The 262,850-nt window shown below is 36.5% G+C and overlaps 28 protein-coding genes across 39 annotated transcripts; 16 read left to right on the top strand and 12 right to left on the bottom strand.

The window, feature by feature from the left end:
• Positions 1-4,021: 4,021 nt before the first annotated feature.
• LOC113701753 (3-hydroxy-3-methylglutaryl-coenzyme A reductase 1) lies at positions 4,022-8,475 on the bottom strand. Its single transcript, XM_027222532.2, has 4 exons — positions 7,275-8,475; positions 6,303-6,484; positions 5,823-6,169; positions 4,022-4,969 (listed from the first exon to the last, which is right to left on the bottom strand). The coding sequence occupies exons 1-4, from the start codon at positions 8,315-8,317 to the stop codon at positions 4,727-4,729; spliced, it is 1,815 nt and encodes a 604-aa protein (XP_027078333.1). The 5' UTR covers positions 8,318-8,475; the 3' UTR covers positions 4,022-4,726.
• A 21,216-nt stretch (positions 8,476-29,691) lies between these two features.
• Positions 29,692-36,813, top strand: LOC113702003 (uncharacterized). 2 transcript variants are annotated; one of them, XM_027222931.2, is made up of 8 exons: positions 29,692-30,171; positions 30,793-30,916; positions 31,597-31,732; positions 32,820-32,856; positions 33,011-33,209; positions 33,754-33,877; positions 34,964-35,057; positions 35,987-36,813. In XM_027222931.2, the coding sequence occupies exons 1-6, from the start codon at positions 29,941-29,943 to the stop codon at positions 33,849-33,851; spliced, it is 825 nt and encodes a 274-aa protein (XP_027078732.1). In that variant the 5' UTR covers positions 29,692-29,940; the 3' UTR covers positions 33,852-33,877; positions 34,964-35,057; positions 35,987-36,813. The 2 variants fall into 2 exon arrangements, with proteins under 2 accessions (XP_027078732.1, XP_027078731.1); XM_027222930.2 differs by having other exon boundaries at positions 29,694-30,171; positions 34,974-35,057.
• Positions 36,814-37,152: 339 nt separating this feature from the next.
• LOC113701811 (uncharacterized) lies at positions 37,153-46,026 on the top strand. Of its 2 annotated transcripts, none has more exons than XM_027222630.2 (9): positions 37,153-37,787; positions 37,934-37,998; positions 38,133-38,247; positions 38,337-38,460; positions 39,438-39,518; positions 40,440-40,778; positions 41,460-41,629; positions 41,756-42,591; positions 44,174-46,026. In XM_027222630.2, exons 1-9 carry the CDS (start codon positions 37,447-37,449, stop codon positions 45,643-45,645), a joined length of 3,543 nt encoding a protein of 1,180 aa, XP_027078431.1. In that variant the 5' UTR covers positions 37,153-37,446; the 3' UTR covers positions 45,646-46,026. The 2 variants fall into 2 exon arrangements, with proteins under 2 accessions (XP_027078431.1, XP_027078432.1); XM_027222631.2 differs by having other exon boundaries at positions 37,154-37,787; positions 41,759-42,591.
• A 741-nt stretch (positions 46,027-46,767) lies between these two features.
• On the bottom strand, positions 46,768-51,573 carry LOC113702400 (WD repeat-containing protein 55). Of its 2 annotated transcripts, none has more exons than XM_027223591.2 (15): positions 51,283-51,571; positions 51,152-51,184; positions 50,975-51,039; positions 50,763-50,850; positions 50,478-50,550; positions 49,787-49,893; positions 49,405-49,447; positions 49,260-49,316; positions 48,734-48,810; positions 48,524-48,572; positions 48,366-48,412; positions 48,202-48,275; positions 47,893-47,948; positions 47,610-47,727; positions 46,768-47,343 (listed from the first exon to the last, which is right to left on the bottom strand). In XM_027223591.2, the coding sequence occupies exons 1-15, from the start codon at positions 51,375-51,377 to the stop codon at positions 47,273-47,275; spliced, it is 1,053 nt and encodes a 350-aa protein (XP_027079392.2). In that variant the 5' UTR covers positions 51,378-51,571; the 3' UTR covers positions 46,768-47,272. The 2 variants fall into 2 exon arrangements, with proteins under 2 accessions (XP_027079392.2, XP_071914916.1); XM_072058815.1 differs by lacking the exon at positions 46,768-47,343 and adding an exon at positions 48,075-48,123 and having other exon boundaries at positions 47,620-47,727; positions 51,283-51,573.
• A 2,621-nt stretch (positions 51,574-54,194) lies between these two features.
• LOC113702212 (uncharacterized) lies at positions 54,195-68,388 on the top strand. Its single transcript, XM_027223285.2, has 17 exons — positions 54,195-54,392; positions 55,700-55,748; positions 57,586-57,667; positions 58,110-58,263; positions 58,942-59,080; positions 59,352-59,724; positions 59,955-60,138; positions 61,521-61,622; positions 61,716-62,045; positions 62,124-62,207; positions 62,305-62,463; positions 63,796-63,879; positions 65,633-65,770; positions 66,610-66,722; positions 67,020-67,171; positions 67,866-67,997; positions 68,155-68,388. Exons 2-16 carry the CDS (start codon positions 55,709-55,711, stop codon positions 67,970-67,972), a joined length of 2,241 nt encoding a protein of 746 aa, XP_027079086.1. The 5' UTR covers positions 54,195-54,392; positions 55,700-55,708; the 3' UTR covers positions 67,973-67,997; positions 68,155-68,388.
• A 696-nt stretch (positions 68,389-69,084) lies between these two features.
• On the bottom strand, positions 69,085-76,552 carry LOC113701882 (uncharacterized). Of its 4 annotated transcripts, none has more exons than XM_072058824.1 (16): positions 76,302-76,552; positions 75,993-76,175; positions 75,623-75,706; positions 75,450-75,521; positions 75,282-75,369; positions 74,912-75,148; positions 73,923-74,033; positions 73,731-73,835; positions 72,006-72,131; positions 71,856-71,924; positions 71,575-71,678; positions 71,249-71,332; positions 70,993-71,080; positions 70,302-70,421; positions 69,965-70,149; positions 69,085-69,787 (listed from the first exon to the last, which is right to left on the bottom strand). In XM_072058824.1, exons 4-16 carry the CDS (start codon positions 75,479-75,481, stop codon positions 69,463-69,465), a joined length of 1,674 nt encoding a protein of 557 aa, XP_071914925.1. In that variant the 5' UTR covers positions 75,482-75,521; positions 75,623-75,706; positions 75,993-76,175; positions 76,302-76,552; the 3' UTR covers positions 69,085-69,462. The 4 variants fall into 4 exon arrangements, with proteins under 4 accessions (XP_071914925.1, XP_027078564.1, XP_071914924.1 ...); XM_027222763.2 differs by having other exon boundaries at positions 75,282-75,353; XM_072058823.1 differs by having other exon boundaries at positions 75,104-75,148; positions 75,282-75,353; positions 76,302-76,551.
• A 13,251-nt stretch (positions 76,553-89,803) lies between these two features.
• Positions 89,804-93,130, top strand: LOC113702391 (plant intracellular Ras-group-related LRR protein 4-like). Its single transcript, XM_027223582.2, has 5 exons — positions 89,804-90,032; positions 90,392-91,114; positions 91,336-92,249; positions 92,325-92,495; positions 92,839-93,130. Exons 2-4 carry the CDS (start codon positions 90,415-90,417, stop codon positions 92,469-92,471), a joined length of 1,761 nt encoding a protein of 586 aa, XP_027079383.1. The 5' UTR covers positions 89,804-90,032; positions 90,392-90,414; the 3' UTR covers positions 92,472-92,495; positions 92,839-93,130.
• An 18,198-nt stretch (positions 93,131-111,328) lies between these two features.
• On the top strand, positions 111,329-113,313 carry LOC113702042 (uncharacterized). The gene is made up of 6 exons (XM_072059985.1): positions 111,329-111,678; positions 111,784-111,850; positions 111,935-112,166; positions 112,313-112,410; positions 112,559-112,790; positions 112,937-113,313. The coding sequence occupies exons 1-6, from the start codon at positions 111,329-111,331 to the stop codon at positions 113,311-113,313; spliced, it is 1,356 nt and encodes a 451-aa protein (XP_071916086.1).
• An 806-nt stretch (positions 113,314-114,119) lies between these two features.
• On the top strand, positions 114,120-116,778 carry LOC113701534 (eukaryotic translation initiation factor 6-2-like). The gene is made up of 8 exons (XM_027222245.2): positions 114,120-114,218; positions 114,363-114,419; positions 114,538-114,634; positions 114,730-114,815; positions 114,930-114,974; positions 115,311-115,441; positions 116,028-116,138; positions 116,275-116,778. The coding sequence occupies exons 2-8, from the start codon at positions 114,410-114,412 to the stop codon at positions 116,530-116,532; spliced, it is 738 nt and encodes a 245-aa protein (XP_027078046.1). The 5' UTR covers positions 114,120-114,218; positions 114,363-114,409; the 3' UTR covers positions 116,533-116,778.
• Positions 116,779-120,492: 3,714 nt separating this feature from the next.
• LOC113701533 (eukaryotic translation initiation factor 6-2) lies at positions 120,493-123,021 on the top strand. Its single transcript, XM_027222243.2, has 8 exons — positions 120,493-120,638; positions 120,783-120,839; positions 120,958-121,054; positions 121,155-121,240; positions 121,344-121,388; positions 121,726-121,856; positions 122,413-122,523; positions 122,659-123,021. The coding sequence occupies exons 2-8, from the start codon at positions 120,830-120,832 to the stop codon at positions 122,914-122,916; spliced, it is 738 nt and encodes a 245-aa protein (XP_027078044.1). The 5' UTR covers positions 120,493-120,638; positions 120,783-120,829; the 3' UTR covers positions 122,917-123,021.
• A 960-nt stretch (positions 123,022-123,981) lies between these two features.
• On the bottom strand, positions 123,982-127,716 carry LOC113701404 (mitochondrial phosphate carrier protein 1, mitochondrial). Of its 2 annotated transcripts, XR_003450905.2 has the most exons (7): positions 127,375-127,712; positions 125,916-126,265; positions 125,763-125,806; positions 125,127-125,341; positions 124,918-125,042; positions 124,365-124,500; positions 123,982-124,210 (listed from the first exon to the last, which is right to left on the bottom strand). XR_003450905.2 is itself a non-coding variant. In XM_027222037.2 (6 exons), exons 1-6 carry the CDS (start codon positions 127,516-127,518, stop codon positions 124,428-124,430), a joined length of 951 nt encoding a protein of 316 aa, XP_027077838.1. In that variant the 5' UTR covers positions 127,519-127,716; the 3' UTR covers positions 123,982-124,427. The 2 variants fall into 2 exon arrangements, 1 of the variants encoding a protein (XP_027077838.1); XM_027222037.2 differs by having other exon boundaries at positions 123,982-124,500; positions 127,375-127,716.
• A 1,733-nt stretch (positions 127,717-129,449) lies between these two features.
• LOC113702041 (serine/threonine-protein kinase 54-like) lies at positions 129,450-131,281 on the top strand. Its single transcript, XM_027222989.1, has 2 exons — positions 129,450-130,318; positions 131,143-131,281. The coding sequence occupies exons 1-2, from the start codon at positions 129,450-129,452 to the stop codon at positions 131,279-131,281; spliced, it is 1,008 nt and encodes a 335-aa protein (XP_027078790.1).
• A 111-nt stretch (positions 131,282-131,392) lies between these two features.
• LOC113702038 (transcription factor DIVARICATA-like) lies at positions 131,393-133,146 on the bottom strand. Its single transcript, XM_027222973.2, has 2 exons — positions 132,809-133,146; positions 131,393-131,867 (listed from the first exon to the last, which is right to left on the bottom strand). The coding sequence occupies exons 1-2, from the start codon at positions 133,144-133,146 to the stop codon at positions 131,393-131,395; spliced, it is 813 nt and encodes a 270-aa protein (XP_027078774.1).
• Positions 133,147-138,275: 5,129 nt separating this feature from the next.
• LOC113702035 (transcription factor SRM1-like) lies at positions 138,276-139,640 on the bottom strand. Its single transcript, XM_027222971.2, has 2 exons — positions 139,255-139,640; positions 138,276-138,561 (listed from the first exon to the last, which is right to left on the bottom strand). The coding sequence occupies exons 1-2, from the start codon at positions 139,638-139,640 to the stop codon at positions 138,276-138,278; spliced, it is 672 nt and encodes a 223-aa protein (XP_027078772.2).
• Positions 139,641-143,264: 3,624 nt separating this feature from the next.
• Positions 143,265-149,448, top strand: LOC113701061 (monosaccharide-sensing protein 2). Of its 3 annotated transcripts, none has more exons than XM_027221527.2 (6): positions 143,265-143,647; positions 144,241-144,411; positions 144,630-145,196; positions 145,841-146,739; positions 148,116-148,303; positions 148,636-149,448. In XM_027221527.2, exons 2-6 carry the CDS (start codon positions 144,333-144,335, stop codon positions 149,075-149,077), a joined length of 2,175 nt encoding a protein of 724 aa, XP_027077328.2. In that variant the 5' UTR covers positions 143,265-143,647; positions 144,241-144,332; the 3' UTR covers positions 149,078-149,448. The 3 variants fall into 3 exon arrangements, with proteins under 3 accessions (XP_027077328.2, XP_027077327.2, XP_027077326.2); XM_027221526.2 differs by having other exon boundaries at positions 143,267-143,692; XM_027221525.2 differs by having other exon boundaries at positions 143,267-143,858.
• Positions 149,449-151,458: 2,010 nt separating this feature from the next.
• LOC113700496 (uncharacterized) lies at positions 151,459-154,605 on the top strand. The gene is made up of 6 exons (XM_027220982.2): positions 151,459-151,722; positions 151,953-152,019; positions 152,142-152,277; positions 152,394-152,718; positions 153,369-153,497; positions 153,637-154,605. The coding sequence occupies exons 1-6, from the start codon at positions 151,602-151,604 to the stop codon at positions 154,101-154,103; spliced, it is 1,245 nt and encodes a 414-aa protein (XP_027076783.1). The 5' UTR covers positions 151,459-151,601; the 3' UTR covers positions 154,104-154,605.
• A 4,752-nt stretch (positions 154,606-159,357) lies between these two features.
• LOC113702476 (RING-H2 finger protein ATL80-like) lies at positions 159,358-160,884 on the bottom strand. Its single transcript, XM_027223709.2, has one exon. It carries the CDS (start codon positions 160,546-160,548, stop codon positions 159,883-159,885), a length of 666 nt encoding a protein of 221 aa, XP_027079510.1. The 5' UTR covers positions 160,549-160,884; the 3' UTR covers positions 159,358-159,882.
• A 4,303-nt stretch (positions 160,885-165,187) lies between these two features.
• Positions 165,188-168,691, bottom strand: LOC113702034 (MLO protein homolog 1-like). Its single transcript, XM_027222970.2, has 14 exons — positions 168,516-168,691; positions 168,351-168,408; positions 167,970-168,223; positions 167,771-167,887; positions 167,616-167,676; positions 167,458-167,543; positions 167,128-167,202; positions 166,849-166,937; positions 166,653-166,702; positions 166,518-166,558; positions 166,220-166,393; positions 166,089-166,124; positions 165,862-165,990; positions 165,188-165,695 (listed from the first exon to the last, which is right to left on the bottom strand). Exons 1-14 carry the CDS (start codon positions 168,636-168,638, stop codon positions 165,306-165,308), a joined length of 1,683 nt encoding a protein of 560 aa, XP_027078771.1. The 5' UTR covers positions 168,639-168,691; the 3' UTR covers positions 165,188-165,305.
• Positions 168,692-170,628: 1,937 nt separating this feature from the next.
• Positions 170,629-174,715, top strand: LOC113702432 (uncharacterized). Its single transcript, XM_027223645.2, has 5 exons — positions 170,629-170,820; positions 172,060-172,174; positions 172,898-172,997; positions 173,513-173,599; positions 174,383-174,715. The coding sequence occupies exons 1-5, from the start codon at positions 170,760-170,762 to the stop codon at positions 174,515-174,517; spliced, it is 498 nt and encodes a 165-aa protein (XP_027079446.1). The 5' UTR covers positions 170,629-170,759; the 3' UTR covers positions 174,518-174,715.
• An 8,809-nt stretch (positions 174,716-183,524) lies between these two features.
• Positions 183,525-187,745, top strand: LOC113699206 (protein PIN-LIKES 7-like). The gene is made up of 11 exons (XM_027219400.2): positions 183,525-183,664; positions 184,687-184,991; positions 185,102-185,181; positions 185,361-185,485; positions 185,581-185,702; positions 185,934-186,155; positions 186,269-186,388; positions 186,485-186,585; positions 186,753-186,805; positions 186,895-187,080; positions 187,340-187,745. The coding sequence occupies exons 2-11, from the start codon at positions 184,857-184,859 to the stop codon at positions 187,462-187,464; spliced, it is 1,269 nt and encodes a 422-aa protein (XP_027075201.1). The 5' UTR covers positions 183,525-183,664; positions 184,687-184,856; the 3' UTR covers positions 187,465-187,745.
• Positions 187,746-188,282: 537 nt separating this feature from the next.
• Positions 188,283-193,512, bottom strand: LOC113701964 (vacuolar protein-sorting-associated protein 11 homolog). The gene is made up of 4 exons (XM_027222887.2): positions 193,085-193,512; positions 192,771-192,956; positions 190,397-192,445; positions 188,283-188,905 (listed from the first exon to the last, which is right to left on the bottom strand). Exons 1-4 carry the CDS (start codon positions 193,304-193,306, stop codon positions 188,552-188,554), a joined length of 2,811 nt encoding a protein of 936 aa, XP_027078688.1. The 5' UTR covers positions 193,307-193,512; the 3' UTR covers positions 188,283-188,551.
• A 12,238-nt stretch (positions 193,513-205,750) lies between these two features.
• LOC113701866 (exosome complex exonuclease RRP44 homolog A) lies at positions 205,751-218,405 on the bottom strand. Of its 2 annotated transcripts, none has more exons than XM_027222726.2 (24): positions 218,116-218,405; positions 217,799-217,921; positions 217,507-217,664; positions 217,013-217,068; positions 215,823-215,945; positions 215,486-215,616; positions 215,157-215,397; positions 213,865-214,018; positions 212,977-213,217; positions 212,565-212,721; positions 212,322-212,390; positions 211,970-212,095; positions 211,810-211,862; positions 211,039-211,145; positions 210,693-210,747; positions 210,503-210,602; positions 209,866-209,977; positions 209,042-209,162; positions 208,072-208,131; positions 207,870-207,975; positions 207,695-207,790; positions 206,680-206,761; positions 206,498-206,563; positions 205,751-206,118 (listed from the first exon to the last, which is right to left on the bottom strand). In XM_027222726.2, exons 1-24 carry the CDS (start codon positions 218,167-218,169, stop codon positions 205,911-205,913), a joined length of 2,799 nt encoding a protein of 932 aa, XP_027078527.1. In that variant the 5' UTR covers positions 218,170-218,405; the 3' UTR covers positions 205,751-205,910. The 2 variants fall into 2 exon arrangements, with proteins under 2 accessions (XP_027078527.1, XP_027078526.1); XM_027222725.2 differs by having other exon boundaries at positions 217,784-217,921; positions 218,116-218,404.
• Positions 218,406-220,198: 1,793 nt separating this feature from the next.
• LOC113701858 (serine/threonine-protein kinase/endoribonuclease IRE1a-like) lies at positions 220,199-227,065 on the top strand. Of its 2 annotated transcripts, none has more exons than XM_027222717.2 (7): positions 220,199-220,678; positions 221,368-221,593; positions 222,430-223,910; positions 224,434-224,606; positions 224,877-225,123; positions 225,785-226,088; positions 226,770-227,065. In XM_027222717.2, the coding sequence occupies exons 1-7, from the start codon at positions 220,527-220,529 to the stop codon at positions 226,914-226,916; spliced, it is 2,730 nt and encodes a 909-aa protein (XP_027078518.1). In that variant the 5' UTR covers positions 220,199-220,526; the 3' UTR covers positions 226,917-227,065. The 2 variants fall into 2 exon arrangements, with proteins under 2 accessions (XP_027078518.1, XP_027078517.1); XM_027222716.2 differs by having other exon boundaries at positions 220,199-220,699.
• Positions 227,066-227,484: 419 nt separating this feature from the next.
• Positions 227,485-232,643, bottom strand: LOC113702358 (glutamate receptor 3.6-like). The gene is made up of 7 exons (XM_027223527.2): positions 232,221-232,643; positions 231,387-231,685; positions 229,887-231,238; positions 229,523-229,800; positions 229,195-229,226; positions 228,701-229,107; positions 227,485-228,175 (listed from the first exon to the last, which is right to left on the bottom strand). Coding segments are annotated over exons 1-7 (2,859 nt in total). The 5' UTR covers positions 232,223-232,643; the 3' UTR covers positions 227,485-227,686.
• A 2,595-nt stretch (positions 232,644-235,238) lies between these two features.
• On the top strand, positions 235,239-238,943 carry LOC113701889 (probable protein phosphatase 2C 47). The gene is made up of 5 exons (XM_027222774.2): positions 235,239-235,366; positions 235,822-236,023; positions 236,634-236,828; positions 237,235-237,440; positions 237,884-238,943. The coding sequence occupies exons 2-5, from the start codon at positions 235,829-235,831 to the stop codon at positions 238,440-238,442; spliced, it is 1,155 nt and encodes a 384-aa protein (XP_027078575.1). The 5' UTR covers positions 235,239-235,366; positions 235,822-235,828; the 3' UTR covers positions 238,443-238,943.
• Positions 238,944-239,026: 83 nt separating this feature from the next.
• Positions 239,027-242,255, top strand: LOC113701888 (pentatricopeptide repeat-containing protein At2g17525, mitochondrial-like). Its single transcript, XM_027222772.2, has one exon. The coding sequence runs from the start codon at positions 239,031-239,033 to the stop codon at positions 240,894-240,896; it is 1,866 nt and encodes a 621-aa protein (XP_027078573.2). The 5' UTR covers positions 239,027-239,030; the 3' UTR covers positions 240,897-242,255.
• A 317-nt stretch (positions 242,256-242,572) lies between these two features.
• Positions 242,573-252,724, bottom strand: LOC113701887 (uncharacterized). The gene is made up of 13 exons (XM_027222771.2): positions 252,156-252,724; positions 248,618-249,770; positions 247,594-247,812; positions 247,294-247,499; positions 246,840-246,914; positions 246,522-246,593; positions 246,342-246,440; positions 246,116-246,184; positions 245,925-246,039; positions 245,013-245,081; positions 244,506-244,842; positions 244,093-244,213; positions 242,573-243,820 (listed from the first exon to the last, which is right to left on the bottom strand). The coding sequence occupies exons 1-13, from the start codon at positions 252,303-252,305 to the stop codon at positions 242,903-242,905; spliced, it is 3,603 nt and encodes a 1,200-aa protein (XP_027078572.2). The 5' UTR covers positions 252,306-252,724; the 3' UTR covers positions 242,573-242,902.
• Positions 252,725-258,961: 6,237 nt separating this feature from the next.
• On the top strand, positions 258,962-262,269 carry LOC113702033 (uncharacterized). Its single transcript, XM_027222968.2, has 4 exons — positions 258,962-259,295; positions 260,334-261,122; positions 261,617-261,664; positions 261,764-262,269. Exons 1-4 carry the CDS (start codon positions 259,113-259,115, stop codon positions 262,082-262,084), a joined length of 1,341 nt encoding a protein of 446 aa, XP_027078769.1. The 5' UTR covers positions 258,962-259,112; the 3' UTR covers positions 262,085-262,269.
• Positions 262,270-262,850: the final 581 nt, after the last annotated feature.

The following is a 262,850-nucleotide window of genomic DNA, read 5'->3' as shown; positions in this document are numbered from 1 at the left end:
ATGAGTAAGAGCATTACCCTAACCATAATTCAAATCCTATAATTTGACCAATTTTAGATTATCCATGACTAATGTAGCCTGCATTAGATTTACAAAAATTTGTTTTGCACAAAAACCAATTTATGTGAGCATTGAAAATGTTGGTTTCGACTATGTTTCATTTTCATTCCGTTAGATTTAATCGTTAAACATGATAGATTTGCATGCTCGCACAATTTACAAGATAAAAAAAAGAATATAGTTAATGATTAAATTTGACAGAATGATCAGAAATCTAACTTTAAATAGTTTAGATTCCAAAATTAGATTTTTTAATAATTCAGTCGATTCCAACATGACAGCACTTTCCACGTCGTTCTAACTTCTAAGGTTGTTGTAGTTATGTCAGCAACTAATTTAGCCTGCATTTATCTCCATTCATGCCTGATGCGACAGAAAGACCGCGGGTATGGCTCAATCACTAGTACTGGGTTTGAATATTAAAATTGATGAGCACAAAAAAATAATAATAATAAATTTTCGTCTCAATTTTATTGCCTCGTCACTTTTAGAGCCTGTTTAGATTGTTATTTTCAAAATTTTTGTAAAAAATATATATATATATATATATATATATTGTAGCAATTTAATGTATTTAAGCTACATATTTACTAATATTGAAGTGCATTGGCTTACTTTGACTAAACTTCCACCTATTTAACGCAATATAATTTTTGATTGACCTTCTAAATGCTTTTGAAAAGCAACTCATGAGAATGGGTTTGGATTTACGTATTTTTTTTTAAAAAAAATTCACTACAAGAACCCATTTAATTTGTTGAGCGGTTCTTTTAGTACACACTTGACTAATCAACCTCCCAAAAAAAAAAGCCCTCCATTTGGGATATATATTTTAGGACCATTGACCATGTACAGATTGTACATCATCATAATATATAGTCCCCTCGTAATATTTATTTGCCGGCCCCTTATCAAATAAGGCGATGAAATAAAATTGGCTAAAAACTTGCCAATAACATGACAAATTCCGGGACAATAGTCTGATTTTGAAAAAACTTTTATATGTTCATCTTACTACTATTTTAACCTATTTCTGTCAATTATTCTGCCGAATATGATAGGGTTTAGGGTTTATGCCGTTCTCGATAAGTGTACATTTAACAATTGTTTTTTTTTTTTTTTTTTCAAAAAAAGAAGAAAAAGAATATAGCAATTGTTACGTTGAGAGTTAGACCCCTTACCCTACGTGGGTTAAAAGAACGAACCACAACCTAATAAAATGACCATTCATTGCTCGTAATTACGAACCAACAAAGAAGAAAAATCTCATTTTCATGTCTATCATCATCTTCATTCCCCACATCACTCCTTTACCGAATAGGATAAGAAATTAGGTCGCATTTGGTACTATAGATTCACTAGTGTCCCATCATTTTTTTTAAAAGTGCATTTGTCAAATCAGTTACTTTGTGATCCATTTGGATTGCATAGTTTCCTTGGAGTGTTTCTTCTTTTTTCTTTTTTGAAAAAAATGTTATGTGTACGAGATAAAAATAATAAAATTTTTAAAAATCTTTTAATTCAAAGAAAATCGTAAAAGTGTGCATCTGACTTGGCACAGTCAAATTACTAGAATAATAATACGAAAAGGGTCCATGCGAGGATGCATCTGACTCTTGGAAGATAAGCATAGAATTATTGAATTTGTAGTGATTCTTTTAATTGACGAATGATGATATCTATTCTGTCATTCATGCAGATTGCAATGAAATTATTTTAAAAATTTGTTGCTTTGTAATCACTGGCTAAGATCAAAAGTCTTTTGTACCTCATCAGCAAAACTCAAAAGTCAAAATGCATTATTATGATTTTTTTGTTTTATCTAAAAAATGAATTATTATGATTTCTGGCGCAGAGTATATAGCCGCCCGTATTAAAGTGGGGAAGTCATTGGAAACAGCACGTGCCAAAATCAAGAACGACTTGAGTCGCTGTTGATTTAATATACTATTTCTTATCCATCTGTAAAAATCTATAGTATATGTAAAATAGGAGGCAATAGAAGGAAAAATAAAATGACAAGTCTGCCATTTTTGAATTACGAGTCACCAAAAAAAGAAAGAAATTAAAAAGAGCAAGACAGTTGCACATCATTAATCCTTGTTATAAATTTTATTTTTTTATTTTTACGTTAACAATGTGAAAGTTACCATAACTGCATCGAACTAAGTTAGAGCACATTCTTGTAGGCAGTTTGTTTTGAGGAAATAGGAGGGAAAGAAAAGGAAAAGAAATGGAGGGATAAAATTTTTATATTTGGATTGATTTTTCAGGAGCGAATAAAAAGGATTGGGAGCGAAAGAAAGGGATAAGGTTTACGTTATTTTTTGTCAACCTGTTTTTCTATCCAAAAGTGGACAAAAACGGAGGGAAAGAATATCGAGATTAATGTAAATTTTAAAATTTTCTAAAATCCCTATCATGTGTTCATAAATTAGACTTTTAAATCATGGATAAAAAAGTAAGTAACGTGTGATGATTTCCTTTCCTGTCATAATCTAAACAAAATGGATGAACTCATGTTTACTCTACTCTCATTTCTTTTTTTTTCCCCCTCCCACTAAAGTCATTTCCTTCAATAAAAATAAAAGAATCTAATTTTCTATTAATTATCTATTAACAAACAGGGATTTGATTGGTATGGAAAATTATGGTCATACATTTCAAAGTTCAGACAAGTAAACTACACATGTTAGTTTCATTTTCTCCCGTTCAATTGAAGTGAATTTTCTTGCATTCTAGATTTCAACCCTTTCTTACATGTCAGTAGGCCTCCCCAGAATCAGCAAGGACACCAATAATATTAACAGTAGTAGTGTGTTTGGAATGCACATTTTTTCAGCTAACGCCGTCATGCGAATGCCACCAAAACCTGTCCTCGGGAAACACATTTAAATAAGGGATAATTTCATAAACCTCCCCTAAGGGTTCTAATTATTTTACTGGCCTCCCTATAAATTTTAAAAATTTTATTAATCTCCCTTAAGGTTTATTACCTCGTAACATTTAGGTTCGACCAACAATTAAAAAGTGATATTTAGAAAAGTGAAAATAATATAATTTCATTATCGTCTGTCATCTACTATATTATTTATAATCTAATACCAGCATAAATATTAAATAAAATACTAGAATTTACTATTTATCATTAGGGATCGAATTGCATGTGACATCAAAAAAATACTATATTATTTTATATATTTCACTTAATATAAGATCCAAAATACTCTTTTCAATTGCAAATCTATTTTCAGACATGATCAACAGCAAATAATAAAAAAAATCAGTAATCAAAACATTACAAAATATTTTCAAAAACGAAAATAGCCTAATTGTAGATGGGCAAACTATACAAATTCCAAGTCTCAAAAGCGTTGGTTGCAAGTGCTTAGTCAAATCCAAAAATAAATGTACAGTGGCTTGAGAGAGAGCAAGGCAGGGCGAGACAAGTGGGATATTGTCCTTCGCACGTTCAAAGACTTTGGTTCCGCCAATTTTTCTACATTGAAGTTAGTCCTCCTCTTATGAAGCTTTATGAAAACAGATTTGATTTAGTATGGAAAATTATGGTCATACCTTTCAAAGTTCAGACAAGTAAACTTACACATGTTGGTCATTCAATTGAAGTGAATTTTTCTTGCATTCTAGATTTCAACCCTTTCTTCCATGTTAGTAGGCCTCCCCAAACTCTAGCAAGGCCAGCAATAATATTAATTATTGAACAGGCCCACACTCCCCAGTCCCCAGGAACTTGGAACACTTTGTCTTTAGCGGATGGGATCATCATTATTATTCATCAAGCTGTGCGGCTGCGAGCCTTCTTGATGCAAGAAAGAATCGAAATGATGAACATGTCAAAATGCACGAGAATGAATATCTGATTCAGAGCATGGCTTTGATACACATACAGCAGCAAAAGCAAAAGCAAAAGCAAAAGCAAAAACATCTCCCTTGAGAGATCTCAGTCCCAATTTAACTTTTTTGAGATTCCATCCATCGGTCTTAACTTAATTACAAACTAAATTAATGACTGTTAACAAAGATACAGAATAAACAAAAAGGAAATCCTCCTCCCTTAAATTGCACATGAACGACAACCAAGCACTGCACTACACTGCTGCCTGAGCCTCTTCTCCGACGTCCCCATCACCAGTGGGATTTCTGATGCACAAAAATCAAGAGGAGACTGATTGATTCCCCAAAGTGACAGCCGGGCATGCACCGACTCATTTCATTTCATCCAGAAAAAAGTTGGCAGCATCACAATGAATGCAGCAGACACACTGCTATGTTCTGTTTGGGCATTTTTATATCTTCACACATTTTTCCTCTCCATCCCCCTCATCTCATCATATGATTTTTTTCCTTGTCCCCTTCCAACTCCTTTCCCTCTCTTTTTTTTCCCTTTTCTATTGCCTTTTTTTTAAAAATTATTATTAACCCACCATTTTCTATTCAACTACTACTTCAGATTTCAGAACCCCAAAATTTATTCCAATTTTCCCTCATTATTTTTGTACTTCTTTTTTTTTTTTTGTCAATTTTTCTATCAAGATCCAAAAAGCTACTTTTTGGTGGCGGGCTTTTGCTATTACATCTATTATACTACATTATTATTGTACTTTTGGGGAGGGAGCTGCTTTTGCGAGGTTTGCTCCCTTCGTCTCTAGGATGCTACCTTGGTGACATCCTTGCTCGATCTATTGTATTTCATGTGGCTACTCACAAGCTGCCCTGCTGATATAGCAGACATCAAAGACAACTCTCCAGCAAGAACTGAACCAGCCACAACGGTGGCCAAAAGCCTTGCATTAGCACCTGCTTCTTCTTTATTTGCACCTTTGACTCCGAGCAAGTTCAAGCAAGCTGACTGAGATGCGAGTTGGGTACCGCCTCCAACCGTGCCCACCTGAACAATCCACAGCCATTCATTCAATCAAATATATATCTACCATCGATTAATCATTCTCCCAAGTGTTCATGGCTTAATTAATTTCCAAAGATCACATGCATGAGAGAGAGAGAGACAGAGAGAGATGATCTCGAGGAAGAATGACATCGATACGTATGCTTGGTGGACCTCTTTTTTTTTTTTTTTTCGTTCATATGATAGCTTCTTATACCATGAGAAGAGGACTGAAGAGGTTCTGAAATAATTCGGAGATGACTGAATTATAATCGGATCAGACGGATACATTGCGCATCCGCCTGAATTTTTTTTAAGCAAGATCACATTTAATTGTGACAGATCGGTGAAGACAAGATTTGAACTCTTAACTCCCACCCCACCACGCCTTAATGCATTGGTGATGGCCACGACCCAAAGTCGTGTGGTTTATGCATGGTGGACCTCGCGACAGACAAAACTCCAACTTACAATTTGTGCCAAAATACGTCTGAAAAAGTATGGTTGTCATTTCCACAAAATGAAAAAGTATGGCTGTCAGGCAAGATTCCACCAGCTCACTTTTAGTTTTCAACCCCAGTAAGTTGATCTAGATCCGCAAGATCAAAGCTTCAAGCTCATTTATTAGGTGATAAAGTGGGAAGAATGGCAAGTAAGAGGTGCTGTTCAAAATCTTTCATTGAAAGCAAAGTAAAAAAAAAAACTCTTTGGTGGTCCTCATTTTTCTACCAATTGTTAAAAACAAAAAAATTGAAAAGGATGTCTGCCTTTAATCAAATTATAAATCTTTTAATATGTTAATTTAATATGAAGTGATTTTGTGAAGAGAGAAAATCGAGCTAGCAGGGATTTGTACCTCAATAGAAGGCATGCTGACAGAAACATGAAGATCCTTGCCATCATTTACGGCCTCCATCATGGTGATGCAGTGTGAGCTCTCGACATTCTGTGCAGGGTCTTGGCCGGTGGCTATGTAGACGGCAGAGACAATATTGCTAGCATGAGCGTTGAACCCTCCAAGGGAACCGGCCATAGCAGAGCCCGTAAGGTTCTTAAGCATGTTAAGCTCAACCAAGGCTGCAACTTCAGTCTTCAATACCTTCTTCACTATCTCTTCCTTGATGATTGCCTCACAAACCACTGATTTCCCTCTCCCTTCAATCCAATTCACTGCTGCTGGTTTCTTGTCGGCACAAAAATTTCCTGTCACGATTTTCAAGAACAATAATATTATTTAGTCTTCAAAATGATTTGCCAATAGTAGTAATTTGCTACAATTAAAAAGTTTGACGAGCTAGGCAAATTTCTCCGGGGGTAGTGGTAGTAGTAGTAGTACCAGATAATCCAATGACATCCATGTCAGGAAAGTCGGTCTGAAGATAATCAAGGACGTTTTGTACCCCTTTTGACACCATGTTCATGCCCATTGCATCACCTGTGCTACAGCTAAATCTCATGTATAGATTCTTCCCTGCTATGGCACATTGGATGCTCTGTAATCTGGCGAATCTGCTTGATCTGTACATGTGAACCACCCCATTAGAAAAATTAATTCAAGAAACCATTTTAATTAATCGTTCAAAATCCAGATAAAGCCAAATAATCATTAGGAAAGATTAAAAGAACAAAAGAGGACACACCTCAAGAATTTAATACCATAGTAAATCATTTGTTTTAATGTTTGTCCTCTAGAAAATTAGTACAGCTAATGTCGTGGCCCCAGACTACGGACGCTGACAAGCAAGAAAGACAAATGAATTTTGCAGCCATGCATGAAATGATAGAAACAGTGAGACAAATTTGCGAATGAACTAATTGTGCCTGGCAAAAGACTGAAAATTTCTAAGAAGCGAAAGAAAAAGATGAGATGCGTGATTCCATTTGCATAAAATTGATAAAAATGTGCATGAATAGGAGAAAACATCAACGTCAAAGTTCACAGGTGTCAAAAAGAGTTAAATAAAACAAATTATGAAGTCCTGCATGGGAGATAATGGGTCATTAGTCATAGTTCTCCAATTGAAACGGACCTTAAGCCTCACCTAACACACACAGCAACAAAGAAACTACAAACATAGTCAATAATCTCAAAAGTTTTGATAATCTCAAAAGGCAATAATTCTCCTTTCATTGCCCTTCTTTCCCCATCAATTCATCGAAGACAAACATAAGAAAGACAAAAAAAAAAATACATAAAAAAACCAGTCAAAAATAAGAAGCAGATCCCATTTCATCATCAAAAAATAAAAATAAGCATTTCTTTTTTGTTTTTTTTTTTTAAAAGAATGTGAAAATTTCCAGTACTCACTTATTGAAAACAACGGAGAGAGTCTCAAAATTCATAGGTTCCTCCACGAAAAACTTCAACTCTGCTGCCCTTTTGGCGGTGGCGAACCTCACCACAGGAGCTCTGGTCATCCCATCTCTCAACAACATGCTAGTTGCGCCACCGGAGGCCATAATAGCTTTGCAACCCCTGTTGGTGCTAGCCACAAGACACCCCTCAGTGGTCGCCATTGGCACCATATACTCTCTACCGTCAAGCAACAGAGGCCCGGCAATCCCCACCGGTAGTTGTACGTATCCCACAGGCATCTCGCAGCACTGTCCCAAAATCGACTCGTAATCAAAACCCTCCAACGGCAACCCCTCCAATGACTTGCCAGTAATCCTCTGCAGCGCTTCTCTCCTAATACCAGCCGCCTTCTTACAATCCCCGAGCTTCGACTCGAGAGAATAGGACGGAATTTTTCCGGAGACGACAGATTTAATAATCTCCTCGTCCTCCTCCGAGTCCTGGGGCGTAATGAGGGGAGCAGGCTTCTCCACTGCCATGGCCGCTTTGGCAGCCGGCTGCGATATCTTCGGAAGCCCTTTAGCCGAGGGAACGGGAGGAGGCGGGACGGCGCAACCGAGGGTGGTGCAAGTTCCGCTACGGCTATCTTCCTGAAGGAGAAATTGTTCGGTATTTTCATCTTCAACGTCCCAACCATCAGGATTGGGCCTGGAAATGAGAGTTTGAACAAAGCCAATCCCAAAAAATCCCAATAGATAAATGACGGAGGCGATTAAGGAGAGAACAGCCACGAGCTCAGAAAGCGTGACGACGTGGAGAGGAATTGAGTTACGGATTTTCTCACGCCACCTGCTGAGGAGGAAATACATGACAGAGAAAAATATGGTGAAAAACAATCCGTTAGTTAGGTGCAGAGGTAAGGGCAGCGCATCAGAAGCCTTCATGGGTGGGTGCTGCTGCTGGTGTTGATGGGATTTGTGGGGTTTGATGAGTTGTTCGCCGGCGTCGGCTTTCTCCCTGAGAATCGGGTTGGCTGGTCGCCGGCGAACGTCCATTTCTAGTTTCTTCTTCTAACTAGAGAAAAGCCGGCGGGCAGAAAGAGGGAAAGTCGTAAAATTGATTACTATTATTAGCAGCGTTAGTGGGTTGGGTGGACTCAGGAGTCGGGACTGGGGCTGGGATGGGAAAGGGGGGCGTTGAAGAAGGTATGGCTAAGCGGTGGTTTAGGGAAAGGGGATTATTTATAGGGAAGAAGACTGAGAGGTTGGCGCGCTGGGCTTGTGGGCCACACCACACGTACAGCGTGCTATTCGCATTTCTTGCTTCTTTCTCCCCAATTAATAATTAATTTTGTATTAGTACTTCTTTGCAGTACCTTTTTTGTTGTCTCTTTTATTTTTAATTCATCTTTGGCTAAGTCAGCCTTTTTTTCTTTTTTTTTTTGAAGGGGTGTTTTATTTTCAAATTTGAAAGACATTAAATCCACACTCCCCTACCCTATCTGTACAACTCATCAATAATTCGATATATGGAGGGTGTAGATTTAAAATAAGTGTAAAGATTCAAGAATTCTATAAAAGGTTAAAAAAATTATATTGTTGTCTTTTTAATAATCACGTTCTCAAGTTAAATTTAACGTTGGACGGTGAAAGAAACGTTTTTGGATTCTTAAATTACAACCATCTCATTTATATAAAAATAAAATTTTTTTCTTAAATCAGAAGGGTATAGATTCAGCATTTGCTTTCGAAATTTAACAAGTAGAGACAGAAGAAGAGAAGAAACCGGGAGAAAGAAAAGTAGTAAAAATTAAGAGGTTGGTTGATAAAATAAGGAGCATGTCGTTTTACTACTTGGTTATATTAAATTAGTGGATGAGTGCAGTCTTTGATTTTTTTGGTTGATAAAAAATATAATAGTACTTTCATTTTCATAAAATAAAAGCTGCCTGGAAAGTCTAATTATTGAAAAACTCAACGGAATAGAGAATTATATAGATGGATGACAATAAAATAATCAGAGAGTCGTATAAGAGGTGAAAGTTTGTTAAGGGAGCACGTAGTAAAAGAATTTTGACTGTTGACGTGGTGGTGTTTTAGTCCAAGTAGGGTTGCTCTACTTTATTTTTCTAGTATTATCGTACTCCCTTCATTCCCATTTGTTTGTCAGGTTTCGGGGTTCCATATTTTTTAAAAAATTTATGGTTTGATTGTGACGTTTGTATTTTTTTTAATTTTATTTTATTGGAAGAAGAGATTTAAAAATAATTTAATTGTTTAAAATAATGAATATTTTAAAATATTTTAAAATAAAAAAATATAATAATTTCAATGATACAAAGGGAAGGGGAGGACAATGTTTTGAGCCAGTTGATATCACTCCAGCGGTTTGGATTTCGGAATAGAACTTTTGTGATTTCTGCTGGCCTGGGAGAGTTGAAGACAATTTGTACCCGGCATTCCCCTTTTTTTTTTTTTTGTGCGGAGCAAAAATTAAACCAGCTCAGCTACTTTGTTTACACAAACATTTATTTTTGGGAAAGAAATTCAATTAATGAATCCATAATCAGCTACTTTCATTTCCCCTTTTGTTTCTGCATCATATACATACATACATACATATATATATATATATATATATCATTTATTAGGGGCTGGTCACTGGTGCTGTCTGCTTCCGCAACCTGGACTAATAATACGTGGGCAAATTTAATTATTCAGCAATAACAGTTTGGTCTGGTACATTTATGATTTGTCAGTACTTCCTAGCTTTGGTTTGGCACCCTTGTCTGACCCAGGACAAGTTCACGGCAGAATCTACTGCTAGTATATATTCTTTTTATTTTACGTAACTACTAGGCTTGATGAACCACTTAAGTCCGTCGTTGTGCTGTAGGTGAGGGTTCAAACCTCACCTGCTTCAATTTTCACTTGCAGCAAAAAAAATTTAAGGATTGTTATAGTACTTTCTTGGTCTAGTTAGATATGTATATTCACTAGTCCCTTACCACAGCCTCCTTAAGCTCCCCCTCCTCCTAGATTAGGATTGAATAGGTTATACAAATGTATCGTTGTTGACAAAAAAAAAAAAAAAAAACTACTAGGCTTGATGTGACCGAGGACCCTGGAGTGTAGGTGGGGTTCGAACCTCACTTACAGTAAAAAAAAAAAAATTTTTAAAGTGGTGTCATGACACGATTTTTTGATCTAGTCAATTTTGCATATCTATTAGCTCCTTACATGCAAGTCTCTTTAGGCTCCTCTCCCTTGTAGATTAAAATAGAATAGGTTATATAGTTGTTATCATTGTCGAAAAAAATATATATATTCTTTTTATGTGTCTTTTTTTTTAAAAAAATATCGGTTTTGGCAATGTTTGAAGACTGAAATTACTAAACACATATACGTAATATGATCCACTTTTACTACACTATCTTTCGAGAAAAGTGGGATTAATTCTCCAAATTTTGAGTGGCACATAAAAGTTGATTGGAGACATTAGGCTCTAAACTGTAACGACCATGTTTGGATTGCTATTTTTGAAAAAATATATATATTTACGTTTGTCATAATCATATTTTTAATTTAATTTATTATATATATATATATATATCAAATTATTATAATATTATATTTTTATAAAAATTCTAAAAAATAACAATTCCGGCGGATACCAATAGATTGATTTTTTTTTTTCCTTTTTGTGTGTAAAACAGGAAAGGGGAAACTGATAAAATAACTCAGCTAACACTTTAAACTTGTCTCTTTTTTTTTTTGGTTAAATAAAAATGCATTAAAATAAAATCAAAAGTCTACAGAGTAATAGCACTTACTTTAAACTTGTCTTTAAAGACAGAGAAGAGAATTTATTGTGTGCCAGTGGCCTATTCAAAGAAATGCTAACCCCAGTCAACGTCATATTCCATTTGCTAGCACGACTTGACTAAACATGTTTGTTGTCTTAATTAAAGCTATCTAACTCCGTGTTGAGGTAACTTTTACCGGGTTTATGGGGTTTGTTCATTTACCCAAAAAATTGGGAACTCTTTTAACTTCTGTACCTCTGGCAAATGTGACAAAATAGCTACACCAACTCATCCATTATTATCTCCCTCTTTCTCTTCTCTTCTTTTCCTTCTCCCTTTGTTTTTTCCGTGTAGAATTCTAGCTATCGAAAATGTTTGTCGTCTCCGAGTATTTCTGTTGGATTCCAATCGATTGCTTCTTCTTCTAGACTCTTAATGCATAAAAAAAGAAAGAACAAAAACACAGACAATTTGGGCCGACTTTCAGTGTCCTTTTTTGGCGTCTACGACAAAGTGACACCGTTCTTAGGGATTGTATTTGTATGGATCTTCTTTGCCTAGAGGGAGAGAGATATTATTGAATTTACTCTTTATATATATTTTAGGAAAATTGTTCAAAACGTTTATCATGTTTTGACAACTGAATTTTTTCGTTCTTCACTTTTAAAATAATAACTTGACGTTCGTTATAAAATTAAATCGGTAAAATTTAATTCAAATCTAGATTTTTTTAAATCATTTTTATCATGAATCCATCATGTAATCCACACATGATCTTTTTTTTTTTTGAAGCAAAAAGGTTAAATTTCATTTGTAGTTAAACAAATAACCTGACCCATAATCATTTTTACCCCTAAAAGTATGATTTGATTTGATTTGAATCATATTCATTTTTCTCATAAAAAAGTGGGATCTGATCTAATTCATATTCATTTTTACTTCTAAAATTGTGGGATTTGATCTTTTTTATACATGAAAAATGACTGCATACAGGTTACATTATGATTTCAAATTGAAAAGTTATCAGAAACTTAGATTAGGAAAAAAAAATATTGTTAGCTTAAATTTATAAGGGACGTAAAATTAATATTTTAAAAATGAAGGATAAAAAAATTTATTTTTGAAATATGAGGTATGTTTTGAACGATTTCCCTTTTATTTTAAGTATATTTGTTGTTTACTCTTTATTTGTGCAATTATCAAGAGAACAAGTCAAGAAAATGTTAAATTTGAACTTAGGAAACAATAAGAACGACCGTAGTTAGGACGAGATAGCCTTCTAGTTCTATATTACCCCATCTCGAAGGAAAGAGGGGCCTTAATTGATCTTCAAAACTTCCTGCTAAAGTGAGAAACCATTAAAACTCAGAAAAGAAGCATTGAATCTAGCAAGTCGCCTGCGGCCATTAATCGTTACCCTTTTAGGTTTCCCGGCGGCACCGGTGCTCCGCAAGGACCACTTTTTCCTTGCCTTTCTTCCAATGTTAGATTAATTCCTACACCCAACCTATGCGGACAATAAATATTACAAAATCTTTTTTATTTTTTGTATTATTATAGTAACTTTTCTTTAAAAAGGACAAAAAAAAAAAATTAAAATCTATCAAGTAAAGACGTAGGCATACAAGTGAGTGATTGGGCAAATATGTTGCTCGGCATGAGAGTGAAGATCATGTTGTCTAATACAAGGTCAAGGTAAAGATGATGCAAGTAAATTTAATCATAAAATTATGACTTAAAAGCTATTTTAATTTCAGCTGCTAACCAGTATTAGTTTCTTCTTACGTCAAATCAAGGCTCGTCTCCATCTTCAGCTGATCTCTCACTCCTAAAGGGATATAAAAACAAAGACGTTGGATTTGCAAATTAGGAGGAAGGTTCATACTCTGAAAACTAAACAAAGGGTTTGAATCTATTGCATGGAGTTGGAAGAGTTCCTTACCATCATTTTCAGATGGATAAATAATTAATGTATCAAGATTGGTAGTAGTACTTTCTGGGTATTAAAAAAGAGAAAAAAAAGTGTTGTTAAGTCAATGGAAAGAACCAGAGCCAAAGCCAGGTCACTTGAAACTCGAAATGGGAGAGCAATATTTAACCATTTAATCTCATGCATGTATCTCAAGAATTCTACCAGCTACACATGATTCGGATCCAAAGCGGTTTTATCATGATCCAAGTTAATGTCCAACCAAATACTACAACCTTTTCCTGTACTGTAATTTCTATCCGAACGAACCCTATGTACAAGGACTGAAGAACATTTCCTCTCTTCCTGCAATATATATCCAGTTTATCCACCTTAATCATACTCACTGCCACTAAAACTTCACTTAATCAATTTTTGGTCACTTTCTTTGGATCCTATGGCTACGAATTTACGTTTGATTAGTTACATCATGTCCACAAATCATCATAAGCATCCAAAAAACAAAAAAAAACATATAAACAGAAATCTATTCAGTAGTCAGTACGAATCTATCTACAAAAATCAAAGGTAAAGCTGACATGTTACATCCGTTGGTTTCGTGGTGGTTGTCAACTAAGTACACATTGATCAAAATTGTTTAGAGATATTACAGACACACGAGTTTCATGTTTTTCGATTTAAGAAAAGGAAGGAGACAGCGAAAAGCTGGGTCACGAGGTCGTTTTCTGAAGTGACCAAATAGGGGGAATCATCTTCACCATCTGATGAAGCTACCTACCATCTGTTATATAAACCCATGCAAACGTACCGTCAGAAGAAATAAATTAATTGCTTGTTCATTCCTATGAAACTCTTTTCTACTTCAACCAAGCGAATGAGACAGATGGTTAAAAAAGTTCCTATACCTGCAATCCTGATGAACCTAGAACATTGTTGCTTTTGGCGATATTACCTTGTTCAAAAAAAAAATAAAAAAATTTTTTTGTTGCTTTTGGGGGCAAAGTTTAATTAAAAAGGTCCACACGTCGTTTCGATTTCTTGATTTATGGTGATAAGTTATGGTTTGATGTGATATTGTGCTCTTTTTTAACCCCCATGGTCACTCCAGCATTGTCTAGTTTCCTTCTCGAAATACAAAGGATTGGTTAAGGCTAAAAGGGTTCCTCTTTCCATCTCCAGTGAATCTTGCTAAGTCTTTGATTATCTTTAGTACAAAGATTGTCGGGAAACCACCAAAAAAATGTACTAGCATGCTGTGAAAAAGTTGGCTTAGAGAGATCTTTTCTTTCTTTTTTCTGGGTTAAGCAAAGAAGAAAGTTGATAGTAATAGAACAGAGGAGAGTGATGAGGAAAGAGGCAATGCACTGAGGGTGCTAAAGGGAGTGCTTACAGCTGTTTCAAATGCTTTCCATAATTAATTCAATCATAATGCGTGTTTGGCACCAAATCAGTCAAGGCAAATGTAAAAATTTATGAAGCGATTATAGTTAGTTATCTTTTTTCAACAGCCTGAATCAGACTTTTGTTGTTTTATAAACCTAATCCCAGAATTAACCTCAAAAGCCGGCTTATAGTTAGTTATCTTGTGAAGTATAATTCTTCACAGATGAAAGCGTGTTGGCATGATCAACATTAATTTCACGGGCTTGATGATATTAGATTGTCATGAAATGTATTTTTTATTTCCCTGGATCTCAATGGCCGATTACATTTGCGACATTGTACATTTATGTTTTAGATTCATATATACTTTCTGGGCGCAACGGATCTTCTGTCCCACACCCTGTGCCACTTTCTGTTCCACTTTTTATTAAATTGCTATTTCTCCTTCATAAACATCATGTTTTAATTCTTTTTTATTTGTTTAAGATCCAATAACTATTAATTGAGTAATACACAAAATTTAACAAACTCAAAAAAATCAAAATGCATAAAAAATGAGATTTTTTATGAATTTTCTGCTGTATTTTTTAATTTTCTATTATATATTACTTTTTTGAAGTTGTTGTATTTATTTTTTACTTAATTAATAGTTATTGGATCTTAAGGAAACAAAAAAGAATTAAAACATGATGTTTATAAAGGAGAAATAATAATATAATAAAAAATGGGGCAGAGAGTGACACAAGGTGTGAAACAGAAGATCCGTTGCGCTTTCCGGGGTCATATCATAGTTTCTTTACCTAGTCTCGAGGAAAAGGTCAATAGTATATAGTGTATATATATGTGCTCGACTCTCTTGACTTCCTTACATTTCAAACTTTATTGTGTATTAGTTCCTTCAAAAGAAAAAATAAACTTTGTGTGCATTAGTCAATTGTGACCTAACTATTAAAGATTTGTTTCAGTACTAACCACACAGAGTGTCACAAGACCAAAACAAGTAGACTTTCAAAGCCCTTTAGGTTTTATGGAGTAAAGCCAGCCAGAAAAGAATAGACAAATTATTGACTGAGTAATACAAATTAATTTGAATCTTTGCCTATACGAATTTTTTTTCTTCTTCTTGAACAGTAAAGTTTTTCAGATATCAAACAATTATGTGATTAAGATTTGAGATTGATTTGACTTAACTTGTTAATTAATTCCATGAATTTCTACACAACAGCGGAACGTTTCTGAAATTTGCAGCTATATTTTACCAAAAGTGCAAGGTAGCTGTTTTGCCTATTTTCAAATGCATACAAATAAAAGTTGCACCTCTATCTTGAATAGGTAAAGCCCAGGGGATTTGTTTGGATTGAGGATTATTTGTCAAAATTTATTTGCTTACATCATCATTACAATTTCCAACACACCTTTTTATCTTTCCAATTACCTTTCTATCTCACATGCATCACGTCACAAAAAGTACTACGTTATTGTTGATAATACTATAATAGTGCTCAAGCAACACGCAAGTGAGCAACGCAGTTTATTAAAGAATGGCATGGTTCAGGTCAGGTGTTGTTTCCCCGACAAAAATAAATTTGATTTGAAAAGGTGTTAGTGAGAACGTGCAAAAAACATTTTTTATTCATAGTACAAAAAGTTTTGTAAGCTCTTGATTGATTAGATTTATGCTTAAACTACAACACATCTATTTATTTAACTAGAGTTTTACTACTTAATTACCACTCATTCATTGTAACTAATTCCTGTAAATCTCTGTTAATTAGAACTTTGACGGGATTCTGCTAACATGTACCGAAGGAGAAGGGCGTCTCTCAATTGCAAGATACATAAATAACCTTGACAAGATGCATTATAAAGCTAAGCATGTGCTATTATTACTGAAAGAGAAGATATATAATCAAGGCTCATAAATCAAGGATTGGTTGGTGGACAATTTTTTTGCTACCCATACAGCCTTGGGAAAAAGTCAAAACCAAGGACCATGTCTCTTGCTTGATTTCCTGCACGAAGGGGGGTGATGTTACATCATATGAATGAAGAAAAATGAACGAAGTCGAAGAGAGCTGATTTTCTTTTCTTTTTGCCAAGCATTTGCTACAAATCACGAGTCACGGGTTTGATAAACAAAAATTCGTATACATATCTTGAATAACTGAACGGAAAATATCATTTGTATGTTTGTTTTAACCATCTCAAAGATATTATCATGAAAGTGAGAACTGCTAAGAGCATCGTGCATTTTATTTGTTAAATTAAGTTTAGTTTTTGGGTCTTTGATCTTTGTTTTTCATTTTAAAACTGAGAATTGGATTTTTAATCTGTCCTCCCTCCTCTTCTTTTCTCCTCCGCGCGTATAACCTTCAATACAAACCAAAAAATTTAAAAAAAAAAAAAAAAAAAAGAGAAAAGAAAACGCACCAAACTTTTTTTTTGGCAAATGGATGGATCAAATCTCCGGCCCTCCATCAATAAAAGTGGATACATGTTTCTTCCAAAAATACAGCGCACAGCTAATTATTAGACTTCTACAAGTAATAACAGTCTAATACACATGTGTTGTCTTCGCATTCTATCGTTTTTTTGAAGAAGTATTCACATGCCATGTTTCAAATGTTTATCAATCCTGTGCATTCGTTTAACTGGGAAGCTTGTGCTTGGCAAGAAAAGTAAGCGTGTGGCAAGACGGATATGGCTAGTGTAGCTCAACCAACTTTTTTGGCTTCATCAATTAATTAAATCTGTCATCTGTCTTTTTCATTCCTAAACTAATAAACGTTCCAGCATCTATCGAAAATTTATGGCTACTCATAAGAGAAATTATTATGTGCTCATCAGAAGCTCTTCGGTATCTCCTGACACGATTGGAATAGACATTTGTTTAGGCAAGCAACCGAAACCTAGCATTAATGTATTTGGCCCAGTCGACTCCAGCTTATCGGTTTCATCTCACCCGGGTCCGGGTGGCTTTTTTTTTAATAAACCTCATTACGTGCTTGAATTAAAGAACACCAATTGATTGCTTGACATACAAATTAATCGTGATCGCAACTTTTCTTACCGGGTTCATGTTGGGAAGGTGAAAAGGCAAAGCTAATGAAGGCTGTATCTGTATCCCCACCAAGCCGAAAAAAAAGGGTGTGATTCACGGTCCCCTATGCCCCACCTTCAGTGTGTGAATATTTTGGTAAATTTGGAGCTGACCGTCAGTGTTGGTCAACCACAGCTTTGTTGACAATTGGATTGAAGATGGCTTGTTTGTTCTTTTGTTTGACTATAATGCCCTGCTTTCGAAACGTTATTTGATAATCAGGCCCTTTTGTCTCTTTTTTGCCTTTGGTGTCAATGGAATAGAGTAGAGAAACTGGAGTGGCTTGCATCTCTTTTTCGCATCCCATTATGACAAGCAATTGGTCAAATTTTGGTTTGGTTGGAAAGGTGGTGCGTCAGTGCGTGCCTTCTTGTTTCTAATTTAGTCGTCCGATTAGGAAGATTTATCAATCCCACCACTAGAAAAGTGAGCACATAGGCCTGGTTGTCTGTAAACGTAGTAACCAAGAAATGGGATGGATAAAATTGCTCCAATTTTGATTGCTCTTTGATTTCCAAAAAGAAATGGAATTTGTAGTTCAAAATTTCAGTCAGCACAAGCGGTAATGCCGTGCTTTATTAACATGCATGTTTATGTTATCGGACTACAAAAATGTAATCATCTGAGCGTCGAAAAGATGTATATATATATATATATATAAGCTGTGGTCTCTACGGTCGGTCACACTTTGCTGGTACATGCGCAGTTGGAGTGGGTTTGTAAGCACATATTCTGGGCATATGATTTGGCAGAAGACCTGAAGATTTGCTGGTCGAAGTTTTTTCTATTGTTTGCGCTTTTATTGTAGTTGATGATTTGTAAAATTAATACTGCTGTTTGGATGGCTATTTGATTGTTCTCTGCCATTGATTTGCAGTGTTTTGTTCTCTGCCGTTCTGGGTCTTGCTCTTCTTTACCAATTAAACCCATTCCCATTCCTGTCTGCAATTACTATGGCTAATTCGATAGTTTGTTTTCTTTGTCACCATAGTTTCAGGAATCCCATACTTCTTCCTCTTCCCTTGATACTCAAATGATGTATTATCATGCCAAAGTTTAGAACCACCTCATCTGATGCCATCAATACCTCTCGATCAATTATTGCTAATATTTACTCCAATATCAACCAAATAACATTCGGTTTAATTTTAGGGCAAACTAGTGGCCCATATATGTTGGAGTAATTGGTCAACAAAAAATGCATTGCAATTCGTTGAAGAAAATGGTCTAATCGCTTGGCCAGACTAGAGGAGAATGGAGATCCTTGCCAAATATGCTCTATTAGATTCCAAAATTAGCTTTTTCGGTGTCTACCTACTTTGAACACCAATATTGCGTCAAAGCTCATTGAGACACAGTTTGATAACTCAATTCAACAGTTAAATTTAACGGATTCAGATCTTAACATATTCAAACGCATTTGATAATCAAAAATTGAACATCTGAATTAATTAAGCGGCACTGAATTTTTCAGGCAAAACTTGGTCACAAAATTAAGTGATAAACTATTCACTTATCACTGAATGTAATATATATTCAAATGTATTAAATTTAATACTTAACAATTCAATAACTTAATGGATTCGAATTTTAAATTTCAAACTTCAATTTTATTGAACGCACCCAAACTTTTACGTTTAACTTTTTGTACTGTAGTACAAGGTAGGACATTATAGTATGAAACCTTACAGAAAATAAAACGTTCTGTTAATACATATTATAACAAGTATAATTAAGTCGGTGGTCTTGAAAGAATTACTAGCAGAGGTCTTCTCAGAAATTTTCCTAATATTTTTTTGTTTTAGTATGCTAGATATACGGATTAAGTCGGAAAAACTACAAGGATAGCCAACCATATTGTACTCATACTCAACCACCATCATGTCATAGACTTTAAAAGAAAAATTAAAGATCCTTCATACTGTAAGGCTCTAACTGTTGCCAAGTTTTTGTTTTGTTCTTGACCGAGTCCTGTCATAGTTGTAATGGAAGAGAGTTCATACTTAAATTTCTTCATGTGTTCCAATCAAGCATTACAGTGGCGGATCATTAATTTGGACAACAATAGAATGCAACATTGATGTTCTACGCGTTGATTTCGATGATCACAAGAATGGAAATTAGAGTCAATCAATTGATGTACGCATAATTGCCTTGCACCTCCAATGTTGCTTTTGTTTGCTAATGTCTTCCGACTTAATTGACAAATTTCAGGATAATTCTTAACCTGTTTCCATGCTGGCCAAATTGAATTGGTACGCATACCTCTTTTTTGTTTTTTTTTTTGATAAAAAGTAAATTTCATTAACGAATCGTTTGAAATTATCCAATACGATTTGATTTACATCTCTCTCCTAATGACAGGTACGTTAAATATGCATTTGAAATACCAGATCTGCAATCCGCATAGTTCTTGGCGGTACCTCTTAGTAGTTAGCATCACACGACCAAAAGCTTGTATGTACATGCGACAATTAATCCCACATTAATTAGGGCCTCAAGAATTCTTTATCTATCTATCTCAAACTATTTATCTTGTACTTTCAAAAGAGTTTGCGATTGGATACTAATCATTCATTATATGAACCGGAGATGCGTATGTGCTGACATAATTTGGAACGAGACCACAATCATTCAGATAATTTTAGCCAACAAAACTTAGTAGAGATTACTGGACTCTCAATGATTTGGGAGCCAATCTCCTTAGATGCAACAATAACCCCTAATGTAATTGTTTGTTTATAAGCCTCGCATTCACGTTCTAAGCCAAAATGAAATGGAAAAAGAACCACCTCCCCTCCCCAAAAAAAAAAAAAGAAGAAGTCCAACTTGATGCTCATCTATCAATTTCTATAAGGAAAAAGTATTAAAGAACTCCTCTTTTTCTTTTTTTTTTTGGTGATGGTAATAAACTCCTTTGCAGCTTCATGAAGCAACAACTCCAGTTGATGGTTTAAATAATGGTTTAACGTCACTCACAAAATCTGTCATTTCATTATGTTGATTCTTATTGCAAACACAAAAAGTAGTCGAGGACAACTCATTAAAGAAAGGTTGGCAAAGCTGCCATACTCAATTGACTTAACATATTTCTACAATTCAAATGTGAAATCAAGATTTTGGTGCACATTCAGCAGAAGAAATCAATGTTGCAGTGCCCGTGGTTGGCAGTGGCACCATCCCTTCCCCTACCATCAAAGGAAATACTAGTGTTGCTGCCCTTTACGTCGTTCAGCTGCTTTTGCAAAGTTGACGTGAAAAATGCTCAAAATAAACGACAAGCATTAATCAATAATGGGCTTGTTGCATGCATGCAAAGTCAGACCTGTAACTGCATAATGTGAACAAGGGGCATTGTTAGTACTACTCCTTTCTTTGTGTCCGAAAAAAAATCTGCCAAGTCATTGCAAAAGATAATTCTTGAAGAGACTTTCGAATTCACAAGTACCATGCAAGAGCTATCATGTTGAAAAGATATATGCCTTTGTATCATTCAGGAGAAAAATACAAAATGAGATTGAGGTTTGTGTCTGGATGCAGAGGAGTTGATAAAACACGTGAAAATTCGGCATCATGCAGGGAATTGAGGCTCTTTCTGAAGACGGTAAAACTTTTCTTGTAATCATGCATTGGTTTGCGGTTGTTGGCCATCTTGATGTGTTATAGCCTGTACTAGGGTTCCGGAAGTTTTCATTCATAGTACATAAAGAAGACACCTACTACTTTTTTAGCTTAAATTGGACTAGTAATTGCTTCAGATGACTGTCGATCAAAGTTAATAGGACAACGGACATCTTTTCTTATTCATTCTCAAAAAAAAAAAAAGATGAAAAGTTTAAGGGGACATGTTTTACTGTGTTGAGATGGCGCCCTCAATCTTTGGAAATTACGGCAATGGATATAATGAATTTGGCGTGCAACTTTCCTTGTCATATTGGGACAAAATATTGAAATAAACACACTAAATTCACACCATTTGCTTCATGATTGAGGGTTCTTGCACTAATCAATTCAGATTTCTACAGCATGGAAAAAGGTGGTTCACTGCGTCTCCCTCAATTTGCTTCCACCGATAAGACAAGAAGTAATGTACAAAATGAAATTGTACACGTACAAAAGTTCTATATGTACCATAATCAAACAAAATAAAAGGCCACATCAGTCGATAGTGGTGGACACATTTGACGTGTTTTTGTAGCTTTGTAGAATATTTTTGCGAAAAATGAGGAAAGAATGTATCACATGCAAAAGTGTGTTTTATGAAAAAAAAAATGTGCAGAACTTGAGCTTCATTTGATCACGGAATTTGATGAATGATTTGAAATTCATCCAAATCGCTTTAATAGTTTGGATTGCTTAAGGGGTATTTAAATTTGTAATTCACCTATTATCAAAACGAGTGGGTGAGGCACAATCTATGTGTGTGCATATTTTAGGAAAAAATAAATCATGAAAAAACTAAACAATAATAAATTAGTTGTAGCAAAGGAGTTAATTATGGGATTTTCTGATTTTTATTATTAAAGTTGGTAGGAAGACTTGGGATAAATATAATAGCAGCAATTGTGTAAACATGAGAGTGATATTGCAGTAGCAGTTATATAAACATGGGGAGTGTGGAGCATGAGGTGGTTGTTTATTATTCTATCATATAATTAACAAAATTGAAATAACAAATGATGACAAATTTTTTTAACACCAAACCTATTACTCATGCATTATATATAGAAAGATATATTTTAAATACTAGAACAATTAGTGATTTATAAATTCAAATACCTTTTAAGTAATCTAAACAATTAGAGGGATTTAAGAGAAATTCAAATCTTTCGTCAAATCACTCAATCCAAAGAAAGCCTAACAGAATCATTTTCACAAGGTCAAATCAAACAGGGCTCTCAACGATTCTATGGTGTTTTTAACAACTCAAATCTAATTAATCCGAATCTGACAAAAGAGGGAATATGGGATTAGAGACAACGGAGACGGGTTAACGCTGCTGGCCTGGTATATCATGGTGGAGGAGGTTGTGCAAGAAAGTGAAAGGTAATGTTTAGATTTTTTTTTTCCCTTCAATCCAATTGGACAACCTGATAATAAGTTGCCTTAATTATTTTATACCTAAATCAGTGAATTTGAGCTATGTAACGGCAGTCACACTAAACTTTTGTTTAGTACATAAAGCAATATTATGACTCTAATCCTATCAGTATTTGTTAGTATATATAAATACTTATACATGGAATTTAGCTGAGTCATAATCACAAGGAGCAAGACCAAGGTTTTGGAACGACTCTAACTTGGTAAGGGGACACGAACAATCCCAGTTCAACAACCCAATGTCAAAGTCAATCCTTTTTTTTTTTTTTTTTTTAATTTACTTTGGTATCTTGTGTGGTTTGAACTAGTTGACTCGTTAGACACAGAAAATTGTCAACAATACAAATTTAACCACTACACAAATTCTCCAACTTTGTACCTTTTTTCTTTTTCTTTTCTGGAACCATAATGATATTTCACTGAGGATGTGAGGTTTACAAAAAGTGAGCAAAGGCTCAACCAACCATACACGACTCCACTACTGGACGGTGGTTTCCTCATCTTGGCTTAAGCCAATTTTTGTCCCTGAAATGTCAATATTGTGTATTGGCACAATCTTACCGACTACCATATGTATCCATCCCAAGCATACTATAATTGAGATGGAGTGGTGGACTCAAAGCAAACTTACCTACTACCATATGTCAAATTTAGCCTACTACCATTCTCGTATTGCCATTTCGGTTCAAGAAATTTTTTTATATTTTTCGTGAATATATTTCGCAATCACATTTTTATTTTACATATATCAAATTGATATACTAGTAAATTTTTTTTTATAAAAACTTCATAAAATAATAATCCAAATGGGGTTTTTTATCTAATGTGAGGCAAACCTTTTTTTTCACCTTTTCAGCCGCCCTTCAGTGAACTAGTTGTTTAAGTGTATGTTGTCTATGCAGAAATTTACTGAGCAGTCAGTAAAAATTTATGCAATAAGCAACCTGAAGTTTGTTTGCTGAATTTTTTGACAATTTAGGAATTCCTATATTTGGATTCTCCAATCCCACATCTTGCATGTGTAATCAAAATTGAAAATACCCAAGATGTACGTTAATTTGTGTGTGCGTGTTTTTTTTTTTTTTTTCTTTTTGCTGGTAAAGAATGCATGTTTCTTTATTGTATTTCAAACATTTTCATATGGTTTCTCACGAATTTTGTAAGGTCATATACCATGAAGTGACGAAGATTTGACTGAGTCCTGCCACAATAAGTGCAAGTTGCTATAGATAATTTATATTCTGCACAAATTTTCTACTGAAATTGCCCAAATACGCGGAAATAGTCAAGGAGAGTCGCCCAATCAAAGCCCTGCTGACTTGCTTAACTGATTTATTCAGCTATTGACTTTAAATCATAGTCAAAGTGGATGTCTAACGGATACAGCAGCTGTGTGTGGAAGTCACTAATGGTTTCAATTATTGACGGCTGGCGCCAGTCCAGAATTGCGTCTGTGAAACTTGCGATCGACTCCTCTAAAATCAGAGTAGGAAATAATTTACTATTACAAATTGGCTCAATTGATAAGGACAGATCACTTTTTTCACAAAAAATTATGTATTCAAATCTGGCAGTCGAAGTGAGTATGGTGTTATTCGAATCTCGCAATTGATATGAGTACTATGTTGGTGAGTGATTTATAAAAACTTCTATAAGCAATTCATGGTGGTTACGATTCAATATTTAGGACATGAGTAGTTCTAGTTCCTAATGTCCAAAATGTCTGGATGGAAACAAATACAATTTTAAATGTTTCAATTCCTAAACATATTTAGTCCCATTAACTAATTTTACCAATTACTACCGAAACCCGCACGTAGTGTCATGTGCAGACAACTAATTTTTTGAAAATTTTGAAAAAAAAAAAAACTTTGTTAGACCAAAAATTTATAATAAAAGAGGACTAATTACCCACATGCCCTTTAACCCATAATTTTCTTTTATTGTCAACCAAATGTGTTTATTCTCCGCTAAACGCTAATTACCCAAGATATCATTATGCAAGTATTTAGTCATCTTTTATTACCGATTATGACTAACAATACAATTTCTTCTCCTTGTTAATTTTTTTTTAAAAAAAAGGTTTAATTGCCAACACGTGATGCGATAGCATATGGCCGAATTCTGATAGCAATTAACAAAATTCGGTGAATAGGACTAAATGTGCTTAGAAATTGAAATATTTGAAATTACAATTGCTTTTGTCTAAACTTTAGGGACTAGGACCGCTCATGCCCTAAATAATTTGGACCAAAATTGCAATTCTCTGAAATTTAAAAAATTAACTTGATTGTACATTGAGCTAGTTAACCTTCCCACTTATAAACCACGAAGGAATACTAGATAAACAAAGACAAAAGTTTGTTAAACTCCTAGCTAGGAATCACTTCTTTTAACTACTTGGGGAGAAAATCATCGCTTCGCATAATTCAACAAACAATTTATTGTTGTTGGCCTTACATCTTAGTCTATTCATGAACGGTGGGCTGAAATCCTTGTCCATGAAACCATACAAATTCAAGGTAGCCAGGCAATTGCATCATGACAAAATGGAAAAAGAAACAAGAAAGGGATGGATATGGAAATCTCAGTGAACAATAATGACCTGCACCTTTCCTTGAAGCTAAGTACATCGTGCATTATTTTAGTCTGCCTGTAATTGCTTTGATTAGTTCAGCATTCAGGAGAATTTAATGACATGAAGATATTTTTTTACCTCCAAAAAGAATTCAACCAAACCTCATTATCATTTTGCATCGCCCTATGCATGCATTAGAACATGATTTCACTGCACATAATCTCGTCTAACCTATAACAGGTACAGTGTAACTATGATTTGATGACCAAAAAACATGATGATGTTTTTCAATTCTGTGGCGTAGTTATATTTGATAGTGATTAGCACATACAGATGATGGAGTTGGAACTGATTGTCAATAGTTCGGTGCATAGGTGTTGGTGGGAAGACAGCGTCCAGCACGCCATGAGAGACCAAAGAGGGACGAAGACAACCGAAACGAAATTAATGAACACCACCACAAGTATGAAAGTACTTTGCCATAATGTCACATGCTCTGCTGAGGCCGTGTTTGATAATCTAATACTTTAAGATTAATGGATTCAAATCTTAGTATGCTTAAACACGTTTGATAATAAAAAAATAGAACATTTGAATTAATTAAGTGACACTCAATTTCTTATATAAAACTTACTCCAAAAATAAGTGATAAACTATTTACTTATCACTTAATGCGATATGCGCTCAAATGTATCAGATTTAATATCTAACAATTCAGTAATTTAGCACATTCAGATTTCAAATTTTAATTTTCAAACTTCAATTTTATTAAATGCCCTAAATATTCTTCCTAATAGTGGAAAGGACAAGTTTTTTTTCTTTTTTTTTTTAACTTCTTAGTCGTTGTGGTACTAGCTAGTAGTATTCTTCTTCCCTTTCCTTTTTGTATACTTCTCTTTTTTCTTTTTTGACAGATTCTTTTCGTTTCTTTCCTTTTTGTCCTTGGGGTCGTGTTGTGTTTACTAGTATTAAATTGGCCATTCATGGGCGCATTGATTTTATTAGAAAATTATAATATATATATATAACAGCCAGTTTTTCTAACCACTGATAGATGAGGTAACCAATTCCAAATCTAGCAATTTTTTATGCCACAAAGGGTCTAGTGATAATGAAACCGCTCACCAATAATAATGAAACCATTTCACTTCTTGATAGATCAAATTTTATTTTTTTTAATGGCAAAATTAAGTTTCAGTATATTCGGATTTAACTCCCAACTGCCATCTATTTTTTTTTTTAAGTTTCAGCATATTCGGCTTTAACTCCCAACTACAAAGATGGCTTCAAAATTCAGTTGAGACAACCTAGAGTTTGGGGCTGTAATAAAGGTCATTCTCCAATGTCCTACTTAGTTAATGGGCCGATTGCTAGTTCAAATGTTTCCCTGCGGGTTGTAGTTGCCCATTCAACATCAAATTTGGTCCAAAGATTGGGATCACCCACTAACCACTTTGGAACCCTTTCCTTGTACCAACTCGAAGTACAAAGGTTTGGCAATTTATACAGTTAATGCACTACCTCTTTTTATTAAAAAAATTTTTAACCCTCCCACCCATCCCCACAACCTTCCTACATTCAACTGTCACATCCAGAATTCGAACCCTGAATTTGACAGTGAAGGACACTTTAAAAGCCCTCTCCTAATGTACTACTTGTGACTTTTGACTTGTGAAATCGGAGTCTTTAAAAACCTTGACAGACTGCTTGACCATCTTAATTCAGCCATTCAATTTCGCCCTTGGTGAAAAAGGCTAGAGTTGGATACGATAATCTTTTACTCTATTAAGGGGCCAATTTGATGTAAGCGTAGCAGCATTCACACATTGTTCTATATTTCAGGGCCAAATGGATCATTAAAGATATATTAAAATGCGCTCAATAATTGACATAGTTTAACATTCCTAATAGTCTTAGAGGAGTTAAACGGAATCAATCCTTGGATCTAATAGTATAAGATAGCAGGCTTCGGTTTCTTCCCTGTCGCTGCATACATGGCTCGTGTTAAAAAATGAAAAGAAAGACAGAGAGGCGGACGGAGGCCCATATTTCCACAGACCTCTTCAAAGTCACCAAATTGTAGCTTTGTGCAAGCCAAAAGCCCAAAATGGAGCCCATCAGATATACGAGATACATCGATCCCATTCTTGGACGACATACTTTTTTTTCTGCTTATGAAATTTATTATTTTCATTTACAATTTTCATTATTAGATTACTTCAAATCACACCAAAGTTTATCCAGGATAGAAGCGGTAGTAAATTCAAAACTCATTTTCAGTTTCATTTTACTTCGTTATAGCCAGAGTATTGTTGATATTTATGTTTTGACAAACCAAAACTTCATACCTCAACATCCTTATTTTTAATTCTTTTAGTGTATGACTTTTTTTTTTTTTTTACCTCCTGCCCTTCCCACGATCATTTCTATCTCTAACCATTAGATTTAAGATTCGAGTCCTGAACCTAATAGTGAAGGGAATTAAGTATGCCTAATTTCAGAATTAACACTTTTAATATTATACATCAATTGGTATTGGAATGCCTTTGTTGTTGTTTTTTTTTTTTAGGGTTTTCTTTTGGGGGAGGAGGGAGGGGGGGGGGGAGTGGGTTAGAGGGGGTAGTGGTCAATTCATCCATGTCTTTGCTTTTTCCTTTGATAGTGTAATTATATCCAACTCATTTCCTCACAGGTGTTGCTAGATCAAATGTGACACTTTCTTTATCATTTTGGAGTTATTTATCATTAGGAGTGACGAAAAGGTCCACCCCTAATTTTATGAGATTATATTCACCAAACGCCTCAAAAAATTATTTTTGGCACTCAAAAGTGCTTTGTAACCAAAAGTATCGCAACTCCAAACAAACTCTTAATTTTTTTTAGTACGAGGCTTTTTTTTACCTCCCATTCCTCTCCATTTCTAACTATCAAACCCAAAATTCGAACACTAATAGTGAGAAGAATTAAGTATATGCTTAATTTCAGAATTAGCACTTTTAATTTTATACATCATTTGGTATTGGAATACCATTGTTTTTTTTTTTTGGTGGGGGCCGGTGTGTGTGGTGGGTGGGATTAGGGGGCGGAGTTGGTCGGTCAATTCATACATGTTTTTGCTTCTTCCTTTGATAGTTTATAACTATATCCAACTCATTTCCTCACAGGTGTGACACTTTCTTTATCATCTTGGAGCTCTTGTTCTTGTTATTAATGCATAATTTAAATGATGAAGCAGACACACCCACATCCAGTCTCCTACGGCGCGTTCAAAGGTCAGTCTTAGTCGCTTTCGTGAATCAACAGACAGAGACAATTTCCTCATCTTTATCTTCTGGAGGCTGTTTTCGCAGGCATTACTGGACTACGTCTCCTATGGCAGAATTGGTCTTAATACATACATACATTTGATTAATATGAGCAAGTTAATTACTGGACATTCCAGTCAAGCTCCATACACTCGCTAGCATTTGTTTAAGTTAACCAATTTAATTAAAGCTGTTTTTATTGACTTGTTAACCTCATTTTCTGCTCAACTTGTTAAAGTTCTTAGAACACCAACTATATAAATACGAGCTTTGGCCAATTAAAAAAATATTTGTTTCTTCTTTTGCTTGACTAAAAATCAAGTTCAAGATATATACACAATTTTCAAGTTTATTGACAAATTTTGGACAAAAGTTATATGCAAGTCGACATAGTAAAGAAGAACATATTGATGAATTAAAATATCGCTATCATGATGGTTTGTGCTCTTTGTTGGTGTGGACTTTGCATAGTCTGGGTCCCCTGGTGTCATCCATTTGTCAATGAATCAAGAATTGCATTCCCTTAGCCATTAAGAAAATGGGGAAAAAAACATATACTAATAATTCTTCATAAATTCTTTGAATGCATGTTATCAAGCAAAATAATTAATCCGTTTATTAAACAGTACCAATAAAATGTATCTTGAACAATTAGGAATGATCTATGGCCATTAAGGTTATTATTCTCTCAATCTGTATTTTTCAATGAAGAAAGTAGTGTGATTTTTATTTTGCAATGATGGAAATCGTTATAATCCAAGAGTCTAAAATACCATTTAACACAGAAAAAAAAAATCTTCGTTTATAGATTATTTGCAATGATAATTTAACTAACACTAAAAAAATTATATAAATTTAGTCAACATTTAACTAACCATAAAACTTTGCTACGCAAAACTTCCAATAATATGTTTCCAATAGATTTATTATGGATTGTAGATGCTAACCAGTAATTCTAGCAAACAAGAAAGCTTGTACGCCAAGTAACAGTGTATATTTTTCATGCAAGTCAAACAATAAATTTCGAAATCCTGACACACCTTTCTCTGGTCAAAGAAAAATAAAAGAAAAGTATGAAGAAGAAAAGAAACAAACAAAACAACAATAAAATAAAAAAAGAAAGAAAAACTCTCTATTTCTCCTTGATAAACATGAATAATGCTTTTGAATATTATAATGCAATAATACTCATTAATCATTGTAGTTTATTTTATTTTTATTCCACTGGAAGGTTCTCCCGCATAACATACGCGTACCCCTAACTGTTCTGGCACGCCCCCTTACTTCCTCCCCTCTCCTGTTTTCCCACCTTTTCAGTTTTGAGTTTGACCCACCAAAACCCTCCTACAATCCTTCAATCTTTAGGGTTTTACAAGGGTTTTGCAGGTTTTGCTCTATATATCCTATTTCTTTCGCTGATCAACCCTCTGGGCATCATAAAAATCCGATCTTTTTTAGCTCAAAAACTGGGTTTTTAATGGCTAATCCTCAAGTGGTACCAGGCATGCAATTCATGGGTCCACAACAACCACCACCGCAACCACAACAACCCTTTGGGGATACAACTTATACCAAGATATTTGTTGGAGGGTTGGCCTGGGAAACTAAGAGTGATGCTCTTCGCCGGTATTTTGAGCCGTATGGGGAGATTCTTGAAGCTGTTGTCATCTCTGATAAGAATACTGGTCGTTCCAAAGGCTATGGTTTTGTAAGTGATTCTTCTTGGGCTACCATATGAATTGTTGGTTTTTAGTTATTTTTTATTGATTTTAATTTTGGCGGCACTAAAGATTGCTTTGTTTTTTACTGAGCTGTTTAACCCTACAAGAGTTTAATGAATGAAAGGTAGACTATGTGAGGCTTGTCCAAATAATTTAGTGTTTGGTCTTTAAGGAGGTGGTGGGGAACATGAGAGATAAATACGTATATGCTTTTTCTATATAAAACATGCAAAGTGTTATGTATATGAAATTTGTGATGTGTTGCCAGACTTTGTTGCAACTTGCATGAAGTCATGTGACACCTTAAGCCACAATCAAAAGTTGCCTATGTTACACATATAAAACTTATCAAATATTGTCTCAGCATTGAAAAGAGAAAGTTTGGATTTTTAATTCAAAAAAAAGTGAACATATTGTTAAATTATTTGGCGGTGATGGAATATATGTTTCGATTATTACAGTACATGATGTTAGAGCCCAAGCATAGTTAATTACTCTTCATTACTTTCATTCCTTTACTTCTGCTTTGGCAAATCTTATTTATCAATTGATTTTCTGATTGAATGATATATTATATAATAATTGGTTGTCAATTCATTGGAAGTTAGGTAACGTTTCGTGACCCTGAAGCTGCAAAGAGAGCTTGTTCAAATCCAAATCCAGTCATTGATGGTAGGAGGGCTAATTGTAATTTGGCTTCACTAGGACGACCAATGCGGATTTTGCCATCCGGTACTTTCTTTTACCTGTGATATAAGTTGATTGTTTGTGAAGATAAACAAGAACTGACACCTGTATGTAAAACTTTCCTCTGCTAATTTTGGATGGACTTCACTAATCTAACTAAATGCTTCGTCTAATTGTTCCTATAAAATGGGTTCACTAGCAACTAAGCTAAGATTGTTTGTGAGGTCTCTTGAAGCAACTGGTGAAATTTTGCTTGGGAATGCATTGATAGCATGGTGGTCACTTGCCAATAATCCACAGCCGGTGATTGTCAAAAAGAGACGGTTACTTTCAAGTTAGGGAAGGATGATGCCAACCAAAAAGTAGTAAATAAATCCACGAACAAGTATATAGATAGTGCAAAAGGTTTTCTGTTGTGATATTCTGTCATCAAATTTCTATTTCCACTTGATATCTCTTATATTTATGTTGGGAGGACTTTAGCAATGTGCTGGTTATTTTCATTCTTTAGGGTGATATCCTCTTTTTGTGACTCTCTTGTGGAGAAAATACAAAAGATTAGCTACCATCTTGTAAGAGTTTTTTCTTTTGGGAGAACTATTCAATAAATATCTAATCTAGAAAAGTGATGGATGCTTCCTTTCTCCTGCTGCCTTCTTGGATTAATCTTTCTTTCAAATTGCTGTAGTCAAGAGTTATATGCAGACATTTTTCTTTTGCTTTAGGGCACATAAGGTCTGCAGCACCCTATTTCAGAGGTCCACAAAATCAAAGTCCCAGGAGCTTGTACGTTGGAAACCCCATGTATCAGCTACCACCTACTTATGGCTACCAACCAGGACTGCAGTTCCCTCCGTATAGGTGAGCTCTGGTAATTTACCTGGACAGTTACATAATATTAGTTTCCTGCTCTGATGGCTGGCTTTCTGGATGCAGTCTTGCACATTTTAGGTGCTATGTGAGTCGAGTAAGCACTCAAATTCCCATTTGTGAAGAATCATCTGATTCAATGTTTTTTTCATTACGTTTTCCAGGTGCTAAGTGTGGCCCAGACAACTGATTATCTTTGAATTTGGTATATTCGTCTCCAGCACTTCAAACGCACTTGGAAACTAGAAGTTTATTATAGATCTAGCTTAGTATATCAAGTTAATTTAGTTAACAATTGTTGTAGTGGGTAGTGCCTTGAAAATCTTGTCCAAAATGACTCATCCTTAGTGGATCATAGACCACTCTTTATATCTTAGCTGCTACCTTTATTCAACAGATTTGTGGTGGATTCAGTAACATGCTCTAGGTCTCAAATCATTGCTAGCAGTATATGAATTATGATTCAATGCATATGCATCACAGACACCTAAATCAGTTTTGTCCTATTGTTGATCACCTTCTGGGCATATGTAAATGGCATCTTGTTCTGATATTGTACTTTTGGGGAACGTCTCTGCAAAAGAGATAATTGTTCTCCCCTCTATATTGTGCCTCATTGTTGAGCCTTACTAGGTAATTAACTGGATGTGATTAGATTGACTAATTATGCAGTTGTACTGCATGATGGCTTGAAATAAGATGCTAGTCTCAAGCAAGTGCTTCTTATCCTGTAGCAGATTTATGTGAATCTCTGTCAATTTTTTTTTGAGGTTTTTAATAGATAATTTTGTGAAGGCTTATAGCAGTTACATGTCTCAAGCATCCTTAGTTCTCAGAGATCCATATTAAATGTTGTGAAACTCATCTCTGTCATTCAATATTTGGTTGGTTGATATGTCAAGTCAGTAAAAAAAAAAAAAAAAAAACCTTCCAGATGACTAACTATATTCTTATATGACCTATTTTTGAGTGCAGTTACCTTACTTGTTTTGTTGGCGTGCTGATATTAACTTGCTGTACAGTTGAGAACTGAAATGGTCTTAGGATAATCAATCATCTTTTTTCTTCCCATTTGCAGATACCCCGCTTATGGACCTGAATTTTACTATACTCAGGTGTGTCCTTCAGTTCTCACTTGTTACTTGCCAGAATACTAGTAGGGGCCTGCTTCTTAGTTTCGCATCACGTACTTGACCCTTTATTGACTGTTTTATTCTCTCTTCATGTTTATAGATATATAGTTCTTATGTGTGTGAGCTTTTCTTTCAGATGTACGGAGTACCAGGCACTGCTAACCCAACTCCATTGGTATATGGTCAAATGGGCCATTCTCCACCTGCCAACCTAGCATATACAGCAGTCCGAGGCTACGTGATGCCAAACCCTCATGCTTTGCAATATGGAAGACCAGTTGTCAGCGGTGTGACCACAGATATAGTTTCTGCAATGCAAACCCCAAACCACCCTGGTACTGCAGAGAGACACCAATTATTCCCTATGTATTGTGTAAATATCTTACTGAAATTCTCAAGTAACTTCATTTGGATCAAGCCGCCACCAGTAATAAAAGCAAGAAGTCTCAAATTTGCTTTAGAAGAGGGAGAATAAGATGTTTAAAGTTTGGGCAACTTCTATGGAAGGGTAACTTGACATACTCTTCAAATCGAACAGTGCGAATAAATGTGTTAAAGTACCTAAAAAGTCTGCGGTAATAATTCAATAAGCAACTTGTGAAGGACAACAAACAAATAAAGTAGGCCACTCTGTCTTTCTCATATCTGGGCATGTTATTTCTGCTCATTTTTTGGGCCTCTCTAATTTGTACTGATCGAGGTTTGTGCATTTGTTGCAATATGTGATCGAAGTTTTGGCATGCAATAGTTCTGGATACTCTTATTTTGTGCTTGACCTATTTGAGGACTGCTATTGTTGGCAACATTACTGTGATTAACAAAGCTGCTTTGGGGTTTTTATTAGTAGAACTTTTAAATAACACTGACAATGTTTCTCAGGTATCCATGTACCATCTCCAGGGCCACCACAGATTATTGTTCCAACCAGTCCCCCCCAGTTTACTCAGAGCAGTGGATCTGATCAAATGGCCGGCTGAATGTACTTGAAAATGGTTTCCTCGAGGTAAACTTGCTCAAGAGTTTCTATATTTTAGGGCGATTGATTAAAGTCTTGTGTTTTTGGTCTACGTTTCTCAACAAGCATATGTAATTTTAGGTCTTTTTCAAGTGGAGGGTCACAGAAAATGTACTTTGGACATGTTTTCTGCTAACTATTATAAGAGGATGCCATCCCCTTCAGGACTACCAGTAGCTTTAGTTTTTGAAGCTTGTGCAAATTAGAAAGGAAAATTGATTTCTTAGTATGGAAAAGCTATAAATAAAGTCCACCCCCACCCCCCTCCCCCCAAAAACTGGATAAAAGTCTCTATTTTTCTTTATGGTCTGCCACTTCAAGCTTTCTCTTTGCTAAAGAACATCAACTTATAAATGATGAGCATCAATACCAATCAGCCAACTAAAAATCTTTTACCTGAATTTTAATAATATGCTAAGGTCAGCAATTCAAAATCAGATCAGTAAAGAACATTTTGTGCTTATCATGGCATGATATGTGAGGGATACAATGAATTATCATAGTATCCAAGTATTTGTATATGCTCCTGTACAAACATTCTGTACAGGCAAACAAATGAATTTTCTGCAAAGAATTAACTGTGTTTGTCTGCGTGAGTAGGGCTGGAGAGCTTGGATAGGCTAGAGAGAGGTTTGAGATTTTTTTTTTGTTTGTTTTGGTGGAGAGTAGTGGGCTTGGGCCAAGCGAGGTGGTACTATGGTGGTGGTAAAGAAGAGGGAAATTGGCCAACCAGTTTCTTACTCTGCCTAAAAATGATAAAAGTTGCTTAAAGTTTGGAATTTGTTGCCTGTATATTTGCCAGCTGGTGTTGACAGTTGAGACCCCAAGAAAATTAACTTTACCACTTGTGTGAGCTTTGGAGGTAGTACAAATTTTGTTTGGTTCAAGAAACTGGCAACTCTTTAGTTTTCGTTTCTGTAGAGCAAGAAAACAGATACTATCACCATTGACCTTTTTCTTATAGTCCTGTTATCAGAATTTTTCATACATAAACAAGATAACCTTGTCATAAGACATCCATCTAATTTTTCATTTCATTTCTTATCTTTTTCTTCTGTCTCCTAAATACCACAGTGGTATGCAGGTAATTCTTGACATGGAGGACTAAGGTACCCAGGTAGCAGGCTTCAAATCTGACCTTGCAAGTTAACTTCCCTGCATTCAAGAGGTACTGGTTCTATTGCAGCTTGAATTCTGAGAAATTGAGTTCTGAAGAGTTTGAAACCAACATGCGAATAGACAGTTAGCAATTGTTGTTGTAAACAATTACTTTCTTTAAATAACTGTGCTACTTCGGATCTACTTGGTTTTCTGGTCTTTTCCAAATCTGTTCCATATGGTCTTCATTCTGTAGGTTTATTTTGCTTAGGTACTTTTTGCAGTATTAAATCCTACAAACGACAGGCTATCACCAAGGCAATGTGCTGAGAGGTCTATACTGTGCTTATATTTTGGTTGAGTTCAATGATCAATATTAACAGATTGTGTAAAGTGGCTTTCGACAAAATTATAAATGCTTAGTCCTTTACTTCCTGATAGTTTCATTTTTCAAGAATCACATGGTCAGTCAAATTCATGTTAGTTTGACCATAAGGATTCATGACACCTGATAGAGATCTTTAACTGCTATACCAACTTCAACATTATTTTCTTTTTGTTTTCCAGTAAATAATATCTGGACTCGTGCGCTTAAACTGACTCATAAACTTCTCATTTCTTTAATCTGAATGGCTATTAGGATGGTACTGCTTGTAGTTCTCAGCAGGCGACCTCCAGTTGGTTCAAATTAGAGGCCGCCTAATTTAGGCAGAGCTTTTGTCACGGGTTCAATGATTGGGCAGGTCCTAATGTGCTAAAGAGGGGCTGCAATGTTATGTCTCGGAATTGGGACCAAATAGTTATATATCTGCCATCCTTGTGATATTGTTCATTATGTCTTGGCCCTAGACTAAAATTTGAGGGCTGTGTGTTAGTCTTCCAAGTTTATTAACCCCGATATTAAACCATTTATGTGGGACTTATGACCTGGATTACTTTTTCAGTCGTGAAACAGAATCATGTGAATTTCAACAACTGAACTTGGTATGTTTCTTGCAGGTCTTCTGAAGTCATGATCACCAAGGGTACATCGGATCATCCTGTATAATATGAGACTGCTCTGATACCTTATAACCAAAAAAAAAAAGGAAAGAAAAAAGAAGCTGCTCCGATACCCGGATCAGACGAAGGGCGTGGATTGCTCTTCTGTCAGCATGTGCAAAGGGCAGTTCTTAAGGGGCAAACTTTTTGAACTTTCCATTCTGTTTCCTTCTGTTTTTGCTACATTTAACTGACTTAGGAGGGGTAGCTCCTATTGCATCTCTCACTATCGAGTCTGATGAGTCCAAAGTGCATATTCAAGCTTGCTGTGGCAAGGTGGTCACTGCAACAATTTTTAGCCATCTCTCGGCGGGGTTGTACTGTTACAGCTCCATCCTCTTATTGTCATAACTGGATGAGACGATGACTGATTTAACGAGGATCCAGAGCTCGTGTTGGTCGCAGTCAGTGTAAAACTCTGCACAAACAAGTCCTTTGACACTGTTCAGATTTTAAATTTAGAGTAACAGGTTGCAGGATGCGGGTTTCTTGCAATCACATTCTATTGGATCAAGATATGATTCTGTAGGTAGGTCAGGTCAGGTCAGGTCTCTAGGTTCTTACTTCTTAGCTGAGTTTTAGCTCCTTTTCTTTTCTCGAGTGCTCTTTCTGGGAACATAGGCCAATATAAACAAAGGGGATTTACCTTTCGAGTACTGTATTGCGTTTCAGGACGTCTTTGAATTTCTTCTTGTCTAATTTTGCTGGTACTCTCTTAGTATAAATATGTAACTGGATATTGCATTCATATACAAAAAATGATCATGTACTATTTTCTACCTTTATTGAACACATTCCTGGACCCTAATGCGACCGAATCGCTCCATCTTGCAAGCTTGGCTATGTCTTTATCTTGTTCAGCTAGAATATACATTCAACAAATAATCGGGCCAAATTCCATCTGTTGTTCTCTTTTTTTTTCTTTCTTTCTCTTCAATTTTGGGAATTCCAACTCACCACAATTGTGGGTATTGATTGAACTACCCCCAATAAAATAAAAAAAAGTTAACGGCATCGTTTGCGTCCAAAAGGATCAGCCAAGCAATGATTAATCGAAGAACTATATAATTTTACTTTTCCAGGGAGTTGACCCCATCAGTGCAAAAATTTTTTGTTTTCTTTCTTTTCTCGGGCGGGCTCTTGTATTTTATGTATGTATACATATATATTACAATAGAGGAAATGAACTATGAAGGTGGGCTAATCTAAAGGTCTCCATCCAAAAGTCCAAAGCATAACTACTCGCTACTCGCTACTTAGTTAACTCCCGCCCGAGTCAACTCGCCTCGCCTGAGTCCCACCCAAAACCTCCGATCTCCGCCGCAAAACTCTCCGTCTTCCCATTCCAACATAATCCCCTCACTTCACCCCTACCGAGAAAAAATATTAATTTTCTTGTAAATAAACCAATTAAAGCAATGGAGGAGTACCCAGGAGAACTCCGCACTCCGCCGGTAGCTCTAGCAGCTTTGGTCGGATGCCCGGAGCTTCACTCGCGGATCACTTCTCACCTCCACGCCGAACAGCCACCAATCAACGCCCTGGCATTGCCCGATTTCTCCAAAATCACATTGTTCGCGAGAACTCCCAAAGAAAACGCCGGTCCGGGACGGCCGGTCGATGGTATTTTGAAAAGAGACTGGCTTTCCAAGCACCGGACTAAAATTCCCGCTGTTGTTGCCGCTCTCTTCAGCTCCGACCACATTTCCGGTGACCCTGCTCAGTGGCTTCAGGTCTGCACCGACCTCGAAAACCTCAAGTATGGTCCTTTTTTACATCATAACTATGTTTACTACCCGACAGTGTCTTTCAATGGACTTGATTTATATATTTCTGTAGATTATGGGTAACTAAATTTATGGTCCAGATGAATTGCTTATGTTTTGATAATTCGGAAATGGGCAGGGGAGTGACTAAAGGAAGGAACATCAAACTTATCGTGGTGGTGGTAACCCAGTCAAGCTCTAGAGGTGAGTTTTTCATGACGTGCATAAATGTAATTTTCACGTTTTGAGATTGGGTATACATCGTGACTTTATTGGCGTAAAATTGGATGCTGGGGAGTTGTTGAATTCTTTGATTTGTTTGTAATGATTTAATGCAGATGAGATTAGCGAAGATCGAATGATTGCTCTTAGGAAGAGGGCTGAAGTAGATTCAAAGTACATAATTACCTTTGTTCCTGATGATCCAGGGGAGCTTAAACAATCCCTAACCAGGCACGCCATTTCATCGATAATAGTAGGATGATGGTCTTTCAATATAGCTTGTGTTGTATATTGGTTCCTTAACAAGAATTCAATTGCAGACTCCGGAGCACATTGGGGGAACTGGCAAATACATATTACAGAGAGGAAGGGCGGCGAGTTAAAACACGTATTGATAGGAAGAGCTCGATCTCCATAGAGTTGCACATCCGCTACTGTTTTAAAGTTAGTAATTTTTAGTCTATCATGGCTCATTTTTTCTCTGTGCTTTTCATATTTGTTTTATATTTCTTGTTTAAAGCCATGTTTTTGGACAAAATAACTATATTCACGGATACCTAACATTTTGAAAGTCAAATTACCTACAACTAGCACAATGCAATGCTTAGGATCCAATCTGATATAGTTTTTATTTTCCTGGTGCTACATATGGCAGAGGATTCTTTTTGCTGTTCAATTTTCCATTCGATGAGTTTGTGAACTAACATCTGCCTAAAATGAGTATGAGGAAAATGTAATAATAAATCCTGTTCTTCAAGGTAGAATCATGTCTTCTGAAACTTCCTGCAATCAAATTTATCCTACTGTGGTAAATAAGCTGCTGTCTAAGCATTACTGGTGAAATAATATTCCCTTTACATTCCATGTTTTAAAATTCGTTCTAGTAGTTTACTTGTTTACTTTGCCAATGCAAGGATATTGGAGTTTTTACGTTCTATTGAAATCAACATGGAGCATACTATTATGCCTGAAGCAACAGAACCATTATTACGATAGTGTAAAATTTTTGCATTGCAACTAGATGCAAGTCAAGCTACAAAAGCAATTGTGAGCCTTTAAAGTAGGCTGACAAAATTAGAAATTTAATTTGTCATCCGCAAGATTCAGGATTTGTCTGGAAGTATTGATCATGATTCATCAGTAGAGTATTTCTTCACTTTCAGATCGGGGTTTAGTTGTTTTTGTGTAGAGGTCCTTTCCTCGGTTGATATAGGATGAAACTTTATCCCTGCATACTCAAATGGTATTCAATGCAGGCTAACTTTTTATGTTGATTAAATATGTTCCTAAATTAATGCATCAAAAGAGCTAACACTTGATCAGAACATGAAGGGCTGAACTCAGTATCTTGCCATCTTTCCTCTCTTGTGCTTCATATTTCTTCCTTGTCTGATTATTTGCCTGAACTTCTGTATTGCTAGGTTGGGGTATATGCAGAATTTCGTAGAGATTGGGCTGAAGCTTTGAGGCTATATGATGAAGCCTACCATTCAGTGCGAGAGGTATAATTTTCTTTCATAAGATAACAATCTAATTAGTCTCATAAAGTTATTATTAGCTCATGATAACCTTGGTTAGGCAACTGTCTTCTGCTTTATATGCCATGGTGAATAGTAGGATACAGTTTTTTTTTTATGCACTAAATGATATTGTTGCCATTAGAAAGCAATTGCAACTTAGACTATAATACCCAGTTATCCATGGCAAAGGCAAGCTTACAGGAAAAAGAAATTTTCACCCGGGAGTTCTTACGGTAGTTAAATGGTGAGCTAATATGGTTGCCATTAGAAAGCAATTGCAACTTAGACTATAATACCCAGTTATCCATGGCAAAGGCAAGCTTACAGGAAAAAGAAATTTTCACCTGGGAGCTCTTACGGTAGTTAAATGGTGAGCTAATATGGGTCCTCCTTTTTATGTTAAAAGTACTCATTTTAATGTCTGTGGAAATTACTCATAAATCTCCTCCAAGCCCTCCCAACTATGCAGAAATTTACTACTTTAACACATGCCATCTAGCTTTATGGAATCTAAGTGTATTTGCAGCCTCAAAATCAATTACTTAAAAGATGTATTTAGCAGATCTCAAAATACTTGAGAATGAGTTTAAATTTCTGCACTTTGATTGCAGCTATGTAGGCTAGTTTAGGTTCATTACAATGCAAGTAGAAGAGAATATTGATTTATTCACCTTTCCAAGCTGGATGGTATTGTGCACATTAATAGGTCATATTGACGCTTATGGAGAGGAAGCCTGCTTCCTTTTGGTAAACAGCTGTTGTTTTTTACCACAAGACGAGTTCAATTGGTTCATATTATGTCTTTATCAGCTTCTCTTGACATAGATGTTGGCGTGTGTGTAGAAAACATATAGAATATGCTGTTAGGAATCATAATTCTGTTATTTCTGTGCTTGTTTGCAGATGGTTGGGGCTTCTACAAGATTGTCTCCAATTTTACGCTTAGTTGAAATCAAGACTGTGGCAGAGCAGTTGAATTTTAAAATTTCAACTTTGCTCATGCATAGTGGAAAATTAGCAGAAGCAATTATATGGTTCCGCCGCCACACTGATACTTATAGGAGGCTTGTGGGAGCACCAGATGCTAATTTTCTTCATTGGGAGTGGTTAAGCAGGCAATATTTGGTGTTTGCTGAACTTTTAGAGAGCAGCTCTGCTGCTGTCCAAAACATTTCATCTCCAACTTCAGGAACTGCAGATAAATTGACTGAATGGGAATTCTATCCAGCTTATTATTACCAGGTTTGTGGATATCCTTTCTATGCAACTTCAATTAAAATGGGCCCTAAACTCATAGTAGGATAATTTGATTCAAAAAGTGTTGTATCTTGCATTTGTCTTAGTGTTCATTATATTCTCTAGCTGGAAAAAAAGAATTTATTACAAGGGAGGAAAGTATTTGCATACAAGAAAAAACCAAAGTTGGCTTCTCAATCCCTTTATATCTCTGTCAAAGATATTTAATTAAATGCACTGAATGTAAGAATGCTAAATAGAGATGTGAACATCACTATCATATGTCATCTGGGAGAACTCTTCACTCTTCTTTATCCTAATAACAGGAAATAGCAAATTGACATCTCTATTACCTCTACATGCCTCAATCCTTTCAAGACTATTGAAAGGTGTTTTTGGGAAATTTTTCCTTGGGAAAAAAGAGAGGGGGGGGGTGATACTTGGCTCTTGCTGATTCAAAGTCCTAGCTACTCAACCTCAGAATTAGCTATAGCCAGATCATTCTCAGATTATTGGAAATGGCTAGCTAAATTAGTGTCTGCACAGAAGAATAGGGTTAGACCAAATATGTGGCCTGCTTCTTTTCCTTTTTAATTGCCTGATTCTTTTTAAGCATTAAATCAGTTTTGTAGTTGGACTTCCACATTTCTTTATCTTAATTATATCTTACTATCTACCCTGAAACAGTCAGCAGCTCAATATTTGAAACAGAAGAGTTCGTGCAAGGAACTTGCATTATCAATGTCAGAAATTGCTGATGAGAAGAATGGAAGTAACGAATCTGTGATTGATTCTGTTTATGTTGGTCAGTTTGCAAGACTACTTGAGCATGGTGGGGAGGCATTCACAATGCAACTGTGAGTTCATCTTTTGCTTGTTCTTCTCTCTCTCTCTCTCTCTCTCTCTCTCTCCCTCGCTCGACTACCTTTGAATTCCCCCACCAAAGCTTCCTGTATATATAATATGGTATCTTGTGCGTTTAGCAGTCTTACTGATGAAGAGTTTGTCCGCTACTCTCTTGCTGAGGGGAAAAGGTTCCAAGATTCCTTTGAAATAATAGCTCTTCTGAAAAGATGTTTTGAAGCATATAACAAGAATAAGACCTTGCGGATGGCCTCCTATTGTGGGGTCCAGATGGCGCGGGAATATTTCTCAATAAATGAATTTGCTGATGCAAAACAGATTTTGGACAATGTTGCAAATCTTTATCGACAGGAGGGTTGGGTAGCTTTGTTGTGGGAGGGTTTAGGCTACCTTCGAGAATGCTCAAGGAAAACTGGTTCCGTGAAAGATTTCGTGGAGCAATCACTTGAAATGGCTGCACTGCCAGTTTCAAATACTGAGGATGCCCAGTTCTTTAAGGACTGTGGCCCAGCTGGGCCTCCAAGCCTTCTCCAGAGAGAAATGATACACAAGGAAGTATTTGGAGTTATCAGAGGAGAATCAGAAATTGCATTGAATGAAGAGAATAACCATCTTAAAGTAACTGATTGTCATCCTCTTTATCTTGAGATTGATCTTGTGAGCCCCCTAAGAGTGGCACTTCTTGCATCAGTTGCTTTTCATGAGCAAATAATTAAGCCTGGTAGATCGACCATGCTCACAGTTTCACTTCTGACACGGTTGCCTCTGAAGTTTGAAATTGATCAGTTAGAGATCCAATTTAACCAAACCGAATGTAATTTCATTATTATAAATGGCCAGAGGCCCCAGTTAGCTGCAATCTCCAATGTACAGCCTGGTCGCAGAGTGGAGATGGCTCCTGCCCTGGAAATTGCTACCAACAAATGGTTGCGGCTGACATATGACATAAAATCTGGTAAGCTAGTTTTTTCAGCTCTGTTTTTATCGGATGAACAAGTAAAAGTGAATCAGTTGCCCCATTAGCTCCCATGGAAAAAGGAAATGTGAAAGATGAATATAATCCAACACCTTTTTGGGTTTTTCTATTAGAGTACTTAGTTTTTAGGCAAAACGTTATAGATTAGACTTTGTGGCTTTTGTAAACTATCTGATCTAGGTTGTCATTTAAATGTTGTGAACTTGGTTGTCATCTCATCTTGCAATTGTTTGTTGGCCTAATTTCTATTGTGCCTTTGACGGCTTAAATCAATTGGGTTGATGGATAAGGTAGATATAGTTATATTTGATTTGTATTGGTTTGATGCAGGTATGCGATTTAGAGAATATATCTTAATTAGATAAAGTTGATTAATGTACCTTCATTGCTTACAGTCAGTGTCACTGCAGTTCATGAATTTTGGGTTCATGGTACCATATAAACACATCGAGAATATTATTTCTCTTTTACCTTGAAAAATGGATATGTTATTTAAAAACCATTGTTACTGCTACATGATAATATTATTGCATTTGAGTCCATTACATATCTAAGTTGATTGTAATTATATTATTCATACCAAAAGTTCAATTTAGTTAGATCATATTTCATCCTTACTTAAAACTGAGTGATGAAATATGATATTTCTTTGTTGTTTGTAGTAGTACTTCATATCCCGTCTGATCCAGTTAAATTGTTTCTTTCCATAAAAAAATTTCTGTTGTTATACACTTATGGTAGGTGCAATAACTTCAAAACAGCCCCTCCCCACGACCCTTTCTCGCCACAAAGGCCGCCATCCTTTCTCCAAGATTTCTCTTTTGTTTCCATAAGTCCTGCTACAATTCCCTACTAGCTGTTCATTGGCTTCAATTGGTCATTCTGTCCTTTTAACTTGGTGTGCCAGCTAGTTACGGCTGCATCTTTGGATTAATGAATTATTCTGGATAATAGACAAGTGTGAAACTGCAGTTTCAAGGTCAAAATTGTTTCTTTCCATCACAAAATTTTAGCTGTTACTTGTTATACACTTACGGTATGTGCAATAACTTCGAAACAGCCCCTCCCCGCCACCCTTTCTCCCCACAAAGGCCACCATCCTTTCTCCAAGATTTCTCTTTTGTTTCCACAAGTCCTGCTACAATTCCCTGGTAGCTGTTTATTGGCTTCCTTGGTCATTCTGTTCTCTTAACTTGGTGTGCAAGTTAGTTATGGCTGCTGCTTTTGACAGAGAAGTCTTCGTTGTTTATCCACTCATCTGTAGAAAGAGCTCTTCTGGCTTGTCGAAACTGCAGTTTTACACTTGTCTATTGTCCAGAATAAGCTTCATTAACCCAAAGATGCGAAGGGAAAAAACAAAAGTTAAAATATGAAAAGGAGATCTATTGGTTCAGACCCCTACTTGTGTATTTGTCTACTCTCTTTCTCTACGTTGTTACTTCCAATATTAGGTTTCTTTGTTTGCTTTGGTTGACTTCAATTTGGGACCCTTCATTATATCAACTGTTTTTTTATTTATTTACTGCCACTGGAAAGTAAGATATCTTGCGAATGGATGCAGAGCAAAGTGGTAAGCTTGAGTGCATGTATGTTATTGCAAGAATAGGACCACACTTCACCATCTGTTGCAGAGCAGAGAGTCCTGCTTCAATGAATGACTTGCCTCTTTGGAAATTTGAAAACCGTCTAGAAACTGTACCAATCAAGGATCCTGCTCTGGCATCCTCTGGTCAGAAAGCCATCCAGGTTGAAGAACCAGATCCACAAGTCGATCTGAAATTAAGTTCTTCTGGCCCTGCATTAGTTGGGGAGAACTTTGTTGTACCTGTGACTGTTACCTCAAAGGGCCATTCAGTCCATTCTGGTGAGTTGAAGATTAACCTGGTGGATACAAAAGGGGGAGGCTTGCTTAGTCCCAGGGATGTGGAACCATTTTCAACAGATAATCTTCATGTGGAGCTTGTAGGAGTTTCAGGCCAAGAGTGTGAGGACCAATCCGATGCTGGTTCTGACAATATTCGTAAAATTCAACCTTCTTTTGGATTGATTTCTGTACCAGTTCTCAGTGAAGGAAAGTCATGGTCCTGCAAGCTGGAAATTAGATGGAATCGCCCCAAACCTGTTATGCTGTACGTGTCATTGGGTTACAATCCTTGTAGTAGTGAAACTAGCTCACAAAAAGTTCATGTGCACAAAAACTTGGAGATTGAAGGGAAGACTGCTCTGATAATCAACCATAGGTATATGTTGCCTTTTAGGCAGGACCCTCTTTTGCCATCTATGATTAAAGCAACTGGGGATTTTGATCTGACACCAATACTGCCTTTGAAGGAAAAAAGCATACTTCTTGTTAGTGCAAAGAACTGTTCAGAAGTCCCATTGCGGTTGCTATCAATGTCTATAGAGTCAGAGACTGATGGCAGTTGCACTGTAAGACAAAAGACTGAGGACTCCATGGAACCTGCCCCTATAGTGCCAGGTGAGGAGTTCAAAAAAATCTTTTCTGTCATTCCTGAGGTAAATCCTGCAAAATTGAAGATTGGAACAGTGTGTTTGAGATGGAGGAGAGATTCTGGCGACAAAGAACTATCTGATTCTTGCACTACAGAAGTTTTGACAAAACAGAGGCTTCCGGATGTATATGTGGAGCAACCCCCAATAATTGTGAGTTTAGAGTGTCCTGCACATGCCATTCTTGGAGACCCTTTTACATTTTCCGTTAGAATTCATAATCGAACCCAACTGCTCCAGGAGATTAAATACTCACTTACAGATTCACAAAGTTTTGTGTTGTCTGGGTCTCATAATGACACAATTTTTGTTCTTCCCAAATCCGAGCATATACTGAGTTTCAAGCTTGTTCCTCTGGCCTCGGGTTCACAACAGCTACCTCGAGTTTCTGTAACCTCCGTCAGATATAGTGCTGGCTTTCAGCCCTCAATTGCTTCATCTTTTGTTTTTGTTTTCCCATCTAAGCCTCAGTTTAGGCTGAGTGATACAACAGATACAAGATTAGGGTCTGTTGCAGTTTGATAGATTCATGTACTCCTAGTTTGGAAGTCCTCAATGGATTAGGTTGAAATGGGTCTGGAGGTGGTTATTCAATCTGTTCAATATAATCAGCCTTGCTCAGAGCATTCGAGAGATACGAGAAAATTTTGCCCGCTTCTGGGTGCACAAGGGAAAAGTTGTGGAATCATTATTGCTTGGGTGTTTTTCCCCCCCTTACGGATCCCTGAGTTTTTTCAGGAAGTCAAATTTCTGATTTCTGGCTGGCCAATGATCATTCTATCTCTGTGTATGCTTTGCTGATGTTTCGATTTTATACGAGTAGAAAATATACGCATACTACAGCTATTTGTTTCCATCTTATATTCTTCAAAAAAACAGACAGAACGGTCTTTTATTCTTCAATTTTGTTTGGTATTCTTGCTCTAGGGCGTGATTAAATTGATTCCCTTAATATGGAATTATGTGAGCCCTATATTAGTGTGCTTCCAGTTGCATAACTATTTCCCAGAATATGGGCAACAGTCATGCAGGACCTGCATTTTGGGACGTTTGGGATCAGCGAGAGGCATTAACTTAATTTGTTTAGCTTTCTTTTGGAAAAAAAAAAAAAAAAAAACATCTTTTGCGATTTAATAATTTGTACACTTGCTGAATACTGAACAGCATTATATACGTACAATGTCTGACTTGCAATTAAAAAAAAAAAAAAAAAGAGTGAAGATTGAACTGCCAACATCATGTTAGCAAGTCCCTCGTCTGATTTGATTCCCTTCCGCAAATTTATAACTAGGTATACTGATTATAATGCACTTTCTAATCAGATCTTACTACTTACTAGAGGCGATCTAATCTAATAATAGGCGATTTACATGTAGTACAATTAACCTACCATAAGCAGAACGAAATGGAAGAAGTACTTTTTTTTTGGGTGTTTTTGGGGGAGAGGAGGAGGACGAGAGGGGAGGGGGGAGGGGGGAAGAGGGGTGGTCAGAGAGAACATGAAAATTCTGATCAAAGCTATCTCAGTTCTCAATAACAGTCGAAGCCCAAATGTGGAGCGAACAGTGAACATACACGACCAATATAAATCCGCAAATCCACCACCCAGTCCATCCGTTTATAAAATTTCAGAATGCATCGCTATAGACTGAAAGGTGCTCTCTTTTTTAACTGGATTTATAATGGGAAGAACAAAAGCAAGCAGCATTTTGCTTACTGCTTACTTTTGAATCACAACCACCACACAGGAACCAACCCACAAAATAAAGAGAATATGCAACTACATGTTTGAAAGATGGTAGATATCAAAATGTTCATCTGCTATGATCTAACCCACAAATCTTCTAGCATAAAACTCTTCAACATACAAATGGAAGTTGAGAGCATAGAGTAACATTTCTCCCTCCAAGGACCAAGCACAGGGAAACTGAGGGTCTGAAATCTGCATAGTGGCTTTTCCTTTTTTGCCCTCAAGCAGCGGGTCACCAAAATGGGGTATATTCTAGAAGGAACATGCTTAGGTAAAAACGTACTTTTGATTCTGCAACCAGCAGCTATGCTTTGCAGCTATATAATTTCCTCACATCAACATCAACATTTTCATATCCGAGATGTACAAATTGATGAAGCTACTGAACAATTCAGTCCATCACAAATCAGCAAAAAAGTTGCTCGTGTTGCTAAAATCTTGTCCTTTACTTGTGTTTTTCATCTTGGTGCCTGCACAGCATACATGATGTGGTCAGATGCAAAATAAAATTCTCAGTCATCCAGCCAAATATTGTGAAACATATATAATCATGATATGTAAAAAGTAATAGCAGACACAGGAAACATGCATGAATCAATCTCACTGTGATAAAACTAGTTGAATGCTATGTGCAAAAACTTGAGATGTATCCCCAAAATCTAAATTATAGAACTGAAATTTCAGAATAAAATGCAAGAATCAGAGACGTCTGCTATAGGAAGCAGATTTTACACACCCTTGGAAGATTTTGCCATTGCATCATCCACATCCATCTCGTCACTATCACTGTCTGCAACAGCTGACTGAGTCTTGGAATTTCCAGAACCTTGCAGTAAATCATCCAGATCCCACAGCTACAAGGGCACAGACATGGGAACAGAGATGGCATGTCAGAACTTACTTTTGTTCCAAAAGTCAAATTAAGTTTACTACATAGTTTGGGAAGTACAGAAAGTAAAAAAAATCGATCCACACGAGAGAGAGAGAGAGAGAGAGGGGGGGGGGGGAAATGCAAGCACCTTTAATATCTGATCATGTGATATACTGCCAAGAAACTTTCTATCATAAGAAAAAGCTGCCCCCAAAAGAAAAAAGAAAGGTTCGACAATCAGTACATATAGGGCTAATGATTTAGCTTCAAGCAAAATATACAAAGCAATTATGCAAAAAAGGCAATATACAAGAGCAAAAGAACTTTTACACAGAACAGCTGCTCAATAAGAGACGTAATTCTCTATCAGTTTGCATGACTGTATACGTGAGCAATTCAATCAGTTCTCCAGAATTCCAATACTAATTCAAGGAAAAGGAAATCACTGTAGTCATACCAAGACGCTCAATAGGATATTCTGAATGCTCTGCAATTGGCTGAATTATTCTGTTTGGCAATATTCCAACCAGGCTGAACACACATAAAAGAATTTTATTCAATAAATGATAGATTTGACAAGCAGTATAGAATCATCAGAACACTACAAAAGTATAATCTCGCCTGATAAGTCCATTCTCGGATCCAGTTATTACCCTATCTTCATCAAGCTATGAGACATAATAATTGGATGGGAAAGAAGAAATCTTGTAAGCTTCAAGCAGGATAATCAACAGCTAAGGTCTGCTAAAAGTGAACACTTAAAACACACAGGCACGCACCTTTAACAAGGCATCAACAGAATTTGGAGACAGATCAACAAACCGGTCACTGGGAATGTTAGAATCACAGAACAATTAGCATTATACACTCCAGCAGTTATAACCATTAAAGGGAAAGAGAGAAATGAGGATTTTAGTTATATGTGTTAGTTTTGGACAAAATCAAGTATGCTGGCCAGTCCAACATAAGAATTATTAAGCATGTAATACCTGCAATCCTTGAAGAATCCCCACGAATACAGCAATAGAGTTCCAGTCTGTGTCCCACATATAACTTTTCGACCATTCTGATAGAAAACAAGTTTCTTTAAGACATTTATGTCATAGGCAGAATTGCATCAAGCATATCTGTTTTCTGCAGGCTTGTCACCAGACCACGTTCAGTTCAGTCTTAGTTTTGAAAGATTCAATAACTATCAAGGAGACTAATGTAAACTTGCAAAGCAACGCACAAGCAACAGAGCCTAGAGGCAACCATAGCCCTCAAATTTCATTGAAATAGCAGCAATCTGGAGGCACATTTCTTAAATAAGAGTACAGTCTGCCATAGCATGGTTACAAGGTCATACACATTTACAAATAAAAATGCACTCAGGTTCTGTTGCGAAAGAAAAACTAGTGAGATAGATAATTCTGATTCCCTAATGGTGACAAGCATGTCAGTACTGAAACACAGAGATGGGGCTTTCAACCCAATAAAAAAAGTCAGAAATCTTGTCAACAAGACAAGCTCTACCTTCATAATCACCACAGACAGCAATTCGTCTTCAGAAAACTCTGATTGAGTTTGAATCTACAATGCAGAAGACAACTGATGTCAGTTTTTAGCATACCATAAGCATTAAAAACAATTGAGCAAAACCAACAGCCAAAAAAACTACCTTGTTGCTTCGGAGATTGCAAACTGATAAAGTTCCATCGCCACTGCATTACAAATGAAGAAAAAGGTAACAACGCCATAAAAACAGGGGAGAAAATAGAAATTTAGGTATCATTCTAGGATAAAGTTGAAACAAAACAATTTCTGACAAATAACTTTCCTTTAAATCCTCGTGAAGAATTGAGAAATAGACACATATGTGATACTATAATAACATGTAAGGATGCAAGTGTTCCCGTTTGACAGTACCAACATTACAGATGGTACTCAAAGTTAATTTTAGAACAGCCCATACTACTACAACTTTGATTTAAAATCACTCAGCTAGTCCATGAATCTAAATCAATTTCCTAAAAGATCAATAAGCCAATTTCACTTTGTACCTTGTCGCTAAGAGTTTCATAGAATCAGAGGCAAATGTCATATCTGAAATATATTCTTCATGAGCCTCAAAAGAATTGCAGCAAGACCGTTGTCTGGTGTCCCATACCTGTGTAAATTAGTGATCGCCAAAATTCAGGAAATAAATATATGAAACTTCTATAAATTGCAAAAGTAAATTAAGCAAGATTAAAAACTTGATAAAGGTCATTAAATGATGTGGGTCGTAGTGCACCGTAAACAACATCTAATTGTTAGTCACCAGTTGCCAGTCTGGGAGTGTGGTTATTTTTTGTAAAGTACTTCTCAAATCCATAAGCAACAAAATTAGGCTTCAAAGGAAATTTTTATAGAAAACAACAACTAATCGAATTGCAAAGGAATTGTAAGCAAAAACTTTAAAAAGACATTTTAAACTCAAAGCAAATGCTCCTAGAAAAGCAATTGCACTCCCAAACAAGCTTTACTGGATGCAGAAGTTATGCATAAACAAAGAGCATCTCAAATTAAGCATTAATTACTAAAATTCAGTTGAGAAGCTCCCGTCAGAAAAAAAAAAATAGTAAAGAGAAAAGAAATACAAAAATAAAGAGAATGCTAGCTGTTCGCGCTGATGTGTTTAGCAAACTGAACTTTTTTAATTATATTGTTTGAATATGGAAGTTTATACAACTTTTAGTAGTTGAAATTCACCTTAACACAACCATCATCATCTCCGGATGCAACGGTTGATTCTGTTAGATTGACTATCCTATTCACAGCAGCCCTGCAGTTAAACACAAATTTCTAGCCTCAAAAATCAATGTGACTGAAACTTGAAAGCAAACATTGAAAACTGCATAATGCTTTTAATAATCAACTAGCTAATCAAGCTGAGATTCACTGGCGATAGCAGCAACGCCCTATTACCATATCCATACCAAACAAAAGGTGAACATAGCTTTAATCTTACAAAAAATGGTCGGCTATAATACCTACCCATGAGAATTCTCTAGACGAGCAATTGCTGATCCAGTTTCAACATCTGTTGCAAGAATAGAACAATCTGGGGAACCCGTCACAATGGCTAAAACAAAAAAAAAAATCAACTTTCGATTAGGAGAAACCTAATTGCCAACCATCATAATCAAACAGGAATAAAAGATAGCTTTAGACAAATAGCTTATGCAGAAGCACATTAACATAATTACCACGACCCTCATTGATAAAGCGGACAGCTCGACATGATTCAGTGTGAGCATCAACTTTCAACAGCCTATATTTAAATTAAGCAAAAAATAGCAGGAAATTATGGATGTACAGGTGAGCCTATTTATATGCACAATAACTGAAACTTCAATTCTTTTCCTTTTTTTTCATCCTTTTACCTTTGTGGTGTAGAATCAGCAGCATAACGATATCTGCAACAATAAGCCATCAATTTCATTAGAAATTTTAGAGTTTAAACGATTTTAATAAACAAAAAAATAAAGAGGCGTGTTAATAGAATAGAACATACAGGAGCAGGTCTCCCGAAATGAGTCCAGCGGCGACGAGCTGGTCAGAAGGATGAAAATCCAGGTCAAATGGAAGCTTTCCCAAATCTATCTCCATCCCAATTGAAGAAGAAGATGTAGAAGAAGAACAGGAAATGGCCGGCTTCAGAAACTTAAACCCTATTACTAGTTTGAGGGGTTGCAAAGGTATAAATGCCACCGCAGGGTTTATCGAGGAGGCTGGTTCCCTTGGTTCAACCGGGTTTCGAAATTAATCTCTCTCTCTCTTTTTTTTTCGAGTTGAGAACTTAAAATTGTTTATATCTACAACGAAATGCTAGTATAGGCACTTATATTATATTACTATTACTAGCACATCTCCTTGACTTTGAACTTTAAGAATAATGGAGTAATTGTGGATACAAAAATATTATGATGATAGAAGTTTGGTGTTATTAACAAACATGAGAGAGTAAATATTACTTTTTGTTTTCATATTGAACATTTTTGCCTTTTTATTGGTGGTCTCATAAGGCAAAAATATTTTAAATCATGTAATACTTAATGTAAAATTTTAACTTCTTCCATGCTAGAATCATTGAAAATACTCCTCGCTATTTTAATAAAGAATGGATAACATTGCGTTAGCACATTGCATGTCTCATTCATTCATTTGAGATAAGGTTTAAATCTTATTTTCGTTCACCAATTAACTATAAACATTTTAAATCATGTAATGCCATGGAGCTTTTCAACTTTTTTATACATTATTTTCTTTCTTGAAACTCATAAAAGGCCAAAAATAAAAAAGACGAAACATGGAAACTTTTATATATTTTCTCATGCTATATTTGATAATCCAATTCAACACTTAAATTTAATGGATTCAAATCTTAATATATTCAGATCGTTTGATAACCAAAAATTGAACATCTGAATTAATTAAGTGGCACTGAATTTTGTAGACAAAATTTACTCCCAAAATTAAGTGATAAACTATTCACTTAACATTAAATGTGATATACACTCAAATGTACTAGATTTAATACTTAACAATTCATTAATTTAATATATTCAAATTTTAGATTTTAGTTTATAGACTCCAATTTTATTAAACGCACCCCGAATAACTATTCACAATTACATGCAAATTTGCCAATGATCAAATCCTGCGCAAATATTGTGGAGAAGCCGAACAATTAGCGCAACCCTTTTTTCGCAAGCTCACACTTGAATAGACTCGATCTTCAAACACCAATGACCCAGTATTCACTGAACCATTGGGTTTTTGAAAATTGGGCTACCCAAAATTTGGACTTTGTCACATTGTTGTTAACCGTGAAACAGCTTCGGTTCCACTTGGGCAGCCCAGCAATACGAGTTTATCTAACAAGTAATAGTACATTTACGAGTAAAAATTTACACAAAGGTTACATGATGAGATTTTTTTTTTTTAAATGAAGACAAAATATGCATATATCATGAATACTAGCGAGAAAGGCATACGCCTTATATGTGACAAAAACTGATAACATGTGTGTATGATTGATTGAAATATATTAACTATCATAATTTTATGATATAATTATGAAATAAATTAGAAAAAGAAAACAAAAAAGTTGGAGGAGATGGTGCATATGATATAAGTCTGGCTCTACTCAAATGGATGAACAATTGATTTTTGAATCATAATTGATCATGGATGGGAAAGAAAGGGGATGCTCAATTTGCAAGTTAGAAATGCCCATCACTCAAAATTAACTACTATATATATATCAATTCTGGTATGGAAAATGGTGCAATAATAAGTTAAAAACCACTTAAATCGTCAATAACCAAAAACAACTCACATGAAAAAAGAATGGAAAGTGTAGAGAACTCACGCAACCAAGATTGGGGTTCCATTTTTTTGATAAATTACTGTTTCAGTTTTTTTTTTCCTAGAGAATCAATAGTAATTTTTTTACTTACCTCCTCACTGTTTCTGTTTCAATTTGTGTGTGTTGTTGAACAGTGCATACAATTTCATAATCAGCCACTAAAAATCAACAAAATCTACGTGCGACTATAGCAAGTCGTCTTATGAATAATGCATTGCAGCTCAATTTTCAAAAAAATAAAATAAAAAATAACGAGGGTGAAAAAAAATAAAACCCCCTCATAGTCTATCAGCACACTAATAAATTATGTGGAAAAGGGCTTTTGACACTCTATTATATTTTTCGCGTTATAATTCCTAAGTTTATTACTTTGCAACATTTATTTCCAAGATCAACTAATTAGAGCATAAGTCACATAACAATTGTTTCCCTTTCATTTTGTAAGACATGAAGTCTTCTTCAATAAAAACAGAAAGTACTTAATTGTATTTTGTGTTGTTTATTTTAGACACTCATTAATATATTTAAATTACAACTAACTTACCATACCATGTGAATACATACAGTAACAATTATTGCATCCCTTTTGTTTGGATCATTTTGTAAAGCTAACTTTTCAAAAAACCCCAAGTGCCAATAGCACCACCCTTTAGGCAAACCATTTATTTTTTTTATTATACAATTTATATAACAGTAGTGATACGGATTCAAATAAATTATGAGCGCTTACTATATTTTTTCATGAGATAAATCCCACTATTACTAAGTAAAGTATTATTATTTAAAGGGTACATCTAAATTACCACGCACACATCCATATTCATTATTGTCATTGCATCTAAACACTTTTCAATATTAATTTTAATTTTATAACCATAATTATACATAATTTATTAATCCTGTCAATGCACGCAAGACACTTTTTTCAATTAATAATAACTTCAAATTTGCAATCGCAAATTACCATCTTGGTCTCTCCTAATGGTCATGGGTGCCAACCCATACCCATAAAAGTCGTATTAATGCCACTCGTAGTTCTCTTCCTTTGTTTTGTTTTACGCGAGTTGTTGTTGTGGAGCCGACTTGCTGCATGTCAGTGGAAAGTCCAAAAGCTTTCCAATCCCCGTTTTCTTCTTCTCTCTCTCTCTCTCACTCTAGTCTCCACACTCTTTACTCTTTCCGACTCCTCGCCATCCCGGCTTCTCCGCCTATCGCCGTTGGTGGTCGCCGTGATCAAAGGCAAAGTCGCTGCTGTAATAACCTTCTCCCATCTTCTTCTTTACCCATTTTGGTTGCGACATTCCGTTTATGAACGTGTGTGGTTGACGAACGCATTTAAAGCATTTTTAGTCATTGCTAGCCTGCTACTGCTTAATATTGATTATTTTTCCTATCTCGGGTTTAATCCCTTTAAGGTTCAAAGATGGGTCTAGGGTTTCTATTTACTCAAGTATCAACTCTTTCCTTTTTTGTTCTTTTTGGGGCGAAACGATTTTTTCTATTCTCGTCTTCGTCTTAGTTTTTGCTGGTTTTGTACTTTTTCCTCGCTTTTACCTTATTTTTTTCCCGATCTTATTGCTTTTTTAACCCTTCTTATCTATTTATAGCAGTAACATTGTCTGTTCTCCATCCCAATAGGCTTAGTAGTGGTACCAGCAACGTACTGGACTCTGACAATACTACTATTCTTTTATTGTCCGTGTATTACTAGCATAAGTAAGTTTTTGCTTGCTTTTCTTTGCTGAAATGCAGGTCTCATGACTTATTCTGTTTTATTTTTTAAAATTATTTTTTTGGTATTGATAGTATTGAACGAAAACTTCAATTTCTAAATTTCTTGAGAAAACTCATCTTTGGAAGTGTAAATATGCTTTTTTGGGTTAACCTTGTTGATGCAGTTTTAGAGAATGATAGGTAAGTGCTTAAAAAAAAAGGCGCTAAAGCAAAGGTTTCTGGTGAGTGTTAAAATCAGCTTCAGGGCAGTTGTGGGTTAGAGGATCATAATTGATGCTCCATTGTAAAAATGTTTGGCTTTTGCTTTTCTTTGTTGGTTTATGCTGTTTCTCCTCTAGTTCAAAGTTTCATTCGTACAAGGAAATGCAGAACATAGCCCTGCTCGTTGGCATTGGTTGCCTTTCTTGATGGTTTTCATCTCTTTCTGCTTCAACTTCGAGTAGTAATGTGTTTTCAGAGTTTTACGAGACCTTTGGATCAAACTCAAAGATGACCGTAAATACCTCTCAAAATTGCAATGGGTTGATCTTTGAAACGCCCCCCCCCCCAAAACACTGTTTCTGTTTGTAGTGTAGGACTCTCTGCTAGTTGCTTTTGTAAATCTGTTTGATTTAACTTCTCTTTGTATCTGTTCATATTTTGCACTTTAATAATGCATGCGACTGTAATTAGTCAATTTAGAGTTATTGGTTTATCACTGGGCTGTTGCAAATTGGTCTGTTATATGAAGATAGGGAAGAGTGATAACATCTTAGAAGGTGTGTTTGCAAATTGTTTCTCTCAACTTGAATGTCTCTAACCATGACATGTTCATTGCCTGAAGCAGGTTTTAACAATGGGAGATTTTTGCTTAAAGAATGAGCTGGCAAATGAAGGTATGCTTTGCATTCTTGCACTTTTATGGAAAAGCTGCCAATGCAAGTTGATTCTGCTTCATTAGCAAAATGAGGAGTTGTCATTTATCAAAATATGAATTAGACTGCTAAAAATGCATTGGCTATGAGATAGGCACTTTGGTATGTAGTTTCTTTGAAATATTTAGGTATCCAGTGGCATAACAAAAGTGAAGGAAGTTTGGGATATATATCATAGAAAGCGACACGTGGTCTAGTCATTAAGAATCAAGTGTTTTATCTTAATTTATTTTTAATTTTGTTTTTGATATTTCAAGTTTCCCTCACTCAAATGAAGAAGATGATTGGGGTCAGTTTTCACCACCCCTTTCTTCAAGTGATGCTCATCAAATGATCTTTCTATTTTTATTGGTAATGGTTGCTTTTATTTTGTGTTGTAGTTACTTTTGGGAGTTTTGTTTTTTCTTCAACAGGAGTGCAAGCAATGACATTTATTTCGTAACCTTTGGTTATGAAATATGATCATAACTGCCAAAAAACATGCTATAATAAAAGCTGATAAACATGGATTAAAACTAAAAAATTACTCGGCTTCAATAGATTGCAAGAGTAATCAACTTGTTTATGTTGAATAATCCTTAGATATGATTCGATAAGGCAACATAAGGTAAGTATTTCGTTCACATAATTGCTAAAGTAATCATTTATGGGGGAGAGCTTTCTATCTTCAGGAGAGAGGTATTTATATGGAATCAAATTGGGGATGAGGGAATGCACTTGTCTTTCCAGAAAATTAAAGTAAGGCATGCGGTACAAACAAAGAGACATATGAAAAACCATTAACGGAATCTTGAAAGACCACTAAATAATACTGCTATAGTTGCTGAACATGAGAACAAAACAGATTTCATATGTATGATGTTGTGAATAATTTATCCTTGACCATGCTTAACAGAATCTAGAATATCAACTTCAGGAATGTTATTGAACTTTATGGGAGAGCCTTTTGTTTGGATCCATTCTAGTTAGTAGCACTGTTAGTCATTACATTTACAGAAACAGAATTTACATTTTTTTGTGGTAAAAGTAAATCCTCTATGAAACCAGTTGTTTTTCTGGTGAAGTCAACAGTTTATAATTGACCTCATTGATGAGAAAAACAAAAATAAGTAGGGAAAACAATTATTAAGTCTTAATTTTTATGCTTTTAGGATCATTAATTCCCAAGAATCATTTTAGCATATATATCTCATACTTTTACTAAAGAATTTCGAAGGATACTCAGTACCTGATACTAGAATTTGTTTTCTTTTACTTTTTTTTTTTTTGTGGTGGAGAGTTTACTTTTTGTGGCAATGGTGCTTTAAGTACTAGAAACATTAGTATATCCTAGCATCTACATAAATCGAAAGAAAAAAAAAAGTTACGCCATAAATCTACATAAATAGTTACGCCATAAATTTGCACCTATTTGTTTGGGATTTATCCTTAACAATGTCTTTCTCATAGAATATCTAAAGTTTGAAAGCTTATCTATTCTGAAATGGAAACTAGTATAGGTAATTTCTCTTTAATTATTGAAAGTGAGACTTCTTCCTGTATGATTGCTGGACTTTTGAGACATCCATTCTGAAAGTGTAGGTAGAACTTCTTTTAAAGTAATACTTTTTAAATATGAAAGGTATGGTAGGCCATGAGTTTCATTGAGTTTTTCCGGGAAAGTAACTTTTATTTTGTTAGTCAATTTTGGATCTAATATCTTTTTGTGATTGATCCCAGTAGATATTGAATATCTGTTGCTGTAAAAGATTCTCTCTTCACCCCTCTTTGAATCCAATATGCTGACAAACTCTTGCAGGTGATATTAATTGCTATGTTCTGCTGACAAAGGATCATAAACCCATCTGTCGGACACAATGCTTCAGTCCTCCTTCCAAGATGTATGCATGCCTTTCTTGACAATATATCTACTGGTCTTGTACAGTATGCTACTTGCATGATCTTGTTTGTACTAACTTTTGTCCATAGAATAGTTATTAAAAACAGGGAAGTGTTTCTGTCAATTTGTGGCAACTAATTAATATGTAGAGATCATCAACCAATCAGTCGAGACAGGAACTTTATTTCTTTCCGAGTAAAAAACTGGAAAGGGAGGATGCATTTGTATTCTTTTGTCATGAATGTCTTTTGGTTTCTTGTGGTTTCTTGAATGCATTATCCACTGAGATAATCTACTGCCAGAGCTGTTATTTCTCCAACTGATTTTGTTTCTTTAGCTCTTTGAAGTATACAAGGGTCTCAGTTTTCTATGTGCTGTTTCTCTGTGGAAGTTATTAACCACCAGTTACAGATTTTGACTCCTGTTATCTACGATTTTAACAGGCCTACTTATTGGAGCATATCACACATAATTAGGCCAGAAAAAGCTCATATTCCTCATGGGTTACCTTGTTGCAGCTTGTATCGCGCCTCTGAAAACTCTCAACAGGAAATAGAGTGGGTTAGGTTCTTGAATTTTCTTCAGACATATAAAAAGGTATAATATGCTACTGGAAAGTCTTGGCATTTTCTTCTATTGTTTGTTTAACTGATCCTTTAAGTTAGCCTGGCCTTAACTTTTCCAAAAGAGAGGAGAGCTGCAGTGTTCTCAAATGTTTAAGTATCTTTAGACGATCTTTTCATTCCCTCCATAGGTCTAGGTAATTGAGAAAAGCTCCTAGTTGCAGAACATGAGAGTTGACTATGTGAATATCCATTCATAATCACCATGCAATTGTTTTTCTGTGTCTTCATGTTCCATTTTTTTTCTAATGTTCCATCTGCCCTTTAAGTCTAACTATCAAGACATGGTTAGCTTTATTAATTGTAAAATTTGCTTCCTGCCTTTAGACAAGATGCTTTTTGCTTTGCTTCTTGAGTTAATTGAAATGTATGTGGGAAGGAAGACACAGGGATATTTATTTGTATAGCATGGTGGTGTTTTGTAAGGATAACTGACATGGTGAGACAAGAAGAAAATAGATAAACAATATTATGCAGGAGAGTTTATGAGAAACCTGGAATGTTCCCCATAAATAACCTAAGAACCAAATTTGTTTCAATAAAATAATGTGACTGAGTTATTTTTGTATTGCACTATATATTTGTATTTGCTTAATTAGTAAGATAGTGCACTCTTTTGTGTCCCTAATTTGCTTCCGGAATGATTTTGAAGGTTGCTGTAGGAAAGCTCGATAGTTTTGAATTCTACATAATTCCTCCCTGTGAAGGCTCAGACTTAAGCCATGTCCGCGTTTTATACAAGGAGGAGAGAAGGAATTGTTTACAGGACTGTCTAAAACAAGAGAGACTGGGTGAGTTACTCCTACCCCTCTTTGGGCAAGGATGTTGCTTAACTTTGATGTGCTTTGTTCCCTTCTCTGTAGTTTGTATGGCATTTGTTTCATATAGCTTCTGTGTTATTATGTTTGTGCTGCAATTATCTGATTGCTGTTTGTTCTTGGGGCAAGCAGCATGCTGAAATTATCTTTGATGTGCTTTGTTCTTCTCTTGCCTGCTTAAGTGATCTTTTGAAATGTAATTAAGCTAGTTTTGTTTATTGTGCTTGGATTCACATAATTGCAGCTGGGATCTTGTCCGAGCAAAAAAATATTCTTTTGAATGCTAAACCACATAGAGTTGTGCAATCAACAAGAGGTTGCATGCAAGGTAGATTTGAATCTTCATTGGGTGAGGATGCTGTATCAATCTCTAACTGTATTGAGGATAGTATATCTCCTGAGTGTATGCTTTCAGATGCTGATGGATGCCAAGCTCAATATAAGGTTAAAGTTAGCAGTAAACCTGAAAATGTAGTGGATCCCCATGGTTCCTTGGGTAGAAATTATGTGCAAGTAGATCCCAGTTATTTGAAAACCCTTGGTCAAGTTCATTCCAGCTGGATTTTTGGTGCAATTGCTGAGTTTGTTGACAATTCCAGAGATGCCAAAGCAACCAAGTCGGTAACTTTTTCTATTGTAATTTATTTTCTTATTGTACATGAAATCTTTCTCTTATATTTTGTCGTAACTTTAGATTTATCCTGTTTTGTGGTTGGGTAGGTCATGTTGTGGGGAGGGTGAGGCTTAGGTGATGTGGAAATAGAGAGGAAGGCTGTTGTGATGTATAGATATTTCAGTCTGTTGTTATGCTGATAAGACTTCTTGTTCTTGTCTCATGTGGCTATAGATTGCAAATTTCTATGGAAATGGTGTATTACAAACCAGCTGGCAAAGACATTCCGATGCTGTCAATAATAGATGATGGCCATGGGATGACTCATCAGGAGATTGTGAGAATGATTTCTTTTGGGCATAAGCAACCTGAGGCTGATGATCCTGATCATATTGGCAGATTTGGGATTGGTTTTAAGGTATGCTTTTGAAACCATTTCTTAATTAAGAGCTACTTTCATATGCAGTCTTGGTGAACAAAAGTATCTAGAGGACGTGTAAATCTTTTCTTCCAGAGACAAGCTGATAATAAGCTATACATATTGCACAAGTATGAAATTGCTACTGATTGTTTTGCTCTTTTTTTGTCTCCTGTTTTGTTATATTGTGGCTAAATTGTTCATTTAAGCCCATAGTTATATTTTCCATCAGTGATCATAGGAGGATGTAAAATCTTTTGTAATTTACTGTGTTCATCTGACAAGCTGGGGTTCAGGGAATTGCTGTTTTGTCCCTTTTTCTTCCCTAACTTGATTGTAAACAACATACCAGACAACCATGGTTTGTGGCCTTGCAATGCACTTAAGGAAATTCTATTTGTGAAGAAACTGCCATGTTTCTACGGGATTAGTGCTGGAACATCCCTATTCATTGTCATAGTTAAGTTAGTATGGAAGTTTTGGTGGTTCAATGAGGTCATTTTTACTCATTAGTAGTATATTCATTATGTGTTTTTAGCTTACCTTCTCCCATTTTTGAAGACTTGAACGCTATGCTGTTCAAAGACTTTTTCATCAGATATACAAGCGAAATATTGATTTTCTTTGGGTTGAATTAATTACAAATTGTCATATACTTTTTTTTTTTTAACTAATGTAATGCTTTTTAGGGTGTGTATGTGTCTCTCTATATATATATAGAAAATGTGAGGTGTTCTTTTGCCAACCTCTGTTTATTACATTGTATCTACTACCTGCTTCTTTGTTCTTTACTTAGTTGGAGACTTTGCATCTGAAGGATTACTTCTCAAGCTGTGTCAAGTTTCTTAGGCTTATCGCCTGCAGTCTCTCTCTCTCTCTCTGAGGTTCTCATTCTAAATTTATTTGTGTAAACAATGGAAGCATCCAACATTTTCTTTCCCTTTCCAAACAAACACGATCTTTTGACTTCTTATCTGATGAATGAGCTTGTTCTAACATGGAAATATCAACTCATTTATTTGCAAGACTAATGCTGGTAATGAACTTATGTAGCTCAAGCTTGTAAAGTAATTTTCAGAAAAAGAAAGAAAAACAGATCTGCTTGTAGAAGAAATACAGTTCTTGTTTCCACAACATGGGTTGCCAAAGTTTTAACATTTGAATATATTCTCCTTTCCTTTGATGAAACTGATATGCTGGTAGTATTCATCTTTTTTTCTATCCTGATGTCTCGTAGCTTTACATGTTGTATATATCCTCTGAAGCTAATGAACAGCTGTCATATTTCAAATTTCTTCTTTCTAGAATCAGTGTTGCATGCTTGTTCTGGTTCTTAACTTTTCCTTGTTGGACATGGAATACATTTTCTCACTTTGGTCCAGACTGGGGCAATGAGAATTGGGAAGGATGCTTTGGTTCTTACTCAGGCTGCGAGCTCTCGTTCGGTTGCTTTTCTATCCCAGTCACTAAATGATGGAAAGGATGTATGCAGTTGATTATATCATGGTTTACTTGGTTGGTTTTTTGTTGTGATCTTGGATTTTAACGCTGATATATCACTCTCTCTTGTGTCATAGAATTTGGAGATCCCCATTGTCAGCTACCGCAGAGTCGGTCAATTTATGGAAATTGATTCCAATGTCCAAAATGAGGCTTCAGCAAAAAACAATCTGAAAGCAATTAGAGAGTTTTCTCCATTTAATAAGTATCTAATAGGAGAAAAGGCTGGTCTCTTTAGTGAAAGAGGTACTGGAACACAAATATACATTTGGAATTTAGATCAGTGGGGATCAGATTATAGCTTGTGTTTGGAAACTGGAATGATTGGCGGGAGTTCATTCCATCAAGGTGACATCCTTATTCATTCTAAACGTGTCAGATCTCGCCCAGGCCAAATGTCTGAAACAGTAAGGCATATTCTTTATGTTTCTTGTGTGGCATTAACCAATTTTGTTAACAAAGTTTGTGGTTTCCTTGTGCTTCAGGTGCCTTTGGATTATTCTCTAAAATCTTATCTGGAAGTCATCTTCTTTGATCCACGAATGAAGATCTATGTTCAAGGAGCACTTGTAGTAACTTTATTTATAGAGTTACTTGATTTGTCATTAAGTCCTTTTTTCATGCTGCTTTAGGATATTAATTTCTGTAATTTGATTCTTTTAATAGATTAGAACTCGTCCTTTAGCCAAGTCGCTGCATAAAACTGTAGTAAATGAGGGTGTTATTATGGGAAAACCAGTTCGGCTGATTCTTGGCCGCTGTCAACTGGAATGGGAGCAGGCAAATTGTGGAATTTTCTTGTATTGGCATGGGCGTCTGATTGAGGTTGGTTTCTTATTTTTATATTTATAGAGTAAGCTTAGTCTTGCAAGGCATTGAGTTGACAAACATTCACTAGCCATCCTTTTACTTGATCTTAGACAATATTGGTCATGTCGGAGTTTGAAGTTTCTATCATTAAACATCCTTGTAGGGTGATGGGTTGCAGAATGCTGTTAGCTTCTTAGATGTAATTGACCACATAAGGATCATTTCTAGTTGTATAATTCATGCTATAAATAGCACTGGAGTGCAGTTTGTATCTGTATGAAGATGATAATTTCTTCCCTTTGTCAAGACTTATTCAAGACTATTGACTCTTTCTAAGTAGAACAGCTCGCATGTCATCATGGAGGCTTGTTTTTTGTGATTGTTTGACTCCATAATTTGGCAAAGTTTAGTGGATGGAAGAATTGCCCAAAATGTCTGGAGAACAATGATACAGAGCTATATCAGGATTTGCTACACTTAATATCTATAGAACTCCAACTGATTGATATGGCATTGTTAGAGAACTGCTGGCTGGATGAAAGTCTATGCAGAATCCTACAGAAACTTAACATTGATAATTCTTCGGTTATCATTTCCAAAAAATTTGTCTTTTCAATTTGATAGGAGCAGCAAGGGGCCTTCTGGGACGGGGGTGTCTATGGACTGGATGGAAGAAATTAATAGTGCTTTTAAGTAATTTCTCCTTTACTATTTTTAATCCTTCATCTCATTTTTGGTTCTCTGTGTGGTTACAAAAATGCTCCTAAAAACCTAGTTAGTGGCTAACGTGCTGTATTCAGTCTTACTTAACATCTTAAACTTGAAGGTTTTAGTTTTTGAGTCAATAGCTTTAAAATAGGGGGTAGAGGGAGATTATCTTTGTCCTGGATCTGGACCATTTTTTTTTTTTTTTGGGGAGTGTTTACTGGATGTCAACCTTTTGATGTATGTGACTTGATTTTAACACTTTCTTTGAGTGAAGCGCTTGAAATTTTTTGTCTGAACACTAATGTATAAACTTTGCTGGTGGATTAGCATCAGTGTGTTGACTTATTAATTACATCTGGTTTTTATGCACTTTTTTAAATGGTACTGAGTTCTTAGAATTGGTTAACTGAGATTGTTCAATTTCCAGTTTGGTGGCTACCAAACAAATTTTGGGCCTTCCTGGTTTTGAAACTTTAATGCATGAGATAATTATCGTAGATCAGACCCTTTTCCCATCTGGAAGCTGGCTTTTCAAAATTATCCTTTTCAAACATATGCTTTTTTCCCTTAGAATTCTTTTTAAGCATTTGATCAGCCTTGTCTTGATCTTTCCATCTGTTTTGGTTCTTTATCTTACAGGCTTACAAAAGAGTTGGTAGCATGATTCACAATGGCGATGCTGGTCGGGGCATTATTGGGGTTATCGATCTGACTGATTTAATGGTACAGATTCCATTCTTATGTTTTCAATTTGTCAGCGTGTGTGTGTTTTTGGAATTGATTTTTGGATTGCTCTCCTGCAGAGATGAATACTAAGGTCATTGGCCTTTTTCAGTCACTGCAAATCATCCTTAAGTATTGTTAGTTGGTAGAATTAGAATATGTCGGTGGCTCTTTTGTAAGGCTTGGACCTGAGATTGGGTTTTTCCGTACTCCTTTTTTTTGGGGGGCGGGAATATTCTTGATAGCAGCTTCTTTTTTTGGGTTTGTTTTTCCTGGAGATAAAGCGGTAGATATCCCTTGGTTTTTGTCCCACTAGTGAGTGAAGCCAATCACTCTTGCGCATCCTAGAAGGAGCTGCAAGCTCTAACTAGGCTTTGGTGCTTTCATGCATCCTTCTTGGTATAGATACTTATACTGGTCAGTTTTATGAGTTCAAGTAGGATCATCCTCCAATTGCAAAACGAAAAGGGAGAAATATAGTGAGATAAATACTTGAAGAGTTCTAAAAGCCTGGATACTTGCTGATATTTATGTGCGCACACCTAGAATCCCAAGGCAATGCTTGTTATGAAATGGTTTCAAAGCAGCAGTAATTGACATGTCCATAATGAGTTAATTTACCGTACTCTTTTGTACACCAACAAATTTTCCTTTACAAACACTTTATACTTAAAACTCCGATGTTTTAGCATTTGTGGCTGTGTTTATTTCTCATCCAAATTGATGTAGTAGATCCTGTGCCTGATATCTGAAAAATTATCTTCCTTGAGCTTGTCCTTCCCAATAGAAATTAGTATATATACCATGTTAGTAATTTTTCTGTTATGTAGGCTCCAACAATGTTCATGTCAAAAACATGAATAGATAGACAAGCAGTTGTCTTTGCAATTATTTTGATGCCTGTGGTGGTGATTACTGGCTGGAAAGGAACAGATGAAGGTATAAAGAAATGCAAATTGGTTACTCTAATTCCATAAGTTCTTTATGATGTGGCTAGTTACAACTGAGACATGGATTGGTAGAGTGCAGAAATTGTTTGAGAAGAAGCCTTTTGCTTGTGTCAAGGACAGCTCTTTTCTATATTGCTGAGCTAGTTGTGCTTTAAGCCTCCAACAGACTATTTTATTGGCTTATTTAATTTGTATTGTAAAGAATACTTTTGTTAAGTTAAATGCTTTTGGCTTTCTTTATATGCCTGTTTGTGATCAAACCTGTTTGTTTAAGGTCTTAGTGTTCAATGGTCGTATCAAGTTAACAAGTGGGATATGGCAGAGTCTTCCATATCTAAGGTGAAATTAGGCACTGTATGCTGAAGTTTGAAATGGCCAACAGTTGAAAAGTTTTCTTTTTCTGGAAACACAATTTTTTGATATCAATAAACTCTATCTTCCCAATAGTTTCCTGTGATATATGATCGAGAATGCTAGGTGGTCTGCTGGCAAAATTAAAAACAAAACTTCTGGGTACTGCAACTGACTTAAATGTCTTTGACTGCATTGGTGAACTGCTATTGTTTTTCAGTTTTCCCAAAAATGGCCCTCTAAGGAAAATATTCTACATGGCAATGTTTTGGTGCTTGATTCAACAGTAATTGAATTGTGTCTTCGTGGGAGTATTTTTTGTCCAACAAATGGGAGCCTGGTCAAAAGCATTTGTCCCTCAGCTAGCTCTGCATATTCTCTGAGCGAAATCTCATAACATATACAACGAAATGGTTTATTTATTCTATGACCCATCTACTTCCTTGATGCAGAAGGATGATAATGGTCATATTTGGGTGCACAATAACAAGCAAGGATTCCAGGACTGTGAAGCTTATGCAGAACTGGAGAAATGGTTGGCTATAAAAACAGATGACTACTTGGACAAATATGTGAATAAACTGCAAGTGGTAATGTCGTGACTCATGACTTTTAGTTGATCCTTTGGATGCAATGCATGTTGTTTACAACTAAGATGGTGCTTTTGTTGAGTGATAAATAGGGACAGACATAAAGTAAGTTGCATGTATGTATGTTCACTGGAAGGTTCTAGTGCATGACCTAGTTATTGCAAAATAAATGACAGATGGACTAATTTATGCTCTCTCAAGGCATTAATACTTTTGTAAAAGATACTAAGTTGTCGGAGGAGAATGAAACTTTAAACACTTATAGTTGCTTTGAGGAGCCAATTAACTTTTAAATTTCTGAATTTCATAGTAAAAGTTTTGATATGAGGGTAGATTTTTTCACAGATAATGTGTGTGTGTGTGTGAGAGAGAGAGAGAGAGAGTTAGTTTGTGACACAGTGAGAAATGATTGCAACTTTTATCTTTTTGCTATATTTGCCTTTTATAATTTTTTTATTAATTTCCTTTTTGATCTTTCCTGTTTCAGTAAAATACCTGCTTTAGTTTGACTGTCAAGACACCGATTGGTAATCTTAACTGGACATTGTAGCTGTATTTTTTCTTGGCTTCATTATGTAGACATCTCTAAAAATTTATATTTTCCATTGATAACTGAGATGAGAATATATTTCATACACATGAAGCTTTTTTCCTTTTCGAAAAGGAAAAAGTGATTGCTCATGTTCTTTAATAAGCAATCTAGCTGCCCATTTAGAACGTTCAAGTTCTCATGAACATAGTTCAATCAATCAAAGCTTCTCTCCATGTGATCCAGGTGCATGAATGTATTTTCTTACCCATATTGCCTGTTTTGAAAAGGGTTATGTTCCTTTTTACAGGAAAAGGGTGGTCCCCTGCACAAACCTGATCACGAATGGGTGCAATGTGACAAATGCAGAAAGTGGAGAAGGTTAAGTGCTGGATTCAATAGCAAGACATTGCCCCCTGACTGGTACTTATGCTTCTGGCACATTTGGAATTAACATCAGTTTTTGCACTCTAGTCTAGAGGCATCTGTTGGATTATTTTCAGATGATTATTGGGCTTGTGACATATCAATATACCTGAATGTAATAGAACAAAAGCCTTAAATGGTACTTTGTTTCTAGCATTCGTAATCCAAAGCTTCTTCATGCTCAGTTCACATAACTGTTAATATAGATTTAAATGGAGATAGAGGAGGTAATGTATGAAAGAATGCAATGCATTCAAGTGACTTGTTTCTTGTATCATGGAACCACTTTTATAGGTTTTGTTATATGAAGCCTTTCAATGGAAGCTGTAGCGTGCCTGAAGAGAAGGTGGAAGGTGGAGTAGTGACAATATCTACTAAGCGTTCTGGATACAATTGCACCAAGGATTTGGAGAACAAAGACAGATCATCCAAGGAAAGCCCCGAAAGTAAGTCTTGACAAATTCCCTAGTAAATCTGCAACAGGTGTCTTGTAGTTCCTGATCATATTAATAGTTGTACTGTTGTGCTTATGGAGTAATTGTGAATTTTACAGGATAGACTGTGAAGAGCGCACTACCATGATTTATTAAATTTGGCGAGGCCATGATTTTTTTGTGGAGGTTACAAAAACTGATAATAATAAATATGTGATTCAAAGAGTAAAAAAACTTTCTATAGCACATCTGCAAACACGGAAAATAGCTCTTCTTGTGCAAAGTAAATTTACAGTAGATTTTTGTAAAAAATTTATGGAGATTTAACTTAATGAAGGTGTCTGGGAGCCACACAAATTGTGGAGGGCATGTTTTGCCTAACATTGGTAGTCTGAGCGCTGGAAGAGGCATGCAGGAAGTCCAGCGTGAGAGAATGAGCCCATAAGTTGATGTCTTTACCCAAATTTCATTAGGTTTTAGTAGAATAGAGAAGGAATTATTGGCTTAAGGAGAACTGAATTTTGGATTATGACTCTTTTGACTTTTTGTCCAAAGGAAAAAACCTGCCTAAGTAAAGTTTTTGTTTTAAACGAATTATAACAATCAGGATTGACCATAAATTGAGGTTGAAGGCATTTAGGCTTCGGTTGTCCTCTTGATGTCTATTCTTTGGTTTATTGTGCTTACTTGCATGTGTTGCGTTCAGGCGGCAGTGATAATTCAAGTCAGAGCTGGGAAGGAGATTATAAATCGTCTGTCAAAAGAAGAAAGGGACTTCCGAGGAGTTGCAAAAAGAACCCGAATCACATATAGAATTTATGCTTCTGTAATTGTACAGGTACCTTGCATACATAATCCGGGGGAGGGATGGGGTCGGGTGGTATGGGAAGGGAGTTCCAAGTGCGAGACCTCCCACTTTACACCCAAAAAAATAAAAAATTTGCATGGTCAAAGCTCCCAACAGACCAAGTTGATATTCTGTTGCTTTTTTACAGGTTAGTTGTAGATCCTATAGCTGAATCCTTTGCAAATACTATCGTATATTACTGGAGAACGAAGCAAATTGAATGGTCACTCTCGGTTATGAATGGTGTTGCTGCCCTTACCAGGCGGTAGATTTGGTCTAAAATACTCAAATCTTCATTGTATGGTGTGTTACAGCCATTACCAGGCGGTTGACGTGGATATGGTTCCTCGATACTCTTCCTTTCATAGCAAAGTAGCCAAAATCACTTTTTTTTTTTTCATTTTTGCTTTTTTTCAGCACCAGAATCACATGCTGTCATAAAAAATGACTTTATATCGCATGATATGCGAGGTTAGAAGTACGTCAAACAAGCAGCTTCCTTGTAATTTTTGAGGCAGATGTGTTATAAAAACACTACTTTTACTTGTCTTTGTTGTGCATTACCGACCAAATCATAAATTGTCAGGAGTCCACCGATTATGGACTCGGGGCACGGACGGTTGCAGGTGCAATCTGCAACCGTCCCAGGCGGTTTTCATCATTATCAACTACGCGTAACTTTCTTTGTACATCGTGTAACTTTTTTTGCAGATCGCGTAACTTTAGAGCAAATTTTTTTGGGGTCTACACATGGCGTGGAAATCGAGTTACAACTTGTAATCTCAGCCGCACAAAATTTTGAGGCCAAATCCTGGCCATTAACCGCTCAGGGACGGTTGCACCTTTCCACCGATTATCTCTATCACCAGCTTTTCAGATCTCTGTTGCCGTGAAGGATGATTGCTACCTCTCACTCATGAACGGTGAAAAGAAAAACAAAGCAAAATCTCCCCGCACGGTGCATCCGTTTACCATGTTTCTGAGTTTCTTCTTAGTTCTGAAGGAAAATTTCATTTTCGCCACAAGATTGCATTCTTCAAGCCAAAAAGGAATTTCATTGCCAGACCAACATAAACTGTGAGAATGAAATACCCCACCCAACCTATTGCCTTAAAAGTCGTAAATTTTTGGCCGACGGCCGATATTACAATTAATTAATTAATGGTGATTTTTTTCCAAGTACATTTCACGACATTACAATCAATTTCTTATACTAGTAAATAGACCACTAAATTACAATCAATTTCTGTAATGGCTACAGAAACCTCAGTAAGCCAGCCACATGTTGCCACACTGGCTGATCCCTTGGGCGGTGGTGGGTACAAGGATGTATACAGCAACAAAAGGCGGATCCCGGCTGGCCAAGTGAAGCGCAGTCACGGCTCTAGCAAAATTGATATTATTGTATTCTTCCGCTATTATGACGTCAAGATTCTTGAGCAAGCAAAACAGGGTATCACAAGGACTCTGGACTTGTAGACGGTCTGATTCTGGAGGGCATCTGCACACCGTCCCTTAATTTACCTCCTAACCAAAAGGCGGTTGGATTTTTAGGCGTTATAGACATTCTGTTTAGAGAATACTCAAAATCTTCATCAATATCAGAATCTTCCTCATCAATACTCCTGCCAACCATTCTCACCCGATTACTAGCATTGCTAACTTCAGCAACATCTTCATCACTGTTCCCTTCTTCATCGTCGTCATCATCATCATCATCATCTTCTTCTTCGTAAGTACTTCTGACCATCGACCAGTACACAAAGTTTGGCCGGATAAATCTTCAATAAAATGAGGCGGCAGCAAGAACAGTTAACGTTTGAGGAATCGAAAATTTTAATGTAATATAGGATATCTTTCTAAGAAAAGCATACAATACATGAACAAATAATTTGTAGTCATAAAACTAACAAATGATATAGGTGGAACTTCGAAGTATCAATAAAAGAAAGACAAACCTATCAGATTTCTTCAGCAAACATGGATCAAATGGGAAAAACATGTCGAGCCTTTCTAAACCACCAAAGGTCATCGAAAGTTCTGATTCCAGGAGGCCATCAGAAACAAAGTTCTGAGCCACATTAAACAAATGAGACGATTTGGCCACCCGAAGAAACTCTTCAACTATTGATGGCAGACAAACCTGTTAACAAAGTGTAGCTGAGGACTGATAATTTACTACAATGAATCAATGATGTTGGAGCTGACAAACAAAACATGGGAGGGGGTAGAGAGAGCCAATGAAATTCATAAATAGTACGAGTCCTTGTTGAAAGTTAAATTCAAGCGTTTCACCTTCAATGGGTTAAGTGGATGCCTCAAAATATCATCTATCCGCAGAAGAAATAGTTGTGATCTGAGTCGAGGGATAGCCACTATTGATCTCATACGGAAGCAAAGGACATACATAATGGCCTGCAGTACCATCAGTGATGTGAACAGATAGAACTCTACCCAATTAAAATGAAAGCCAGAAAAGCACACTATCAACTTTGTTTCTTTAAAGATGATAAATGCATTAATTAAGTAAAAGCAAAATGGGGCCATAACCAGACCATGTCATAGGTGATGCTTGGAACTTTTTTTTTTGTTTTACTCCATGCTTCAAAGTTGGAATAAACAATAACATTGAAGTCATATGATCCTACATTGCCAATCAGAACATGATGTATAAGCATAATGGAAGTCCTTTCCCCTTGTACTCAATCACAAGCAGAAAATTATACCCAAAAAAATTGCATGGATGTGGAAAGAAAATTTTGGACTCTAGACTGTCAAGATATTTATTTATATCGTTAGGTCACATATGAATGCCAACTAGTGACTCAACATATCAAATTATCAAAGCTCCATTGTCATTTTGTTCTCCAAGAATTCTGAAAGCTTCTTCACTTAATAACATCCCAAGTCCCTTTCTGAAACCATGAGACACCAAGAAACATTGGCAGCAATTACTCTTTAATTCTGGAAGCTCAACACTACAAACCTGACAACCGGCATAAAAAACTTTATGAGCTTTGGGATTGCTGTCACCATGCTGATTCTTGCAGTAATCAGAACACCAATTTACAAGTCTGAAACAACACAAAAAGAATATATATAATAAAAACTAAGAGAACAAAATAGCTTGTAAAATCTTTCCTATTATGATCATCCTTCTTGAAAAAGTAATTGAAAAGAAAGGCAAACAAGTGCATCCAATGCTAGAAATTATTTGACGAGCATATAGATGTTTTAACAACCTTTCCAAGACACTGACAACAAAAGAGGCAGAGACAAACTTTGCACGAGACAAGTAACTGGCAAGATACGCAACAGCGCTCATTCTGCAATAAAATCAAGGAAAAGTTTTCAGAACCTTCACAAGTAACGTGTAGACAAATAACTAAACCAAACTGAAATTGCTAGGGAATGTCCCAAAAAGAAAATTATTGACAGGTCATATCAATATAAAATTAAACAAATGCACTGACTTCCTCCACATGAAAGTGTATTTCACAGATTCCAACTCGAACCATGAACATATTCATATTACAAAAGAATACAAAGAACAAACTATTAATTCTACCTCCATTCCGGGTAAGAACTGCCCTCAAATATATTTACAAGGGTAACTGCAAAGTTTGTTCCGCAATTATCAGGATCTAACGAACACGCATAGAACATCACAAACTGCAAAATATGATAGGGTTTAGTAGGCATATGGTAACAAATGGCTGAAAATCTTATTCAACAAAAGCTGAGAACGTTCATAACCAAGCTGGGAAAGTAGAATAAATATGAACAAAAAAAAGATACTCAAGCTATGGTTGAAATTCTTCACCAATATGACTAACAGAAGAAAAATACCTGGGCAAATTTTGATTTGTATGCTGTCAAGACTGTTTTGTGAAATGACTGAAGGAGTGTGTCAAAAACCTAAACCATTTGGCAAACATTGAAAAATCAAGAAAACCATAAAGACAACACCTAATAAAGCGAGCCTAACGGATAACTTACTTGCTCCAAACGGCCATTTTCATACGAGGATTTAAGGTGTCCAAATACGAGGACCATCAAGCTATCCAGCTTTTCAGCAACCAGGTTTCCGCCAAAAAACCTTTCTATCCAATTGTTCCTTTGAAGCTGGAAGTAGCAATTTTGTTAAAGTAGCAAAAAAGTAACTGAAAGAAGGCCAATCTAGAAAAATTAATCCTATAACTCCAGAATAGCATGCCTAGTAACTTAAAACGTGAGGAAAAAGAAATCAAAATGGATTAATTTCAAACTTTTGTTCTTTGTCAGATGGAGGAGAACTTGAAGATATCTAATCACTCAAAACTGCGATTCTGAAATATTTTGGATTTTCTGGTGCCACTGGATACTCCAATAAGTATTTCCCCAAAGATTTTCCCAATTTTTTGACACCTCTAAACAACTGATTGTCCATATCACAATCGTTTCTCTTGATTTGAAACTTTGCCAAATATTTATATATTTCTATTACAAGAAGACACTACAGTTGAATCCACTGAACATTTTTGTGCTACCTATAAATATTTTTATCTTACTCATTACTTCAAAAAATGTCCTTGTTAAAGGAACAAAGACGGACAACACACATCACCAACTACTGGCACAAGGTAAAATATAGAAAGGCTTGTAACAACCTGTAACTATTTCCCTGAAAGGCATTAATTTGGCACTGAAATCTTAAAGAATATTTTGCTAAAGAGGAAATACAATTAGACAGATGAAAATGAAAAAGAATGCTTTAGCTTGCTTCAAATAAGCTTGATCTCGAAAGAAACTGAATAGCAAGAGTCAATGCATCAATTGCACAACTGCCAGGTGATCTTTCAAGATATGTCTAAGTAGGGATGGCAACAGCGGTGAGGGGACCCGCCCGTCCCCCGCATGATATAATTAATATAAATAAATATCATTATAAATTAGTTTTAGTCAGATTAAAACTCTTGACATAATGTTCTAGTCTATTCTTCCTCTTTTTGTTTTCTTGGCTGCAACTCCCTCTCACAATTTCACTCTCCGTGCCGCTTCTTCCTCTTACTCTCTGCCGCCTCTCCTCCCTCTCACACATCTCAATGATTCAGACTCCCTCTCGTTTAGATCTTTAGCCTCAAGACTTGAGGACTCATCCATCATCACCATCCCCTCGTCCCAATCTTCATTAGCAACTAACTTTCAGAGTGAAAATCAAGGCCCAGCAAAATGAAGAGGCAAAGAATCTTCATCAGCAACCATTTTTTCAGAGTGAAAATCAAGCCCCAGAGAGATGAAAAGGAGGCAAAGGCACTAATAGTAGGTATAAATGTAACTTTTGGGTTTTGAGCACTGCAGTGATCTTCGCTTGTTGCTGCGTGCTATTGGTGTAGTTTAATGCTGTGTGCTTGAAAGGGCGGAAAGGGCATCTGTGGAGTGGGGTCAGGGTCCACCGCCCTGCTGCCATCCCTATGTCTAACCAATCCAATACTAAATTTGATGAACTACCAAACTGATCAATCCATAATTGCAGCTTCAAAGAAGACAAGCATGGGAAAAATCCATAGAAGTCATTACCCAAAAGTCAACACTTCTCCTTTTTTTTTCTTTTGGTGGTGGTGGTTTTGGCTTTTGGTGTTTGGAGGGGGGGGGGGGGACACTATCCTACAACAGAGAACATTTATAAAGCACAGCATTGGGAAAAAAAAAAAAGCAACAGAAACAATAAGCAGTCTAAAGCACCTCATCACCATCATCATCTGCAGGCCCCTCAAGACCTTCTAGCTCCATCTGGAAAATGCCCTTGCTGAAATCATCTTGCAAAATGTCATCCCAAGCTATCTCCACCTATAAGGAACCCAAATAAAATAAAAACTTAAGAGACACTCTCTCATCACTTGTTTACCTTTGATGCAGATAAAAAAAAAAACTCACATCCAAATCAATTAGCCTATCTACGACTGCCATAAGCATTGTGCTCCCAACAAGTTCACCTATTACACCACTCTCCAATCTTAACATGTTCTCAACATACATCACGATCAACTGCAAGAAACAAAAGAATGTGAACACAGCATAGAAATAACAAGAATAAGTGCAACCTAGAAGACCACAATTGAACACAAAAATAAAAAACAATCTATGGAAATAGAACAGCAGTCTATTAACAGAAAAAAATAGTGTCTCAATTTATAATCGTCAAAATGTGTCATATATTAAAGAAGAATCCTTCTTTAAGCATGCATCTTCCAAAAAACAGTTCATTAAGGAAGAAACGAAAAAGAAAAAAAAAAAAGGGAAAACAATGCATAGATATAGAAACCTCACAAATATTTAGACAATAATACAAGATGGAATTTCAAATTTATTGGTTCTTTTGAATGAGGAGAGGAAATCAGGGTTTCAACCCCTAACATATGGGACTACAAAGATCCAACCACGAAAAAGATAATTAAGATATAAACTTGACTATCGTAATCAAATGCTCATATATCATGTTCTTCACAGAGCAAATTAGAATATATTCTGGGAAAATCAAACTTCAAGCCCTTTTTCCAATGAAAGATCGTCCTGAACAGATGCCTTCAATGTCAACATCAAAATGTAACTTGATTGGGCATATTTTGCCAGCACCTAAAGGAACATTACCATCATGTTAGTGGGAAAATGCATCTTGGCCTGAAGCCATTCCACATGACTGTAGAAGCACATTAAGCAAATGGCGGCATCTATAGCCATAATACTACAAGTGTCAACGACATCAAAGAACAAATAGTGCAGAGAAAGGCTTGTAAATTACTGTTCACATTCCCAGGAACCATTAGAAGAATAAACTTTCAATACAAGAGATAAACAGACCACAACACACAAAGACACACTGAAACACACACACAAACAGGAAATGTGAGTGAACTTAAACTCACAGGTTCTTTTGTATATATATTGGGCATTCTTTCCCTCACAACTTTTTCTAGTCTCAAAGGGGAAAGAGGAACTAAATGGGCTATATCTTTCAAAGTTGAGTGCACACGATCAAGTACTTGATCCTTTCTTATAATGCCACGCGGCTGCTTCAGTAACTCCAAGAAAGAATAAGGAGGCAGAAAATTGCTCACTAGCATATCCAAGCACAAATCAACATATTGTGGACTTGATGCAGCCTACAATAACATTATACAGTGGTCAGCTCAAAGTGTCCAAATAAGACCAAGTACTGGAGACATGTTCTCATTGCTAGGCTCTTTGAGTACATGTTCCGCCATACCAAAACAATGATAAGACAATTTCTTATACCAAGGATGTAACTAGTCCAACCAAAGCATCCATGACATGAGTGTCGTAGTTCCACAAGCTCATTCCAAAGATCTGAAGACAATTTCCTCTTGAGAAATGCAAAAATATATTTCTTAAACATTCTTAAAAGAAGCAAACGAACATAGGCATGCATATTAATTAACTTACAGCTGCAAGAAGAGATCGGTGGTGAACAACATCTATACAAGAAACTGCCCCCCTTAAAGATTTCAAGCACGTCTGGCATTCAAAAATCACAACGAAAATGCAAATTAGGAGGACGCAAGCTCTGAAATTACCCCAAGCCATAGTATAACAATGGGTTTCAAACAAACACATACCTCAAGTAGAGCCACCTCGTCAGGGTGTAAGCGTTCACTATGATGCATCGTCCCAACAAGATGGTTATAGCTGTCATAATCACCCTATGGCACAAAATGAATGTTAAAACACTTTCTCACACTGAATTACCACAATCTCACTGAAGTTTGAAAAATCAGGGAAAAGAGAAAACTTTTCCCATTTACTTGTATTCCACTAAACTGGTTTATATTGTAATTCAAAAGAAAAGCTATTTAATCATAAATCAACACTTCCCAACACAATAACTAAATATCAATTAATCTATAAATGCACTAAGCGGTAGGAAAAAAAAAGATAGAAAGAGGCAAAAAAGTAAAAAATTAAGTGAAATTTTGGGAATCATTGTACCTCAAGAGCATGTTTGAGAGCATTTCTGACACTCTTATCCAACTCCGAGTCCGTGATATTAACATCATCCTTTAAGTCTCCATAGCTCCTAGCTTGCTCAGCTGCTAATTCGACACCCATTCTCTTTTCCTATCAAAGTTCGATTTTTACACTTAAAGAACAAAATACTATCAAATTTCACTCCTGCAACATGAAGATAAAATTGAGTCAAGAAAAACACTGCCCTAATTTTTCACAAAATTTGTATCGCTCAGCAAAATATCAAAATTCTCTCGTACAAATTTAAGTAATGAGGTTGCTAATCCTTACGGTTGGATTTCTCGGAGAGAGATGACGGCGGCAGCGGAATTGACGGATGGCGGCCGGGATTTTGAAAGTAATATGGCTGCGAAGGAGGGAACCGGAGAGGCGCGGTGCAGGTTATATAGCTTAGGGCTTTGTTGAAGTGAGTTGACAATTATGCCCTTCACCCAAGTTGTCATCTGCTGTTAGTCAAAGCGGTAGAATAGAAGGTTAAACTCTGTCTTTTTAGAAGTTGTACTGGTACTTGCTGAACTTCATCTGTAGTGGTTCGTGGAGCTGTCACTATGTCCATTTAGATAAAAGAAGAAGACTAGGTGGTAATACCGCGCTTTGCGCGGTGGTATACATGTCCAGTTAACGTTTAGCTAGTAATATAGGGGAGAATGAAAATTAGCAGCACAAAATGGAGCTATATTATATAGGAATATGAGCGAAAAATCAGTTGTACTGGAAAGGTGTAATTATACGGGCATTGTAAATATGTAAAGCAAACAAAATAATATATCACCGTATAATGCTGCCTTACATTTTTTATGTACACAAAAACCTGTGACTTTGTAGCTCAAAATGAAAAAAAAAAAAAAAACAGCCCAATGTTGTATTGCATCAAGGCTTGGCCTTGTTATTAGAATGTGATACAACCAATCACCTGTTTTCGTAATTACATATCAACCTTAGTGAGATAAACTGCATTTGACCAAAAACGAAGGAGGATTACTAATGCAGGATGTATCCTGTCAATACATCAATAGCATAGGGGATGGTCAACTACTTAACACACACAAAAAAAGAAAAAAGGAAGTTACACAAGCCTGGATGCAATTCTACCCTTGATCATTGGATGGACGTCAACAGCTAGAATCCCATAAAAGGAAAGATGAGTGCATGAGATAATGTACATTTATGAAACTTGAGACCAGTAGACCGCAGTTCAGAGGTTCTCATCACATATCAAACCTGTTCCTGAAGAAAAAAAAATGCAGAGTGTAGTGTTGCATCAAGGCTTTTCCTTGTTATTAGAATCTTACACTTCAAACTAATCCAAGGACCAAAAAACACATTACTGTGTAGTACAATAACCAAAAAGGTTTTCATTAGCCTGTAACTTCAAGAAATCCGATGAAAAGAAACTCTGCTTACATATCACCTTTAGTGGGATAAATTGCATTTGACCAAAAAAGGAGGAGGATTATTAATATAGGCCACAATTCTATCCTCTGAATACATCAGTAGCAAAAGGAATGGAAACTCTTGGTACAAAATAACTGACCAAGTTGTACAAGATTTGAAACCAAACAAAAATATCATGATAACACCATCCACGTGAGATATAAAGCATCAAGAGCTGATATACATTTATAGTAGGTAATACAGAGATCACATAGCTACTGTTAGTGCAAAATCTAGTATCCAGGGTCATACGCTTCCAGGCTTTGATCTTGATAATGCTTCAAGGATGGCCGATTCTGCTTCCTACATAACTAAACATGTAGTTTTGTTAATCAGATGGCAGAAGCATTCTTGAGTGGTACTGCAAAAATCCACTTTATACGGTTAAATATTAGCAGCAATTACCATATTTTTCAAAAGTATATCATAGTTTTTTTTTCTTTTATCATTAGCCCTCCCATTTTAAGCTAACTTTTTTTCACTTACAGGAACATCAACATCTGTGTCTATCTATGCACCTATATGCCAGACAAGCTTTTTCCATATAATTATCCCTGAAGGCAAAAGTATGGGGCAAAGGTTTTTGTACAATTCATAGGTTGGGGCATACTGCACCAGTGTAGCCAAATAATAAATGAACAATCTTCAATTACAATATAAAACATGCAATAACTACAAATACACAATTTTCCATTACATTATTATATACACAATACAGACACCGTTGTAAAAAAAATTTCCATTCATAGAGATAGTTATATATATTAAAACGAAAGGTGAAATAAAAAAGGTTACAATCAGCACTTTAAAAGTAGTAGAAGGCCATTATTTGCTTTATTATATGTCGATAAATTTAATACCTAATTCCATCATGAAGAGCCCGGTGTCCATCTAATTTAATGCTAAATAAGGACACAAAGAAACCGTTTGCAAGTTAAATAGCAGAAAAGATAATCAACAGAAACTTAATCATTTTCTCTTAATCAACAGAGGTATCTACTAATTATTAGTATACAAGCACATCCATTTGACTAAGATATTTTGCTAAATAAAGTGTAAATGCAGTGTTTGAAGAAGTACCTAAATCCACAAACAAAAACACATAAAAGTTTTGCATTTTGGAAATATAAGCTACTAACAGATGCAAGACTCAACAATTCAGAAATATCCAAAAAGTTGTGTACGAATCAGAATTGTTCACTTTAGTAAAGAAGCATTTTTCATGTGAGATTTTAAAGTAAATAAAACAGAATAACAAAACCACTAAACAAAAATAGGTTACGGCACATAAGTTGCCATCTTCACAGACAATTAAATACAAATTTATACACAATACACATCAAGTAGTCAGGACAACCCATCATTTACAAGCAATAATAGGCCCCTAAAGAATTATAGAATGACAGGTTTGACAAACAAAGCAAGGAAAGGGGAAAATGTATAAACAACAAATTATCCCAAAACTATATGCAAGCAAAGGAAAAAGAAGAATTAAAAAAATCCACAATATCATATAAAAATAAACGGCATTTGATTATGTAGGGAGCAAACAAAGAATGGAAGGTTGTTAGAAAACAAATTTAAGAAAATAAAATCAAGCTTCTAAATGCAGAAAGAATTCAGTTAAGATTTAAGAATATTATCGAATCAATTTGCCAAGCGGCCAAAAAGAAAGAGACAACACAAAATATTGCGTTAACGATGCCAAGGAAAAATATGCATTTACATGTGAAAAAAAGAGCATAGATTTCAAGTAAAATGAGAAGGAAAAACATGGAACAAGAATAGTAAGTTGGTAATAGGAATAAACCGACAAATTAAAATGATACAAATAACTAATTATGAAAAACAAAATTACAGAACATGGAGAGGTAAGCCAAACAGGGAGGTTCAGAAACCTTCAAGATTTCTCAAGCCTAGGGTCAGAGACCTTGTTTCAGGATTTCCTGACTCATTAGCAATTTTTATACCTCAGAAATCATATACCCACCTTCCCTATCATTTAAGAGTCCTCAACATTGTACACTTAAAAAAAATATGTTTGTAGTAAGAAACCATTGATAATAATCCCAGCAGGGCCTCGTATGGTTCTACTTTGACCATCAAGTAAGATCACTTACTTCAAAATTTTTCAATACAAAAAAATTATACTCCAAGCAATTTAAACTACCAGTAATTTTAAACTACCAGTAATTTTAAACTACCAGTAATTTAAAGCAAATTATACTAACATAAGGATATTTGCAGTAAAAAAAAGTCATAGTTGAAACTTAATTAATCAAAAGTGGATTTAACAGATAAAAACGGACACTGAGAGAGAGAGAGAGAGAGAGAGAACCCTTGGGTATGATATTCTGGGAAGCTTTCATTTTTCTCTATTGTATCCTTTCCCTCCAAACCTGCAAATTTACCGTCAAATTCGCCTATTAATTCTTCATTTATACCCTAACAATAACAAATAAACAAATGAAAACACAATAAATCAATTCATACAAATACATAAAACGACACTTCAAATTGTTCTGAAAGATCCTAGATCTCTTGGAGCATATTAGTTAACAAAAAAATACAAGAAAATAGAAAGTGACAATTTTTTCCCATCTCTTTCTCACAAGCAGAAATTCAGTGAAACGAACTCTTAGTAGAAGAAATGCATAACTTGACTGCACCAAAAAATCTCTTGTTTGCATCATTATTTCCTTGTCTGCAAGTAGCATTCTGAAATTGAGCAATTTGTATTTCTGAACTTTTTAGTAAAGACAAGTCTGCTAATGAGCTGATCACCCTGTCACCCAGAACATACAGTCATTAAATTAAAACTATATTACCACCCATTGCTTGTAACCTAGAACCCATTAGCTACCAAGAAATAAGCAGCTTTCTCATACATTGCTATAGTTGAGACAACTGATCACAACAAAACAAAGATGAAAAGCACGATGATGGCTCCTTGAACGGTAACTTAAAAACTGGCGCCGTAGCTACAAAGGGTGCTATAGAAAATGGAACATTAGCAATGGCATCAGTAGAACCTCTATTCTCAAACCTGCAAATAGAATAAAAAGATCTCACTTTATCAACGGATACGCAATCACGCCAGTCAATAATATATACGCAGACAGAGGTACAGCAAGCTCGGCCAATGATGTAAGAATAGTCATGGCAGTTGTAACACAGGGTGAATACATCAGAGCAAGAAATTTAAACGTTGATTATAGCCTATAACATTTTTGAACAACTAATGGAGCTTATTTGGGTACCCAACTAAAGGTACTTGCTCAAATTTGGGCTAATTACTTGTCTCCTTTCAAACAAGGACTCGTAACCTAAAATTATATAATCCCAAATTTCCTAAAGATTCCTAATTCACGTACTCAGTATTTATACCATTTTGGCACAACGTCTGGCCATCTTTTAAGATGACAGTCCACTAGAATTAAAGGATCAAGATACATTTTGCAACAGAAACATTATTTTCTTGTATGAAAAAAGAAAGCTCACCGTCAGACTACCAATTGAATGAAGGCAACACATATGATGGATAAGCATCATGTCTTAAGGCAAGAGCAACCACAGAAGAATCATCAGCAATTTCTCCGAAGGTATCAAGTCCAAGTTCAGTCGCATGGATCCCACCAGTGATAAATGCTGATGAGATACCAGTGGCATTTGCACCTTTTATGTCATGGTGCAGAGAATCTCCAATGGCAACACACTGTGAAGGATCTATAGCAACCATTTCCACAGCTGCTTTATAGATGATCTGACATGAATTGACCATACATGGATTAGCACTTTGAAATCAGATTCAGACACAAAGAAAAATTGACAATTAAAAAGAATAACATGAAACTTTTTTAGCAAAAAAGAGACCAAATTGGCACTGCATGATATTTCTCTGATAATTGTCTCAAATCAAAACCCCAAAGACCATGTGAAAATCTTAGATTATGGAAAAACTACAATTTCCAAGTCATATAACATGTTCAATTTTCTTAATGTCAGGAAGGATGTTTCACATGGTGATACCACTAAACATGACGCATTAACTAATTAATAGGCAAGGTTAGATGAGAATCAGAGAGGAAGGGAAAGCAGTAAATGCATTTAGAATATATCACGGTAACAATTCAAGGAAATAGCCTTAATTCACTCGCTCTCACCCCTCTACTTCATCACTTTTGTTGTTCTCTACTTCTTCGATAGGGTCAATAAAAAAATGAAAACTCCAAAATATTCTCTGACATTCACCCAGATTACTTACTATCCTGCTATGGTTCAAATTAATCAGCTTGCTTAATTTAAAATTTCTGAAAAAGTATATGCAACAAAATTTCATGAATGAACTTTTGAGTAATAATAGCTATCAGTACAAATAATGGTAAAGAAACTAATAAAGGCCTAATAATTTGCACTCTGAGTAGAATATAATAAGTTCAAACGTTTCCAGACAAAAGCAGATCTACTCAGTTGTTCTGCTTCTGAGCATTGTTCAGCATTCAAGTTAACCCAATGTATGCTGCAGCCATCTCAAAAATGCTTGCATTGATTAAAAAAAAAACATCCACATAAACAAGTGGAAAGATGATTGAATGGAGGAACTCCTGAACATTTAGATCCGGCTGAATTAGATTACCTTATCAGGCTTGCCCATCCATTTCACTTTACCGTCAAGTTTCTCATATTTGGTTGCCAATGTTCCTATTAGAAAAGTTACAGAAAACTCCTTTACTTGCAATCTCACAATTCCAATCAAAAAGGCATGCACAGATGAAGAAAGGGATGGGAAGAGAGAGCTGGGATGGAGCTATACAGCCAAACAATAGCATCAGAAGCTTTCCCTTCAGTCTCAGCTTGAGCTATCTTGAGAAGACGTTCTTTTTTGGCTGCCTTGTCCTCAGGCCTGTACTTGAGAAGCATCTTGAACAGATTTGTTGCTGCATATCAATGGGAGCATCAGAAAATACATACATTGGCAAGAGAAAAAATGAAGCAGTGAAATGGCAACCCCGAAAGGAAACAGGATATCTTCTTGACTGGTATTATTAAGATAGGGACAAATTTAGAGACTCCCTTGAATCGACCACAGCAAATTATTAGCTTTTACCAATTTCATGACAACAGATAGAGCGACACATTACGACTCAGTTTCTAGTCATCCAAGAGATTATAGGGGAAGACAATGTACAGTTACCATGTACAAATATTATGATCCGAGCAACCTCAATTTCTTTCTATTTACCACATCTGGCATATCCAGTTGGCTAAGAACCATAAAAGAATGATTTTTAAATTTACGTAAAGATTTCATTTCCTATTTAGTTACAGCAACACCGTTTGCCCTGCTCAACCATGGGATCCTATTCTACGCAATCATCAGAGAGAAAGGGGGGGAATAAGAATGAGTAAGCATTTGAAGTATGATTACAAGTGCAATAGGTGATCAATGTGCGAGAAAGCACAGATTTATGTCAAGAAAATAACTGGATTTTTCTTTACAGCAGTCAAATACCAGATCAGGGTTGTCAAGATGGTGCAATCAAGGTGAAGAACTCAGAGTCCCGATAAAAATCATCGTATAACATTAAGAAAAAAGGGAAACAGCATAATAAATAAAAAGCGAGTGAGGGAGAGGCGACCAAGATTTTTGTCGAGTCTTGGAGAACTGGTTAAGCGCCGGAGGAACCTTCAAGCACTGCCTGAGGATCCTCTTCTTCCTCTGGATCCGGACATTGAGAGGCCATTTGACGAACCTGGTGAGATCCTTCTTCGGTGGGAGGGCTCCTCGAATTCCAAACTGCTTCGGACGCTTCTCGAACAGAGGATTCGCCACCTTCTCGATTTTCCTCCTCGCCACTGCAGCTGGAGCCCTCGCACCTCTCTTTGGAGCCTTCAAAACAGAAAAAATCATCCATCAATGACAACACAAAGAACTCAAAATGTCAGAGATATGTCGATTTTTTCAAAACCAAACGAAAGATTGGAAATTAGAATGCAGCATCTGCATATATGTGTATCAGTAACAATCATCATCGAGAAGACAGAAATAACTTGGTGGTGAAGAGCCGCCTTACCTTGCCTGAGGGGTTTGGAGAAACGACGGCACGACGTCAAAAACCCTAGGGCTTAGTTTAGGAGTCTAGGTCTTGTTAGAATAGAATTAAAATTAGACGTTATCAGTTAGTCAGTTAGAAGGAAAAACAGAGAAACAATGAAAGAGGAAAAATGAAAACAAGTTGGACGAACACTTTCCAACCAAGATGTGAGACAAAGGAATCATCTGCATTTTTCTGTTTTGGTCCCGTGGGTAAAGGAAGAAAGAAGAAAGGGAAAAAAAAGAAATAAAAAGGTAGGCTTTCAAAGAAGAAAAAAATGGAGAAGTGGAGGTGGTTGATGTAGCCAGAAGGAAGATGGAGCCGGCAGAGACGAACTGGCTCAGCGAGCAGAGAGGCACTTGACGGGGCCAAGCTAACGGATGCAGGCAAACAGGACCAACGAAAGACGGGTCTCACAAGGTGGAAGACGTATAAGGGCATAAAATGAACAGCAAGGTGAGGGTGAAAATGCGGAGGAAGCACAACAGCAGAGAGGAGGGTGAAATTGAGGGTAAAAGTTGGACTGCAAAGAAGAGTGCAGAAGGAGGAAAAGCTTCGAGTGGGTGGAGTTGGTACAGAGGAAACTAACGAAGTGGCAGAGAGGTGACCGACGACCTCAGCCAGCCGCCCACTGAGCAGAAAGAAAAGAAGAAAACAGTGCTGAGGAATGAAACAAAACAGAATCTGTGGTCGACGAAGAAAGCAAAAGAAGGCGAGGAGCAAGATGGAGCCGGTAGAGACGAGCTGGCTCGGCGAGCAGAGAGGCAGCTGACGGGGCCAACCTAACGGATGCAGGCAAACAGGACCAACGAAAGACGGGTCTTACAAGGAGAAACTTGAGTTGAGGGTAAAACTTGAGGGTAAAACTTGAGCTGCAAAGAAGAGTGCACAAGGAGGAAAAGCTTGGAGTTGGTGTAGCTGGTACAGAGGACACTGACGAAGCGGCAGAGAGGTGACCGACGACCCCAGCCAGCCTCCCACTCAGCAGAAAGAAAGAAAGAAAAGAAGAAAACAGTGCGGGGGAAAAAATGAAGAACGCATCCGCTCCACGCCAGCATCAACCAAACGAACGAATCCCCAGCCGCCACGCGGAGGACGACCACGTCCGACGTGGATCCCGTGGCTCCGCCCTTAGTCTATATGGTTAATAAAGGAAATAGAGAGAGTTTGTTTGAGGTAATTACTGTAGCATGTTTGTGACGTGATGTATGAGAAATAAAAATGTGATTGAGAAGATAAAAAGGTGATTGAAATTTGTCCAAACACACCCGCTGCGTTTTGGATTGGGATGATTTGAAAAAAAATAATTTGTTTAACAAATTTTAATATAATCTTTTATCTTTTCAATTATCTTTTCATGTCACATATATCACATTATAAAAAGTGTTACAATAATTATTTCAAATAAATTCTGATCCAAACACACTCACTATGTGTAGTAACGATTTGATGCACATAAAATTAAAGAATGATTAAAATTTATGTTAAAGAATATATTTTTCACTATTTTATAAAAATTATAATCTAAATAAGGATTAAATTTTTGGACGGAGATGAATAATATATTTTAGGACATGAAAATTTTTGTTTTGAAACCTTTCCAGTGTGAAGATAACCAAATAAATTACAAGTTTTTTTTTTGTTTCGCATTTTGAGATAGGAAGCTAAAGCATAATGATTAATAGATTTTCATTTTTTTTCTGCGGGTTCTTTGGAGCGAAAAAGTGTAAGAGTTTGTATTGAAAAAGTTTAGAATATGTTATAGGTAATTTGAAACTATTATTTTCAAAGGCAACCAATTCGGGATAAAACCGTCCAACACAAAAATGCCAGAGCTTGACGAGTCTTCATGTTTTCGGCTTCAGTTTACCCGTGTCCTTGTTAAGGAATCGGCGTAGAGCAAGTTGAATGTATCTAAATTATCCATCAAATTATGCGTGCAATAAAGTTTAAATAAAATTAAAGTACGTAAAACAAATAATGGAGTCAGCATATTCTTTTTTTGTACCACTAACTACCATATATGGATTGATTGTAGCCTCACTAAGCATATTAAGGATGATGGTTAAAAAAAATAATAAAAAAAACTGGGTGATAAATACATAATTTTAACCCTTTTGTCGCTCTACACTTGTTTGTTTTCCATACGCTAAATAAAGAAAGATGCCAACCACTGACTAGCATCCCTCAATCAAACACAATAATAGAACTTTCCTAGACTTTAATCAACGTCCAGAGGCAAATGAAAAGATTGGAGAAGCGTCAAAAGATCTTCTGAAGTATTCTTGAGTTACTTAAGGGTGCCTTGGATAAAACTGGAATCTGAAAATTAAAGTTTGAAATTTAAAATTTAAAATTTAAATTCATTAAATTAATTGAATTATTAAGTATTTAAGCTAATATATTTGAGTGTATGTTACATTCAGTGATAAGTGAATAATTTATCACTTAATTTTTAGAGTAAGTTTTGTTCAAAATATTCAGTGTCTTTTAATTAATTCAGATATTCGATTTGTGATTATCAAAAGATTTGAATATATTAAGATCTGATTCCTTTAAAATTAAGTGCTGAATTGATAATCTTAGTTGTGATTGGAAATATGCACTAAATCACTTTTTGATAGAAGGAGATTCTTGTGCCGATGTTCTTGCGTAGATGAGTTTGAGCATGCCATCCGGACTCAAATCATCATCGGATCCTCCTGACGAAATTTGGGCTTTACAACCCTCGGATTATATGGGATTGACTCATCGTCGTGTTATTTCTTCATAGATTTTGGTTTTTATAGCCTCCATCTAACCAATAAATAAATACTTGGTAAGATGAAAAAATATTCGATAGTATTTCGTATTGGTCCATTCAAACAAAAAAACAGTAATCATGTAACAGGCCATGTTAGCAAGCTGGGTAGCTCAGCGACCCAGGTTTAATCCTTGGCCCAATTTCGGGCCTACAATCACATTCCACCGTAGAAACTCAGCGGAGGGGGCCCATTCACGGTGGGGCATGGGTCTCTCTCAAATCTCAATCAGGCAGGGACAGCTCACAGGATGGAGTGTGAGGTCGTCTACAGGTAATAACAGCTCCCCTCCATTCCATCTCGTGGATGTGGTGGGGCCCCACAGAACCTAAAAGGGTTCGCAGAGAAACGGTTATCGCGTGAGTTGCAGTGCCAGCTGGAAATGGTTGGACGTGGCGTTCTGTACAACCTGATTCCAACACGTGTCCATCAAACCAACATGGACATCTGGGCTTCATTTATTACTGGATGGAGTAGAGCCTGGCGATTCATATGATGGGCTGGTGAATCCCGAACCGGGAAAGAAAAAAAAAATGATGACCTCACCTCACAGCTAAATTTACCTGCTCTTATCGTGGCTGTAATGACGTTTCTGCCCTCTTATTATCCACTAAGAGATTATTAATGGAACCAAAATTACAATGAAATGCTAAACAAGGTCACATAAATAGTTACAAGATCATGTCAACGCTCGTGCTGTTTCATTTTTCAATGATGTGTTGATGAAATTATCCTTTCTTTTATGTAAGATTAGAATGGCATAGAAGCAAATGAAAGTCAACGACTAGCGTTGTGAGTTGAATTGCAGTTGAATTGTTATAAATATGTGTAAGAAACGCCTTGAAAAGGGGAGCTTTTTTTTTTTTTTTAAACGAAGCAAGTAAATTATTTCCAAATGTTGAAAATTACATGACCAATACTCTAACCACTTCAAATTTAGTATAATCTATGGAGATATGGGATCATTTAATAAGAACGGAAGAGAAGTGAAGTTAATGAAGCTAAGTATCTTACGGTATGTTAAGCAAGTAATTAGCAAACAGCCCATCAGAGTGTTTGACTGGCATATACTTCAAGTGCTATATTTTTCTAAATACAAGATTAATTAGAAAAATTAAATAAATACAAAAAAGTGTAGACAAAATTAAATAGAAAAAATATATAAATGTAAGAGAGAATAATAATTGTAGTACGTGTATATACATAATAAGTTCAGTAAAATTTAGATGTGTTGATAATAATGCTTCTTGAACAGCGTTAAAAAAATTAATTAGTAAATGATTTGTTTTCTTGTATATTATTATCTTTGTGCCCAACATTTAAGTGATTTTAGAGGATTTTGGAATACAGGATTATACCAGCAAGCTCTCTTTTTTTCTAAAAAAATGAAATGTATTGTAGATATAATATTTTCATGTATATATATATATATATATATATATAAAACAAAAAGAAAAGCTATTTTTTAGGATGGCAGGTACTCCTTTGCAAGCCCATTTGGATCCAGTATTGGATAACCGTCCCGGACCCACACGAAAAGCTGCATGATTTTCTACCTGTATTTGGCATATGACATTAGCCACTAATTATTAGAAAAGCAAAAAAAGAGATTCATCCACAACAATAATACAATGACTTTATTGCAAGAAGGGTTAAAAAACATATAATAATAATAATAATAATAATAATAATAATACAGTGACCGAATTGAATGCAGATTTTTAACGTTTGATTTGATGCATGGATAGCTAATTAGTGCTAACAGATGTGCTGATTGAAAGAAGTAATATAGTAGTAAATAATGTTGTGGAGTGAGTGGTGATTCGTGGGATGACATTTGTCCAGCAACTTTGCGGACTTTTGCCTGCAATGGCCAAAGAGAAAAGGCCAAAAGGAAAAAGGACCCTAAAAGGATAGATAAAATCATGTACGCTCCCCATTCACAACTGTCAAAAGGACTTCCAAAATTGATTAATGAATCAGCTAATGAATCAATGCTCAATTATAATGATAAAAAAAAAGGGAGGAATCTTCATTAGCATATACTAAGTAAGCTGTTATTATCACACAGTTTCCACACAAATGTGGAGAAATTACTAGCAGAATCTCATAATCAATCAAGTGCTGAAAACTCTGAAAACAAAAGCCAACAGCGTGCGCCACAGTCCATAGTCTTGAACTTTATCTTTCTTTCTAGTTTCTCTAACTAATACCAAGATTTTTTTTTCCCTTTTACCATGAACTTGTCCTAATAGTTCTTCTTGTGTGAAGATTTTTTTTCCCTCTACTAGCATTTTATTTTTATTTTGTTGGGTTTTCATAGAGCTATGAATCTTTTATTATTACCTCATAAAATGTTCCAGCAATACCTGAAATTATATTTTAAATTCCGAAATAATGCATGCATGCTCTTTATGCATCAACATTTTGAAGGTAGACTCTATCTTGTTTGGATTACTTTTTTACAGAAAAGTTTTTCAGAAACACATATTCTAATCACCTTTTTTATCTCACACACATCAAATCAAAATGATACATCTTCTCCAAAAAAATAAGCTCCGAAAAATAGCAATTCAAACGGGTTTAAATATAGAAAGAAAGTTAAAATGTTTATATTACATTTTAAAACTTCTTTCACAAGTAGCAAGTACTTAAATAGGCCACCAACCCTTTGGCTTGGTGGTCTCTGCCAAGCACTCAAGTCTTGATGGTGTTGAGAGGTCAACGGTTCAACCCTTGTCTCCCACCAAATTGTCATTATATGTGACTGTCTTCAGTGACTTTTTCCTATGAGTTTCGACAAAAAAAGGTACTTAAATAGATCGAGAGGAATTATCACAACAATTTGAACATTTATAATGATTAAAAATACTTTTCCAACAAGAGAAGGCACAGTTCAATGGAATGACTAAACTGATTATCCAGATATTGGGGGAAAAAATATATGGATCGCTGACGTCACTCCAATGAAAAGTAGCAGTCATCTTCTGTCAAAAATAATAAATAGAAGCCCCAACAAAAGCAAAATATTTTGCCGCAGAAAAGGTCAGAGCTGTCCGAGCATCCTAGAAAAACGCTGCGGCAGTTACGTCATTACCTGTAATTCCAGAGGGCATTTTCGGAACGCAAGAATGAAAAACAACCACCCATATAAGACAAACCAATTTTGCCGGAACACAGAAATGCAGATCATTTCTTACTTTGATAACCGATCAGTCGTTTTCCCATTTCAGCGCGTCTCTTCCCCCACTATTTATAGCTCCTCACTCCTCAAAAAATCATTTACCACCAAGAAGAAAAAGTGAAAAAAAAAGAGCGACGGTGAGAAATCCTTGCGCAATTACAGAATTACAATAGTAAAGTAAAAGCTGTGGAAATATTTTTTATTGTATAAATAGATTTGTCCCAATATAAAACCCTATATAAAAAAAATAAAACAGCTATACAATGCAATGCGGAAGATACATCATCAGAAAACTGTAGCTGTGATAAACCCATTGTGCAGATGAATATACTTCTTGTTCTTCTTTCTTTCATTGACCAAAACAAGCCCTTAAGTTCGTGTTCTTCTTTTTCTCTGATTCAGATTCCATGTTGTAAAAGATTAGCCTGAGAAACAGAGCAAGTTCATTCAACATTGTGTTGTTGTGTCATCAAATTCAAGCTCAGTGGTGGGTAATTTCTATTTCTATTCCCTTTTTTTTCCTTAAATGGATGGGTTTTGGAAATGTTCTGCGTGTTATCTGAAGTAGTTAATGTATAGCTGCAAATGGGTTCCTTTTGGTTTTGTTATTTGTGGGGTTTTTGCGGGGCGATCTTTTTTTTTTTTTTTTTCCGGTTTTGTCAACGTTGAATAGTTTTCTAGAAGAAAACTGAAAGCAAAATCCAATTTTGTTTCCGTTTTTTGAGATGAGGAAACTTCAGTCCTGTGGGCTGTGGGGGCTGACTATTTGATTTTGATATTACGGGGTTTGTTTCGTTTCATTTAGTTCTAACCATGGTGTTTATGTTTTGGCTTGGGAAAATATAGGAAGGGATATTATAAGAAAAAAAATGGAGAAACCAGCTATGTCAATTGAAGAAGTCGTGGCGGAGATCATGAGAATGCATAGATCTTTGCCTACAAGGCCAGCGATTGAGGAAGTGGAAGCTGCTAAAACGCTCATTAGAAACGTTGAGAAGGAAGATCAAGCCAGGATTGAAGCAATTTCCAGGCAAATTAAAGCTAAAAATGTCCCAGATGAATTGTTCAAGATATTGCAGGAGATGCAGAAGAATATGGTTTATTTTCAGAGCAAGGAACAGCAGAGGGAGGCTGTTAAGCTGTTGGATCTCGAACACGTCCACTGCGTGTTCGATGATTTGATTCAGAGAGCTTCTAAATGCTTGTCTCCTTCGGGTTCTTCTCAATCCAATGCTAATAATGAGTCGTTATCATATTCCACGAGTTATTCGAGGGATTCGAGCAGTATGTCCTTGTCGACTTCAGCATCGTTTTCCGGGAATAGTATTAACTCTCCGGCCACTACCACGACGAATACGAGCACTGCCACGACGTCGTCGTCGTTGTCAACGTTTTATAATGAGAAGGATATTGTGAAGGCTTCTGAATTGTTTAGTAAAGATGATAGTTATCTGAAGAAGGCGAAGGCCACGTTTCATGTGGAGGGATTGAGGGTTGGACCGCGATCTGGGGAATTTTCGACCACACCCCAGATAGTTGACTCAACTCTAAAGCCGGTTATTAATGTTGGTACGTCTTAATTTGTTTTCTGCAATGAGATTTACTTTGTCCGAGCAGGCCATTTATGTTTTTTACGTCGAAGCTTTTCTGTTTATTCACTTTCAGGAGAAGGGTTTGAGGATTTGTGATTACTTTCTTTCTCTTTTTTTTTTTTTTCGGGCGTGTTCTAGTGTTTTTGATGCTTTAAAGATAATATTTTGATGTAGAAGTGACTGGGTTGTTTCATGTAGGTCAAGAGGGTGAAAAACTCAGTTTGATAAAGCTTGCTAGCTTAATTGAAGTATCATCAAAGAAAGGAACTCGGGAACTTAATCTTCAGGGGAAGTTGAAGGACCAAGTAGAATGGCTTCCTGATTCCTTGGGGAAGCTATCGAGTTTGATCACCTTGGATTTGTCACAGAACCGAATCGTTGCTTTACCAGACACCATAGGAGGCCTGTCCTCATTGCAAAAGTTGGATTTGCATTCAAATAGGATAACTGAATTGCCAGAATCTATTGGAGATCTGCTTAACTTGGTGTCTCTGAACGTGAGTGGAAATCAGTTAAGATCGCTGCCAGCTAAATTTGCTAGATTGGTCCGCCTTCAGGAGCTTAATTTGAGCTCCAATTCACTCTCAGCGCTTCCTGATACGATAGGTTCCCTTGTCAGCCTGAAGACTTTGAATGTTGAAACTAATGATATCGAGGAGATTCCTCATACTATCGGACAGTGTTCTTCGCTCAAAGAGCTCCAGGCAGACTATAACAGGCTTAAAGCGCTTCCAGAAGCTGTGGGCCGAATTGAATCCCTTGAGGTTCTGGCTGTACGATATAATAACATAAGACAATTGCCAACTACAATGGCATCCCTTTTGAGCTTGCGGGAGCTTGATGTTAGCTTCAATGAGCTTGAAGCTGTGCCTGAGAGCCTATGCTTTGCTACTACACTAGTGAAAATGAACATAAGCAACAATTTTGCAGATCTACGGTATCTTCCGAGGTCCATTGGCAATCTAGAACTTCTTGAAGAGTTAGATATGAGCAATAACCAGATAAGGATCCTTCCAGACTCTTTTAGGATGTTATCTCGGTTACGCGTCTTGAATGTTGAAGGAAATCCTCTAGAAGTGCCACCAAAAAATGTTATCGACCAGGGTGCTCAGGTAGGTCTTAGTTTTCACTTCTGTCGTACTCTCTGCAGTTTGTAATGTGACTAACCTAGATTTTATTCTGTCTAGGCTGTTGTTCAGTACATGGTTGACCTTGTTGCGAAGAGGGATGCTAAGCCGCAACCAGTCAAGCAGAAGAAATCTTGGGCTCAGATATGTTTCTTTTCAAGGTCTAACAAACGCAAGCGCAACGGTATGGATTATGTAAAAGCCTAATGCGCAGCAGCATGATATGTCTTGGTATGGTAATCTCCTTCATCACATTATTTTACCTCTTAATCTCCTTAAAAAAAGGAAAATGTTGCTGATATTAGATTCCATGCAGTAGCTCCCAGCCTGGATTTTTTTAAGAAAATAAAAATTTCCGGGCACCTTAGATATCAAATTTAGGAGCAATTTTTTGGTGATTATACATGATTCCTTAAAAATCTGTTTGATAAAATGTAGAATGAGGGGAAAGAAGATAAGAAGTTGATGCTATGTGGAGCATGAGTATCAAAACATGTTGGCTGCATTAACAACTATATATAAATGTTGGGTGCTGAGGGGGAAGCCTCACATGCTATTGTTGTTTGTTATACAGGTCAATCAAGCTGTGATTGGGTTGTGACATGATGGCTGGTTTTCCATAATTCTACTAAACAAAATCATCCTGTCTTCAGATATGGCTTGATCCTTGATCCCCGATTTTTTTTTTTTCACCCTCTTTCTAAATTCTTTGTTACTTGTTTCCTCTTTCATTTACTTGTAACATTTTACATTCCTGACCAAAAGTGAGATGTACAATCTACCGGCAAAAATGGGGAGAAAGAAGTATTCAGCTTCCCCAAAATTAAAATTAATGCAGTATGAGGTTTACATGTTTATTTCTTTCATTTCCGGCTGAAACATACGTGTATGTAATTTATCTCCGGGCATTTTTTTATTTTTTTTTTATAAATTTGGTCAAAACATCAACCTTGATTAGGATAATTGGACCTTTTGCTAATTGGTACATCTAATCCGGATGGATCTTGGTTACTTTGGATTAAGAGTTTTGCTTGAGTCAACTCATAAACATGATGGTCCTGAGCTTTTCTTCCTTCTGAACTTCAAACTGGATAGGATCGTGTTTGTAAGGAGTTGACTTTTTTTTATTTTATTTTAAAAAAATTAATTTTCCCTCACAGAATACTAGCTTTCTGACCCTAAGCATTTCTGGCGACTAGTCCTTTGTGGATCAAGGGTAGCCAACAGCAGAGAAATTCGTGTGTCGGCTTTGGGTTATAATTTGACAGGCGGCTTCTTGGATTGCGGAGGTTTGTGACTAACCTAATTCTTCGTCAGGCGGTTTAGTGGTCAAATGGTACCATGGGACCCAGCCGCCCACAGTTTCCTAACGAGGCTTCGACCTGAGGAGAGGAGTCGTCTATGACATAGTTATGACATAGCTGTATTATATCCGTATAATACATATTTGTGCGTATCATTTAAAAAAAATTTCACATTTCGTATATTTAAAAACTATTTGTACCTTTCAATTAATCATATATAAAACGTAATAAACTTTTAAAGTATTATATTTCACAGATTATGCTTCAATTTTTCAAAAAGTTTTAAAATTTAAGGATAATGACGTGCTTTTAAAATTATATATAAAATAAGAGCAATATGTATCATAACAAATGTAGATTTATACATATTTAAGTAATAGTGTGATAAAATTTTGATAAATTTAGCAGCTCATACATACAAATAAGTTTACAATTGGTATACATGTAGCATAGTTTTCAAAAATTATAGTAAATTTATCTGTATTTTTAATTTCATAACTTTTAAATATGTCTGTACTATTCATGTACAAATTTATATGCATATGTTTTTTTGATCACGTATTTTTATGCCGAAATCATTTTTATTGTACTTTTGAAAAAAATTCCGTACAACATGCATTCATATAATATCTCTTATTATACTCGTCACGTGTTTTAGTAACTATGGTCTATGATTAATTCACCAATAATTAATTTGACAGGAACCAATGTGGAAATAAAATTTGGGAAACGTTATTTAAACTCCTTTTTTTTTTTTTAATCACACTCTTACTATCATTTGATCAAATAATTTTTTATTTGTTAGACTATATGATAATATAAATGGTGGGAGTGCAAATAATAAGAAATGAAGTGTAGATAGCATTTCCCTAAAATTCCATACTTTTCATCATAAACTTTACTTGGTAGAATAGAACACTAGTGCAATCTTCTTGGTTCAGTAATTCGGCATCTTCTGTCCTGAAGGTAAAATTCCCCTTATTTGTGAAATTGTGGGGAAGAAAATATTTATTAAAATTTACAGGTCCAATAGCTGCAAATTTTGCCCAAAATGCAATTAAAATTTGAAAAAGTGGAATTGGGTACCAGTTCTTTATCAAATGATTTTTTCAGTAGTCATATTAAAATCTGGGCGATTATCTTAAGACTGCACTTCCAAATAAAGAAGACAACATGAAGGAAGCAAAGATAAAAAACAATAGTTGCATCAATTATTCCTTGATAAACACTCACTTTTAATAGAAATGTGAAAAAGCCAATTGCTTTTTTTTTTTTTTTTTTGTGTAAGGTTAACCAAATCATGATAATCTTCAGTGGTCAAACTAAATTTCTTCTGCAAGAAGGCAAAATCACTGGACAGTGGAGCATGACTAGACACTTTAGAGAGGGGAAAAAGGATTGAGATTGATCCCTCGGACTATAAAAACATAGGCTAAAACAAATACCACAAGTGAGTCTCGTCGGCAGATAATTAATTGACGACTTTACCAGTAAGCAACGTACTTAAGATCGATGCAACTGCCAAATGAGCAACTTTCTGAGGGAGTCGTGATTCATGAGATGAGATTGAGTTATTCAACTTTAATTTCCATAATGGGCACTTCTGTGTTTGGCAGATGTCAAATGAATGCTTTGATGCCGATTGTGATTTGCAGGCTGGCAAGATAAATTGTCGTTATCCCTTGATTAATACAGTAGTATGTTTATTGCCCCCTTTTCTGCTTGAAGATAGGAGTAGGATTAGTCGAGCAACTTTTGACTGTTTACTGACGATTTAACTGGGAAAGGTTGTAACCTAACCTAACTAGTTAATCATTACCTGTCTGATTAGTTTATTACTTTGGGAAGTGGTGTACTGCATTTTTCTATTATTACTCGCCACCTTTGTCTGTTTGAAAAGTTTTTTTTTTCTTTCTTTTTTGAATAATTATATGTTTGAAAAGTTGAAGATAAAAAACATGAGAAGTGCGATACGGCTGGAATACGAGATATGATACCAGTAGATTTTTTGGGCAAATGAGATGTGACAGATTAGATTCCTTTGTTCTGCAAATGTCCGATGTTGGAAATTTGAGTACAATGCTGTCATCTGCAGTTAACCATAATTACTGTTCTTAACTCTTAAGCGGGAGAGTTGTTTCGGGAGAAGTTAGTTCAACGGGGAAACTACAAACTTTAGATATATAGGAGAGAAAATTTGAGAGTCGAATCAAGAATTTCTCTCAATCTAGCAGTGAGAAGAAGAATTCTAAGAGTTCTTTCCTAGTCACCATTATACAGTACTGATCAATATAATGTTATTGGACCATAGCCAATGGTTAATGCGACCCTACAAGTCAAAAAGATTCTTGTTCATATGGTTTCAGAATCTTTTTTGGGCTTCTTGTTATCGAGACATTTTTGACAAACTACACAAGATCCTTCCTGAAGCACAAGTTTTTTATCAAATGTGGTTGGTTAGTTACTTTTTGTCTGTTGCTTTAGTAGCTTTGCTTAATCATATGAACCATCTAAAGATGGTTCATGGCAGTAACTTCTTTGGAGCCAATGGAAGGCTGAGTCCAATAAAACATCTATTGGAGAGGCGATAGTCCAGCTGAAGGAGTAAGTAGGTAGTTCTAAAGAAGCCATCAAGTGCAAAGGAAAGCGAAAGACACGAGCTGTTGAATTATATAGAGTGAATGGCCCAAAAGGTCACTAAACTATTAAAAATGGCACCCTCTGGTCACTAAACTTTTTTTGTGGCCGAAAAGGTCACTAAACTTGCAAAAACTCTCCAGCGAAGTCATTTTACCGAATTTTAGCGGTTCCTCATCCGGTAACAGGGTCAATATGGAGTGCAGGAATATAGTAAAGGGGCAAAAATGTCAAACAAAATATGGTCAACCTTTTTTTCTCTCGCAAGTCGTGCCTTAGATCTAGAAATTAGCTGAGTCCTCTTTTCATTTGTTGAAAGACAAATCTTCTCTCATCTATTCAAGGAAAAATCTCCTTCCATTTCATCCTGTCCAATGACTCATGGCAAGACGCAATAAACCGATTCCATTCTGCAAGTGCGGAACTAGAACTATTTTGAAGACCTCATGGACAGAAAGAAATCCAGCGCGAAGATATATTGAATGTGCTCAAAATCAGGTAAGATAATTACTTAATGGATATTTGCGAGTTTACAAGATGGATAAAATGTAAATATTTGTTGCTGCAGGTGAGAGAAAATTGCAAACTGCAGTAAAACAAATCTATTCCGCCCCATTTTGTTTGACCATATTATGAGCAAACTGCAGTAAAATAATGAGCAACCCTCACGGCCAAACCTACTACTGCCGTCTCCAGGCCCTTTAACCCTTTCCCCCCAAACTCGCTGGAAATTCTCAAGATCTACCAGATCCTCTACCAAGCCTGCCCTTACATCAAATTTGCTCATTTCACGGCCAACCAAGCCATCTTCGAGGCCTTTGAAGCTGAAGAGCGAGTGCATGTGATCGATCTAGACATCCTTCAAGGTTACCAGTGGCCGGCTTTCATGCAAGCGCTGGCAGCGAGACCCGGAGGAGCACCGTTCCTTCGGATAACCAGAGTCAGACCCTCCCCGGAGGCGGTTGTCTTTCAACAAATGAAAAGAGGACTCAGCTAATTTCTAGATCTAAGGCACGACTTGCGAGAGAAAAAAAGGTTGACCATATTTTGTTTGACATTTTTGCCCCTTTACTATATTCCTCCACTCCATATTGACCCTGTTACCGGATGAGGAACCGCTAAAATTCGGTAAAATGACTTCGCTGAAGAGTTTTTACGAGTTTAGTGACCTTTTCGGCCACAAAAAAAGTTTAGTGACCAGAGGGTGCCATTTTTAATAGTTTAGTGACCTTTTGGGCCATTCACTCAATTATATATGATAGCTTTAGCTGCTCTAAGAACTTTGATGATGGAATGTCATGGAGTGAGCTGAGTAAAAAAAGGCCACATGTTTAGATTGTATTGGGAGCCACGTGTTTAATTCTTATTGGTGTAGTTAGGAGTTTGTTAGAAATTGATAGCTTTATAAGCAGACATGTCTGCTTCATTGTAATTAGAGATTTTTGAATTATTCCATCCGGAATTGGTTGTAGTAACCTGAGGAGCAATCCTCATTTTTTCCCTCCCAAATTTCCTTCAGATCTTCCACCTTCTTAGCTGAATTCATAACCTCTGTTCTTGTAATTTGTTTTCCAAATTCATTAATGAAAGTTGAGCTCATTACAATCACTGTTTCATTGATTATTCACTGAATCATTACAATCAAGTTTGTTTTCTTTTACATTTTCTGCACTCTGGCTTCTGTACCATAACAGTGGTATCAGAGCAGCTACGATCCGTCTGGGTTTGGCTGCTTGATTAGAAATCTTTCCTCATAATTTTTCCTTCACTTCTGATTCACCTTCTTCCCTATCCATCTTCATCTCTTTTCCGACCAACCAAAAAATATATATACATATATATATATATATGGAGACCCTTGAAGAAATCTCTAAAATGCTGAATTACTTCCTGGTGGAGCATAAGAAGCCTAAACAAACAACTAACGTAGTAGAGTACTATGAGGAATTTGAAGAGTGGAGAAACGAGATGTTGGCTTTGAAACCAGAACTCAGTAAGGAATACTTTATTGATGGTTTTAACTTTGGGCTTGATTGGAATATCCAGATAAAGCTAAAGGGATTTAGGAATCCACCCAAGATCTTGTATGAAGCATATTTCCGAGCAAAAATCGAGGAAGCCGTGATGGAGAAGCATGATTCTGCTCTTGATTTACCAAAAGGAGAGCAGCTTATGAAAGAAAATAAGGTTATAGAGGCTGAACACAATGATATAATCACTAACTTGAAGGATGAAAATATAGTCAGCCACATGTTTGATGAATTGTGCCAAAGGACTCTAATGGATTTTTTAGAGGAGAACCAACATAAAACATCGGCAAGGGACTATCAAGAAGAAAAAGCTATAAACCAAGTGTTTGATAGATTAGCTCACAACGATTATGTTATCTCTCAAGGGCTTAGCTATGAATTGCTTATAGGGGAGCTAGCTTGACAACAAGGCTCTATAGCAACAAGGCTCTATAGACAAGGAAATATTTAACTCTGCTTCACTGCTCCATTGTCCCAGAAATTGGTCTTCGGTCAGCCGCAAGGTAAAGCAAAAGTTCACTGAGGTGAAAATCAATTGGAATCAGTTATCCTGTAGTGGTTATCAGTTTGGAAACTGTTCTTCATATCTAAAATCTATGTTATCATCTAAACTTGTGAAAATGGATAATGATGAACAAAAGCATGATGGTGCTGTCAATATTGTTCTTTCGCAACAAAATAGACCACTTGATGACTTGATATTTGATCCTGGGGGCAGTACTAAAATAGCAATGAACAAAGACTGTAATGACTCTAAAATTGGTGCGGTTTTGATGCAAGGTATATTTTACATAGCAATAGTTGAACACTTTGTTTGCTTGATCAAAGGGTGGCCTAAATTAAGTAAGGACTGCAATCCTAATGTTGCTGTGGATGAGTACTGCTCTCTGTCTTCATTTTGGATAGTGAAAAACACTGCACTTGGGGTGAAAAAAGATGCAAATGCATTCATTTTCCTGTTCAACCCCGGTGAGGTTATCTTGCTTGAAAACTTCAGCAATGGACAATTGAAATATGTACAGGAGTGCAGCTTCAAATTGCTTGAAAGAAGATGTCCACAGAAAGGAGAAGTAGAGAAGTGTACAACAGTTATCTATGGTGTCCGCATTTCCATTTGGCAACTTTCTACTCTGCTATATGTGGTCACAAAAGTAAAATTGTGATTATGGAGGTTGGGGAAAGTGAAATTCTTAATGAGAAATCTTCCCAATCTTTGTTATGGTGTAGTCAAATTGAATTTAGTAAGGATAATAACACATTGGTTTACGGCATATTACCAGCAATAGTGTTTCAAGATAGGGATATCATACAGGTACATGCACCAGTGAAAGCTATATCAGTACTTGCTAATTTCTTGGAATTAAAAGAGGGAACCAATAGGTACTTTGGTCTGCAATTTCTGGCTAGCTTGACCTGTAATGGCTACATAGGAATTCTCCTATCTGTTTCAAATCCAGGAGTAACAGCAGGGCTTTTAACCTTGCTTGGTTGTGTTGATGCTAACCTGCAAGACCTTTTGAAGGCAGTAGAGAAATCCCTTGGTTTGCATTATCCGGATCAAGATGCTCTTAAAAGATTATTTATGGTTGGTGGTGCTACTTCTAGAATTTCAACTCTTGTTGCTCAGCTAAAACTAATTCCAGGACCTGACTTTGGGAGTGATGGGCAATTTAGAACTTTAAAGGTTGGAAACATTTTGGAGCCACAAGGCCTGGCTGACCACCAAACTTATCAAACTTAGAAGAATCAGCAAGCTTTGCCATTTTCTTATACTACTTGCTTGCTGTGAATTGCCAAATATCAATCTGAAGACTTTGTTTGGAAGCCTGAAACTTTGTTTGACATCCTTGAGGACAAGGATTGTTTAAGGGTGAGGCTTTGTCATGGAGTGAGGTGAGTAAAAGAAAGTCACGTGTTTAGATTGTATTGGGAGCCACGTGTTTAATTCTTATTGGTGTAGTTAGGAGTTTGTTAGAAATTGATAGCTTTATAAGCAGACATGTCTGCTTCATTGTAATCAGAGATTTTTGAATTATTCCATCCGGAATTGGTTGTAGTAACCTGAGGAGCAATCCTCATTTTTTCCCTCCCAAATTTCCTTCAGATCTTCCACCTTCTTAGCTGAATTCATTACCTCTGTTCTTGTAATTTGTTTTCCAGATTCATTAATGAAAGTTGAGCTCATTACAATCACTGTTTCATTGATTATTCACTGAATCATTACAATCAAGTTTGTTTTCTTTTACATTTTCTGCACTCTGGCTTCTGTACCATAACATGGAAAGTGGCAACAAGAGGAGGTGGAATACTTTTGAAGCCGATCTTTCGCTTGTAGATACGGGCAGCAGAACAATTTTAAATTCTTGAATTTTATGTAGTAACAGGTGATTTTGATCGATCATCAGTCTGGCCTGTTCTATGTTTTCATTGTTTTTGTTTACATTTTTTTTTATATAGAATACAAGCTCTCTCTCATTTTCAATTCTAATAAGAATATTGCAATGGAGCACGTAGGAATTCCTAGACCTTTAAAATTTTTTCCTATTTGTTTTTGGTCTTCAGGGATAAAAGGCTGGACTCCATCTATTTTGTTGTTGGGATTAAGTATGGAAGGAAATGAAAGAAAATACTAATTTTTTGTTTGGATTGAAGAGGAAGAGAAAGGAAAGCACAAGACCCAGTTTTTAATTACCAGAAAAGATAGACAAAAAATGATCTTTGAAAAAAAATTTTAAATATTGAAATTAATTTGTTTTCGTTTCCCTCGTTTCCACCCATTTCTGGGTGAAAACCATAAATTCGACAAAATGATTAGATCCTTTCCTTCCTTAAAAGTCAATCCAAACAATAAAAAACAAATCTCTCGGATTCCTCTCCCATTCCCTCAATCCAAATGGTGCCTAAATCTTTTAAGACTCATATTTGACCTGGCATGTTTGGTTAGACAATTTTAAGGAAGAGATAGGATTTGGTTAAATATGCTGAGTTTACCTAATTACATGTTCTGAATTTGTCGCAAAGAATGACTTGCAACTAACATAATTTTGAAGAAGTTGAAGGCATAAAATATACAAACTGAGTTTTGAATTATGCTAATGGGCGATCTATTTATTGGTTGTATTTGTATGATTCTTTTAAATACAAAGTACAAAAAGAAAGCAGTTAGAAAATAACTCCATCAGGGTAGATTTCAAAACCCATGTGAAATTATAAACAACAAACCAATACTATAAATACGTGCCTGATCACATCCAACTTTTCTTGATCATCAAGTTTTCAACGTTCTTCACAAGAAATGATGTGAGATGTCTAATATGTTGACTGTAAATGTTGATTTCAAAGATGAGAAAAGAAAAAAAAAATTTCTTGGGATACAAGGTTGAAGTTTCCACGTGGGGCGAAAGGGGAATAAATAAATCTGGCCCGAACTGGCCGAGAAGTTGAATCCTTAACAGACATACAAGGGGCCTTCATAGAAGGCCCTTTTCAGCGTCTGGCTCAAAACATCCCCTGCAAATTATCGCCAAAAAATAATAATAATAAATAACAAATAAAAAAGAGAGGGGAAAGCCAGGAAAACAAAAAAGCTCTCACCGTTTAGATTCTTTAATTTGACTTTTGGTAGGACTGTCAATGGGGCTGACAAACTTGGCTCGTTCGGCCAGACAAAAAGCTTGATGAGCCGGATCTTTTAGTGAGTCGGTCTGAAATTCATCTTAAAAATTAGATTCGAATTAAATATGAGTTGAGTTTAGTGTGATCTATTACAGGGCCTTATTAGGCTCGAACCCGATATAAGCCTGACCCTTTAAATACCTATATATATAATATTTATATTTTGATATTATGTATAATTATATATCTAAATATATTATTACTAAATACTAAATATATATAAATTACAAAATATAAAAATACATATAAAGACTCTTCCATGAGCTTTCTTGGGAGTCAATATTAGTAATGCATAACTGAATCACTAACTTTTCTTATTGGTTGAGTAAATTTTTGTGTTGGCATAATATTGGTTGATTTCTTTTTGATCTACAAACAGAAATCATCAAACATGTTTGGATTCAAATCACAGGATTATAAAAAAAAAGTTTCAACTTTTAAAGATGTATTGGCTTATGATCGCATGTTTTATTACTATTTTTCATGCATTTTGAACGAATTAAATATAAATATTGTTGAAAACCTTTTGGTTTATATACTTTTTAAGAACTATTATTTGTTCATATTTAGTTTTAATATTATAGTCTTGTAAATGTTAAATTAGTTTTACAACTTGATAGTTATAGTAATTATATTAAGAAAATTAAGAAATAATAAGTGAGTATGGGATAAACCCGATTAAGGTTCACAATCCGAATATTATGTGCGCTAAATATGAGTTTCATATTTATGAACCTATAACTCATAACCCGAAACAAAAAATGTTTCAAATTAAATGAATTGAACTTGAATTTATGAAAGTTCGGCTCATTAGGCTCGATTGACAGGCCTAATTTTTGGTTATAAGCCCTAACCCTAAAACCCTAATCAGAGTTTCCTGTTCTCGTTGATTAGTGTCTAATCAACGTTCAAATGAATGCTTTGATTTCAAAGATGAGAAAAGAAAAAAAAAAAAATTTTCTTGGGATACAAGGTTGAAGTTTCCACGTGGGCCGAAAGGGGAATAAATAAATCTGGCCCAAATTGGCCGAGAAGTTGATTCCTTAGCAGCGACATAAAAGGGGCCTTTATATAAGGCCCTTTCAGCGTCTGGCTCAAAATATCCCCTGCAAATTATCTCCAAAAAAATAAATAAATAAATAAAAGAGTGAGGGGAAAGCCAGGAAGACCACAAAGCTCTCACCATTTGGATTCTTTACTTTGATATTGTGTGAAGACCCGTGAATTTTTCTTATTTTCTAAACTTTATTTTATTTAATTGCATGCCTTTTCTATATTTTCTTTATTAGAAAAATTTTCTAGATAATTTTTATGAGTAAATATAGTTCTAAAATTATTTTCTAGTATTAATTAGTTTTTGAGAAATTAAGAGCGTATACCGGTTGTGGGACCCACTAGTGCGGTAAGTGATAAAATTCGACCAATTAGATTAAGTTTTGTATACCGGGATTAATTTACTAGGTGATAAGAGATAATTAGAGGTTATTTAGTTGTATTATTGTTGGATTAGCATTGGAGGGAAAAAAGATAAGCTTTAGGGCCAAAAGGTGACAAGTGTCACCATGCCATTTATTCTTGGACTTTGACTAACTTTCCTACTTTATCATTTAATCAAAATTTGACCAAAAATTCATCACATTTTGCTCCCCTTTGGCCGAACCTCTTGCTCAAGAAAAGTAAAAAAAAATCCTCCAACTTCCTACTTCATAATCTTGCTCCAATCTTCAAATCAAACCGATAAAACTTCAAATCACTCCATAAAATTCCTTTGCTAAGTGGTCTTGAGGTAGTTGGTGAAGTGGTTTGAGAAACAAAGGTGCTTAGTTGGCTCTTCTCTTGAGTTGCAAGGTGAGTAGCTAAGGAGTTCATTCTTTGGTCTTGCTAATGTTAAATTGGTAGCTTGTGTTAGTCAAAGATGTGATTTGGTGGAAGATTTTATGACTTTTAGTTGAGATTGGTGAATTTTATATTTATTCTTGAATTTTTCTGTTTTTATATGTTTATTATTGTGTGGCCATGGATGATGACTTGGGATAGTCTACAAAAAAGCTATTGTGCGTAAATTGTAGCTAATTGCGGAAAATTCCACTTTGTGCGGAAAATTTCGGATTAGGGTTTCATTTTTCCCAATTCTTCTTGGTACTATTACACATAGTTAGAGGCCGAATTGGCCTTAACCCAAAACATGAAAGTTGTAGAGAATAATTTTTTATTGTAGCCTACAAAATTTCAACTCAATCGGAGTAACGTAGCCTATGAAAAGACCCAAATACCTCTGCTACCCTGTTTCTATCCGAAACTGATAATTAGCTTCTGTAATTGGTTATTTTGACCGGGAATACTACTGATTTGGTTGTTGATATCTTCTTAAGAATTATAGCCTTGTATCTTAGCTTTCAAATGGCTTTAGAATCACTTGAATTGGAGTTGTATGTGCTGAGATATGATTGAATGAATCAGGACTGCCACAGTAAACTTCGAACTGGAAAATCTGGAGTTGTTTTGGTAAATTTGACCTAGTTAGGGTGAGAACTGGACTAAGTAGTCTTCATCCAAGTTATAGCCCTCTGTCTTAGCTTCGAAACGGTATAACTTGTATTTCAATCCAATAAGCATAGTTTCAGTTAGGTCCGATACGCTAAGTAGCGGTGAATCTGCCCTTTTGGTTTCATAGCTTGAAGTTTATTTCCGATCATTTTCCTAGTTAAATCTTGTACTTGAATGACTTTGAGCCTATTAAACGGCTGTTATGATAAATTTATATTGTGTATGACTTTGGGATTATTGAGAAAAATAATGAAGTCATAAATGACTGAAAAATAGATAAATACAAAGGGCGTGCTGCCCAAATTTACACTCGAGGATTAGGTAATGATTTGAGAATGAGTACCATATGAACCATCTAGAATATTTGCGTCCTCTTTTCTCGAGATATATAAGTTCGAATCTGGCGGAAACTTGTACACTTGAAAAAAATGAAATTTACGACTAATAGAAATACGTTTTCTTCCTTTCTTCGACTCAAATAGATATTTCAAAGTTTTTCGAGCGAGCATAAGTTTTCCAAATATTTTACTCATGTCCTTCGGTTTAAATGTACTTTTTTCACTGCCAAAATCATATTTATACTTTGTACTAGTGGTATTTGAATTGTTTTCAATTCACTTGACTCTTGTTGGAGGAACTGTAATATTTTCTCTTGATTAACCTTAGGGTTCATCGGTGATTGAGAGTGTTACCCGGAAAGATATTCTGGACGTTATTTTGCCTTAATAGGTGAGTGTACCACTCCCCTCATTTGTTGCTTAACTTGGTTTCTGCACCTGCAATCTGTGATTTAAATGACTGTACTGTCTGTTTGTTCTGTTTGAGACGAGGGTGTACTTTATCACACTCGTTCTCTTGTCTGTCCATATGCCTATTTACTGTGTGTAATCTGTTATCTGTTTCTGAGTCTGTTCGGACGTCGTTTGGAGGTTGGTATCCGACGACCTTTCTGTGACCTCTGAACTCAACACCTGTGGCAAGTTACTCGAATCGAGCCGGTAAGGGCCTGGTCGATTAGATAACGACCCATAGTAGTCTGTTTCAGGAATCTTTGGGTATTGAGACCCTTAATTCCGGTATACTCGAGTATTACCACTTCTGTTCTGTTCGGCGTTCGGGCCCGATAAGGGTATGTTTGGTGGACGGAAAATTGGTGTAAAGTGGGGTCTACGGATATGTTGGTTCTATTTACGTTGACGGAGAGTCAACAGGTTCGGATCATGTACTGCAGATGAAAATTTGGCTCTTGAGAGCCACCTGTATCCTTCCCTTTGAATCATTGTGTCTAATCTGTTTTCCTTTATATCTGGTATATGTATCTGATTGGTTAAACGTGAAAGGCCATGATTTTACCCCTATATGTTGGGTATCTCATTGAGCGAAATCTCACCCCTTCTTGTTACCTTTGTTTTCCTTACAGGAAACCACTTCTTGGAACTGTGATTTTGAAGTATGAGTTGAGCTAGTTTAGATATTTTGTATTGCTCCTCAATGGTTGGAAACCCTATTGTACTTGTTCTTTTGAAAATGAAGCCCTAATTATATTTTGTGTAGTACGAATACCTCAGATTGCACTGTATGTTAAATTGTTCAAGACTCCAATGTACATATATGTATAAGTGTTTAACCTTGTCTATTAAATGTATTCCGTTGAAACTATGATTTTATGGTTTGGTGGGCATGTTCTCACCTTAGTAGTTTCCGATTGTTCATTTTCTTTGGGTCCTATCGCACGTACTATATTGAATTTGTGTAAATCGACTCCGTAGTCCTGGCGAGAACTAAGCAGGCGGTCCGCCGAACCCTTAGGTACGCTTTAGGGGGAGGTGGGGCTGTCACATATTGCTTATAAACCCTAGGAACAATTTTAGAAACCTCCCTGAGATTTTTGACAATTTCATTCGACTCCCTTGAAGTTTACATAATTATAGAGACCTCCCTTGTTGTGATAAAAAGATAATAATGCCCTTTATAAGTTATACTATTATGGTTATCATGAAAAAAGGTGTTCTTGACATATATTTATAACTGCATTGTGTTTCTATTTTTGATATACAATTATTAATATTATTCTTTTAGAGAAAATTTGATTGATTTTGAACTCTGTGCCAATGGAATATATTGGATATTGATATTAGTAATGATGGTTTAGATTATTTTGTATTTAAAAAGTGACAGTCATGGATTGAAATTTAGGAATATTGATGAATATTATTGTATATTAAGTAAAATCTGATATTGTTATGAAATTGTAGATAAGTTTTTGGGTATATAATATAGCGTTTATAGTTGATACAATGATTTGTATCGAAAATTTTTAAGTAAAAGAGAAACATTAGAACAAAGATAAGTATTTATTTAATTGTAATTTGGATGTTAATAAGCAGGTAATAGTGGTAGGAAATAGGGATGGCAAAGGGGGCGGGTGCCCGCGGGGGCAGTGGGAATTTTTTTCCCCCCGCTTAGAAACAAGGCGGGGGGGCGGGGAAACCCCCCACCCGCTTTAAAAAAATAAATATATGTATATAATTTAATTAGTTACAAACTTATGATAATGATATTATTAGTTATATGTATTATATAATGTCTATTTGTATATATAATATAATTGATATTATTAATTATACCAATAATTATATATTTGTACTAGTAGAAATTATTAATTGGTTATACTAAATTTACTAATACATTTATACTAAATCCCTAATTACATTTAATACAATAGCATTTTTTCTTAAAAAAAGCACAAGCATAATAATGAATTAGCGATTGTATTTGTGCCAAAAGCGAAAACTTGACTACTTTAGTTATATTTATTTCATCATGTTGGATTGTATTCAAATAATTTTTGTTTGATTATTTTTATGAGTTTCAATTGTAAAATTACAATGAATAATAATTTGATGATGTGTTGATATTTTAGTATTTGATTATTTGTTAAAATTTAATCATAATAAAATTATATAACAAAGTTTTATTAACCCTGCAGGGACACCCGCGGGGGAAGCGAGGCGGGGCAGGGACGGGGTGGGGGGAGTTTGTAGGCAGCGGGGTGGGGGATGGGGGAGGGGTCCCCTTCCCCAACCCCGCCCCGTTGCCATCTCTTGTAGGAAATAAAGATAAATGAAATAGAGACTGTAAACCATTTTTTTCCTTTACATTTTTGTTATCAATTATAATTCAAGGGTATTATAGAAATTTTGGAAAAAAGTATAGGGTGTGTTTGGATCCACCGTTTTTTGAAATACCAGTTTTTGTTGTCAACAAACTTCAACTTAATCAACATCTTGTAGTTGAAAGTCTGCAGTTCCCTCTGTAGACATACGACGTCGTTTTCTCCTTTTGTAACTAAAACAAGTGTAGTTTTGTTAAACCTTTGGTAGAAGCTACAACTCCATTTCCTTCTTCTTTCTCATTGTTATTACTGCGGCCGAGAGCTTAGTTGGTGAAATCTCCGTCGATGAAAGCGCATGCCAAGTTCCAGCAACTTGTCAGCTCTCCCGTGATGCAGCACATTGGATTAATTGCTGACTGCCCCCAAAAATTAGTTAATAGCAATAGAGTGAATCGTGAGCTGTTCCATGATTTTTCTCGCAGCAACAGAGTTCGGCTAGAGAGGAGGTGGTTCAAAGAACGGCGCCTGCTTCTTCACGTGTAGCATAACACGGCTGTTATCGTACCTTGCTCAGTGCACCTCAGGCTTGTGTAATCCCCCATTTCGATTCGTAGGAGGTAATTCAATTCCCTGTTTCTGTATGAATTAGGGCTTCTTAATTTGGGGCACCATTGTAGCTGTTTCTCTCAAAATTTTTGACTAATCAGCTAGAGTCATTATTTATTATTCATTAGTTTAGTATGAGAAATGATGGACAGTAGCATGTTCATATAACAACTTCAATACTCGTTCTTCTACTGCTTCTGTTCGAAAACCTTCGGTCGGTATTTTGTTTCTGAGTTTGTTATTTTAGTTCATATTGTGTGTCTGTTGTCTCGTTCCAGTAGTCTAGCATGGATATTCCTACTTTCTCATCAGTTATTCAAGTCAAATACTGACTAAACATTCCGGGCTTTCTCATGTGTTTGCTGGCCAGCAACTACCAGTGAATGTTTTTTGCTTATCTTCGTATGAAGTTAATGTTAATTGAAAGTTTTAGTTAATTATTTAATTATTGTGCCTAAGAACTATATTTAATTTATTCAATTTGTATTCCTATAGTTTGGATTAGGTATTTGGATGCTGAAGTTCTACAGAAAAAGTGTGACTGTATTTTGCGAAATTATCTGATGTAGGCTAAATTGTTGTTTGCTTAGACACGAATTGCTGTTTGGCCTAAAACTAGGTACTAGGGAATTGCAATTTCTGAAACTGGACAACGAATTTCTGTTAGGTCTGCAATTCGTTTTCCTCCTCTGTGTATTAGTTATTAAAGCTGCCTTTTGTGCAAAGTTGGTTTAACAAACCTGCTGCTAGAATTGGGTTGTAATTATATGCTGAAAGAATTGTGGTTTATTAAGGATATTGCATGGTAGTTTTCCCTGCGTTACAATAGTCATCAGTAGAGTTGTAGTTGCTGACAAGTTGAGAGATCAAAATATGGGATGCAAATGCATACTAGTTTTTTGTAATCTGTGCTTATGTTTGGATGATACAAGTTCAAGAATACTCTAATTTGCTCTAATTTTTTTTGGGAAATACTGTTTGACATTCCGGGTTGTTCCCCCTATATCTTTATAACTTCGGTGTCCGACTTCACTTTGAGGTCGTCAATTTAGGTGATCCTTTGGAGGAACCCTAGTGCAATTACATGCCCCCTGTGACTCGGCGTGCTTGGAAGGGTATGGACTGTTGTCTCTTGTCTAATTTTTTCGTAGTATTAGTGTGCTATAATTGGTGATAAGTTTGATGACTTATTCACAACTTTCCAAAGAAGTAGGGAATTTAGCACTTGTCCTTCGAAGTTCGCTTAGAGAGAAAACGATTTGCAATTTTGTCTCACTAACTACTTCAAGGTGACTTAGACGGAATATCCTGTACTTAATCGGGTTGTTCGATTGCCTTAGATCATTATATATATCAATGTGACTTCATCCTAAGTTTTTTTTCCCACCGTTTTTGTTTTTGGTTTGGGCATCTTAAAGAAAAAAAAAGATGAGTCGACCGAGCGCAAAGTATACAAAACGTAACACTTTTACCCCAGAACATGAAATTGCATTCGTCCAATATCTTGTCCATATGCATAGGAACGGAGACATATCCGCTCATAACATCGGGAGTCGTGTCGTGCCCGGGATTGCTAGCATGCTTAATGACACGTTTGACACTTCATTTCCCACCAACACTATTCGGTCGAAATACAATGCACTTCAGTCCTTGACCCGGCTGTATATTTCATTTAAGAGACGTGGCACTGGTATGTGTTGGGACTCCGCCAAGTATAATTTCATGATAGACGATGACCGTTGGAGTCATCTACTTCAGGTACCATAATTTTCTCCAATTTTTCCTATTCAATATCATTTCATTATTCCTCGTGTTTCGACTTGACTGTTTTATGCTTTATTATTTAAAATACTTCCATTTGATGTAGGTGAACAAGGGCTACGAAAGATTTTATGACAGATTATGCCTTGTCTTCCATTTACTTGAAGAAGTTTTCATGAATCAGGGGACTACTGGGAACTTCAGCGCCGAACATGGAGTATTACCTCCCAACTCACAAGACGAGTTGGAAATGAAAAATGCTGTTAGACGTGGTAGGGGAAAGAACGTTGTAGATATCGGTCCATTGGAGGAAGAAGAACCTGTGTCGGCGACTAGGAAAGGGAAAGGAAAAATGAAGAAGGGCAAAGGAAAGCGCAAATCGAGCGACATGTCGACCGAGTCGTTCTTCTCAGGTTCATCCCCCCAATTCCATTAGTACATCCGTGTCCTAGACAGCCTTAAGACCCATTTGAGTTGCAAAAAGAGCAGTAGCATGAGTGGTTCAGTCTCTTCACCATCGAAGGGCCATCGAAGACTGCATATCCTCCCTTCGATGCTGATGCCGAGATAAAAACTGCCTTGGCAGAGCTCAGCGCCCTGAACCAGGACATTAATGTGCACCTGAAGGTTGCTGATGTCTTAAAGGACCCTTCGGAACAGGCCATTTGGTTCACCTGCAGGACAGATGTTGACCATCTTGCGTTTGTTAGACACCGAGGGTTTCTACCCCCACTGTAGACGTTCACGGTTTCCATTTTATAATTTTTTTTCCTTATGAGAGTGATCATTATTTGTGTTCATTTTTCCGACGTGACTATGAGTGATGCCTTGGCATATATTTGAGTTTGAGTTTGTCATGTGAAGCGTGGTTATACCACTGTATCGGAGTTGACAGTTTGGATTTAGCTTTCTTAATTTTTTCCTGGTTGTCAAATGAAAGGATGTTGCCACGTTTGCTAATCGCTATTTTTTTTTCTACCTCTTCCTGTCGCTTTGTTTTGAGGGAGAGAGTTTAACTATGGCTTGTTTGACCCTTCGCTGGATGGACTAACTATATAATACTTGTCAATGCATTTAAGTTTATCTTTTTTTATAATCTGCAGCCTCATCTTTTGACTTTTTAATCCTATTTGATATATTATGGTATGGGCTTAATAAATAGCCTGGTTTATGTAGTAAAGTACAGGTTGTTATCGTTAATTATAAAATTGTGCAAATGTACATTTCAATTTTTTTGTTGTTTTACGACAGTTTTGTTATGTATAAAACTGGTTCTTCTTGATAGATTGGACAGTTTTGACAACTATTTTCTATTTTTTGGGACATAAATGTGCAGGGTATCACTTAGATTTTATAGCTCAAGGTGGAGCCAACTTCATGGATAACCACATGCACATTCAGGGCGGATACTTGGACGACGAGAGAGACGATATTGACCTGGACAATATCCTTATGGCGGTTGTGCTACTTGGCTTTATTTTCTTTGACCCGTTCATTAATCTTGTTCCGAGAAGAAGAAGAGTCCGAGATAGTTCACTCTCCGGTAGGGATTATGTGCTTGAGTTGATAAACGGTCATCGAGATCGAATTATCGAGAACATGCGCATGGATGTTCCCCTCTTCCTACATTTGTGCGATCTATTGGTTGAGCGTGATTACTGGCATGCATATCCTTCTCAGAGGGTTGGCGTTCATGAGTCCGTTGTTTTAACGCTAATGTGCCTGAGCCATGATGAGCGGCATTGAGTTCTAGTAGAGCGGTTCCAGCATTCCATAGAGACAATTGATCGACATGTACGTCATGTTCTATGAGGATTGGTGCGACTTGGTCGTGATCTCGTTAGGCTAAGAAACTTCGATGACACATACCCCAGAATCATGCACAATGGACAATTCTGGCCGTGGTTCAAGGTAAATAACCACATCATCTCTTGTCTACTAATTATTATGAATAATTGTTTTAGTAATTTATAACTATCACCCTCAAATATGTAGGATTGTGTTGGAGCCTTAGAAGGAACCCACGTCTCCGCTTGGTGCACAACAGAGATAAGAGAGAGGTACATAAATAGGCATGGTGGGTTATCTCAAAATATGCTAGCGACTTGCAATTATGATATGCGATTTGTTTATGCTCGAGTCGGTTGGGAGGGCAGTGCCCACGATGGTAGGATTCTCCAAAACACCTTGCTTGATCCAAATTCGGGATTTTCAATGCCACAATTAGGTATGTCACTTGCCAAGTTCAGAAACTCAACAAATATTTTCACTAGTTATGGCATTAGCAAATATTTAATAGATGCCACGAGTTCGGTTGTTTTTTCTGTAAATTGAGGACCTATGCTGACTATCATTTCATGCATTGGCTGCCAGGGAAATACTATGCGGTGGATGCTGCTTACACAAACATGTCTGAGTTTATGGCACCGTTTAGGGGCACTCGGGGCACACAGTATGAACGAGCAGCTAAAGTTTTGTTCAACCGGCGACATGCTTCATTTCGAAATATTATTGAACGTACTTTTGGAGTTCAAGGTAAATAACCACATCATCTCTTGTCTACTAATTATTATGAATAATTGTTTTAGTAATTTATAACTATCACCCTCAAATATGTAGGATTGTGTTGGAGCCTTAGAAGGAACCCACGTCTCCGCTTGGTGCACAACAGAGATAAGAGAGAGGTACATAAATAGGCATGGTGGGTTATCTCAAAATATGCTAGCGACTTGCAATTATGATATGCGATTTGTTTATGCTCGAGTCGGTTGGGAGGGCAGTGCCCACGATGGTAGGATTCTCCAAAACACCTTGCTTGATCCAAATTCGGGATTTTCAATGCCACAATTAGGTATGTCACTTGCCAAGTTCAGAAACTCAACAAATATTTTCACTAGTTATGGCATTAGCAAATATTTAATAGATGCCACGAGTTCGGTTGTTTTTTCTGTAAATTGAGGACCTATGCTGACTATCATTTCATGCATTGGCTGCCAGGGAAATACTATGCGGTGGATGCTGCTTACACAAACATGTCTGAGTTTATGGCACCGTTTAGGGGCACTCGGGGCACACAGTATGAACGAGCAGCTAAAGTTTTGTTCAACCGGCGACATGCTTCATTTCGAAATATTATTGAACGTACTTTTGGAGTTCTAAAGAGGCATTTTCCAACACTCAGAGGTCCAATACAAAACTACCTAATAGCAATTCAAAATAATATTGTGCTTGCATGCTGTACTCTCCACAACTTCATTCGAGATCATTCACCCAATGATCTATACTTCAATGAAGAAGCTACCTTCGGAGACTTTGCAGATGCACAGGTAGCAGGGAATCAAGTCCAGGGGGTCCAACCAATCGATATGTCGTAACAGGGCATAGATAACTGGAATGAAGATTGACGGGCAATAGCAGCTCACATGTATGTCACTGGACAAAACTAGCAATTGGCCCCTGGCCTAGGTCCAGATTGTCAGCTACCTAGACAATAACATGCTAAGTAGGCTCATGGATTATATTTCTTTTGAGTTATTCATGCAAATTTATTGTGTAAGGTATCAATTAGTAATGAATTGTACTCGATTACAAACTTTTCATATCTCCTCCACCCTTAATAGTAATACTAGTCCCTTAAAATTCGCTTTTATGACAGATATTACAACTCGTTACAGGGGACTTCCATTTTTTTGAATGATTGTCTACAAAACTTATCAATCACCAAACTTTTACTCAATAGTCACCATGAAAAGGCCAAACATGGGTATAATGAATTGCATGGTAGGTCATTAAAGCCTCGGATTGTAATCACCTGAAATGAAATTTGCCCAGTTTTAAGGCATTTCCATGATTAGAGGGGAGGAAGTAGCTTACCAGCGAATGTTTTTAATCCATTGCACTTTAGTTGTTTTTCAAATATAGATCAATCCAAACGCAAAAGTTTTTCAAAAACTAGTTTTTGAAAAACAGCATATCCAAACGACATCAACTGTATTTCAAAAACTGCTACAGTAAATTATTTGAAAAAACACTTCCAAAAATAGGGGATCTAAACAGAGCTAAAGCCTTTTGGGTCTAAAATGTTATTTAAATAGTAAAAATAGGGGAGATAAGTGTAATTTTTAAAACTTGAGGGGAGCTTTTTGTAATTATTAAAAATTTCAGGGGAGGTATGTGAAATTAACCCTAAACCCTAACCCTAAAACCCTAATCAGGGTTCTGTTCTCGTTGATTAGCTCTGCTCAACGTTCAAATCGTTCTCCCAGCAAATCCCTTTTAGGTAATCTACGAATTTTCAATAGAACCTCGATTTCTTGATTGTAAGAATTCCGTAATTGATTTCATTATTATTCTTATTTGTTCCTGCTTTTTATTCTTTCTTTCCATGTTCAATCCTTTCTTCTTGGATTTTTTCCCTTTTCAGATCTAATATCGAGTAGGTGTTTATATTTGTTTGATATCCTTGGAATCATGGCTACCAGTGAGTATTCCAGTTCAAATAAGTCATTGAGTTAAAAAAAAGAATTGATTTTAGCTGATTTATGGCGTGAAAATTGTTCCTTTATTATCATAATTATTATCGTTGCTTTTAATTTTAGGATTGCAATTTGAGAATTCATGTGAAGTTGGAGTTTTTTCTAAGCTGACCAATGCTTATTGCTTGGTCGCCATTGGAGGTTCTGAGAACTTCTACAGGTTCGCTTCAAGCTACTAACATGATAAAATTTATCTTCCCTTTTTCTTCAGCAAATCTTTTTTCTTGTGTGTAACCTTTATACTGTGTATTGTAGTACGTTTGAGGCAGAATTGGCTGATGTAATTCCGGTAGTGAAGACCGCAATTGGTGGCACTAGGATCATTGGAAGACTTTGTGCTGGTGAGAACTTTAGAAGGCTCTTAGAGTTATTTTGCTTGTAGAGACACGAGTACCATTGGAATGACTGTTTAGGTAGGATAACCTAACCTTTTCTTTCCCCCTTTTTTCATTTAGGAAACAAGAATGGGCTTCTCTTACCGCATACTACCACCGATCAAGGTAACAACTTTATGAAATTGTTGCTAGTACAGTTATTGTGTATCTTTTGATTCTTAACTTTAAAATTTTAAGCAAGAAATTTTCCTTTCAAGTATTGAGATTCAGCTACACAGTGCAATGTATAATCTTTGTTCTTTTCCTTTTTCATTTGTCTTCTTCTTGGGTTGGTTGACCATGTTTTTGTTGGATTTAATTGATGATGTATTAGATGTCATCATAAGATCACTATTTGTTCGTAAAAGAGTTGTGGTGCGTATGAGAATTATCTACCTTTGCTTGTGGATGTGTTATGGACTTTCAAGGTTCTGACTTTGATTTACATTATGTGTGATAAAGAACTTCAGCATTTGAGGAATAGTCTACCAGATTCCGTTGTTGTTCAGCGCATTGAGGAGAGACTTTCTGCATTGGGAAACTGCATTGCCTGCAATGATCATGTTGCACTTACACACACCGATCTCGACAGGGTAAGATTGTCCTTTCCCTTGATAATAACATGCTTAATGATATGGATACCATATATTTTACGTGAAAAAGTTAGTGGCAATTTTGCTCTACCTAATAAAGCAGTGCTTTTCCTATTCTTATACCGTCTGGGAATGCAATTGACCTGATTGAAACGCTTGCATGTGTCATCTAGACTCTTCCTCCCTATGTCTATCTATATCCGTGCACATCCTGTGCCTGTCATGTGACAAATCTGAAGTCTATGGAAGCTTCTCAATGCTGACTGCAGTTCTTGTCATATGCATGCATTTCCCTCTTGGTAAAAGCCTCAAATAGGTTGCGGTGATATTCAACTGGATTCTTTCTGCACTTGTTTCAAATTTTGCTTCTTCAATGGCAATTTGATATTTCACTTGGAAGCTACCTTATTAATGTTATGCTAATTATTCAGCTTTTCTTTGTCTGGTTATAACTTTTTTCAGGAAGGGTAAGGCATGATATACCGTATAAATCAAAATGAGCTTATTTTAATCATTATAAATCAAAATGAGCTTATTTTAATCATTGATTAAGCTGGTAATTTTGGTGTGCTGTGTCTTCTCATAGGAAACTGAGGAGATGATTGCAGATGTTCTCGGAGTAGAAGTTTTTAGACAGACAATTGCTGGAAATATTTTGGTGGGCAGCTACTGTGCATTTTCAAATAGGGGTGGCCTGGTAAGCAGTGCACCTTGAACTTAGTGAACATTAGAACGAATATAAAACTCCTCCATTCTGTGATTTATGCTAATGAAATATGAAGTTAGAGTTAAGAGCACGTGTCTGTTTCTCACTGAAATCTGTTGTTGCTCAGGTGCATCCTCATACGTCCATAGAGGACCTAGATGAACTCTCTACGCTCCTACAGGTTCCACTGGTGGCAGGGACAGCGAATCGTGGTAGTGAAGTAATCGCTGCTTGCCTGACAGTTAATGACTGGACAGCCTTTTGTGGATCTGACACTACCGCAACAGAATTGTCTGTTATAGAGAGCGTTTTCAAGTTAAGAGAAGCTCAACCTAGTGCCATTGTTGATGAGATGAGGAAGTCATTGATTGACAGCTATGTATGAGCTGCATGCCCAAGTTGAGTGTATCAATGAGTGTCTCTTATACAGGAATTATAGCTCCTGTTCTTACTTACATTGTATGTTTTTTCTTTCTCTCTTCTTTTTCCTTTTTTTTTTTTAATGATTATGCTGTCTCCCCTGGTAAATTACTGTATTCGTGAGTCAACTACAATTTTAAGCAAAAGGAATTCTGTATTTTGAAATTGTTTACTTGTCCTGAGTGATGGCCACTCTGTTCCTCTTGGTGAATCATCATGTTTGTGTGTGTGTGTGTTTTCTTTATTGTTTAAGCATTCTGGGTTTGTACGTTTAATTGTTGACTGACATGTTGTCTGCCTTGGGCCTTCTCGGGCTTCCGCTTCTACTTAAGTATGAGCTTTTGCCATCTACAGGGAAAGTTGCTTCTCTTGGTTAATTGAATTACCTGTGGCTGATTGCTCCCTAATGCAATATAAGTCCAACCAGTGGGTGTTCCTTTTCTATGTTTCTGGAAATGGCGCTAGGAAGGAATGATCTGCTGCTGGTGGTTGATGTTCTTAACAAAGCATAGCAGTCTAATTTTGACAAACTTAAAATGGATTAGAAAAAAGGGAAAAAAAAAAGAGAAGGGAACACGGGAGAGAGCTTTGGATCGACTTATCCATGATTGGATTCTTAGCTGGATCAATGAGTGGGAGGAGTTGAAAAGAAAAAAAAAATTTTGGTTAATGCTTGAAAATTTGCAGTTCTTCGACACAAGTCATTCTATAACACGATGTCCGCTTGTGGCTCATTCGGGACAAAGGCATTATAACTTAAACACGTCCACACAAGGCTTGGGGATTTCAAGATCTACAAATGTCCCATATTCTCTCTTTATCAAATGCAGAGGTCTGTGAAGTAACCTGGCGAAGGCTGTGTTCTTTCCTATTTCAGTCCTGCCTGCAATTCATGTGCAGATAACCCATATTTCTATCCTGTAATTCATGTGCACGATAATCCTCCACAAACAATAATGGTGTGTGGTACCTTCTATGACCTACATAGCCATTCTGTTCTGTTCTACAGCACTAACCATGCAAGGTAATAGCCTAATAGGTGCATACACAACAGTGCATGCGCGAGGAAAATCATGAAACAATAGAGTGATAGAAGAACTCATAAAAAAGCTGGAGATTGATCAATCGTAACAGTTGATATCTATCTCCAGATTTAGGTGTGGAACAAGGTAAAACTGCATATTTAAATATGAAAACAATGAAATGCAAGTTACAAACGAGTCAGCCACCCGAAACTAAAACCCAGAGCGTGTCAACAGTCTTCATATCCGCTTCAGCTGCTGTCAGAAGATATGTGGATAATAGAGGAAGTTTCGCCTCTGTCCACCCCGTTTTCTTGGAGTTCTAAATAAAAACCCGAAGCCAATCAAAAGGCGGGGACAAGGGGAAAAAAATTAAAAAGGAAGGCCAATAAATGGCGGTGAGATCGGTGTGGCGCACCAGAGCGAAACTGTTGATGGCGGCCACAGCCGCGGGAGGCGGAGCCGGTGCGGCTTTGATTATGAGCTCAGATGATCCCGCGAGCGCATTCAAGCTCTCCACCACCGTCCCCATCCGCCTATTACGCGACTCCGTCTCCGCCGCCACTGTAGCTTTTGGCATGTACCTTTCTTATAACATAAGCACCACCTTAACTTTTTTGCTCGCATTTTAAGCTTATTTCTGTGCATTCTGCCGAGTTGTTGCTTTAAAATGAAGCTAGATGCTATGAATATCTAGAGGTGAATTTGTGATTTTGTGCTGTACTAAATTTGTCTCAATTCCTAAGTCTTAACTCTGGGAACTGTTGTATGAATGAACCCCTTGATGTTAATAGTAATGCAGATGAAATATAAAATGGTTGGGATGGAGATATGGATTTGGCATTATGGAAAGTAGTGGTTGGTGAAGATTTCTAGGGTTCATCTTTTTTACAAAAAGCTATTTACTCCAGGTTAGGGAGATGAATAGTCCTGGGTGGGTGGCTAATCACTAATGCATTGTGATAAGGGAAAAACATGTGGAATCTTCTTTTATTTCACTGCCTCCAGGACCATGGTATAAGTAACTTTTGGTGAAACAATTCTGTTTGCGATGGAAAAGAAATCACTTGAACAAGTTAGCATGAACCAGAAAGATGGTTCATGGCAGTAACTTCTTTGGAGCCAATGGAAGGCTGAGTACAATAAAACATCTATTGGAGAGGCTAATCCAGGCCACCACAGCTGAAGGAGTAGGTAGTTCTAAAGAAGTCATCGTGTGCAAAGGAAAGCGAAAGACACGAGCTGTTGAATTATATATGATAGCTTTAGCTGCTCTAAGAACTTTGATGATGGAAAGTGGCAACAAGAGGAGGTGGAATACTTTCGAAGCCAATCTTTCACTTGCAGATACGGGCATCAGAACGATTTTAAATTCTCGAATTTTATGTAGTAATGGGTGATTTTGATCGATCATCAGTCTGGCCTGTTCTATGTTTTCATTGTTTTTGTTTAAATTTTTTTTTTAAAAAAAAGTTCTGTGGCTATTCTTTTGTTGTAAATATTGGGTTTTGTGAGATTTTCATCATTCTCAGGATGCTGAGCAACGATACTGCAACAATAACATTCATGATCATGTCGACATAATGCGCATATAGAATACAAGCTCTCTCTCATTTTCAATTCTCATAAGAATATTGCACTGGAGCACGGAGGATTTCCTATTCCTTTAAAAATTTTTCCTATTTGTTTTTGGTCTTCAAGGATAAAAGGCTGGACTTGGATTGGTCAATCGAAGGCCAAAGGTTGTATACTTGGCTACATGAATACAACTCGGAGATGTATTTTTTGCTTGCATGCCCAAGGCTGAATTCGATTAATCCCATAATTTCTAAGGCACCGTTTGGATTGACGGAAAGGAAGGGAAAGAAAAGGATACTAATGGAAAAGAAAAGAAAGGAGAGTAGAGAAAAGTGATGTCCATCTATTTTGTTTGGATTAAGTATGGAAGGAAATGAAAGAAAATACTAATTTTTTGTTTGGATTGAAGAGGAAGAGAAAGGAAAGTAAAAGACCAAGTATTTAATTACCAGAAAATATAGACAAAATTGATCTTTTTTAAAAAAATTTAAAATTATTGAAATTAATTTATTTTCATTTCCCTCGTTTCCGCCCATTTTTGAGTGAAAACCATATTTCGACAAAATTATTAGACCCTTTCCCTACTTAAAAGTCAATCCAAACAACAAAAACCAAATTTCTTCGATTCCTCTCCCATTCCCTCAATCCAAATAGTGCCTGAATCTTTTGAGACTCAGACTTAACCTGGCATATTTGGTAAGACAATTTTAAAGGAAGAGATAGCATTTGGTTAAATACGCTGAGTTTACCTAATTACATGTTCTGAATTTGTCGCAAAGAATGACTGGCAATTAGCATGATTTTGAAGAAGCTGAAGGCATAAATTATACAAAATGAGTTTTGAATTATGCTAATGGACAATCTATTTTTTGGCTGTATTTGTATGATTCTTTAAATACAAAGTACAAAAACAAAGTAGTTAGAAAATAACTCCATCAGGGTAGATTTCAAAACCCATGTGAAATTATATGCAACAAACCAATACTACAAATATGTGCCTGCTCACATCCAACTTTTCTTGATCATCAAGCTTTCAACGTTCTTCACAAGAAATGACGTGAGATGTCTAATATGTTGACTGTCAATGTTGATTTCAAAGATGAGAAATTTTTTTTTTTTCTTGGGATACAAGGGTGAAGTTTCCGCGTGGGCCGAAAGGGGAATAAATAAATCTGGCCCAAACTGGTCGAGAAGTTGAATCCTCAACAGCGACATACAAGGGGCCTTCATATAAGGCCCTTTCAGCGTCTGGCTCCAAACAACCTCCGCAAATTATCGCCAAAAAAAAAATAATAAATAAAAGAGAGGGGGAAAGCCAGGAAAACAAAACAGCTCTCAGCCTCTCACCGTTTGGATTCTTTATTTTGACTTGGTTATAAGCCCTAACCCTAAAACACTAATCAGGGTTTCTGTTCTCGTTGATTAGCGTCTGCTGAACGTTCAAATCATTCTCCCAGCAAATCCCTTTTAGGTAATCTACGAATTTTCAATAGAACCTCGATTTCTTGATTGTAAGAATTCCGTAATTGATTTCATTATTATTCTTATTTGTTCCTGCTTTTTATTCTTTCTTTCCATGTTCAATCCTTTCTTCTTGGATTTTTTCCCTTTTCAGATCTAATATCGAGTAGGTGTTTATATTTGTTTGATATCCTTGGAATCATGGCTACCAGTGAGTATTCCAGTTCAAATAAGTCATTGAGTTAAAAAAAAGAATTGATTTTAGCTGATTTATGGCGTGAAAATTGTTCCTTTAATATCATAATTATTATCGTTGCTTTTAATTTTAGGATTGCAATTTGAGAATTCATGCGAAGTTGGAGTTTTTTCTAAGTTGACCAATGCTTATTGCTTGGTCGCCATTGGAGGTTCTGAGAACTTCTACAGGTTCGCTTCAAGCTACTCTACTAACATGATAAAATTTATTTTCCCTTTTTCTTCAGCAAATCTTTTTTCTTGTGTGTAACCTATATATTGTGTATTGTAGTACGTTTGAGGCAGAATTGGCTGATGTAATTCCGGTAGTGAAGACCGCGATTGGTGGCACTAGGATCATTGGAAGACTTTGTGCTGGTGAGGACTTTAGAAGGCTCTTAGAGTTATTTTGCTTGTAGAGACATGAGTACCATTGGAATGACTGTTTAGATAGGATAACTTTCCCCCTTTTTTCATTTAGGAAACAAGAATGGGCTTCTCTTACCGCATACTACCACCGATCAAGGTAACAACTTCATGAACTTGTTGCTAGTACAGTTATTGTGTATCTTTTGATTCACAGCTTTAAAATTTTTAAGCAAATAATTTTCCTTTCAAGTATTGATATTCAGCTACACTGTGCAATGTATAATCTTTGTTCTTTTCCTTTTTCATTTGTCTTCTTCTTGGGTTGGTTGACCATGTTTTTGTTGGATTTAATTGATGACGTATTACATGTCATCATAAGATCACTATTTGTTCGTAAAAAAGTTGTGGTGCATATGAGAATTATCTACCTTTGCTTGTGGATGTGTTATGGACTTTCAAGGTTCTGACTTTGATTTACATTATATGTGATAAAGAACTTCAGCATTTGAGGAATAGTCTACCAGATTCAGTTGTTGTTCAGCGCATTGATGAGAGACTTTCTGCATTGGGAAACTGCATTGCCTGCAACGATCATGTTGCACTTACACACACCGATCTCGACAGGGTAATATTGTCCTTTCCCTTGATAATAACATGCTTAATGATTTGGATACCATATATCTTATGTGAAAAAGTTAGTGGCAATTTTGCTATACCTAATAAAGCAGTGCTTTTCCAATTCTTATATTGTCTGGGAATGCAATTGACCTGATTGAAACACTTGCATGTGTCATCTAGACTCTTCCTCCCTATGTTTATCTATATGCCTGTACATCCTATGCCTGTCATGTGACAAATCTGAAGTCTATGCATGCTTCTCAATGCTGACAGCAGTTCTTGTTGTATGCATGCATTTCCCTCTTGGTAAAAGCCTCAAATAGGTTGTGGTGATATTCAGCTGGATGCTTTCTGCACTTGTTTCAAATTTTGCTTCTTCAATGGCAATTTGATATTTCACTTGGAATCTACCTTATTAATTTTATGCTAATTATTCAGCTTTTCTCTGTCTGGTTATAACTTTTTTCAGGAAGGGTAGAGCATGATATACTGTCTAAATCAAAATGAGCTTATTTTAATCATTGATTAAGCTGGTAATTTTGGTGTGCTGTGTCTTCTCATAGGAAACTGAGGAGATGATTGCAGATGTTCTTGGAGTAGAAGTTTTTAGACAGACAATTGCTGGAAATATTTTGGTGGGCAGCTATTGTGCATTTTCAAATAGGGGTGGCCTGGTAAGCAGTGCACCTTGTACTTAGTGAACATTTGAACGGATATAAAACTCCTTAATTCTGTGATTTGTGCTAATGAAATATGAAGTTAGAGTTAAGAGCACGTGTCTGTTTCTCACTGAATCTGTTGTTGCTCAGGTGCATCCTCATACGTCCATAGAGGACCTAGATGAACTCTCTACGCTCCTACAGGTTCCACTGGTGGCAGGGACAGTGAATCGTGGTAGTGAAGTAATCGCTGCTGGCCTGACAGTTAATGACTGGACAGCCTTTTGTGGATCTGACACTACCGCAACAGAATTGTCTGTTATAGAGAGCGTTTTCAAGTTAAGAGAAGCTCAACCTAGTGCCATTGTTGATGAGATGAGGAAGTCATTGATTGACAGCTATGTATGAGCTGCATGCCCAAGTTGAGTGTATCAATGAGTGTCTCTTATACAGGAATTATAGCTCCCCTGGTAAATTACTGTGTTCGCGAGTCAACTACAATTTTAAGCAAAAGGAATTCTGTATTTTGAATTTGTTTACTTGGCCTGAGTGATGGCCACTCTGTTCCTCTTGGTGAATCATCATGTTTGTGCGTGTGTGTGTTTTCTTTATTGTTTAAGCATTCTGGGTTTGTGCGTTTAATTGTTGACTGACATGTTTTCTGCCTGGGCCCTTCTTGGGCTTCCGCTTCTACTGAAGCATGTAAGTATGAGCTTTTGCCATCGATAGGGAAAGTTGCTTCTCTTGGTTAATTGAATTACCTGTGGCTGATTGTTCCCTAATGCAATATAAGTCCAACCAGTGGGTGTTCCTTTTCTGTGTTTCGGGAAATGGCGCTAGGAAGGAATGATCTGCTGGTGGTGGTTAATGTTCTTAACAAAGCATAGCAGTCTAATTTTGACAAACTTAAAATGGATTAGAAAAAAGGGAAAAAAAAAAAAGAACACGGGGGAGAGAGTTTTGGAGCAACTCATCCATGATTGGATTCTTAGCTGGATCAATGAGGGGGAAGGGTGGAAAAGATTAAAAAAAAAAGTGGTTAATGCTTGAAAATTTGCAGTTCTTCGACACAAGTCATTCCACTTGTGGCCAATTCGGGACATAGGCATTATAGCTTAAACACGTCCGCACATGGCTTGTGGATTTCACGACCTACAAATGTCCCATATCCTCTCTTTATCAAATGCAGAGGGTCTGTGAAGTAACCTGGCGAATGCTGTGTTCTTTCCTATTTCAGTCCTGCAATTCATGTGCAGATAGCCCATATTTCTATCCTGTAATTCATGTGCGTATAGCCCAGCACGATAATCTTCCACAAACAATAATGGTGTGTGGTACCTTCTATGACCTACATAGCCATTCTGTTCTGTTTTACAGCACTAACCATGCAAGTGTACCGCCCTGTGCAAGGTAATAGCCTAATAGGTGCATACACAACAGTGCATGCATGAGGAAAATCATGCAATAATAGAGTGATAGAAGAACTCATAAAATAGCTGGAGATTGATCAATTGTAACAGTTGATATCTATCTCCAGATTTAGGTATGGAACAAGGTAAAACTGCATATTTAAATATGAAAACATTGAAATGCAAGTTACAAACGAGTCAGCCACCTGAAACTAAAACCCAGAGCATGTCAACAGTCTTCATATCCGCTTCAGCTGTTGTCAAATTTTCCATTTCCAGTATCAGTTCATCAACTACAATAGAATATGCCAACAGTTTTGTCTCAGAATATACATGGGCTGTAAGAAAGTTATGAGCAATTGGAAGCATGGATCTCAACAAAAGATGTTTTGCTTGCACAGGGCTCGAGGATAGTAACCCCTGGCAACAAAAGAGCAGGCAGCATACCAAAACAATTGAGAACTGTGCTAACTAGATCAGTATATAATCCGGTAAACAAAATGTACACCACTATTCAGCTGGAGCATTCAAATGTGTTTTTGCTGTGTTCCTTTCTTCTGTTCTAACATGTCCACTTGTTGGCCTGTAATGTTCAAGTGCAAATTAATTTCTACAACAGTTGGATATGTTTTCGACATATATGAAAAAATATAAAGGCACGAGTGCAAGAAGAAAGAAAGATACAGGTACTATTTGTTATAGTCATCAGCCCTTTTAACACAAGATTTAAAATGCCAATTTATTATAACCGTCCACGTAACAAGAAGATTTTAACGACTTCTTCAGCAATTTATCCATTTCTATTTATGCCATACAAACAATAACAGCTCAAAATTTTTTCAGAATGAGTACATACAATTAGCAACAGATAGACATCCAAACTTATTTTCCCACACCCCTGGAAATTTTACCCACTTAAGATTGTGAAAAAGGTAAAACTGCAGCAAAAAGGTTGGTAAAAGACAAATTGAGTCAAATATAAAGATGAAGAATAACTTACAATCCATTCAACACTTTAATGGTGTCATAGAAAAACCATTGCAAAGTCACAACAGGCCCAACCAGCATAATCCTAATTGGAAGACTTCTTGTAAATAGATTAACAAACCCAATTCTCTTCACAGCCTGGTAACATAAACGACAATATTAAGCATAGAGCTGCATAAGTGGTTAGATTTTGTACAGAGAAACAACATAGGTGGAGATCACCTGCTTAAGGCTATTGGCTTTCTTGTTGTTAAGAGAGGCAACAATGTTGTCAGCAGGATTGGAAACAATGCTACCAACAGATCCAGCAGCATATCCAGCCAAGCACGTTACTCCGAGCTGTTGAGCTTTCGTACAATCTTCCTTTTTCATTTGCATTACTTTTCGATACAAAAAGTCCACCGAATGCTCAAATGTCGAAAACATGACCACTGAGACTGCACAAATATTTGGAGATGAAATGAATAAACTACACATAATTTGTCATACTCTTTTGTAAGCCCCACTCTCCATCGTACATCTACAACTATAAGGAGTTATGTGCGCCATTATTCCCAACTTGTGTGAAGCAGTTTCTACCTGAATCTGTCTTTGTATGTAATGATGTATCATTTGAGGGAAATAGCAACAGCTGCAATGTGATTCAATATTCAATAATGTGCAATGTCATTGATAATTATCCTCTTCCAATGTCAGAGTGCTGGTTCAGATGTATGAAAAGGACATATAAACTATCTATTGTAAAATGTTAATATTTCTCCACTTGAAGCCTTGTAACTTACCAAACATGAACAAGAAGTTCAAAAGTTCAAGCGCTATTACATTACAAAATAAAGTATAAATGAAGTTAGAAATTACATGGTAGATTACGACCCCACAGTGGAATAAGTCCTCTGAATAAGCTGAAAATGGAAACAAAGGAGAGCTAAGGTGTAATTCTTCCAGTAAATATTAAACAGAAAAATAGGATTTTATGTGAATGAACAAGTTCATGATGTTGTAGGTCTATACCCACGAAGTCCTTCTGACATGTACAGCTTTGGAAAACCATCTGCCAAACCCTTCGCATAATGAGGCTGTGCTTGGACCCGAACTTTAATGGCCTCAAAAGGGCAGAGAGCCACATTTGCAATTACTTCAGCAGACATGCTGCTGAGCAAAAAGATCAAGCCCTTGTTCTGATCCACCAGAACATTTGAGTAAACCTTGTTGAAGTATTCATACAGGCCAAATCTGCAAGCACCTTGCATACCATAACCAAAGAATTTCCCAGCCCAGCCTCTCCAAAATGCTGAAGGGCCTTGCTCCCTTAGTAGAGTGGTGAAAGATGTTGAAATGCTTTGGTACTTAATAGGATACACCTAATAAGTACAATTTGTGTTTTTTCATTAGTTCAACTTCAACAGCTTCGGATAAAAGTAAGAAAACCAACCAAAAAAAAAAAATCATTGGAATCAAAGACATAAGATTCCACTGATCAGGAGAAAAGAGTATTCCAGGTTAGAGAATTTTTGAGAGAACAAAACAGAAGATATATAGCAAATTTGGTCAGACAGATCTACAGAGCAGCTGTCTATTAATAAGAAAGCTGGAATAATGTCCACAGAAAACAGCAGCGAGTTTACATTCTCTAAGGCTATCATGAACTCCGATCACTGTATAACTGGTAAAAACTTTAGGACTGCTAAAGACAGATGTATATATAAAGATAAAAATCGCTGCATGAATCAAAATAGAAAAAGAAAAGAGCAAACTAGTAAGATAATAACTTATACAGGTTTGCAATTCATAACGTGAATAACCAACTTCCACTGAATACCTAGTATTAATATAAGCCAATGCACTTGGATATTTCACAACAGTAATGTCACCAACAGCAATTTATTAGATAGTCACACTTTTTTATATATACTGATAACTCTTGGGTAGAGCATTAGAGCGGAAACATCCATTAGATAATCAATAATACATTGCCTGATCATCGGGTTAACCTAGTCTCGCTTATTGCAACAGCCTCAACAGCGAATCACAAAGCCCGTCTACCGTGCCTTTCTTCCAGTTTCTCCCCCTTAACTGGAAATACCAACTTAGCATGCCATCACCAAGTATAAATGCTAGAGCTCACAAATATCAGCATCATGCTTCTAAAATGCAAGCAGAGTTATGCCAGATTAATATTTTTGGAGGGACAGCAAAAACACATTCCTTAGTCCTCATTCAACAAAATAGCCACACTAGAATCAATTAGAGCCACCAAAAAATACAAAAGACCCACTACAAGCTGCAAGCTTCACCAAAAAAGGCCCATAAAGCAAACATCATTACGATCTCCAACAATGACCAATGAAATTGAAAAAGAAAACCTTGAAGCCCACAAAAATACAATTTTTTTTTTTCTTGTTTCTCCTACAAACACATTACAAAAAAGAAATTTTTGTGCTTATTTGTCGTTCTTTTTATGCAGACGTACCTGCATATTGACTTTGAGGACATCAAGAGGGGTGATGGCAACATGGGTAGTTCCAGCACTGAGCATTCCACCAACTGCACATACCCCATAATACCCATTTGAGAATTCTTCACAGATTCTTTTTCCATCTCCCACTCCCTTCATTTTTACACTACAGAATAAATTCTACACTAATTCCTCTATTTCATCCCATCACAAGAAAAGCACCAAAATTTTTAACAAGGTTTCCATTTTCGGGTTCTTCTGTTTCTGCCCGGCTGGGTTCAGGAAAGTGGATGGATCTCTCTGGTCTTAAGGAGGCTTAAACCCCAACAATTCCACAACTCTCGGAACCGACACTGTGAAGGGGTTTTCGCTTTCGTGAAAGCTCAGCCTTAAATTTGCCTTGAAAACGGTGTCGTATTTAACGACTTTTCTTTGGCAATTAATTTTCGGCACTTCTTTTTCCCGTTTTGGGCCTTTCCTTGATTCCTTTTCCTGGGCCCATTTAGCTGATTCGACTTGTTAATCCTCGTTCGTTTGTGTGTTTGTTTGCCACAGTTTTTAACATTTTGGGGGATTGAACTTCAAAACTAATTGACATTTTTTAGGGAGCTAAACTTTTGTACGGCCCAAAAACTTTTTCATTAAAAGAATTTGAATGAAGAAAAATGTTCCTCCACAAAAATGTTAAATCTTTAACTTTATTTAAAAAAGTAGTACACTTTTCAATATGATACTATAAACTTTGAGGTTCGAAACTCCAAGTGCATTAGTATGGAAAATGTCAACACAAGAATTCTAAATGGATGCAGCAAAACATATTCAAAACTGCAAATTCTTTTTCATGCATTTGAAGAATATATTACAGTTAATTTAAACTGTATTGCTGTGCCCCAAATCAAGATATTTATTCTTTCATTATTTGACACACTCAATTTTAGATGAATAGCGATGAAGAATAAGAATTGAATAAGATATTGCTTGAAGCAACAACAAAATTTGTTTTTCCCAAACTCTAGGTGAGCCTATAGATTCAAAATTGTTTCTAGTTATTTTCTTTAATTTTGGTTTGGTGGGATTTGTTAAGCATGATTTGATAATAAAAAAGAGAGAAAATAGAAAAAAAAGAGAGGTAGACATCGTATTAGGAGATCTTTTGATATATTACATTATTGTTAGAAAGAAATTTTTCGCAAACCAAATAAGGAGAAATTTATGCTGATCTGGTAAGTTTGAAGATGAAAAGATGATAAATTTTGTTTAACCACGTAGGGTACAAAGAAAGTTTAGCAATTTTTTTTCTTTTTTGTTTTCTTCTATCAGGAGAGGAGAGGGGTGGAATTTAAGAAGTCGAAAAGAGTTAAAAAAGTTTAGCTTTTATACAAAGTCTGATGACAAAACCGAATGTAGCACATAAAATCAATGGAAGGCATGAGATCATGACAAAGGAAGTTGCTTGATACATCAGAATGTAGATGTCAAGTTGTTTGGTGTATTTATACAAATTTCTTAAATTTATGTGTATAATTGGTTGAGCTTAAAAATTAATGAGCAGAAAGTTTCGTTTGACTAGATTTATAAATCAATCCTAACATGAGGAGCTCAATTTAAAGATAAGTAACTTGAATTTTGTCTTCCAGCTCTAATTGCAATCTTTTTGGATATGAGGTTCAGAGGTTAAAGAAAGTAATTTAATTTTTGTCTTCGAGCCCTAATTTTTTTTTTTTTTTTTTTTTGCACTGAGCTATAAGATCACATTGATAAATTAAACCTGAACGGGATTTTTTTCTCATACATTTAATTAACTATACAATAATTAATTTTTAATTGAATTTAATGAACAAGAGTGTTATGCCATATAACGGTGATATATCTAAGCTAATTTGTTAGATTTGGATTGGACAGGAGAGCCAGAAGACCAACTTGGTCGGTTCCTATAACATAATTCTATGCGTTTCCGAAACCTACTAGGAAATATGATGAATTTCCATAATGCAGATATTTTCGTCGCTATTAATTCCTATATATAAAACTAAAACACACGAAAAAGAGATTATTCAGCCATTCGCCAGCGTACGAAGATCGACAAAGAGATGGAAGAGACTAGGGCTAAGCAAGAAGGCTCAAGTCACCAAGCATCGGACTTGAATCATGTTCTGGAGGCCGATTCCAATAAACTCATCATAAAGAATCATATAGCCAGTGGTAGTTTTGGTTCAGTTTACAAAGGTGTTTACGATGGTAAACAAGTGGCCGTCAAAGTTCTTGACATGGTGGGCGACTACAAAGCTAGGGTTTGGAATGCTTTTATTCAGGAGGTATTGATTTGGAACAAGTTGGATCATCCTAACATAGCAAGATTCATCGGAGCAACCAAAAAGGCAGCAAACCTGACCATAAATAAACAAGGACGAGGTAAATCTTGCATGCCAAGAATGGCTTGTTGCATGGTGGCTGAATATGTTCATGGTGGTACTTTGAGATCCTTCCTCAGAAGGAAAAGGTGTAGAAAATTGCCTCTCGATACTGTTATTTGGCTTGCTTTAGAAGTTGCAAAAGGGCTGTCTTACCTTCATTCCCAGAAGATTGTTCATAGGGATGTGAAGCCGGAGAATATACTTCTTGATAAAGAAGGACGAAGAGCGAAGATCATTGACTTTGGGGTTTCAAGATTTGAGGATCTGAATCCTGGTCAGATGACATCGGCCCAAGGGACTGTGGGTTACATGGCTCCTGAGGTTCTAGTAGGAAGTCCTTATGATCACAAGTGTGATGTCTTCAGCTTTGGGATCTGCTTGTGGGAGATATATTGTTGTGACAAACCGGATTTCTCTACCAGCTTTAGGCCGATAATACCTCAGCATTGTCCAAGGAATCTATCCAGGTTGATGGAACGTTGTTGGGACGCAGACCCTAAAAGAAGACCGGAGATGGCAGAGGTGGTGAATGTTTTAGAATCCTTGCGGGCATCAATACTAGAAGAGGGCACGAAAGTTCGCGATAATCAGCTCATGAAAGGTTGCTTATGTTTTTTCCAATGATGAAGGCAGGCCACAAGATATTTCCAATTTGATCACATCCAGTTCCAACTCAACAAGATTTGTGATGTGAGAGGTAAAGGACTAAAGATCCTTGATGAATGATAGTTAGCTAGGAAGAGTCTAGCAAGTAAATTAGGGATTCACCTGCGCTTTGAGAATTGAAGTTGTATATATTAGTAGCATAATCATTAGCTAGATTCCGGACGTGATAATTAAGGGGTATGCCCCTTTCTAGATTGTAAATACTTTGGTGCATCAATAAAATCCCTGATTTCTGCTTGAAAGCCATAAAAGATCGTCAGGGCAACATAGAAATGCAGTCATGAGATATTGTCAAGAAACTGGCCTTTCTAATTGGTTCAGTTTCTCCTGCAACCAAGAAAGTGAGTTTCATTGACATATCAGACTATGTGTTATAATGTGCGTATTACTCGATATTTAACCCATATGTCACTACAGATGTGGAACAACTGAGACCGCGATGCGACTGCGACTTGCGATGACGAACCATGTTTCTAATTGGTTCAATTTCTTCTCCAACCAAGAAAGCTAGTCTGGTGAATTTCATTGACATATCAGACTATGTTCCTATATGCTAGTCCTATTACGACAGTCAGCTTAATTAAATTGTCACTTTGTCTATGAAAGCTAATTTGCCCTAGTTTCTCTTTGCCGACTGGGCCGAACACTGACTTGGACATTGCAAGCAAGATGATAAATCAAGTACAGTGTTCAAGATTAAGAGAGATACTTCCCAATTGCCCATCACAAAAGCATGCAATCATTCCAATGCGAAGTACCACATCGAGAATCAATTCTTCATCAAAGACAAAATCCCAGAAATCGATGTCATAGCAAATATTCAAAACATAAGAGGAGAATAAGATCCTAGTCCTTTTCAATCACATGCAAATTAAAGAAAGACCCCTAGCATGTTTTAAAGCTTGTTCCTTTAACCCCTCTGAGATTCCTGTTTAGCTAGTAGCATTAAACTACTAGTTCTTGGGTCCTTGCCCATGATTTTCCTTGTTGATTGTTGCTCCTGGATAAGCTGCATCTGGTGGAAGAAAGTAAAATGAAGGGTCTTCAAAGAAAGCTTCATCCACAGGAGGGAATTCTTCAAGTTGGAATGTGCTAGCTTCTGTTGAATTGAGTAACTCTTCAACATCGTAGCTTCGGTCGGGTTCTGAAGGCAAGGCAATTTCAGGCTGGCCAGTAGAAGTAGAATAACTGGGAATTTCTCGTTCAAGGCTTGGGAAAGTGTAATGAGGCACAACAAAGTCTGGGTCAATTGCAATGATGTCATTAATGCTAGAACGGCGCTTGTCTTCTGGAGTAGAACTTTTTTGGCGCCTGAAGTATTTCTGGCCATGGCTGGCAACTTGGCTTGGTTTCCTTGTAGTCACACAATGCTTTGATATGTTCTTCCAGTCTCCTCTTCCAAATCGTTTCAGTCCAACCAGAAACATCCTGCATGCATAAATAAAAAGAAGAAAAAAAAAAGTTGTGGAGAAACAGTTCATAAGGCCAAAAAAATTGATTGATTAATTTTAACATTTAAGCAGAAATAAATGATCTCATTGTGATTTTTGAGGAAGCAAACATTATAACTGGAGCTAATCTATATATCATTCTTGATGTAAAAAAAAAAAAAAAAAAAATCTAAAGTATTCGTTTAGAAAGGAATAATTGCTTTTGCTAGAATGCCAATTAACTTGTACATTTTTTTTCCTAAGATGTAAATGGCCATATTTAGGCTTTCGATTAAACAAAAAATTAAGATTAAAATTTAGCTATGTACGTGGATGTAACCGTTTTAAAAGGTTAATGCTTGTTTAGGAAGTGAATAATGAGATTTGTGGGAAAGTGACCAGGTCTATTTGGCAGCTCAAAGACTACAAAAAAGACATAAGCCACCGCCAACACCATAATGAAGTGGTTGACTGTATTGACAGCTTGGATTAATTAACGGATGGCTAGCTAGTGTAATTTAAAAAAAAATAAAAAAACAAAAACTGATGGCTAGTGTGTGCGAAAAATTTCTTGACTAATAATACTTAAAATCTAGATTATGCAGGAACCAAGTTCGAATAAAACAAATTATCTCCTCAAAAAAAAAAAGAAGAAAAATTATCGAGTATAATCTTAACTTTCACTTAATTTCGCGACTCAAAAAAAAAAAATTTTTTTTTTTTGGGGACAGACCACTCCACCTGGTATAGCTGTTAGAAAGTGCTTCAATGAATTGTAAAGTGAAATTGATTTTGGAATTCCGGCCTGAAAGTTGAAGAAAGATCAAGAAAATGAACAGAAACAAATTTTGACACTAGGTTGTAGCTAGAGATGTCTGGCATTCAAATAAAGAGAAAGCATATCGATTGAATCAAATTATTCAGAATGATAAACAGTACAGATGCTCTTCTTCAGTCCAGCGAATCGTTTTTTGACGCTGATCATTTTTGGTTGCTTGTTTCTTTCTTGACGAAGACCCTGTCTCCTCCCCGGATTTGAGGGCACCTGGATTCTCTACACCATCATTTGTATGCAGCGGCATTGGATAGTAATTATCAGCCTCTGTCAAATTCGTGTCACGAGCTAAGGCTTGATGATCCTGATAGAGCTCCTCTGACTCATCCACAGATTTCCATGGGATTTTGTCAGCTCCATCTTCATAGGAATTTGGTGAACTACTGTCGAGTTCGGCCAGAGCATTTTCGAGTAGCTTGTCGTCTTCAGGAGACCATTCCATTGTTTGCACAACTCGGGGATTCTGACGGGAAAGACAGTAGTAAAAATGGGATTATATACAACCCTTCAATTCCATTAATGCATATAGTGACAGTAGTATTGGCCATGTGGCAATAACAATCTAAGATTTACTTCTCAAGTCCTCCCCTTTTCACTTTATCCTTTTTAGGGCTTAGAATTTTTCATTGAACAGCTAGCTATTGATTAGGTAGCATGCCTTTATATTGGTTCTTATACAAAGTGAAAGATTTAGAAAAATACCAAAATATTCTAGAAAAATAGATGGGTACTGTATTCTGACATCCTATCATTTCTCAATTGAAACCCAATTTATGCATCAATGACCATTGATATATTTGCATTATAATTGCTAAATGCCTAGTTGGTAATACATAGATGTACTTATCATCATAAACAAAACAAATTGTGTTTTGTTTTTGTGAATTTAATAGCATGGTCGCCAAACATGACTTTCTATGTAAAATAAATATAGAATCTACTAAAAACCCTAAAAAAAGCTAAACCAGCTTATTACTCATTAAAAATGTTAATCTTGCAGTATATAATATGTTAGTTCTTGAAATTGTGGTTCTTGATTTTTTTTTTTTATATTTAATACAATCAACTGAACCTCTGGATTTTCTACTAGTTTCCCGGACATTATATTATTTTTATTTCTCTGGGTGTTTAAGCATACATTTACGCAACTGTTTTTGGGGACCAACGTGCAAGACTCGGTAAGACAAGATTGGCAGATGTGCAATTCTGGCAATTACATTCTTGATTGATTGTTTGTGTTGGGTTTGGGCTGGTGCATATGATTGAGTTTATGGTTCAATTGTGCAATTATTGTATATTTTACATAATTTAATGTACACTAATATTATTTTGTTGTACGAGTAACTTTTGTTCATGTACACAACTCAATATATAAATACAACCATGTTTGTAAGCACTGATCAAATCACGAAAAAAAGTACATGAATTACACCAACCGTACTAAAACCTAATTATCCCTGCCGCAAATATGTTATCTTAAGAATAGAATTGAAAATTGTACTCTATATGACAAATACCAATACAATTACCGTATGTAACATGTTACTTAGTGATATACAAATATATATCATATATATACTTAGTGTATATACTATTATATATATATGAGTTAATCTTATATACACTGACAGTGTATACACTATCACAGTTGAATGCATGATACATATGCAAAATTTTTATTTTAAATTTAAATTTAGATTATATATCATGCATTCAATGATAAAAGTATATATACTATCAGTTTATAAAAGATTAATTCTATGTATGTATATATATGTAAGTATGTATGTACGTGTACAACTATATAGTTATATCATAATGACATGAAAAACATGATATATAAAAGAATGTGAATTCGAAAACGATGCCCACCGATTGCTGCTTAAGTTATTATTGGAGGAATTGATAAACCTTTGTGAGATGTCTTGGCGAAGATGATCGCTGAGACTTGGAAGCAGGCCGGGGGTTACTTTGCTATGGGATCATCCAGATGAAGTCCATCCTTACATGTCAACAGATTGCATGGGTGCAACTTATCATCGATTTCTCCCATGTAGTTATGCTTTAAGCCTTCTTTTTGTGATATACAAAAATATATGCCAACAAAAAGTTTGTCATTACTAAACTTCAATGAAGAAAAATGTTGTTCCAAGGGCGAGCAAGGAAATGATTTTGCAAGACTAGTTTTGAATCTGCAACTTTAGTTAAACAAGTATGATTTTCAATGAGTGGTAAAATTCAGTCTTCACAATATTAGCTCAAGTATCTTAAATCTTGGGGGCCAATACATATTTGGAACTGTAAATAATTTCATACATTTGAAGAGTACATCTAGGTTAGTTCAAACCCCCTTGCAGTCCTCAAATTGAGGATCCTTCTTTTTTCATTATCCGATATACTCACTTTTAGACCCAAAATTAGAAGAAAAAAAACCCCTTATTTATGCAACTGAATTTGTTAAGAATGCTGAAAAAGAAAGAGGGAGACACCATATTGGCGAATCTTTTGGTAAATTACATACATTGTTAGAAAGAAATCTTTTGGTGAATCGAAGGACTAAAGGTTCAATTTTGCAACAGTTGATAATTAAGAAAGATTAGTGATACGAGACGGGGGATTAATGATAGGAGTTCATCTCTCCCATACGAGCAGACTTTTTAAGGACAAAACCAGGTTCAATGCGGCAAAGAGGACACAGTACAAATATGAGCCCATTAATGTATTCTAGCTTTGTTAACTCGAGTTTGTATATTACTTTTAATATCTAACTTCGGGATGTTTAGGTTAAGAATCAAGATCCATCCATCCAATTTTTGTTTCTCGGCATGTGTACGTGCAAAAGGGGTACGCCCCTTTCTTGGTTGTAATTACTTTGGTGCATCAATATGAAAGTTCTGATTTTAGCCAAAAAAACACGAAAACCCTTAATTCCGGATATCTCAATATATGCAGTGATGACATATATTAATTATCAAGAAACTGGCCTTTCCAATTAGCTCACTTTCTTCTCCAACCACGAGATCGATCGAGCCAAGTGATCAGGTGAATATCATAGACATATCAAACGACGTTCCTGTATGCTGGTCTTCTTTGACAGCCTGCCTGTTACTCGTCGCACTTGGTTTCTTTGTCACTAGTCTGTCAGTGAAATTTAATCTGGTTTATTTTTGCGGATTGGCCCCAAGATGCATGAAAGTTCAATTTTAAGCGTTAAAAGGTTAGAACAATACTCACCACGATCTGCTCATCCAAAAAACATGCGTGCAACCATTCCACTGAGAAATACAACTGCATCCAAGAGTGCTGCAAAATCCCAGAAACCGATCGATATCATAGCAAATCTTCAAAACATAATTAGAAGAGAATAAGGTCTTAGTCATGAATGCTATAACTACGTACGCTTGTAAAATGGAGTAGGATTGTTTCTGAAGTACTTCTGGCCGTGGCTTGCAACTTGCCTTGGAGTCTTTGTAATCACAAATATAAATGCTCTGATATGTTTTTCCAGCCACACAACAACACACAAAAAAAAGGGACATCCTGCATGCATAAATAAAAGAAGTTATGGAGTAATGTCAAATTGTGTTTCAACAATTAGAAAGAAATAAATGTGTCTCATTTGAGGAAACAAACACCGGATGGAGCTAGCTAGTCTCCTTAGATTCTTGATTGTAAACCTTAATCTATTTGCTTAGAAAGAAACAGTTACTTTTGCTAGAATGCAGATTAATTAATTTGTACATTTATCTCAAGAAGTGAATGACCATTTCCATCCTTAATTTCGGTAAAAAAAAACAAAAAAAAAAAACCAATAAAATGTAACTGTGTATACGTGGATGTATGTAATGTGATTACATATAGTCAATCATACACGTGTCAAAAATGTCGGTGCATGTTTTGGAAATTAATATGATATTTGTGAGACAATAATCCTGTCTATTAATTGGCTGCTCAAAGACTACAAACAGGTAAGTGACCACTCGGATTGCTTGTGTGCGAAATATATTACTAGATTTCTTGACTAATTGAGTGAAAGAGAGAGTTACTATGCTAATTGCTATGCAAGCATCATGAAAAAGCTAAAAAAAAATTGCGTTTTGTGAATTGAATAGCATCATGGTCATGAAATATGAGTTTCTACGTAAAATAATTAAGTATGGAATCTATTATGTCGTGCCCTTGAAAAATAACTAAACCAGCAGCTTATTAATCCGCAAAAAATATTAACCTTGTGTTAGTTCTTGAACTTGTGATTTTTATTCTCGATGGATGCAATTAATCTTTGGTGGAGCGAAAGTTGAACTGATCAGTAGCTCAGGATGAAGCTCAAGCAATAAGCTGAATAGTTTACATTACTTCAATAAGCTGAATAGTACGTGATGGCTCTCAACCAAGCTAGGATTTTGACCTTTTCTTACATTTCCCTCGTCGTAGGCTAGAAGTCCTGTTGATAGTGCATCCTTTCGATCGAGAAATTACCACAAATAGTGCATCCTGTATATCTTTGGCTTCTTTTCTCTTATGATCATATAGCAATTTAATGTACTTTCCTCGTGTATCCATGATTCAAATATTCCTTTCCCCGGAGTTTTTTCCTTTTTTGACATATAATTCGAAGCAATTTAGTACAAAGTGTCTTTGTTATTGTCATACTTGTTTCCTTTCATCACAATTTGGCTGTTATGTAACGCTATATATATATATGTGAATTGATGGAGTTGATTTTTAAGAGAAATTAATCCTACGTACATAAGTTTGGGCATATGAATAATCATCTTTGATACCCGACCCGAGTTTTGCTACAATGACAGATGTTAATCAAATTAACATGGCATCAAACAAACTAGAGTTAATGGTTAAATGCGTAGAACAATTCACAAATGCACAAATTTGTATACCGGCCGGGAAACCAGTTTGACTCTACAATATTTTTTTTTAATTCGTACATGCACACGGAAGTTGGCTTGATCAGCTCCTTATGCTATTATTAAATCAACTTTATTATGTTACTTGTTCAACTTTTCAGATCTGAGGCGTAGTAGAAACAGGTCAGTCAGTACCTTCGAATCTAAACGAATTTGGCAGCGATACAGCTGACAATCTTAATCCATATCTAACATCGAATCAGTCGTTTGTGCTTCATTCCAATTAAAAACCAATATTCCCAGAAAAGGTCAACGTTTCTCCCGTTGATAGAAATAGTAAGATCTTATTAATTTATGTACCCTCTCAAGAGCGATAGATTGGGTGGTAAGGAGAAAAGAGTCTAAATGAGAGGTTTCGAAATTAAAAAAAACAAAATTAATAAAGCAATGTCTATAAAGTGTTGGTGATAACTCCACTTGTCATTAAAATTTGAGTACCTGCCTCTAGGGCTCGTTTTGCCCTGGGGACGGGAAGGGAGACAAGTATAAAAGTAAATTTTTGTCTTAGTCTCGAGTTAATTTTTATTTTTAACACAATCAAAACTGGAGTTTTACCTATCTTTCAAGATTTCGAACTCGTAATCGAAGTGTCTTACAAACAAAGTTGCACTTCGTTTTCACTGTCAAAATTAGGAGATCGTCTTAATTATGTCCTTTTAGTGATAGATGTAACTGTAGTAGGTGACTGGTAGAATATACAGGCACTACTACAAGCAGCAACGCGTTGAGATGGAGGAGTCATTTCAATCTTAGATTTGCCTTGAGAAGCAGCTGAGGATAGAGGATTTGAGGTGGTTGATAACTTCGCGAGGCGAATGAAGTACTTTTGGGCATGACTTGCAACTTGAGTTGGTGTCTTTGTCAATACACTATTCCTTGAAATACTTCTCCAATCTCCTTTGCCATACTTTTTCAAACCAAGTAGAAAGTTCCTGCATCAAAACATAAAACAAGAGAAATAATCAACTTAAAGATTGAACGAGAGATGCTAACGTGCTAAGATGAAAATGGATTAATAACTGTTTGATAAAGCTCACATGACTCCCCAAAGAAAAAAATGCAAAGCAACTGGTGTTAATTTCTTCTGAAAATAGATGGTTCTATAAATGAAAACTCCACAAACAGCACAATGGTTTGTAATTACAATTTAAACTTCTTAGTCTTTTGCTCATTTTGTACTGTGATAATTCGCCATTTAATGAACCAAGGGCCTCCACTGAACAAATAAAGTGAAAGTAATCTTGAATTATCTCCCAGAAATAGCTAGGAACATGAAAATCGAGCTAAACTTTAATTTGATCAAGAAGAAAAAGAAAACACATATATATTCTGAGCAGCATTCACAAAATTTCCGTGTAAACAATAGTGTGAAATAACCGATTATCTCAAAACCGTACATTCCAGAATTGAAAAAGAAAAGACAAGAAAAGGAGAATCAAGAGCGGAGAAAATTGGCAAATAAGCAGAGTTTCTTTTACGAGAAATTAGCTTGTTTATTTCACTCCGGTATTGTTTAGCACAGAATCACATATAAGCCTGTTAAATTTGAGGCTTAATTATGTATTTATATTAACAGATGAGAAGATGGATTCAACAACAAAAACAAAAGGGTTTATGAAACATACTCGTGTTCTTCCTTAGTCCAACGAGTTCCTTTCTTTTTCTGCCGATTTTCAACAGAAGTTAAAGTGCTATTTGGAGTTGATTCAGGCTCTACAGTGTTGGTTGTTCTGCAATTAGGTAGTGGACCACTCCATGTTTCAATGAAATTAACATCTTCAACTAGCAATTGAAAATGCTGTTTAATTTGTTCAATTGTCTTTCCGGGGACCTTGATAGCAATCTTCTCAAACAAATCCCAAGAATTAAGGTCATAGACAGCAAGGGCATTTTCAAAATGTTTCTCTTCCTCAAAAGTCCATTCCGAATCCTTTGATCGTACTGGTGAACAAGTGAAGGACAATATTGCATCTTCATTAAAGGGGTAGCAGGAGAGATTTGATAACTCCATTCTCACCAAACAAAACTTCAAATTGAAGCCAAAATTGATTTTTTAAGTACATACAAATTACATATGCATAAACGCGTATACATATTCCTTAGAGGAAAATGTAGTTTGAAACAATAGTTTTCTCGTGGATTAGGGGTAAACATATAGTCTCGGGCACAATTACGTTGGAGAAAGCATAATTATGAAGAGGAAGTCCAAAGTAAACATCACTAAAGCACAATTAATGAAGTTTAATATTTATTTCAACATAAATTAAGAAAATATGGGAAACATTTATACGACCTTGTTTAAGAAAGCGCGTCTCATCAATGAGGTGTATTGCGAGAAATCAAAACGCTCATATACAACATTTTTTAAAAAAAAAAAATTTCTTTTTGGTAGAATGGTCGTATAATTATCAAACCATTTGCTTGACGACAACAAATGTTTTTTTTTTTTTACATGTTTTGCTACCTTAATTTGTAGGATGTTTTCGCAATTCTTGAAGGTAAGGTTTATCTAATCAGTACGCAATAAAATACTCGTTAAGAGAGTTACGAAAGACTAATTTTTTCAACCATTGAGATTTATTTCAGAAAGTGTTTAAATGAAAAAGAATAACAGATGATGAATTTGATGCGAATTAAGTGCATTCGACAATCTAAATTTCAACAAGGTTGGTATAGCATGAATTAGCTAAGATGGATTCATACAACGTTTCATCACGTAAACTATATATGTTTTAAGGCAACTTGGCATTGTATTAGTGCATTCGATGCTGAATTGATGATTGAATAGAGACATATCGATATTTTGGAATTAATGAGCATTTGCCATACTAATAATAGAGAAACGCAACCACTTTGCCAAGAATGTTGTTTTAAAGGTCCCTCCCTGACCTCAGGGATCAACCTCCTCACTGGCTGAAGGTTGGAATTTCAGAATAATCTCCTAATTAAGTGCTTGTTAATACTCTTTCAAGTGTTTTGTTCCTATCACTAAACGCGTTTGAAGACAAAATTGACCATGAGAAATGACAAGAATGGTTATTGGTTATGTTATACCAATTTTTCTTGTTCAAGCAAATGCAGTAAGTTTTCAGTGTGATTGAAAGTGATCCCTCAGCCTTCTTTTAAGGTAGTGTCCTTTTCATTTAGTGGAGCTACCTACCTTACAATTTTGTCGATGCAACCCCTCAAAAGCAAAGAAGGGCGATGCTATTAATCCATCCTTGCACCATGCCATAAACATTTTCTTATCACCACACCCTGAATTTCCCCTTCTTTTTGTTTCTGCAACAATGTAAATTAAAGATTTCACGTGTTCTATTTTCATCTCCACGCAAAGCAAATCAAATTAGCTGTGGAGAGTCATATAGCTAGTCATGCTTGAGTATTTCTACATTAACCTGATGTGATCAACAAAAAAATTATACCACAAAGTCCATAAATCAAAAGTTGTCAATATTTGGTGCAGAATCAGAGTTGGAGATCAAGATTGTTCCATTTGCAAAATATGTTCTTGCTGCATCTACCACCCCCGGATGTCTAAGCCTATATATACTTGTATTGGTGCTGTGAGGTCGTGGATTGGTTCTGCAAATCGAATGTAAACCATTCATGGTCTTCTTCTTCGTTAATTGTTTTAGGAGCTCACGTTATATGAAACTGTCATGCATGTGCATTCCAAGTTGGACATTTGTCGGCAAATTAGGAAGACGTATAGAAGATTTGTGCATTGTTTTACGTGCCCAATCAGTCTCTTAATTATCTTCGGCAAAGTTTATAGTTCTTGTTTTCACAAGTTGGATTTATATGTAATCTTCCACATGTGGGGTGGATTTACTTTTGGCCTATAGATTACCAATAGTCCGATGCAGAAAAAAAAAATCGACAATCAAGTCGAGAAGTTGGAAATTTGTGCAGTGCAACTCATTTGCATTTGCTACAAATTATTTGTCTTCTTTATGCTGTAAAAAACTTATCGATATTTGATTGTGACATTGACCTTAGCATCACATCTATGCTTGACGGAGGCATGAGTCAGACCATGTATACTTAACAAGTGGAAGAGTATAGGATGGCTTTAACTGAAATTATGAATATTTGCAATTGCTAGACGAGTGTATCAGGCAATAAATTCTGCAATTAAGTTTTGAGCAAATCACATATATAGACAATGTATACACCATTATTATAGGAAAGATTAATCTTTAAGGAGTAATTTTTATATACACTGACAGCGTATAAATTATCATTGTTGAATCCTTGACATAAGTATAAAATTTAAATTTTGCATGATTTTGCATAGTTTTCATTATTTAAGATAGATTGACAATATATATGCATTGTCAATGCATAGAAGATTAATCGAATTACCTAACTATTTAGCTTTATGAGATAATTATTCAACCAAATAAGAAAGAAGGTTGCTTGTATAAGTGGTAGTAATATTTCTCAAATATTTGAAATTTACAGCTAATGATCATAAAAGTGTGATGAATTCGAGCTTTTGCAGACATGATACGGATGCAGCAGCTAGCAGAAGAATGCCAGACAGAACCCAACTAGAAATGGACTGTATGGAAGGAAAATATGGGGAAGAGAAGAAACAAACGGATATGAGATGAGGGCTACGTCAAGATGACGTGGAACGAGTATTTAATTGAATATTATTGAATAGAATCTTACCTCGGCAGAGGGAAAAAAAACGAAAAATAATTTTCCCTGGTTCTAGGACTGGTTCCCTAAAGTGAAACTAATTGGACTAACATGCCACTAGTTAGCTTTTGTAAGAATGATTACTATGTAAGTTGTGATGAGATTAGTTTATACTTAAGAATTTTGATTGCCATTTAAAAAACTTGTACCCTTCTCGTTTAGATCTTTGTATTCAAAAAAAGTAATAATTTTAATTATGCAACAAAGAAACTAAGATCAGAATATCCCCATGCAAAATATTACAATAACAAATAGCTTCAAAACACTACAATAGCTATAGTTAATCGATGTAAAAATGCAACTTATGAAGAGATTCAAAACCTTACAACGGAGGAGAAGAGGAAAGGGAAGGGTTTGAAATTCGAACTAATAATGACCTAATTCATGTATCTATCAATTAAATTAAGCCTTAAAAACCCAAGTTTTTTTTTAAGTTTAGCTTTATGAGATAGCGAAGTCAAATCAAAATGTTTTCAATTTATGAAGTGAAGTCAAATCAATAAGTTATGCATTATAAATTTAAGTGTGTATTCTTAAATATTAAATAATGTGAAAATGAAGTGTATAACCAATATTCATTAGGCAACTGTTAGAAAAAATATTTGGTTAATGCATTTAAATTCTTTGTTAATGCATGATAAATGGCGTTTCCTTTTCAAATTGAAATTTCCAAGTATTGCTATCCCTACACTCTAGAATTGAATATAGTGCAATCACTAAAAATCTTTATTCCATTCTCACTTCTCTATTCATTTCTTCTAAACCATAGTATAAATAATAAAAAAAAACCTTAAAATCTGGTATGTTTGTCCAAAAGTGATTTCACGTACCAACAAAATAATGGCGTATGTTCGTCCAAAAGCCAAATGGGAAAAAGAATAATTATGTTATGGATCTTGAATCTAGTCTTTCTTTCTGACACAATCAGTTTCGTAAACTCTCCGAAGTCACCAACAAAAATAAAAATAAAATTAAGTTCTCCGATGAATCATCAATCTCTCCGAGGATTGCACATTTTTTAAAACAATTAGTTTGTCCCTTAATCAAAGAGAGAAAAAAAAAAAAGGAAGGAAACACAACAGATCAGCGAAGCACGTTCCTACCTCTGTTGCCATCCCGCAAATCATCCCCTTTGAACTGGTTTTGCGATACCACAGAAAATTGCACCTCTCTCCTCCTCTCTCACATTTCCCTTCTTTTACAGCAGCCCTTCTCCTTTACACGTCCAAAGGCACCTTTGACAGGGACCGTCTTAAATCCTTATTGATTTTGTGTATTGGGTCGCTGGCCTTTTCACCAATCAAGAAAGTACAGCTCTGTTTTGTTTTGGCTTTTGGATTCTTTTGCCACCAGGTTCTGTATTTAAACAAACATAACCCCACCAAAAGATTAAGAAAAAAGAGCCCATCTTTTTATATACATTATTCCCTTTTCAGCATTGGTAGATCTCTGCATGTAGTATAATACAAAATCAACATTACCATCAGTACCTTTACAATTCGCTGTTCTTGAGCCTAAGGTACCTACATAGCATATTCTTGTGTTTCAAGACTTTTTTGATACGTTGGTTTGAATTGTATTTTATGATTGTGTTTAGTTTCCTGAGTTTCTGAGCTGATTTTTCCATTTGCTAATAGATAGGTTGGCAATGGCAAGGTTAACTGAAATCAAGTTTAGATTTTTTTTCCTTTTTAATCTTAGTAAACTGATTGTATGTGAAGATTTGATTGATCTTGCATCTGTTCTGATGAATTTTATTTGAATGATTCTTTCTGATTCTTGTACTTTCATGCTTCAAGCGCTCTTATATGTTGCCACTGGGGAATTCTCCTGATTACAATTTTCTGCAATTCTGTTAATGTCAGATGCATATTCTGAAGCTTTTATTGTTGTGGTTATAGGTTCAAGTAAAAGCTGAAAATATTTGGAGTTCAAGATAATTGAATCTGCAAAAAAGGTTCAACAGTTGGACAAAGGGTGGAATTCGTTAAAAATGAGGGGAGCTGTACTGGTAGCAATTGCTGCCGTAGTTGGGAACTTTGTACAGGGATGGGATAATGCAACAATAGCAGGTGTGTATAATTATTCAAGGTGGTTTTAGTTGAGGTTTTGCTTCAGTCTTCAAGCTTCGACTTCCACTCTGAACAATGATCTAATGCAGTCTATCTTTTTCGCTCTTAATTGTGACTTGAGCTTACATGTATTTGAGGGAATTATATTCTGAACTCCAAACTCATGGCTGCGATCACAACCGCTAATTCCTGAAAGAATTACATCTTTTATATTTCAGGTTCTGTTCTTTACATCAAAAGGGAATTTAATCTTCAAACTCAGCCAACGGTGGAGGGGCTAATTGTTGCTATGTCACTTATTGGAGCCACAGTTATAACAACATTCTCTGGGTCTGTGGCAGATTGGCTAGGACGGCGTCCAATGCTAGTAATTTCATCTGTCCTGTATTTCCTTGGCGGGTTGGTGATGTTGTGGGCTCCAAATGTATATGTCCTGCTTTTAGGAAGGCTATTGGATGGATTTGGAGTTGGCCTCGCAGTTACACTTGTTCCTCTTTATATTTCTGAGACAGCCCCAACAGAAATAAGAGGGCTATTGAACACTCTTCCACAGTTTGCTGGTTCTGCAGGAATGTTTTTGTCATACTGCATGGTCTTTGGAATGTCATTGCAAGATTCTCCCAGTTGGAGGCTAATGCTTGGGATTCTTTCAATCCCTTCTCTAGCATATTTTGCATTGGCTGTTTTTTTCTTGCCTGAATCTCCAAGGTGGCTTGTCAGTAAAGGGCAGATGCAGGAGGCGAAAAAAGTGTTACAGAGACTACGTGGCAGGGAGGACGTGACAGGTTTGTTTTGATTGATACTATTCCTTGCCTCAAGCTGGTAGACAATTTAGCAATTCGTTTGAGCTTCTTTTTAGCTTGGCATTCTTTTCTTACTTCAAGCTCAGAGCACTTTCATTGCATGCATACTTTTGAAATGTCAACACATATTTTCTTTTGCAGATCCAAGATTGACATTCTCAATTCTAATGTTTATTTCTCGATTTCCTGTAGCTGATAATGGCTAAGTCTATCACTTCTTATTCCTTGTGTGTGTGTGTGTGTGTGTGTGTGTGTTTGTGTGTTTGTGTGTATAGATGTGCTCTTACCATATAGTGAGGGATATGTAGTGCAATAGCTGATAAAATTTGAAAAGGATCTTCTGATACAATTTACTTAACTTGAACTTCTCTGTGCATTCTATTGTATCTAGTGATATATTTCTGTATTGATGCCGGTTTCTGGTACCTAAGCAGTTGAGATGAAGGTCTTTAGTACATGCTTTTCAGTCATGCATTTTCAGATTCACATTATGTGGTAGAAAATCAATGAAACAAAATAACAAGTTTTGCTGTAAAATTCTGATGTCATACAAGATTTTGAGATTGAAACTTATAATCAAAAAGCCCATTAACATGTTGGTAATGCTAGGTTCCTCCTGTCCACAGGTGAAATGGCTTTATTGGTTGAAGGCCTGGGAGTTGGAGGTGAAACATCCATTGAGGAATATATAATTGGTCCTGACAATGAACTTAACGACAACCAGGACCATGAAGTTGAGAAGGACCAAATCAAGTTGTATGGAGCTCAAGAGGGTCTTTCCTGGATTGCAAAACCTGTCAGGGGACAGAGTACTCTTGGTCTTTCCCGTCATGGGAGTTTGGCAAATCAGAATGTGCCTCTTATGGATCCCATGGTCACTCTATTTGGCAGTGTTCATGAAAAGCTGCCAGAAACAGGCAGTATGCGAAGCATGCTGTTTTCCAACTTTGGCAGCATGTTAAGTGTGGCAGAGCATCCGGGTAAAAATGAAAATTGGGATGAGGAGGCACAAGACTATGGTGAACATCATATATCTGATGCTTCTGGTGCTGAATCTGATGACAACTTAAGGAGTCCATTGCTCTCAAGACAGGGTACAAATACAGACAAGGATGCAGTCTCACGTGGAGCCAATGCGAGCTTCATGCACGGACATGCTGGTGAAGAAGTTGGTAGCATGGGTATTGGTGGTGGTTGGCAGCTTGCATATAGGAAAGATGAGAAAGCTGGAGGAGGACTCAAGAGAATCTATTTACGTGAGGAGGGTGTCCCTGGATCACAACGTGGGTCCATTTTATCATTACCAGGTGCAGATGTTCCTGTAGATGGTGAATGTATACATGCTGCTGCTCTTGTGAGCCAATCTGTTCTCCGCTTAGAGGATGTCAGCGGTCAAAGCTCCATCATAGAAGCAGTGGATAAACCATCTGAGTCTGCTGTTAAGGGGCCTAGTTGGAGGGATCTTCTTGAACCAGGAGTCAAACACGCACTCATTGTCGGAATACTAATTCAAATACTTCAGCAGGTAAATTGATTAAGTGGCATGGCATGAGTTGAACACATAAATAACATTCTGACATGTCTAATTCTCTTCTTTGGTTTTGTCCTGTGATTCTGCTGCATTCCTCGAGGAGAAGGAATGCAAAATAAATGTTGTTCTCTTATAAATTAGAATTGGTCTTCTTCCTTGTGTGTTGAATGTATACCAGTAGAGTGGCATCCTAAATTTAGCATGAATTGAAGAAGTATCTGCTACCATAGAATTGTCTATATAATTGTTGTCTCGAATAAAGTTAATCACAAGATTCAAGGACTTCGAAAGTAATGGGGAAACCATTTTAATGCTTGCTAGTTTCTAAACAGATTTGAAACAGTTTACAGTGCATAAATAAAGGAAACCTTACTTAATGCTCTCCTGTATACGTGTTTTGGAAATTGATGTTGCATTGACTCGCCTATTTTTTTGCAATACTGATGCCTTAGGTGTTGTATTCAGCTCACAAGTTGAATTTGTCTGTGAACTTATTAAGAATTGGCTTCGTAGGCCAATACGTACAATTTCATTGTCAGTACTAAGTTTTTCTTATGTAGTATCTTGCAAAACTACAGTGAAATTTAAGGAACTTCTCATTCATAGATGGCCTTTATTGGTTATTCATCAGAGTGTAGATTGATAGCTGTGACCTAAGGGAGAGTTGTCTTCTTATTTAAGTCATGTGGGCAATATTGCTATCTGCTTTAGCAAAAAGGCTGTAATTTCTACTGTTTGTTACAAAGATTTAGCTATGCTACATGACATGTATACACAGAAAATCTTTTATTCCCAAGAAATTTGCTTCCTATCTGGTCCTCGTACGCTTTTGCTTTGTCTCTCTATGATGGGGCTTGGAATTCAGTTCCCTCAGAGAATTCCTGACAAAAAATCTGAAGGTACCATCTTGCATGTTTTTGTTCTCCTGCTGTATGATGTACACAAGCTCTCCTGCTCAAAAAAGATTTGGAGGAAGCATAGGAAAGCATTAACTAGTTGATGCTTCTTGAATCATAAACTGCAGAGCTTTTTCCTTGAACTGCATGACTTTTTCCCCCTCAGTAGAAGTTTCTGAACCTCGCTTACCAATCTTACTTCTCTAAATAAACCTACAATCATTTCCTATTTGCATCCCCCTAGCTGCATTCTTGTTTGCATTTATCTGGACTATTGTTTCATGACCTTGTCCGAACTGAAAGGATTTCTTAGTTCAAATTTAAGCTCTGAACTGCACTGATAGATCTTCAGCAAAATTACATTTGTCAAGTGAGCTGAACAAATATATCTTGAAAACTTCTAAACAGCATAAATGAATGAAATTATTTGTTATTCCATCCTTGAACATTTGTGGTTTTTCTGTACCTTTACAGTTTTCAGGCATAAATGGGGTACTCTACTATACTCCACAAATTCTTGAACAAGCGGGTGTAGGAGTTCTTCTATCAAACATGGGCATTGGTTCAGATTCTTCATCTTTCCTTATAAGTGGTGTTACAACCTTGTTGATGCTTCCAAGCATAGGCGTTGCTATGAAGTTGATGGATGTTGCAGGCAGGAGGTAATAGCACTACTGATGAAACCTAGATTCACCAGTATTGTATCTGTTTGAATTTTTTCTGAAGTTCTTAAAAATTGTAGGCCATGAACCCAGAACTGCACGTTTTTATGTTTTAGAAGATATCTCATTATCTACGTCTAGCCTGCGCAATGGTAGGCCTTTTCATTGATTTCTTTCAACAATTTGAATACGAAAGCAAGCGCACCAACACACTCTAATGTAGATTGGAGATGAAAGAATTGGAATGGGAATGTTCTCTCATTTTTACTTGTAGAAGCATAGAAGTTCAACTTGATTTAACTGGACATTTGACTGAGTATTTTCCTTTTCAGGTTGCTTCTGCTGAGTACATTGCCCTTCTTGTTATTGTCTCTGGTCATTCTAGTCCTAGGCAATGTTATTAACTTGGGAAATACTGCCCATGCTGTTGTCTCCACGATCAGTGTTGTGGTTTATTTCTGCTGCTTTGTCATGGGCTTTGGTCCAGTTCCAAACATCCTCTGTGCAGAGATCTTTCCTACCCGAACCCGTGGCCTTTGCATAGCTATATGTGCTCTTGTATTTTGGATTTGCGACATTATTGTCACCTACAGTCTACCTGTAATGCTCTCCTCCATCGGCCTTGCTGGTGTTTTTGGCATCTATGCTGTTGTCTGTGCCATATCATGGGTTTTCGTCTTCTTAAAGGTTCCTGAAACAAAGGGCATGCCCCTTGAAGTCATTACTGAGTTTTTTGCTGTTGGTGCAAAGCAAGTTGCAGCAAAAGAACAATAGGATGGATACCAAGGGCTTTGAAGGTTCATGTGGTTATCATTTTTTGGAATATAAGGTGCTTAGAATGTGAGCTAAGAGTTATGACATTGTTGGATAGTTCTCCAGGCCAGTACCTGAGAATGTTGGTGACAGTCTGCAGGAGAAAAGAGATGATCACAGGCAAGATTGAGATCCAGATATGACAAATTTCTTTAGCCGTTGCCTCGTTCATTTGCATATTCTTAGGTATACCCGCTACTTTTTCGAGTTAAATTCAGAATGCCGAGATATCCTACATTGATAGGAGTTAATAGACATTTCACACCCCCTTTATTTGTTCGTTTTGGTTTGCTAAACTAGTTGGGAAATATTCACAAAAAGCTTGAGGCCAATGATTAGAGCGCACTGTTGCACTTTATCTTATTGTTAAATGCTTTCTGCTTGTGTAATCATCTTAATGTTCATTGCTTTCTGTCTCATCATCAAATGTGTCATGCCCTTATTTGGATTGCTAAATTTCTCTAAAAAAAAAAGAATTAAGTTTTCCGTGAACACATTTCTCAATCACATTTTTTACTTCACATATATTAAGTTGTTACAGTGCATTTTAACATAAAAATTCTAAAAAATAGCAATCCAAACGGTATCGCTTGGCCTAGTACACCTCAACTAAGCCAATTGAATGTGAATCTTTGATTGGCAATAAGACTCCGCAAACATAAACTTGATACGCACATCTAGAAGAACAAGGGGTATTTTTATGGGGATTTTATTTATTGATGTAGGATTTCTATTCGAGATCCTTTTCGGCCGGTTGTTGGACGGACTACTTTCTATCGCATTTGTAATCTTTTTTGTATAGTTTGTGAAGTATATAGTTAATAGACGGAGCCTATGAGATAAGGTACTCAAATTCGTCTACTACAGCAGCACAACATGTAGGATGAACAACACAACACTCAGAGCAAAAGCAAACAAATGGACTAGTCAGCATCCAACTGATGGGAGGTTTTCTACCACAGTAATGATCAAGACTCGAGCTTGTCTAGATCATACGATACCACAAGCAGATATTCAAACCGAAACTTTCAATATATCTGTATCCTATGGCACAGAACTGAGTAAGAACCTGTATACAGCCCATGTTAATCCATATTTAACCAGTTTATTAATGTAGATTAGTGTCATAGTGATTCAGCCTGCACAAAAGAATAGTTCACAGATAAAACATTATGAAGGTTGAATAAAGAAGAGAAGATTCCCTGCTACAGTTGTGATGATGAGCAATGAAGGAATGGAGATGATCTATTCAAAGAAGTTTCTCCTTTGATGTTCTCCTGAATTAGGAAAAGTGCAAGCGTCGATTTAAACAGGACTTATATCCTGCTTTTTTCTCCTCCTCTACTTTCTAAGCAGGGGCAACTGAACTAAACTTGTTTTTCTTAGAAGTCTTCGATCAACTTGCTCTCTCTCCGGTTCCTTTACTCCAAACAGGTGAGAATTGTAATAGTAAAACTTGTGAAAGAATGGGAGGGTGTGATTGAGAAAAAGCAGGGGACAGTAGTGTTTGAATGGAGGGCTGACGTTGTTTTCAAGCCATTAAAATAGTGAAACTTGGGATGTTCCCAGTCATCAGAGGCTCCATTTTCTAGACCTACTTTCGAGATGCTGCATTGCTAGAACACGAACACTTATTCGAACTGAGTCCCAATATTTTACATCATCTTTTTTGTTACACAAATAAATCTCAGCAAAACATTAGCTAATCCATGATTCTATGGAGGCTGGTTTAACTATTCATTTCCCAAAATTAATATGTGGTAAAAGCTGAGACAGCCACTTTTGAGCCCATTTCTTCCTCCTGCCTTTTCTTCAACTTTCTTAATAATGTCGGCAAAACAAAAATAAAAAGGCAATAAACATTGGTTAGTTTTTGCTTATCAAACCTCCGAATTGGTTGAAGGAAGAAAATTAACCGTAAAAGTTTTGAACAATCAGACTTGACAATATATGTGAAATTAGATTGAATTTGATTAAAGTCGGCGATGTTTTAAAATTTATATTTTAAATTTGAATTAACTGATCAAATAATTCAAACTGCTCGAACTCAAGTTCGAACATAGTCAACACGAGCCTGATTGAGTTTTAAATTTTTGATAGAAAAAACTCGTGAATTGCTCGATTAAACTCGTTTTGTTTGTACCCTTGCTTGGCAAGCGTGAACTTGGTAGGAAAGTATACGGGAAAGGGCAAGATAAAATTTGCATGCGTCGTTGTGGGAAGTCGTACTCCGAAAGAAAGCGCCTTTTGAAGCGCGAGTTATCAAATTTCTTGGTGCAATTACGCAGACGGCGTCGTTGCAACCTCCTTAATTCCCTGTTTGGATTAGGGTTTATAGAATATTCCCCTTCTAAAAATTTCAAAGCTTCCATCTTTGCTAAATCCTCCTCAAGTCGCATCAGTAGTGCCCAATTGATTCTTGGATCCTGGAATTTGGTCTTATAGGTTCAATCAATCAATCATAGAAGTTAAAATCGAAATCCAAATGGATCAAAATCAACAGCAGCAGCAGAAAGATGAAGTACTTAATCGGGAGTCGCTAGAGAAAAGGCCGGGGATTCTCATGATCGGATCTCCCACCGTCGGAAAACGGACTCTTCTCTCCCGTAAGTTTTAGTATATCTGTACATTTAAATTCATTGCTTTGTAAATTTAACCCTAAAATCTACAAAAATGAATTAACTTTGTATGCTGTGATTTCATATTCTGTGTTTTAGCAGTTAAATTTTGGTCAAATTTGTTTTTTTTTTTTTAATTATATCGGGAATTAGAAAATTTTGTGGTTTTCTAAGCTAATTCTTGCATGCATTTTTCTTTGAAAATGTTCTAATTGTAGGATTACTTTCTCTGGATTTTGAAACTGCCTCGGATTCTTCATCATCATCTGATACTTTTGCATACGGGTGAGTTAATAATACTACTCTATCCTATGTTTATTTGTCTCCGAGGAAAGTCCATTTTCGTGGTTTCCAACAATTTAAATTATGTATGAATTGTTAATTTTGCAATTTGGTTTAACAACCAGCTGGACAATCAACACCAAGTACTATGTAGCTGATGTTTCTCTTTGGATGGCTCATCTTAATGATGAATTTGCTATTCAGAATTTGCCAGGATATGACCAGTTGGCTGCCTTGGTTATGGTCTTCGATATGAATGATGTTAGTCACTATCCTTTTTCCTTGATCTTTACTTTGATGTAATCTCTAAGTCACAGTAGGTTCATTAAGTTACAACGTTAATGTGGCAAATGTGTTGCTCTTGTGTTTTTCTGCAGCTCTCGTCTTTCAGTGCACTAAAAGATTGGGTGGCCCAAAATGATATTCAAAAGTTTGACATACTGCTGTGCATTGGTAATAAAGTAGATCTCCTTCCTGGTCACCCAGCTCATGTTGAGTACAGGAGATGTTTGCTGAAATCTGGTGAATCTTCTGGTGATTTTAGTCTAGAGTTGGATTATGGGATTTCTGAAACTGAAGGTAGTAGCTTATTGGGAGATGATGAACCATCATGGGAGATGAAAAGGTCTTGTATGGACTGGTGTATTGAACACAATATTGAGTACATCGAAGCTTGTGCAACGAATGCAGATTTTGACAAATGTAAGGCTTTTTTATCATTGATTGCAAGTTAATTTCAAAGATTTTGCCCCACACAAGTTCACTGCCTTGATATTTGCATCACAGATATAGCTAGATTCTAACAAGAAAGGAGTTGGATGGATGTGTTCCAATTTTTTTTTCCTTTGCCCTCGGTATAAAATGCTTGGGTGGGTGTTATAAACAGTAAGATTTAGTTTCATTTAACAATGCACTTCACCTCTAGGCAGACCTACAGGGGTACATGCCGACTAGTTGATTTCTCTCTCTACTAATCCCATATTATGTCATGTGGGCTTAGTATGATTTGTTTGAAATGAGATTTTATCAACATTTTTTCCTGATTTATTAGGCCTCTAAATATGGTAAACTCGGCAGGAGTAAAGTTAGCAAGTTTAGTGCTCAATAAGGGGAATTTTGCCAGGACCAAATATTGCAGAGTTCATGAAACAGCTGTTCTCTCATCCTTTGATCTAATTTGCATTCCTCTCTATTAGTTTGTGCTAGATTCTCCTTCTATTAAGTTAATGCAACAGAGTCTCCATCCCCTCAATTTTCTCAAATTGAACTTGAAATGCTGGTCACTGTCTAGCTATCCGGTCGTGGATGTAGTTTCACGTTTCAAATTTTTTGAGCTTTTAGTTTCATGGCAGGTTTATCCGTGGATGGTGATTTGCAGGGTGTGCAACGTCTTTATGGGGCTCTCTCTGCTCATATGTGGCCTGGAATGGTCTTAAAATCTGGTGATAAGATACATGAACCCTCATTACCAGAACAAGAAGGTTCTTACACTAATCCTTGGTTTCTTGATTCCTTCAAAGTCCCCCCACTGACACAAAAGTTAATATTTTTCCCTCTTTCAGTTTTGTTTCATGTTGGAGGTGTGCTTACGAACTCCTTATTTAATTTGTTCATTCTCAGAGTTGTCAGAAGAAGAATCAGACTTTGAACTTGAATATGAAATCTTATCCGCTGGTTCAGCTGATCCATGGGATGACACAGAGGTGGGATGGGTATCTGCAAAAGGTGATGCCACAACTTCAGGGACTAGTGGAGCGATTGAGCAGAACTTTGATTCACGAGATTGCGACCAAAAGAGCCAAAACAGGTCAGTTGAAGGCCAGCCAGAGCCTTTAACGTCAATGCATGGCAAAACTAATGAGGAAGAAGCGATGAAGTTCCATGCGGCTGGCACAGCCTCAGAGCCTGATGAGGGTACTACATATGATTTTGAGGATCTGGATCAGTTGATGTCCGAGATTGGAAACATGCGCAACAGCTTAAGGTTGCTGCCTGATTTCCAGAGGAGGGAGATGGCTGCCAAGCTGGCAATGAAAATGGCTGCGATGTTTGGTGATTCTAGTGAAGATGAAGAAGGATTGAACTGATGGGTTACATTAATTTTGCCTGTTACAAGATTCAGACGACATTCTTCTTCAGCTGGGTAAACAGGAATTGGAAGTCCAAAAATGTTTCTCTTCTCAGAACAAGAGTACAATCATTAATTCTCCTGCTCAAGTATGCTTGGGAAGCTTTTGCTACCCTTTTTTCTGTATGCTATTCTGCATTGGAATTGTCGCTCGTTGGGTTTGGTGGATTCAGCGAAATGACGTGAAACTCGGAGAGTAAAACGACGTGTATCTGCTCACTGTACAGCTAATGAAGCAGTTGTTAAGGACTGCGACAAAATTTGGATCTACAGGATGTATCAATAATTGGACCTTACTGACTCTAATATGGCTTAATTATTCGTATGATCCGTTAAGCGAGTGACAGGTTGGGTATGTCTAAAGATAGTTTATGCACATTTTCATGATTCAACCAATATGTACTTTTCTTCTGATCAACTGTCAAAGGCTCAAATTGAAATTGTGATGACTATTTTGCCAATTCCTGTTCTGGGGAGGTGAAGTGCATTGCCGTGATTCTTGACCATCTTCCTTGGCAAAACTCAAAAAGTGGTTCAAGAAAGTAAGACCGAAGTTGTTGCTTGTGGAGTTGGGATTTTTATTTTTTTTCTTTCTTTCTCTTTCGTGGGGTTCAAAACTTTGCTCGTCGGGGGTGTTGTTCTATCATTCATCGAGGATTTCAATTCCGGTAGGTAAAATATATCGGGGCAGTGGAATTATGGTTCGGCCTAACCGACATGATTGCATTTTACAACTGGCCATTACCTAGTGCCAAAATAAGCTACGAAAACAACGTTAATTGTTATTATAAGGTGTAAGTTGGCCAGTGGGCGATACAGTTTTAATTAAGATTTACATGAATCCTTCTTTGTATTTTCTTGATTCATGTCTGTGCAACTTATCCAATCACATTATTGTTACAACAATGGGCCTCATTTTGCAAGTATTTCTGCTTTTTTCCTAGTAAACTTGGGCAATTTAGTTTTCATATACTCATTTAGAAATTTACTTAAGAGTAGTGGCGTCCCTCTTTCAATACTTTTATTTTATTTATATTTATTTTTGTACTACGTGTTTTTTTTTCTGGTGTAATATTTGAAAGAGTTCGACCAATGGTAACATTAACTTGAAATAATTAATAATAAAAAAATGTTAAAGATACCAGTCGATAATGACTAAAACATCCCTGTCATAATGCAGTGTTTTTTGTGGCATAATTTATTATTGAAATTGCTTGAATAATGATGGCAAGTGCTTGTGTAATTACGTTAATGACAAACGAAGAAGAAAGTAAAAACCGGTAAAGAAAAATATATTGGTAAATTTCTCATTTTAAATCATCTAGAAGGACGAACTCATAATTTACTTTCTTGACTCTGTCAAAACCAAAATATCTAGTAATTGCACTTTTCCTGTTACCGAAACATTTGTTAAAGTATATATATATTTTTTTCCTTGACAACCCCGGCTTAGTGGAAGATATTTTATACCCATTTTGGATGGACGACCTTGGTTGGATGATTTTCTCCTCATCTGCCAATGGAGCATATAGGATATGCGGGCCGAGACGGACAGACTGAGCCCTTTCCTCTCGTTCTCCTTTCAAGAAATGAAAGATCAAAGCAAATTTCTTTAGTTGATGCATCGTACAATGATGCAGGGGGATGAAATGCCACTAACGCAGCTGCGGGCACTAGTAGTGGAAATCTTGAGATTTACGCTGTCAAAACAAGGGAGAAGATATATCAAATGTACCTCGTACCTAATTATTCTCTCTTTCAAGAAACTGTAGGTAAAGGAAAGGAACCTCTTTTGTTAGGGTGCTCTTTGTTTAGTCATGACTGATAATGATGCATAACTTTGGAAAAGTGCTTGTGCTCTGCAAAGGTTCCTACTTTCCTGTATTCTCTTGGCAGACTTTTTTTAGTTTCATAAGGGCATGGATCTAGTAAGCAGATTCAGCAACTCAGGAATTTACTGAATTTTAATTTATAAGATATCTCTACTATATATGATATAAACGGGGAGGGGCTTTTGGTTTAAACAAATTTTTGTCACTTTATGTCTTTTATAAACTACCCTCACTAACTGTGTAAGGGTGGCAATGGATCCCCCACCCCCTTTCTCCCGCGAGGGAAGAAATCAACTTACCATATATTAACAATCTGCTTATCTACAAGACAATTTTATCATTTATTCTATCGCAAAATATTCAATAAAAAAATATTCAAGTACTCAATTTTAGACCATTCAACGAGTTACAAATACTAATAACTAAAGAAAATTAGCAACCTGTCAATGCCATGAACATGACATTAAATCATCAGACTGAAATGTAATGGGACCAATTCACAATTGTGTATTCACAATTATGTTATTAATTATATTATTAAATATAAAGAATTGAATTATAACTAAATTATCATATTATGTATATATATGTATTGTATATACATCTATAAATTTAAATACATATATATAATTTTTTTTGGTATGTGAGGGACGGGGTGGGAGATGGGGCAGGTGTATGTTGCCCCATTTCTATCCCCGTGGGCACCCGTCCTGTTGCCACCCTTACTAACCACCTAATATAATCAATTGCCAATTGTGGTTATGAATTATTTCTAAATAACTATCTATTTATCCACTTTATTTTTGCGAATATTTTTAATAGCTAATGACAAAAATATGAAACCAATTCTTCTGAAAATGATACAAATTCACTCAAAATTTTAACAATATATTTTCTTATTAGTTGCACACACGTTGGTGTGTGTCTTGAACACTAGTTGTTGATAAAAAAGAGTAAGTAAAAAAAAAAAAATAGGCAGTGAAAAATAATATGCAATTATGGTCTACGGATGCTGCGTGAAGACTAAGGAAAAGAGTATACTATACAAATGCATATTGATATTCACAAAACTAGAAAACCCAAAAAGAAGTTATGCAAAACTAATTGACTTATCGTATATCTTGACATGATAATCGTCACATAAATGTCCTCATCCATGATTAAGACAATTAGCTCGCGCTCTGTCACAAATCCAAGAATTTGTGATTTCTAATGTACCAAAATTGGTTCTGATTGTGGGGGAGCTTATGATAAGATCCCTTCAATCATCATCAATTTCATAAGGAAAATTATTGGGGTGAAATTCGTGCTAAAAATATATGCCTTTGATGATTCCTTGGTTTTTATCAAGAATAGAACTATTAGCAGCAAGACGACTGTTGTTCTGATGGAATATTGGACCGAACATTAAATTCTTTCTGGCTTGACAGTGACCAAACAGACATTAACAAAATTTATCTTTCTCGAATGATTTTGTATTATTTCTTGGTAATTTCGTGTAAATTTTGTGGAATCATTACTCAAAAACTCTCTTTAAAGTTGCTTTTGTTTATAAATGGTATTATGCATAGGCAAATTGCAGTGCCCCACTTCCGTTTACCTACTTTTGCAGAATATCAATTCCTAAGACCTAAGCTAATCCCACAAACCCAACCAAAAGGCAATTGTTGACTTCTGGCTACGCTTATGGAACTTAAATCCTAGACACTCACACCCTCACCAGACGATGTGGGACTCAGGGAGAGGGAACAGGGAGCTTCTACTAAGCACTAACTAGCACCCACTTCCGTTTACCTACTGGGATATAAATACTGCGTGTTCTCGTCCCTCAGTCATAACTCGTAAGTAATAACCTATTATTACTTTTTTTTTTGAAAAGAAAAAAGATAACCTATTACTATTTGAGTTTCTTAACCCAATTTTTTTCCCCTAATCCTAACTTGAAAACGGCCTTAAAACAAGAGTTTGCCTTCTCCGCGAGTAAATGATCAAGCAAGCACACAGGGTGAAATCTAAATAGTTTTTTTTTTTAGTTTTTTTATGATGTGATAACAAGAAAGAAAGTTTTTGGATTCTTTAGTCATACTTCTCTCCACCAACAATTGAAAATTGCCTAGATTTTGTTTTAATGCCAAATATAACAGTATTATATCAAACCTGTGCAGCATGCTAATTTGGGCCCTTTTTGATAAATGAGTTTTTTGGATTTTTGTTTAAAACTTTACTATAACTTACTGTAGAAGCCGTAGAAAATTTTTTTAAACTGTGCAAATTTTTAAATATTTTGAAGTGTATGGTTTAAAAAATTTGAGAAATTTTTTGAAATTAGTGCAGTTAAAGTTGTTAAAAAACTTGTAGCAAATAAACTTGGCAAAAAACTTGCTTGCCAAACAAGGCCCTGTTTTCCAAAGCGACATTCTACAGGAACAGTAATAATGGTAAGAACAATCTAGTTAGGTTTGTAAATGCTAATTTTTCTTCTTTATTCATTTCCAGAAAGTTCCGTCGATTTCTGTCTGAGTGGTCCAATTATCTGAGCCGAAAATTACATCGTACGTTTCTGGACTGTACGCATTACAGTGACAAAAAATCTCAAGAGTTTGGCAGTTTCTTTAGGGAGTGACTAATTTACTAATAAAAGCAAATCTTTCAACTGCGAGTCGGAATGCAATGAGGCTTATCCCTTATCCATTCTGATGTAGAGCTTTGCAGGCAGCCTTTAGGGAGGACCTGAAACGGCTTTTTTCCTTCAATTCTCACGCCCAGACTTGGCTAGTGTCGGTTGAGGATGATGCTCATCCTTTTCTTTCTTAATTAATTGAAAGATTCATTTCACAAATTTTCCTCCTATGATCCAAGCAAAAAGCACCATTCCAAAAGAACTACATGCGTCAGTGTAATAGCCACTAGAAAGAACTTCACCACCAATTCATACGCTGGCAATACTACACTTGTAATACTACTATCTTTTTTTGTCAAAATGGAGTTACTTTATTAATAAGCACTAATCCAATCGATCCGCCAAATGCGGTTACATGCTGCACTTTTGTCTTTTCCTTTTTATTTATTTTTTTCTAATTTTAGAGAATTTTGATAGTATTTGGATATATTGTGGTAGGATTGTTTTATCAATCCGCAAGGAGGAAACGGTGTTAGTCCCTCCAAAGTAGCTGACCTGGTGGTGTAGTTCCTAGTTAGGGCATCCATCAGAGTTCGACCCTTGTAACAAAATTGGGGAATAACCCAACAACCCAAATAAGGGTTGGGATCTGAAGTGAGACCAAGTCCTTTTTTTTGACAAAAAAAAAAAGAGGGGGAAATGGTGTTACCATTGCTGATAATATTAGGGGACAAATTGTAGCTTAGATCACTCGGCCAATCTTTGCTCTGGATAAGTGGATATACTATATATTATTTAATTACATGTTTAAATACAGTAAAAGACACTTAGATAGATCGATGGCCACAAAGAGAAGTTAAGGCGGCTAAACTAGTAAGCTAACAACGATACAAGGAGTAATGTGGCAATACCCTAAAAAAAAAAAAAGAAAGAAAAATTGGAAGAGAGAATTAATAGCTTCCACAAATTGATTAGGTAGAGAATGACATGGGAGGGACATAGGGCTTCAGCCAATGTGTCCATTTTCCTCTTCAGCCATACAACACGTGGTACCGGTTCACCTGCGCTTCTCACTTTCTCGCTCTTCCCTTTGTTTGCGTCCAAAAAAGGTCACGTGCAGATCGCCCTTTCCGTCACGGGTTTCTAACTTTTTCCACTGTACTTTCTAATCCGAATCTCTGTACATTTGTATGCATCCGAACCAGACAAGATAAGCGGTTTTCACCGTTACAGCTTTCCACTTTTCTTTTTCTTCTTTCATTTTTATTTTACCTATATTTACCCTTTTAGGGTAAAAAATAGCTCGAGCTCGGAACTGCTGCAGCTGCTGCTCTACGGTCTGATCTGGTTTGCTTGACTTGAGTCTCCGCTGGCGTCGGAACCTGAGCTGCGCCGGAAACGTTCATCGCCGGGAACTCGCCACACTTCTGGCAACGAGCAACGACGAGGATCTGCCGGCACGACGGGCACGACGAATGCGAACCTAGCCACGTGTCAATGCACTGAACGTGGAATCCATGGCCGCACTGTGGCAGCACTCGGATCTCGTCGCCGTCGGCGTACTCCGCCAAGCAGATAGCACAATCACCCGTGACAGCGCCAATACCATTTCCGGCGCCGGTGGTGGAACTGGAGGAGTCGTAAGTGTATTTCGGCAGCGACTGGACTATCTTCTTCTTCAGTCCTTTGTTAGGGGAACGTTGCCCGGGAACGCGGCCATTACCGGAGGTTCCACGGCGGAGCCAGGCGCAGCGAGCTACGGCGATGAGGCCTACCACGCAGATTAGAGCGCAGAGTAAAGCTGCGAGGATTACGACGAAGTCGGACTCGACGGCGACGGACTGAGGTGGCTCGGCCGCTGGTGACGAGTGTTTAGCTGGAGGGGACGACGTCGTTGCTGTCGAATTGGCAGTTGTGACGGTGGATAACAGAATTCTGAGTGAACGAGTCATCGCTCATTGAATAATTTTTGACCTTTTTCTTTTTCCTTCTTTTCTTTTGGGCTAAATATTTGGAGAAGTTGTGAGGGGGAAAAATAGAAGGGAAAATTGAAGATGGATAGTTGGACTGGTCAGGCCAGGTGCTTTTAAGGATGGACCGATGGAGTATTTATTTATGCACGGACTATGTTCATGTTGTGTTGTATAAAGTGGTGCTGATGGTGGACTGGGAGTGGGCGGTGGGTAATACGGGATATTTGTAAGACGGAGTTTGAGAGAAAAAGCAGAAAAATGGTCGGCACTGGGTGCGACTCCCTGTTGACTCGGGCGGACGCTCACATACCCAACTGGATTTTAAGGATAAACTCTCAAAACCCAAAAAGAAAAGAAAGATGAACCTTGGCTGCGTTTTACTTTTTTATTCGTTATATATTAGAGTAAATTTTATATAAATCGACAGAGTATTATCATTATTGGATCTTTGATATATGTGTAAAAATTAAATTTTAAATTTAAATTTTATATAAGTGTTATTTTATCCAACGTCGATAGTGTATATGTTGTCAGTGTAAGAAAAATTAATTTTATATTATTATTAATATTAATATAGTGTTATAGTAAAATTTAGAAAGAAAATCCTAAAAACAATCACTCATCGGCATGAAATTCATTCTCATCGTGAGTTGTATATTATCCTCAATTGTGTAACATGGTTCGGCTAGTAAGTTACGTGTATCTACTAATTCCTAACACAAAGTCTGTTTAGCCTCCTTCTCTCCTGTAATCTAAAATAGATAAATTATACAATAGTTATCGTTTTTGAAAAATAAAAAAATAAAAGAAGTGTAACATGGCTCATCACATCTCCACCTATTTCTACCCCAAGGAAAAAAAATTCTTTACCTTTTTTTTTTGGGATTCTAATAGTATCAGAAACGCTGTAAGTTTGATAGTTGGAAATATCCCTCATTCATTATTAGCCGTACCATTTGGGATGTTAAATACTCGCGAAAGAAAGTATTTACAAATCAGGGATGAAAATATCCACAACTGATAGATTTAGAAATTTTAATAATTTAAAGAGCAATCTTATTCTTATAAAGTTAGCTTCTATCTATAGCGCTCTTTTTTTTTTTTTTTCTTTCTTTTCTATTCTAGATAGATAGAACTTAGAAGAAGAAAATAAGAACAAAACTTGAATACGAATACAGCGGCGGGCGCATACAGTTTGTTTTTTTCCAATTAATCCCGTGCTGGCATCCTTTGATTTGACAATCCTTGCTGTTTTGTAATATTATGCAACAACCTTATTATCACAGAAATTGACTAATGATTTAGGCCATCAAAGATCAACTAATGATTAAGTCGCTCTTTGGTTGGTTGTAGGTAGGGGAACAAATCTCATCTATAATAAAAAAAATTCAAAAGTGGTGTTAAAATATTTCTTTGATCTAGTCAGATTTGTATACCTGTTAACTCTTAGTACACGCCTCTTCAGACTCTCCTCTCCTGTAGATTAGAATAGAATAGATTATACAATTGTCATCATTGTCGGGAAAAAAAAAGACTAATGATCTATGTAGTATATATTATAGGCTATATACTTGTGAAAAATGGGTGCGTCTCTTTAACTTAAGAAGAAATTATAGGAGGACATTGGACCAAAATGGTAAAATTGCTTAAATGGACAACTTGGTGTCGTCGCTTACTTCTCTGAGCTTTTAACCCATCGGCCCCACCAAAACATGTGCGCCTCTGATACAAGTGGAAGTGTGGAACCCTCCACCCACGCCACCACGTCTTCTTCTTTCAATCTTTCACACCTCCCGTCTCTATCCCGTCCAGATATTTCTTTCTCCCTCCCTTCCTTGATGCATCAACTATCAAATGCCATTTCCTCCATTCCAAAATGTTTCTTTTTTGACAACTTCCAACGTGCGTGAAAATTTCGATTAACAATAATGACTTTGAGATATTTCTCTTCTTTGTTCATTATGCCTTTTGCACTGCTGCATGGGCGGCGAACGAATCTGTTTGTTTGTTTGTTTTCTATCGTAGTGAGACCCCCCGAGCGTATTAATCCCGACGAGTGCATTTCTTGTGAAATATATAACTACTCAATTCTCTTTCATTTCATGGAATTTGCCTAACTTTTAACCTATTACAGCCTACAGGCCTCCAAAGTCTGTTGTTTGGACATTTTCGTACTGAAACCGTTGTATTGTTTAACAATCCTCCACCAACATCTGCCATATTGTCGATTTCAGTTGGGTGGAATTGCGAGTCAGATTTTCCAATTCAGGGTGCCGCTACAGTAAAAGATGATTGGAAGACTCGAGGGTTTCCAAAGGAATCATTAATGGACGTGGACTGCAAAAAGACGTGATTTTAAGATAAGGCTTCAAGAACATGCAGTCAGTCATGAACCTGATGAAGGCATCTTCCAAATCATCTTTATGCTAATCACGACTTCGAATACATTTTCATACTGGAACATCTTCGTTGCAATCCCCACGCAAGGAAAATTCTATGCGAGTTGAAACGATCAGAAATAAGCTAAAACGTCGGCGGACGTGTGAAAGAGTTTATTGAAAGGATAACATATGACAGGATTACAATCTCGTTAAATCAACTTTAAACGAACTTTACAGGATGGTTAGATGCTGTAGCCCACCATTTGACACCCAAGTTTATTAGTATAATGGAATAATTTCAAAACCTTCTGGTGATCTTAGAATGCCCTCTAATATAAATATAATTACATTTGCATCCTTTATTTTCCATATAATGAACACAATTTGTTGATGCAAGTCCAAAAACTTAGAGTGCGTTTGATAAAACTGAAGTGTGAAATCTGAATCCATTAAGATATTAAATTATTAAGTATTAAATCTTATACATTTAAGTGCATGTCACATTCAGTGATAAGTGAATAGCTTATTACTTAATTTTAGGAGCAAGTTTTGTCTCGGCAATTCAGTGCCACTTAATTCATTCAGATGTTCAATTTTTTATTATCAAACTGTTTGAATATGTTAAAAGTTGAATCCGTTAAATTTAAGTGTTGAATTAAATTATCGAATGGCCTTAATGCATATCCTAAGCACCCCTTAAGAAACTTGTTTAGACTGGGCCCGATTCAAGCCAGGTTGGGTTTCTATTTTGACAAGGTAAGAACCCAAGTCAGCAAAATGTGAAACACATTCTAGTAGCCGGTTGCACGGGCCAAACTAGAAATCTAGTTGGGTTTTAGTTGACACAGGTGCATTTTTTTGGGTCTCAAAATGTATGATTTTATCAAGGTCCAAAACACAAAAGTCAGCACTCCAACCAAAGTGATTCGGCTCTAAAGCACCAGGCGTAGATTGACAATCAAGGCTTGAACATTTCATAGTAATGGAACATTTCTTCTTATACTCTTAGGGTAAACCCATTCGTCATTTTGATGATTGATGCCAATTTTGTAGGACTAGTACTACCAAAATGTTTAATAATACTACTATTAGAACAGTGGCTTAATAAAGGCCTCATGGGATGCAAATTGTCATGCCATAGTGTATATGTATACACATAAATTAGTGTTAAGGACACACCTAATATATTTACCATTTAAAAATAATTAAAATAACTTAATTTTATATAAATTTATTTTCTACACAAATAAAATTTATATAAAATTTTCATTGAATAAATTTAGTTTGTAGTTTATAGTAATTTGTTTGTCATTAGGGTTCACTGAAGAAAGCCAACTTTTTTGCTCGATATATGATTTAATTTCATTCCTGAGTTCTTGACAAGCATCTGTTTTTTTTTTATTATTATTTTAACAAGGGTTGTGGTTATATATCCTATTTTGCCCTTTCCCATCATCAGTGCAGAAAGTTAATAAATTAGGTGATTCAGCCAAATAGGGACCAAATTAGCCACGTAAAAATAGTTGAAGGACCAAAGTGACTAAGAATAAAGTTCAGGGACTATTTTGGTTTTAGCACAATAATTGAGGAACTATTTTGGTCATTTGCTCTACTTTTTGCTAATTTGTATGCATGCTTGATTATCTTCCCACTTAAACCCCACTCGGTCATTAAAATAATAGAGAGCTCAAATTTGCTTATGAAATTGCCCAAATTTCTCCCATTAGTCAAATCCAAAGTAAAACTCCGCAAAGTTTTGGAGTTTCTTTTGTAGTCTTGCATATGAAATCTTAGTAGTTTTGAAGGTGCTCTCCGACCCACCATGTCTACCATTTTGATCTGTTCAAGAATCTAAAATTGACACATTAATGTTCTCAAAATCTTGTAGTTGCTTTTTCATTCTTGTCAAAAATGAAATAAAGATGAGGGGATGATCATTCAGTATCCGGTTTTTTGTGAAAGACCAATTGCACTAAGCAATTTACTAATTGTCAATACCAAAATATGCCATATGAATAGGGGGAGTATAGCAACTGGTGATCATGGTCCTGGTATAGCCAATACGTGGACAATCTCAACAAACGATTCATGTGAGATTTAATTTCATAATGTTCACTTTAAATGATTAGATTTCAGATTTGATGAGGGAAATGAGTTTATGTAATGAAGTTTACATTGATGAGGGAAGTGAAAAAGAAACCGAAAAAAACCTGTCCACCATTGGGGATTCTCTAGGCTTAGGTTAAAGTCTTAAACTTCAGGAGTACCATTTATACTATAATCCCCACTGCATAATTCAAAGCTAAGGAAGAGGTGTTTGACAAATTTAGAAGATTGGCTGGATCATTTATCTGCCTATGACTTGGAAAAGGAAAAATCCCAGTTGTAAGTTTCTGGTTCTTTTCCTACAATTTCTTTCTTTGGTGAGTTATGATTCCTTGAATTCTGATCATCGCTGGAGTTCAATGCAGGTCCTTCAGTCTCTGAATAGTCAGCATCTGAATGATAAGGTCTAGGAGTTGGATTGTTGATACTGCTTTCAATATCAGAGTTCATTTTGTATTTATGAAGCAGATGTATGGGAGATGAACCTCTGGATGGAGTAGTATTCCCACTCATAAGATCTGGCGACATATCTCCTTCTGCTTTTCTCAACTTCCTTCTTTCTTTTGCGGCCTTCTGCCATTTCATTAGTGCCTTCGCAGTCTGCTCTTCAAAGATTGCCTTCTTCATATGAGATCCCATCTGTGAATTGAGCACAAGTACAAGCATTTAAGCTTTCAAATATGTTTTAGTAATTAGTTTCAGAAATGTCCATCAAAGGCATGATTTCGAACTGAAGCGCGGTGATTATGGATATGATATCGAAAATTGACAACAGGGTTTGGAGTTATAGCTGAGGGGAACTTACTTGAGTTACCAAGGCATAGAGAGGAAAGGTGATATAGCTACCTAAGACTTGGACTGCCACACCAAGAAAGACTTTGGCTAGTATTACTGGCAAATTTTCGTGGAAGCATGAAGTTAGCCCAAATTCATACTGCATTCAAGATCAGATTGTTAATTATTTGAAAGAAAAGCTAATGAATATGAATATATTACAATCGAATGGTAACCACGAGAGTAGCATTGATTTACCCATGTCCACAGAAAGTAAGCCATTTGGAATGCATTCTGCAAAATTTGACAAAGCGAGGTTTTTTGTTACTGAACTTTTCACCACCCTCTACGATATTTTGACAAGATTATTGCTAGGTCGTAAGTAGTACCTCGAATGAGGTAAAATGAATCAATCCAAGAATGAAGTGAGGTCGATTGAACCAGAAATACTTGTTACTAGGCTCCACAATTGGAACTCCTGTTACCACTGTTGTTCTATCTTGAATGTGCAGAGCCATGTCCATGATTATTATTTGAAGCTTTGCACCGATGATGACGAGCATCTGTTCCGAGTATAGCATATGATACATCAAATCCTTGTTACTTTTGTTCTTGCAATTTTTGTTCGAAGAATCTATACGACTAATTAAAACTAAGAAATACTTGAGATCGTAGATGGATGCTTACAATTGGCGGCACCAGTGATATGGCAAAGAGAGAGTACCATCCTGCATGGTAAATTTGGAATTGATCAACAGATTGATAGTTTATAAACAATACAAGGAAATCATAATCAAGATCCAGAATACGATATACGCTTACTATAGACATTTAATGCTAGGAAAAGGATCGCAAATGTCCACAGAGGTATGCTGTCAAGAATTGATTATTTGCTAGTCAGTCCATAATAAACATCCCAAAACTCCAGACAGACAAAACAAGCTTGCGTGCCTTCGAGCAGGCTTGAAACAAACATTGAGTTATGTATCTTCATGAAAACATGGACATGTACACTTACCTAATACCAACTACTACCTTGAAATCATCTTCCATTGATCTTTTAATGTACTTGTGGAAGTCAAATTTACTGTTTGCAGCAAAATGTGCCTGCAATCCAATGAAGGGGATTAGAGATTGTTGGCTTTGAATGTTGAGTTCTTTCTTCCTAAGTAGTGCGCCCTGTTGTTAGTTTTGTATCACCAACAACCAAAATCTCCCCACTTACGGATAAGAACTCAATCACTTGCCTAATCATCAGAATCAAAAGGGTGCTGATTAAGTGAAATTATGCACGTACATTTATAAAACCATGTCTCAAGGTCAAGTAGTCTGTCTTTGTCACGGAACAAAAGAATTGTCTGAAAAATGCTGCCTGCAATGTAAAAATTTCCTCCAACAGTTAAAATAGACAAGAATGTGGTGAGAAAGTGTTAATCATCATTTAGCTAAGTATACAGAATATGATCAGAGAATGAAGGAATACTTTTCGATTCTCTTATTGAGATTTTAGCTTCCCCCCCGCCCCCGGGGGGGGGGGGGAGGTGGGGATTTGTTGAAGCAAAAGGAAATGTTTTTGGCCAGAGGTTTTGGTTTATGTGATGCACTTCTATGACATATTAGAACTTACAATCCATCGAATGCCAGGCTTTGTGGAGAATCCACTATATTGGCGAATGAAAGATGTTTGATGCACGAATCTGAATCTGGAAGGATCTGAAACAAGAACATTACGGTCAGTAATTTTTCATAGCGAAAAACAGGAGTCTAGAAGCGAGTGTAATGTACCATTTGTCAACTGATAGTTCAAGGAAGCTGTTTCTTGTTCCCACGATTTCCATTTCTTCACCTGTATAGTCAATGCAGTTCTGTCAATCGATAGCCCTCCTTCCAAAATCAAGGAAAAACCACTAATTATCAGAATCTGAGATTTCAGGACTTACTTTTGCTCGTGCTAGAACAATTGTGAGGACACTATAGAGAACATGAAAAACCGCGAGCACAAATATGAAGATGTGTAATTGATGAATCCCTGATTGAGATATCAACGGAACTTTCTTCTGGCATCCCCAAGATACATGGTTCATTAAGTAAATTCTGACTGATAAACATTTTGTCGATAAAGTATCTTAGCCGACTTACATATTTAGAACAATGATCGGTATCATCTCCATCTGCTGCAGCAAGAACTCGGCGTGCCAGTGCATCTCCAGCATACCAAAGTAGCTTTCTCCGATCGCTGTCATTTTTATCCTTTCCAGTGTCAGCAGCCTCTTCGTCCAATACTTTCTTACATGGAAGCATAGTGTCTCCAGCTCCTTTAGAAATGCAGATTTTGCTGATTGGTTTCTGGCCAACAGTGATCAGCAGGGATATGAATCCCAGGAGCATCAACTCTACAAATTTGCACCCCATATGCAAGCAAAATTAATAAACAAAAAAACATCAATTAGCGCAAAGAAAAAACTCCGTTATCAAATCTTCTGATTATGACAAAACAAAGGTGATCAAGGCTAATGCTACCGGCTTTAATTTTCTCCAGTGCCTCGAGCAGCGCCTTTTTCTGGCTTTTCTGAAACCACTGAAAGTTGTACATAAAATCAATCAAAGTTGTTAACTGAACTCCAAGACACAATGTTGCAGTAGAGGGAAATGTGCCTGGACTAATCAAAGGTGATTAATTATTACCTTTGCAAGAGAATGAATTCCGTGCTCAATAAGAACCGAAATGATAACAAAAACAGCACAAACAGCAGCAACTGCCCAAGTGGGAGTCTCCTTCAATGACCTGTCACCAGCGCCACCAGCCATTGCTACAACAGACCAGCTCTACTTGAACCAATTTGTCTGGCAGGAGAATTCTTGCTGTGTTAATACTGAGCAAGAAATTAATGGTCAAGTCCAATTTTATCGCCATATCAAGAGACGTCAAATTGACTTAATCATGCATTGTCAAGCTGCCGGCCGATTACACCAACAGTTTAAAAAAGTGTAGAGAGCCACAACAAAACAAGCCCGGTAGATTATATGATATGTGGTCGGACGTCCTCAATTAGCTAAAAATGCATGTAAATTAATCTGCTAAGACCTGACAACTCACTAGAGAGTAAATGCTAGGAGAACCAAACATGCATCACTGGTGCAGTAGTGATGGAAAATTACTAATAATTTTTCGAAATGAAGGAAATCTTTAATTTTATTCTAGTGTAAGTATAATTCTGATTTTGTCCTTGCCTGATAAATTTCTAAGACTGGAATTCCAAACGACAAACTGCAGCAGGATTTTAGATACACTGATCTCTGTGATGCTTGACAGGATTGACCAAATCAATGACTTAATTACGTGTCCGTGCAAGTTTAACAGTAATTAAATTCAAAGGGTGAGTTTAGTTAGTGCTTCATGAACGCGTTATTTTCGTCTTCTTATACTACCTAATTTGATTACTTGGTCCATATCGACGTTGCTTGTTGCTACTCGTTCTGTCCCGGCCATGATTTATATTAATTCGGTCCCTCTAAAAGTACTAGCTAGTATCAAGTTATTAACCAATAATAGTTGGAATCAAACAAACGAGTTTATTCTTTTGTTTTCAGTCTATGATATAAAATCCAACTGCACAGAACTTCAGTCAATGACTTGTAGTCATTTGTTGCTAATTTATGCTGCCGATTGAAGGTTAGGCCTCCTGCAAGTACCCTCCAAATTTCTACAAAGAATTACATCAGTTCCTCTACAAAGAATCAAAATACCAAACAAAAGCATACCTCTACTGCCCTATATCAGCCATATCTGTTCAAAGTTCTTATGTTACTTATCAAAAATAAAATGACACTAAATTTGTAATCTATCTTGAGTACATTTTTTTGGTGCAATCATCTATTTAATCCCATCTAGATCAACTCTATGCCCTAACTTGCTTTAATTATAGCTTAGTTGCCCTAATTAGATAGTCATCTAAAGGGGCAATTGTAGCAATTGATAATTGAGATAGCTATATGGAACAAATGCAAAACTGAAGGAGGAAAGTTAACTTTAATCATGAAGCCTAAGCCTAAACCTAGGGCTGTCAATAAGGTCAGATCAACTCGAGTTCGACTCATATATTAAGCCCAAACTAAATGTGAGTTGAACTTGGGTCATGTTAAGATAGGTCCAATTTAGACCCCACGCCTATATGAGTATAATTATATATATATTATAATATCTATAATGTAAAATTAATTTATATATGAATTTATAGTAATTCATAATTATAAAAATATATATGTTATATATAATTATGTTGGAGGATGGACTTGATGGTTTGGAGAAAAGGAATGCAAGTGAGAGGTTCCGAATTCAAATCCTTCGACTAACACTATAAAAAAATATATAATTATGAGATTTGGTCAATCCCGATTTGAATCTAAAACTCATATAATAATGTGAGTTAAACTTGAACTTTTTAGCTTAAAAATCATATAATTAATGAGCCGAATTTGAACTTGTTAAAATCCAACTCAGAAAGCCTAATTGGCACTCCCGCCGAAATCCGGTGGTTTACAATTTAATTCGTGTATTGGTTGGAAATTTTATTTTGGGCTCATCTGATGCAGAAAATCGGAAAAAATCCATATACAAGATGGCTATAAAAGCCCATGTTGCATGTACCTAGAATACCCTTCCTGACCTAATTATCAGCCCATATAAAATTTTTATTTTCGTCCACTGGTCTCTTAATTCGATATGCTACCACGTGGTGCTTACGTACTCCAATTTCATCGACAAGAAATAATCTTAACAATCAAAGAAAAAAGATAAAATATTAGTTCGATAACTTCTGAAGTATTAGTACTGGAATATCTCCGACCAAAGTAGACCACCCTTTCCAGTTTTCACTCACTCATCAGCTAAAAATAGCTCCGATTTTCCCTACCTAAAAATTCTGAAAAATGAATTCCCTCGCAAACTCGATAGTTTCTGTCAAACACCCTCGGACCCATTTCTTAACTGGTAAAAACTCTCTCCAATTTATCGGTTTTCATTCAAGATTTTATGGCGTCCATCTTTTTTGAATTATGTAATGTTAGTCTTAGCTTGTTTAAATCTTGCATGTTGATTCACGTCTATAAGCTTCTGAAGATAGATTCTTTCTAGCTTAATATATGTGTGTATGATAATGTTTTTATGTTCCTGTCGGAATTTATTTTAGTTCCACTCTGAATATTGAGTTTTTGAGCCTAACTTCTGATTTAACTTTGGGATTTGTGTTTTGCTGTAGAAAGGGTCATTCCTAGGTAACTACATATTTAAAGGTATATCTCCTGAATTTTGTAAATATAGTTATCCAATTTCTTGTAGTCCCGCATCAGAAAAGGAGCTTGAATTACTTAATATATGATACAGTAGTTTGAACTTTGAAAAGGCAGCGGTAGTGGGAACCGACTGTAAAATTCTTTGTCGTAGGTCTGTGCTGGTTCAAATCCAGCTAGGCCGAGTAATTAGAGGCTATAAGTATAACCCTCTTGTCCCTCATCAAAACTCAATATCCTGTAGATCAGGGATCATACTTAAACTAGCTCTTACATTGTTTTTCAATTTAGACATTATTTACCTCACTCGTCTATTGACGATTGTAACTCAAGAAGGTATTTAGGAAATAAGATGATGTCTGTGATGTTTACAGTGATGTGGATTTAAGTATTCAAGAAAAACAAAATGTTGTTGTTTATTCAGAAAGATGATCAAGGATAATGTTAATTCTGAAGGTGGATTAGGAACACAATCAAAACATGCTGTAGATGAAATGTGAACACGAGTGCTAACAACTTTCAGGGCTTAGAGCTTTCCAGGTTATTATCACGGAGATATCATGCTTTAGTGTACATACATTTGCTCTCTATTTAGTCTCGATGTCATTCGAATGCTGAGCTGTTTGAAGGAAACCAACTTATTATTTTGGCAGAAGAGGTCTACATTACTTGTACAACAAGCTATGACTACAAAATTTTATAACTCTTTCCATTGTACAAGGAGTTAACTTGGCCCTGTGAATTTTAATATTTTTTAGCATGTTACTTTAGCAAGCTTCTGACTCAATAACAAGGCTTACAGCATAAAGTTGCCTACAGATAGTCAATTACCTAAAAAAATTAACTGATGTTGGCGTACTGCAAATCAATAGTCTTTTAAATAGCTGGAGGTGATTTAGTTTTGCTTGAAAACTATGTCTAATTGTGTCTATGGTGCTAGGGACTTCTTTGCAAACGGACCATTTTCTGAGTTCCAATAATGTGCTCTGCATCCCTGCTTCACAAAGCAATCTGAAACCATTGAAATGCAGGAGGTCACTGACAGTGCAAGCTAGGTATTGATGTCCATTGTCTTTTTTGGTAGTCCATGTTCTGCCTTGTACTGCTTGTGTTTGCTCCAAATATCTCTGGGATTCTGCTGTTTGGGAGAAAATCTGGGGTACTAATGCTCATGGTGGGGAGTAGAGTAACCTGATGTGGCTTATTCGGCATTTACATTCAATAGAGAAATGCAACTTGGGGTATCAAAATTTTCCTTCCTGTCGACATAAAGATTGACCTTGAATTCTTTATTTGCTGAAGGTATTATAGATGAAAATTTCTGCTGCACATACTGGTATGTGGTACTCTGATAACTGATGAAACAAAGTTAATTCTAAGGTGGCTTTTTGATATATGATTTGATGATATTGGAATTAAGTGAAATATGTGGATCCTATTCTGCTGAGTAAAAATGTAAAAGGAACTAAATATGCATCTAGGGAGAGATGTAATTTACTGTGATCTGCAGAGTAAGCCTATAAATGTAAGTCTATCGTACACATCAGTACCTAGTACGTATCAGTACCTCTTCTGATGTCCAAAGACTTGAAAAAGAGAAGTTGTTAGGGTAGATTGCACAGATAGAGAGATGAGTCAAGAATACAAAGCGAGTTTATAAGTATGATATGTTAGCATCCATGATCTAACTATATGAAAATGGATTTTTTTCCTTTATGATTTTTCTTTGCTTGACCAAATTTTATTCCCTCTGTAAAATACCCATTCTTACTATGCAGTGGAGATGGTGGAAGGCCAGGTAGTGCCAGTATCTTTGTCGGTGGTTTTGTTTTGGGAGGAATAGTTGTTGGGGCATTAGGATGCATTTATGCACCTCAGGTAATGATGGAAGACAACTTACTTACATGTCAATTAAGGTTGGCTCAGAATTTAGAGCACTGATACTTCTTTTGAAGTCTTCTGTCTTGTATACTGGATTGCTCTGAGATCTTAAGAAAATGCAACATAATCCTTAGCCCATCCAAAATCTTTAAGTTCAGAAGTCCCAAAGAGTAGGAGTTTTAGTAAATTTCCATGAAGATCCCTACTTAACAACCAACTCCACCCCTCTCCCCCCTTCCTTACCCCCCGCCCTCAAAAAAATAAAATTGCAGTATGGGAAGAAAAGAAAATACCAAGAAGATTCTTCATCTGTTTCTGGAGGCAAGGGAACCAGTATATCAGTGTTTGGCAGAATAAAATCAATTATTTCGTAGCTGTTTAAACGTTAAAGCTGTAAGCATACTGTTCAGACGTCCTATTAGCAAGAGTAATCTGTCTGCTATTATTTATAGGTTGTCATTTGCGGCACCATGTTCGTTTTGATAACATTTAACATTGTAGTCATCTTCTAGATAAGCAAGGCACTTGCAGGAGCTGACAGGAAAGATCTAATGAGAAAGCTTCCAAAGTTCATATATGATGAGGAGAAAGCTCTGGAGGTAGGGATTTGTTCTTTGATGTAATTCATAACTAACTTTTCTGGTGACTCATAGGATCTTTGGCTGCCATTTTGTATGTGATGAGGGTTGTGGTTATGCAGGGGTGAATTGGGTTATATACTGAAAGCTATCCATCGAATCCTGCCATATGATATGCCCTCTTGATGCATCCTTTCTCTCCATTCTCTATCTCCCCTAAATCGAGATATGAGTGTCATAAAGCTGCCATCTGCTATGTGAAATTGAGTAGCTCTATTAGGTCGTCTAACTTTTGCATCTGCAGCAGTCTCTGCTTTTGCACATTTGCTTGTTTATGCTGTCAAAATTGTGGAAGTTAAACATGGTTTTAGAAGCTTATATCTCATTCTATATATTTTGGCTTACTATAACTTGTTGGATTGAATTATTTGGTATTACCAACCTTTAACATCATTCTAGTGACGGGTTTTTAACAATTTTGTGAGGGAAAAGAGACTGGTTTTTAGCAACCTTTACCATCATTACCGACCTTCATTGCATCTGGGAGAACATTCATTCATCAATAGTTAAACTCATTTGAACCTGTTGGTCATTATTTTTGTTCTATGAATTGTGGTTTTAGAACTGAAATTGACCGTCCAATGTTTTCAGGAATAGAAAAAGGATCATAAAAAAGAAAAGAAAAGGAAAAAAACATTGCTTTGTTCAACATGAGTATCCGTACTCTTGGTTGATTCCTTTTTGTTTTAATTACTTGTGTTATGATCTCTGATATTTTCACTGTTTTTGCCTTGATGAGGACAGAAAACACGCAAAGTACTGACGGAGAAAATTGCACAATTGAACTCTGCAATAGATGAAGTTTCTTCTCAACTCCGTGCTGATGATGCCCCAAATGGAGCTGCAGTAACCCCAGACGAACTCGAAGCTTCCATATGATGATACTATGCATTTGACATATGCTACTCGCTAGCATCACTTTGCATTATCTATAGCTTTCTGTTACTCGCATTTGTGTTCTAACTATCGAATTGGATATTGTTGGATGTTGCTGTGGCCAACAAGATGTTTCCTGTCAAAGAAAGATATTCCAAGACATTACAAAGAATCTAAATGGATGTGGATTATACTTGATAATTTGCTTCGTCTAAAATGATGACCATTCATTAGCACACAGGAACATTTCTTGCTATTCTATAGTCAAGACTGTTCATGATTTTGCAAAAATGATATTGTTCATGACAATTTGTTGGTTTGTTTTACAATGATGTTGTAAACATGGGTTGATCTAGCGACAAAAGCCTTCTCAAGCATTCCCCCCAAGATTGAGAATTGGCTTTCAAATAGACGATCATTAGAACTCGATGATCAAAGGGCTAAAAAACTGTTTGTGGCTGAGCCAACGGGACAACGGCTCAAGCCATATGATTTGGGGAGAAGTGGTATTATGGCATAAGAATCGTGAAAATGGATTAAGAGATGCATTTACGTGCTAGTTGTCCAAGTCTGGAGCTTTTTTCTTTTTTCTTTTTTCTTTTTTTTTTGTCGCAATGGTAACATTCTTATAACCTAATCTATGTTAATCTAAGGGGAAGAAGAGTTGATGGGAGTAGAAATTTCATCGGATAAAGCCACTGAAGACAGTTATATATAGGGAGTAGAAATTTCATCGGATAAAGCCACTGAAAACAGTTATATATAGTGACAATTTGATGGGAGGCGCCCAACGCTATCAAGACTTAAACGCTTGACGGCGACCAGCAGGCTGAAGGGTTGGTATCCAAGTGTGGAGCTGGAACTGCAAGGTCATGAAGAACCCAAACGCTTGTTTCCATGGCCTAATCACTAACGTATCATGCGGCAAGTACAATGGGACGTGTCGATGGGCTATCAGGAAAATCAATGCTATGGGCCTAATCACTCTTTATTATACGGGAAGTAAATGTGACGATGGGTTCGCAACATATCACCTTCATGGGCCAATGTTTTTGGACAACGTGGACAGTGTTTCGTTGCGGATGCTTGGCAACTGGAACCATCAATGACATAAATCCAACCATGTGTATGCAAGTTCAAAACTAGCCCAATCTGAAGTTTTCCTCTTTTGAAAACGACACATCTCAATTATAACCAGTTCGCATGTATTTCTTGATACGTCATGTCCCATGTCCTTAAGGCCCACTTCCACTTTTCAGTGGGACGTTTCTTTTTTTCTTTTTTTTTTTTTGTGGCTTCAAAATGTACAAACCTTAGGGGAACCCCAGAAAAAAAAACTATTCAAGTAAAGATATAATAAAATTGATCTTATACACACTAATAATAAATAAAATAAGAGGTATGAATATATGTCACATACGTAAAAAAAATTCAAATTCAAATTCAATTTGAGATTAAGAGATATGTATTCATACTTTATTTTTTTGCTTATTGATAAGAAAACTCGCAACCGCTATTTGAGAATACGCACTGAATAAACCCTATCCTGTACAATAGTCTGCCAACCATACAAAGGGTAAGATTCACTAAACAAGCCCTATGCGACGGACAGATGTCCTAGGAGAAGTTTGTACTCGGATTGATAGGAAGGTATGACATCAATTTTACCATCTTAGCCAATTCAAGAGATATATGCTTGAAATTGCGGGTCTAATTTAAATCGGATATTCTTCAAAAACAGCTCAATTCAAATTCTTTTCAAATTTGACGCGTCAAACGCAATAGAAAACTTTTCTTTTTCTTCCCTGTATCGTTCACATTAAAACTCCCCTAGACGAAGCCAGCCCACGCCAAAGTTGGCCAGCCGACCAAGTTAAGCCAGACTAGTGACAATTAATTATCAGTATTCCGGGAAAGGGAACCTTAGGTTATGGGCGAGTTTGATGATGTAAGGTTGAAAATTGAAATACTGAAATGTGTATACATCACAAGACGTGGATCTGAAATGAACGCGTTTTTGTTGGTATCGTGATTAATCCGCCAGAGACTCTAATAATCATGTCCCATGTAATAGAATAGGATTTCAAAAATAAAAATAAAAAAAAAAACTCAGAATCGTATATTTTTAAAAGCTAAAATTGTGGTGCCAAAATTTCCTCTTTTTTTTTTTTTATTCCTTTCGTGACCAATGACAATACTATACATCTGCAGATAGATGCCACTGTCATGTGTGGGTCGGTTGATAACACCAACACTACAGTTGCTTGGCTGAACGGCATTGAATTAGTTCTTTCCAATCAAAGGGCTTAACCAAACCAACTCGGATGAAGTTTCTGGGTCCGGACTTTAAAGCAAACGGAGGAGTAATGTAACGGTCCACAAAAGACCGCCGAAGGCTAGATTATATGTTTCTGTTGACTATTATGAGCAGCAGACTACATCATTCATGGGGAGGTAACGGAACATCTTAACAGAACACATTTTTGGAACGAGCATTGGTACGAAATGAAGAGACAGAAAAATCAGCTGTTTTTCACACTCCGTTTGGATTAGCTATTTTTGAAAAAAAATACTGTAGCAGTGTATATGAAAAACTTTTATTCTAAATATTTTTTTAAAAAATTTGATATATTGTATGAATGAGATGTTTTTTGAGCTATTTTTATTCGTGTATTACTGTAATATTATATTTAAAAAACTTATTTTTAAAAAAATAACCAATCCAAATGGGACATCGTACAAGGTAATACATCTTGTTATGTAATTCAAATGATTATCCTTTTGGAATACATAGTAATATATATATGTATGTATAAGAAAAATGCTAAAAATATCCTAATATACCCCAGAAATGTCTAAAAACACACCAAAAATAATTTTAAAAAATTCTAAAATACCCCAAAAAACGCAACTGCAGTGATTGAGAAAGGTGATTATTAATAGTTGTGTTGTGTGACTTTTGAAAAGTGACTAATTTGTTTGCTAAATATAATGGAACAACAAAACAAAACATGGTGACGATCTATTCCGCTCAAGTCAATTTGCAATAAATGATGTTTGATTTGACCCTAGGATGATAATTTTAATATTTTAACAAAAAAAAATTTCTGCGGTATACAAATTTGCAATAACACCGGCGAGCTCGTTCTTCAATGCATAGCCAATTATTGTGAGTGTTGCATGCGAACCAATTTTATTGCCTTAAAGGTTTCCACCCGGAGGTCAAGGGTTCAAACCTTGCCTCCCATCAATGTCCCTCAAAATGAGGTTTGTTCTAAATTCATACGGGTGTGTGGTGCATCCGTCTGGCCTGATGGTGGTTCAGTCCCCATCAGGTTCCCCCCAGCTTAGTTGGGCCACCCCATAGAGTAGGCTTCCCCTCCCCTTAGGAGTAGGAGTAGGCTAAGCTAGACTAGATGTGCCGTTAAGCTAAAAAAAAAAAAGAAAGGTTCCCACCCAATTTAAAACAACAGCAGCAAAAAAGGATCTTGTATTGGATTGCATTTTTTTAAATTTTTTATAAAAAAAATTACTGTAACAATTTGATATATGTTATGTAAAAAAATAATTAAAAATATATTTATTAAAAAATGTAATAATTTTTCTTTGAAAAATTACTTTCCAAACAGGTACTCGTCAATAAAAATACCAAAAAAAGGAAGGAGAGAAGAAGATTGGATGTGCTTCAACTTGACTGAGTTTTTTTATTAGTTGTAGTAAAATGGTGCAGCGGCGAGTCTGCGCACGCAAGCTGATTGCAAGTTGCAAATACGACATTGGCATATACGAAGCTGTGGGTGTGGGGCCTAGTGGTCTTGGTTCTACGCAACTGACGTCGCCCGCATGATTTCTCAACTTGCGTCGCTAAAGCCTTCCTCAAGTTAAACTACCTTCCAAATTATTTAGCCAAAAAGGACAGAAGAGAAAGAAAACTACGGCCTTAATTAATTAATTATTGGGTAACATAACAAAGCAGTAATAGAAGATAGGCCGTGAAAAAAGTTTTTTTTTTAAAAAATGATTGAAAAAGACGCATAATAGGTGATTTGACCGGAATAAAAGAAATTCAGTAAATCTTAGGTGGATGCACGCATCAAATAGAGGATCACGACGTGGAGAGGGGTAAAAGTGATTTGTATCCAAAACTTTTAAATTTTGAAATCTCGATCTTAATCATCATTAGATTAAAGTCTCCTTGATAAATTATGGACGGATTCAAAACAATGATATGAACGTGAAACATGTTGTAATGCTGATTGAATTTGGATTCCTAAATGGCGTGATCAAGCAATTGACCCCTAGCTAGTATTCAGTGTATCGAATTACAAACCAAGTTGGAAGGTTGACGAGGAAAAAAGAAGCCACAATGGTTTTCCCTTAATTGGCCACACAAATCATGATAATCGAGTGAGTCACTGATGATTGGAGCTCCTCTAAATAATACTTAGGATGAATCACATCAAGTTTTGGTCGGCAATGATTTTGGGAGATCATGATACAACAGTTCTCCATGTGCATATTAACTACACTCAGGGTCAGAAAAAGGAAGAGGTCTAGCCTACATTTTTTTTTTTTTTTTGTGTTTTTTGGGGGAGGGGGAGTGGGTATTTTATTATTTGATTCCACAATTGCTATTTTTAAGGCTTTTTGTAATAAATGTGCCGTAATGAATTGATGTATATGAGACAAAAAAAAAGTAATTAAAAATGTGTTCACAGAAAATATAATAAGTTTTCTTTTTACAGAAAATGATTTTTGGGTACTACTTTTCATTTACAGATAAATTAAAGAATGACAACACATGATTGTCGGAGGCAAGCTTGCTAATTCTTTGCTTGTAGCATGTGAAAATATAACTGAGTTAGCGCAGAATTCTCAGCAAATTGTTTGGATTGCGGTTTATTTGTCAAAATATATTTGCTTACATCATCATTACAATTTCCAATGCACCTTTTTATCTTCCCAATTACCTTTTTATCTCACACACATCACATCACAAAAAGTGCTACAGTAAAAATATCTCTAATAATTCACAATCCAAACAAATTGTCAAGTGCTAATAACTATGGTGATGATGATAATGGCACTATGAACCTTAGTTTTTTTTTCCTTTTTTTTTAAACTTTATTTTAATAATTTTTAAGTCAATTCAAAAGCATATACAGTAGAAAATGTAAAAAAAAAATTAAAATGAGTATGGATATAATAATAATATTAACCATTGAAAAAGCACAAAGCAACTGCAAGCTTTATTCCAAACCGGGTTTCCTCTTCATAGTTTAGACTTTAGATGGTTGTGCTTAAGGCTTCCGGGTGAGTCTCCTGTGGTAATTTCGTAATTCTGAATCTCAGAGGCAAAATGTATCGCTTTAATGAACCCAAGGGGCAAGGCTAGTACAACTTTTGCGGTCCAAGGGCCAAAGCTAAAAGTATTTTGAGGCGTTTGACGAGGATCAACTCATAAAATTTGGTGCTTTTAAAATAGATTTTGTGATTTAAAAAAATAAAATATTAAATTTAATTATTTTATCCTATATTATAAATTAAATAAAGAGATAAATACATTTAAAAACTTTCGAATTACACATTGTCTAATACAATAAGTAATTATTGAATTATATATCCAAACAATATATTTAAAGGCACTTACACACTTAATAAATATTTTTATTAAAAGCTCGATTGGTGAAATATTTTTTAATAAGTTACGACAGTCTCAAATGGGCCCTTAGTGTATTGAATCATGTGTAATTTGAATTTTTTTTGAAATATATTTATCTTTTTATTTAGTTCACAACATAGGATAAAATGAATAAATTTAATGTTTAATTTTTTCTAAAATATAAAAATTATTCTAAAAACATCAAATTTAAACTTTTGTTAAAAATACTTTTAACATCAAAAACTCCACTTTTAATTTTATGAAATGATGTTCATCAAATATCTCAAAAATACTTTTTTGCCAAAAGCCCTAAATTCTTTTATCATGCTTGAGAGTGCAGACCTTTTCTTTTTGCCACCTTTTTCTGTGGTTCATACATTTTCTCTTTTTTGTAGAATCTATTGGGCCACTCGTCTTTGCTCTCCACATTTTCTCCAAAGCTGAGAAGTTTGAATTGTGGAAAAAAAAAGAGAGAGGTGGAAGCGACATCATAGTCAAAAGAATAATCATTCAGAACGGGGATTCCATTTCATCACCAATAGGAACTTCAAGCGCCAGCGGCTCCTCCTTGTAGTTGATGAAAGGACGTAATCGAACTCCGACATGACAACTAAGGATCACATCCGTCCTATTGCGAATTTAATTTATCCCTGAAAAGACAGGAATGTATTTTCATGCCCTGGCTTGCTTGTGTTTTGAAAAATGAAAAAATATATATATATATATATATATATATATATATATATACTCTATATACGATGCACCGTCCTATTGCGAATTTAATTTATCCCAGAAAAGACAGGTTGATTTTTTTTACCATGCTTCCTTACCCGGAATTGTCATGAAATCTGCCTTTGAACGTGCCTAGCTAATTTGGCTGATTCTTTCACTCGAAATTCGGTGGCTACCCCAAGAATCATTTTCCAAGTTTCTTGGAGATATTCTCTATATGTTTCGGAAAATCCGGTATTGGCACTTGGCAGTAGCAGGAATTCCATGATCAATCAACGTGAACCATCATTATAACAGATTAGTAGTGTATTTCTTTGACTTTCATGATGATTAAGATCTTCTGTGTCTTCAAAATCATTCGTCACACAAAATCCCTTTCCAGCCCTCAATAATTCCGAATGGTATGCAATTGTTGACTCTCTGTCTTTTCATGGCATGATGAAGGTTTTCGGAGACTTCAAAATCTTTCACGGCAATATTTGCACTTTTCCTTCTAAAACCCACTTTTAGATCAGAGTGGTAAAAAAATTATAGACACCCTCTGGATCTTAGGGCAAGCGGCATATTATTATAACCGTAAGTAACATATGATTTTATCTTTGGGGCAGTTTGCGGGATTAATTTGGGTGATTCCAGAATACTCCTCCACCAAGGGAAAAAAAAAAAAGCAACATATGATTTTATCTGGTGACCAAATTCTGCAAGACGAGTTGATTCCAAATCCAGGATGAATGATTCCGAATCCGAATCTGATTCCAACATGCGAACCAAACGCCACCTTAGTATTTCTTTGACTTTCATGATTAAGATCTTCTGTGTCTTCAAAATCATTCGTCACAAAATCACACAAAACCCCTTTCCAGCAACTTAAAAGCCTCAATAATTCCGAATGGTATGCAATTGTTGATTCTGTCACTTTTCATAGCATGATGAAGGTTTTCGGAGGCTTCAAAATCTTTCACGGCAATATTTGCACTTTTCCTTCTAAAACCCACTTTTAGATCAGAGTGGTAAAAAAATTATAGACACCCTCTAGATCTTAGAGCAAGCGGCATATTATTATAACCGTAAGTAACATATGATTTTATCTTTGGGGCAGTTTGCGGGATTAGTTTGGGTGATTCCAGAATACTCCTCCACCAGACCAGGGAAAAAAAAAAAAAGCAACATATGATTTTATCTGGTGGCCAAATTCTGCAAGACGAGTTGATTTAGTGTAATACCAATTGAGATGAGTCTAAATCATAACGAGAGCAAGAACCAAATAGGCACAGCTGGTTGGCTTGGCTTGAGACTAAAGTGGGATAGAAAATGACAAGTGGCTGGCGTAAGATGCAATTTGGGATACTTCTTCTTCCTATTCACATACTGCAGAAATTGCTGACTGGGTTCTTTTTATTGGACAGTTAAAGCTTAGTAGATGACGAGTTGGCAATCAAAGACGTAATTATCATATTCTAACAATTCCAAATTGAACATATGTGGGATGTATCCCACGCCCCCACATAAGACCCGGCTGGTCCATAAATATTACTATCAAAAACACGTTCTGAAATTAAAAGGCAAACTGTTCTGCTATTCTTGCCAGCCTTCAACAATAATTGTAGAGAAAACATGTGCCAATCCCTTATCAACAGACAAGAATTATAAACAATCACCTTCCTCAAGCATTTTTTTTTATTTCCAAATCCTACCTTAGTAATCAATTTGCCGTATACTCCAAAAATAAAAATAAAAATAAAAATTGTGATGCATGCCATTGGAAAGTTTTCCGCTAATCCAACTAGAGGTGTTCGAGAAGAACTGCTCAAAGTCGTGCTATGGAGCCGTACTTGAAGAACATGCCAATCCACCCTGATAAGACAAGAAATTTTATTTTGACCCCTTAAACATTTGAAAAATATTCGTATTTTGTCCCCGCAAAATTCTTGGAACATTATAGTACGAGCACTTTGTGATTGTAAAGTTTTCTCCTCCAAATAAGTTTCCCAGCTCCACCTATCTATATGGAAACGTGGAAGTTGATAAAAGGCAACTCATATGATCAAATAAATCTTCACTCGTCGGTTCCTTCTCATAACAAATTGTCCAACTATTCCTTCAAATCCAGGTACAATTCCCTTAATCCGACAAAATTGAGTCAAAGTTTGTTGTTTATCAATCTAATTTGCCTTTTCAGCACAACATCAATTTTGATAGAATTTTCAAGAATGGTCCCCTAACAAATTGTCTTCTTGCCAGGAAGGTGAGAACCTTCCTATTTGTACAACATGGCCGCTGTGCTCATACTTTCCATTTCTACTTTTGTACAACAAAAGTTGATGATGAAAAAACCACGTATATACACACTCACACAAATACATGGTAAACGGGTCCTATCCAATCATTCATCTTAGCACGAACCAATCATGCTTTTTCCTTCCCTATATTTTTCCCTCCCACCCAAAAAAAAAAAAAGAAAAGAAAAGAAAATCCTCTAGAGTCCTCCATATAATTGGGGAGTGGACGACAACATATTTAGGTATGTGCTTACAGCACCAGATATGCCTGTACAATGACAAAACAACCAACAGTAGGTGTCGACGTATTATTGTGCAGCCATGTATATATAAGCATATTGAGCGTAATCCTAGGTGATCAATGGCGAAGGAGCGTGCATCCTTAAATCCTCCTCTGCATTTCTCCTCCAACCTTTCTTCTATCTTAGGCTGTAATATCATTTCATGTCATTTTTCTCAACCCATATTTGATTCCAGGTTCGTTTCTTTGTCTTGATGTTTTGCATTTCTTCTTGTCTTTATAACCTTGAACTTTGCTAAAACCCCACGTAGATTTTGGTACTTCAACGTCCAAATCATTCTTTTTTAACTTCGTTTCTGTCACCTTTTTTTTTGAAGCATCTGAGCTCTCACTAATCATAAGAAGCATGAAGCTCATATGCTTATCATCATCATTTGAAGTAATTTTTTTTCTTGTTTTATTTGGTTTAAAGATCATTGATTTTTCTGGGTTTTTTTGGGGTTGTTTCTGGTTGGTTCCATGTAGGATACGTGTTGATTGGATTTGCATGAAAGTAGAATTGCGGCTGGAATGTTAACTCTTTTGTTCTTATTCACTGTTGTTCAATATTTTAATTTGGTTTATTATAAGTTCTTTTGGATTATAATCATCCCTGCCTTCCTAATTGTGGCCACATAAATCTATTGGATTGGCATTTTGCAGATTAGGTTGTTAGTTAAATATTGAAGAATTTTGTTTGGACGCAAATTATGAGTGGACAAATATTAAATGACGTCGGCTATGTCTGTTAGGCCCTACTGCATCTCTCACTCGATTTATTAATTTCGATTTCAATTTCACCCAATTCATTATGTTGTGTCATCCTTGCTGGAGAATGAAAGAGAAATTGAAATTGAAAAATTGATGTTTGAATAAACAAATTAAGGTTGTAAAAGGCTATATATGCAGCCCTCCAGAACACAGATTTCACCAGGTTTTTGCCAATAAGTGCAAAAGAAAACAGTAGAAAGTTACAAACACTAAACCCAGGTGCAGACAGGACTGGTAAATTTCATGGCTGTTTCCTTAACTGAGCACATTCTCAATCAGCAGGAAAGAGAATAAGAAAAATACAAAATGAACCAGCAAGATGATGGCTGCATATACATATGCACCCTTTGAGAAATGTTATGAAGTCGTAGAATCCTTTATATATATTTTGTTTTTGTTTCTTGGGGTTGATGTATCAAATTGGCATTTTTCTTTACTAATTTTGCAGGTGGCTTACAGGATCTTCCTTCTTTTCTACTAGAGGTGTACCGCCTTTATCAGTCAGCCGTATATTTAGCAGCTGACTGAAAGGCCAGCCAAGAAAAGAGCCAGAACCCATCTCAGTTGTTGTACATTCTTTGATTTCGGAGACTTTTGTCAAGTAAAATAAACAAAGAGATGGGCTTCTGGACTTTGCTTGAGGTGGCTTCCATGCCAATCATCCAGGTGCTCCTCATAAGTGTATTGGGAGCTGTCATGGCAACTGAACATCTAAATCTTCTGCCTGCTGATGCTCGAAAATCATTAAACAAGGTAATGCTGACTTACATTGTTTGTGTTCCTTTACGGGTTCATTTTCTTTTGTTACGGTCATTCACAAAAAATGAGATTTGGTGGTAAAGTTTTATAATGGACCATTGCAGATTGTGTTTATGGTGTTTACTCCCTCACTGATGTTTGCAAGTTTGGCCAAGACTGTCACCCTTGATGACATTATCTCATGGTATGATTCATTCTTTACTGTACATCATTATGCATTCACTTATCAATCAATTTACGTGGTGTAAATAAACTTGAAGAAAGCTCCTAGGATAAAAAGGGGAATGACTTACATGTGGTCAATAAATGCTGACCTTTCTAAGATCCATTTTACCATAAAATTTCATAATTATGTTTGTACAGGTGGTTTATGCCTGTCAATATTGGCTTGACCTTTCTCTTTGGAGGAATACTTGGGTGGATTGCTGTCAAACTAGTGAAACCAAGGCCCCATTTAGAGGGTCTTGTCATTGCTACATGTTCATCAGGTAACTGTATTTCCAATTTGTCAGCCTTATAATTTCTTGTGTTAGGCTTCTCAATGTCTCCAGCTTCTAGAATATGACAGTAAAATAATATACAGGAAACTTGGGAAACCTTCTGCTGATAATTGTTCCAGCAATCTGTAAAGAGGATGGCAGCCCATTTGGCGATCATAAGACTTGCTCTACTATTGGACTCTCATACGCCTCCTTCTCTATGGCGGTAAGATCATCTCTTGGGCACTGAACTATGTGATAAATCATGTATCACAGATTCTCAGACGCAAAGTATTAACCGGAAAGAATAATGTCTCTGGGCCTGAATTTCCACCAAGACTTCATTTCACAGGAAATTAGGAAATAGTCATATTTTCGATTCACATTATTGGTGGCATTGAATAAAAAATTATGAATGCTCTTCGTCTGAGTCCTTGTTTATTACTGATTTTTGTAGCTTGGTGGTATTTACATATGGACCTACACTTACCATTTAATAAAAAACTCCGCACGCAAATACGAAGCTGAAAAGGCTGCTTGGGTGGAGACCTTAGCAGAACCCAACAAAGATTTGGATGCAGATGAGAAGTCTCAACTTCTTGAGGCCAATGCTCAAGAGCATGTCTCTGTATCTGTAGATTCAACAGAACCTACCGAAGACGATGTGAAAAACCAAAATGTGAGTTCATGTAGAAGAGATGCAAATTAATAGATGTGAGACCCCTGCTCCATGAGCTTTGGTTCTCTGACTACTCTCGTTATAGTTACCCAAAGTTTACATGTTTCCTGTAGGTTGTTTCTCAAGGATCATCTTTCAAGTCAAAACAGCAAAATGCATCGTTCTGGACCAAATTATTTGGAATCGTATACCAGATACTAGAGGAGTTAATGACACCTGCAACACTTGCAGCGGTAGAACTCACAACCCTTTTGTATTAGCATCGTTCTCAATTTTAGTTCTGTCATTCTGAGGCTATATTGCTTAATAACTGTTCCATTGTATTCCAGATAATAGGCTTAATCTTTGGTGCAATTACATGGCTGAGAAATCTCATAATTGGTGACAATGCCCCACTCCATGTCATTCAAGACTCTATCGCATTACTTGGGTATGTAATCGAACTGAATGCTGCTCAGTAATTCCACAGTTTCACTATGATATTAGATGTTAATAACATTGACCCTGAACACTGCTTCTGTTATTGATTCGCGTGTTTTTTTTTTTTGTTTGTTTTGGTTTTCCACAAAACTCACTTTAAATTGGCTGACTTTGTAGCGATGGAACCATACCTTGCATTATTCTTATCCTCGGAGGGAACTTGATACAGGGTGAGAAGATCTTAACCCCGGTTCTAATACAATAAGCAATTTTGTGGGCGTATTCAAAACTCTTCTAACAATTTTTATTAATTGAATAGGCTTACGCAAGGCAAGATTGAAGCCACCGATCATCGTTGCAGTCATCTGCGTGCGATACATACTGCTTCCTGGTATTGGAATTGGTGTAGTTAAAGCAGCCACTCATTTCGGCTTCCTTCCACCAGATCCTCTCTACCATTTTGTGCTGCTGATTCAATATACTCTGCCGCCTGCCATGAATATTGGTATGGAACTCAATCACATTTGCAATATTCTCCAGGATGTTCCCTATTTGACTTTTAAACTACTTGGTCATGTCTTCAGAGCATGCAAAAACTTTCATGACCTGCTCAACAATATCCCTAAAACGATGATTTTAAGCATTCAACAAAAAATTCAAAAATGAAATTTTCTTTACCATGCATTGGTTCATTTGATACTATGCTACTTGGACTCTAATCAAATCAAGAATCAAAATTGATGAAAGTTGTGATATTGATGCAGGCACCATGACACAGCTCGTTGATGTGGCACAAGAGGAATGTTCTGTCCTCCTCCTATGGACTTACCTGTTTGCAGTGTTGTCTCTGACAGTATGGTCGACAATCTTCATGTGGATCTTGGCATAAAAATGTTGCTGCTGCTCATGGCAATGTTGTTGTGATATTGCCCTTTGCAAGTATGGGGTGAAGGGGGATGCCCAAAAGATGATGATGAAAAGGCAATATGGAATCCGTAGCAGTCTAAACGAAGCATACGAGATTGGTTGGATTACAATATGGATTTTTTTTTTCATAATATGGATTTCTGTATTACAATTCTGATTATTGGATTTTTTGTTTCGATTTTTTTTCAATGTAAATAATGGTCCATTAAGTTCATCATGAGAGTCGCCATGCTCTTTTAGCAACGGACAAGCATTTGTATTTGGTTTTCAATTTCATGCATTGAAATTTACACTTGCTTCTTGTCTAGCTCCCTTCTCCAGATGTTTAAAAAGGAACGAAAAAAGAAAAAAGAAAAGAATGTTCAATGTTGGAAGATTTTAAGACTCCACCGTTGAACCCCAAATTGATGGGATCTGAATCTGCGTTCCAATAGCCTACGAAAAGGTCGACTTGAAGCCTTCTTGCTCACCAATTCTCCAGAAGTAAAGATTTGGTCCAAGATTAAAAAACATCTGCACAGCTTATAATAATAGCTCATCTGGGCATGGAGCCCCAGTTAGAAATACTTCTCAGTCAATATTTTGTGAATCTTTTACAAAATCGTTGAACCATCAAGAATTTCAATATAAACCATGATTACATGAAGTATCACAAAAACCTGCCGTTTGAACAACCCAAAAGTCAGAGACAAAAACCTGCCATTAGAACAACCCAAAGTTGGAGAAAGGCACAATACACCATGTAGCTTAAATTCAAATTGAAATGAAGAGATTTGGGGATTACGTGGAACTTGAAACATACATAACACACTCGCAAACTTGGTTTGAAGTTCGATAGAGACGGCAAAATTCAGCAAGACCGCATATGTTTTGATGTTCTTCTAGACGCACATTCTCGCGACATATACTTTTGTTGATGACTATAGCAATGAATCAAGACTTGGCTATACTCATTATTAATTGCTACATTCTCCTGTTGAACTTCCATAAAGAGAAACAAAGATTTGCACACATAAGATGGAAGTTGGGTTGAAAGTAACGCATTTCATCTAAGCACCGGCCTGTCTGGTACTAGTTTTGCTAATAATCCCCTTCCCAAAGTATTCAGCAATCACAGAGAACCCATCTTTCGAATTTCTAACATGCTGGAAGAACTGATCTTGGTTATTGGAATTTTGCTCAAGGCTTCTCTTGGTTTCCAAGACAGATCTGTACTCTGGAGCACACTCAGGGCATTCTCTCTCATTGTCACCAAGGCAGCGCTGGTGAAATGAATGCATACACATGAAATGCACAGCAGGAAGATCAAGTGTAAAAGTGCATGCAGTACACTTGCTAAGCTGAAATATTCTTGCATTTGTCCTGAGATCCTGAATTTCTCTTCTCATTGCTGATGTTTCTTCCTGCAGAATAAGAGAGATGTCATAAAATTTCAATTGCATTAATAACCCAGCAGAAAAGAATTTTATGGTGCAAGAGCATGTCGTAATAAGGTACAAGGCACATGGTGCTTGCAACCCACCCTAAGGAATGAAGAACACTATTTTAGCTTAAAAGAGAACGGTTAGAATTACATAAAAAGAAAGCTACTTCTGTAAATAGTAATGATGGAGCAGACTGGATATGCTTGCAACCCATCCTAAGGAATGAAGAAACTATTTCCAGCTCAAAAGAAAACAATTAGACTTGCATAAACAAGAAAACTATTTCCATGAACAGTAACAATGAAGCAGACTGCACATGCGGCATACTAATTACTTTCTCTGCTTGTAAGGCATACACAGGCAAACTGAATGTCAGGAAAGTAATATCTGACTTCCTTGTGTGTATATATTTTAGCACAAAAACACCTACCCATGAACCTCCTTTCTTCCTCTTCCATCATAGGTTGGGACTTGGGTGATTAACAAAATTTAATGCATGACCAAAAATTGGAAAAGTGGCAAGAGAGGTACACAATTGTGCACTGTTTTTCTAGACTACAAAAGGAGTCCATAAAATGCAAAACCTAGTACTTCCAAAAAGAAAACCTTGTATATGAACACCAACCCCCCCCCCACCCCCTTTTTTTTCCAAAAAAACAAAACAAAAAAATGAAAAGACCCCAAGTTAACTAACTGCAAAACGTCAAGGCTAACAAACTGAAATTGGTTGACATGGGCAGCCCAAGATTATGTCACATAATCACCAAGAAGCGTTTAGAAGATAATTTAAATGTTTGGCATAGACAACTCTTCTGGTATCCACTTTAACCTCAGCAAATTCTCCATTCTAGAGTCAGTGCACACTATAATGCTTGAGCATAAGCACCAAACCCTGTGTTACCCAAACAGAACCAGAGCCTTGGGCCTTTTTCCTTTCAGTTTCTTTTCATCTTTGGATCTGCTTTGCTGAACCCCACAATCCCCAACTGCAAACCTCAACAAAATTGGCACCACATTTCCCATGTTTCCCCTCCCTTGTCCCAGCACCCTCCTGCTCGTATTCCCAAGGCCACACACTTTACTAAGACTAAGATTTTTATAAAAGCAGTAAATGATTGTTATATTTATGACCTCAACTCATTTACCTTATCTAAAATCAAATAAAACACACTACATAAGTAAAAGTTCAAACGTTTGCACAAAAGCGTGTTCTCACAATCCAACAAATGAGTCTTTCCAGAACTTACAGAATGCTACAACTTAACGTTTGGTTTAGATATCTAAAAACATTAACCCATCTGCAAATTCAGAGAGAGAGAGAGACCAAATTTGCTGCATGTCCAAGCCCTTAGAAGTCATAAAGCGATCTATCCTACTCAAAGGTGATTCAGAACCATTGGCACACACTCAAAAGGATTTTGGTGACAAAAAGAAGCTGTCTAATGTATATACTTTATAAAGAACACAGACCTGGTACTTCTCAATGGCTCTTCGATCTTCTTCAATGAGCTTTGACTCATGGTCCAGCTTGCGAGCTATATAATCCTTGATGACAGAGAGAGTGAGGCATGGATTCCTAGAAAGGGTCTGAAGAACAACAATAGGTGGCAGAATGTCATCCCTCTCAATGTAAGTCAACACTTCTTTTACTTCTTTGGAGCAGTCTTCCCCAAGTTCACCAAAATATTTCAGTACATCTGCCCAAAGAGAAGGATCACCACCTTTCCCCAAATCCCCAAGTCTTTTGCAGCATGCTATTAAACCCTCATGGTCTTGTGCTTGCATGTAACAGGCAATCACCTCTTTATACAGTTTCATCTTCTCGTAAAGAAACAAAAGCCCATTCTTAAAAGCATTCATTTCACACAAAATTATGGCCAGACCAACATCATACAATGGTTGATCTTGTTCTGGTGGCCATGCACCCTTAAGCAAGTTTAGACCCTTTTGAAATCTTTCCCGACGATCTTTTCCCTCACTTACATCTGGTCGATTAATAAATGTTCTCCCATTGGAATGTCCTTTAGAAATCACAGCACCATTTTCACCAGTATTTGTCAGCGAGATGAATGGGAAGTCCAGGTCATGGGATAAATACAATTCCAAGAGCGTGTTATGAATTTCTCCTTGAGCAGGTGAGTCCTTCATTTTACTAGTATATCTTTCAAGAAACTCCATAAGTGACTGGGGATGATGAACAAAGATATTAATAAAATCAACAGGAGATGGCAACATCGACACATATGTGCTACTTGAGGTGCCCCTTTTGGCTGGTTCTTCTTCTGTACATAGCCTCATAAGTATATCAATTGTCTCAGCAGGCTTGTGCTCAATCAGAATTTTACCATATTCTTTAACTGTTACACCAGCTTGACTTGGTTCAAGACTATTGACGTATTGCAATGCTTCACTATACCTCCCCAAGTCTTCAAGCAGAATCTTCAAGTACAATTCATGCTTCCCAGCCCTTTTCGCAACATACATCGCATGCTCATGATAACCTGCAGCTCGGCACACTTTTATAGCAGTCTCTACATCAAATTTAGTTTCCCCACCACCATCATCACTTTTGATGAACAGATTCAACTTCTCGACATCTTTCAGTTTGGTGTAACAGTTTAAGAGCAGAGTGGTGTGATCTTTTGATGCAAGTCCTTTCTCATGTAATTTCTCCAAGTAATTGGTAAGGTTGTGAATTCTTTGTGCATCTAAAAACTTCTGTATAACATACGAGGGTTCGAGATAACCAATTGTGTCTATGTACTGATGCATAGCCTGATCATATTCTTGTTTACAGTATAAATGATCCCCATATTTCCTCAGCACCTCAGCAGTTGCAGCAACATCAGCTTGTTGGGTCTGTACAATATTGATGGCTACTGTATAAAGACTCTTCTTAAAAAGCATATCTAGTTTACTTTCCATGTCCTTCTCACCAATACATAGGGCTGATTTGTCAGCCATAATGAGTATTATATTACCCCATTCACAAAGCATGTGAGAAACTTCTTTGACTACAACACTGTGTGCAACCAACTTATTTTTCAGATCATAAACATTGAAAGAATACTTTCCAGTACTTTGGTCAGCAATAACACACAAAAGATATCCACGAAACCATCCAAGAAATTTTTTCTCTCCCTCAAAAGCCCAACAAGGTCCCCGACCATCAACTTCATAAAAATACACTGCCTCTGGTCGTCCAATGATCAGCTCCGAGCGATCACTCATAGCAACACTAGGGACATCGGATCCAATATTATCGAGCATTTGACCAGTAGGAGGTTGAGTATGCAAGTTAAACAAATGTACTGAACTTGGAGTAACTGCAAATAGCTGAAGAACCTGACCATCCACTCGGAACCCTAGGCCCGTAATGGAAGCATCTGCTTGAAGTTTGAAGCGTTTGATACGCTCACGAGCAATGTCCCCTTGAATGCAATAGATACAACCATTATCCAACCCAATAGCAACAAGCAATATAGGTGGAGCTTCCTCCAATACTAAGAAGGACGTAATCTGCACACATCAATAATAGTTCTTCTAATTATACTCCTTTTGACAAACCAAAACCAACATCATATACATTAAAACACAAAAGTTGTCAAAAGGGGCAAGCTCGAATACTCAATCTATAAAGAGAGCACAGCTTTACAGGACATCAGTATCTACATTTTTCTACTACATTTAGCGGTAAATTCTGTACCCGTTAAGTATATAGGCCAAAAATTTGTCCTTTCATTCGTTAATTAGGACTATCTAAGCAGGGTCTCTTAACCAAATTAACCTATTAAAAATGGATGCAATAAATTGCTAAAAAGCAACATTCACGATCCTAGTATACCTTAGATTCAGGAAACTGGTTAGTAAAAATTCGCAAAATCTGAACACAATCGGGACTGAAGGTGCTGGGACCCTCCTCCTCATGCTGCTGTTGAACCTTATCCAGATCAAAAATCTTCATACACACTGCTGAAAATTGCGGGGACAATTGCTCATCTTCTCCAACAGTCACCAAATAATTCCTTTGCTGATCATGCAGCCAGCAAACGGAACAATCAGTTTGCCAACGAAATGATAATTAAGCTAAGACTTACTGCTAGTATACTAATGCTCCGAAATCTGACAGAAAATTGATCAAATGTGAAGCCACACTACCTTGAGTTGTTGAAGGAAGAGGACCGAAGAAGAATGAGCTCGGAATTGAGAATTGAACTTGAGCCCTCTATCCAGCAACGAAACGGTGCCGTCGTCGCATCCCAGTACAACTTTTCCTCGGCCGCTGGAACAACATTCAATTTTGCCACTGATCTCCTCCGGGATTGTGATTCTTTCCCCATATTTTCCCTCGAAGAACTCGAATTTCCTCCACTGATACATTTTTTGCAACTCACAACGACGACGTATTGAACCCTCAGTTTCTTCTTATATGATTACTCGGTTCTGGATTTATGCATGCGGAAAAGATTGAGGAGACAATCAGAGAGAGAGAGTTTCTGAATTATTATCGGTTTCAGCCTTTCAGGTTGAGGCCGACCAAAACGACAGTGTATTAGGTGTCTGTTCCTTCCACTTTTGGCCTTTTCACATCTTCATTACTACAGTTGACATAGAAAAAGGAAATAACAAAAAAAAAAAGGGTGTAGTATTTACTTGGAATTGATTTTCCAATAATTCTGCCGTTTGGTTTGGGTTTTGGAATCGAGACGGGAATCAGGAAAGTCACTAGTGGAACAGGTGTCATCTCTACATATATGTTCCATTAGATGACTTTTTAATTCTGAAATAAACTTCACTGTGCCAATTTTTGAAATCTAAGCGAATAGATGGAGAATAATGATACGTCAACTTTTACCACTCTTATTCCTAAAAATGGTTCTAAAAATTTGATTGTAATTAATCAAATAACAAGTAGAAATATATTATTTATTATATTTATTTATAAACATACACTTTTGAATGAAATATTCTGAATAATAAGGGACTGATACTTGAAAATATTAATTATGTAGATAAAACGCAAAACCCGTAAACCCCCAATATATGTTTAGTTCTATTCCACATCTGGAGATGAGATCATAAACTCTACAACAAATACGAGCATTTATTATTATAATCATTTTAGAAGCCAAGATATAAATGAGGAATGATACACTGTAACACTTTCTTTCCAAATTAAATGATTCCTAATATAGTCTACCAAGCAATAGAGATAGGTATCATTAATTCTTGATCCCCATATCCGTTTACCAGACATTCACTTGTATTATGCAAGAGTGTCCGATTAAGATTTTGCATCCCTGGAGGACCATCAATTCCAAATATCCCCTCACGGAAAATGTCAGAGCTGGGAAAATCCGGTGTATTGTCTAAAGATGTCGATTAATCTTGTTTCACTTCCAATCATGTCCGTCCTTGGATCTAGTCGATCCGATTTAACAAGATTACCCTTGCACTGCTAGGCAAATTATTTTCACATTGTTAAAGATAACAAGTAAAACAACAAAATGAAGCAAACAACACAAAGAGGCGTTTGGTGCAACCTAAGGAATCAGAATTCTAAGTGGAATCATTTCTAAAAAATTAGTATGGGTTTTTCATGAGGGTTTTATTCAAATAACTAGTGTCTGGCAAATATTTGTAAGGAATAAGTATTATAATTTAATATCATTTTTTACCTATATTTTGTTCTTTTTTCCCTTTTCAATCGATTCATCCTCTTTTTCTTCTATGTCTAACTCCTTTGTGCTCATCCCACCACCATATCTCTTACTAAAACACTATCCAGCAACCCTTTGTCACCAAATCTCTTATTAGAATGCAAAGAATGTGATGGAACGAAAAATTTTTTCTCCCAAACTCAATGGAATTAGAAATATACAGATTTGAGATTAATTCATCGAAATAATACACTCAACCCATAAAAAAATCCAAGTTGGGTCAGTTAAAGAAAGAGGAGCCCGAGTGCCGGCAGCCTGTTGTGGAAAGAAAAAAATGAAATAAAGGGGGAGAGAGGCGGGATGGGAGAGAGAGGGATTACCAATGAGAAAGAGAGGAGAAAATGAAGGGGTCACCATCGAAGTATAGGGGAAAAGAAAGAGAGGAAAGAGCAGAAGAGAAATGGAGTCATGGACATGGGAGAAATCTATTAGGAACCAAAGGAAGAAAAGATGGAGGGAGAGAGATTTTTTTTTTGGTCGAAACGTTAGGATAATTTCATTTATTATAACGGGAATTTACATGTGCGAGCAAAGGCTCGAAGAGCTGTATATCGAGTGCTCAATAGCATTGAGGAAAATTCCATTCCTCATCCAAAAGAATGCCTAAGGCATAGGAGCTTAATCTTTTACTACTTTCTATAGTTCCTTCACTAACCAAGCAAAAAAAGCACATGCGAAACAACTTCTGCATGTTAGAAATGTCATCAATCAAAGTAGTTATGCTACTATCTGAGGGACTCTGGTACTTTAACTGTCTCAAGAGTTCCTTGTTCTAGGAGTGGATCTTAATCCTACTCCACTGTTGTTCTAGAGCTTTACACAAAACGAACTTGATGGCCACCGCTTCATTTAAGACTTTATTTCTCATGCTTCTCTCTTTGAGCGCCCATTCCGCAATCCTAGTGTTTGGATGCATCCTAGTTGTGACTCCAATCCCAAGTGAGGCTTGTTTGTGCTTTGTAGCCACGTCCAGTATTATGGTACCCTCCTCTTCCTGACCCTGATGTTGTTCTTCATGATTGGAAGTTGTTTCTCTTGTGCTCAATCTGGCTTTAGCATTCTCAATTTCCTCTTGCTCTAGCCATTCTTTGTGAGCCTTGTCAATTGTCCTTGCTGGTAAGCAGTTGTTTTTGTTTTCAAATTCCTTCTTATTTCTTTCTTTCCACACTTGCCACAAAATGTTCGCAGTTAGTCCAATATGTTCCATCTCCCCTGGTCTTTTCCTTGCCTCTGAGATTCTGATCCACCATCGTTTGAAATCTCCTTGTTGGTCTTTAGCACCATCCCATTGTATTGGGCATCCTTCCATATCTCCAGCGTGTATGAGCAGCTTAACAGTAAATGTTCCACTATTTCCTGACCCTCCCCACAGGTTCTGTACACTAGGTCTCCCAGTCTTGTCTTGCTGTAGATTGCTGCTCTTACTGGCAGTGCACCTTTTATGCATTTCCAATGTTAGGAGAATATTAGTATTCTTGTTGTCGCGCCCCACTTTTTGATGGTGTGGTGTGTGAGTATGTGTGAACGTGTGCAAAATGAAAATAAAGGCCATGGGACTTAATAATGCGACGGTTTGGCCATATAAAGTTCAAAAAGGGTTTTTTGTATCAAAAATGGAGTCGCCACTTGGTATAGAGTTAGGGTGTACCAAGTCACCCAAAAAAATGATTTTTTCAAAGGAAAATGTAGAAAACCCTTTTTTAAACGACTCCTAGTCTACGCAAATCAAAGAAAAAGGTTCGGGGGTCACACTTGACGAAGGGGAAGGCAAGGATAAAAATCCAAGGCACCCCTTCGACCTAGCCAAGGCTAGTTGCGTGATTTAGCCCTACATTTCCTAATTTTTCTACCCAAGGTATGTATCGCATGTTGGATATGACTATATGAATGCAAAAACCCAAACCTAGGGGGACACGGGGGAAATTTCTCTTCAAAGGTTGAGTGGTGCCAATCACATTAATTGCGAAGCCCACTAATGAGCCTTTGGAGAGGTCACACGTAATCCTAAATGACGTAAAAATGAATGGAGTGCATGTCATGTGAAAATGTGAGTTTGTGTGAAGTGAGAAAAGTGATAAAAATAATAGGATGTAAGTGGAGGTGTGCAAATGTATTTACAAGGTAAGGTGAGTAAAGAATGATAATGTGAAAATAACATAAAGTGCATGTGTGCGAGTGATATTATATAAAGTGTAAGTAGTTGAATGAAAACGTGTAAAAGTAGTGTGAAGTGAGAATGTAGAAAAAGAGAGAGAATATAAAGTAAATGTGATCGTGAATGAAAAATGCATGAATCCTATAGGAATGCATCAAGATGGGAACGGGGAGTCCTAACTTTGTGACTTAATTTTCCCTTTGATAGAGGGAATACAAGCGTGCTAAGGCTTGAAAAAAGCCACACTCGTCTATATCCCATATTTAAGGGGACTCTCAAGCAAATAAACCCTATAACTAGCATGAAATGCAAAAATCCTAAAATGAAGGGAAAAGGGTTCGAGGGGCATGCAAAATGATAAAACTAAAAAAAATGCATGATATGTAATGAACATGCAAACATGTACTAACGAGGAGAAATCCCTAAGGGTCTAGCGTTGGACTAGCTCATTCTATGAATTCCGACTAGCGTTGGACTAGTGAAAACGTACATTCATCCATCACATTCATTCAGGCTATGGAAAGCGAGTAGACATGCCAAACACTTATAAACACATAGCACATAACATTTAGCATGCTCGACTAGATGCAAGGCCCTAACAAAGCAAATTAACACGTAGCAACTAAGCATGCAAGACACATAAGACGATTAAAGCCCTAACTATTACATTTGCTAGCTAGGCACATGACTTCGATAGGTCTTCATTGAATGCTCCTCCAAGCCCTATCTATTACATTAGGGAGACCCTACTACAATCTAAAAGGGGGAAAAGGAATAAAATAATTAAATCCCTAACTATCACAAGCCAAGAGGTGTACACATACCCCATAATGAATAACGTAAATAAAAGGCAAAAGTAAATGACATAACTAAAAGAAATTAAAGAAAAGACTAGGAAAGCAAAGTAGACATGTATTTCTCACGTAGCACGTTGGTTCACATAGGAGAGACAAAAAAGATAAAAGAAGTTATACCTTCCTTGAAATGGAGCTCTAGTGGGGTAAAGTCACTTATTTATCCTCCAACATAAAAGAAATGGTCAAGGCACCAATTTATTTGGAAAAATTAAAGAAAACATGCAAACACGGGCTCACATGGTCATAAAGCTCTTAAATTCATGCATGAGGTGCAATTTAAACAAAGCATAGTAGTTAATTGAAGCAAACAAGCAATGAAGTTGTAAAATTAAAAACTACCAAGGACCAAATTGAGAAAACATTCAATTGGTTGGGTCATAATGGAACAAGGGGAGACTTGGGGGGTTAGAAGGCAATTTGCTTGGACATTTTTCATGCAAGAGCATGCAACCCACGTAGGAAACATTTTTCTGCAAAAATTTCTGTCATGCTTCATCAACCAAAACCACACTCAAACACACAGCTTGTTTTTCAAGAACAGATTTCAACTCCAAATTCACAACCTTAAACTAATCAGCAAACTACACCATAACCTCCATCCAAACAAAGAGAAAACTTAGAAAAAATCCCATGCGAAGTTCAAAAAAGAAAAAAAATGGGCAAAACATTTGAAGAATGAAACTGCCATAACTTTCCTAGCTCCTACTTCCAAGACCAAATTTCAGATTCAAGCATGTATCATAACCAAAGTTCCTTTGATCTAACATCCAAACTTTGAACCAAACCAACAAGACATGAGTTTGACATCCTTACAAACAAGATATGGGAAGGAAATTCAAACAGCAAAAGGCACACTGATGCAAAATTCTGGGCAGAATGTTCATATGAAGAGATGATTTAACACTTGGGGCTGCCACGGGGAAGAAGACAGCAAACAGGAGTATGAAAGGCCACTTTCCTCATGTCAAACAAGAGTTCCAGATTTTCCTCAGGACAATGTTAAATGATAAAGCATGGTACGGGCAGTATCAAAGCCAACAAAAACAATTTAAAGCTCCTTCAAATGTAATGATCTAAACCCAACAAGTTCAGTCATACCAAGCTGGACAACGTGAAAACAGATTGGAATGAGTGCCTACATGTCATGACTCTCAAAGCACAATCGAACCCAATGTTTCAAATGAAATCCAAACCAAAATAAGCTACAGGAAGACGCAAGTTTTGTCCAGAATTTGGCTGAAGAAACATAACAAAATATCCAGGCTTCATGTCCACGAAAAAACCAACTTAGCAATACCAAAAGACTGGAAACTTTCCTTGCCTCATCCAAGGGAAACTTCGGTAACCAAAAGTACAGCACTTCATGGTATTTTACTCAACAATCAAAAACAGGACCTTGAACTAGATTCTCATTCGACAGCCAAGAAAAAGAAAAACTGTTATGACAGAAAAATCTGGACTGCTAAATCGACTCCCACAACATCCAAGTGAGCAAAAGAGTCAGCTTTGGGACGTATAATGACAAGGAACGCATGAAACATCATATGTCTAGCAATCAGATTTCATAAGGAAATGAAAAATAGAACAGAGAAAGGATCGCAGGCTACCTGTTAACAGCTTTGAACTTGCAACGGCAGATTCTGATGCAATAGCTTCGTGGGTTCCTTTCGATTTCCTTCCTAGCCGTGGCTTCTTCTTTTTCCTCTTTCCGTCTCTCTTTGATTTTCGTTTCTAAACGCCAACTCTACTCAGTCCTCCCTTTGCTTGTTTTTCACTCTTACTTCACAAAGCTCTCGGTTCACTTCTTGCCGTCACCCTCAATCTTTTTTCTCTCTCTGTCTCCTTACTCGAACAGCCATCCCCAACTCTCTAATCTCTCCCTTTTCCTTTTTAGTTTCAGATCTTAGAACTCAGCCACCACTGCCCTTTCTATTTCTGTCCAGCCCTCCCCAAAAAGCTTCCCTGTCGTTGTTTTGTTTTCCTTTCTAGCAGCCGCCCTTCCTCTGTTTTTCCTTTCAGCCGCAGCTCCCTTTTTCTTCACTTTCTTAGCCGCTGTTTTTCTTTCTTGCTGTTCCAAAAACCTCTCTCCCCCTTTCAGTTATAGTTGAGAAAAGATCGAAACTTTCTCCTCTCCCTCTCGTTCTTTTGGTTTCTCTCCTTTTCTCCCTCCTTAGCCGTCAACCTTCTCTCTCTTTTTTCAGGTTCCTCCAGCCATCACTCGATGACCCTCTCCGTAGCTTCCTTGCCTTTTCTCCTTTCGGTCTCTAGACCTCAGCCCAGATTTCTCCCCTTTGCTCTCGATTTTTTCCTTAACCCCAGAAAAGCTTCCTCTCTTTTTTTGTTTTCTTCTCAGCCGCTAACTCTTTCCCACTCCCCCCTTGCGGCTGTAGCCCTTTTTCTTTTTATACCAACCTCCCAATCCCCTAAACCCTCACCTGAAAGGTGAGGATGAGGGCCTGTCCTTGTCCCTCACATCCAGCCATCCAAAGGGCAAGCCTGGCCGTCCTTTGCACGCTGCAAAAAATTGCAGCGTGCATGCTGCGACAAAAACTCTTTTTTTTTTTAAAAAAACTAATTAATATAGATAACCAATTACCTAAAAATCAAATAAATGCAGAAATGCTAATTAAGATAAAACGAAATGCTAATTTTCTGTCTCTTTTTTTCTTTTTTTCACAAAAACATTGAATTTGAATAACAACAACTAAAACATATTTTGAATGTTTTTTTTTTCTTCTTTTTTTTCATTTTTTTTCGAGAAATTCCATGCTAAACTCAAAAATAAAAATAATAACGCAAAGATAAAAACTAAAAACTAAAAAGTCAATAAAACTGACACGACAAAAACAATAAAAAGTAGAAAAATAAATAGTAAAAGCAATTACAATCAAATTTTGGTGTCTACACTTGTAGATAATATATTAGTAAGGGTATTCTTGTAAATAGTCGGTTAGGTTTGTACTCCTATAAATACTAGTTGGTCACTCATAATACAGTGACTAGATGTTTTCCTCCCAAGATACTTGTTGACATGGTATCAGAGCAAAAGTCCTAGGGTTAGGGTTAAACATCTAGCAAAAGTTTTGGTCATCGCGACTGTTCACGCGATACTGTTCATCGCGACTATTCACTGTTCATCGCATACTGTTCATGCGACACTGTTCACTGTTCGCGGCACAGTTCACGCGGCGCTATTCACTGTTCACGCGCTGTTCATCTCGAGTTTTGACCTTTTCTTTGGTTTGACGTGCCATTCGCCATGGTTGAAAGGTTTGTCAATGCGGTTACCAATGACCACATTGAATCGAGTTTTTCAGCACATGGGTCCCAGAAGACTGTTACTATATCTGAGAAAGATTATGTTAAATTCCTACAGTACCAAGCTACAAATCACGCATCTCTTCCCTCTGCTTCTTTAGCACAAAAAGGTAATGACTCATGGATTATTGACTCCGGGGCTACTGATCATATGTCAGGTACCTCTAAAATTTTTTCTAATTTTCAAGAATCTACTCCCTTTCCTCATGTTACTTTAGCTGATGGATCTACCACTAAAGTTAAAGGACTAGGCACTGTAGAAATTAATCAATCACTTCCGCTGTCTTCTGTTCTTTACGTACCCAATTTGCCCTTTAATCTAATGTCTGTTAGTAAGATCACTAAATTTCTACAGTGTACAGTTACTTTCTCTCCTGATTCTGTTGTCATTCAGGATTTGAAGACAAAGAGGACGATTGGTGGAGGGCATGAGCATAATGGTCTTTACTTTCTCAACTTCAATGGTCCGATAGCATGTCCTGCTACTGTTTCTCCTCTTGAAATTCACTGTCGTTTAGGTCATACATCTTTACAAAATTTGAAAAAGTTGGTTCCTATTTTGAGTCAATTATCTTCGTTAGAATGTGAGTCTTGTCAGTTAGGAAAGCATCATCGTGTTTCTTTTGCTCCTAGAGTCAATAAACGGGTTTCTGAACCGTTTTTGTTAGTTCATTCTGATGTTTGGGGTCCTAGTCGAGTCACTTCAAAGTTAGGTTTTAAATATTTTGTCATCTTTGTTGATGATTTTTCAAGAGTTACCTGGCTTTATTTAATGAAAGATCGTTCAGAACTATATTCCATTTTTTTTGCATTTGTTGCAGAAATAAAGAATCAATTTGGTGTGCCGGTACGTATACTTCGCAGTGATAATGCGAAAGAATATTTTTCCACTCATTTTAATACCTTTATGAGTAAGTCTGGTATTATTCATCAGTCCTCTTGTCCTCACACTCCACAACAGAATGGAGTTGCTGAAAGAAAAATTGGACATTTAATCGAAATTGCTCGAACACTGTTGTTGCACATGAATGTGCCCAAACAATTTTGGAGTGATGCAGTTCTAACTGCATGTTATTTAATTAATCGCATGCCATCTAATATTCTTGGAGGTCAATTACCTCACTCCATTCTTTTTTCTCATGAACCTGTGTTTAAATTACCTCCTCGTATTTTTGGATGTGTGTGCTTTGTTTATCAGCTTACTCCCGGGGTGGATAAATTAGATTCTCGTGCTATTAAGTGTATTTTCTTAGGATACGCACGAGCGCAAAAAAGGGTATAGATATTACAGTCCAGTTTTAAATCGATTTTTTACTTGTGCTGATATTACTTTCTTTGAATCTACTCCATATTTTATCAAACACAGTATGCCTTGTGAGTTAGACCAGTGTCCCTCTTTTTCTTCTCCTGTTTTACCAGTCCCTTCCCCTTTATTACCTGAGTTATCTAGTCCACCAGATTCCATAGCTCGATTATCTCGTCCTCATTTTCAAGTTTACTCTCGTCGTTCCATGGTTGAGAAAGTTCCTGATATGACACGCACTTCACCAATTAATTCTCAATCTTCAAATTCAGGTATGACGCTCTCTTCTGAGTTAGATCTTCCTATTGCTTTACGCAAAGGTAAGAGACATTGTACTTCCCATCTTATTTCTAATTTTGTGTCTTATTCTCGTCTCTCTATGTCATATTCTTCTTTTGTTGTTTCCCTTGATTCTATCTCCATTCCTAAGTCTATTACCTATGCTCTTAATCATCCTGGTTGGAGATTAGCTATGCAAGAAGAGATGTCTGCTTTGGAACAAAATAGTACTTGGGATCTTGTCCCTCGTCCTTCAGGTAAGCCTGTTGTTGGTTGTAAATGGGTGTACACTATAAAGGTGCAGCCTAATGGGTCTATTGATAGATTGAAAGCTCGTCTGGTAGCTCAAGGATTTACTCAAGTGTATGGAGTAGACTACTTAGAAACATTTTCTCCTGTTGCAAAGATTACCTCAGTTCGCCTTCTTATCTCTTTGGCAGCAACTTACAATTGGCCATTACATCAGTTGGATGTGAAAAATGCATTTCTGCATGGAGATTTGGAAGAAGAGGTATATATGGAACAACCTCCTGGATTTGTTGTTTAGGGGGAGAATTCGCAGTTGGTTTGTCGTTTGAAAAAATCCTTATATGGATTGAAACAGTCTCCAAGGGCTTGGTTTGGCCAGTTTAGTAGTGTGGTCATGGAGTTCGATCTGACGAGATGTGGAGTAGATCACTCTGTATTTTATGGGCATTCTAATGCTGGTAAAATTTTATTAGTTGTTTATGTGGATGATATTGTGATTACAGGTGATGATGTTGTGGGGATCCAGAAACTTAAATCCAATCTGCAGGCAAACTTTCAGACAAAGGATTTAGGTCATTTACAGTATTTTCTGGGTATTGAGGTAGTTCGGTCTAAATATGGGATTGATTTATGTTAAAGGAAATTTGTACTTGATATGTTGAGTGAAGTTGGGATGTTAGGTTGCCGACCTGTGGATACTCCTATGGATCCCAATGTGAAATTAGCAAGAGATCAAGGAACATTACTTGATGATCCTAAGCAATATCGAAGACTTGTGGGTAAGTTAAATTATCTCACTGTAACGAGACCTGACATTTCGTTTGCAGTGAGTGTTGTGAGTCAATTTCTTGATACCCCTCGTACTAGTCATTGGGATGCTGTTATACGGATTCTCAGGTATCTTAAGGGTGATCCTGGAAAAGGGTTGTTGTATCAAAATCATGGACACACTGATATTGAAGGATTTAGTGATGCAGATTGGGCCGGTTCTACCTCAGATCGAAGATCGACCACAGGATATTGTGTGTTTGTTGGTGGTAATTTAGTGTCGTGGAAGAGTAAGAGCAAACAGTTGTCTCCAGATCAAGTGCAGAATCTGAATACCGTGCTATGGCTCACACTGTGTGTGAGTTGGTTTGGTTGAAAAGCATGTTACTTGAAATTGGGTTTGAGTATAAACAGCCTATGAATTTAGTGTGTGATAATCAGGCGGCTGTCCATATTGCGTCTAATCCAGTGTTTCATGAAAGGACAAAACATATTGAAGTTGATTGTCATTTCATTCGAGAGAAATTACTTGATGGAGTCATCAAGACATCTCATGTACCGTCTGCAGATCAATTGGCTGATTTGTTTACCAAGAGTTTAGGGGGCTCTAGGGTGAAATACCTTTGTAACAAGTTGGGTGCTTATGATATATATGCTCCAACTTAAGGGGGAGTGTTAGGAGAATATTAGTATTCTTGTAGATAATATATTAGTAAGGGTATTCTTGTAAATAGTCGGTTAGGTTTGTACTCCTATAAATACTAGTTGGTCACTCATAATACAGTGACTAGATGTTTTCCTCCCAAGATACCTGTTGACACAAATGAAGAGCTTTATTTTATGTTTGATGTTAAGCTTCCATAGAGTGTTCCACATCTGTCTGCCTTGTTGGCTTCCTTCTGTGAGACTTGGACCAGCTGCACCTATTTCTTCCTTCTCTGCACTAGTACTCTCTTCCATGAGCTGACTGTGTATGTCCCTCCTGCATTGTGTTGCCAATAATAACTGTCTTTCCTCCCTGTCAAACTTAAGGGAATGTTCACGATCTTCTCTGCATCACTTTGATTGAAGGATTTAAAAATGGTGTTCCTGTTCCATCTTTTATGACTGATTAACTGATGCACCATCTTTAAGTCACTGTTTAGAGGTCTAGGGGAAGTAGGCTTACCAGAAGTTGATCCAGGGATCCATTTATATTCCCAGATGCTTGTACGTCTCCCGTTGCCAATTCTTCTGATCAAACCTTTATCAATTAAGCTTTTGGCTCCTAGTAGACCTTGCCATATCTAGGATGCATTCTTGTGAGGCTTGCATTTTAAGATAGAATCATTGGGGAAGTATTTTGCTCTCAGCACTTTGCTGATTAGGAGGTTTGGTTTGGTAAGTATCCTCCAAATCTGCTTACCCAAAATGCTTTATTGAAAGTTTCTAGATCCTTGAATCCCAACCCTCCTTCATTTCTCTTTATTAACATTTTCCTCCAAGACAGCCAATGCATTTTGTTTTTATCATTTGTTTCTTGGAGGGAGAGAGAATGACACGAGGAAAAGCGTGTAGAAAGAGCAAAATATTAATTTTTAAATCATGCACATGGGTCAAATTTGAAAATTCACCAAAACCTCCCAATTTATTAGGAATTGAAAACTCCAAATTTTAATGATTCATTCCAAAATTTTGAATCCAAGACCTATGACCCAAAATATTGGATTTTTTCCAATTCCTGATTCCAATCCTCTCTTACGAAGTGACTGGCATACGTACTTTGCCAACAAGCGCGAAGTCTTTTTTTTTTTTTTTTTTGGAAGCCTTAGAATACATTTTTTTGTTTTGAATTCAAATCTTCCTTTCCTCTCTCTGCTCCAGTTTCTTAAATTCCATACTTGAATCTTTTTTTTCTTTTTAAAAAAGAAGCACAAAGCCCTGTCATACTCCTGGCTTTGCAGCTCAATTTAAGGCAATCTTCAAGGATTCCGTAATCCAGCATCATCAGTGGGAATAAAGCAAGTTCTAATTCTGAAACAAGGAAACGAACCAAAATTTTCTTTTCTTCATTTCGTTTCTTTTAAACGAAGCAATGAACCCAAGTCAAACCCGAAGCTTTATTATCAACAGCAATCTATCCAGAAAGAAAAATGTTAGAATAAAAACGAAAAATCATTTTTTGCAGGATTTCCATGAAAACAATGGAAAAGAATTAGATTACTCTCCATGGAAAAATGAGCATTCCGGCATCATTACAACTACAACACGGCACAACAGACCAAGAATGACTAAAACTACAACTCTGTACACGGCTAATTCTACTGCAAGGAAAACAAATCAGCATACATTTTTCTCACATTATCGTAATATCTGTATCGTTAATTAAGGTTAGTTGGAGTTTCGGCCGGTGGGGTTGGGGCTCCACAACCTCCATATGAATCTTCACTGTTTGAAGAACGCCATAGTGAACACTATTGTCACTTTTTCTAACCCTCTGCTGCTGTTCATCAACCAACCATTCTCCCTCCTTGCTCAAATGAACTGGCCCTTCAATACCGTACCTGCAACATAATTGGGAAAGGATTCTCAAACTAAGCAACCTGAAACTATTTCCACGAGAGGTCTGCTACTTCCCTTTTTTTATGTGGACTCCAGTCAAACAAACAAATTGCTCTAATTTTGCATTTTAATAATAATAAAAAAAGAACTCATTGTTAAATAATTAATCAAATTCAAATTTCACCATGTCGGGACAGTTTTATCATAAATGCCACAGTAGGGACAGAGGATTGGGTTTTGGAAGCTCAGATCAGAAGTTTAGCCAATCAATTAAAAGAGCTAAAGTCGTGAAATTTTATGATTGCCCTGTACTGATGAAAGCAAACTAAAATACAGGAGATGCACATTATGTAAATTAAAGTGCAAGGAAACAAAACATACTTGGGCACAAAAACTATGAAACCATTTGCTCGTATTTTCACTATTCTGGCCTCAGTATCTGTCGGCCTGCATCAGTAGAATAACAAAATTACATATGTGAGAGAGAGAGAGCATGCGGTAGCTTGGATAGGGAGAAGAAAGCAGAGGGGGAGAAAAAGACTCCTCAAAAATAAAATACTTGCCTATTCCTGAAATATATGAGAGTATGAAGCTCAACTGAGGCCCGACCAGCCATTTGTGCATTCCTATGCCGATAATTTAGATCTGTTTGAAATAGGCACTAGTCAAAATTTTTACCAGAATCTAATACAATATGCAAATGTCAAAACTAAGTCTAAGAACCCATTTACAGTAGTAAGTTTCAGAACCAAATTTGATGAACATAAGTCGAACACATTCGAGGAATAAGAAATGCAAACTGATTCAAGCAAGATGACAATGAATGTGATGAGACTTTCACAATGGCAAGGGACATATCATTATTTATCAATTTTATTAATCGAAGTTAAAAGCAAGAGGAACCCAATAAGGCTGCTTCAATCATCAATGAAGCTTCAAAATACCACATTTTGTTGACTTCGAGAATGTCACACCATTTTTCTAGTGGACAGAAGTATATGGACATCCAGAGTCTGCTAGACAGTGTAGTTTCTACAGTGACATGGCCACATGATTAAATATTCGAAATTCTTTAACTCATATTATTTGTTTCCCCACTCAGTTCTGTTACTTATCCACACAAGAAAAATATCCATGCATATTGGAAAACAAAATCCTGAATGAAAAGAGAAGAGCCAAGCATTGCTTTGAAGAAAGATTCAATGGAACTCTTCAGCAATATTCAGCTAATAATGAAACAAAAATGAAGTCGTAGCTACGTTATGTCAAACAGTACATAAACCCCACCAACTTTTCTATTTGAAAAGTTTATGCAAGTGAAAAAAATGCGAAGAGTAAATAGTGCTAATAAGGAGCAGAAACAAATATCCAGCTAAGTGAATCAAAACTCCATATTACAAGACCACCAGCAAAGCTTCGACCATGAAACTGTTAATTCTTTGATTGAAAGGAAACCCAATTGAACAACTCAATCAATCAAGATGTATTACATGCACTTCAGCAACCTTATGTAAGTGATAGTCAAACAGCATGTACAAAGAGAACAAGTCATGAAGGTGTAAGTGATGTGATTCTTACTGTCAGAAACACTTGTAAGCTGAGCTTTGTCCTGCAGTACATCAGGAAGCCTATATATTCCCAAGGATGCAGCAAGCAACCTGTGTACAATCACATCTACAACAGAGAAAAATACCATAAGGTTCAGTCATTAGCTTTCACGAGTTGATCAAAGATCACAAAGGACTTGTATTACCTGCATATCTTCTAATGGGAGAGGTGAAATGAGTGTACAGAGGTGCCGCAAGACCATAGTGATAAAATTCTGGAGGACTGAGCTCTCCACTACAAAAGTAGACTGCCTGAATTTGAAGAACATAAATTTGATAAAGAATGACTGAAGCTTCTCATAGCACAATATTTAAATGAAAATAAACTATTTATAGAAATGGAAGTACCTGGGACATGCATCTAGTTGCCAGAATACGAATCAGCTTATTAAAGTAAGGGTCACCACCCTGGAGAAAAAAGAACAGTCACCTGGTGTTATTTATCATTCAAGAAAAATAAGCAAAGAAAGTGACATTTATATAAGACTTACACATTGACATGCATGCAATGGCAGAGATCCTAGGAAGTAAAAAGAAGCAAAGCGAAGAGACATAGAGTTCAGATTTATAATACCATTACTACCTCATTTAAGGACAATTGCCAGCTATTAAAAAGCTAACAGTCACCTGGTGTTATTTATCATTCAAGAAAAATAAGCAAAGAAAGTGACATTTATATAAGACTTACACATTGACATGCATGCAAAGGCAGAGATCCTAGGAAGTAAAAAGAAGCAAAGCGAAGAGACATAGAGTTCAGATTTATAATACCATTACTACCTCATTTAAGGACAATTGCCAGCTATTAAAAAGCTAGAGAGATGAATCACTCACTTAAAAGCAGATTCTCCAATTATATGCAAAGTTGTACCCCTAAACACATGGATCTAAGATGCATTAAAACCCTTCTAACTATATTGATGCCAGCCAGACTCCATGTGGCTGTTCAAAACCCACCCAGAGACGTGAAGATGTGCATGGATTTTAGATGCAAAAGGTATTTCTAGCTTGTTTCATCATTCTTTCACTAATAGTTTCATTGGAACTACTTCCTTCTGAATCAAGAGGGACTTAATTACAGATATTATGTTACACTAGAAATTAAAGATGATGCTAGAGAAAGAAGGAAATTAATTAATTGTCAAAGTCAGTGTCTTCAAACAAGCACAAGCTCATGTAACATATGCATCACATTTTAAAGTAGTAGCAAGTTGGGGAAAAAATGACAAACAGAAACCACGCGCCAAAGAATTCATGAAAGCAAACAAATTTATAATTGCAAAAAACAAAAGTAAGAAAAATCCAATCCTTTTCTGACCACAGCACTATCAAGCGAATCAGCAAGTGCTTTTGAGGATGACACATCCAATTGGAGACCAACAGCTGAAGCTGTTCGAATTAAAGGTTCAAGCATCTCTTTTGTAGGGGTAGGATGTCGTCTGCAAATGTTATAGTTGCAATAGATTAATAATATGAAAATCAACAGAACAGCCTAAGCAACTAGTATTTAGACTTCACTATCTCACTAACTATATAAAAAGGAAAATACATGCACCAATGAAATCCTTCTGAAAGCATAATTGGGATAATTTACTGCTCAAGACAGTAAAGAACTGCACAGCCACACCTACAGATAGATCTCAAACACGACAATAAGACATAGTGATGCATGTCACCCTTGGACTGACAGCAGGGTAATTAACAGAATGCAGCCAGAAGAAGGGGAGATTAATGAGAAGGTAGACTGAGATCAGCATACTATTCTCCTGTCAGTCAAAAATATTGGATATTGTCCTGAGTATTAGCAGTTTGTCCGGTTAATTAATCCAATTCCATTAGCTTTTTATTTCTTAATAATCAGTAAGTCAGTTGCCGACCCATATTACAATTTCTGAGAATGCTGCATCCCAGAAAATCCATCTTATCAGCATGCTTAATTAAAAGTCCAGTTGTCCATAATACACACTTTTTTTTTGGGGGAGAGAGAGAGAGAGTAACCAAAGCATGTTTTGTTGAAATTAATGGAAAATGAATCTCAATTTCATTCCAAAAGGTAAGTAAAAGACAGTAGTATTACAAAAAGTAATTCTGTCAGTGTTAGAATTTGCAACAAAGAACAACTAAAAAGAATATATACTGTACCTCAGTAATGAGCACAGGGGAAAATGTTTGAGAATTTTTTCAGCAACTGAAACATTAGCTGCAAGCATAAACTCCTCAACCATTTGATTTGCTTCTCTTATTTGATACATTCCTAAAACAAGGTTAATGCAAAATATAACTATGATTCTGGCCGAACAACAGGATAGTGAATATTCATAAGCCAATGACAAGTAAATGACCACGTCCAGTAAAACATTTATGAACATCTACTATCTCTTATACAAGATTACAGCAAACAAGTCAAAAATGGTGATTGGGGGAGGGGTGATCATTAACTTTTACTTTTCTTGTCCTATAATGGTGTGATGATGGTAATAGATGTTATATGCTAGTTTATTTGAATTTCAAGGTCACATCTCAAGATGGCAATGTCAACAAGCCAAACATAAAACCCACACTAAGTAATCTTTGCTCAACCTTGCAAACTTCTAAACAGGAATCATAGAAGAGGTGTTGGCAACATTGGTCCAACACTAACTTCAGCAGTTTGGACACTAAAATGAATTTCTGCCCAATCTAGACATTGCTATCTGCTTGTCAAGAGGTCAAGAGCACTTCTTAATTGCAGGTTCTAAAGGTATAGATTGTAAACACAAATACAAGAGCATGGACATACCAATATCAAGGGGATCATGAGTTTCAGTATCAATTTGAAATTTGACTTCAGCAGAAGCAAGAGTAAGCGCCCCTCTATCAATACGTCTCTGCCTCATGATCTGCAAAATTCAAGATGTAGTCCACAATAATAAACGCACATACCCAAATGTGGGGATGAGGAAAATGAATGAAACGACTAGTGCCAATACCTTCGCTAAAGCATTCATATTTCGCAAATCAGTAGTTAATGGATCCACCAGTCGACTGCAGATAAAGAATAAAAAATATTTGTGATATTAAAGAGGAGGTTAGTTAAGAAAGGTAATAGTACAATAAGTAACATAAACAATAACCCCAATATCCAACATGTTATATAAACATCACAGCTCATTATTCAAGCAACATAGTCCAATTTTTCCTTGAAAAACATCATTTATGATTCAAAGCAAATATCACAATAATGCTGAAACAAACTAGTAATATGGTACTTTCAGAGATAGGTCTGTCCTTAAGTTCAAGAAAACAATTTGCAATAGAAGTAAAATATAGGAGCACCTGTCATCCATCCTTGCTTGAGCTTCAACGTATGACAAAGCTGCACATGATTTTATTGCACTTTTTGTGTACTTCGTGGAAATAATCTCTGCTTGAGGAGTCATTTCCTGAAAGGGAGAAGTGTTTAACATGTTATATGATGTGTTAAAGAAAAAAGTCCCTGTAGACAGTGTAGTGACACGTATTTATTTACTAGACAAGATAAATTCAACAAACTGAGAACCATGACAACTCATTAAATTGCACATTTTGACTGTAAAATCTTTGCTATTGCTTGCCAAAATGAAACTGTAGCTTATTAATAACTGCTTCCAAAAACCAAAAAAGAATGTAACTGTTATGGAAATTGAAGTGGCTATTAAAATACTCCTCTTCTGGGTCTGTTCATGACCTAGTATCATTGACCTGGCAATATCTGAGTGACAGCATAAGCTTCTGCTAGTATGATTGAGTAAACAACACAGGAAGAAATTGGACTTATAACCACTTCTTCAGGAAAAAATTAGCTTAAAAATGACATCTGATAAAACAATGCCCACAATCACGGAGCAAACACTTAAAACAACTAAATCCCATCATAAGTGGTCAATGTCAAGATACAGCATACTGGGAGTATTACCATGTTAAGTACAACAGGTGGATAAACTCTATATAGTACCACGTTTGCACTTTCATGCCACTTGCCAAAGTGGGGATTCCAGAAAATTTTTCGACTGGAAAATCAGGAAAAAGGATAGCAGAAATTTGATCATGTACAGAGGAACAATTTACCCAAATCACAGAGAAGGCTAATCTCTCAACATCAGCTCGGAGTGAACATATATCTGCAAAATCAACAAAAACTTATACTGTCTATTGCATAGACGAAAATCAGCAAAATCTTCATAAATCTATGGTGCATTTTTTTTTTCAAATGCAAAGCAAGTATCACCTTCTGTTAGGGGTTTAGGGAGCATGTCAATTCGGCGCTCAACAAGGTAGACTGAGGTACCCCTTTTTGCAGCCTCATCATCAAGTGGTGTTCCAGAGTGAACAAAGTTTGTGACATCAGCAATATTTGATATGTTGTTAAAGAATAAAATTGACACGAGCACTACTCATGGTAGCTCATTATTTCTTTTGCAGAATCCAACACACCTAAAACATCACCCCCTGCTCCTCCCCCCCCCCGGCGCCCCGCCCCCAACAAAACCCGACTTACCATCCAGGGAAGACTAGGGAAAAGTCAGTAACGAGTAATGTAAGGTGACACAGGAAAAGGACAAATGTAACTCAAAGGATATGAACTCCCACTTCAAAATTTCCATCAGGAAGAGCTGTACAGTGCAATGCATCATCAATATCCTTGCATCCTGCACCAGATGAAAATAAGAATGTCAGCTAAAACTAGAAATACACAACAAAGCTATCCTAATGCACCATGATAAGCATAAGAAAGGTGTTAATGAACAACTAGAAAAAAAAAAAAAGAAATAATAAAACAGAAATTGAAGAAAAATTTCAGAAATATAAATGGAACTACATACCTGGAGGGTCCACACTAAATACACGGAGTTGTCGCAAATCCTGCCTGATAGGATTGGCAAGATCTTCACTAGACGCAGACCAAGGCAACGCTGGCAAGCATGCTAAAACTTGAGAGGAAAATGGTTTGAATTCTACATCATTCTCTAACAGCACAACCTGAAACACATGATAAGAGAATATAGTTGTTACACATAAATTGTGATGAATCAATATGTTATACCCAGCTGTTTTGGCTTAAGCATCTCAAGCTCATATAAAGAACACAGATGACTAGAAAGTTCAGTATGACAAGTATAAAGGAGAAAAATCATGTATAACTACAATAGATGGAAAACAAACACCATGAAGATACAGAGCTAATGCAAAACTCTGTTTCAGAACTGTAAGTGTAACAATGACATAGCCACGTACCTCACTTTCAGTATCTCTGTCCCCTATTACTCCTATTGTCCTCACATAATGACCAGATGGGTATCGAGACAAAATATCCCATTTATCAACAGCAACAACGATCCTCTTGTCCAAAAGGTTCCCCAGCTGACGCGTTTGTACACGGATTTTAGGAATTCTACGGTCTTTAGATACAAATAAAGCATGGGCAACACCACCACTGCCTGCTGGCATAGGCATTGGCTCCACCGAACCACAATATCTGCAGATAATCGATTTCTGAATAAGATTTGTTTAGCCTTCGAATTAGAGCATGAAGATTTTCTTCTTATGGTGTAAATCAATTCTGCAAAAAGCTAAGCATATCAAGCTGATGGTTGAGATGCAATATGCAAGGAATTTATGGTTGAAATGAGTGTAAAATTGGTGATATTCCTACACTCCATTGCAATCCCTAGGAAATAGTGTTATGCCTGCCAGACCACTATAGAATCCGTATTGTATATAATAAAGTTGTTTGCAACTTTAAGACTGTACTATCCTAAGCAGTAGTTCAAATGAATGAATCTCCAATCACTACGAACAGTAATTTGCAGACCAAAAGCCCAATGAGAGAAGAGCAATACATTAAGGTAGTTGGCAAAAACCCACACAACATTTTCATCTGTACGAGTTTTCTGTAAGTACTTTAAAATTGAACAGTATCTAGAGACTTGCAATGCAAGGAGTCTAATACTTTAAGAAGACTCTCTTTTGAAATTGAAAGTAAAACCCATCAAGATAGTAATTTAGTAAATCATATATAGATAAGAGGTAAGAGGGGAGTGAAACAATGAGTGCCAACCAAATTTAACGAAAAATAACATCATGCAGGTAATTAGCATTCAATAACAAACGTATTTAACTTACGAATGCCAGTTCCGTTTTATAATACCAACAACACGTCCACAAGGACGGGATGGCACAGAACCTGAGACCCCAGCTGATCCTTGCACAAGATTTGTGGCTCTAGGAGCATCATCGGAACTACTTGGGGGTAGATGAACGTCTTCCTCATCATCCTCTGCAAAAAAAAATTAACTAAACACATAGCTTCAACACAAATTCCCACACACATACACAGGTTTCTCCTTTCTCGCAGAGGACATCATTGAAAAACAATGCGAGGAAAAGGGTGAGAACCACACAGACAGGGATGGATGAATCAAATGAAGCAGATAAAGAAACAAAGGATATGTTAAGTTGATTGTAAACTAAATGTAGAACTAGCTAGAATAATGACAGAGTAGGAAGGAATTTGGATCCCACTGAACAAAGTTGGTTGGAACAACAGCATAAATATAGATACAAAACTGCCTGTATACTTGATATTAAGAAATGCCAAATATCTATAACATACTAATCCTTCCAAAGAGAAGTGCTTCTTCCATTTAGATCATAATTTTCAGCAGCTTCGAAGCCAAACAATTTCATGTATTCTGGCAAACAATTCAGACCTAAAGAATCACTTAGTGCTCAGGACACGGAAGCGGAGCAAGGGCAACAGAGTTATTCGTATTGGTTTCGTCCATGTACTTTCGCCCACGTATCTGGATGATACTCCTCAACAGCTTCAAAGTCAAAAAGTTTCTAGTATTCTGGCAAACAATTTAAACTTAAAGAATCACTTAGTGCTCAGGACCAAGAAGCGGTGCAGGGGCAACAGATTTATTTTTATTCGTATCATTAAGCATATTTACATCCACATACTTCTTCCATCCACAAGAAGAGTATTTGCGCAACTAATTGGATGTCAGATAAAACAAATAGTAAAGGAGTACTTATCATGCATGTATGTGGGGATCTTCAACTTATAAGCTTAGTCAATAGTGTCCCTGGAGGTAATGAAGAACAAATCCTTAACTTATTGGTAAGAAAAGTAACTGCCTTCATCCTGTATCAAGATACTACACTCATCTTAACCACCTTACCTCCAAAATCCAATGATAAGTGAATGAACAAAGAATTTGCTCCTCTGCTTCCCTCTAGACAGTGTTCGGATAACATCAAAATAAAAGGAAAGCAAAGGAAAATTTTCTTTCCTTTTTGTTTGACTTGTAAGAAAGTTTTGGACTAGTTTTTCAACACCAAAGCACTACTTTTGTAGTTTGTGTCATCAATAACCAGATAACGCCCTCAAAGAAAAGAGAACAAGTAAAAACCTTCATTAGTTATTGCTATGGATGCCTCCTCTTGCCATTGATCTTGAGGCAAAAGTTCCACAGCCACAACATCCCCATCAAAAGCTCGATTCATATTTGCACGCCCATAGATAATTATTTCATCACCAATGCTTTCACTTCCAACGTACGCTTCAAATGGATTGTAACGGTTAACACGAAGTTTTCCTTGATGATATATCCCTCGAAGCAAGCCAGAAGTAATCTCTGACATGGGCTTGTGCTGCACAATAATTAAATAACAAGTAAATGCAGTAATAGACAGAAGATTGTTTATCAGAGTACAAGTAAACAAGATATTCAAAGTATACCTCAGTGTAGATGACTTTTCTCTTTGAAGGTCTCAGATCCTCCACATCTTCCATGTTAACATCCTCAGATGAAGGCTGAACAATCAGGTCTAGCAACTCTGGCTGGCCAAGTGTCTTCACGTATGATTCAACTGAAAAGCAGCTAGACATTATTAATCAAATATTGGGCCACAGGATGTCCAGTATGATAAATTGACATTGAGAATGAAGTACTATACATAAAATGATGGCTCAGCAGTAGCTAAAGAACAGCTACATCAACACTTTTAGTATCAATGACCATCAATAAAGTGGCAATGAAGACAAGGACAAAGATGATGACGAGATTATGCTATACCTGTATCTGCCAAAATTCCCTCCTCCAATGCTTTCCTTTTATTCTCCCGGTCATTTGTGAGTAGTAAGATACGAACAACATTACCGAGGTGACTCTGATACCAATGTGTTGCAACTCGGATTGCTGAAGTTTAATATTAGAGTCAAATTATTAGGACACCCATACATGGTCTTGAAATAAGTCATCTCTACTTGAGCACCAAATGTTTTTTAACATCTTATATTGACAGTTGTATGCTTTCATGTCTGTACAGCTACCATAACTGATAGAGTATTACAAACATGTCGGTGGTACATCCTAGTATTAGACTTCAAGACAATACAAAAAAATTTCTATGTAGTGCCAGTAAAATTGTTCGCGTGTATAGGAGGAGGGAAAAAAGAAAAAGACAAGAAAATTCCTGGTAACACCTCCCAATGATATCAACATGAGGTGCTAAATGAACAGTGAAGCATCTAAAACTAATTCGGTCTGAAAGATTAGGCAAGTGCTCATTCCCATTTGACTAATTAGTCACGGAGGTTTTGACCAAATTAAAAATTGAGAATGCTAGAAAACTAACATCCCATATGCTGATACTAATAAAGAAATAAGAATCTCGTATTAATGTGACCAAAAGAACTTTGGGCATCTTTCAAAGTTTTAAGTGTTTAATAACCTTAAAAGGTCAAGAAAAAACACTGCAAAAGAAACTGGAAACTTCCAATATAATTTTTTATGAACTAGGAAATGAGATCAAATGCAGACACATCAATTAAAGAACATACATGCAACTATCATCTTTTTCACTACTTCCGCATTTTAATAATCACAGGAGAGACTAGAGTATTTCTTTTATAATTTGGAGCAGCTGCATTCTGAAGTGTGATGTCACCAGAATCTCGCTTGAAGACAACCGTGGTAACATGCATGTGCAGAAATTTCACAAATATAGCATCTTCCGTAATCAGGTAAGCACTGTTAAACCCTTTATGTCCATTAAAAACTATAACAAGTGGTCTAGCATCCAATTCAAATAACAAGAAGTAATTTGTGAACCATTTAGAAGGAAGAAAAGTTGTAGTATTTGACACTCAACATTCATAGGCATGCAAATCCCAATACCCAATGCACAGCTGACTGAATCTTGCAACCCTGATAACATGATAAAGCACACATGTTTTCTGTTTGTGTAATGCAAAACAACAAACCTCTGTCATTCCGATCATTTGGAGTTTCACCAGCCATCTCTTTCACATATGTATCCCTTTGCAATCAAAAAGAGAAAACATGAATTAAAACCATGTAAAAGAAATACACTATCTACGTGACAAAGGACATTGTCAATGCTGCAACTTCAGAACTTATCATTGACTATTCTCAAAACTAGATTCACAGCACCATAGATGAAACCGAACTAATATGTTTATGATATAAAAGCTGATTACATTAAGAAGTCATTTGAGGGATCTAAAATCATCGAACTTTCGAAGGCAGCAATCTGTCAGTTGGTGAATCAACAAAACTCGGACATTTAAACAAATTCCTAAAGTTACATGTGAAAATATCTATGCGTAAGGGAAGCCTAGAGCCTACCAACTGTAGTGCAAACTATTATAGTCAGATGGATACTAATAAACATAATTTGAATACACATTGGGGCTTATGTATCTTCTGCACTTTACGTACACAAATAAATAAATACCTGTGGTGTTCATTGGAGAAAACAAAGAATTTCCTGGAAGAGTTACTGCAGAGAGCCCTAAGGCGATTATATATACCAATATTCTTATTCTTAACCTCTTGTAACACCACCGACAGCACAACCACATCATCAATCGCTGGATTCTCCAACAAATCAATCTAATGTTACAACAACCATCAACAACAAGAAAAAAAATCAACAACAGAAATAACTGTAGTATACTACGCAATCTCTTTTTAAGTATACATAACAAATATAAAAACAGGTTACGATTTACTTGATTAAGTACAACATTGGTGTCGAGAATGAGAAGTGTGGAGGCAGAGTCACTCAAGCGAGCACCGGAAACGTCACATACTTTGCAAAATGGCGCGCCGCAATATATATCATCTCTCAGATAGTGCTCCCTGACTTCCTGCAAGTGTAATTTTTATTCAAACTAAAAATATAAATTCAAGCTCACAAGCAAAAACCCTAGTTTTTTTTTCGCGTTTCCTTGACATTTACGACCTCAGCAGCTAAAATAGAAGAATCCTAAGATTGAGAAACAAATAATTTCGAAAGACATATAAAATTGAAGATTCAAGGGAAGGAGATTAAGAGACAGACCTTGCGAATTGCTCCTTGTCTAGTTTTTCGGACAAAGGTCTTGCTCTTAAGCATGATGAATTGATGAGGATTCCAGAATAGTTGTGGAGGTTTTTTGGGGGGTTTTTGCAGGGCTTGCCCACAAGCTGCAGCTGTGCCGGTTGATCTCGACGGACGGAATATTTTATAAATTTTTGCCGTTAAAAATTTTATGGAGCGGGATGGCAACGAAGCATGCAACAGGCACTGTTTTAGCCTTACAGGGGGCTTGGGCGATAGCCCAGATTAAAGTTGGGATGGATGGAGGCAAATCCAATTGGGTTAACGTATGAAACTCTGTTGGAAACGTATTAATATTTTCAAAGCAAGCCCATATCGTCTTGGGCTAAGAGTCATAGTTCTGATTTTAATAAGTGTTTTTTCTTAAAGTCTTATGTTGGTGAGTAATCTTTTTTTTTTTTCGTTGGACGCTTACTCCAAAAAATCCAAGTTTACTGGGAGAGAGGATTCAAATGAGTCAAGGGGGAATTTGGAAACTGAACCACCTGTGAAATTATTCCAAAAAATCATGGATTTAGAATCAGGTCAAGGGATTTGATCTATTAACTTACATCCATGAAGAATCTTAAATCTCTTTTGGTTACCAACTACTTTATGAGTAATTTGTTTTTGTTGATGAGTAATCGGTAAGCAACTTATGACTGTAAGATATGTCTTGATCCATGGTGGTAATTTATACTATGAGTCATGCCTTTGATCAATCGTGGTGATCAAAGTCGAAATCTAAATTTTTTTTTACCAAGAAAATGTTTTGTTGTATATAAAACTAATCATTCACAAATTTTTTTGTAAATAGAAGATTTTGAATTTGAGACCTCCTATTTATAATTCCTTTAATATTAACACTCAAACCAACCTTTCACTAAATCATTCACAATGGATGATGAGCATTAGTGCAATTATACTTGACATGATTAAACACAAATATTGCATATATGGTGTCGCATAGGGGCAGTATCGAGTCAAGTTGAAATCAAGTAGCACTATACTCAAGTTTAGCTTCGATCAATATCGATGCTGCTCGATCTTGAGTTTGAGCCCGAACAAGTACTTAATATTAAAGTCAAGCTCAACTTGAGATAGTCGTAATTAAATTGGAGTTTGACTCGAGATTTTTATTAAAACATGAATCCATGATAGTCATTTCACGATTAATATATATACATATTATATAAATAATATAGCTAAATTAGGCTTACTGAGCACTCGCGTGCCAAATGCTGATATTGAGATGCGATTCATTATACACACGGAATAACTCGAACTCAAATTAAAACTCGATCAAATCGAGTTCGAGCATAGCGTTTGATCACTCCCAAGTAGTTTGGCTTGCCAACACACCTCTAGTATCTTGTGCATTATTTTGTTTAATAATATAGCTAAATTAGGCTTACTGAGCACTCAAGTACCAAATGCTAATATTGAGACGCGATTCATTATACGCACGGAGTAACTCGAACTCAAATTAAAACTCTGTCAAATCGAGGTCGAGTATAGCGTTTGATCACTCCCAAGTAGTTTGGCTTGCCAGCACACCTCTAGTATCTTGTGCATTATTTTGTTTTTTGTAGTGTAAGAAATATATAACCCTCAACATTGGGAATCTTATCACCTCACTTAAAGATTGCATCTCGTTTCGTGACATGTGAAGTGAGTTAAAAAAAGAAAAAAGAAGGAAGGATGCCAATTGTGAAAAAGAAATCTTAGTTGACAATAGAGTTAAGAATACAAAACCTTACTAAAGCTTTACACATATGGACGTAGTTTTTTTTTTTCTTTCACTAGAAACACCAAATTGAATCAAGTTCACTTTTTAATTCCTTCAAAAATATCAACTTTTTATTTATCCGGAGGAAGAACTTTATATATAGTTCTATTTTTTTTCTTTGTTGAAATAATTCAGTAAGGTTTAACAGACTTGAAAACGTGAAGGGTATTTTTCAGCAAATTGTCCCGCAATAAAAGAAAAGTGAAAAAAGGAAAATATTATCCAATTGAAAGTTCAAATGCGTGATTTGAATGCAACCAATCAAAACGATTCAAGTCCTACTAATCGACGACAACCCACGATCAAAAGTTTGACTACATCAGTCTTAAGGAACAACTAGGCAGGCTGGGCAAGAGAACCACTGAATAGTCTGAATTCCACCACCACCACCACCTCCTCGACGTCGGACTCCGAGAAATCCATCGCGTTTAATGCTATTCTCGGAAGCTTGGAATATCCGTTTTCTTCCGCCTATCATTTTCCTTCCCGTAGATTTCCTCCTCCTTAATCTACCTCCTTGATTATTCCTCATAAATTATGTGAAGCTCTTGCCCCCGACGATATTTTGACCCGATTTGTTCTCTTTCAAGTTTTGACATCGCCGATGAAGTTCTCTTCAGTGCTTCTTCTGATTTGTTTTTTAGCATCGGTTTTCATTTTTTCTGGGTTCGCTGCCGATTCTTTGGACGCGTACAAAAGCATAACTGGGAGAAAAAATTTGAATGGGTTAAATCCACCCCGGACCCCAGGCAAACGGTCTCTATTGTCTGATTCCAAGTCAGTTTTTGTGCTAACTTTTTATTATTTCCGTATTTGTTTTTCCTTATTTATGTGAGCGTAGAATTATGTTGTTTTTTTTGTGAAATTGGCTGTCAAAATTTAAGTAGCTGATTCGACATTTTTAAACAAGCTTAAAGGAGTATTTTTGTTGTGATTAGCTTGTACATGTAGGCGTTGACAAGTCCCATCTTTTATTTATTGTTATGTTTTTGGCAATGGTAAATGAAATTAGAGCATGCTCCCATTAAAAAAAAAGAGTGGACTTGAATTGGTGGCAGGACCGTTATATTTTCTGCCAGAAAGTTAAAAAAATTTGGGGTTTTGGAATAACGCTTGAATTTCAGCTGAAAGAACCTGATGATTAAAGATAAAAAATTTTGGATTCCCCCCCCCCCCTCTCTCTTTATTGAGCTAAGTTTACTGCAAGAATGTGTCTTTTCAGAATGCATTGCATAATTGCTTATACCCCTTCTGATTCTTTGTTAGTTGCGTACTATTGCCTTAGTTGATTGGGTTAAGGCTGATGAGAAGATATTCTTTACATTCTGGAGAATATGGAGAAGGTTTATGTGCAAAATCTGATTTTGTGCTGTGCTGATTGAATGAAAGTCTTCTCTCACTGTGAACCATAGAATTCATGTGGATTTCATCTTTGATTAAATCAGGGAAGCTGATACTGCACTAGTCGCTGCTCTGGATGGGACAATTTTTCTGTTGGAGCTTGATTCTATGAAACCACTCTGGTCATTTGAATCAGGATCTGAAATTTATTCATCATATCAGGCTCCAGTGGATGAGGATAAAGAAAATACATCTGGATTAGGAAGCGATTACTACATTGATTTGGGGGATGACTGGGAATTATATGCTCATAACAGGCTTGGAAAACTGGTATGCTGTTACTATCACATTTCTAAGATTTTGTTTCGAAGACTTTGATGGATATGATGTTGAGTCTGATATTCTGTGTACATTCAATTATAGCACTTTCTCTAAAATGAAGTATCTCTGCACTCTGCTTTAAATTACTGCTTTTGTGTGAATACTAAATATGGTGAGCACATGTGGAGGTCGCAGATTTTGAATAATATATCTCTAAATCTTACTGTCGAGGAGTTAGCATTTCTTAGAGCCTATATAACATTTGATGACAGGGTCTGTAAGCAGTTTGTTTGGCTAGTATGCCTCAGGCATCCGCTAAGATAGTCTCATCACATGTTTTGTCTGCCAATGTGATTGATTTCGTACATGCCTCTTCTGTTCAGAATACATAGTTTAATAGTTTGGGTCAAAAACATTCTTTACACTACACTACTGTATACACAAATTTGATGCCTTAAGATTTTGTTTATAGTGGTTCACAGGTACTTCCTATTTGTAAGGTTTCCAATCTATTCTCAAAGATTAATTTCTCTAAAATCAGGTTTTGTGAGTGTTTGCCAAACTGGTCGCCTCTGTAGAGCTGTCTGAGTGATTCTGCTCTCATACTGTCTGATTCTGAGGTATCCATGTGAGTGGCATCTGGTTCTTAGTATAGGCTTGGTTCTCTCCATGAGAACACTTAATTCCTTAGTCCTAGTGTGTCGGTCATTGCTCAATGCTGTCCTTCGGAAGTAGTGTTGATACCAATCCTCTGGTATTACATCTGCTCATTTTTTCTATGTATTTCTCTATAATCATCTACCTTTATTGTAGTTGTTTTATAAGTCTTGACTTGTGCTTTCCAGAAACTCACAAAGACTCTTGAGGAGTACATCAGTTCAACACCTCAGATAGCTGAGGATGGTGGTATTGTACTTGGTTCCAAAAAAACCACCGCATTTCTTGTTGATGCCAAGACTGGAAGGCTAATCTACACGTATAGGACTCCTGAGTCTTCATGCCCAAAGCAGAACAACAGTGAGAATACCGTTATTCATAACAGCACTGTTGAAGGACTTGGACTTTCTCAATCTACAGACCTTAAGGCTGATGAGCTCCCCCTTTACATCACTAGAACAGATTATGCATTGACATCTTTTGCTCCAAACTCAAACAAAGTTCTGTGGAATATGACAGTGGCTGAAATCGGTGCTGCTTTTCTTTGTGAAGAAATGGAGAGGTCATTTGGCAGAGCTATCCTGAATTCAGGATTTTCTGAACCCGGGTTTAACATGCCATTGCCATGTCAATCTAGGGCTCTTGTATACCGCTTCCGCAATCATGACATGTTGGAACCCTTCCTTAGACGTGGTGGGCTTCCTGAGGCTCATTCTCCAGAAATAATGCTCCCAACATCAATACCAAAACCTATGCTACCTTCACAACCAAATGTTGACAAAGTTCTAGAGTTTCTTCCATCACAACAAAATGTTGGCAAATCTTTAGATTCTCATGACATCAGTGGTGAAGAATTTGTACTTTCTTTGCCTTCAGCGACAGAAGATGGTGAGATGCCGAATGTGCAAGAACTAAAAATTTCTCCTGGTGGTCGATTAAGTGTGGTCTTAGAAAGGATTGGTGCAATTTCTTCATTTCCTTTTGCTGTTACTGTTGGAATTGTGATTTATCATCTAGTTGCAAGAAAATTCATGTTGGTTGACAATCCCAGCAACACAAGTTCAGGAACTGTACCCTCAAAGAGGAAGAAGAGTAGAAAATCTGGAAAGAGTGGTAGCAGTGCAGAGAAAAAGGACATAGACACGCATCCGAATGGAGATAGTGCGAATATGCATGATGATGATGATAAGAATATGTGGTTGAACCTCTCTCAGCCAACTTTTAATATAGAGGGACGTAGAATTGGCAAATTATTTGTGACCACTAAAGAGATTGCAAAAGGGAGCAATGGTACTGTTGTCCTTGAGGGCATTTATGAAGGTCGTCCAGTTGCTGTGAAACGCCTTGTCAGGGCTCATCATGATATTGCCTTTAAAGAGATTCAGAATCTTATTGCATCAGATAGGCATCCAAACATAGTGCGGTGGTACGGAGTGGAACAAGACCAAGATTTTGTGTATCTAGCACTGGAGCGTTGTATTTGCAGCTTGGATGATCTTATTCACATGTTCTCAGACATTTCCGAAAATCTTGCTTTTAGCAAGAACTTGGATGTCGAGGATATGGCTAAGTACAGAATCCATTTGGACTCTGTGAAGGTTGTTATACAGGATCCCAAGTTGTGGAAGTCAAATGGCTACCCTTCTCCTATTTTGCTAAAATTATTGAGGTCAGTAAAAATGTTTAAAAGATACTTAAGGAATTTAGTCTGCAACTACTACAATCTCATGCTAGGAAGTAGGAATCCACATAATTGTGCCAACTGTTTGGACTATACTTGATGAGTCAATTCCACAACTTTGACCATTTTCCACTTTCATTTTTGATGTGCATGCCATTTATAGTCAATACAGCAGTCTTCCATTTCTATTGAATCAGTTTTAACGAGCTAATGGCACAAGTGATGTGTACAGAAAACAGTTCAAATATGCTCTGTGATGAGTTTTCTCTCGTCTTTTTGCTTTCTTTTCAAGAGAAAGAGAATAAGGCTTTTGTAGTTGAAAAAGGCTCGGCAATTGACATCTTTAATTATTTGACTCTTCTTAGGTGTTATATAATATGTCAATGCACTTCTATGTGTATCTTTTCTTACTGGCAACTTTTTGGAGCTTTAGTTTATATTTTTCTTTATTTTCATATATTTTTGTTTCTTTTTTTTTTTTGCTCTTTTTCTAAAATAATCCGGAAGACAGGGATGTGGTTTCTGGACTTGTACATCTACATGAATTAGGAATCATTCATAGAGATTTGAAGCCCCAAAATGTTTTGATAATCAAGGATAGATCTTTATGCGCAAAGCTCTCAGATATGGGTATTAGCAAACGTCTCACTGGGGATATGGCTTCCTTGGGTCAGCATGCTACAGGCAAGTAGTTGCACCTTACCTATTATGATGTAAATTTGCATGCAATCACACCTTCGACCGGTTATCTTGACTGCTAATCTTATTCTGGACAACTTGTGGATTGAGGCTCTATAGATCAGCATGTGATGTTGGTTCTTTAGATTTTTCTTTGGTGTAAGTGATTCACAACAAGGCTGTCATTGTGAATTAATGTGGCTATCCTTAAATTTCATTGCTTCAAGTATATTATCTGTGCATTTATTTGCTCATGTAATTAATATCTTGTTACAGGTTGTGGAAGTTCAGGATGGCAAGCACCCGAACAACTTCTTCTTGGACGTCAAACAAGAGCAGTTGATTTATTTAGTCTAGGTTGTGTTCTATTTTTCTGCATCACCGGTGGTAGACATCCATTTGGAAATCGTCTTGAACGTGATGTCAACATCACAAAGAACCAAGTTGACCTATTCTTGGTCGAACATATTCCTGAAGCAATGGATTTATTCTCCCATCTGTTAAATCCTAACGCAGAAATGAGGTAAGGGACATTGCTGCTGCAAGGCCTTACTGAATTGTTTTTTCCTCGGTAGAATGAAGTTTAGTTTGCCAACTGGAGTGGGTCCTCACAGGAAGGATGTCTAAGTAAAATGAAACAATATCATTCTTCCTAGTTTTAAAATATATTGTTGATTTAAGATATGAAAGGATATAAATTGATTTTATGGAAATGAAAACTGGAAGAGGAAATAAAGTTTATATTGTTCTTCACTGGAGCTTGTTCCACTTGAGGAAATGTAACCTTGCAAGCTGGTAATTGAGTCCGGTCAACCTTTCCAGTTGTTAAGGATTGGTCCTAGATTCATGCTTAGGATTATGTTTAACCAGTTGTCTATGATAGTCTATAGAATTGTAGGAAAACTTGCTTTCTAATCAAATTGGAAATCTATGCTTTGTTTCAAACTCATGAACAATTATTTTGAAGTATTCTAAGTATGGAATAGAGGCATTGTAGGGCAAGACAGCTGGAAAAAAGACAATTTATTTACATAGTGATTCAGTGATTTTGGTTGAGTTGGCCACTGACTCTGCGATTTGTAGGAAATCTATTTTATCCAATTTTTGGAACTTTTTTTAGATACTATCCTAACATTTCGGTTGCTGAATTATTTCTTTCTCTCTTGTTTTCTTCTTGTATTCAGACCAAAAGCAGTAGAGGTTCTAGCACATCCATTGTTTTGGAGTGCTGACCTGCGATTGTCATTTCTTCGTGATACAAGTGATAGGGTAGAACTGGAAGATAGGGAAACCGATTCTGAGCTATTAAAAGCAATAGAAGCTACTGCACCAATAGCTCTGGGTGGAAAATGGGATGAAAAATTGGAACCTGCATTCTTATATAATATTGGCTGCTACAGGCGGTATAAGTATGACAGTGTTCGTGACTTACTGCGGGTCATGCGTAACAAGTTGAATCATTATAGAGAGCTCCCCATGGAAATTCAGGTGCTTTTACATTTTAACTTTGCTAGGAATTTTTTAGTTAATTTTTATTAATTATATTCTGCTGGAAGTTCTTTTCTACCATCAGCACCTTTGGTAAAAAAGTGTTATTTGATCACAGAATTTAAAGTAGGTAGACTGATGAGCTGGACTTTGTTTAAAATGTGTAAGATAGGAGGTACAACATTGCATATCCCATGAGTATGCAAAGTTTCCTAGTAGTACAGATGTCATCCTGTACATCATTATTTGGATATTGCATCTATGATTGGGTGGCTATTATAACAATATCTTGTTCGCATCCTTGGCAGATACAATGTTTGATTGTATTCACCCGGATGATTGCACACAAAGATGATAATGCATTGTGCAAATACTACTTTCGAGAATAATGATGCAATTACAAATGTTTTAGCTGACCTGTGTGGTTCCTCTAGTACCCCAATAAAATTTTAAATTTAAAAAACACCCAAAAATCATCCGTTGAAGAGTGATCTAAATCTGCATCTATGTGGTAGTCATTGATGGAGCTAGTTAAACATACAAAGTGAAATTTATACATATAACATGCCAAAGATGTTTTTGCTTTAAGTTAATTGACACCTGAAGTGTTATTTTTTCCTTGTTCTGACTTGCATTTTCTCTTTATGGTGAATTTGATAATAACCTTGATGTTCTTTGCAGGAGATTTTGGGGTCAGTACCAGAAGGTTATGACGAGTATTTTGCTAGTCGATTTCCTAAACTATTGATTGAAGTATACAGAGTGATGAGCATGTATTGCAAAGAAGAAGAATGTTTTATCAAGTACTTCAAATGCAGTATGCAGTAATTTGTGACAGACAATAACCCAGTTATGGTCTAGTTTTTTAACACTCTGCTGTAATATGATGCGTGTAAATATGATTAAACGAAATATATACACGATAACTATGTAAATATTACTACTATCAGGTTATATAATTAATGATGTTGACCTAATTTCATTGCTTTCTCTCTTTTTTTTTTTTCCTTGACTGATTTTTCTTTAAACTTGTATTTTAGCTCTCCCTAATCATTAGGTGTTCAACAAGGAACCCTTTTCTCAGTTTTGTCTTCTTACCCTTATAATAATTTGTTTATGCGGGAGAAGAGATGCTTGTGTGTTTTGGGCAAATGGAGTTTGATTTACCTGTATGTTACTCTGGTAATCAATAGATAATGTCAGGACAACCCTGTAAATCGATTTTAGTGAATGTGCTCAATTTGCCTTCTGATTTAGCTTCTGGCTTTAATTTGGTCGTATAATTTTATATTGCCAGAGGGTAGTTATTGTTGTCAAAGTTAAGAGACTTGAAATATGAAATGGCTGCATAGCTGCCAGCAATGATTAGAAACCTTTCATCATTTACGGGACGATGGAAAAAACAATCCTGTTCTATTCTTTTCATTATGTTAAAGCTGTTACCTGAGCTCCAGATGACACATTCTTCCAGAATTCGATTTCTAAAACACCGCACCAAGGTACACATAATTACAGTTTAAACTAGCAAAGGAGCAAGCATCATGGGGTGACACTGTGACAGAAAGCAAGGCAAGAATACACAAAATACCCACACACTTTTAGTCTAAATCGCCAAAGCTGACGCTTCTATTTGACAACATTTCTGTACGGTATCTCTTAGAAGAACCATTTTCAGCTGTGTTTTCATAGTTACTTAAATTCGAGACCCCCTCCAGATGCCTTCGCTTGGATCGGGCTCTAACTGATTCTTCCTTCTCATCAACAAACGAAAGGAATGTCTGGATTCGTGCTGAGCGCGAGCTTTGACCCGATGATTCTGACTCAGGCTCAGAGTGGTAACGCAAGAACTGGCGTACTATGAGTATGAAATATACAAGCAGAGCAAGTAGGCATGCTAATCCACAAATAAAAAAGAGGCCTGAAAAGCTTCCCAGTTGAAGTCTGTCCACGACAAGCTTTGTACTTTGTGAACTGCAGGCACTTCTCTGCAGCCATTTGTCATGGATCTGCTGGAGTTCACCGCTCTCTGACAACTTCAGAATTGCCGTGGACATGTCAAGAGCCAGAGGAGAGTCCCTTGGGAAGGCCTTGCCAGAAGCAGAAAAATTGGTAGTTAGTACCATTCTTAGCCATCTCAAGAAAATAATCTGCAATATTTGGTTGCTATTCACCCTGTTGACAATAGATGTTATCTCACTTGACATCTTGGTAAATGACTGATTATACAAATATGTAACAGTCATATCCTTCCATGCCAAATTTAAGAAGTCAAAAAGACTTGAAATTTTTTTTGAATGCAGTCATTCTTTCTATATGATGGATAATGTTAGAATAATACGATTGCATGCAGCAAAAACAGACAGAAAGCAGTACCCTAGAAGTTTATAAATTAGCACGCAGGTAAGGATCAAATAATGGGTGACAAGGTGCAATTCCACAGTGACAATTTCTCAGTCCATTGAGCTCACAGCTAATATATCAGAAAATGGATATGTACTGAAAAAAAAACAGCAGTAATGGACGCCCAATGCTTTTTACCGATTAATTGATTGAAATTGCTGTTCCTATGGAGCAAAAGTAGAAGAAAAAGTGTTGTTCACAGATATACTTACAAATCCCCATCCATTTTTGGTGAACTCTTGACCAACAATGCTAAATTCGCATTGAGTTGAGAGAAAGAGTTCTATATAGGCACGCTCATCGATCACAGCAGCGACTCCACCATTCCTGGGGCCATCTTTCAAGGCTTTTACATAGTCTTCTGGCATATTAAGAGGGACAAGTCTGGACTCATGTATGCCGACCTCCTCAATGAGATAATCACGGGAAAAAGAGCCCAGTTGGTAGCCAATGCGATCTTCGCTACTTATTAAACTTTCAATTCCCTTAATTGGTGAAAAAAGTTGCTGAACTGTAAGGATAGACGTAAGGCTAGCAGTGTAACTAGAGTTGATTATAAGGACCACAAACAGCCAGAAAACAAGAACAACGCGACCAAGGGTGCTCACAGTATTTTCTCCTGCAGATGCCAGAAAAATTAGATGATTAGTTATTTTGCTTGGCTGCCAAATACACCAGACTACCAAAGCAGAGCCAGAGCACTTACTATGGGAAAAAAATAGAGTTGAAAGGCTGAACCTGCAAAGAAAAGAACAATCAGGGAAAAAAAAATTTACACCAGAGCTGGAAGCTTGGCAACTAGACCTTATCATAGAAGAAGTAAATAGATTGAATCAGTGGCTACTTTAGAGGAATGTAGTTTCCTTTCAATTCAAAAAAGGTAATTAACTGATCTTCTACACCTAGTGAATAGCTTTCCTTGGCCCCTCTGAAAATGAACTAGGGAACTACTCAAATAAAAGAGAACCAACGTGGGTTGACAAGTCTTTCAGATTATACTATTAAGAAATGCAAAACTATCCAGCAGTACACACCATAGGATAGTCACAACTTGCTTTCTGGGAGGTCCACGAAATTCATCATTCATCCTATGCTCCAAAATCCAAACAACAGCTCCCACAATGAGAAAAAATATTGCAGTAACAGCCCACATTTGAGGAGTAAATGGCCTCAGGAAGGCCCAAGCATTAGAATTCGACTTCCTTACTGGTGCGACCACCACTAAACCAGACTCAATATATGGCTGAGTAAAATCCACCATCCTCGTACGGTTGGTGGTTATTGCAATATCGCCAACAGCAGCATCATAAACCTGTGAGGAAGAAGAGAGAACATAGAATTTTAGAGAGTCAAAGCGTATTGTAATTAAATGTGGAAACTTTTAAACTTTGTACTGACCCCAGCAGTGATCAACCTCACAAGTTCTGTGCCACTTGGGTTAGTACGACCATCCCCATATGCCACTAGTTTATAAGGGACACCATATGGCAACAAGTTAAGGGCTGCAGTAAAAACATCAATGCAGTATCCTTTGAACGTATCAGCGCCAGGTACCTCTTGAACAAATTCACGAAAACTTGCTCGGTTTGGGACTCCAATCTTCATTTCCCTTCCATTGTCAGGGAAAACCCAGCCACGAGGTTTCTGAGTTGTTTGTCCAGGCCACACCACATTATACAGTTGTTGATTTGAACTAGAACGGTTTGGCGGTTTTGTATAAAGTGTTTCCGGAGGAGCAATTGACAATCCAGAATAATTAGACCAAAAACCTATTCTCCTCAATCCTGTTCCAATCACATTAATGACTTCACAGGCTGGGAGAATGAGGTTCCTATCTGAAGTGAAACCATACATTCCCGTTACCCCAGTCATATTGATTTGTAATAATCTGTCAAGCAGTAATTTGCCTCCGTTAAATATACTCATGGAATTTAGATGCAGGCTCCCTCCACTCATTTCACCCAACCTTGAATAATAGGAGAATGATAGGTTTCCACCCTTCTCAAAAAAAGCATCAATGGCATGAGCAAGCAGCCAAACTGTATCATAGGCATAGAGAGCATAAGTATTCATCCCTATAGGACTACGAGCTGACACTTTTTTTGTCAAGTTAGTCCACCTAGAGATGAAGTCCCTTTTCTTTTGTGATTCTGGTGTGTGTATACGCAGCGTGATAACCCCTTGTATGTTGTTAAATGCCTCTGAAGCAAAGTGGTTTTTGATATCCAATATGGTTGCCAGCCAAGTTGTAGCAAACCACACAAATCCAGAGTCCATCATCCCTAGAGATTGCGCCACCGAAAATACATCTAAACCACTGTTAGGATAAGTGTGTACAACAAGAATGCGAGACTCTGTTAAGGCTACCTGCACCAGCACATCCCTGATGTCTGAGATGGTGGCATCAGCGGTGAAAGGTGCTTTGTAAGAGATCCGACAACGTCTTGCTGCCAGTTGATCTGCTAATGCAATTATTCCATTCCTTCCGAAATCATCATCAATATAGATTGCTATTACCTCTCTCCATCCATAATATTCAACTAGTTCTGCTATTGCAGCCATCTGGAACAGATCATTTGGTGAGGTCCTAACAAAGAACGGATACTCAAGTGAAGAAAGGGTAGGGTCCGTTGCAGCATAAGACAACATAGGAACTTGGAGCTCATTTGCAATGTGGGATATCACATGAGCTATAACTGAAGATTGGGGGCCAATGATGGCCATTGTTTGAGTCTCCATGAAGCGAATAGCTGCAATAATTCGTGAAATAGAGATTTACTAGATTCTAACTAGCTTAAGACCAGAAGACAAATAATTGACTGCAGAAGAACTCATTCTCAACATGGAATTGATATTTATTAGGTATAAAAGGGCAACATAGAAGAGCAATGTGTTTACCCTCGACTATCCCCAAAAATCCACTATAGTTGCTGTCAAGAGTTGTAATATTCAGCTTGGTTCCTCGAAGAACTGCTGGATTGGAGTTCACATCTTCTACTGCAGCATCTATAGCAACTTTTGCAACTTTGCCAATAACAGAATTCAATGTTAGGATAGACCCAATGTTCAAAACATCAGGTCTTCCCGACACATTTGTATCAAACCCTTTTGAAAATTGTCCATTGCCAGAAAGCATTAACACCATTACCATGAAAAGTTTCATGCCTATGGACGTAGTCATAACTGCTGAACTCTCCCTGTTATGCACAAAAAATAAAATAAGATACAAAAGAACTAAAATTTTAGGTGCAACTAACTCGCCTTGTTATGCATGGATAACGAAATAAGATGCAAAAGAGTTAATAAAACTCTGGGTTTAACTTTAAAAATGGTTTTCCACTGATAATCAACAATTTACAAGAAAATCAAGTAAAACTAACTTCCATGACAGTATGAAAATTCGCAAGGAAGAATGCCATGAAAAAGAAGAAATATGAGCCTATTCTAAGTAAAGGCCGTAATTTTATCTAATCATGAAGCAAATTCATAGACATAAAAACTCATTTTGGGTTCCATTCTTGTGAAAATGAGAACGTTCCTGCGAGACCCATTTTGCATTCCTTATTAAAGCAATAAAAACACAAAGACCAGGAAGCAATATAAAAAAGGGACATAAGGCTGGTAGAACCTGGACTATGAAAGAGGTTTCAGATAAAAAAATAGCATGCAAAATCCAACTTTAGAAGATTGAACATCTAATGCATCAACAAGGGTCACAGAAAAGAAGCTTACATATTGGGGCGTTACTCTTCCTCCACTTCGACCCGTGAAAGCGTCATGACAAATGGACAGAAACAAAAAGTAGCACTGGAAGAAGCTGGGATTCCACTTTTCACACTTTTTTTCCCACTTCCACCAATTGGACAACCAAAACAATTCTATGTCAAAAAGAGCTACTCCATAATGATGGTTGTACGGGTTTGCCTTTAAAAGACTTCTAGAGATTTGTCACCATAACAATTCATCTATGGCTCATGAAACCCCACTTTTTTCACTGGTACCAGTCTGGGATGATTGTCACTGTTGCTGGTGGCTCCGGGATGGCGCATGCGTTTGCTGTCCGTGTAGACGCAGACGTGTTTGGTAGTGGACTACTAAACACACCAACAAAGAAATGTGGGTGACTCTGGATGCACAAGAAAAATGTGGATGACTTGTAACCGAGATTTTGCCAATCTAGTCTAGGACTAGGAGTATAATGCTAGTTGGACAGCAAGAGAAAAGTCCTCCATGAGGGGTCCGTTGGCTGTCATTTGATTATGTGCAGCCACATCTTTTTTGAGTACCTTAAACAAGTTTTTGGAAGATAATGGAGGTTTGATGGAGATTGATATAAATAAGATGACATGCCATGTTTTTCGGCCGTAAATTTACACATTAAAGTGAATGTAATATACTTGTCAAATGATGTATATTATTATAGGATAACTTATTTATGTAGCGACAAGCTTTGAGGCTCAAGATCCATTTGTGCTTTTGACCCAAAGAAAAAAAAAAAGATCCATTTGCGCAGTTTGGTATTAATAAACCAAATAGTCTTTAAGAGTACTACATGTTTCAAGAGTGGAATTTATTCTATTCTAAACCAATCATGAAGATCTCTCTATTCACATGAACAAGTATTTGCTAGAAAATGGTCTTCTTGGACTTCTACTTTTGGCTATCAAGATATTTTTAGCTTTGGCAATCCTTTTCTCTTGAAAATTTTTTAGCTGTTCTTGCAAGTCTTTAACAAAACAAGACAAGCTCCAAATTGGTCCGACAATGTATATTGGACATTTGTACAAGTGAAACTTCCCAAGGGTCCAGTAAAGATTGTCCCAGGTCCAAGATGACAGCTCCCGTGAAACCAGAACAATTTCGGGGCCGCAGCAGGAAATGGGGTTCTTTCTTCATGCGCAGGGGCCTAGGAGAGAAATTCAATGCGTCATTTGGACCACTTACAGTACACTATACAATTTTAATTAATTTTTTATTTTATCATGTGAAACACATTCCTGATTTTTTTAACCTGAAAAGTGCATTCTCAAGCATGATGAGCATGCAACCACCAGTGGCCAATGGACTTGAGGGTGGGAAGCAAGGTTTGACACGTTAAGCGGCTTTCTAAAAATTTCAGACAGGTGTGATGTGCATCTGTTTGGTTTGATGTTGATTCAGTTCCCGTCGATCTCTCTATTGGCCAAATTGAGTCCCCTCCTAGAAATAAGTTAGAGTAAAAGTAGGAGTAGATGTAAAATAAACTATTGCTGACTGTTACAAAAAAAATTTATTTTAAACCAAAGCTATTGAGTTTGTTTGGATAGAGAGAATTTGGTTTGCTTAATTTATTCTCACAAATCCCAATCACCTTTTTATTTTCCCAATCACCTTTTTATCTCACATACATCACATCACAAAAAGTGCTACAGTAAATATCTCAAATAAATCATCCAAATAAACTCTTATCCAAACAAACTCATTGTCATTTCACTTTCTCATGTTGCGGGGGTTTATCGAGTTAGTTAAGATTGTAATGTTAGCAGCCGGAATATAAATACCCAATTAAGCTAATTTGCATATTCAAGATTTATTTTGGGTATGTAGACAAGGCATTATTAGTTTGTTTTAAGTAATTTCGGTACTTAAAAATAGGGTTTACAACTGATTATTCCATTTATGTCATTATTGGTTCATAGATTAACACTTGCATACCAAACCGCAACGTGCAATTCAGGCAGAAATGCATCTGTCGGCATTGCTTTTTGACAACCTGGCAGCCTCTCATTTTGTGACTAATTCAGACATGGACAAAATGAGCTAATGATGCTGCTTTAATCTTTGATATCACTCCTATTATTATAACATTTGCTAGTCAACCAAAGGTTACATCAATTATGGTTGTGAGGAGAGGATTTCAGTACACAAGAGATAGGATAATTAATAATTATCCATAACTTGTGAAAAACGAAACTACTATTATATTTGTCGGAAAAAAAAAGAAGAAAATCAAAGGGTAATAATTTAAAATTTGCTACATAAGTTTAATCACTTTAACTCACAGCTTTTGCTTGCAATTGTAGCACCGTGAAATTGGCAAGACTGGGAAAGGGAAATGTTGGTATAACCGTCACTTGTCTTCGTGAAATTGTCAAGAACAAAAGGAATAAATTAGTATATTGTCACTTTTTAGTCCAAGATTTCCTACTTATGTTCGCTCCTCCTGTACTATCCAATCCATCTTTTCTCCCATATATTTGTCACTTGTCATGAGTAATTTTTGTAAAAATAAATTGATGTCAAATGAGTGAAAAATTTGGATTGTACCAAAAAAAGTTATTCTGTATTTTTTAACAGGATGAATTAATATGACCATATGATTCTTTGTATCTATAATTACTACACTACTACCCACCCGTATGATGTTATTTGATTTTACTCTCGCAACAATTGCAATAAAAGGCAAATGAAAAAGAAAATGACTTGAAAATTGAATTAAGAATCCATAATCATTCGTTAATCTCATGTCATGTTGAGGACATATTTCAATAACTTCAATATATGATGGTTATATATAACTGTCAACTGTTGGAAAGAGTTGACAAAACACAAAATGAGAAGTTCTAACTTGGCTTTTTTTACTTTATTGGTAAATCCAATTATTAATGCACTGATCAGAAACAAAAAGCCAAGCGGTCAAATTACTAATCTGCCTGCCACATGGCACTAAAGGGACGACCCACAAGTCGGTTAAATAGATCTCCCACCAAATTTCTATTATTTTCCCACCACCTACAAAAACGGTCGTCAAAGCTCGAACTTGGGGTCGCCATTTCCCTCGGAGCCCATTGATTATTACCATTCCCGAACAAACCGCCCTCCCTTTTCCACTTGCCAATGTTAGTACTTCTACCATTACTCATTCAATCTTCTCTTCACTTCCATGCTCTTGTTCATCTCTGTTGTTTTTCAATTCTAGTTCTTTTTCTCTTTTTTTTTTGGGTATTTTTCCTTGTCATCAATAAGAAGAGATTGTGTTTTTCTGCTAAAATTTTTTTGTTTTTTGGGGAATTGTTATAAATTTTCAATTGGGTTTTGTGTATTCTACTCAGAAATCTATGAAAGTTTAAGTCTTGTCATGTGGGCATCTTCTATGGCCTATAGTAAAATCTATGGGGAAAAAGATATACTCGTTAAACTGAGTGATATACTTGAGTTAGTATCAAAAAATACTTATTTATACAGCCATCCATGTGTTATTGTAGCTTTTTGGTGAATTCTATGTCGAGTTGTATTAACTATTTTCAGTACAACGTTATCAAGAAAAGTATGGACTGAATTAGTTACTTTTTAGAGGAGATATGGCTCCAGGCACGGGTCATGGTGAATTGGATAACGGGTTCAGGGAGAAAAATGCATCTGTAACTGAAAATGAAAGTCATAAGGAGGAGGAATTGGATGATCAGAGCCTGGCAAAGGCAGGGAAACCACCAAGAAATCTCCCTGTTATTAGGCATTCTATCAGTCAAGCAATCTTGGCGGGCACCCCTGCTTTGGTGAGCCGGTCTCAATCTTAATGTGATACTAGTTCCTAATATTTGCCTTTGTATTATGCGATTCTCTGATTTATCTAGAATTTCCGATATCCTGATTCAGGTGGCATATGCTTGCCTACTCCTTCTAAATATGATCTTCTAGGCATTTGGGTGAATTGTTACAATTACACACTCACAAATTTCACTTAGTTCAAAGTTTAGATCTTTGACGACAAGACAATTAGCGGCCCTATGTGTTGTGATTTTAGCCCTTGATGACATATGGTGATGAAATCCTCGTGAGTTCTGTAGCCTGTTAATTGAACGAACTTTGTTATAACACTATAAATCTGAAAGATGCAGGTGATACTTGTACAGAGGTTTACTCATTTGAAATCCAAATTACCATGTATTTTTGCTAAATGAACTGATTTAGTGAGGAGGATAATGATCTGGACTGCAAGATGCACTTTATTGAATCTCAGAGGAGGTGTCTAACAATCGATGGATCTTCTTTGTTCACATATTTCTTGTTTCGAGTTCTCTTCCAATTTTGGACTACGTGTATCTTCTGTAATTTGTTTTCTGAAATACGACTTCCACTAATTCCTTGATGTGCTCTAAAAACTAGGAATTACACAATGGACTTACTGGTCGAGTAACAATATCAGGTGAGAATCCAGAATTTTCACCTGTTTTTCGATCAGGAAGCTGCTCTGAGAAGGGACCAAAAGAGTTTATGGAGGATGAGTTTATCTGTGTCGATAATCTACACGAACATGTTAGTGCGGCTTTGGATATCCCACCTACTGGAGCCTTTTATGGGGTGTGTTACTCAATTCAGCTTTTAATTTGTCTCATACAAGTCTCAAAACCTATATGATTGATTTTGTCTGGAAGATTCAGCAGAAATCAATTTCTTTGGTGTTTTAGGCTGACGAGTTCTGGCTGATGAAACAACACCAGCATAGTTATGTTTAACCTGATACCTTTGCCATTTTGTAGTGGTCCTATCTGCAGATGTATTTGTTAATTTTGATCCAGTCCAGTTCTGGATGTTATGGGTTCTCGTTTGTTTTCTGTTTTTTTTTTTTGGGGCATGGGTTCTCATTTTAATCAATAGTGGAGTTAATATTCTTCTTGCAGTAAGTCTCAATTGAAACTTCTTACTGATATTACTGTCCACATTGCTTTACTGAAGTTAAGCTGGATGGTTATTACTTGACTTCCAGGTATTTGATGGGCACTGTGGAGTCGATGCTGCAGCATTTACTAAGAAGAACATCCTTAACTTCATTGTTGAGGATTCATATTTCCCATCTGTGGTAAAAAGGGCTATCCGGAATGCTTTTGTTAAAGCTGATCATGCACTGGCAGATGCTAAAACTGTTGACAGAACCTCTGGCACCACTGCTTTGACTGCCCTAGTGTTAGGACGGTAAGAAATCTAACTAATTTTGAGTAGTGCCACTATCCTGTAATATGTGTGCATTGAAGCTGAATTAATTGATAAAAATGGTGACAACTAGTGGTTTTTCGGTAATTGTTGCTTTTGGAAATAGATGTGAAATCCATAGACTAGTTGACTAGTGGGCTTTAAGAATGAATAGACTGGCTAGAACAATTGGAGAAGAGGAGAGAGGATGGATAAAGAAATCAGTCAGCAAGTGGACAGTTTAGCTTTCGAAATAGTGAATCTTTTTAATTGTATATGGAGTGGTGTATTAAGTACCCATTGTGACACGAGTTGTTTCTTGTGCTTTTTGCATGGTCGGACTTTGAGAGGAATGCAGGACATATATGCTAATAATTCACTCATTTATCTTAGAAGTGGATCTTAAAGAAGTTTTCAACATAGCGGTTTATTCAATGCTTTGACAGGACAATGCTGGTTGCTAATGCTGGGGACTCGAGAGCAGTGCTGGGAAAACGAGGAAGAGCAGTTGAACTGTCAACAGACCACAAGCCCAACTCCACCTCTGAAAAAATTAGAATCGAGAAACTAGGTGGGGTCATTTATGATGGTTATCTAAATGGCCAACTATCAGTATCACGTTCTCTAGGAGATTGGCACTTGAAAGGTTCCAAAGGATCAAGTTTTCCCTTGAGCTCAGAGCCAGAGTTGAAGGAGGTGGTCTTAACGGAAGAAGACGAGTTTCTGATAATTGGATGTGATGGCTTATGGGACGTTATGAGCAGCCAATGTGCTGTCACAATCACAAGGAAGGAGCTAATGCTGCACAATGATCCTGAGAGGTGCTCTAAGGAGCTCGTCAGGGAGGCACTCAAGCGCAATTCATGTGATAATCTAACTGTTCTTGTGGTGTGCTTCTCTCCTGATCCACCCCCTCGTATTGAAATTCCTAAAACGCAAAGAAGGCGGAGCATATCAGCTGAAGGTTTGGATCTTTTAAAGGGTGTCCTCAGCAGCAATGTATGAGAAAGCAATCGTCAAATGCTAGATTATTTTTGGACAGGGATTCAAAACCATTATTGTGGGGTTTTTCTGAATGTCAACTGCTGCCCCTCAGTTTGAGTCTGGCTGAAATTTGCGACGTTCGTGAAAACAAGAGCCTCTGCATCTGAGAGTTTTTAGTGCCATTGTGGCATTTAAGAGTCATCTTCAAACATCCAGCGGGAGTTTTTTTTTTTTTTTTTTGGCTTTTGTAATTGTAGCTCTTGTCAATATTAGCCTCGGCATCCCGGGCTTCCTAGCAAACGGTAATTGCTGACTAGCTCTCTCCATGTATCTTGGAGAATCATGGACTTAAGCTCTCTGTGTTGGACCATGTTTAAAAAACAGGGGCCCAAGAAAGAGAAATTTTGCTAGTTCAATACTTCAATTGTACATGACAACGCAAAGCATACACATTTGTGTATAAAATGTACATTTTCGTTTGAAAATATGTTTATGAATGTACAACAGGTCTTGAACATTGAAGTAGTATTTTTGTAATGTTATATAAAGGTTGGGTCAAGGTCTGATAAAACAGGCACATTAATCTCAACTCCGTGCACAACATAGCTAATGTGTCTCAACTCCTTCAACAGAGCAATCTATAAAAGACTATTCTTTTACATTCAATCAAATCCAATTTCTACCACACCTGTTCCCACCCACCAGCAAATAGCCCATCTAATTCTAGAACAGAAATGTGCTAACGAAGCCATAAAAACCTTCAGATGGGCATCCAAAGTTCCCAAGTTTACTCACACCCAGTCCACCTACAGAGCTTTAATTCACAAGCTCTGCATTTTTCGACGATTCGATACTGTCAAACAACTGCTCGACGAAATGCCTGGTTCAATTGGGTCACCACCTGAGGAGGACATTTTCATCACAATAGTCCGGGGACTTGGCCGTGCGCGGATGATTAGAGATGTGATCAGAGTACTTGAGTTGGTTTCTAAGTTTGAAAAGACTCCATCTTTGAAGCTATACAATTCTATACTTGATGTTCTAGTGAAGGAAGATATTGATATTGCTAGGCAGTTTTACAGGAAGAAAATGATGGGCAGTGGGGTACAGGGTGATGATTATACTTATGGAATTTTGATGAAAGGGCTTTGCTTGACTAGTAGGATTGGGGATGGTTTTAAGCTTTTGCAAGTGATGAAGACCCGAGGCATCAGGCCTAATGTTGTAGTATATAATACCTTGATTCATGCTCTTTGTAAGAATGGTAAGGTTGGGAGAGCTAGAAGTTTGATGAGTGACATGGAAATGCCTAACGATGTCACCTTTAATACTTTGATATCTGCCTACTGTCGGGAGGAAAACTTAGTGCAGGCTCTTGTGGTTTTGGAAAAGAGCTTTGGTAGTGGGTTTGTGCCTGATGTGGTTACAGTGACAAAAGTGGTGGAAACTCTATGCAATGCAGGGCGTGCTTTTGATGCAGTTGAGATTTTAGAAAGAGTCGAGGGGATGGGAGGGACCCTTGATATTGTAGCCTATAACACTCTGATTAAAGGGTTTTGTAGACTAGGCAAAGTGAAGGTTGGACGTCATCTAATGAAGGAGATGGAGATGAAAGGATTTCTGCCCAACGCAGACACATATAATGCATTGATTTCTGGTCTCTGCGACTCTGGGATGTTGGATTCAGCCCTTGACATGTTTGATGAGATGAAAAGGGTTGGCATAGATTGGAACTTTGTCACATTTGATACACTAATCCATGGCTTGTGTTCGGGTGAGAAGATGGAAGATGGCTTTAAGGTTTTGGAGCTGATGGAGGACAGTAAACGGGGCTCTGGTGGTCAAATTAGTCCTTACAACAGCATCATATATGGCCTGTGTAAGGAGAATCGATTTGATGAAGCACTTGAGTTTCTGATGAAGATGGAAAAGTTATTTCCAAGATCTGTAAGCAGGAGCTCTAAAATTCTAAGACTCTGTGAGAATGGCAGTACTGATGAAGCTAAGAAAATTTATGATCAGATGACTGAGGAAGGCGGTGCTCCAAGTGCTCTGGTTTATGCAAAGATGATTCAAGTGTTTTGCCAACTAGAACGTATAAAGGAAGCATTAGAATTATTGACTGACATGGTTGGTCGGGGTTATTCTCCTATCGTTTCAACTGTCAATGCGCTGATTAGTGGACTTTGCAGGCAGGGTAAGGTTGGATATGCAGTAAAACTCATGGAAGACATGATCGCAAGAGGATGCTTGCCTGACGCTGGAAGTTATAACCTAATGGTTAATACATGTTGTTCTAAAGAGGATTTCCAAACAGCTTTAGTATTGTTTCTGCAAATGTTGGAGAAGGGTATTATCCCTGATTATGATTCGTGGAATGCTTTGGTTTTATGCCTATGTCGCAAAACAGTTTGGTCAGAAGGCAGGAACATGTTTAATGTAAAGAATCAGTTGGAATGCATAATGAAAACGTAACATCTTATCCATTTTTCAAATCTGCAGGCTATCATGTTTAATCTTGAAATATGAAGGCTGAGGAGTTCACCAAATCACGTATTTGAAAATCTGAATATTTGAGAAGCAAGAGTTGTTCTTTCTAGGCTTCTTTGTTGCACTTTCTCAGAGTTTTAATGTAAGGGAGAAACAGTGGTGGACTTACTAAATCCAATTTTGAGCTGCAATTGCCATGGTACTGGAATTGGCTTTTCCACCGGAAACTGCTATTGATTGAGTGTAATTGGATAAAGATGAAGAGAGCTCATACTCAGATGCGCTCATTGTTTCAAGGAAGATAGTCCACTTCTTAGTTCTCGCTTATGTATCTCCTGTCTTCCCACACCAAGACTGGTGTCAATGTCTTCATTGCTATAACTGGAGCAGGAGTCCCTTGCCATTACCTGTCCTTCATTAATGAGCACAACCTTCCTTGCTTACCACTGCATCATGTTCCTTGTTAATAGTCACAGAAGACTTAAATTCATTGTTGAGTCCCTAGCATCACATCTTTTGGTGACCTTGGCTTTGTCGTAAGTGATCCTGTTGGCAGGTTTGCTGTTGATGCAATGATTGTCCATTCTCAAGGTTGCTTGCATTAGCTACATGATTTCTATAGCTAATAATTGCTATATTGTACCTGCATCAGCCTACATGTGGAGCTGTTTTCGATCCAAACTTGGTTGTATTTAATTCTTACACCGTTTGGCCCTTATGAGATATGTGCTGATGTAATGGAATAGTCGAGCTTTGGAGGCAGTGATTGCTGAAGATCTTTTGATTTTCTAACAAATTGGCCTATTTTGGAAACCTTTTGTTGGTCGAATGTGTTTGTCTATGGAAAAGCTTGGGCTTCTGCTTTAATATCATTAGGGTGTGGAGATTTGGAGCTTTGGTTTATTTTGCGTTCGGTGGATAAGAAGATATAAGCACAACCAACTTTGGGTGCAGGTACATTTGAGCAGCCTTGTTCCGTTGAGTATGTGCATATCTATTTCTTTGTTTTCCCACCCGTGATCAAACCATTCTATGAGGTGGTGGAGATTCTGCAAAGTATTTGCTTGTGGCTCAGAGGGTTTATGGCTTTGGCTGTGACTCGGTGGCTCTTCTGGTGAGGACTTTTCAGATTCTTGTGTCTGATGTGGAGTAGTGCTAGCATTGTTTTGATTTTGCTGCTTCTTTGTCTCTGGTGTGGATTAGTGTTTGCATGTGCAGGAGGAAGATGTTGCAATGAGGTGTTTCACTTTTCTTTTAATTCAATTTTTAGCATCCATAAAAAACCATTCATTGTAGTCCGGAGGCCTGATATGTTAATGTCGACTGAACTCAACCTAACACAAACTTGCATTTGTCTGCATTTGTCAAATTACCTCGCACACGAGAACTTCAACTGGGGAAACACGTCGCCAATACCATGGGAAAGTACCAGGCATACAAAAACTGTTGGTGCAACACAGGTGCCAGATTTGTTTATTTGCCTTTGTGGTTTCTGCTGATGGAAAGGAACCCTCGGATGGGGTGTACCTTCATTCATGACATTGCACCTAAGAGCAGCGAAAATAGGAGAGATATGACTGTGAAGTCCATATAATATCCGCCAGGAATGTGCGACAATTGTCCAAGAAACAAGTGCTAGAAGTTGTTAAGATAAGCCCTAGTTCAAGCAAATATTGATCTATACCAACATAATAAAAAATATAGCATAATGCTCGTACACATTTTACACAGCCAAGGAATGAATATGCCTAAGCACCACTAAAGTTTTCGTCAATTTGGAAAATTGATAAGAAAAAATTAACAATAAAAGAACCAAATTGGTAAAATTACAGAGGGCCAGGGCTTCTCTCGAGTTCAACTCGATTCTCTTAGACTAGCAGGACCAAACGAAACAAGCATCTTGCCAAAACCTCCACCGGCAAACACCTTGAGAAAAAGCTAACAGTTACTGAAAACACAAAGCTCATCAAATAAAATACGAAAACACCGTACTAAAAAGCTTTCCAACTATCAGAATCTCTCCTTGGTGTTTGGCCTTCAAATGATGTCTTGAATGCATCGTTCCACCTATCAGAATCTCTCCTCGGGGTTTGACTATCAAATGATGTCTTGAATGGATCGTTCCAGCTATCAGAATCTCTTCTCGGTGTTTGACTATCAAACGATGTCTTAAATGGATCATTCCAACCGTCAGAATCTCTCCTCGGAGTTTGACTTTCAAATGATGTCTTAAAATGATCATTCCAACCATCAGAGTCTCTCCTCGGTGTTTGACTTTCCAATGAAGTCTTAAAAGGATCATTTGACCCAAAAGGATCAGCATCATCAAAAGATGAAAATCCCTGACCAAAATCAGAGCCTCTGGTGCTGCGCATGGAATCAAACCTAGCAACCGACTCACCAGGTGGGAAGGGGCCAAAGTTGTAATCAGAATCTGCCATGCTGCGGAAGGAGTCAAATCTTGCTAGGGAATCACGTGAAGCGGAAAGGCCATGATCATATTCAGAGTCTCTGGTGCTGCGCATAGAATCAAATCTTGAAAAGGGTAGTGGTTCGCGTGGTGTGAACAGTCCACCATCTTGCATATTGAATGAATCAAATCTTGAGAAGCTACTGTTAAAAGAGCGTTCTTCTGGCCCATCACCAAATTTTTGTGGAGAATTGCCTGAACTGTACATTGGTGTGCTTGGAACGGAGTCAGCAAAGCCAAATGGACTTTTCTTTTGGAACATGCTGTCTGCAAGAGGGGAGCCACCCACATTGTAACTTGGGGTGCTCGGTACAGAATCGAAAAAAGGGCTTTGCTTCGGGTACATATTATCCGCACGAGCTGTACTAGTTCTTATTGGGTTTAAGCCCCAGTCATCAGAACCAAATAAATTATCACTTTGCCTCTCAGAGTGTACATCCTGTAAGAATATTAAAGCGGTAAATAATGCAGCTTTTGGCACCCCGAATTATCTCATGTTCAACCAATAAATTAAAACTACCAAATATTTGATTTTGGGAAAGAAGAGATGTCAGATAAACTACAAATGAAGAAACTACGCTCATTGACTAGATCTTTTAGTCCTCATAAAACTTAAGAGCAATCTCACCAGCTGAATATGCCTGTTATGAACCTTTTAATCAACGAAAATAGAAACATGATTAAAAGACACTAAAGTAAACGATCAGATACCTTAGTTACATGAGTGAACTCTGATGCAGCATCAGTATCATATGATGTGTCAAACGTACCCCAGCCTGGTTCATCAAAACCTTTGTCCGGCATGAACACAGATTCAGTACCCCCATGTTCACTGCAATAGCAAGAGATATTGAAGGTTGATACTTCCACAAAACAGACTACAAGATAAAACTAAAAGGAAGTAACCAAAATCAATAAAGAGCAGGCTAAATGTGCATCATGAGAGACGATTGAACAACAATTTCAATTTTGGTGTATATATATATATATATATATATTTTAATTTGGTCATGCCCAATTTATCAAACATTAAAGCAGAAAGAAGAAAAAGAATAAGTTGGGGGGCTGCCACAGATTTGAGTTTTTCCATTTTTTTGGGGGGAGAGAGGCGGGAACCACATTACCTCTGGGTAGCATGGGGTGAACCATCATAACTGATATCCCTTTTAGAATAAGAATCTTCAAACTCCTTAGATTCGCTCTCAAGTGCATTAGTTCTTGCTGGACTCTCAGGTGGACTACTCACACTGTGCTCTTCACCCTGGGCATTCGCTCCATCATCCTCAGGTCTCTGATTGCTAGTGTTCCGTGCCTTCTCTGCCTTACCATCAGCATCAGCAGATGATTTATCAACCCCATTTACATTGACTGATGTTTCTTTCTCTCTCAATGAAGACTTGGGTTTAGGTGGGGCTACGACATTTTGCACATCCAGGGTGAGCTCTTTGACAAATGAAAACCCTGAAGTGTCAAAAAAACAACCAACCAATGAGTAGGACTCATCATTTGGAAATTACTTCAAGTGTATTGGATAGTCTGTTTTAGAGTCTCAAAGACGAGTACCCCATGAAGACATACTTCTAACGTAAGTGAATATCAACTAAGTACTAAAAATGACTTCTCAAAATTACCTTCATCTTCAAACTTATCCCAGTTTTCATCCCAATCAGCTGCTGCTCCTTGGATGCCAGGTTGCCAACCTTAAAGATAATCGAATCATGTAAAGCACTATACACAATTTATGGATGAATTCAAACACATGTGCAGCAGTGTAAAATATAAAGCGGAACAGTCAAAACAGGCTAACTGGAAACAGGAAAAAGGTCAACAATTTTTTCCAGATTCACATATTAACTACAATCCCCAACCTAGCTACCAAATACCAGTTGTACTGATACTGGATCTCAAGCGAAATCATCAACTTACAACTTTAACAGACAGAACCATAACATGAAAAGGCAACTATTTATAGAACAAGTATTAAGATCATCATAAAGAGAGATCTATCTACAACTTCCCCAGCTTGGTATAGAACATCATCAGCAGTTTCAGTCCTTTTATTGGTTATATTGGTTTACTTCAGCAAATGGCCAAGAAAAACTTAAATAACTTGAATTTTAACTAGCAAACTCGTGTTCTTGAACAAATTCAACAGGCAAACAGGTCAGCCTCAATAAAGAAAATCACATGCATGATTCTAGGAATAATAATAAAATTGGACATATTCATAAACAGGGAAGGGGATGCCAGAGGTGGGGATAACATATTTCCAAATAAATCAAACCAGCAAGGGCACTGACTAAGTTTTCATTTGATTAGATGTTGCAGCCATGAAATATCCACAATCATCTTGACCAGGAAACAGAATCATCGACTGAGGCAATAAGAGATATGCTATAACTCAAACTTTTTACACATAAGTTTTAAATCTACGTTTTGCTTGTCTAGCTGTAAAATAGGACTGCAACTCAGTATATAAATAAATCAAATAAAATATTGAAGATCAGCAGCAAGGCCAAGGGGAATTATGACTCTGAAAGTACCAAATGGAAGCTCAACTAGTGAGGTTGGTTTGGCACGTAATCCATAAGTTTTGCAACGTTCATTCAGTGATTTTACTAGCTCCTCAAGATCCAACTGGATACGATTAGCACGTTCCTGTGAATGCCAAAATTGGGATCAGAAAAAATAAGCTTATCTTATTAGCAAGAAACCTCTCTGTTGTAAAAAGTACCTGAATACTGTCAGCGCCACCATCTTGTTCCATTTTGACAATTACTCGATAAAGCTCCATCTTTTTCTCCTGCAAAGGGTTAAGCACAATATTACATTTGTAAATGCGCTTTATCAAGCAATATTAAGAATAGTACAATTAGATTTTAGAAGTTGAAAGAAACATGAAGAAGGTAATAACAGACACAAATGGCAGAAGCACTTAGCAAAAGAATCCAAAAAGCTACCTGAATGTCCCGAAATGTGGCCTCTTCTATTGTCAATTTGGATGCCACATCTCCCGCCTGCCTATACTTCTCTTCATATTTCTTTCCCAGTAACTCCACCTTAACAACAATACACTTCTCTTAGGCAAAAGCCAATGAAAACAAGAGAGAGTAACTGATTGCCACAATCAAAGGGACTACCTCTCGCTTATCAGCAGAAACCCTTTCAGTGATCTCATTCAGTCGATTGTCACATCGACTTTTGTACAGGATCTGGAATCAATGGAATGAACAGAATAGATGCCATTAATGCTCTTTCACCGATATCAATAGTGTAATATTTGAGTCTTGATATTGAAGAAGCCTCAACTATTAAGATTTTTATAATGTGTAACCCACTTCAAAACAAGAAATAAGACCAACTTAAATTATGACGATGGACAAATCAAATCTGCTCAATGTTCAGTACATAAATTTAAACAGACAAATGATGTCCAACAGAGGAGAAAAGATACCCACAAGTTCTTGCATCTTTGCATGATAGAACTGAATTTTCTCTCTAGCATCTAGTATCTCCTTCTCCAATTCTGCTACCTGAAATTGACAAAACAGAAGAATAATGTGGAAATTTTGCTTATCATCTATTATTCCAGGTGGCAAAACAGACCAATTTCATCGGAAACAATAGTCGGATTCAGTTCTTATATTGTTAAGATGAAAAGGGATGCAACTACATGAGGTTACAAATCCACATAGGTATTTCAGAGGGCAGAACCAAAGCTACAGATCCAGCAACTTCATCAAGCAAGAAACCCCCACCCCCCCCCCCACAAAAAAAAGAACAAAAAAAACAGAATAAAAATCAGATAACATTACATCTGCTGGCATATGTTCATGACTGCTGTGTACCCAAAAAGTAACAGAACAAGGAGATGGGCTAACAATAGCGTGTCATAGAAAAATCAAAACTGACCTTCTTTTCTGCATCAGACGCTTCCTGAAACTTTGCATTCAGTGCATTCTGTTCCTCTGTGCTAAGTTGATCCAAAAGATGCTTCTCCAGAACAGGAACTTTAGGTTTTTGCCGACTTGGGTGCATGGAATCGTCAGGTTGAGGAACAGGAACAGGACGAGGCGGCTTCCCAGGAGGCGGCTTCGTAGAATGTGGTTGCTGAAAAGCTAATACAAATGAAATGGATCATGGATCTAGCTAACATTGGATAGAATCATCTGTAATGCAAAAAAAAATAAAAATAAAAATAAAAGTGACTACCTGAAGTAGCTCTCCAAACTGTATTTCCTTGAGGTGCAACAGGTTGGTTCATGACAGGTAACATTGTCTCGTCAAACATGATACCACTTGGAAGCACAGTAGGAAGGGGCCGACCCTCCCTATGCCGTTCCATGAAATAGAGAGCAACGCAGAATTCTCTTAAGGAAAGCATACTGTCATTGTCTTGATCAGACAAGTCCCATACTTGCTTTAACACCTCTGAAAGACCAAGAGATACTAATATTCAACAAAAGATATTTAGCAAAAACGAATACCTTAATGACAGCACATAAGGGGAAAAAACATTCGAAGAATCAGAACCAAATTCGGCAAGAATAAAAGCCACATCAAAACAATTTAATTTCACAACTGAGTCACACCTTTTACAATAAACAGACAATTCAGACCAAAACTGACAAGAACAGAGGAGAAAGAACACTATACCTTAACTTCTTATGACTGAACCTCATAAATTTTCCTAACTAAAATAAAACATGCCCCAAAACCAAATGAGTTGAAAGGATTGTGCCAGATGCTACGGACAGTTCACTCAAGATATCAGTGTTTTAAAGGGCATATCTCAAGCAAAAAATAGAACTGAGGGGTTTTTAAAGGTTCAATAGCTTCTCACCAGTCACTGGTTATTTTTGCAATAAAATGAAATCGCCAAGATAGGATCTATTTGTAATCAAGGAATGTCTCATTTGAAAGACCACATCCATGAGTTACCATCCACACAACAATCCAAGCTTTATAGGAGAGTGATAATCAAAATTAAGTCATGGAGATAATGCACCAGTTGAAGTTAGATGATCTTTTAAAACTAAGAAATGGTGAATTCATGGACAGCAGATAGCACAAGTAGATTCTACACACTGAACCTGTAAAGTAACATTGCTTCATACAATCACCGCAAGCCACAAGCAAGGACAACACTATAGAAACAACAAAAGAAGAAAAATTCATATAAACATATGTGCATGTGTGCTTGTGTTTGTTTCTGCATCAAACGAAGCCGTCACACCTCTTCGCAGCCCCCAACTGAGGAAAAGGTTGCGAGCCTGTTCACCAGTGATTTTTCCATCTCGGTCAGTGTCCACTTGCATAAACACTTTGCTGTATTTTTGAATATCAGACTGAGTCATCCTTGGCCAACCTGCAGAATTTACAGCTCCAGAAGGCAATGCAGGGGATGCTTGTGTCAAAAATTGTTGGTTTGGCTTCACTGGTAACTGTCCTTGATGGTGTTGACTACCCACAGGAGGTTGTGCTCCCAATGAAGTCGGAACAATGGCAGATGAGACAGGTAAGCTACTAACACCAGCTGTAACATTGGTAGAATCAAGGGGACTAGATGTAACTGCAGTTTGCACTCCCATAGATGTTGGAACAATTGCAGATGATACAGGTAAGCTGCTAACACCAGATGTAACTTTGGTAGAATCTTGTTTTGTTTGAATAGGTGCAGCTGAAAAGACATCACCAAAAAGTGAGTCTGGTGCATATCCATTAGAAGCCACAGCAAACGCTTTGGAATCTTTCACTTCCACAAGGTTACTGACTGAAGTATCACTTGGTTTAGATGAAGCAGGTTGCAAGACAGAGGCTGCTTGTGCTCCAGGTTGTGTAGAAGGTGGTAATCCAGATGCAGCCACTGCAAAACTATCCTGCCCTACAGGTCCCACACTTCTATTTGATTGAAAAGAAAGTCCAGCCTGGGAGACAACATTGTTTTCACCAAGGGGTGGAGAGGAACTTGGAGGATTAGAAACCGGCACGATACCTCCATGATGAGGCATTCGTGGACCGCCAACAACTTGTGGAGATTGAAAAGTAGCACTAGGAAGTGGGGGTCGAGGCGGCCTCATAACTTGACTTTGCTGAGATGTAAGTCCCTGCGAGGCCCTGATGCCAATAGTTTGAGGTGGCACTGCAGCAGTAGCACTTTGTGGTGGCACAGCAGACCCTGCTGTAAAATTTGATTGAGTGCCTGGGCTAGGTGTAAGGTTAATTTTGGGAGCAGGAATTTTTGCTGAAGCTGGACTATATAATGCAGCTTTTACTATATCTGGTGTCAACTCTCGTTTACTTTGAGCTACTGTAACAAGCTTAAGAGCATTATAAAATTCTTGACGACCAAGGAAGCCAGTTCGATTTTGATCAGCAATCGTCCATATCTGCGAAAAACCACAAAAGTAGTCATTTCAAATATGTAACGTTCAAATCTCAAAAAGCAGCATATGAACTGTAAACAATTCTATTTCATGTAAACAAAGTTGAAAATAACAGAAATGTAGTATCACTAAACATTTGCAAATATATACATAACAAACTCATTCGCAATTTTAAATTCATGCCTCATTAGAAAAAGAATTAAACAACAGCAGTACATTTCGACAAGACAACAGCATAATTGATTGGATAAAGGACAAAGATCTTATATTAGAAATGAGATCCAATTGTTCAGATGGAAATCACCCAAAAAGGTGCTCAAACCTCAATATCATTAATGGACTGGCCCTGCCTAGGCCATAAAGCAGAACTAAATGCAAATAGAAATAAAACTGAAATTGACCTGTTCCTATTATTACACTTCAGAAAAACGATCTGATTAAAAGAGGTAATTACAGGTCTGCAGTCTGCAGTTTGAGAATCCAAATCACTAACTGGAACATGGCAACCAAACAAAAATGAATGAGTAAAATTAAGTTAAAGTTACATTAATAAAGAATGCTCCTTGAGACACAGAACACCAGATCACTGTTTGCGCATTAAAAAAATAATAATAAATGTAGCATGAAAAGCGAACACAACTAGCAATTATCACTTTCACTACCTTAAACTTTCTAACAAAGCATGGGCATGATTATGCACCATGAACCACATGGTGAAATAACAATTACTTTGGTATATATGAGTCTTTACATACTAAATACACATTTTGGAGCATGGTTTTGCACCAGGTGCAATCATAAGCACATTTCACACTCGAAAGAAGTCAGCGATAAGTTCCAGCACTACTAAAATAAGATAACATTTTGCTAGTCCTTACCTGTTCCCGCTCGTAAATAAGTAACAAACTCAGTATTTACCTATTTCTCTCTTCCATGATATTGTGAACAGACAAAGGACAGTATTTTAGCGATGTATTAATAGTGGTAGTCCTCTATTTAAAATAACACGATGGAATACTTAAGATTAACTTTACACCATTAACACAAAAATACAAAAATTTGAAAAATGAAACTGTAATTAACATTTGCAAGAAAGAGAGGAATATGTAAACAATAGTGTCGTATTGATTTTTAACAGGAAAAAAGCAGGTGCTAGCAAGAGTATTTAAAAATAATGAGGGACATTTACATACACAATAAAATAAGCCCATACAAGCCTCTAGGACTCTCTGCATATTAGAGTTTTACCTAAGACAAAACCATCAAAAGCTGATAAAATCACATGAAATCCTGAATATTAGTCACATATCAAATATTGCCAACTGTTACATGAAAGTATACACATCTATTAAACAGTTATATGCTGTTCAAAATAAAATCTCGTGGAATCAAGCATTACATAACCTTATCATACAGTAATGCTACATAATTCACTTAGACCGAAAGTGAAATCAGAAAAACATGCATGTCTTAAGCAAAATCTCTGTGTCTGCGGGGGGGTGGGTAGCTGGGCACACTTGTGAAAAGGAAGACATATAAAGAGATGAACAGAAGAAGATATTTGCCACCGCAAGGGCAAGAGGAGCACATAACTAAGTCAAAGGCACCTATTTCTCTGTTCCATTTATTGCAAACCTTATATCGACCAAACAAACTTATCCTACATGTAGCATCAAGCAAAGACTATTGCGTGTTTCCTTTTCTTTTAGGAGGGAGCAAGGTAAGCAAGATGCATCCCTTATTCCCTTTCCATCCATGCCAACATTTGTGGCTTTAACAATCTGGAATTCACCACTTTGAACATACTACTATTTACGACTTTCAAATCCACAAAAACCATTCACCACACCATTTACATCTCCCATCAAGGACTAAAAATATGAGAAAACAAAAACCAAATTCAGAAAAAGGGTAAAAAACCACAAATTTCAAGCTTTAAGGTCTATCTCCAAGAGCGCACAAAGAATCCACGCTGCCATATTCCATCTTTCTTGCACCATGTGCATCTCGATATACTCCTTATTAGCACATCTCTCTTTTTCTACCTTTCTTCCTTTGTTCCTTTAGGGATGACAGCCATAATTTATAAAAGATTGCAACTTATCCCAGTAGCCTAACCACCTATTTCCCGAGCTCCACTTCTGTCAAAGTAGCTACGAAGCTGAAAAATCACAGTTAACCAACTCTCACCCGGTTCTCACATTCAAGAACACAAACTTTACACTTTATACTAAAGCACGTGATTTTACTATGAAATACAACCACTAAGAAATACACCAAAAAATAACTAATTTTGGAAAATTACAAATAAATAAATAAAAGAGCAGCAAAATTCAGTAAATTGAGAATGGAACAAAACATAAGCAGTAGTAGGGAAGTAGTACGAACCTGAGCGAGTACTTGTCGAGGTAAATTTGTGGCTTGAAGGAAGGAAACGGCCTCGCTTCCACTGATCCGACCATCTTGATCCAAATCTGCTCTCTTAAAATATACCTCGAATTGATCCATATTCGGAGCCTGCGTTTGACTCTGCGCCATTTTCCCCAATCGAATCGTCACCAAAAATAAAAAACAGCTCAATTCGATTCCGAAGATCGAGAAGGATCTACTCAATTAGAATCTATGCAAATTCATTTCTCCGCATAAATAAAAATGGACGGAAGCAAGGGTTTAAACGATCCGACGACACCGTCCCAACAGACGGATGATGTAATTGTGAATTGATGTTGAAAGACTATATACTGACGGCGGAGCGCCGCCGTTGGTTGGCCGGCGATGGAAGAGGGGATTGGTTTCTTCTTTTTTTTTTTTTATTTGGTGCTTTCGATGGGGAGCACAAATCACAGTGCAATGGTGAAGGTGCGTGGTTTTTATTTTAATATTTGACAATTGACGGAAAGATTTGATCCAGGCTGGGGGTTTGTTTTGGATTATTTTCTGTTTCGGGCGAGGCGAAGAAAAATAAAAGGATCTAGCAAATTGGAGGAAATAATGGTGGATAGATTTACAGATGTACCCCTGGTTCTGATGGGGGACTGATGTAATGGGTGGCTGGTGGGGTTTCCTGTTCGATGTGACTGAAGGGATGTATCATGATGCATGCATGAAATCGAGTTGTACAAAGGGGTAGTGTTGGAAATTGGGCTTGGAGCGTAGGAGTGTAGGACAGCCTGTTTATTGCAGTATTTTTTTTTTTTTGTGCAGTAGTGGAAATTTTCATATGGATTCTTGCAAATGATAGCGATTTTAATTTACTAACTCAAGTTCCGTTTGATAAAACTGAATCTGAATTCTGAAATCTAAATACTGAAACAATTAATTTGCTGAATTTTAAACACTGAAAAAAATTTATGAATGTCTGAATTTTAATACTAAAACTATTTATACTGTTTGATAAATATTTATAACTGAATGCTTAATAAGGTAAATTTGACAATTTTGCCCTTATATCTTTTCATCCAAAAAAGAAATAGAACCTATGATTTAATTAGTTAAAAATGTTAGGTATGAAAATGACAATATTTATTTTTAAATCAAATTAATATAAAAGATAAATTATATTATATGAGAAGTGTGGAGAATAAGTGAAAGTCATTCAAAAGGGAGAAAAGAGAAATAGAAAATCATTAGATAGAGAATATTAAATTGCTTAATTGTATAAGAATTTTAAACACAACTAAGAAACAAGGGTAGATTTGGTAGATAAGATAAGGTAGTTGAACTAATTCTATTGATTCTTATCAGAATTAAGCATTCAGTTAGGATTCTTGTGCTGAAAAAAATACACAAAAGTTCAACACTACTTAACAAGTTCAACAAATGGATTTTCATTTATCAAACATTCAAAACATTTGAATGTCTGAAAAAGTTCAGATTCAGCACTTTTTATGTTATCAAATAGACTCTCAGAGCTTGGACGGAAGATTATTTGGAACAACAATTTTCTGTAACGATAATATATCACTTCTTGTTATGTAATTTATATCAGTTTTTTTAGCAAAAATTAAGTGGGATTGAAAAAATGTAATTTATATCAGTTTTTTTATCAAGAGAGCGGTGGGAATGAAAATTTTGTATGAGATAAAATGATTAAAATTTTAAAAAATAATTATGAATTGACTTAATTTTGCAACTAAAAAAGTTTCTCCAAAAAATTGTCTATCCAAATACACTCCTTGGTTTGAAAAAAAAATAAACTCCTTGGTTTTATTAGACAATTAATTTTGATTAAAGAAGGGGTACTACCTACTACTTCAATATTGAAAAAAAAGGACATAAAAAAAGAAATGATTTTTTCTGGTGAGCACTAGTTAATACAATTAAATTACACTTAATAAATCATTGGAATACGGACAATCACAAATATTGAATCCCTTAAATAATTTTTCAAATTAATCACGTATTTTCAAAAATTAATACCTAAAATCTCTTTTAATGATAAATTGCCAAAAGTGATTGGCAAAAGTGTTAAATTCGACTGATAAAATTGCCAAAAGTGAGGAATGGTTTTGCATATTATTTAGCAAAAATTTGGGCCAATGGTTCTTTTGGTGGGCGTTAAAAAGAAAATGGTCTGGTTCAGTGTTGTCCTTAGCGCTATGTCGTGGACTGGACTTGTTTATTGTTTGGACTATTGCTCGAATTGTCTTCTATAGTCCAACTTGCATAAGATCAGCCCATGCGTAGTCCACTTAAAGTTTGTCAGATCAGTCGAGAGTAATGGTTAAAAAATTAACGAGACAAGAAATTCTCAAATGTGAGATTACAATAAAAAGATGGAAGAGTTCTTCTCATCAAGGAGGGTTTTTAGAGTTGTTCTTATTGTCAAGTTCAGAATTTGAATTCTGGATCTGATAGTTGGAATGAGAAAGGTGTGGAGATATATGAAAAGGTGAAAAAATAAAAATAAAAAAAAAAGATGAAAGAGAGAAACAAATCACTATTTAAGTCTTTTTTTTTTTGTCCTTTGAATTGACAGGTAGATCAAACAAATGTGGAGATGGTGGGGAGAAGGAGAGGGAAAATGGACAGCGAAGAATGGAAAGAGAGGTGGTGATAGCGGCGGTGACAGAAGTAGGAATGGTAATAGAGGAAAAAAATGAATCGTAATTTTTTCTAATTATTATTTTTTAGTATCTTTGATTGATGTATTCAGGTGTTTTTGAGATACATTTAGAAGTGTTATCTTGGATTTATATCTGAAAAACTAGTAGCGTATATATAAAACCTAATCCAAACAGAGTAGTTGTAGCATAAAAATATGGCATTTTCTTCTTAGTAATGCCACAGTGGCACCAAGCTTGAGAAGTTCCCCTTTAGCAATTAGTGCATAACTATGCCCACTATCGTTGTTCTTTTTCTTTCTTTTGCACAAAGTATAGGTTGATAAAGGATGAGCAATAGATTAAGCCACACAACAGCAGTTATTAAAAAATTCCTTAGCACTAACTACTCCAAAACTGCCTTACCTGGAGTATTTATCACTAATATGAACAAGATGAGCTTTAAATTATTCTTAAACTTTATCCAAGTAACACGTTTCCAATCGTCATTATGGCTCAAGGCCCCAAGTGTAAAAGCTCAGGACCGCTCTGGCCGTGTAAAAGCTATACACTTCAGCTTCAACACTATCTGTGACTTGACCTTCATGACTCGAAATACAAAAATGTCAATCATTGCAACGCTACGCCCTTTTTAGGATGAGGACAAAGGGCTAGTTCCAAACAATAATAATTTGGATAGTAGATTATTGGATATAACTTTTAAAATATATATATATTATAGCACTTTTTTGACATAATATATGTGAAATAAAACAGATGATTAAGAATATGTTAATGATACAAGTAAATAAAAATTAAAAAATAAATTACAATTCAAACAAATTCAATGATGGCTCAAAGTTTTTAAATGCAAGGATGAATATAACAACTTTACGAAATTTTGATACGCATAATTATATATAGAATTCACGTAAATAATAATTGATTTTAACATATTTGCTTAATATTATACAAACAATTTACGATGGACTACAGAAGGTGTTATGTTGTTCTGGTATAATTGAACAACTAATTGTTCATTCCCCCTCCCTTGGGGTGAGTGGCTTAAATGGACAAATAGTTTTAGACGGTTCAATATAATTACCGAGGATTTATCATGACCTTTAAACATCTGGAGTCACACTCTTGGGTTTGTTTGGATTGCAAGATTTTCAAATAATAATTTCAGATTTTGTTTTACTTGCATCATACACACAATTTTCAGCCTTTTTTTTATCTCTCATATATTACATCATAAAAAAGGTACTACAGTAATTATTTCAAATAACGTCCTTTCCAAATAAAATAAACATTTCAAATAACTTCCTATCCAAACAAACCTAGAGTGTGTTTGGATTGTAAATTATTTGAGATATTTTTTATTGTAGCACTTTTTGTGATGTGATATATGTGAGATAAAAAGGTAATTGAGAAGATAAAAAGATGTATTGAAAATTGTAATGATGATGTAAGCAAATAAATTTGGGCAAATAATCTCCTGTCCTAGTCTGCAATTGGCCTTTAAAGTTATTTCTTTGTTTGTTATTTAATGCAGTCAAGGATGATGTTGGATATTTGAATTGCTATTTTTTGAGAAAAAAATTAATATTTTTTATAAATATATTTTTTATCTTTTATACATCAAATCGTCATAATATTTTTTTTTATAAAAAATATGTTAAAGATAATAATCTAAACGGGATCTTTTATTTGATACTTGACTCAAGCGGAGACTATACATTAAATGCTAATTAAGGGTTGGTTCTTGAACTAATCCAACTAATTCCGGTCAAGGTTCACCTTAGTCATTAAATATCGAAGTTGGGTTCAACTTGCTTCAACAAGCATAAACATATTAAAAACAAATTAATTGAGTTTGGCTTGCCCACAGAAAAAGTGCAATCAACCTCAACACAATTATTAAGCATGATTAATGGATCAAGCCAAATTTTAACACGACAGAATTAGGCTACATTACACTAGTGTCGTCTGTCAAATACCGCAAATGCACGAACCTATGAAATACGGGGTAGAAGTAACTGTACTCAAAAGATGTCAATCCATGCTACCTAGGAAAAAAAGAAAAAGAAAAAGAAAAAAAAAAGTTAAAGGCACAAACTCCACATCAACAATCTTTTATTCGTTGCGTGCAACAAAATTTTCTATTTGAATTCGCTCTTCAGCATACATAGATTATCATTAATGGTATAGTATCCACCTTAATCATTTGTTTTCCCAATTTAATTAAAGCAGATGGCGGTTGGCTAAGGCATATCAACATCTTCCCCATCGATTACTCCACCCCAACTAATAGACCTGTTTTATGCCGCCATCAAACATACACAATTTGAGTTTGTTTGGATAAGAGTTTGTTTGGATGATTTATTTGAAATAATTACTGTAATTTTTTTATGATGTGATATATGTGAGATGAAAAGGTGATTGGGATGATAAAAAGGTAATTGAAATTTGTGAAATAAATTATTTTGTTTTAAATTATCTCAATCCAAACCGTTACGTAATAAAAAAGTTACATGACGTACCAAGAAACACATTGAGAATCGAGTTTTATGTTCAAATCTAATAACGTCATCGAATACTTGTTTGAATTAATATTTCGCTTGTATTATAAATATATTTTTAATTCATTTTTTTAATATATTTTTTACCATCTTTTTATCTTATATATATCACATCACAAAAAGTATTACAGTACTTATTCTAAATAATATTTCAAAAAATACTCTATCAAAACATTAGTTGAATACAGTACTATTTAAAATATTATATGAAATAATTATAACAGTATTTTTTTATGATACGATGTATTTGAGATAAAGAAATATTTGAAAAACTAAAGAATAATTGAAAAGCTTGTTTATGATGCAAGTATGATTTTTTTTTAAATAATCATATATTTAAACAAACCTAAAAGAAATCCAATCGTTTTATACCTCAAGCTTACATAAAATTCACATGTATAGTATGGACTTGTTCTCAACCGCTTCTGATTTTGTCTGATTGATTCTTAAAAATCGAATTTTTAAAATTAACTTATGTGTTCTCGTTTGCCGTTAGAAAAACCATTTTAATGAATGCATAGGTATTCTTAAAAAAGTTGGAAAGCTAATTTTGACAAGTTAATGACCAAATAATCCTTATGTGCCAGAAACTTAGAAATTTGTGCTAAATGAATAAATTTTTAAATAATTAATTACTTTATTTATAAAAATTAAATGTAATCATTGAGTAAATTATAGAGATTGGATGAGAATTGGATTACTACATCTGAGAATTAAATTAGTATGAGAAAATTGGATTAATATAGGAGAGATTAGTATATTTGAGAATTGGATTAATATAAAAGAGATTGGGATTAGTACTGGAGGAATGAGAGATTGGGATGAGGAAGAATAGGTTATCTGACTTGTAGACACTTTAGTGATTATACTAAAATTGTGAGGGTATTTTTATTTACACAACAAAATAATCTAGAATCAGAACCATAAAACAACCCAAACCTGATTATGATTTTTAGTTTTTTTCGGACCAACAAAAATCTAAAATCAGATTTCTAAAAGGAGTTGAGATTTTTAAAAATCAAAAGCTAAAATCAGATCCAAAAAATTAGTTGAGAACAAGCCCTGTATGTTGCCAACAAATTTCCTTGACACTAGCTCTTTAGATAGTAAAATCTTAGGATAATTCTGTTTGGAATGTAATTTTCTAAAACATTGCTCTTTAGAAATTCTCCAAACATGTTTCTCAATTGTTTGTAAAACTCTTCCAAATAAATAATTTTTTGAGCCAAGTCCAATTTTCATGTCTACAAATAATCAAGGTAAAAATATAGAAGTATTTTACAATCATAGATGCAAGGACCATAAAAAGTAGACTTCCCACATTAACCCAAAATGGGTAAAGTCGGAAAGCAAATTCAACCCCTTCACCCTGATTTATTTCCACTAAAAATTATAAAAATAAAAAATATGTATTAGAAAAATGGGAAAAAAAGAGAGAAAAAACAAGAGCAAAAACAGGAGAAGCCTTGTGTTGAAGGCCACATGCCATACTAAACAGTTAACTCGCAAAGCAACATAAATCAGTTCTTTTCCTTCTTTTCAGTTTCCTCTGAATATATCTCTCCCACTTTTTTTTCAAGTCTTTCATTCCTTTCTAAATTATTTTCTGATTTTTAGCTTGCTTCAGCTTCATTTCTGCTGTAATTTGGAGATAAGAAGGCGAAGAAGATCAATTTCTGGAGAGATCGGCTTTTGCATTAAATTATATACATCGATCAATCATGTCTTGTTCTTCGTCGTCGGCGTCGGAGGATGAGGATGAGGGAATTGACTCTTACAGAAAAGGTGGATACCACGCGGTGCGAGTCGGCGATTCGTTCGCCGGTGGACGATACATCGCTCAGCGTAAACTCGGCTGGGGACAGTTCTCCACCGTTTGGCTGGCTTATGATACTCGATCATCTGTACGCTTTCCGTTTAATTTTTGAGTTAATTTGCATACTGTAGTTTTTAATTCATAAACTGGATGACATTAGAATTATTTAAATGGAGATCACCGTGTATGCTGCTGTAGTTATGAAAGTAATTTTTTTTTTAATTATTGTGGACTGATTTGATTCGGAATCTTTGTGTTTGCTGCCAAATTCGGAAATATACTATGAATTTATTATTTGAAATGATCAGGTGCTTATATGACAATATGTTATCCAATTTTTCCTTTTCCTTATTAATCATTTGATCAGAGAGCTGGATTCCAGTTCTTTTATTTTGTTTTAAATATTTTAAATTCGTCTGGCAGGCAGTCGTATCTAAATTAGGTACAAAGGCATTAGTAGTATCATTTCTTAAGCTTCACTGAAGATTTTAATGCATGCTGTGTCGGTGTTTCACCTGTGATGCGGCTTAAATGCTTAATATCTGAGCTAATTTCTTCTTGGATTTGGAAATGTGAGCTTAAAGGTCCTTAGCAGTTGGAATAGCTTTGAATTACGTACGAAGTTACTCGTGCTTGTGGTTGCGGACTAAAAGTTTCCCCCTTCCCCCTTCCCCAAATGTGTTTGATGATCATTTGAAATTGTTTTCTAGCATTTATCACTACCACTGGTTGCTGAGGATTTAAACTAAATATAGTCATGTAAATAGGCATCATGAAGTAGTTTTGGTGCTGAAGCCTGAATTCTTGATAACAAGTTTTTAATTGGATTAAAGTGGTTTGCAAATTCGGTTTCTTGTCAGTCTTAGCTAAAATGGACAAATGATGATAGAATAATAAAGTCAATATTGTCATTAGTTGGCAGCCTGTTAGTTTCTATTTTTGAGGTAATGCACAATGTGTATATGTTGAGGAGCTCTGAACCATTTCAACTTGCCTTGCATAATGGTATGTTTTAGATAAACTTTTGGTAAATTCACTTGCCTATGTCTAAAGTGTCCTATTTATATCAGGTTGGATGCTTTTCTGGTGCTGATCATTGTTTTTCATTTTTTCCATCCTTATACAGAGATATGTTGCTCTGAAGATCCAAAAAAGTGCTCCACAATTTGCTCAAGCTGCTCTCCACGAAATTGAAATTCTTTCTGCTATTGCTGACGGTGATGCCTCTAATAGCAAATATGTCATACGCTTAGTAGACCACTTTAAGCACGCAGGCCCAAATGGACAGCATTTATGCATGGTCCTGGAATTTCTTGGTGATAGCTTGCTGCGGCTGATCAAATATAACCGCTACAAAGGCCTTGAGTTGAATAAGGTTCGGGAAATATGCAAATGCATTTTGACTGGACTTGATTACCTTCATAGGGAGCTTGGAATTATACATACAGATTTAAAGCCTGAAAATATTCTCCTGTGTTCTACCATTAATCCTTCCAAAGACCCAGTTAAATCAGGAATGACACCCATTCTTGAAAGGCCAGAGGGGAACCTAAATGGAGGTGCAGCAATAAATCTTGTTGAGAAGAAGCTCAAACAAAGGGCAAGAAGAGCAGTGGCTAGGATATCAGAAAGAAGAGCTTCAATGGGTGGGGTAGGAACAACCCCCAAGCCAGATAGATCCCTGGATGGAATCGATGTCAGATGTAAGGTCGTGGATTTTGGAAACGCATGTTGGTCGGATAAGCAATTTGCCGAAGAAATTCAAACAAGACAGTACAGAGCTCCAGAAGTCATACTTAGATCAGGATATTCTTTTTCTGCTGACATGTGGTCATTCGCTTGTACTGCTGTTGAGCTTGCTACTGGTGAAATGCTGTTTACTCCAAAAGAAGGACAAGGTTACAGTGATGATGAGGTAGTGGAAATATTTTGACTTCATGCATTGTCTTGTTACATAATCCAATAATTTAAAAGTTTTCTTCCTGCCTGCATGTGAGGTGTTAAGTTTCTTGGATTTCTTTAGAGGCAAAGAGAAAATGAGAACAAAGGATGAAAGTTTGCTTCTACACGAAAGCCATATTGGTAGTTCAATGGGTTTTTTTGGTTAATAAAAACATCTTGTCATGGATAACCTATGGTCTTGATCTTGGTTGTTTTTTCTGCTTTTTAAGAAAAATTCTAAGTACACATTTTTAAAACTCAAGCTAATTTAGAGGTAAACACCTCGATGCTTTTAGTAATGCCAAAGGTTAAATCTGCTGACTTGCACATTACCACTAGGAGCCCAACGATTATCCAGTGATTTCTCACCACTTTCAAATCTCCTTTATTTTAAGCTAACATTGCGGTATTTCTTCACTATTGATTTATCATCTGAGTCTGCATTTTTATTGTTTATTTTGCATGCAGGATCATCTCGCTTTGATGATGGAACTCCTTGGTAAGATGCCTAGGAAGGTGAGTGCATATACTGCCTCCTCTCTCTTGGTGAAAACCATTGATAAAGAAATCTAATTTCTGATTTTATTTTCTGTTCCAAATTTATTCTTGAGACAGATTGCCACTGGTGGGGCTCGGTCCAAGGATTACTTTGATAGATATGGAGATTTAAAGAGAATCCGAAGGCTAAAATACTGGCCACTTGATCGATTACTTGTTGATAAGTACAAATTTTCTGAGACAGATGCTAAAAAGTTTGCAGAGTTCCTTTGTCCTCTTTTTGATTTTGAACCAGAGAAGAGACCAACTGCTCAGCAGTGTCTACAACACCCATGGCTAAATATGGACAATCCGACAAAAAATGAGGTGAAAAGTGAGCCTACCATTGACAAGGTGAGTGTGGGGATGAGAAACCTACAGATTAAGGTGGGTAAGTGAAGTAGGTGGATTGGTTTGGTGGTTGCAGTACCTCTTTACATCCGTGTCTACCAGTATAACTATTCCATATGGTTTATTTTTGGGTTTTTTTGAAGTCGTAATAGTACCTGATCTTTTTGTTGCCTAAGATGTAATATAGTTAAGAATTTCCACAAGGAAATGATATGCATGAAGATTGACCTGGATGCTGATTTATGTAGCACAAAGGCATTCCAGATGGTTGTCACCTCTGTCCACAAATTTGGTTAGCCTTTAACGTTTTTACTTACCAGGCAGCCTTAATTGTGGCTTACAGAAACTATCCCCTTCTTGAGAACAGGAAGCTGAACAACTACTCGATATCATCATATGACTACACTCAGTGACAGATTATCTGGCTGTGCAAGTATTCTTTGATTTTGACGTTGAGTTCTTGCCTTGTATCTCAAATATATTGGAGGAACTGGCAAGTGGAAGACAATGATTGCCTGATGAGGAACCTGAGCTGGCAACTGGAAGAAGTGGAATGTTGAGATGGGAAGTGTAAGCTTCTTCCGCTGTTGCGTTACTGAAGTGGTCCTCCGGCAGTTGAACAATTGGCCTGTGGTGTCCTATAATGGGATCGCAGCTGCTTGCTTTGCCTTCACGATCAACTTTGTTTTTTATGGATGCTTAGATATCTCAGTTATGGAAAGACATTATTGACTCGCTTTTGGGGTGGTCCGGCTGCTAAATTTCAACTAATTCATAATTTGTACAAGTGCTGTATCTTTGGGAATTTGAAACT

The sequence above is a fragment of the Coffea arabica genome, chromosome 7e (assembly GCF_036785885.1).
Source record: "Coffea arabica cultivar ET-39 chromosome 7e, Coffea Arabica ET-39 HiFi, whole genome shotgun sequence".
In the NCBI taxonomy this organism is placed as follows: Eukaryota; Viridiplantae; Streptophyta; class Magnoliopsida; order Gentianales; family Rubiaceae; genus Coffea; species Coffea arabica.
Note: the sequence above shows the minus strand (reverse complement) of the source record. Positions and strands in the feature narration are given on the sequence as shown.

Bases quoted from the DNA above. Each gene is read 5' to 3' on its own strand.
- LOC113701753 (XM_027222532.2), bottom strand. From the start codon at position 8,317: ATGGACGTTCGCCGGCGACCAGCCAACCCGATTCTCAGGGAGAAAGCC. The intron at 6,485-7,274 runs GTGAGTACTGGA...TCACATGTACAG, and splicing joins CTCTCCGTTGTTTTCAATAA to ATCAAGCAGATTCGCCAGAT. The intron at 4,970-5,822 runs GTACAAATCCCT...TGGATTGTTCAG, and splicing joins TCAGCATGCCTTCTATTGAG to GTGGGCACGGTTGGAGGCGG.
- LOC113700496 (XM_027220982.2), top strand. From the start codon at position 151,602: ATGGATCAAAATCAACAGCAGCAGCAGAAAGATGAAGTACTTAATCGG. The intron at 152,719-153,368 runs GTAAGGCTTTTT...GTTTCATGGCAG, and splicing joins GAATGCAGATTTTGACAAAT to GTTTATCCGTGGATGGTGAT. The intron at 153,498-153,636 runs GTTCTTACACTA...GTTCATTCTCAG, and splicing joins CTCATTACCAGAACAAGAAG to AGTTGTCAGAAGAAGAATCA.
- LOC113702042 (XM_072059985.1), top strand. From the start codon at position 111,329: ATGCACATTCAGGGCGGATACTTGGACGACGAGAGAGACGATATTGAC. The intron at 111,851-111,934 runs GTAAATAACCAC...TCAAATATGTAG, and splicing joins AATTCTGGCCGTGGTTCAAG to GATTGTGTTGGAGCCTTAGA. The intron at 112,791-112,936 runs GTATGTCACTTG...ATTGGCTGCCAG, and splicing joins ATTTTCAATGCCACAATTAG to GGAAATACTATGCGGTGGAT.
- LOC113701964 (XM_027222887.2), bottom strand. From the start codon at position 193,306: ATGTATCAGTGGAGGAAATTCGAGTTCTTCGAGGGAAAATATGGGGAA. The intron at 192,957-193,084 runs GTAGTGTGGCTT...CTGCATGATCAG, and splicing joins TCTTCCTTCAACAACTCAAG to CAAAGGAATTATTTGGTGAC. The intron at 192,446-192,770 runs GTATACTAGGAT...TGATGTGTGCAG, and splicing joins ACCAGTTTCCTGAATCTAAG to ATTACGTCCTTCTTAGTATT.
- LOC113701866 (XM_027222725.2), bottom strand. From the start codon at position 218,169: ATGCTTAAGAGCAAGACCTTTGTCCGAAAAACTAGACAAGGAGCAATT. The intron at 212,722-212,976 runs GTACGTGGCTAT...CATGTGTTTCAG, and splicing joins ACAGAGATACTGAAAGTGAG to GTTGTGCTGTTAGAGAATGA. The intron at 211,863-211,969 runs GTGATACTTGCT...TTGATTTTGCAG, and splicing joins CCCTAAACCCCTAACAGAAG to ATATATGTTCACTCCGAGCT.
- LOC113702003 (XM_027222931.2), top strand. From the start codon at position 29,941: ATGGCTAATCCTCAAGTGGTACCAGGCATGCAATTCATGGGTCCACAA. The intron at 30,172-30,792 runs GTAAGTGATTCT...ATTGGAAGTTAG, and splicing joins GTTCCAAAGGCTATGGTTTT to GTAACGTTTCGTGACCCTGA. The intron at 32,857-33,010 runs GTGTGTCCTTCA...CTTTTCTTTCAG, and splicing joins CTGAATTTTACTATACTCAG to ATGTACGGAGTACCAGGCAC.
- LOC113701889 (XM_027222774.2), top strand. From the start codon at position 235,829: ATGGCTCCAGGCACGGGTCATGGTGAATTGGATAACGGGTTCAGGGAG. The intron at 236,024-236,633 runs GTGAGCCGGTCT...TCTAAAAACTAG, and splicing joins TGGCGGGCACCCCTGCTTTG to GAATTACACAATGGACTTAC. The intron at 236,829-237,234 runs GTGTGTTACTCA...CTTGACTTCCAG, and splicing joins CTACTGGAGCCTTTTATGGG to GTATTTGATGGGCACTGTGG.
- LOC113702391 (XM_027223582.2), top strand. From the start codon at position 90,415: ATGGAGAAACCAGCTATGTCAATTGAAGAAGTCGTGGCGGAGATCATG. The intron at 91,115-91,335 runs GTACGTCTTAAT...TGTTTCATGTAG, and splicing joins AAAGCCGGTTATTAATGTTG to GTCAAGAGGGTGAAAAACTC. The intron at 92,250-92,324 runs GTAGGTCTTAGT...TATTCTGTCTAG, and splicing joins TTATCGACCAGGGTGCTCAG to GCTGTTGTTCAGTACATGGT.
- LOC113699206 (XM_027219400.2), top strand. From the start codon at position 184,857: ATGGGCTTCTGGACTTTGCTTGAGGTGGCTTCCATGCCAATCATCCAG. The intron at 185,703-185,933 runs GTAAGATCATCT...TGATTTTTGTAG, and splicing joins ACGCCTCCTTCTCTATGGCG to CTTGGTGGTATTTACATATG. The intron at 186,156-186,268 runs GTGAGTTCATGT...TGTTTCCTGTAG, and splicing joins ACGATGTGAAAAACCAAAAT to GTTGTTTCTCAAGGATCATC.
- LOC113701887 (XM_027222771.2), bottom strand. From the start codon at position 252,305: ATGGCGCAGAGTCAAACGCAGGCTCCGAATATGGATCAATTCGAGGTA. The intron at 246,915-247,293 runs GTCAGTTTTGAT...TGTCAATTTCAG, and splicing joins CGTCTGATGCAGAAAAGAAG to GTAGCAGAATTGGAGAAGGA. The intron at 244,214-244,505 runs GTAATGTGGTTC...TTGCTATTGCAG, and splicing joins TCACCCCATGCTACCCAGAG to TGAACATGGGGGTACTGAAT.
- LOC113702358 (XM_027223527.2), bottom strand. The intron at 229,801-229,886 runs GTCAGTACAAAG...TCTTCCTCACAG, and splicing joins TGAGGTTGATCACTGCTGGG to GTTTATGATGCTGCTGTTGG. The intron at 229,108-229,194 runs GTAAGTGCTCTG...TGGCATCTGCAG, and splicing joins AACTCTATTTTTTTCCCATA to GAGAAAATACTGTGAGCACC.
- LOC113702212 (XM_027223285.2), top strand. From the start codon at position 55,709: ATGGGAGATTTTTGCTTAAAGAATGAGCTGGCAAATGAAG. The intron at 58,264-58,941 runs GTATAATATGCT...ATGATTTTGAAG, and splicing joins TTCTTCAGACATATAAAAAG to GTTGCTGTAGGAAAGCTCGA. The intron at 62,208-62,304 runs GTAGTAACTTTA...TTCTTTTAATAG, and splicing joins TCTATGTTCAAGGAGCACTT to ATTAGAACTCGTCCTTTAGC.
- LOC113702432 (XM_027223645.2), top strand. From the start codon at position 170,760: ATGAATTCCCTCGCAAACTCGATAGTTTCTGTCAAACACCCTCGGACC. The intron at 172,175-172,897 runs GTATTGATGTCC...CTTACTATGCAG, and splicing joins TCACTGACAGTGCAAGCTAG to TGGAGATGGTGGAAGGCCAG. The intron at 172,998-173,512 runs GTAATGATGGAA...GTCATCTTCTAG, and splicing joins GATGCATTTATGCACCTCAG to ATAAGCAAGGCACTTGCAGG.
- LOC113702476 (XM_027223709.2), bottom strand. From the start codon at position 160,548: ATGACTCGTTCACTCAGAATTCTGTTATCCACCGTCACAACTGCCAAT.
- LOC113702400 (XM_027223591.2), bottom strand. From the start codon at position 51,377: ATGGAGATAGATTTGGGAAAGCTTCCATTTGACCTGGATTTTCATCCT. The intron at 49,317-49,404 runs GTAGTTTTTTTG...TCTGCATTGTAG, and splicing joins GCAATCTCCGAAGCAACAAG to ATTCAAACTCAATCAGAGTT. The intron at 48,811-49,259 runs GTAGAGCTTGTC...GTTTTCTATCAG, and splicing joins TGTCTGTGGTGATTATGAAG to AATGGTCGAAAAGTTATATG.
- LOC113702033 (XM_027222968.2), top strand. From the start codon at position 259,113: ATGTCTTGTTCTTCGTCGTCGGCGTCGGAGGATGAGGATGAGGGAATT. The intron at 259,296-260,333 runs GTACGCTTTCCG...ATCCTTATACAG, and splicing joins CTTATGATACTCGATCATCT to AGATATGTTGCTCTGAAGAT. The intron at 261,123-261,616 runs GTAGTGGAAATA...TTTTGCATGCAG, and splicing joins AAGGTTACAGTGATGATGAG to GATCATCTCGCTTTGATGAT.
- LOC113701534 (XM_027222245.2), top strand. The intron at 114,816-114,929 runs GTGAGAACTTTA...TTTTTCATTTAG, and splicing joins CATTGGAAGACTTTGTGCTG to GAAACAAGAATGGGCTTCTC. The intron at 116,139-116,274 runs GTAAGCAGTGCA...GTTGTTGCTCAG, and splicing joins TTTCAAATAGGGGTGGCCTG to GTGCATCCTCATACGTCCAT.
- LOC113701882 (XM_027222763.2), bottom strand. From the start codon at position 76,112: ATGGGTGTCGAATTAGCAGCTGAGCAAGCTAGGAGCTATGGAGACTTA. The intron at 75,149-75,281 runs GTATAAGAAATT...ATGTTATTGTAG, and splicing joins TTGGACTAGTTACATCCTTG to GCTGCATCAAGTCCACAATA. The intron at 74,034-74,911 runs GTGAGTTTAAGT...TGTTTCTTGCAG, and splicing joins ATATATATACAAAAGAACCT to TTGATCGTGATGTATGTTGA.
- LOC113701811 (XM_027222630.2), top strand. From the start codon at position 37,447: ATGGAGGAGTACCCAGGAGAACTCCGCACTCCGCCGGTAGCTCTAGCA. The intron at 38,248-38,336 runs GCACGCCATTTC...ATTCAATTGCAG, and splicing joins CTTAAACAATCCCTAACCAG to ACTCCGGAGCACATTGGGGG. The intron at 41,630-41,755 runs GTGAGTTCATCT...TTGTGCGTTTAG, and splicing joins GAGGCATTCACAATGCAACT to CAGTCTTACTGATGAAGAGT.
- LOC113702038 (XM_027222973.2), bottom strand. From the start codon at position 133,146: ATGGAATGGTCTCCTGAAGACGACAAGCTACTCGAAAATGCTCTGGCC. The intron at 131,868-132,808 runs GTACTGTTTATC...TTATGCATGCAG, and splicing joins TGGACTGAAGAAGAGCATCT to GATGTTTCTGGTTGGACTGA.
- LOC113701888 (XM_027222772.2), top strand. From the start codon at position 239,031: ATGTGTCTCAACTCCTTCAACAGAGCAATCTATAAAAGACTATTCTTT.
- LOC113702035 (XM_027222971.2), bottom strand. From the start codon at position 139,640: ATGGAGTTATCAAATCTCTCCTGCTACCCCTTTAATGAAGATGCAATA. The intron at 138,562-139,254 runs GTATGTTTCATA...GTTTTGATGCAG, and splicing joins TGGACTAAGGAAGAACACGA to GAACTTTCTACTTGGTTTGA.
- LOC113702034 (XM_027222970.2), bottom strand. From the start codon at position 168,638: ATGGCTGGTGGCGCTGGTGACAGGTCATTGAAGGAGACTCCCACTTGG. The intron at 167,677-167,770 runs GTAAGTCCTGAA...TTGACTATACAG, and splicing joins TTGTTCTAGCACGAGCAAAA to GTGAAGAAATGGAAATCGTG. The intron at 167,544-167,615 runs GTACATTACACT...TTCTTGTTTCAG, and splicing joins GAACTATCAGTTGACAAATG to ATCCTTCCAGATTCAGATTC.
- LOC113701404 (XM_027222037.2), bottom strand. From the start codon at position 127,518: ATGAAGGGAGTGGGAGATGGAAAAAGAATCTGTGAAGAATTCTCAAAT. The intron at 126,266-127,374 runs GTACGTCTGCAT...TGTACTTATTAG, and splicing joins TCCTCAAAGTCAATATGCAG to GTGTATCCTATTAAGTACCA. The intron at 124,501-124,917 runs GTAAGTTATTCT...TGAACATTACAG, and splicing joins ATTAAAGTGTTGAATGGATT to GCCAACAAGTGGACATGTTA.
- LOC113701858 (XM_027222716.2), top strand. From the start codon at position 220,527: ATGAAGTTCTCTTCAGTGCTTCTTCTGATTTGTTTTTTAGCATCGGTT. The intron at 225,124-225,784 runs GTAAGGGACATT...TCTTGTATTCAG, and splicing joins AATCCTAACGCAGAAATGAG to ACCAAAAGCAGTAGAGGTTC. The intron at 226,089-226,769 runs GTGCTTTTACAT...TGTTCTTTGCAG, and splicing joins AGCTCCCCATGGAAATTCAG to GAGATTTTGGGGTCAGTACC.
- LOC113702041 (XM_027222989.1), top strand. From the start codon at position 129,450: ATGGAAGAGACTAGGGCTAAGCAAGAAGGCTCAAGTCACCAAGCATCG. The intron at 130,319-131,142 runs GCGGGCATCAAT...CAAGATTAAGAG, and splicing joins GTGAATGTTTTAGAATCCTT to AGATACTTCCCAATTGCCCA.
- LOC113701061 (XM_027221527.2), top strand. From the start codon at position 144,333: ATGAGGGGAGCTGTACTGGTAGCAATTGCTGCCGTAGTTGGGAACTTT. The intron at 145,197-145,840 runs GTTTGTTTTGAT...TCCTGTCCACAG, and splicing joins TGGCAGGGAGGACGTGACAG to GTGAAATGGCTTTATTGGTT. The intron at 148,304-148,635 runs GTAATAGCACTA...TTTCCTTTTCAG, and splicing joins ATGGATGTTGCAGGCAGGAG to GTTGCTTCTGCTGAGTACAT.
- LOC113701533 (XM_027222243.2), top strand. The intron at 121,055-121,154 runs GTTCGCTTCAAG...TGTGTATTGTAG, and splicing joins GGTTCTGAGAACTTCTACAG to TACGTTTGAGGCAGAATTGG. The intron at 122,524-122,658 runs GTAAGCAGTGCA...GTTGTTGCTCAG, and splicing joins TTTCAAATAGGGGTGGCCTG to GTGCATCCTCATACGTCCAT.